Source organism: Macaca mulatta, chromosome 1 (genome assembly GCF_049350105.2).
Source record: "Macaca mulatta isolate MMU2019108-1 chromosome 1, T2T-MMU8v2.0, whole genome shotgun sequence".
Lineage (NCBI taxonomy): Eukaryota > Metazoa > Chordata > Mammalia > Primates > Cercopithecidae > Macaca > Macaca mulatta.
This window is the reverse complement of record NC_133406.1, coordinates 128,227,779-128,487,041: the sequence shown is the minus strand read 5'-3', so window position 1 is coordinate 128,487,041 and position 259,263 is coordinate 128,227,779. Positions and strand designations below refer to the sequence as shown.

At 47.0% G+C, this 259,263-nt stretch overlaps 2 protein-coding genes across 5 annotated transcripts; one reads left to right on the top strand and one right to left on the bottom strand.

Annotated features, from left to right (window-relative positions):
* The first annotated feature begins 2,481 nt into the window (after window positions 1-2,481).
* DDX20 (DEAD-box helicase 20) lies at window positions 2,482-13,851 on the top strand. The gene is made up of 11 exons (XM_028830395.2): window positions 2,482-2,804; window positions 3,230-3,324; window positions 6,302-6,470; window positions 7,066-7,180; window positions 7,298-7,440; window positions 7,579-7,717; window positions 7,818-7,876; window positions 8,832-8,914; window positions 9,272-9,377; window positions 9,498-9,599; window positions 12,320-13,851. Exons 1-11 carry the CDS (start codon window positions 2,504-2,506, stop codon window positions 13,483-13,485), a joined length of 2,478 nt encoding a protein of 825 aa, XP_028686228.2. The 5' UTR covers window positions 2,482-2,503; the 3' UTR covers window positions 13,486-13,851.
* A 3,444-nt stretch (window positions 13,852-17,295) lies between these two features.
* KCND3 (potassium voltage-gated channel subfamily D member 3) lies at window positions 17,296-237,578 on the bottom strand. 4 transcript variants are annotated; one of them, XM_015146696.3, is made up of 8 exons: window positions 237,311-237,578; window positions 229,423-230,600; window positions 34,074-34,236; window positions 27,348-27,449; window positions 26,883-26,972; window positions 25,085-25,141; window positions 23,671-23,918; window positions 17,296-22,921 (listed from the first exon to the last, which is right to left on the bottom strand). In XM_015146696.3, exons 2-8 carry the CDS (start codon window positions 230,526-230,528, stop codon window positions 22,720-22,722), a joined length of 1,968 nt encoding a protein of 655 aa, XP_015002182.1. In that variant the 5' UTR covers window positions 230,529-230,600; window positions 237,311-237,578; the 3' UTR covers window positions 17,296-22,719.
* Between the last annotated feature and the right edge of the window lie 21,685 nt (window positions 237,579-259,263).

Sequence of the window (259,263 nt, the reverse complement as noted above, 5' to 3'; positions counted from 1 at the left end):
TACTGGGTCCACCAGGTGCTTGGTGCTGGGCCAGAGGGTCTAGGATGACAAAATTACTGTCCTTGAGAAGCTCATAGTTTATTTAGTGTGAGGCACATACAAGTAACCAAGCAAATAAAACATAAGAGCCAGACTGGAATTATTGATAGTGTGCTGTGGGACCCTGGGGTGGGGAATAAAAAAGGGTGTCAAAAGGAGCAGGATCTGGTGCTGGACCCAAAGAGCCTAAGATATCCACTTAAGAAAGATCACTGGCCGGGCGCGGTGGCTCAAGCCTGTAATCCCAGCACTTTGGGAGGCCGAGGCGGGCGGATCACGAGGTCAGGAGATCGAGACCATCCTGGCTAACACGGTGAAACCCTGTCTCTACTAAAAAATACAAAAAACTAGCCGGGCGAGATGGCGGGCACCTGTAGTCCCAACTAATCGGGAGGCTGAGGCAGGAGAATGGCATGAATCTGGGAGGCGGAGCTTGCAATGAGCTGAGATCTGGCCACTGCACTCTAGCCTGGGCGACAGAGCGAGACTCCGTCTCAAAAAAAAAAAAAAAAAAAAAAAAAAAAAGAAAGAAAGATCACTGCAGCACCTGTGGGGTACACGGCTGGGATAGAGAAGAAACTCTGGCCAGGCAGACCATTCAGGAGGTTTTTGCAAATTAGGATGATACAGGGACCTAAAATAGGGCAGATGCTATGGAGACTTAAGAAGAATGGATGAAATATTTGGAGGCAAAATTACTTGTGCTCGGTAAATTGTTAGAAAGTGGGGAAGGAGTCAAGAATAATTCCCAAGTTTGGGGTCTGGGGATTAGGCAGATAAAAGAGGTGAGGGCACTAAGAGGAAGGCTGGGACCTTTAGTGCCATCTCCTCCATCAGTCTCCATTCCTTCAAACGGATAGTTGACATTTTCTCAATGTTTTGTAAATTTCCAGGCAATATAAACCGTCAGGACCACCTTCCAATGGGATTACCATGTCAAAGCCCCTCCTCTATCATAGGGAATCTGGACCATCACTGTGTGTGTGTGTGTGAAGGGGTTAGGGACAATGACCAGTATTATAATCTATGGACAAAGTTGGGCTTGGTTGCAGAATATATTTAAGTTTGGTATTCTTCGTATTTTAAAAAATTTGTTTACTTTTTAAGAATTTGAGACAGGGTCTCTGCATGTTGCCCAGGCTGGCAACTCCTGGCCTCAAGCGATCCTCCCGTCTCAGCCTCCCAAGAAGCTGGGATTACAGGTGCGAGCCACCCCATACAGCTAAGTTTGGAATAATGAATATGGCTGAGGTCCAGAAATATTTAAATTTGGCATGATGACTAAGAGTTTGTTATAGGAGCTCAATCATTTGATAAATATTGAACAATTCCTATGTGTCAGATTGCTTTTCCCACTAGGGATGCAGAGGAGAACAAGACAAAATGGGTCCTTGTCCTCATAGAGTGTGGGAGACAGGCAGTAGACATATAATTTCAGGTAGTTGTAAGTATCATAAAGAAAAAATAAAGCAAAACAAAACAAGAGAGTGCTGGGAAAGACCAGGGAGCAGACAGGATGACAGAGCTGTCTTAGGGTGTTCAAGACTTCTTTTAAAAGGCAGAGCTCTTTGAAAAGGTGATATTTGGGCAGAAGTCCACAGCAAGGAAAAGTGGCAGAGACTCCTAGCCGCCTACGCATGAAATGATGGGGAAAGGAGCAATACAGAAGGCATGTAACATTTCAGAGTCTATTAGGCATCCGAGGGGAGGTGCTGCGGAGGTGGATGCATGGAGGCAGATGGATGTACACGTCTAGAGTCTAAAGGGAGATCTGAGGCGGAGATATGAACTTGGGAAATGTCAGTCCGGTTCCAGGTTCCAATTCAACGTACTTTTATCAGAGTTCACTGTGCGCCAGGGACTTGCTAGGGGCTGAAGGTCCGGAGATAAATTGGGTTGCACAGCAGACGGACACACCAGTCAACGTAGTAAACCCTTGGGCCCGGCTACGCTCTGGGCGCACTCTGCCAGCACAGAGGAGCAGCGACTCAGGGTGCAGAGCGGGTAGCGCTGGGGAAGAGGCGGCCGCGGAACGGGACAGGCTGGCGGAACGGAAAACGGAAGCACGGGGCGGGGGCGTGACGCAACGGGCACATCACAAAGAGCGCCGAGAGGGCGGTGGCGCCGGGGGCACGGCTTGGCGGCTCCGCCCAGAAGAGGGCCGAGAGGCGGGGCGGCGCCCCCACCGCGGGCCCGCGGCGCCCTCTGCAGGCCCCAGGCAGCGACTTAACAGTTGCCTCATCTTTCCTCTCCTCCCTCATGCTGCTTTCCTCAGGCCACATTTTTTGTGTGTGTGGGTAGTGTTCCCTAGTCTCTCAGCCTCCGACTCCCGTCCCTTTCCTCCACTTCCAAGCCAGGCGTGTTAGTGTCTTCGTGGGAAAACTGCCAATAAAGTTTTTCCTTTTCTCGCTCCCAGGATCCCCGCTTCTCTTCAAGCACCGCGAGATCTGACTGTGCGGCTAGCATGGCGGCGGCGTTTGAAGCCCTGGGAGCCGTAGCGGCAGTGGCTACTGCTATGCCAGCTGAGCATGTGGCCGTGCACGTCCCGGCCCCAGAGCCAACACCTGGGCCTATGAGGAGCCTGCGGACCGCTCAGGATCTCGGCAGCCCGCGGACCCGCACGGGGGACGTGCTGTTGGCGGAGCCGGCCGACTTCGAGTCACTGCTGCTTTCGCGGTCGGTGCTGGAGGGGCTGCGGGCAGCCGGCTTCGAGAGGCCCTCGCCGGTGCAGCTCAAGGCCATCCCGCTGGGGCGCTGCGGGCTCGGTGAGAGCGGGGGCCCGGGAGAGTTCGGGGGTCGGGGCGGGAGAAGGGCGACTGAGGGGCGGCAGCGGCAGCCAGGCCCGCACTGCAGCTCGGGGAGAGCCCTCGGTCGGCTCCCGGAGCAGGGCCCGGCCTGGGGCTAGGCGGTACGCTCAGTTAACTTATTTGTAAAACTAAGGTGCACTATTGAACTTGAAGATGGTTAAGACCTTTTTTAGCACTGACAGGTGGTTCTAAGTTTGAGAAGATAAACGGTAAAAGGTCAGGGACTAGGCGTTTTCTCTTACGTTTTTGAGAATCAACTAAAAATGAAGGTGCCAACTGGGAGAATCTCAGAGACCCTTCTAGTTCTCTGATTCCATGCGAGCCCCTAAGCTGCTTCCGTGAGTACTGGCTAGTGATAATTTTTTTTTTTTTTTCCTTCGCAGATTTAATTGTTCAAGCTAAATCTGGCACTGGGAAAACCTGTGTGTTTTCCACCATAGCTTTGGACTCTCTTGTTCTTGAAAACTTAAGTACCCAGGTGAGTTAGCTCAGAGGACCAGAGGAGGATGTGTTACGTGGACTTTACCACAGGTCAGATGAAATACCAGTAGCCCCTCAGAGCTGGAATTGAATTTGATGAATGATTGAGTTAAGTGGTGGTGGTGGTGAACTTTGGAATTTTCTATGCGTACCTTATTTAAATAGAATAAAGCTACCATACGTGTCAGTTTTCTCACTACTTGGTAATACAGACAGGGATTCTTTTACTTACTGACTAATGTGATACTTAACATTTGACTTGATTCATGGTAATGTAGTGCTCTGGCTATTGCTGATAACTGCAGGGTTTGTTTTTGTTTTTTGAGAGGGTATGGCTCTGTCACCTAGGCTGGAGTGCAGTGGCGGATCATTGCTCACTGCAACCTTGAACTCCTGGGCTCCAGTGATCCTCCCACCTCATCTTCCTAAGTAGTTGAGACGACAGGTGTGTGCCACCACACCTGGCTACTTTTTGTAGAGATGGGGTCTCCTCAGTGTTGCACAGACCGGCCTCGAACTCCTGGGTTCAAGCAGTCCTCCCACATTTGCCTCCCAAAGTACTGGGATTATAGGCATGAGCCACCACACCCGGTATGCAGGTGGTTCTTAAAGCTCTGTAAATGTATCATATTCATCTCCCATCTTCTAGGTTGTCTTAGAGTGTTTCTAAGATTACCCTACCCAAATTAGCAGGAAATTTGGGTTTGGGGATCATTTCTTCAACAAAGATTTGTTGAGCCCATATTACGTATGAACAGTATGTCAGGCATTGGAGATTCAAAGATGAATTAGATGTGATTCTCATAACCTTACTTTGTAGTTTAGTTGTTATGGCAGACTGTATTTCAAGTTCTCAGGCATTGGTATATCTGATGATGAGTCTTCAACAGTGGTTTTTAATCCAGATATCCATGTTCATCACCTGGGAAGCTTTTTGAGTCCATCTTATATCTGCCAAATCCTAGGTGATGTTGCATATTGGAAATCCTCCTACTTCCCAAGAACCTGAGCTAGTCTAATTGTAGACGAAGATGTATTTGAGGTTTTGGCTTCTGATAATTTGGCAACAGATAAAATGCTAAAATCCTGGAAAAGTTTCATAAATTCGTTTTTTTGAGTCTCACTCTGTTGCCCAGGCTGGATTGTGCAGTGGCACAATCTTGGCTCACTGCAACTTCTGCCTCCTGGGTTCAAGTGATTCTCCTGCCTCAGCCTCCCGAGTAGCTGGGATTACAACTGTGCATACCACATGCCCGGCTAGTTTTTTTGTAATTTTGGTAGAGACGGGGTTTCGCCATGTTAGCCAGGCTGGTCTCAAACTCCTGACCTCAGGTAATCCGCCTGCCTCAGCCTCCCAACCTGCTGGGATCACAGGGGTGAGCCACCATGCCTGGCAAATTCATATTTTTAATTTCAGATCTTTGGATTATCACAGTTACATTATTTTTTGTGTGTGTAACAAAGTAATACCTATTAATTTTTAGAAATAGGGAAAGTTCAGGAAAATTAGGAAGTACCAGAAAACAAGATCTGTAATTTCACTACCTAGAGAGAAACTGCTATTAACAGTTTTGGCATATTTTCTCCTAGTCCTTTTTTTTTTTTAATCAATTTTTTCTTCTCGTAGTTAAGAGCACAAAAGTTTTGTTTTCTCCTTCTCCAGTAGCTACATTGCAAAGTTTTTACCGTGGCTCTCAAGGCCTTTTGTGATCTAGTCCCTGGAGCTAGATCTCTGACCTCCTTTACTTTCCCCCAGATTCTGTCATGTAGGCCTTCTTTTTCTTCCTCAAACACACCAAGAACACTGCCATCTTATGGCCTTTGCATTTGTTGTTTCCTGTTGGTGAAAACGCTTCCCCAGGTGTCATATAGCCAGCTCTACTCTATGCCGTACATGTAGGTCTCTGCTCAAGTGTTACCTCCTTAGAGGAGGGTTCATGATCACCTCATTTAAAATGACTCCTTCGAAACCATCATTCTTAGCAAACTATCACAAGAACAGAAAACCAAACACCGCATGTTCTCACTCATAGGTGGGAACTGAACAATGAGATCACTTGGACCCGGGAAGGGGAACATCACACACCGGGGCCTATCATGGGGAGGGGGGAGGGGGGAGGGATTGCATTGGGAGTTATACCTGATGTAAATGACGAGTTGATGGGTGCTGACGAGTTGATGGGTGCAGCACAGCAACATGGCACAAGTATACATATGTAACAAACCTGCACGTTATGCACATGTATCCTAGAACTTAAAGTATAATAATTAAAAAAAGTAAATAAAAATAAAATAAAATAAAATGACTCCTTCTTTCCCTGTTTGATTTTTTATGATACTTTTCATTACCTGTCATTACTTATTTTTGTTTATTGTATATATTCTTATCCAAGAATGAAAGTACTGTGAGGGCAAAGACTTTACACTGTTAACTGTTGATTCCCCAGAAACTAGTATGTTGCCTAGCACAGAGTAGGTTCTTACTTAATATTTGTTGAATGAATGAATAAATGGAATACAGTCAGCCCTCCCTGTCTTCAGGTTGTGTATCAGCTGATGCAGCCAACTGTGGATCAAAAATACTTAGGGGTGGGGTGGGGGAACTATAAAAAATAATACAACAATAAAAAGATATAAACAAAAATACAGAGTAACCATTTACATAGCATTTATACTGTATTAGGTAATATAAGTAATCTAGAGATGGTTTAAAATATGTGGCAGGATGTACATAGGTAACATACAGATATATGCAGTTTTATATAACAGACTTGAGCATCTGCCAGTTTTGGTGTCTGAGGGCTTCCTGGAACCAATCCCCTGTGGATACCAAGGGATAACTGTATCTTACCTTATCAATAAAAACTCGTTTGAAATGATCATTTAAATGAAATATAGTGTGTCATGTAATGAATATACCAGTCCCCTATGTATTTATTTCTCTGACTCAAAAGTATACTTTGTTTTTTTTTTAGATTTTGATCTTGGCCCCTACAAGAGAAATTGCTGTACAGATACATTCTGTTATTACAGCCATTGGAATCAAAATGGAAGGCTTAGAGTGTCATGTCTTTATTGGAGGGACCCCATTATCACAAGACAAAACCAGACTTAAAAAGTGTCATATTGCTGTTGGATCTCCTGGTAAGATAACAATGCCTGTTGGTAACCAGGGCTTTTAAGGAACTATACACTTTTAATATAACAATAAAGATATATGGGAGTCTTTGATAACTGTGATAATTATTTTGATTAGAAATTAAGAGCATTAGACCAGTGAGATTTAGGCACGTGACTGGTTTACCAGTGGAATTTATGAAATTTGCATTCCTAAGTATGTTTGAGAAGACATGGGATAGACTTTTGAGAAGAGGAGAAATGCAATGACTTTCAGGAGGCCCTTCTAAGCCATGGATTGGGATTATTCTTTGGCTTCTCTATTATATTTGGTTGTGAATCACTCAGAATCAGAATCTTGCATTCAGTGCTTTAGGTCTTTTGATAGAAGTGGTGCTTATTTACTGGTGATGAAATGTGAGGGGAAAACAATGAGTTTAGGCAAGATCAGAGCTTCAGATTTCTAATTTGTGGTTTAGTGTGTACATGCATAATGAGAGTTGAATCAGGAAATTCAGCAGAACAACCTGTGAATAAGTAGAGTAACAACATTGACTGAGATTTACACAAATTTGGTACATCATAAATATTTCAATTTTTTTTTTTTTTTTTTTTAAATTAGGCAGAATTAAGCAACTCATAGAACTTGACTACTTGAACCCAGGCAGTATACGCCTCTTTATTCTTGATGAAGCAGATAAGCTTTTAGAAGAAGGCAGCTTCCAGGAGCAAATAAAGTAAGAAAAATAACTCACTTGACTATTAAAACAGTGTCCCAAAGTATCTATCTGTAGCTTTTCCGAGTGGTGATTATTGTCTGAATACTTTACATGGTGTCTGTTTTTATTTTGTAGTTGGATTTATTCTTCCTTGCCTGCCAGTAAACAGATGCTGGCAGTATCAGCTACTTACCCTGAATTTTTGGCTAATGCTTTGACAAAGTACATGAGAGATCCCACTTTTGTAAGACTGAATTCCAGTGATCCAAGTCTCATAGGTATGTATAGCTTTTAGGTACTTACATTATTGGTTTGTTTGTGATACTCTGGAGCTTTCCCTTGCCTAGTTGTCTCTTGCTGTTTATTGGTTACCATTAGCATGTATGTTTGTTTTAACTGATAGCTCTTCTTTGTAGGTTTGAAGCAGTATTACAAAATTGTCAATTCATACCCTTTGGCACATAAGGTTTTTGAGGAAAAGACTCAGCATTTACAGGAACTGTTCAGCAGAATTCCATTTAATCAAGCTTTAGTCTTTTCTAATTTGCACAGCAGGTAATGTAACTTAAAAGGTCATCTGGGGAACTTGTGAAATAAAAGGATAGTCATGGGGCAATATTTGTAAATTTGTAACCATTTATGTTACATTTCATAGAGCACAACATTTGGCTGATATCCTTTCTTCTAAAGGCTTTCCTGCTGAGTGCATTTCAGGTAAGTTCATCTCTTACTTTAATCTTTATTTAGTATACTAACTTGAAGCCTCCAAAGTCAGGAAGAAGAAATACCACTTCATGAGTTGTCTTGAGAGTGTGAAATTATCTTGTATCTTTTAGAGTAAAGGAATTTTCAGGCTTATTTTTCATTGGAATTTGATGTGTCGATATCATTGTTTTTAAGGAGTAACTTGGTATATAGTAATAAGTTAGAAAACTAGTGTTCAGAGAGACGTAATTTTATTAGAATCTCTCTTACAGCCACAAATAATTCTGTAAAACCAAGTTCGTCTGTGTTAATATAAAAATATTTTTTCTTTAGATTTTTTTTTTTTTTAGTAGTCATTGTTAAAATGCTGGAGATTGCTAACTGAATTGACTGTTTTATGGTTTTGTGGAAGGCAAAAGTGATTGAGTTCTTGCCGCAAAGTTAAATGATTATTGCTGGCATAATAAGAATGAAAGAGTCAGGATTTTTTGATCAGTGAGGTCCTTTTTAGGATTTTGTTTGGTGTCACTTTTGTTGGCATGAGCTTGTTTTGTTATGGTATATCATGAGATACTGGGGAGACTATTTTCTAATGAACCAATATTTTAACTATAGATCACACTTTAATACCAAATTATAAACAGCTGATTAAAGCATTTGTATTTTCCTAAGAATTGCTACTTATACTTCATATGTAACTTTGCAAATAGAATGTTATATATTCAGGCATGGCCTGATTACTATTTAAGATGGATTTTTGAATTTCAAGTTGATTGCCTAAACCATATTTTAAAAGACTTTAACTTTGGATCTTAACCTAGATTTGCACAGAAGGACAGAATTAACTGTGGTTGGTGTATTAAAAGTGTTAAGACTGGGTCTTACGCTTTTTACTTTTTGTGGATTTGATAAATATGTATTAGCTTAGTTGTTTTTATGTGACTTTCTTTTGGGGTCCTTTTAGGCAATATGAATCAGAATCAGCGTCTTGATGCTATGGCTAAACTGAAGCAGTTTCATTGCAGAGTCCTCATTTCCACAGATTTGGTAAATTTCCTATTCAGTTCGGGTGACTAATCCATCTTGACATATGTTCTATTATCAGATGTACAGATTTCATCTATTATTTTATGTAGGTGTATCTAACAAGAATACCAGAAGATAATTATCTTTCCGGTGCTGAGGAAAATACTTTCTTAAAAATGTCTTTAATATGTTGATCTTTGTCCTTGAAATTAGTCATTAGGAATGAACTTCCTTTTCCTCTGCTCCTCAATATTCTGTTCTTAATTTGGCTCTTGGCTATACTGGAAGAATATAATATGCTGGAAGACTATAATATGCATTGGTAGCTATGCCATACAGTTAATGCAAACAAATAATTGCTATCTTCTTCAATTCAAGACTTCTCGTGGGATTGATGCTGAGAAGGTGAATCTGGTTGTAAATCTGGATGTACCATTGGATTGGGAGACATACATGCATCGGATTGGGAGAGCTGGCCGTTTTGGTAAAAAAAAAAAAAAACAAGTTTGAGTGCTTTCTTTAAGGGGCGGGATCTGTAATGTGACAGGTGGGCTTTGAATGTTATTTTTGTGAAAATGATTTATTACCACTCTCTCTGCTATAGGTACATTGGGACTGACAGTGACCTACTGTTGCCGGGGAGAGGAAGAAAATATGATGATGAGAATTGCCCAGAAATGTAATATCAACCTTCTCCCTTTACCAGGTACATTTCATCTGTTTCATTTTGCTGTCAGAATAATTATAGTGGTGATAAGCATAATAAAAATATTAATAATAGCAAACACAGAGTGCTTATGATGTGCTGGGTACTGTTCCCAGTCCTGTATGTACGTTAACTCATTTACTTCTCACCACACTCCTGTGAGGTGTGTGCGATTGTTTTGTAGATGAGGATATTTAGGCATAGAGAAAGTAAAGGTGTTACAACTAGTAAGTAGTAGGGAGAGGAGTGCAGGCTAACCACTGGCACGTGAACAATGAGAGCTGGCTGGGCGCAATGGCTCACGCCTGTAATCCCAGCACTTTGGGAGGCCGGGACGGGTGGATCACCTGAGGTCAGGAGTTCAAGACCAGCTTGGTCAACATGGCGAAACCTCTTCTCTACTAAAAATACAAAAATTAGCTGGGCGTGGTGGCAGATGCCTGTAATCCCAACTACTCGGGAGGCTGAGCAGGAGAATTGCTTGAACCCAGAAGGTGGAGGTTGCAGTAAGCCGAGATCAAGCTATTGCACTCCAGCCTGGGCAACACGAGTGAAACTCCATCTCAAAAAAAAAAAAAGAAAAAAAAGAAAGAAAGAAAAATGAGAGCTATATTAGCTCATTTAGTTAGTGGCTTTGCAATTTGATTGTATTCTTTGATACAAGGGGGGATATTTTACCTCTTTTAAATTGCTGTGAAGGTAATTCTTATCATATTCTCCTTTGTCACCATGTGGAAGGAACAGCATCTTTAATTTGAATATTATTTTGAAAAATTGGAATGAAATGTTTTCTTTTGATTTCAGTTCAGTCATTCGTTCTGCTTCTTTTTAAGTGCCGTATTGGAAACAATGCATGTTTGAAACTATTAAATGATCTCTTAAAAACAAAAAATTCTAAAAAACCCTTGAGTGGAAATATGGCATGTTTGATGTGCATGTTATACAGAAAATGTGCATTATAAATAGTGTATATTCATATATAGATATATGTCTGTATAGAAAAATACACATATAGGTCACGCCTGTAATCCCAGCACTTTGGGAGGCCGAGGCAGGTGGATCACGAGGTCAGGAGATCAAGCCCTGTCTCTACTAAAAATACAAAAATTAGCCGGACATGGTGGCAGGTGCCTGTAGTCCCAGCTACTCGGAAGGCTGAGGTGGGACAATGGCATGAACCCGGAACGCGGAGCTTGCAGGGAGCTGAGATCCGCCATTGCACTCCAGCCTGGGCGAAAGTGCAATACTCAGTCTCAAAAGAAAAAAAAAAAAAAGGAAAAATACACATACAGTATATACATGACTTTGTAGAATATGGGATATGTAATTATTGAATAAATATAATTGAGTATTTTACCGATTTTATATTTAATTATTTTACAAAGCTAGATTTAGCACAGATCTGGGAGTTCTATGTATTCTAGTAGATCGGGTTAGTAATAACTCATTTTATGATCTTTTACAAATCTCTAATTGCTCTAAGCTTAGAGTCCTGATTTGCAAAGTACTTTAGAGTAAATGGTCTTTAGGCTCTATGTCAGTTCTAAAACTGTCAATTCTTTCTGTGTATAAGTCTATTCGTAGTCTGATATGGGAAAAAAATTGAAAATTGGTAGAAGAGGGTTAAGACTTCTTGTAGGATTCAGTATCATAGCATCTAGTGATAAAAATTGCCTTTGGATACTGGAAAATGATATATTTGGATCTTTATATAATGTTAACAGGGCCCTGAAATCATGAGAAAATGATATTCATGCTGTTAGGTCTATATTGAACTGGGAACTTGTGTAACAACAGATGTTCAGATGAGTTTCCTGGGGCAGAACTAGGAGGGAAATTGGCCTGTATTACAGGACTAGGCACGCAAGGGATATCAGCTGAGTAGTAATGAGAGTTTTAATCATAGAATCTGTTCAGCAAAGGATCAAGAGACTTCATTGAAGTTTCCAGACCTGTTGGATTTATAGATAACATGGAGCATAAATAGCAACAACAGGCAAGATCTTTGTAAAGCAGGGGCTTGATATATCTTGTCTGCCTAAGACAAAAATTGATCACACTTTGAAAGTTCTGAGTGCTGGAAGCAAATTGTCACACCTGGATGGAATAGAAAATTTAGAGGGTTGAAGCCAGCAAATTCTTTAAAAATTAGAAATGTCATTTCTAATTTTCATAGTCACCAGATCTTTTCATAGTTATCTAGTTTTTTTCCCCTATAGAGGTTTTCTCTCTATTGTTAAGGGCAGTAATTTCTCCCTGTTGGAGTATTGGGTGACAGATTTAGTTGGGTGTACAGCATTGCAGTTGTAATAATTCCTAGTCGATAAGCTTTGGGGAGCACAATCCATTTTCTGATATCTTGTTTTGCTGTCAGAAGTATTCAGATAAAGGGGAGGGGCTGTGGAGAGGGAGGAGAGAAAAGATGGGAGAGTTGCAGCAGACTTGTACATTATTCCTAGAGTAAGCTCTTTTTCTAGTGAGGGTGAAGGGAGATAGTGCTTGTGAGTATGGGATGGGTCTTAGGTATTTCTTAGGCAGATTTCTTTATTACAGGATTGCTTCAGTTTTTAAAAATATTATATCTATTAAACATCTTAGTATATTTGCATATTTTGTTTCGTAAATGTATTCGATCATAGAAAACTTTATGAAATCATTCAGAAAACAATGGTCTAGAGTAGCTTGAGAATTTTAATACATTTGTTTTCCTTTTTATGTAGATCCCATTCCTTCTGGTCTGATGGAAGAATGTGTGGATTGGGATGTGGAGGTTAAAGCTGCTGTGCATACATATGGCATAGCAAGTGCACCTAACCAACCCCTAAAAAAGCAAATTCAGAAAATAGAGAGAACCCTTCAAATTCAGAAAGCTCATGGTGACCACATGGCGTCCTCTAGAAATACTTCTGTATCTGGACTATCAGTCAAGTCAAAAAATAATACCAAACAAAAGCTTCCTCTGAAAAGCCACTCTGAGTGTGGAATCATAGAAAAAGCAATGCCACCAAAAGAAGTGAGCTGTGACAGGCAATCTGAAGAGCAAAAAATGAAGAATTCTGTTCAGACCCCCGTTGAAAACTCCACCAACAGTCAGCACCAGGTCAAAGAAGCTTTACCTGTGTCACTCCCCCAAATTCCTTGTCTGTCTTCCTTTAAAATCCATCAGCCATACACATTGACTTTTGCTGAATTGGTAGAGGATTATGAACATTATATTAAAGAGGGGTTAGAGAAACCTGTGGAAATCATCAGGCACTACACAGGTCCTGGGGATCAGACTGTGAATCCTCAAAATGGTTTTGTGAGAAATAAAGTTACTGAACAGAGAGTCCCCATATTGGCAAGTAGTAGCCAATCTGGAGACTCTGAGAGTGACAGTGATTCTTACAGCTCAAGAACCTCTTCCCAGAGCAAAGGAAATAAGTCATACTTGGAAGGCTCTTCTGATAATCAGCTGAAAGACTCTGAATCTACTCCTGTGGATGATCATATTTCTTTGGAACAACCTCCAAATGGAAGTGACACCCCCAATCCAGAGGAATATCAAGAATCATCTGGAATCCAGATCAAGACAAGAGATAAAGAGGGGGCTAGCCAGAGAGCTAAGCAGAGCCGGAGAAACCTACCTAGGCGGTCTTCCTTTAGATTGCAGACTGAAACCCAGGAAGATGGTTGGTATGACTGTCATAGGGAAACACATCTGAGTTTTTCTGATACCTATCAGGATTATGAGGAGTACTGGAGAGCTTACTACAGGGCATGGCAAGAATATTATGCTGCCGCTTCTCATTCATATTATTGGAATGCTCAGAGACATCCAAGTTGGATGGCAGCTTATCACATGAATACCATTTATCTACAAGAAATGTTGCATGGTAACCAGTGATTGTAGGATATACCTGAGACCATCAGGAACTGTCAACAAATGATACCTTTGGATATCCATCCTCCTTGACTTATAGTACAGTGGTGTATAATGGCATTTCTGATCAACTTGAAAAGACTTGAGGCTTTCCACTGGGACACATCCATTTTTCAGATTGTTTTGATTTAGGCCAGGTATATTATCTTCATTTTTAAGAGTTTCTTTAAGAAACTTCATCAGATTCTTGAAAGATAATTTTTGGGACATAGAGCTGAAAGTTTCAGGGTGCCATTTTCTATAAGATCTTCCCAAAAGAAACATTTAAAAAGATGACATATATACCACTGCTTACTTAAACACAATAAAAACAGTAGATTTGAGCAGTAATGTTAGTTTGCTGTGGAGTTCTTTACAAAGGGCTTAGGCTGCATTTCCTTCTATAGTGGCGCATTCTGTAGAAATTTGTGGCATGGTAGATCAGAAAATCCTCTTAGGTTTAGGCAGGAGGGAATATTTAAACATTGTTTTAGATTTTCGTAAAGGTATTTGATTTGATCTGTTTGCTTCCAGTAAAAATACTTGTTTTTAGTAAAAAATTTAAGTGTATTTACATGCTTATTGTTTATCTTTTGAATGTCTTTTCTTCAGGCTGTGAAAGCTGTCCATATTTTTACTGTGTATTAAATAGCTGAGGGTCATCAGTGGCTGTCTTATTTATGTTGCTCAGATAGAGGAGCAGCTGTTAATCTTTTTTGGTTCTTGGATCCTTTTATGAATCAGCTGAAAGCTATAGATTGACTTCAGGAAATTTCTCATTCCATAAACAGAATTGTGAGTGTAATTTCAAGGGGTTCATAGATCCTCTGAAATTCATCTATATAGTCCAGATTAACAGCTCTGCTGGTAGGCTAGGGGGAAGTTCTAGCTCTTAGTTTTTAAGTATTTTGTGGAAGCTGGAATTGATTCTCTTCAGACACTTCTCAGTACTTCCTAATCTTGTGTCTTCTAGGAAATGTTCCCCAGTTTTTACCACTAATGTTAGGATCCAAGAAGCTATTGTTTTTCTGAGCTGACCCATCTGTAAATTTTCTTGATTTAGAAATTTTTATGATTTAGAAAAATGTAATTGGAAATTACCTATTCTTCCCTTTTTTCCTCTGGAAGTCCTTTTATGATTAAGCTTTTGGTTCCCAAGACTTTCTGTGAACTGGATTTTTGATGAGAGAACCACTTGTGTAGAGAGATGTGTATTCACTTTTTAAAAGGAAAGCTCTTCTTTCCTGTGTACGTCCTTGTCTAGGTAGTATAAACACTTTCCCCAGGGCTGTCAGCAAACACCCACAGCCACTGTCATTTATTGTCCAACACCTACATAACACAATTCTAAACTCCTATTTAACTTGGATTCCTGTCGTTTGGATTGGACAATATTAGGCTTTTCTTACGTGTGTCAGCATATGAATTAATAATGTACATAGCAAATCCATAATTAGGTCCAGTATGTCATTAAGAAGTAGAGATTTTAATTACACATTTAAATAAGATCCTGTCATCGATATATAATTGAATTTACTTTTTCCATCCTTTCCCCCACAATACAGCCAAGTTCAGTTTGTCATTGCTAGGGGATTTTAATTAGGGTATTGCTGTATCTTAATTAGAGACGAGGTTACCCATTAGTCTTCAGATTAATTGGATTCTCTATTTTGTGTTTGCTTTTTTTTCCCCCCACAGAAAAATAAGCTGGAGGTAAGCATATGTATAACATACAAAAATACTAATTGCTTCAATTTCCATAAGCTTTTACCAGGAAAATGGCAGCTGCCACCTTCTCAAATAACAGGTAGCTATAGTCGTGGATGTGGAAGGAATCTTCCACATACTACTATTTATGTGTGACCATTGTGTGGAAATTTTTTTTTTTTTTTGTCTGTCTAGGTGCATCTTTCCATTATCTGTTAGGAACCATAGAGAGGTTTAAGGTAGATTCACTTGAGAAGGCTCTGTGGCGGTGTGAAGAAGGTACTTGTCCTGGTTGATACTGCTACTACCTACTTTTTAACCTTGTACCAGTCATTTAACCTTATGATTCAGTTTTCTCATCAATAAAATGAAAGTTGGATTAGAAGATTTTTAGGATCCCTTCTAGTTCTATGATTATATGACATATGCTGAAGAAAAAATAGTTTCTAGTTCAGGAAAATGATAATCAAATTTAAAAATTCAGAAAGCCTTTATAAATTCAAGTAATTTGGACAAAGGCTGGTGTGAATTGGTTAAATATCTGAATTTGTGAATACTTTCAAATCAATACACTTACTGCAGCTATTCATGTTAAGCTGTAACTTGAATTAGGCTAGCAATATTAACATGTAGTGAGATATTTGAGAAACCTGCTATTTGAATAATTCTGACTTAGAAATAGAATATGAATTATTTTAGGTGATTAAAGGTAATATTTTCTAAAGTAGCTTAGGTATTACAGTAATATTTATTAAACTTTTAAAAATGTGGTTTAAAGGCAAACTTCAGCCCCCGAATACTAAAAATAATTGAACATATAGTACTTGTGGATCACTCTGTATGAGACAAGGGAGTCGTGTGAAGTTTTATGGGTTTTTTTCCCCCTTCCCTTAAATAAAATCTATGTTAGTCTTTTAAAAATACGTATTTTTGATAACCATAGCTGACAGTAGAACTCCATCGCAAGGTTATTGACTTGTTTTGGCAGAATGTGTTTATTATTTTGTACCTCTGCACAAGCTCATGTGTCTCACTTGACAGTTAGTGCATTTTAATGAAAAATCACAAATTGCTCAATGCACATCTGGTTTCCAGTTATTTCTACCCAAAGATTATTTGGGCTGTGGGTCTGCAGTGACACCTAGTGGGTGATAAGGATGTGAGCATCAATGATTAAAATGAATTTCACAGCTAACTTCTAGGGCTTTTGGGCATCATGTATTTGTCTTAATGTTCTCATTTCTATTACTGTTTTCATCACTTAGGATCTACTTGTGGGGAAATTAAAAGGATTCTCCTCATTGCCAGTGGTGAAACAGACTGCCTGTTGGTCTCATCACCTAAGTCAGAATTGTTAAGTTTGGAACAGATTTCCAAGATAACTAATCCAATCCCCATTTTTTGTTTTTTTTTTTTTTTTTGCATTTTTAGAGATGAGGGTCTTACTATGTTCCCTAGACTGGACTTGAACTCCTGGGCTTAAGGGATCCTCCTGCCTTAGCCTCCCAAGTAACTGGAACTACAGGCACATGCCACTACGCTCTAATTCTCCATTTTTAACAGGAGGAAACTTACTGAAGCCAAGAGGGAGTTACTGATGTGAAGTCACAATTAAGTGCTAGAACCTAAACCTGAATCTCCACCATCCGATTCCCAAGCTTTCTACAATACCCCATACAGCATTTAATTCTGAGTTTTCTTTTTAGTTTGAGAACTTGGTACTCGGCAAAACCAGTACTGATACCTAAAGGCAGATTTTCTTTCAATAATATGGAGTCAGTGTTCAAAATAGAGCTGTTGATAAATAAAACCAAATGCTTTACCTGTTAGACCGTGAACATCCACAAATAACAGCATACAAGCAGGCAAGAACCATCAGGGATATCATAGAGGAGTTGTTTATGTTTAACATTGAGGGATGGAGTGGGAAGATTACACTAGGCCTTTAATAACCCTTCTAAGATTCTGTGAGTTTTCTCTAGCAAGGTAGAAAGCCCGCCTTTGTTCAAATTTTTCTTATTTTCTAGTATATACCAGCACCTTTGGGAGGAAAGGAGAATCAGTATTCAAAGAAACAGTCATTTAGGGTTTGTGGCACATAATTTGTTTAATCCAGATTGGATACATCAGGTACAGCAGTGGCACACGACTCAATACTGTAAATGATATACATGTTTTAACATATGCACTACAGTTTCAAAAGAAGACGACAGGAAACTCAAGAGTTTTTTTTTTTTTTTTCATAGAAAGTTTTCATGTTTTATCTTCCTGCAGTTTTGTACAGTATATTTCTTCTTTGCCATTGTGATGTTGATAAGCAAAGCCCATTTATTATATGAAAATAGAAAAGAACACACTTGATGTATCTCACGATGACATTAATGGGGGGAAGGGTGTGACCTCTAAGTAAAACATTACATTGGAATGTCTGATTATCAAAAATATACCATCCCTCCCACCTCCCAGGTTTGTAAAATAGTCCATTGGTCCAAGGAGCCCCCAGGACGTGGGTCAGTGCCCTACACTGGTTAGAGTGACATCATCCAGTGTAGCTGAGTAACCTGCTAAGATAAATGTCATTCCCACACTTGAGAAAAAACACAGAACATTCTGAATAGAAAACAAGACTTAAAAGGAGCCCCTTTAAAGCTGTTTCGTTTTCTGATAGCCACTTTCTCTTAGTTTTAATAATGCTCTTCGTGGTGCTGTTTGGGCTCCAAGGGTCATGGGTCATAACAATGTTTTTCCTTCATCTAGTCATTTTAAAGCTTTGCAAATAGTGGATTTCATTAGGAAATCAGAAAGAGAAAATAAAAGTTTGTCATGGTTACCATGCCAAGTAGTGTAGAAAGGAAATGAATATTGCCTTAAGTTCACAGCATTGGGATATTTTTGCCTTATAGTTACCTGGTAATTGAAGTGCGGGAGACTGGAAAACTGGAATTCATTAGTAACCTTAAAATCTAGTGTTAGCTCAATTTTCAACCACTTCCTCTGCAAAACTTAAGGAAAAACTTTTAAGTACATAATGTCTCAATGTACACTTTCCTTGTCTACAATCTAATAAGTGATATCCTGAACTGTAGGAATCATATTTTGAAAACTGGATAAAATCATCAGCATATCCACAAGTTGACGTTTTTGTTAATCATAGATTGGCATTAACTGTCCACTTTAAGTTCTGTTCAAATTCTGTGTGATTGTAAACTAATGTGTTCAACTGTCACTGAGAATATCTATTGGCCTTTTGAAAGGGAGTCTATGCAGTTAGTCCTGAGCTTGGCACTAGTTATGAAAATAGGAGATGAAGGAGAAATAGTACAGAGTTTGTTTCCAGAGATCTTGGTTTGTGGTGGTTCTAAATTGAATACTTCCCTCCCCCAAGTCACCACCCTGGAAATCCAGGTATTAAAAATATAAGCAAGCCTCAGAGCAGTGCAATAAAATGTGGAGGAAAAATCCTAGGACAAGATGTCTTAAGTCCTGGATTGCAATAATGGTTCTGCCACTAACTTGACATGTGAACTCGGATAAGTCATTCAGTTTCTTTCTACGTTTTCCCCTCTCTGAATCAAGGATTTAGCTACTTTACCTACTACCATCACAGACTGTCATAAGGACCACAAGGAGTATAAAAGGTATGCTTCAAAATGTCATTGTCCTAGTCTTCTCTTCATTGAGAAGAGAAAATATTTGACTAAAAAATATTGACTCTTCACTTGTTCATTGATTTCTGACAAAATTGATAGTCCATAGATGGTTCTACCTAGAGGATGGTGGTTTCCAAAGTATGTTTTCTGTTGGTACAGTCAGGTGATTTCCAAGGGCTGTGTCCAAATAGTATTGACATTTATATAACACTATGTCTCCAATTACAGTATGGATTATTTGATGGATCTTCCCCAAAGCATCATTGCTGTCAGAGGCAGTGGGTGTGGTAGAAAATGCATTAGACTAATAGCCAAAAGACTTGTGTTCTGGTCTCAGCTCTGTCATTCAATAACTGCATGACCTTGAACAAGTCATTTAATTTCTCTGGGTCTCAGTTTTCTATACTGTAAAATTAGATATTCTTAAATCTTTTCTAGTTCTGATATGCTCTTAATACTATATTTTCTAGGTTCCCATTCATTTGACATTTGAATGTAACTGTTTGTTTGTTTTGCCCTCCCCCTCTTAATGCTGAGTGGGATTGAATGGAATAGGTGGTTTTGGGAATCTTATTATGTCAAGGTGGTTCATGAACTATGAAAGCTCAAGGGTCATTGCACCAGAAAGCTATTGGCCCCCAGAAAACCCTGATATCCTGGTTTTTCAGTCACTGGCCAATGACTTAGACTTACGAAACCGATTCAGCATACTTTGGACCTTGTGTTTTCTTACCATACCCTTTAGCAGTGTCATCTGGCTGTGTTCTGTAGTGTAGATGAGCCATTTTCCAAAGGTTGACATTTTTTGGACCAGAAGTGAACTGAATCTTTTATCTCTGGCTAAGGCTACAGTGGAGGATGGAGAAAAAGGGGATGGTCTAATGGTCTTTTAGGAAGTGGCATGACGTGAGATCTGAACGTGAAGTGGAAGGAACACAAAACATTCTGTTGATTAGGACCAATTAAAAAAACATGGTAAATTGCTTGGGACATGGTATTTAACATTAATTTTTGTGGGAACCAGTAAAATGTTCCCTTGGTGCCCTATCAAACAGATCCTTTATTGAATCTGTCACTATTCTAACCCTGTAATGACCTGTTCTTAAATTCATCACAGGAAGTTTGTATGTGTATGCAACCATGTTCCAGTTTACCTCCTTTTTTTTTCTTTTCTTTTTTCTTTCTTTCTTTTTTTTTTTTTTGAGACTGTGTCTTGCTCTGTCACCTGGGCTGGAGTGCAGTGGCGCGATCTCGGCTCACTGCATCCTCCGCCTCCCAGGTTTAAGCAATCCTCCCCCTCAGCCTTCCTAGTAGCTGTGATTACAGGGGCCCACCACCATGCCTGGCTAATTTTTGTATTTTTAGTAGAGATGGGGCTTCACCATGTTGGCCAGGCTGGTCTCGAACTCCTGACTTCAGGTGATTGTTCACCTCGGCCTCCCAAAGTGCTGGGATTACAGGTGTGAGCCACAATACCAGGCCCTATTTACCTCTTTATCTCTTACCCCAGTCAGATCTTATGAAGTATGACAAAGATACTTAGACATTTGTAATTTTGTTCTATTATTCATTTTTTTTAAAAGAAAAATTCTTTTCTAGTCCTTTGCCTGCCCTCTAAGTGGAGGTTAGCCTGGTCTTCTAATGAGATGTGTATATGAAGGGAATTGATTTAAGTATGTATTTTCCGATGTGTTTAGGTTGGTTGTGTGTATACACATGTACTCTGTAGTTGTAAAGCTTTTCTGTCTTCTTAGTCTGTAAGCTCAGGGGGCAAGAACCACTCGATTCCCACATTAGGGGAAATCCTTGAGGCTAGACCCAGAGAAAGAACTCAGCCCGTGGTCAATGAGGATAAGTATAAGGATATAAAGATAGAAAGAAGGCTCCCTCTCCTCTGCCTTCTGCCCACATTCTGGTTAGGTGCCACCTCAAAACCTTTTGAGCCTACAGGGTCAATCGAGCTGGGGTCATAGGGAAGCCCACTACGGGTGTTTTTAGGTTCCTGGCTAGTGAAACTCATTTAGATGGCTGTGGTGGGCAGAGAAATTCTTGGCCTGCAATTAAACAGCTAACCACTAAGCTGTAGGATGGATAGGCAGCTCCCGAGGAGCTCATGTATTTCAGAGCCCAGGCTGCAGAGACTGCAGCAAGGTGGCTGGGTGTTGGGAAGGGCAGGAAAGGACTTGTCACTAACTCTGAGGCCCACCTACTCTGCTATAAGCAGTGAATAACCGTTAGGAGGACTCCAGAAATGCTGCCCCCAGCTCCACCAGGGTGCAAGCTAGTTGAACAGATACGTTGTCCAGGTGTTCAAGAAATAATCTTCACTCCTTTGCTCGCACAGAGGTGATCAGGCTTCTCCCCCATTTCAGCTATCTTCAGGGAGATCAGGCTGAAGCCTCTTCAGACATCAAGGCATCTTTCATAGCAGGTAAGAATCATCTAGAATCTCTTACTTGCTTTTGCTTTGAAGCATTTTTCTTGAGGCACACAGGCTTACCCTTCCACAGCCTCTGTGTGGGAGTTGTCTCAGGTGTGATGTAAGTCAGAGGAATCTTGGTCCCCGTACCACTGCCCTCTCTGGAGGAAACTACTCCTGGGACCTCTTGGAAGGGCTCCGGATGGGCTTTATGGTGGGTCCTGAAGGAAGACTCCATATCAAGGTGCCATAATGACTGGCTGCGGCTGCAAGCCCTGGGTCCCTCCGTTCTCCCCTCACTGGCACATACCAGAGTTGACCGCTTCTCAGATGTTGGCGATTTGCCTTTTCAAGATTCCAGTGTGATAAATCTGTTCATTCCCTTTCTTTCCCAGAAACCAAAACTGCAAACACTAGTGGTTCCAACCCCAAGGGAAGCACCTCTGTTCTGTGAGGTAGACTTCCCTTACCCCTGCACTCTCCCAATTTTTGCTTCACTCTTTCCTCCTCTGCAGTTGCATTCACACAGATAGAACTCCCAGGCACAAGTCTGTTGTGCATGGCAGTGATGAAGAAGGCTTTACTGATGTGTTTCAGGATCATTGGGATCCAGGTAGAGACAGATGGCTGGACACAGAAACAGCCAGGGGTAAGCAGAGAGGTACAGAGACAAGGGAGACAGGGACAGACAAAGGGTAAGGATTGCCGTGTGGTCACTTGGCAGCTCTGCGCAGGTCAGCTGGGCAGTGGGGGCCCAGGCTCAGTTGACCTCACCCACCTGGGGGAATGGAGAGAGAACTCAGCAATAACTGACTTCTTAGCCTAAAAGCTTTTGCTATAAAAGGAGAAAAAAAAAATCCCTCACAAAATGCATTGTTTTGGTTCAAAGGTGTTGGGTCCATGGAGAAAAACATTTCACAAAAATCCGTTGGTGTTTTTGTTTTCCACCTTTTCCCATGAATAAATATTATCCATTAAGAGCCTTGAAAAAGGTGCTTAAATACACAGTGTTATATTTTCTTCCTGTTTTGCTTGTGACAACTTGGCCTCTTTGCTGCTCTTGATCTTGTATTTTCCTCACTGGGGTCTCCAGAAACACTTGTTATTTGGTCTGAGTCTGAGGCTCCTCCATCCAGGCCCTGTCCTGGCACATAGCCTACATCCCCCACTGGCCCATCCCCGACCCCCCCCCCACCCTCCCTCCCTTCCTCTGGCCCCAGTGAGATGCAGTATCACAGGGCTATGTCCACGCTAGCAGCGTGAACCTCAGGTGCCCCTTTGCTGCCTCTTTTTCCTTCCAGGCACAAGTCTCAGTGCTAGGGGTACAATGGGGCAGGCAGAAATAGTGGGGAGAGCGGGGAGGGAGTGGTCCCAGTGGCCACCCACCAACATGCCAGTCCCCTTCATTCCCCACTACCCCCTCTGGCCCTCTGTCCAGTGGTTTTACAAGGCGGAGACCTTGACAACATTGCTGGCTATGGAAGGAATGTTCGTGTTGGGGCCTGGGCTGGCAGGGGGTGGCCGACTTTCCCCCTCTGGGGTTAGCGCTGGGGGAGTGGGGATGCTGATGATGGCTGTGGTGATCTGGGATGTTTTGCAGTTTGGTCTCAGTCCGTCGTCTGCTTTCAAATTAAGGCTGGAGCGACTGGGATAGAAAAGAGTGAGTTGATGATGGTTCCTGCTGGCCAGCGTCCCAAAGCTTCCTTGACCCCCTACATTCCTTGTTCATGGTAACCAGGATGATATTTTGTTGTTCCTCTATCTCTGCCTTTTGTAATCAGTTTGTAATAATCCATTCTAATTATTATTTCTAAACTACTAGCAATTACCAAGTTGTGTATAGTAGGCTTTGAATTGCAGAGTGTACATAACTCCCACCAGTGATTGTTTACCTATCATTTGTGGCATTTGGCATTTGCCTTCCCTGAATTCTCTGCAACCCATTTGGAGGTAGTGGGAAGTGGCCTAAATATAAGCAGAGAGGGAGGGAAAAGTCAGTCTCTGGGATTCAAAATCAGCCTAGGATAAGCCATGAGTAACACAAATATGAAAACTGTTTCTTGAGAAAATGGTTGGTCCATTCCTTGTACCAGATCAGATCATTTTTGTGTATCTAGAGACACGTTATTTTATAGGTATATATATAATTCTTTTTAAAGTTTTTTTTTCCCCTTGTTACCTAACCCCATTTTCAGCCTAAACTACTGTAGTACCTACTCCAACAGCATATGAAGGACCTTTGGGTTTCCTTGCAAGGAAAGGAGGAAGGTAGAGGGGCTCATGCATTAGATAAGGGGAGTGGCTAGAGGATCCTCAAGGTTTTCCTAATGCTGCGATTGTCTAATTCTGGGAATGAGAGGATTCGAGCCTTTGGGGATGATGGAAGCCACCCACCTGGTTGTGAGGGAGGGCTGCTCACTGCCCTGGATATGGATCGTGCTGAGCTCTTGCATGCTGCGCAGGCGAGTAGCTGGCAGGTTAGAATTGGGCAGGTGTGTGGTCTTCTTACTACGACGGGAGCAGCAGGTGGTAGTGAGGCCTGGGTGGCTGGACAGTGAGGGACTTCTTGTGGATGGGTAGTTCTGCATTGAACTCTCCATGCAGTTCTGCTCAAACATCTGCTCATCAATAAACTCGTGGTTCTGTGAGAGGTAGAAGGAGAAGAAGTAGGAAAAAGAGGTAGGGACGAGAGAGGTAAGCCCCTATACGCTGTATGCCTGCCTGTCTCTGTTCTGGACCTTGAAGGAAGGGCTCCCAGCTGCCCAGATCACAGATAAGCATTCAGGAGGGGTGATGTCCCATGGGCATCCAATGAGGACAGAAAGAGAAGCATATTGGCAGCCCTGGCCATCAGCTCAAAGGGTAGGGACTGCAGCTGTGAAATCATGATGTGACATATACTCCATCTACAGCTTTGAGCTCTGAAGGGACATAGAGGACACAGAGGGATTCAGTGGCATCATCACAGCTAGAAGCAAAGACTTTACTTTCCAGGCTTCGTACAACCTCTGCCAGAGGTGGCAGATAAGGAGTCATTGACTGTGGGTAGTGGGTATGCTAGGTTGTCTTTCCTGGATTTAATAGGTAAGGGTGTGACAAAAGCTTTTAAACATGGGGGTCATTCACAGAATTGGGAGAGCATTGATCCTGAAGGCCAGTGGGGCAAACTGTCAGGGATAGGGTTTCTTTTAATTATTATTTTCCCCACCTGATTATGGGATATGAGTCCTTAATATACCTGGAGGCACAGGATTCCCTAGGTCAAGTGTAAGCACGGGAAGGGATTGCTAAACTATCTCCTGACTGCAGGCCATTGGGATGGGGTATAGCTGAACCCAGGATAACTAAAAAATGGCTGTTTGGCCAAGGTGACTACAAATCTATGGCATTAATGGTCTGGCTAAGGCTGCCAGAGTGAGGAGAAAGTCTGAAGAGACATGGCATGAGAACAGAGTTCAGGGAAAGACCAGCCTGGCGGCAAATACCAGGAGTCCCCACGGAGCTGGGATGTGGCACAGACAGATGTGGCACATGGGGACTCACAGGATACCAGCACTGGTGCCATGTTCCACCACCCCTTCCATGTCCCTGGGGAGGTCCAAAGAGGGAACTAGAAAGACAGTTGGGTGGTTCAGCACAAGAAACCGGAAGCCTGAGCTGGTGCTGGGTGTGACAGCAGAGGTAGGAGGAGCCCCAGAAGAATCAGCAGCACATGCACAGAACCAGGCCGGGGGGTAAAAAGGGGAGAATCCACAGACTCAGAATTATCAGGGAGAAAAACATCAATTGAATTTTTAAAAAGTTATACCTTGATGGTGGAGGTTCGTACAGATAACAGGGGATCATCCACAAGATAGGACAACCCCTACAGGACAACATGCCAACAGAAGATAAAAACACCATTGATTGTACATTCCAGCATTCCCAAGCCAGTTTTGACATTCAATCTCTTGATCCCGGCATTCCACCCTTTGAGTCAAACATTCCATCCCTCATTCCCAGCATTCTGCCCGCTTTGTACCAACATTCCACCCTTTAGCCCCAACAGGACCCTGCTCAACCCCAACATTCACTCCTTCCATCCCAACATTCTGCCTCTCCTGTCCCAACATTCCACCCCTTGAGTCCAACATTCCTCCCCTAAAATCCAGCATTCCAGGGCTTTAATCCCAATATCTCACCCCCACAATCCAACATTCTTTCCCTCAAATTCAGCATTCCATCCCTTCAATGCCAGCATTCCATCCCTCAATTCTAAAATCCGATTTCTTCAATGCCAACATTCCAGTCCTTCAAACCCAAATGTTTTCACCCATATCCTTTCAATTTACACATTCCACCCAGCACATGCAACTTGGAAAGGGCAGTTGGGTCCAGGCCTATCCCTTTGGCAAGCTCAGAGTCTTTGAGAGAAAGTCTAGATACGAATATACATTCTTGATGATAAATCCTGTAAACTAGGGTTTGCAGAGCACCCTCCCATTTTGGAAGTCCTTGTTGGGTTCAACTGTCATCCACAGTGTCCACATTTGGCTCAGATAGAGTCATCTAAGCCAGGCAAGGTGATGTGCACCTGTAGTTCCAGCTACTTGGGAGGCTGAGGTGGGAGGATCACTTGAGGCCAGGAGTTTTAAGACCAGCCTGGGCAACACAGCAAGATCCTGTCCCTGCAGCCCCACACCCCTCTCCCTGCCAAAAAAAAAAAAAAAAAGAGTCATCTAACATTTATTCTCTCTACATCTGGGAGGCCAGGATATGGAACATCTAGAATTAGGAAGTTCCTTCCTTAGTGTACTGAGCCCTGAATATAGACTCTTTGGGGAGGAGGTTCTAGAAAGGAGCAGGAAGGCTTTCACTTTGTTTCTCATTGGCTTTTCTACCCTGACCTCTCTTCCCTGTCTGCTGTTCCTAGCACTTATCTGCCAAGGGTCCAGGGTTGGCCCCACTGCCCTTCCTTTCAGTCTGATGGTTAGGCACAAGCATCATTCCACACTCCAGCTGTGGCACCCTCAACCATGGCTCTGTTTTAACAATCAGCCTGTTAGCATCTGGATCCCCTGAGAACCGCAGGGTGACTGGGCAGGCGTCGGGGCGGGGGGGGTGTGGTACTTCTGAATCCTGGTTGGAGAAATACATGCACTGCCTCCACACACTGTCTGCAGGAGGATGTAGGGAGCCAAGGGGCCCACAGGCTGCATCAACCCAGCCCCAGAGGTGGGACAGAAATCAACACTCTTCTCTACTGTCCTATACAAATTAAGCCCAAGCTTTGAAGGGTGATGCCCGTCAGAACTGAGAAACTGATAGGCAGACCCCTAAGTCCTCAGTAATCAAGAAATGGGCTTTGGAGATGAGTGTAGGAGTGTGTGGGAGGCTGGGGGAGTGGCCTCCTCAGTGCTCCTGCAGGACAGAGCTGGCCTCCCACCCTGGTGACCTTGCCCCACTCCTCAGGGTCTTCCACTTGAGGGCCAGTAGATCCCATCACTACCTGTTGGATCTGAAGGGGACAGACTTTGACATCTGGCCCAGAGTGAAGATGTGAGTACAGCCTTAGAAAAGGGTCAGGGTCAGTGCTGAAAAGGAGGCGGCAATGGGCTGGGACTCACAGTGGTTTTTTCCAGGCAGTGCAGCAGGTGATGATGCTGGCTCTCGATGAGTGAGGTGGTCTTGCCCATGTGCTCCTCTTCTGGGGTGCCCTAGTAAAAAAAGAAGAGAGATTGAGTAAAAAGCTGGTGGCTCTTCCCCTCTCCAGCTCCTTCATTTCTCTACTAAAGGTCAAAGGGCAATAGAATAATCAAAGTTTTTTATTTGACCAAATTTCAGGGTCAGCATTGAATATGCTAGCCTTTGGGCTCAGAGGCCCTTGGTCTAAACCTGGTTTAGAGGTAGTGGTGATAATCCTATAGGAGTGGTGTGTGAATAGGGGGCTGTCACCTGGGGAAAGTTTGGAAACAAGTCCTCCTTGGGGTTCATACTAGGGCTCTGGGGTGGAAGTGCTGGTGTCCTGGGAAAGAGAAAATAAGCCCATCCGCCCCTTTATGTTCCCCAGCCCAGGTCCTCCAGGTACCTACCGTCAGCTCCAGTGCCTCGTTGAGGAGCCCGTTACGCTTGCTGTGCAGGTATGCATTCGAACTGCCTGTTTTGGCCACACGGATCCTGGCAAGGCGGGCCTTCTGTGATTGGCAGAGATAATAAAAGAATGAGGGAGACCATGATACAAAAAGACAGCAAGCCTGGTGACACTGTGAGGCTGGCTTCCCAGGTGACACCTGATGAAGGGGATGAGGCTGTTTCTCTCCAACCTCATGCATCTCCAGTTATAGACCCAGGGATTGGGTCTGAGACGTTGTGTACCCACTTTGTATAGCTTGGTTGGGTCAGAATTCTCAGGAGTCTCCACTCATCTCTGCAGCCCGGGTATTATCCTGGCAGGAGAAATATCACTCATCCAAGCTCTATTCTCCCACAGGTTTCATGACCTTTATCTACTCAGTATTGCAAAATGCCGTGTGCTATTCAGTTGTGCTACTCAGGTTTCTTATCTCTAGACTGCAAACTCCTTAGAGGAGTGTATGTGATAGCTGCCCTGATTCTCCTCTAGGGTCCAGTACAGTTTTCTGTATATAGTAGGTCCCCAAATATGAGTTAATTATGAGAAAAGCAAGGAGGGTGCCTATGTGCTCTTCAATGCTTCTTAACTCCTCTGCAATTTTTTTCTTAGCACTTATTACTAAGGAAAGATATGTTTTATATATTTATCTTGATACTTTCTCTCCCACTAAAATGTAAACTCCTTGAGGGCAGCAGTTTTTGCCTTGTTTACTGATGTACCCCCAGTAAACAGTAAGTTCTCGATTTTTAAAGTTAATAAGCACATTTACAATTGTATTTCTGTCTTCGGGAGTGGACTCATGCATGTATATATATATATATATATATTTTTTTTTTTCTTTTGAGATGGAGTCCCGCTGTCACCCAGGCTGGTGTGCAGTGGCGCAATCTCGGCTCACTGCAACCTCTGCGTCTGGGTTCAAACAATTCTCCTGCCTCAGCCTCCTGAGTAGCTGGGATTACAGGTGCCCACCAACACACCCAGCTAATTTTTGTATTTTTAGTAGAGATGGGGTTTCATCAGGTTGGCCAGGCTGATCTCAAACTCCTGACCTCAGGTGAACCACCTGCCTTGGCCTCCCAAAGTGCTGGGATTACAGGTGTGAGCCACCGTGCCCGGCTGCATGTATATGTTAACATATGTTTGTTTTGCTGCACATGACAGTGGGAATGAGTACAGGTACATGTGACAGTTGACTGTCTGTGCCTAAGAAGGGAGGATGGGACACATTTCCATACACTACTTGGCTTTAACTAGGACAACTGAAACTCTCCCCAGCTCCAACCTGGGAAGCCTTCAGCAGAGAAGGCCCACTGCAGGAGGGCTGCATGGTGTCTCAGTTCAAGCTCATCTCCCCTGCTTGCACAGGGAGAAGCTGAACACATTACACATGCTGGCTGCCCTTCTCCTTCCTAATGACTGTCATCATTGTCACCATGACAGTAGCACAACCAAAGACAGAGGACTAAGGAATGAGACTGAGAGAGGCAGAAGGGACTGGGTAGAGGTTTCTTGCTGGTTAAAAAAAATGCAACTTGAGGTTTGGGCTCTGTATAACTATTTACAGCCCCAGGCTCTTGCTACTGGAAGCAGAACAGCCCACAAGGATAGCAGACCCATCCTGGAGTAGAAGGGTCCCTCCTTCTGGCTCTGAGCAAGTCCACAGGCAACTTCAGCATGGACTCTACGCAGGAAAAGAGTCCTAAGGAAATTGTGGCAATTTCCACTTCTTGTCACCCTCTCCCCAAGTGTCCTGCTGGGCTGGTTCATCTGCTAAAAGGAGGCCACTGACTCGGGTTCAGGTGGTCAACAGAAGCACAAAGGACGTATATCTCTTGCTTTGTGGGAAGTATCTCTTTGCAGAAACAATTCAACTCCCTTCCCAGGCTTCTAAATATGGGGAAGGGGCCAGGACTTGAGCCTGAAAGATCTTCCCTTAAGTCTGAGGAAGACTGCTTCTCTTGATGAAGGAGAGAATAAAAAGGGGAACCTGGGAGAGAAAGGATGATGGCAAATCAGTGCTATCATGCCTCCTCTCTACAAGCAGAGAACATTGATTGGGGGTCAGGACAGTTCTACTCTGTGGGAATCCTGCTTAAGCCCTACCCTTGGCTAGATGTTTACGTTCAAGCAAGTTCCTCATCATTTGAGGATGTGGCTGCATTTGCTTTGGGTGAGTGCTGGGTGTTGAGAGTTTCATATGGAAATCCAATTGTGTCAAGCTTATTATAGTCTTATATAATTTGATTGCACCACTTGGAGCCAGACCTTTTTTGTATCTGGGGTCCGTCTTCATTAGTTTCTAGAGATGAAAGATTCTCCTGTTCTTCTTTGTGGCACTTCTTTTAATCATATCTTACCCGGGGCTCTATTAAAGCAACAGATTGTCATACCAAATGTACTAGATCATTTAATCACTCCCCACACAGGATAAAAAGGTTTGCAATGGATTTACAGAACCATACCCAGCATATGAAATTGGGTGGGGCTCTATAGCCTGGTTTTGAGCTCTTGGGGCCTGGGGCATGTGGCTTATGCATATTTTTATCTCTTAACACCCAACACAGGGCTTCACACCGAACAGGTGCTCAAGCAACGTTTATGATGGCTGAGGAAGGAAGAAGATCCTATGTAGATGGCTGGAAGGCCATGCTTATAGAGCCACTGTAATGGGCTCAATCCTTGAGTGGACTGGTCAGCTTCATCCTCTTCCATGGCCTTAAGAACAATGTGAGAGTTAAAAGAGAGCTTAGAGATCATCCAGATAAATTCAAAGACAAAAAAAAAAAAAAAAAAAAATGGAGGTTGTGAGGGGAAGTAACTTATCCAGGGAAAGGCAGTGGACGATCAAGACTTCAGCTCAGGACCTCCAACTTTCAGACTGAATGTTGCTTCCAGAACATTCTCCTCCTCCTTCCCTGAATTTCCACCATCAGACAAGTTTCGAAATTTGAGCAAAGCCCAGGAGATTGCATTTTCAACAAATGTGGAGACTCCAGGGTTGGAGGAGAGGGGATTTGGAAGGAGAATGCTGCTACTCTGGGTACAGTTGCAGGCACCATCTATGTTTAAGCTGATACTTCTATCAATCCTTGAGAGGCCTCTCACAATTAAGCACTTTCTTCCTGTCTGGCTGATGGGTGCCTTTTAACCATGAGTATTTCTGTCTCTTGCCCTGGGAGAGGCAGTAGGAGGAGAAAGAGAAAGAAATGGAAAGCCAAAACATGGGCAGTTGCATTCTGGGACGTTTATTTCAGAGAAATTAAAACTTATGCTCACACAAAAACCTCTACATGATTGTGCACAGTAGCTTTATTTGTAATAGCCCCAAACTGGAATCAGCCCAGGTGTTTCTCAACAGGCAAATAAACAAACTGGTACATCTGTACCATGGATACTACTCAGCAATAAAAATGAATGGATTACTGGTACAGCAACTTGGATGAAAATCCAGGAATCATATAGAATGGAAAAAGCCAATACCCAAAGGTTACCTATTGCATGAATTCATGTATATAACATTTTTGAAATTAAAACATTTATAAATGATGGAAAAATAAATGGTTTTAACTAGGACAACTGAAACTCTCCCCAGCTCCAACCTGGGAAGCCTTCAGCAGAGAAGGCCCACTGCAGGAGGGCTGCATGGTGTCTCAGTTCAAGCTCATCTCCCCTGCGTGCACAGGGAGAAGCTGAACACATTACACATGCTGGCTGCCCTTCTCCTTCCTAATGACTGTCATCATTGTTAGGGGTTAGGGACAGGGCAGGGCTAGGGCAGAAGGTGGGGTTATAAAAGGGCAACCCACGGGATCCTTGTGGTGTTGGAACTGTTCAGTCTCTTGACCGTGGCAGTGGATGCATGAACTTATACACACACACATGTACACACACACACCAGTCCAAGTAAAACTGGAGATATCTGAATAAGATTGGTTGGTTGTACAATGTCCATACCCTGGTGGTGATATATAGTGCTATTGTTTTGTAAAATGTTACCACTAGGGGAAACTGGTGGACAAACTTTGTAAGAGATTGCTCTGTGTTATTTCTTACAACTACATGAGCATCTATAATTATCTCAATAAAACATTTTATTAAAAAAAAAAAGAATATGGGTATGCACCAGAACTGGAGATGGGGACCAAATGCCCCACTCCGGATGTTCCCCTCTCTCTGCCCACTGCCAGACCTCCCCTTATCTCCAGTTCACTTGGCTCAGAGGACACAATATCTAAGGCAAATAGTAACAGACTAATCTTAGTAATAATCCCAGTCAAACCAGTCATGGGAAGAGGATGACAATATAGCTACTTAGCTCCCAAGTATGTGGTCCGGGCTGAGAACTATCATTAGCTTCCTTCCCGTCCCATCTCTCCACTTTCCACCTACTTGCCTTGACCCATGGTGACAGACTCAAGGCTGGAGCAGCAAGTATTTATTTCCCTCTTATAGGAAGCCCAAGGTGACAGAGACAGAGCTGAGCAGCCTTGAGGAGAAACAGTATCCAGGCAAGGTGAAAACACTGTAAATATTTACTCTGATTTCAAGGGGAGAGAGAAGAGGGAGAGGGAAAGGGGCAGGGAGGGAGGGAGACTCATCTTTAGCAGCTAGAGGAAGGAAGAAGCCTAAGTTGCTCCTAGATTTTACTCACACAGGATGAGCTTTATAATGTCCCAGGGGAGAGCTGGGAACACACCTGTAATCCCAGCTTACTCTGGAGGCTGAGGTGGGAGGATTCCTGGATCCCAGGAGTTTGACTCCATCCTGGGCACCATAGTGAGACCCTATCTCTAAAAAATAATAATAATAAATCAATTCCCAGGGGGAGGGGAAGGTAGCTGTAGGAGTGACTGAGAATGCAGCTGGAAGGGGCTATCACTGGTGTGTGCACAGCCGTGGGCTAGTGGGTGAGCTGAGGATTCCTGTGAACCTCACCTGCTCTGCCAGAAACCTGTGTTAGCCCTAGCCCCTTTGGGGCGGGGCCACTAGAGGATCCCTGGCCCTTCAGGGTCTCTGGTTCCTGATTGTGGGAAGGAGATCCCAGTTTCTGCATAATGAATTTAGACCCTATTCAAATTTGCTGCCTGACTTAAACAGGGAAAGAGGTAAGATTTCCGTTTCTGGGATGACTGGCAGGAAATAGGAGGTAGGGAAACCCTGGGTGAAGAGGTAAGAGATAGGCGTGTATGGGACAGAAAGGATGACGGACAGAGCCAGAAGATAAATCTTAAGGTGGCAACTTAACAGACTAGGTCAGCATAAATAAAAACATAGTTCAGCAGAGGCAGAGGGGACAGGAGGCAAGGAGCCAACCATAAAGGCACACAGAAGGTGATAGGCTAGAGGTGGGAACCAACTAGATTCACTATACAATTATATGTAAATTGTTATATAATAATTATTATACATTTTGGAGCTAGCTTTCATAACCTTTATAGCTTTGTGACGGTCGGCATACACAGATCTGTTCTGAAATTCTGGATTTCTTCCTCCATAACGACATTAACTTCCCTTTGAGCCTTTACACCCAAGGCAAGCCCTGCTACCTGGAGGTTATCCCTGCAAGCAGAAGGCCAGTAGCAGGAATTCTGTAGCAAGGAAAGAATCTGGCTGCAATGCATAGGGCCGACCACATAGTACGTGCTCAATAAATGTTTGTGGAATAATGGATAAAAGAATAAAGTAAGGAGACAAAACCCCAAGCCTCCAAAAGCCAGTCTTTCAACAGCTCTCCTCCTTTCCATTGTCCTCAGAAAGGCTCTGGCCATAATCCCTGGGGGCTGAGATGCTGCTGAAGGGGCACCACAGTTCAGCCCAGATCTGAGGACAATGAAAAACACCGCTTTCCCACTTCCCCAACCCAGATAACCCTCTTCTGAGAGGAAACCTGGGGAAAAGTCACTACCCAGAAACCTCACTGGCTAGATGCCTTAAAAATGCAAGTGAACAAGAGTTGGCTGAGTCGATGAGTTGTTCTAGAAACAAGGTTGAGGGCTAGCTGGAAAACGAGGCTTCTTTCTGAGCACCAAAGCCTTCAGACATTTTTCCTCATTGCATGGGCAAATGACTGTATTTTACCCTCTCCTGCCATTTTCAGCAGTGTATATTGAACATAATCTAACACTTTCCCCAGGACTGATGGTTAGTCTCCTGATCACCACCTGCAGTTGACTTCAGTGCCTTTACCCTATGATATCTTGGAGATTCCTAAAGCCTGTTGTGCCATTTGTCCTTGAACTCGGTGACCTTAGGATGCTTTCATTTCACACTATTTATTTTTCTTTTCAACAAATTTATTTTTGTCACTGGGTTTTATATAGGCTTTTATAGGATATTAAAAAGAGATTATGTTTCCTAGTAAGCTCTTGGCTGGGAGAGGGAGGAGTGCAGGGACGGCTGAGTGGCAGTGGCTGAGGGAGTGTAGGTGGAGCCAGAGGCCAAGGAAATTGCCATAGAATGTCCAAAGGTGGATGGTTTACAGATAATTGAGGGTTCATTGCATTTTGGAACTGATGGGCTGGAATTCAGGAGACCAATGAGCAGGAAGGGACCGAAGCTACCTTACCTTGCAAAGCCAGAGGCTGGCTGTGCAGTGATCCTCAGGAGCTCTAGGCCTGGCTCCCTGACTGCTGGTCCCCCGCATCCTTTACACTGCCCCCGCATCCCTGCGTCTGAGGCTTACCTTTTGTGCCCTGCGTTTATCAGCTCTCTGATTCTGGTGGTAAATCCGGCTAAAATTGGAAACAATCACAGGGACTGGCAGGGCAATGACCAGGACGCCACTCAAGGAGCAGATGGAGCCGAAGATCTTCCCTGCAATCGTCTTAGGCACCATGTCTCCGTATCTGAGAGAGGGAGAGAAACAGGGTGTAAGGGAGAGAAGGCCATTTGGGAAACAAGTGAGGCTTCCCTGCCAATCATTCGCCTATTCATTCATTCACTCATTCAGCAATTGTTTAGAGTACCTACTATGTGCCAGGTACCGTGACATGGACCTGGGGGTGAACAAGAGAGACAAGATCCTTATGTGCAGGGAGCCAACATCCTAACAAGACCATAAACAATTAAGTGAATACATAAAAATATTGTGTCTTGGTTGGTTCTATGAAGAGACTAGAGAGCGGTGCTGCATCAGGTGGTGGGAGTGTGGTCAGGAAAGGCCTCTCTGAGGAGCTAACATTTAAGCTGAGAGCTGAATTTTGTAAAGGATCCAGTCATGTAAAACACCTGGGGACAAGTGTGTGTGGTAGAGGAAACAGCAAGTACAGAGGCCTTGAGGTAGCAGGAAGGAGTTTGGTCTGATCTAGGAATTGTCAAGGGTCAGCAGGACTAGACACCACAAGAGGAGGGTAAGGCAGGCAGGGGCCAGATCATGCAGCATCTGACGGGCCATGGGGAGGAATATGGGTTTATCCCATTCAGTGAGGCACCATGTTAAGCAGAAGAGTAACAGAATCTCATTAATGATGATAACAGCAAATAACAGACTCACCTATTCATGTGGATTTATAATTTACAAAGCACTTCTGCATATTTACCTCACACAAGCCCCATGAACCCTGTGAACTTTGTATTCTTATCCCCATTGTACAGATGCAGGAACTGAGGCTAATTACATTGACAGCTCTCCTTTGCTCAACTGGGATTAAAAGCCACTTTTCTCGCTTTTGTCTATTTTCCAGTAGCCATAGCATCTCAGAGGGGGACCATGAGCTCTGAAGCTCAGCCCCTTAAAGTTGTGAAGCCACTTTGGAACTGTGCTGGCTCCTCTCAGAGCTTGGAGAAACTCTTTTAAGTACTTCACACCCTAGCAGCTGCCCTCTGGGACCAGGTTGGCCTGGATCCTACTCAGTCCTGGGCAGGCAGGCCAGAGCCTCTGTCCTCCAATCAATAAGATACTCTCCACAGTGGTTAAGTGTTTAGTCTCCTCTTTATTGAGATAATTGAAAGGCCTTATTAAGCAAGGCCTTATTAAGCAAAGAGCTGTGATTACTCCTTCGGCTAAAGCCAGAAACACCATCTCCCCTGCCTCTGTGCCCTCTGGGTGTCTGGAGCAGAAACAGGCTTAGGATGACCAGGAATTGCTTCTGCTAAAATAGGCTCAAAGTCATCTGTCCTGAGGAAACCACGGGGCTTGGACTTCCAGAGAGGATGTGGAAGGGGATGGGGCAAGCCATTTCACAAGGATGTATGAACACCCAAGAACTTGGTGGAGGACATGGCAGAGGTAGACAGGTATTCGGTGAATGAATGAATGAATGATCTCACTTAAGCCTCTCAATTCCCTTTGAAGTAGGCTCCTGTTTTGAGACTGTCTTCCTCCTCCTTCAGTGTTCATGCCCTTTGCCCTGGCTCGAGATTTCCTCGATGTGCACTAGCATTAGGGCCTGTGATAGAGCCTTCTAGATCTTTGCAGCTAGGGTTGTCTCCTCTGCCACGGTACTCAGGAGAGACCTCCAGGGAAGTGGTTGAGAACATGGATTCTGAACTTAGATAACATGGGTTCAAGACTCACCCTGCTCCATAAAATAACTGTATGATCTTGGGGGAATGTTACTCTGGGCCTCAGTTTCCTTGTCTGTAAAATGAAGATAATAACAGTAACCTAGATCATAATCCTATTGTGACATATACAGCTCCACAAACAATAGATAATATTACTTTTAGCTAGGCATTCTGAAAACCACAGTCTCTGTTGATGGGAAACTCTAAAAACACAGTCAGTTGTCCCAAGTTCAAATAGCCCAATTAATGACGAAAAAGGGGCTGCCTTTGAGATATATCACCTTAGCTGGATTTGCAGATGACACAACTGAAAGGGGGCCTGCAGGCACAGGGCTGTGGATGACAATAAAGCATGGCAGGAGTGCAGAAAAACAGTGCCAGGAAGGCTGCATTTCAGAGTGACCACGGCTGGTGAGGAATGCTAAGGACAACAGAAAGATTGTTTCATCCATATGAAGAAAGAGGGAGAAGGGAAGCCATGCCTTCTGCTGGTGCAGATGGTCTGCTAGTGACAGATGACAGGGAGAAAGCCGAACAATCCACTCCCAGGCGTCCTCTGCCTCCTCCACCGGGAAGAAGGAGCTGCATCTTGGAGAAGCTGGAACAAATGCCGAAAAGAAGGATCCAGAGCTTAAAGTAGGAGACGGGAGAGCAGGTGAGTGTCCAGCGGAATTCAGTAGATTTACATCACAGGCCCACATGAATCCCACCTGGGAGACAGGAGGAATGTGCAGATGGGGTTGCAGAACCACTGCCCTGGATCTTTGAGAAATCATGGTGCAGCAGAAAATTACCAAGCGACTAGAGATGGAAAACGGTTGTATTGAATTTTTAAAGAAGGCAAAAGGAGGTCTGAGAAACCACAGACCAGTAGGCTTGGTATCCATAAATTGTGCCATCAAATTGCTGGCAGAATCTGAGTGCAGATTATTAAGTAGACAGCTTGTGAATACTTGGAAAATAAGCTGTATTGGTTCACTAGGCACACATCTTGCCAAATTAACCTTATTTCTTGTTTTGACAGTGAGGTTAACTGGTTGGTAGATCAGGAGATTGCTCCAGACCTACTGCATCATGATTTTAACAAGATGTGTTCTTGTCCCAGTTCCTTATACCCTTGACAAGCTGGAGGAGTGTGGTGTGGAGAGCAGTGTGGTTAGCAGGGTTTGCACGACCATCTCCAGTCTTCGGGCACTTCTCAAAGATTACCAACTGTGGTCCTATGCCAGCAAAGGAAGTTCAGGGTTTTCATATCAAAACATCTCCTTTAATGAAAAAGTGAATAAGTAAATGAAATAAAGAATGGATCTCAAGTTAGGTCTCCAGTGATATGTTCCAGAATTTTTCAACAACTTGTATAAAGCCAGAGGAGGCAGCATGGCCTAATAATTAAGAGAGGACACTGGAGTCCAACCTGGGTTTGAACCGTAGCTTACATTAGTTACCAACTAGCTAAGTGATCCTGGGGCATTTATTTAACCTGAGCCTCTATCAACTATAAAATGGCTTTTATATCCCCAGGGTTGTTGCGATAATTAATGAGGTAATTCAGAAGAAATAATTCAGTGTTTGAATAACTGTAAGTTGTCTAGAATTAGCCAGTGTGGTGGGTACCTATTGTTTTGTCTGCTGACACCCTAATAGGAACTGTGTCCCTCATTCCCATGATGATGGAAACTGTCCAGATAAGCTGCCATATTTCCCATGCCCCCATGCCCACTTGCCACAGCTGGTGAGTTCAAAATAGGACATCTCACCCAAGCTGGGTCAATGACTTCCTTTCCTGGATTTATTTTTTGAAAGCTTTACTGAGACACAATTTACATACCATAAAATCCAACCATTTCGATTGTACATTTCAATGGTTTTCAGTGTATTTAGAGAGTTGTGCTCACATCACCACAGTTTAATTTTAGAGCGCTTCATAACCCCTAAAAGAAATGTGTACCCATTAACAGTCAGTGACCATTCCACATCCCACCTCTCAGACTTAGGCAACCACGAATCTACTTTCTCTCTCTATAGATGTCCCTATGTTGGACAATTCATGTGAATGGAACCATATATGTGGCTTTTCGTGTCTGACTTCTTTCACTGACCACATCCCACCTCTCAGACTTAGGCAATCTACTTTCTCTCTCTATAGATGTCCCTATGTTGGACAATTCATGTGAATGGAACCATATATGTGGCTTTTCGTGTCTGACTTCTTTCACTGAATGTGTTTTCAAGGTTCGCCCATTTGTAGCATGTATCAGTACTCCATTCCTCTTTATGGCTGAATAACATTCCACTGTCTGGATACACCACATTTTGTTAATTCATTCATCAGTTGATGACATTTGGGTTGTTCCCACATTTGAGTTATTCTGAATAATGCTGCTATGAACATTTGTGTACAACTTTTTGTGTGGACACGTTTTCATTTCTCTAGGAGTCATATGGTAACTATGTTGAAGAGTTTGAGGAACTGCCAAAACGTTTTCCGAAGTGGCTGTGCCATTTTACATTCCCACCAGCAATGAATGAGGGGTCCAATTTCTCCTCCTCTGAGACAACACTTGTTATTGTCTGTCTTTTTATAGCTATCCTGGTGGGTGTTATCTCATTGTGGTTTTGATTTGGATTTTTCTGATGGCTGATGATGTTAAACATCCTTTCCCCTTCCTTGGACTTTTACGTTAGGGACCAGATCAGTCTCTTTCAAAGAAGCCGACGCGGCAGCAAGCAAAGCTCTGCAGCTGTTGGCAGCCATGCAGTGCCATGGGGAAAAGCGGGATTGCAGTTGGGGAGGAAGAAGGCTGGCACTCGCAGGAGATGTGTGATGGAAAGGACGGTGATGGAACTGGAATTCCTGTTCTAATTCTTACCGAGGACCAGCTGTACCCCTGACTTTCCTGTCACTTAGCTGTTCCATCCTTCCTTTGACTCTGCTCACTAACGAATTACTATTTTTGTTTAAGCTTCTTTCATTTAGATCCTGTGGTAATGATGGTGATGAGGCTGCTACTGGTGATTCTTTGAAAGTAAGCTCCTCACATTTCTAAATGACAGAGCTACTATGAATTGAGGTCTTCAGGAGTCAAAAGGATTTTAACAGGTTGTAATCATGGGTGAAACCAACCAGATTAATTTTAACAAAGATAAATGAGAACACCGGCATTTTGATTCAAATAATCAATGACGTATAGCTGATGGGAAAGACCTGGCTTAAAAAGAGTCTCTCTTAAAAATCACCAGGGAATTTAACTTCAACATCATCCACCAGTATAAAGAGGCTGTTAAAAACCTAATGCCATTCTTGGCTGGATTGATGGGAGTGCAGTGTCTGGAAAAAGGGAGTGGGTGTCGTACTCTGCTCCTAGATGCAGACCATTTCTAGGCTGCTGTATCGAGTTCCAGGCACTATATAGTCTGTAGGACATTGATTAACTGGATCATGTCTAGAGAAGGGAGGCTGGGATGGTGAACTGTCTGGAAATCCTCTCAAGGGAAACAATCAAAGGAATGGGCACGTTTGGCCCGAAGAAGAGGAGTTGGGGAATGGAAGAATGGAAAGGAACAATGTACCAGAGGAGCTTGTGCTAGGAACTTACCTGCATTAATGGGTCTCACAGTAACCCACCCTATCAGGTAGGGTTAGCCCACTTTAGGGATGAGGAGCGAAACTCCAGAGAGGACAGGAACTTGTTCAAGGTCACTCAAGTAGTAAGAGGCAGAACTACTGGGGTTAGAGCTCAGGTTGTTTCCACTGCCCCTGCTCTTTCTGTCACATCCTGCTCCTCCCAGGGTCAGGGAAGGACGGAAGCGGAAGTGAAGGTGGGGCTAGGGAGAGGAAGGCTGTGGAAGAGGGCTGAGGAGTCAGCAGGAGCTTAGCCCCTTCTCTCCACCTCTGCTCAGTGGCAGCAGCACAGCACAGTGGTTAAAAGTGTGGTCTCCGAGTGCCAGACTACCCAGGGCCAATCCCGGCTCTGCCACTTGTTAGCTGGGTGACTTTGGCCATGATACTTAAATCCTCTGTCTTCAATTTCCTGGCATTGATCAATTAATAGTGCCTACGTCACAGGGTTGTTGTGAGGGATTGCATAAGTTACTTTTTTGTGAAAGCTCAACCTGGCATATAGGAAGAGCCTTATTTGTAAGTGTTTATTAAATAAACCCTGGGCCCAGACCATCATAATTTCTAAACCGGACTTCTGCAAAAGTCTCTTAACCAGAATTAATTCTCACTTCTACTTTTGTTCCCCATATATAAATATATATGACCAATCCTTGAGTGGATTGGTCAGCTTCACCCTCTTCCATGGCCTTAAGAACAAGTGAGAGTTAAAAGAGAGATCATCCAGATCAATTCAAAGACAAAAAAAAAAAAAAAAAAAGGAGGATGTGAGGGGAAGTGACTTATCCAGGGAAAGGCAGTGGACGATCATATATATATACATAAAATATATAATATAATATAGGTAATATATATTATATAATATATGTAATATATAATATAATATAGGTTATATATTATATAATATATGAAATATAGGCTATATATAATATATGAAATATATATTATATATGGGAACATAATATATACATATTATAATATATAATTATATATGTGATTATAATATATATTATTATTATATATATATAAAATAATACAAATTTTTTAGCTCCAGTGATCCTCCCACCTCAGCCTCCTGAGTAGCTGGACTGCATAAGGACTGCAGGTGGTTGCCACCATGCCCAGCTGATTTTTTATTTTTTTGTAGAGGTGGGTTTCACTATGTTGCCCAGGATGGTCTAGAACTCCTGCCCTCAAGCAATCCTTCCATCTTGGCCTCTCACAGTGCTGGGATTGCAGGTGTGAGCAACCACACCCAGCCAGAAGCATTTTTTTTTTTTTTTGAGACGGAGTCTCGATCTGTCGCCCAGGCTGGGGTGCAGTGGCACGGATCTCGGCTCACTGCAAGCTCCGCCTCCCAGGTTCACGCCATTCTCCTGCCTCAGCCTCCTGAGTAGCTGGGACTACAGGCGCCCACCACCACGCCCAGCTAATTTTTTGTATTTTTTTTTTAAGTAGAGATGGGGTTTCACTGTGTTAGCCAGGATGGTCTCAGTCTCCTGACCTCGTGATCCTCCCGCCTTGGCCTCCCAAAGTGCTGGGATTACAGGCATGAGCCACGGCGCCCGGCCAGAAGTATATTCTTAAAATGCAAATCAAAGCATGTCATTTCCCCTGCTCAAAGCACTTCAATAACTGTTTGTTGAATGTATGAGTTAATGAGTAAATTAACTCAACATTGTTGCAAAGACTACATGCCTATTACACAGTAAACACTCATTAAATGGCAGCTAATTATGAGCATAATGACCGTGGTGTGCAGGACCCTTTATCCCATGGTCCCTCCTGGGGCCCACCTGGGCAGAAGACTGAAGTAGGGGAGCTAATGGTGATTCTCTAAGTCCTAATGGCATTTATGGCCTATTTTCTCTGTGGAATTTTGAAGAAAGAGGGCGTAAGGAAAGAAAAAAAAACAGTCATGGCTTAGAAAAAGAAATTTAAACCCAAAGCCTTATTTCCTTTTGTCTTCCTCTACTCATGCAAATAAGAACTCTCCTCTTCCCTCTATCCTGGCTTTGTGGGTAGGGATAGTAAGGGATAAGAAATCCTTCCTGGAGGTGACATCCCAGGTACAGGTGAGCTGTGGTGCCCAGCCCAGAGTTAGGACTCACACTCAAACCCTATCTGGGAACAACGTGGACGCAGCTGTCTGCCCTGAGCAGGTGGGGCTCAGGGACTCTGCTTCTGTTGCTCTCTCTCTCCCAGCACATCCTCGGTAATCCACAGTAATGTCTGGACTGAGGCAAAAGCAAGGAAGCTTACCCTCCTAATATGTAAGGCTAATTAATTTGTATTAGGGCTTAGGGATAATTAAACTTTTTATCTGAACTTAAGCTGCATAAACCACCTGCCTTGTACAATTAATTGCTCCCTTCATTTCTTCCTCCAGGAGCCAAGAGATTAGTGCAAGCCAAGCTCCCCCATCCAGTTCTGCCTGCCTCTCAGGTAGGGGCATGGCTGCCTGTGTGGTGGGGAGTCCATTCTTTACTGGAGACCAGGGCACTGCCCAGTTAGGGCCCAGCTGCTGGGAGCTCAAGCAGGGAGACACATCCCCAATGAGTTTCTGCAAGGATGATGTCTCAGCCTCACTGCCACACCCACTGCTGCACCCATCTTCTCCACTGGGATGCCCCTGAACTTGGCTTCCTGGAGCCTCAGTGTTGGGGATGGGGGTGGGGCACAGAAGCTGTCCTGTTGGGTGGGACCAGGGTGAGGAGAGTTCTTAGAGCAGACTAGGCCACCATAGTGAGTTCCACGGACTCAGACCTCTGTGGCTTCCTCCTTGTCCAGGGGCAAAAGACAACAGTAGACCATCATGGAAGAGACACCAAAAATACCAGCCAGTGCTGAGTTCATCCCATGACAAACACCTGTGCAGCCTCTTTTCCTGTCCAAATCCCCTCCCATAAGTAAATACTATTATTATCCTCATTTTACAGATGAGGAAACTGAGGCACAGAGTGGTAAGTAATATGCCCAAGGTCACTTGGCTAGCCAGCTGCAGAACTGGGACACAGACCAGGTCCCTTTGATTCCAAAGTCTATGCATAGCCACTATGCATCTGGCCCAAAGCTATGGTTCCTGGGGAGCCAACATGGCAGGCAGCAGTCCTGGTAGAGAGCAAGGGAGGAGAACACTTCAGAGGCAACCAGATCTAGGGCATCAACCTAGCCACAATTCTACAAAAACACTTTAGCCCTATGCTGTCAAATCTCAAGGTGGGAGACTTGGGAAATGAAATGAAACCCCATATAACCTCTCCTTTCTACCACATGCACCCTCTACCCCCAACACACACCTCTGCTCATGTCTCTGCAGCTGGGCACTCTCCTGGGCTCACCTGCAAAGTGAGCCCCAGCAGTGAGCCAGGAACCAAAAAGATAGGATGGCTTTTAGGAATCTTGAAGTTCCTCTGAAGACACAACCTGGAGGTGGACCCAGACGGGACACATGAGGCTCAGAGCAAGGTAATCTAATAATAACCACAGTGGCAATTCAATAATAATTTATTTTTATTTAGCATCAGTATGGGCCATTTCATTTTCATAACAACCTTACAAAGTACTATTGGCCCCATTTTTGAGATGAGGAAACTGAAGCTCAGAGAAGTTAAGTAACATGCTCAAGATCATCGGCTTATCCAAGCCAGTGCTCCACAGTAGGCTTGTCTGACTTCAGAGCACTCCTCTTTCTCGCTGCAGGAGGAGAGGAATGAGCCGAAGACCTGGCTGATCCACATGAGAAAGAACAGCCTCGTTGTGACAGAACGATTTATAATCCTTTGGGTATTTACCCAGTAATGGGATTACTGGGTCGAATGGTATTTCTGTTTTTAGGTCTTTGAGGAATTGCCACACTGTCTTCCACAATGGTTGAACTAATTTACACGCCCACCAACAGTGTATAAGTCTTCCTTTTTTCTCCACAACCTCACCAGCATCTGTTATTTTCTGACTTTTTAATAATAGCCATTCTGACTGGTGTGAGCTGGTATCTCACGGAGATTTTGATTTACATTTCTCTAATGATCAGTGATGTTGAACTTTTTTTTCCTGTAATTGTTGGCCGCATATATTTCTTTTGAAAAGTGTCTGTTCATATCCTTTGCCCACTTTTTAATGGGGTTATTTGCTTTTTTGCTTGTTGACTTGTTTAAGTTCCTTATAGATGCTAGATATTAGATCTTTGTCGGATGCATAGTTTGCAAACATTTTTTTCCCATTCTATAGGTTGTCTGTTCACTCTGTCAGTAGTTTCTTTTGCTGTGTAGAAGCTCTTTAGTTTAATTAGATCTCATTTGTCAATTTTTGCTTTTGTTGCAATTACTTTTGGCATCTTTGTCATGAAATCTTTACCTGTTCCTATATCGAGAGTGGTATTGCCTAGGTTGTCTTGCATATCATAAAGACACATGCATGCGAATGTTCACTGCAGCACTATTCACAATAGCAAAGACATGGAATCAACCTAAATGCCTATCAATGGTAGACTAGATTAAAAAAAATATGTGGCACATACACATCTTGGAATACTACACAGCCATAAAAAAGAATGAGACCATGTCCTTTGCAGGAACATGGATGGAGCTGGAGGCCATTTTCCTTAGCAAATAAGGCAGGAATAGAAAACCAAATACTGCCTGTTCTCACTTTTAAGTTGGAGCTAAATGATGAGAACACATGGACACATAGAGGGGAACAGCAAACACTGGGACCTATTGGAGGGTGGAGGAGGGAGAGGATCAGGAAGAATAACTAATGAGTACTAGGCTTAATACCTGGGTGACACAAGTTTATCTACATAACAAACCTGCACTTGTACCCCTGAACTTAAAGTTAAATAAAAAAAAAAAAAAAAAAAAAAAGAGAAAGGACAGCCTTGAGACAATGGAGAAACTCTCAAAGTGGCATGAACCCAGAAACCCTGCTGGGAGGTTCTCTGGGAGATGTTTCCTGAGCTCTGCCAGCCGAGAGTCCTGGGAAAAGGGGTGGGTGACCCTTCCAGGTCATTGCTGCAGTTAGATCTGGCTTGTAGAGTCATAGCCAGTCACAGCGGCAGGCTCCTGGCCAAGATCACTTTACCACTGTTGGCCTATGGCAATAATCTCGTCTTGCCACCTCAATGGTTGTGCTGGGTGACAAAGCTGTTCCTCTAAACCATTGGTTCTCAAACTTTAGTGTGCATCAGAATTGCCTGGAAGGCTTGATAAAACATAGATTGCTGAGTCCCAATCTCAGATTTCTGATCCTGTAGCTCTGGAGTGAGATGTGAGAGTCTGCATTCTAACTAAGTTCCTAGGCATCACTGATGTTGGGATCTGGGGACCACTGCTTTCAATCATCCTCTCTCCATAGGTCACAGATCTGTAGACTCATAGCATGTCAGCGGAAAGGGGTCATAGCAGCCAGCTTCAGACCAGTCATGCGTACATGAGGAAACGAAGTCAGACATCGGGTGGGAGATCCTGCCTGCTCATCCAGAGGGATTCCCTGCACACTGTTTGCTCCACCTAGTACACCCCTTGTACTGGCCAATACTTTTCCCCCCATCCTCCTGGATTGATGAATGTATCAAACATCTGCTGGGTGTTTGTTAGGACTGGGAATACAAAGCTAAATAGACAGGTATGTCCTCTGTCCTCAAGGAGCTGATGATGTTTATAGGGAAGACAGACAAATAAATCCTGATGATGGTCCAATGTCACAACACTACAAGAAGGATGTATGCAGGATCCTGTGTGAGCACAAAAGAGGGGCCTCTAAATCAAACTGGAGGGTGGTCAGAGGATCCCTTGGAGGCAGCAGCACAGGCTGACTTCTGAGCTGTGAAGGAAGAACTATGAGAAATTACTGGCTGGAGTAAAGAGTAGGTGGGAGATGAGGCTGGAGGGGTAGTCACATGAAGATCCTTCTGGGTTAATCCAGGAATTTGAACTTCTTCCTGAAATCAGCAGGTTTCCAGTGAAGGATTTGAAATGATATGAACAAATATTCATCTTTGAAAGATCACCTTGAAAGCAGTGTGGTGGATGGATTGGATGGGGATGAAAGTAGAGGCAGGGAAACCAGTTAGCAGGTTACTGCATCAGTCCAGGCAGGAAAGGCCTGAGCCAAGGCAATGACACAGTGGGGATGGGAAAAAGAGGACAGATAGGTACTTATTATACCTATCTGTCCTTTTCTGTTGGGCTTGGTAATTGAGTCACTGTGAGGGTGGAGGGGAGAATCTTGGGGTGAGGCTCAGGCTTGGGAAGTGGGGCAGCCCCTTCCATCTCTAGCCAAACTCCCACCTTTCCCTTCCTTCTATTGTCACATGCTCCTGCCACACTGTATGCATCTGTGCTCCCATATGCATTGGGCTCCTCCATGACTTCAAGCTTCTACCCAGGCCCTTCTCTCAGCTGAGAATGGCCTTCTCTCTCTCTCTCTCTTTGCTAGGTAACTCAGACTCATCTTTCCAGATGCTGTTCAAATGTCACCTCCCTGGGATCTTCCTGACTTTGCCAGGCAGAGCATTACCTATTCCTGTCTTTCCACCTTGGTTGGAGCACTTACTCCTTTATGCCCTGACATACCTTCCCAAAATATCTATTTCCCCTATTGAAATAAGAGCAATCTGAGGACAGGCCTTTCTATCTCTGGATCCCAGGTGCCTGACATGCTGCACGATGCCGAGTGGGGACTCAATCATTCATGAGTGAATGAGAGCGAAAGCCATCCCCCTGGTGTGTGTTCCATGGACTGGATTGGCTCCTGGGATGGACTTCTTGAATCAAACTGCAAGCTCCAGGAGAGGAGAGGCCGTATCCTTAGTACCTAGAACCATGCCTGGCACAGGATGGGCACTCAAGACATTTGTTGAATGAGTAAATGAATTATGAAGAGATTATCCTTGGAACTGCCGACTCGGCATACTGGATCATCAGAGGGCCTTTCTGCTGCAAAACACTTTTATCCTGAATAAAGTATTCTTTTTGATGCATTGTATGATTCACTTGAAGTAGGGGAATCTATCTTACCTCCAATAAAAAGGAACAAATCTAAGGCCACATTACAGTTGGGAGGAGTCAGGAGTAAGCAGAGGGAGGAACACTTGCTTTGAGGGCTGTACCAACAGTAACCAGGTGATCCCTGATTTGTCACTGGGGGATGGAACCTTGGGCTAAAAGCAAACAGAGAAATTTAAGTTGGGTCTCAAAATGGGCTGAAGTCATCCCAAGATGGTAATACTACCTGACTTATGAGCAAACCATATTTAAATCCTGTCCAGAGGTAAACATTCTTAACCTAGGGCTTCAGGATTCCCACAGATTAAGGTCAAGTAAAATAAAACATAAGAAAGCAAGAAACCAAGAGTGAGTCAACCAAACAAACAAACAATAGATTTAGACCCTCCCCAAGAACTTTAGGTACTGGATTTGATAGATACAGAACAGTTATGTATGAAATATTTTCTAAAAATTAAGCATAAAATCACAAAGATGAGTAAGCAATAGAACGCTATCAGGAATCACCAGGCAGATATGAAAAAGAAACAAATGGAGTTTCTAGAAGTGAAAGAGTTAAATGTTAAAATTATTACTGAGTATAATGCCTTAAACCAACTGGTTATTCTTATTGGGCATCTTCCAGAGTGGATGTCCTCTTCCCAACCTAATTCTTGGGAACCCTCCTGTTGTCACTTGGCCCAAGAAGTTCTTGTACCTGAGTCTATTCCTATTATGACAAGAAGGAGGGCAATAAAGACCAGAGAGTTGCCTGCACCAGCCCTGTCGCCAAAAGAGGTGATCAGTGTAGCCCATCACAGAGCACAATGAAGTCTAGTTCTTATAGAGACATAATCTCTTTAGCCTGCACAGCTCCTAGGAAAAACACACAGACATGGATGAATACAGAGTGTGAGCAGACAGCAAACCAGTGTCAAAACGAGACAGAGATGGAAGAGCAGATGGTAGCCAGCCACCTGTGGGATAAAAACCAGGAAAGAAGATGTCATCAATTTTACTACTGGTCTCCTGTCAATGGGAAGATACTAAAATGAAAATTGGGATTTGGTTATTTGTGGTGATGCTTCCTAAATGTCCAGTCAGTTGTTCCCTGTCCTATGGATGCACTGGCTCAGAGTGTGGTCTACAAGGACATTTGTACTTTGAAGGGGAAAAGTAGAAGGGCTGAGGTTCAAGAGGCTGTGAAGCCACTTGCCGCTGCCTAGTAATGAGCCAGCCCCTCAGGTCTGGAGAGAGCACATGCCCTGACCTGAGGCATCCCTGAGTGGGGCTGGGAGCCATGCTGGCAGGTCGAAAGCCCAAGCCCAATTATGAGAGGCATGCTTTTATGGAGACTGGGCCTTGCTCAGTCCATTCTTCCCAATCTCAGATCCCAGGAAACTTCCCATTTATCTCTCCAGGCTCTTGGGAGTAGGGGTTCACAAGAAAGAGACATGAGGAGGAGCGCACATGTGTCTGGTCAAGTGGCGGAGCCCTTGTCCCTCAGGCCTGTACCATCTGTTTCTCTTTCTCCGTATGTTGACACAATAGCCTTCTCCCCGGGGCTGCTTCTCAGCCTTCTGCCACCCTAGGCTAGCACACATTCCTCAGAAAGGGATGAGCCACTTCAACTGCACAGTAGAGCAACTGCCATAACTAGCCTTGGTTAGAGCCAAAGTGCGCATGTATGGCAGAAGGGAGGGCTGGATGCTGGGAGAAGGTGGGAAGGTGGGAAGGGCTCCAGGCAGTCTACGCAGCAGAGGCAGGATTGGCCAGAGTCAGACACCTTTATGCCCTGACATATCTCCCAAAAATAGCACTCCCAGAGGTGGTGAAGCATCAAAGTGGAAGTCCACAGAGGTGACAGGGAGCTAGGACACAGAAGCTGGGCTGGTCAACCAGACAAACTCTTTTGGCCAGAGTCTTCCCTGAGGTTCAGTCCTGCCTCTCCTCGCACACCCCTGATTCTGCCTTCTGTGGCTCCAGCTGGGACAGTGGTTGAGGTAGTGACAGGTGGGAGGTAGAAGCGGGCAAGAGGCAAAACGGTAGCGGTAGTGACCAGAGGAGTCTTAGCTCCAGGTTAGGCCAGACTGAGTGCTTAGCGGTTTGGCCAATTGACCCAATATATGACCATCAGGTGTCCCCACCCTTCAGAGCACTCTGCTCATAGGGTAAATCCAGGTTGCTCCAATTGCCCTTTGTAAATCTGATCTGGCACTCCCCACACTGTGCTCCCCTCCATCTTGGGCATCCTCTCTTCCCTTTTTCACGCATCCTCATCCTCTGAGAACCAGAAGTTATCCCTCTTCCATCAAGTTTCAGACTCTTATAGGTCTTGAAGGGTTGTACAGGGTGGCAGGACACACACCCACGTGGCACAGGAGTCCTCTCCACGGTGGCCTTTCAGCCTACTGGTGAACTTACCAGGCACAGGCTTTGGAGCCAGGGAAACCTGTGCAGAAGTCCTTGCTCTCCCACTACCCAGCTGAGAGACCTCAAGCAGGCACAACTTCCTGGGCCTCAGTTGACTCATCTGAACAATGGAATAACAATAAACTACCTCGCAGGGTTGTTATAAAAATCAAGACTGTAAAAGCGTTTCATGATCTGTGCAGTGGCAGACAGTGCTTAGTTCTTCCGCATGAAACAACCTGGGCCATGGCTGGGCTGCTCACGTCGTCAGCTTTCCTGTAACTTGCACCCGTGAGTGCCACTTCTGCTATTGGGAACTCTAGAGTACATCTATCCCTCTGTCAACACCACAGCCTTCCTCCAAGCTCTGAAAGCACTGCCTGCTCCTCATCTCGTTTGGCTGCACTGCCAGTGGCTGTTTCACACTTACCTGCTCCCTCTGACAGGCCCTAAGCTGGGTCCAAGACAATGTCATGCAAAGAACATAGGTCTTGGAGTCAGAAGTCCCTGGCCTTCAAGTCTGCGTCTTCCTCTCTCTAGTTGTGTGACTTCGGGGCAGTGATTTAGATCTCTAAGCTTTAGATCCTTCAGCTATAAAATTGGGAATAATGTCTCCCTACAGGGAATGGTTAATATGCACTCACAGACCCCACAGTGCAGCACTGACAGGATGCTTGTTTCATGTCTCTCTACCCAGCAGATGGTAAGCTCCATGAGAGCAGGCCCGGTGCAGTACTAGGCACATAGTAGGTATGTCACATCGAGCCTGTAGCAGGACCAAATGGGTCCCCAACTTAACTATGGCCTCTAACCTCATGTTGGGTAGTTAAAATCCATCTCAGGGCCTAGGGCCAGTTGAATGTTTCAGCTGAGCTGTGGAAAACCCAGAAGGGTCCGTTCACATCTTGCAAGCTTCCAGCTCTGGGCTCCGTGCGTCTGGGTTTGGTTTGATCCAGCTCAGTAAATTTGACTGAGCATCGAACATTCTCCTGAAGTATTTCTTCTGCTCTGGAAGGCAGAAATGGAGCTGCGTGCTGTACACTGGCTCACCTGACCCCCCGAGGCTGTGTGGGTTGAGGAGGCGTCTCTTGCAGTCCTCAGCAGGGGCCCGGAAAGGACAGGAGCCAGGGCCCCTTCCGCCTCTATCTTTAAGTCTCTGGTTCTTTGAGCCTTTGCCTTTTTTCTCTGTTTCCTGACCTCTAGTTCCAGGTGAGATGCCCTCTGGTGTGACACCCTAACACCCTAGCCTTACCCGCCCCCACCCCATGTAAACTGGTGACAGTGGAGGCCTCATTTGCCTGGGACACCTCTGCTTCTCCACAGCCTAGCACAGCACCTGCCATGCAGTAGGGTTCCATTACATGTTTGATAAGTACATGGATGCTTCTCTGATTCTCTTTCAGTCTCTGCCTCTCTCAGATCCGCATGTCTTAGCTGCTCCAGCCAGCCTTGTCTGTGCTGAGATCTGCTAGGATCAGTTTTGGGTGATTAGAGGTGGTCCTTAGGGCTGCTGGTTGTGTGTGCGTGTTTTTGTAAAATTCCTCACAGACACCAAGCCCCCAGATGGACACATCACTTTCTCCTCACCCCTTCAGAGAAACCCTCTGACATTGACCATCACACATACACTCTCACCAGGTCGGAGCTGGAAAAACCTTAAAAATCATCTGCTGCATGCATACTGAAGTATTTATGGGTGAAAGGACACGTATGTGGACTTTTCTTTAAAATACTCCAGGAAAAAATAAAAGGCAAGTGAGGAGAAACAGGGTGTGCAGTGTGCTGAAGCCAGGTGGGTGGGTGCATGGGCTTTCATTTACCACCCTCTCTGGTTTTGTATACACTTGACATTTTCCGTAATTAAAAAGTTAGAAAAAGAACTTAGTTAAAAGAAGAACTATCGACTCCAACTCCCTTCTGAGGCCACTACTCATTTTGCGCATGTGACAAACGGTCCTGCAAAATCCTCATGTTTTCTTTAACTTTTCTTTACATGGGGCTCAATCTTGCCAACTAGATTCTTGCGTTCTGAGGGCAGGGCTGTGTCTTACGCTACTTTACATCCTCTTTATAACAGAGCTTATAGTAGGGCAGGCGTCAGTGACCACTAGACCGAGCTGCCCAACCCTTCCCCTTGGACCGAGCCTTCTTTCGTATGCCTCATATCCTTGGCATTGACTCCTTTTCCACCCCCCAACCCCTGCTGCTGCCCAGCTCCTCCCTGGCTTCCGCCAAGGTGACAGGGTAATGCTATGGCCAGGGCCTTTCCTGTTTCCTTGGCAATCAGAGCCTTTCTTTAGCCCTGGCAGCATGCTCTCCTTGTTGGTCAATATTTAGTTTAATTTCGGTTCTAATGCGGGCAGGAATGAGGCAGGTGGGCTTGGGGGTTGCTACAGGGCTAGCAGGGACCCATCTGCCAGCCTCCCCCACACCCTGATGCGACTGCACTCATTTTATGTTTGCTCTGAACTCTCCTTTTACAACATTTCTGCTCTCTGCCCTTCAATTAACCTTCTGTGTTCTGGGCCTGACCTAGCTGCAGTGTGCGGGGAAGGGAACATGCTGGGGTCACTTGCGGGGCTCTGCAAGGCTTCCTCAGCAGCCCTGCCTGTAGCCTCTGCGGGAAATCTAGCTGACCCCCAGGGAAGAGGCTGGAGCGAAGGTGCCCTGCTCCACTGCTGGGGAGACTATGAGAAGTCATAATGGATGAAAGCTTACTATGTGCCAGGCACTGGTCCAAGTATTTTGTGACTGTTAGTTTATTTAATTCTCCAAACAACCCCAGATAGGGAGATAGGTTCTATAATTATCCCCATTTTGCATATTAGGAGACTAAGCCTCGGAGAGGTTAAATAATAATTGCCAGTAATTCACAGTACAGCTGAAGTTGGTGCCTGGGCGGTCTGCCTCCAGCGCCTAGGCCCTTGACTGGTGCCCTTCAGTGAGGGCGGATGCTGCACGCGGGACAGACAGCACAGGAGGTGCCACCGCCTTCCCCGCCTCCCTGTCCCACACTCCCCTGAGGGCCTGTGTGCGTGGCTGACAGCATGGGTGAGGCACAGGGAGATCCTCCCAGCTGCAGGGTGGCGGGTGGATCAAATAAAGAGCAGGGGACTTCTCGGCCACAAAGCAGAGCCAGGTGGCATGGAGGAAAGGGCGGCCTAAGCTAACAGGCAGGGTTTATTTATTTCCTTCCTCTTTGTCACAGGGCCCCCTTTAAAATGACTCCACAGACTATTAATCTCAATGGAATATCAACCGCAACAGGGAAAAAAAAAAGGAAGAAAATCCTCAAGACGAGAACAGATACATCTCAGCCCAGTCCACCGGACAGGGTACATGGGGACACTGTGGGGAGGAACTCTTCCAGGCCGGCCAGAGATCCCCCGCCACAACCTGGATGCCACAACCTGGGCAGGCACCTAGGGCCAGCCTTGTCCCCTCGCCCTTGCCTCAGTCTGGCTGCGCTTCCCAGTCTGCCCTCTCTGTCTCCCCGTTGGGAGGTTACTTCCTGAGCCCCTCACAGTCAGACTGACACAAACCCTGTGCGTTTCAATGAGCCTCCTGTGTGGACAGGATGAAAATTCATCTTAGAAATGTTATCAAGTCCAAAAGGAAATTCCTAGGGGAATGTAAGTCAACCTCTTTTAAAGAGTGTGGCCAAGCAGATACCTTAAACTCTAGGGGAAAACCAAAGTCCTTGAGAACAAGAGTCCAGTGAGGAGTGGGGGGACGTGGAGAGCTGGAGTCTGCCGGGGCCCACGTGGCTGGGAGAGCACCTAAGGAGAATTCAGTGACCCTCCTGTGTGAACGGGGTGAAGATTCTCCATAGCTGCAGAGGAGGGCAGCAACCTGCACGTCGGGGACAAGTAATTACAGAAGGACAGAATGAAAACAGAGGCTCAGAGGTCTGGGACCAAGGTATCCTGGAGCAGCCACTGGGTTACTTCCTGGTGGCAGGAGCGGGACAGGAGGGTAGGAAGAGGAGAGAAAAGAACATGAGGTGAGCCAAGGGAACACCATCGTTCCCCTGAGGCCAAATCCTAAATCCTGTCTGGCCTTCCCCAGGGGCCTTTTCACAAAGCAACATCTCACGGCTCCCTCCAGGCACCGTCTGCTCTGAGGAGCACCCCTCCTTCAACACTGGCTCCCAGCTGCTGGGTCCTCACCTGCCTCCTCTGTGTTGTAGCTCCAGGGGACATCTGTCTCCCATAGAACGGGGGCACTCAAAGGGGGCATATCTTTTTCAACAGAGACCTTCTACACTAGTGGGGAGTGTCTGCACAGCCCCACCTGCTGCTTCCCCTGAGGACACTCCTGTTGATGCGGACACTCTGCTTTCGTGGACGTGCTCATGGCCCTCGTGGCCCAGCCCTCCCATTCTCCTCTGAACTCTCACCCATGTACTTTAAATGGCTTTTACACTCTTCTCTTCCATTCCCAAGCATGGCATAATGGGAACACTACGGGCTTTGGGCTCAGAACAATCGTGGTACTCAACCTGGGGATCACTTGATTGCATTAAAATTTTTAAGCATTATTTTCTCATCTGTAAATGGGAATATTTATATTTACTCATCTCATATGGTTATTGTGAGGAAAATGAGAGAAGGGATATCCACTTCCAGTAATGTAAAACTAAGCAGTTTGAATAAACCCTTCTGCTGAGGATAATTTGAAACGCTGGATGAAATATAACAAACGTTTTCTTAAAAACTTCAAAGACATAACAAAGTAATAAGGAATCATGGGCCATAATCTCTGAGGAAGTGAGAACTCAAAGAGGTAAGCCCAGTACTCAACCCCACCCTTGCCTTTAAAAAAAATTCATCCAGGAGTAACAGTGACAACAATGAGCTGTGGTTTTTACAGCTTCCCCACCCAGCTCTAAGATAGGAAGCCTACATAAATACCCTACACCTCACTCAAAGTTGGGGTCCTGAAGTGCTTTACCTACAGGGTAAAGATGAACTGAGAGTAAATATCTCCTCTATGGACTTGCAGCCTTGAATTTAGATTAAGGAATTTGGGTTAAGGAGGTTCTGGACTGGTAACATTCCCAGGTAACTAGCACAGTAAATTAAAATCCTCTCTGGAGGAAGAATACTGATTCTAAACCAGAGATTATCCTTCAAATAATTTTCAAATACACTGACCAGCACAGAGTCAAAGATAAAGCATGTAAGGAAAGAAGACACCATGAGTAAGAACCAGAAGAAAATGATGATAAAAAGAGACCCCCAGATAAATGACATATAGTCATGCATCTCATAATGACATTTTGGTCAACGATGAACTGCATATATGATGGCAGTCCTGTAAAACTGTTGTATCGTATTTTTACTCTACCTTTTCTACGTTTAGATAGGTTGAGATACAAAAATACTTACCATTGTGTTACAGTTGTCTGCAGTATTCAGTACAATAACATGCTATACAGGTGTGTAGCTTAGGAGCAATAGGCTAAACCACATAGTCTGGAGTGTAGTCGGCTGTATCATCTAGGCTTGTGTAAGTACACTGTATGATGTTTGCACAAGGATAAAATTGCCTAACAATGCATTTCTCAGAACGTATGCCCATTGTTAAGTGATGCATAGCTGTGTTGTGGAAGTATCAGACACAGACCACCATGTTAACAATTCAAGAAAATATAATAAAGGCAAGCTTGAACATTTTCTGAAGAAATGGGAACTAAAAAATGACCTAGAAATTTTGAAAAAAAACAAATACAAATTCTAGAACTAAAAAGCACAACGACTAAAATTAAGTACGCAATGAGTGGGTTTATTAAATGCTAAATAAACACAGCTGAAGAGAAGATTAGTGCACTGCAGGTTAGAAGGAACTATCCAGAATGTAGCACACAGAAGCAAATGGGAAAGTCCATGCACCTTGTATAACGCCTGGCATAGAGAAGTAGGAACTCAATAAATGTTACTTTCATCCTTTTCCTCTTTCAAGTCTTAAAAAAACATTGCTCTTTCAGAAAACCTTTTCTGATTCACTTGGCCTGACATCTGCCACTCCATTACTCTGAATTTTCTCAGCATCTTTGTAATTGGTTTGTTCATAGTGACGGGCACTCACTTATTTCCTGAGATCAATGAATGCAAGAGTTAAAACCTTCCCCGAAACTTATGCCATTGGTCACAGGTTTCCTGGTCCACAAACTCATTCGTCCTCTGTGCCATGATGATGTACAAATGCAAGGGCTTGCTTATTAGAGGTATTGCTCCGAGGAAAAGGAGTTAGTTGAATTCCAAAATAATGTCTGCTTCCTGACCTTGTTGCTTGGTCAATGCTATGTCAAGACAACTGCTGACTAAAGGCCACAATAAATACCTCAGTGTTCATGGTAAACAGGGAGCATGCGTAAGCCCTCTCAGGTCTTACTCTCCTCTGCTGTTAGAGCTTCTCGTCTGAACTCATTCTGGAAATTCTGACGCACAAAGTTGGTGAGGGGAAGTGGCTAGAGGTTGACATCAATGGGACCAACAAAATCCGCAGCTCCAGGAGGAGACTCTGCCAACTCCACAAAAAGTATTAAATACTTCTGCTCTGCAGCACCTGGCTGTTTAAGGACTTGGAGAACCAAGATGTGCCTAGCCAAAGAGGCCTCTTGTGCGTTGACTTTAAGTGTCTGCCCTTCATTCTCAAGCACCATGGAGCGAGAGGGAGGGGACGCCCTGAATGACCCCGTCCTCCACCCCTAATCTGGGTCATCTCAGACCCCTGGCCAGCCCAGGGCCAGTGGCCTGTCTCCCTTTAAATAGGCCTGAAGTGTAAGGGAGAAGGATTGGAACTGGCTCTGGGAGAGAAAGAAGAGAGAAGCTTTGGAAGCCTGGCTGCTGGGCTGTCTGAGATGGAGGAGCTATGGATAGGGCCTGGGCCGCTGTTGAAGGTAGGGGTGGAAACCAGGGAAGTAGCTTTGTGCAGGCAGAAAGCAGAAGCTGTGGTAGTTGTGTTTTGATTAGTAGAGCCCAAGTGGATTATAGAACCCAATGTCCTGGCCTTACCGGTTCTGTTTCAACAGTGGAAAATTATTTTTCTAGACTTGGAAAAATTGTCACATTTCCTAGGTGTATGTGTGTGTGTGTGTGTGTGTGTGTGTCAGAGAGTGTGTGTGTGTGCGTGTGCACGCCTGCAAGTGCTTGCATGCATGCACCAACCTACTCATTTGATCAAAGGTTAAAACAATATTAAATGGTAGCCTTTACATGTCAGACACTGGGCTGAGTGCTGGGGATTCAAAAATGACCAAGACAGGGTCCCCAACCTGCTCTGGGGATGTTCATCAGCTCCAGGGCGATGAAATTTCTCTTGATGGCTCCTCTCTGTGCCCATCCTGCTCTAGAAGCCTCTTCATTCATTGATTGGTATCTGGACCAACCAAATGGTTTTTCCTAGCCCCCTCTTGGATTCTAAAGGCAGCACCGGAAATTTCAAGCAAGAAGCTGCTTCCTGGTCCAGCATCACCCAATTTTGACAGGATATTACTGAGATAAAAGATGCATGACCAGCTCTGGCTCTTGTCTGCCATTTCTGCCCATGATCACGGAACAGGAGATGACCGGGGGGGGCTCCTGAATCTATTTGTGGCTCTATCTTGAATAAACTGGGTGAACGATGGTGGCTCTTCTCCCTTCTGGCTTTTACATCCCTTCTTCTGATTTGGGGCTAGGTTAGTGGCCCTGGTCCAGTGACTAGTCTCTTCCAGTCCTTGGTCCTGTAGAATGGGCCTTTCCCTACCCGGAAGAGGGCAGCTGTCATGCCAGGACCGAATACCTTGAGAGAAGAGGCTCTTGGTTGCCCTGTGACCCAGGACAGGGCACAGAGGAAGAAGCCCCACTCTGGTGCTCCATCCCTCCAGTTTGCCCAAAGGTTGCACCCAAAGGCCCATGCTGGGCACAGGCTGACTTTCTCTCCAAGCTCCCATCCTGGCTAGAGAGACAGCAGGTGCCTGAGAACTATTCCTTCTCTTCTCAGTGAGAATCTATAGCCAATTAGCTGAGCCCAGGGAGGTGGAAAATGTCTCTCTCCAACCCTGGAGCTAACAGCGAATCCAGTGTTTCTGGTAGATGTCTCTGTGAAGGGCGAGAACAGAGTAACCTCCAGGACTCCAAGGAGCTGGTTTGAGGCTATCAGCCCAAGGCTTTAATAAGCCAAAGGAACACTCTACTAAGTAGCACAAAATAAGTGCAAAACTTGGCCATATTTTTTTCCAGAGTCTGTCTGGGTTTTTTAATGTGGGTGTGTGCAAAGAGCAGGAACTCTCCCTGGTGTCCAACAAATTGGGTCTTTGCTGTGAGGGACTGTGGCAGCTGTAAAAGGAGCCAAGCCAATAACTGGGCTAAAATAATTGGTCTCAGGATGTGCACTCCTCTAGCCTCTGCCTGTCACCTCTCCAGCTTCGGGGCCTCAGGAAGGCTGACACACACACCCGGCTGCTGTGGCATCTTCCTGACACCACGATCAATGTTCCATTTCATTAGATCTTATCTGTATAAAACTGATGATCAAGGGAGAGGGGTCTGAACAGTGTGATGGGGGAAGGTCCTGGTTCTATCACTATCTTGATGTGTGAGTCTTGGCAGGTCATCTTCCTCTCTGTGCTTTACTTTCCTTATCTATTCGGACAGAGGAAGAAGAGAGGATCAGTGCTTACTGAGTGGGGCAACAGTGTGGCAGGTCTTGGACTAGGTGTTTTGTATATATTGTCTCTGTGTCCAGTGTTATGGTGAAAACCAGATGGAAAAAGAGAGGTCAAGGAATTTAGACAAAACCAGAAAATACTACACCAAGATGAAAGTTGATGTATTTTTACTGCTTGCTACCCACACTCAGGAAATCCTGACAATGCTTGGCTCAAGAAATATGCAGAATAGCTGTGAGGGGTCTGTCCCTCCCTTACCTGGGTGTGGGCTCAGCTGTGGGGACTGGCTAAGGGGTGGGCGATGAAAGGACAGGGTGAGTCAATCCGTAAGGTTGGGGTATGTATTTCTGAGTCCCTGGTGAATGCCACTTACTGAATTCCCAAGGCGAATGCGCTCTTTGGATCGTCCACCCCTGGGCCATGGACTCTCTGCCTCTCCTCTCTTCCCGTAGCATCCATAGTCAGACTGGGCTACGTAAGACGAAGGCTTCATTATTTTTAAAAAATCAATTGGCTCCATTATGTATGACTAAAATTCTATTTTCAACTTCCCCTGGAGAGATGTTACTCACTGGGAATAGTGAGTACATTAGCATTTTTCTTTGAGAGTTTGGGGCCTGGAGAATTTAGGCTCAGATATTACTATTTCTTTTTCCCTCCCTGCTTGTTTCCTTGGCCCGGGTCAGAAGTGACTTCAAGAGTTAGGGGCAGTGCAGAGTGCTGATGAAGAACCGGTGAGAACATTCCTTGCAGTGCCACGCCGGGCATGTCGGCCTTCCGGAGGGTCAGTGTTCTCGTCTGGAAATGGTGGATGCTGTTAATCCTGCATCACGGGACCGTAGTGAGGACTGGAGGGGTGATGCTTGTGGGGTGCTGGGCACGGTGCCTGGCAAATGCTCAGTAAGCAGCAGCCATTTCTGTGAAAGGAAGGGCCTGGACAGCTGATCTTCACCAACAGTGACAACAAAGAGGAAAGACAAAGGTCAAGGCCAACTCCCTGGCTCCAGCGGTGGGTCTGGAGGAGCTGGTTTTCACACCCTCAGGGCCAGCTGCTCAGCTGATTCTGCCCGTAGCCTCTGTGTGCCACACCCTGCATGGGGAATTAGGGGAAATGCGGAAATGATGGTGGGGTCCCTGGGCATCCACCACTACCAAACATAGAGCAGTGGTAGGGCTTAAGGCTGAGGGCCACCGTGTGAAGGAGCCATCAGAATGCAATGTGGCTTTCCTCCAGGGGAAACAGGGGCAGAGTTCCTTGCACAAAGTAGACAATCATTAAAAATAAGGGCAGTGTGCACGTCATGAGTGCTTACTGCATGCCAAGCACCGTGCTAAGCACTTTCTTCACGTGGACCTTTTACATTTTTAATCTGTACAACGGCACAATGTAGTAGGTTCTCTTATCATCCCCATTCCACAGATGATGAAACTAGGCCTCATTTGCTTAATAACCTCTCTGGAATCCCTCAGCTCGTAAACAGTAGAACCAGGCCTCAAACCCAGTCCTGCTTTGCATGAGTATCTGAGCTAAAGCCCTTGCCCCATTCATTGTGGCTACAGGGCACAAGAAGCCAGGCACAGGCTGGCAGGAGAAGCCTGAGGCCAGTCCCTACTGCACACACTATTGCCGTCCCATCCCTCGAATTTCTCTTGCTCGGCTCTGGCAGCATCCAGAAAGATGTTCTCCCAGCATCCTGTGCCTCTCACTCCCACCAAGATGGGGTCTGCCATCTAGAACTGCTAGAGGCAGGAACAGCCAGTTCAGGCTCCAAAGTGAAGTAGTGGGTGCTCCCATGGGAGTGAGGTAACCTCAGGCTCCTGGGAATCCAGCTATCGCCCCTACCTCCCCAGCTGAGACGAGCAGGTGAGGAGCTTGCCTGGAGGCCAGTGGACACAAGTGCCCTCCATGTAGGGGTGGAGGTATGGGAAGGGGTCGTAGTGAGGTCACAGGGGCCCCCAGATCACTCTTGGAACCCTAGCAAGCTCAGGGAGCTTGGAACCCTAGCAAGGATCAGAAGCCAGCACTTCTGATGCCAGCCCGATCAGACTCCAGTCCCTCAAATTAATGCACAATCCAATTTAATTTCCCTTTAGAAAATTACATATTTTTAAAAAATACATGAAGAGTCAGAAAGGAGTCATGGCAACGACGAGGCTGAGCACCAGAGCTGAAGCCAGGCCTCTTCTCCCTCAGCAGGGGCCTGTCTGGTCTTCTAGGTCAGAGTCTCCTGACTCTCTTCACTTCACAGCACATGTGGAAGATGATAATACTCGCCCAGGACATTGGAGTCAACAGAGGCAGCCATCTGTAGTGGGAGGTGAGCAGCTCAAGGCTCTAGCTGTCTTAGGCTCGCCTAGCCACAGCTGGGCCAAGGGGCCCGTGCCCCACACATCTGTACCAGGTGCGGAGGCTCTGCTCTGGGAATCTTCTCTAGCCGGGTGCTGGCTCCCTAGGTAGGTCAAAGGGTGCTGGACAGGTTTAGCTGGCACTGACTAGAACCTGCTAGGAGCCAGGCAGGCCTCACTCATGGCTGCCCTTAATTCCTACAACAATCCTGTGGCAGCCGGGATTCCTTTCCCGTTGTATAGATGAGGAAACTGAGCTTTCAAGGCATTCAGTGATTTGCCCAAGGCAACAATCATAGTATTCAATGAGCCCCTATTCATTGTCAGGCACTGTGCTAAGTGCTTTATACGCAACATCTCCCTCTGCTGGGGGCCCTGCCCCATCAACGTGCTGGCAGTCTCCCTGAGCTTTTTACACAATTTGCTGAATGCACCAGTCACTGATCAAATGAAGAACAGTTATGATGTGCTGGGCCCCAGGAAAGGTCTTCAGGCGTAAATGTAAATAACGGGAATGGTCTTGCCAGCAGGAAGCCCACAATCCAAGACAGATCTGTGACTGTCTGACATGAATAGATGTTTATTCACATATGCTATGTGCCGGGCATTGCGCCAGACACTGGGTCCAGAAAGGTGAAACACTGAGCGTGGTGCTTATCCTAGGAAAGGGCAGGCTCGTGGAGGAACCCAACAAATAAACGAGAAATCACAAGGCAGCACGAGAAGCTCCGTAACACACACAGCAACCTAGCGTGGGGCCTAGAGGAGGCGGCTGCCAAGCTTGGGGACATCTGCGAAAGCACTGTGGATTCTACACTGTGAGAATAGGAAACAGCATATATTGAGAATCCACTATAAGTAACACACCTGTGAACAAGACCTGGGTGTATCCTGAGGCCTGAACTGTGTCGACAAACGTAGCACGAGCTCTGCGTATACCCCGGTGGGTGCTCGGTAGATATATGCAGTGCCAGGGATTAACTGAGTGATGAGTAACTGATGTGTCTCTGTCATCTTATTTTCTTATTCAGATTAATCTGGTTTTAACAAATGCTTAAAGCAGAGACCTTATACCAAAGAAACCCCTATTGCTGGTATAAAGATCTGCTTTAGGAGCCTGAAAGTTATTGCCAGAAAACTGATACTGACATAAGTTCCCTGTTTCTTCAGATGTCCGGCTTGTGCAGGGGACACAGGCCCAGCTGCCCAGATGCCATCCCTGATGGCTATCTCCACAGCCCACAGCTCTGCTGTTCTAGGCACATGCTTATTTATCTTCTCCACCAGAGTCCCTAGGATGCATCTGCTCAGCCATATTAAGGAGGCCCACCCAGTGCCCTAATATTTTTATCAAACGGCAGAATACCTGGCTATATTTGTACCTTGACTCATGTGGTACCTTTATTACAAAGAACACAAAGCAATGGGCCCTTGGTCTGTTTAGCCTGCTCCTGCCTCAGAGAGGAACAACCGGGTCTCTCACTTTGGCAGAGGAGGCCAATGAGACCCAGGAAAACAAGGTGGTCTGTCTGAATCCTCAGAGCCTTGATGGTAGAACCTGGACTAGAATCTATGGGGCATCCAGGCAAACTGAGTCCTGCCTTCTGTGTGCCATCTCAGCTCTTGGAGGGCCGAGACCAACCCCTTTGCCTCTTTGTAAGTTTCATAGCCATTAGCACTGTGATGTTCCCCTCTCTTCTCTTCCTTTCTCTCCTTCTTTCCTCTTCTCCTTCTTGATCAGGTGACAGAGTCTCTCCCTGACCAAACTCTGGTCAGGTTTCTCTGAATCCTCTTCCCAACTAGGCCTCCATGGTTGGACTTCCATGTCTGTCTTTGGATTGCCTTATTTTAGTAAGAATCCTGCTAAATGGGTATCTGATCAGCCTTGGTATCTGCTGGCTTCCTCACCCCCTGCCGTCCCCTGTTGATATCTAGTCACCCTGGCCTGACTTCAGCAAGACTCCTGTTAGGTTGGTTTAGCCAGAATCTCCCTTCCCTGTGATGTTTTCTCTTAGTAATTTTCCATCCACCAACACCCCTGACCCTGCTCCATGGCTATAAATTCACACTTCTTGTTACATTGAGAACTGAGCCCAGTTCTATACTGAGGTCTCTTTTCCCCTGTTGCAATAGTCCCGAATAAAATATATTTTTACTGCTTTAACTATTATCTAGTTGTGGCTTTCTTTGACATATCATACCTGCAGTCCATGAGCACTGCTCCTCAGACAGGCCAAGGTAGAAGGTAGGCAGGAATTTCTGGGCCTTCCTGGATGTTCCCCCACACAAAAAAATTCCTCCTTGGAAAGCTGCCCAGCCCCTGCCTCCACTGCCAGCAGTGACTCCTAGGACCCCAGGGAGGAAATGAGGGGAAGAGGGAAGCAGGCTGGGGCCACCCTGAGCACTAACGCTGTGCCAGGCAGCAAGAGCTTCATATGAATCATCTCGTTTAATCCTCGCAACAGTCAATGAGGTAGGTGCTATTGATACTTCTGTGTTACAGATGAAGAAACAAAGGCATGGGGTGTTTCAGTGAGTTGGCCCAGGCCCACAGGTCGGCCGGGTGTAGCCAGGAGGCAAACCCCTACCACATGGCCTGTCTGGGAAGGGGTGGGGTCCGAGCACTGCAGCCTCTCTCTCCCTGAGGAGGCCTGGCCACATCTCTCCAGGAGCTGGAAATGTCAGACTTCAAAGCGTCACCCCAGGCCTGGCAGGCTGTCAAGTCCACAGGGAAGAGAAGCCTGAGTGGAGCGAACTGACTCAGACTCCCTTGTTTCATCCAGGAAAGCTTCGTGCGCATTCACACGGAGCTTCCTTCATTCACTCCACGAACATCTGCAGGACCCGAAGAATGAACCCAGTTCTTTCCTAGTGACTGCAGAACAGAGAGGACTGTGTGGCTCTCAAGGAGTGGCCGTCCAGTGAGTCGTCACTGATGCCCGAACACACCTGCCTTCACACCCCGAGCTGGGAAAGACAGGAGGAATTCCCACCGGGGGTGGGCGCTTCTACTGTGTCTTCATTCCTCATGTAACGTTCTCCACAATTCTAGGTCATAGGTATTATTGTCAACCGTTTTACAGGTGGAGAAACAAAAACCTAAAGAGAAAGGGAAGTCACCTGTCTCAACTCATACAACTATTAACTTGGTAAGCCTGGACTGGAGTCTGAATGATTAAGGGGCTTACAGTTTTCTCTTTTCACCTCCCTTGCTCCCACAGGAAAGTGAAATAACTACATGCCACATCCCAACTGCATGCACTCCCACCTACGGACACACCCTCGGAAGCATCTGAGCTCTGAGACGCGCCCGTGTCTGGTGCAGTCCACAAGCACAGGGTGCATCTCTCTGTACACCTGGATGTGCACATACATGCACACATCAATGTTTTTAAAAAATTCAGTATTTGGGGGATAGAGGTGGTTTTCGGATACATGGATGAGTAATTTAGTGGTGAATTCTGAGACTTTAGTCACCCAGGCAGTGTACACGGTACCCAATATGCAGTCTCGATGTTTTTTCCCTTAACTTTTGAATGTTGTGAACACATGGAAAAATATCTGATTTCACTAGTTACTAAAAAAAAAAAAAAAAGCGAAGTGGGGTAGCAAGAAAGTACTGTCATTTTAGCTCATCAAAATACCAAAAATTAGGGAGAAAATAAATGAGAAAACAGTCCTGGTGGGGATGCATTGAGATGGGCACTTTTGCGCACTGCCGATTGGTACAACTCTTTGGGAAAGTGACTTGGCAATATTCATCAAGAGGTTTAAAAATGTCCAAGACCAAAAGTGGCCCAATAATTTCACCTGAGTGTCACTCAGAAGTAAATGTATAAAAATGTTTAATACAGCATTGTTTATTTTAGCACAGACCTGACACCGACCCAAATGACATACACTAGGGGGTTAGCGAATTACATTCTGTCAAGGAAAAATGACTGAAAAAAGACCAACAATAACATGACAATGTTAACAGTGGCTGAGTTTGAGTGATCAGACTATGGTTAATTTGTTCCTAGCACCCTACCCATCTTCTTTCTTCTGATTTTCTGCATTTTTCTTGAAAAAGATCATGCCTCACACTTCTAACAAAACTAAACTTTATGGAAAAAGTTGGGAGCAGATCACAACACTGCATGAGTGATAGGAAGCTGAGTATATGGACACAGAATTTAGTGTTGTAATCAAGTGAAACCCACAACAGAAATGATCTATTGCATCAATATGTGCAAAGCAGCCACTGTGCATATGTGATTGGACTTAAATAGTGAAGAACAGGCTCATAAGAAGCTGTAATTAGTTTGCCTTTTATACCACAAAATCAGTGTTTAGTTTCTCTCTTTGTTGTTAGTTCTTCAGCATCTGTTAACCGCATCAGGGTAGACAGGTTAGCCTAATACCAGGTGTGAGCTGTTCCCACAGGCGCACACGCGCGCGCACACACCCACACACACACACACACACACACACACACAATTATGAGGCAGCTGTCTTGCCAGCCAGGCTTCAGGGCTGGGCACATGAACCTCCCTCCTGGGCTGGTGGTTCTAGGCAGTGAAGCTGCTACAAAAGATGCAGTTGGTGTGGGGAGGGGATTTGGAGCAAGGATGGCCTCTGGGCAGGAGGAAAGGAGGGCTGGGAGGACTGCAGAGAATCTGCCTGTGCCAGGGCCCGAGGCTTCTGCCCCAGCAGGAGTTCGTGAGAACAGATTCCCACCGGCTTTGGCCAAATGTACACTGAAGTGCAAAGTGACTAACATCACACCAGAGGCCAAAGGCAGATGGGAGTCAGATGGAACGAGCTGGAGAGTCCCTCTTGGCTGAAAGGCCAAGGGGAGGCCAGGGAGAAACAACCTCACGTTGTACCAGGGAAGGGTTTTCACCTGTCTGAGAGCCTTCTCTGCTTCTTCTTTATTGATCCATCCATGATGCAACTGCCAGGCTTTTCTGCAGTCCCTTAGAGACCGGGCAATGAATCCCAGGGAAACAGATGGAATGCGGGAACTGTTGATGTTTTCCAGACTTCCTGAGTGGGGGTGACACCCGTCTATTGTCCCCTGAGTTTCCCTTCTTGCTCCATGCCCTGGGTGGCTAGACCAAGGAGCCCCCTCACTTTCTCCTCCATGTCAGAAGGGCCGCCCGGGCCTCCCCTCTCAGTCTTGCCCTGGCTCAAGCTGGCTGACAGGAGTGCAAGCCACAGGTGCTGTCCCATTCTGGGGAGATCACGGGGCTGGTCCCTGAGGCATAGGGTCCAGAGAGGCCCTAAACATTACACTTTGTCCTTCAAAGAAGAGACCCAAGAAGAGAAAGAGGCCCTGCCTTATCTTTTCTCTCATCCCTGAAGAGAGAAGTAGCTTTTGTATGCATTTGTTTTATTTTATTATTAATTTATTAATTTATTTAGAGATAGGGGCTTGCTCTGTTGTCCAAGCTGGAGTGCAGTGGCACCATCAGATTCATTTGGATTTGAACCCAGCCAGGCCTTCTTGCTTTTAGGAGAGCTCACACTTCGCCATGTGTGACCACAAGTGTGCACACACAGCCTCTCACTCACACACACTCATACGTGTACACACACACGTGTACACACACACATACTCTGCTGCAGGGGAAGAGGCCTCTCCCCAGCCGAGAGTGTGGGATGCTTCAGCTTTTGCATTAGTGTGCTTGGATTCCACCTGGATGGTAGCAGTGAAAACTTACAGTGGGGCTTTTTCCCTCTGAAGAACCAGGAGGAAAAAAGGTACAGTGTCATTGGAATTCAGATTAGAGATTATGAAGCCAAAAAAAAAAAAAAAAAAAATTCCCCAAACCCAACGGGGAAAGAAAGCTCATTAATGTCTCTGTTCCCCTCCTCATTAAGCAAGAGCTCACTCATAAATATTCACAGAATTCTAAAGTAGGATCGAGGTGAAAGTTAACTTAATGCAGAACAATTAAGACTGCTCACAGCTCGCCAGCAGCCTGACTGGGCTCTGGCCTCCACAAAGCCCAGAGATCTGGGAGGCTCCTGGTCTCCCAGAGGGGCAGAAGAGGAGCAGGGTTTGGGACAGAGGTTTGAGCAGAAGATCCCCCTCTGCACCCACAAGACGCTCTGTGAAAGCAGCTCATAGGTCTGCTGGTGTCTCCTCAGGCTGGGAAGTGTTAGTCATGCGAGGGTCTTGAAGGTCTCCCAGCACCTGTCACTGGCTCGCCCCATCTTACAATGAGGCAACTGTAGTCACAGAGGGTTTATGACTTGTTCAAGGTGACCGGCCAAGCCATGACCGAGTCCAAGGACACTTTCTACCACCCACCTTCCGTCTTTAACCAGGACCAGGAAAGCTTTCCTCGGGCTTCAGGCCCTGATCATTCCCTGCCCCGGAGGTTGCAGAACTCCCTGATCCTGCATACTGCAGCCAGATTAATATTCTGAAATGCAGGCTTAATTGCATCACTCCTTCCAAACAACATTCATTGGCTCCCCCATTGCCTATGAATGAAATGCCAGCTCCTCACGCTCTGTGGTCCAAATGCTCCTTTACAACCCTAATTACCATTACTCGTTATTCATTTCCCAATGTTTCAGCCAAATGGAACTCCAGCTCTTCTCCAAACATGCTCTAAAGCCTCCTGCCTCCAAGGCTTGTTTATGTAGCCCCACTTCCTAGAATTCCCTCCTGCTGGTTCTACCAGCAGGTAGAAATCCTGTCCATCTTTCCAAGTTCAAATGTCATTTCAAATGTCAATTCCATTAAGCTAATCTTGTTCCTTACAATCTGATGGGGTCTTGCTCTAGGGTATTTTGCTTGAACTTCTATGCTACATCATCATCTTGTGCCTTGTCATTAATAATAATAATAATAGTTATAAAAATATTAGTACTTAGTGCCGACATGCACCTGTTGCCTTGTATATGTTATACCTTGCAATGTAGATATTGTTATTCCATTTTACAGTGGAGTGCACTGAGGTTCTCATAGGTTAAAAAGCCCAACTCTATTTGGCTCTAAAGTTTTTGCTTCTCCTTCTCCAGGATTGTTTTCACTCTTACTTTTGGAAGCTCCCTGGATTGAATCATGTCTTCCAAAAAGATGTATGTAAGTCCTAACCCCCAGAAGCTAAGAAGGTGACCTCATTTGAAATAGGGTCTTTGTGGATGTAATCAAGTTAAGAGGAGGAGATACTAGATGATGGTTGGCCCTAACCCAATCACTAATGTCTTTATAAGAAAAGAAAAAGCTGAACACAGACACAGGGAAGGACGGCCATGTGAAGACAGAGGCAGAGGTTGGAGTGAGGCATCTACAAGTCAAGGAACGGTAAGGAATGCCAGCAATGACCAGGAGAGAGGCAGGGGCAGATTCTCCTGAGAGCCTTCCAAGACCAACCAACCCTGCCTACACCTTAACCTTGGACTTCCAGCCTCCAGAACTGTGAGACAATAAATTTCTGTTGTTCTAAGCCAGCTAGTTTGTGGTACATTGTTATGGCAGCCCTACGACATGAGTATGGTCTTCAAGGACAGGATCTGTTTTTACCCTTCTCATTATCCTTCTAAGAGACCCGCATGCTGTCTTCAGATGATAGGTGCTCAGTAAATGCCTGTGGAATGCACAAGAGATTTTCAGGCCCCATCTGCAGAGGTCCTAGGGACAAGGAATGTAGTAAATATTTTATGGATGGGCATTAAAGGCCCAGTGAGGTCAGTTACCTCATAGCTAGCTGGCAGCAGAGCTGGTTCCAGGACAGGAGTCCTGGGTCTCAACAGCTAGAGAGCGTGTCACCTGGAAATGCAGCTGGTGTGGTTGTGTCTCCAGGTGTGAGTCAGCCCAGCTCAGAGGCCTTGAGTGCACAGGGGGTATCTTTGGCACCATTAACTGAAGCCATTAGAAATGTGCTGGGTCTGTGGTGGTGCTGGACAGGGGACTCAGAGATGCATGAGTCCTGAGCAGGTTTCCTGCCTGCTCAGGAAGCCCTGGGTGGCCAGCTCCGGTCCTGGGTCACAGGGTTGCTTTGGGATTTGGGTTTTCTAAGAGGTGAGCTGAAGGCTGTGGGGCTCAGGACACATTCTGGAAACACCCAGTTGTGAGCTTCTCCTCACCGCCCCCAACTGGAGGCCCAGTTAGTATCTTCTCCTCCTCCAGTACCAACAGCCAGATGTGTCTCACCCTGGGCTCCTGCCATCTCTGCCAGCAGGCACGGCCTCCTGCAGGGGCTTGGGGGACAGTCCCTGGGACCCTGAGCATCCTGCAGCCCCTCTGCTCTTTGGAAGTGGGTGGTGGGGATGGCTGGCTCTGAGGGTGTGTATGTGTGCTGATGTTACAGAAGATGAGGGGTTCATCTCCTGCACTGTCTACCCCCCTTGTCCCCCAGAACTGTGAGTAATGGGGGTTCTTTTCAGGCAATTATAAGCAATACTGTGTTTGGGATTTCTCCTTAAGGATTGGTCTCTCCATGCCCTTGACAATGAGCCATGGATTATATTTCTATCCTCTTTGTGTGGGGGCTCAAGCAGTCTTTTTTGTTTTGTTTTGTTTTGGTGTTAAAAACCATATTCTTTTTATTCTAAAGATTTACATGATTTTCACATTTTAATATTTCTAAAATTATGTCATAACTGAAATTAAAATATATTTTGTGTTGTGTAAGCAATTTTTTAACTGTAGTAAAATATATATAACATAAAATGTATATTTTATCCATGTGTGTTTTTAGGCATACTGTTTGGTGACACTGTTTAAACTGTTGTGCAACCATCACCACCATCCATCTCCAGAGCTCTTTTCATCTTCCAAAACTGAAACTCCATACCCTCTTTTCTTGGTTACCTCCCCAGTAACCATAATTCCACTTTCTGTCTCTATGGATTTGACTACTCTAAATATTTCATATAAGTAGACTCATACATATTTGTCCTTTGTATCTGGCTTATTTTTCTTACCATAATGTCTTCAAGGTTCATCTATGTTGTAGCACGTGTCAGAATTTCCTTCCTTTTTAGGTTGAATAATATTCCACTGTAAGGATAGACCACAGTTTGCCTGTCCATTCATCCATGGATGAACACTGGATTGTTCCCACATTTTGGCTACTGTGAACAATGCTGCTATGAATATGGGCATACAAATATCTGTTGGAGTCCCTGCCTTCAATTCTTTCAATTCTTTTGGGTATGTATACAACCAGAAGTGGAATTGCTGGATCATATGGTAAGTCTATGTTTAATTTTTTGAAACAGTCTTCTTTTTATAATCAGAAATAGATAGGGCTACAGGAAACGGAGAAGGAAAAAAAAAAAGAAAGAAACAAAAAAACAAACAAAAAACAACCTAGCATCTTTTGAGAAGAACTTGTTTGCTAAGAACTTTATGTCATCTTTATGTTTGTCTAAACTCTGTAACGTAACAAGACTATGAACAAGATATCATTTCCATATGATGGGAAATTCAAGACACAGCCCCTGCCCAAGGTCACACGGTTTGTAAGTGTGGAGGCACGAACCGAACCCAGACAAATGGCGGGGGACCCACAGGGTGGCTATGGGCGGAATCATGGAAGCAGGGATCCTACTGTTCCATGGGCTCTCTACTTCTTCCCCGTTACTGCTGAGGGGGATGGTGAGATTCTGAGGAATGTCCTGCGGGGCTGGGCAGGGTGTGGGGTGGGGAGAGGTGCTCCACAAATCATGAAGTTCTTGGAGGAATCCCTAATTCTAAGCAGGCAGTGGCGTGCATGTGCCATCTTTTGAATCTCTTATCTAAATTTCCTAGTTTCTTTCAACAATTTCTCACAGTGACAGTGGTTGAAACCCTCACGGGCCCTCCTGTTCTCCCTCCATGGAACCTACCCTGGTCCCTGACATAACATAGCCTGACACATCCATCACAGCTCTGCAGATCAGGCCTGAGGGTTCTGAGACACTCAGGGATTGAGCTCCTTTAAAGAGTGAGCTACTCTCTATCTTTGCTCCTATTTTGAGCTTTAGTTCTTTTTTTAATGATGCTGGTTTCACACTGTCCAATCTGAAGAGCATTCTTCTTGATGGGAAAAGCAAAAGAAAAATAGGAGCTGAATAACCCATTTCATTGTGGAGTGCATTATGTGGGGTCCATTATGCCCTGCAAAGCACCTTTGTGACTACCGCTCATTTGGTCCTCATGGCAACCCTCAGAGCTAAGTAGGGCAGTGCTATTACCTGTTCAGTGCGGGTGAATGACTTGCACAAGGTCCCTCAGCTAGTTAGCAGCCCAGGTAGAATTGAGGTGTAAATCCATGCCCAGAGACACTTTGGGGGAAATTCTGACTACATAAGCACAAATAACTATAATCAGGAAGCATCTAAAGACACTAATATGGCTGCACTAGAGACTCTCTGAAAAGTTCACATTTGAAGACAAAAGCAAAAGAAAAAGTCTGCTTTATTTGTAAACAGACAACACCCAGCACTGAGGAGGAGTGTGGTCCCCAGGGAAGAATGCAGAAGATGCTGGATTTTTAGGAAAAGCTGAGGCTTGGGGAAAGTGCAGAGGCAAACTAAAAACATTTTTAGTTATGCTGATAGCATGATCCCATGCCCTCTCCAACTCCAAAAAAAAAAAAGAAAAAGAAAAAAAAGCACAAACAAGAAATAGCAAAGATAGCAAAGAACAAGATAGGACTAGGTCTGCTTTTCGAAGGAAAGTGGAGAAATACTGACAGCTCCACGTGGAAAGCAGGAGAGCATGGGGAAAGAGCCCATAGTTGAAGCAGGGAGACCAGGCTTGGTCTGGTGTTGGCCAGTTGGTTGACTTACAGCAAATCACCCTCCCTCCCTGACCCTTTATGTCCCAGATGTCCAAAGTTCTGGACTAGTTCAGTGTTTACCAAACTACGTTAATTCTTCTTCTGCCCTGGTAATTCTGCCATACCCACACACCACTTGCATTATTGAATTCTAGCCAGATGCTGTTGTCTGCTTAAGGAACTGAGCCTGAAGCCTGCTACTACTTGGTTAGAAAGGGAGACGAGCAAGGGAGGTGTTGAAGCCGGCCCAACTGTTCCATCAAACTGATGTTTACTGTGCTTTTGATAAACATAGAAATGGACCATCCTCATCTTAAAGCTTGAAACTTACATTTATCTTATTTGAGTTCCGGCCTCAGAAAACTGACTCTCAGGCCTCCCAGAGAGTATCAAGGATCTGAAACTCACCAGATCACTGCATCCAGACAATGAGATGCCAGACCCCTCATCCATGGCAATTCCTATTTTTCAACCCCTCTTCCTTACCCTTCCTTAAATCCTGTTTTTCCACATATAGTTACATTTCTTTCCTGCTGTTATATACAAATCCCTAACTTTAGTTGGTTGAGGAGATGGATTTGAGACTGATCTCCCATTCTCCTTGGCTGCAGCCCTGACTAAAGCCTTCTTCACTGGCAGCACTTGTTGTCTCAGTGATTGACTTTCTGTGTGGCAAGCAGCAGGACCCAGACCAAACCCCTGGCATTTCAGTAACAGTGTTAAAGATATCCTAGCATCAAATTAAGACTTCTCTTTGGTATCACTAGAAAGATTGAAAGAAAATTCAAGAAGAAAAACTTAAAAATAATAATGCCATGTCCATACCTCACCTAAACTACTTCAGCATTATTTGGAGTCATTCTGAGTCCACCAGTGGTCCAGGGTCCATACTTTGGGAAGCAGTGGACTAGGCTGGTGATCACCTATATCAGTGATGTCTATGACACTGTTAGTATTTTTCGATTCGTATGTCTGAGGTCCAGGATTCTTCCTACTTTGTGGCACAATGGCCCATTAGGCTCAGGTAGTTCTTAAATGCTGCACATGCTTCCCGGGCAGCATACTCATCCCTGCCATGTTCACACAGTACAAGTTCCTCATGTTGATTGTAGCCCTGCCCATAAGCCAGACCCACTTGAAGCTTTAAGGATCCCTGACATTGGACCAGGGGAACACACTCGTCTGTTGGATTTGTCTTCCGTGGTGTGAGCTCTCTTCCTATTCTTTCCACATCTCCAATATTATAATAAAGTTTATTTTTTCCATAATAAAAGTAATGCACAATCATTGCAAGAAATCTGATCACCAAGCAAAAATGCAGAAAGAATTAAACAAATCATCCATGGTTCCACCACCCAAAGATACCATCGTTGTATTCTGTTTTCTTCTAGTCTTGTTTTTGTTTTACATCATAGTTACATAGTATCTGTATAATTTTGTCTCCTGATTTTCCCACACTACCATCTGAAATAATAATAAACATTATTCTACATGGATGCATTCTGATTCTTTCTAATTTTTGCTTATACAAATATTATTAATAACAGTATTTCTAAACTAGCACTATTTCCTTGGGAGAGATCCAAGAAGTGACTCTCCTGAGTGCCATATCCCACCTGCAGTATTTGAATGGGACTATTTTGCTGCACCCTTACCAGCATTGGGTAGGGTACTCACTAAAAATCAAAATCAAAATCTTTGCTAATTTACAAGCCAAAAATAGCTATCCAGTTGTTTGAATTTTCATTATGATTACTAGTGAGATTGAAGATTTTCCATCTGGTGGAAAGCCAGCTTTATTTCTTCTTTAGCGAATTGTTTATTACATCTTTGACTCACTTTTCTACTGTGCCTTAGGGGTTTCATTACTGATTTGCACGAGCTCTTTATATATTCAAGATATTAACCATTTATCCAATATTTGCTGTAAATATAGTTTTTGGCTTTTAAAATCTAGGTTCCTTAGAGGTTTCCCAGGTAGCCACACTGATTTCTTTAGACGTCTCATTTTTCTTCCTTGTTGGAAGTATATGTGATTTTTATTGTTATAATTTTTAGAGTCTCTCACTCCTTGTGAGATGTTTTCTTTTAGAGTGTGCAGCCATGGACCATAAAACCTTGACTTTCAACTTTCAGGTCTAGGACATGGGTCTGCTCTCATGCTACGTGCTCTTCCTCTGTATGTGCACACACCCACTATCACCTGCCACAAACATACAAAGACATGCAGGTCTCAGGCCCTCAGGTTTGGCTCAGGGCTCTTCATCTTTCTATGTTTAATGCTTATTTGGGTCAAGAGGTCACTCCCAGGTGGTTTACTATGTCAATGAGTTCATAGTTTCTGAATATTTCCTAAGGCTGAAGAGTTCATTCAGGGTTTCCATAGGACAGTGGCACCTCAGAGCAAAATCCCTACTCATGGGAGATGTGGAGTTTCAATAATAATAATAATAGCCATGATAATAACAGCTAATGTTTAACAATCACTTGAAATATGCTGATCTTTTTTCTAAGTGCTTCACATTAATTACCTGGCTTAATCTCCAACAACCCTATGAGGCTGGTACTACAGGTTGAGTATCCCCTATCCAAAAGGCTTGGGACCAGAAGTGTTTTGGATTTTGGACGTCTTTAGATTTTGGAATATTCATGTTATACGTATGGTTGAACGTTCCTAATCCCAAATCCAATACTCCACTGAGCATTTTCTTTGTGCATCATGTCAGCAATCAAAAAGTTTCAGATTTTGAAGTGTTCCAGATTTGGAATTTGGGGATTAGGAATACTTAGCCTGTATCATTATTTCCAGTTTTCGGATGGGAAGACTAAGGCACAGAGTGGTTAAGTAGTTTGCCTAAGTGCACAGCAAAGCTGGAAGACATGCATATGTAGTATATGTTGCTATGAGAGCAGATGACAGTTGGAACTGCCCATGAGTGAAAGCAGAGACAGGAAATACAAGTGCCAAGAGGAGACGGAAGGCAGCTGGTGCAGCCTAGGGGTGGAGCCCAAGTGAGCACACCCATGTCCTGTGACCTCCAGCCCTTGGTCCCTTGACTTTCAGTGGGTTCACGATGCAGGAACACATCTTGCACAGGAATCAGAGATATTGCCAGGGGTCCCAGGACGCTGAGCAGACAGAATTTTGATACCTGCCTCCATTGCAAGTTAAGCACTGGAATTCCCAGTGAGGGCCAGGAGCAGATAATAATCACAGTGGCAGCAGCTAACTTATAGTGAGCAGTAAGTACATGCCAAGCGCTGGACTAAGAACTTTACATGTAAAGATCTTGTAACAATCCTGTGAGGCTGTTATTATAACCATGTTATATATGAGGAAACTGAGTCTTAGAGAGGTTACACATCACTAATTGGTGAGCCTGTGCAACTCCAAAGTCTGTATATTATCTTCACTTTGCTCTCTGCCCTCCTGGGTGAGGAATGTTGATACGATCGAGCTCTTCTCTCCCTCCTGCTCCAGGATACCCTGATGATCAGCCAGGGCTGAGCGGAGGAAGGAGAAATGGGGCTCCAAGAGATGCAGCAGGGGACCCTGCTATCTTTTTTCTAGAGCCGTGGGATAGAGAGTAAGAGAAAAGGTTTGCAGTTTCAAGTCTATTCTATTCAATTTCCTTCCCATTAATGAAAACTGGTACTTGCAAGAATTCTTGGAAGAGGGAGGGCAGACGGCTGCCTTTTGTGTATGGGCTTCTGGAAGCAGCGTTTCTGAGCCCAAGGCTTGCCCCTCTGCCCTGAGCAGCAGCACTGACGGGGCATATCTGGAGTGGGAAGCAACTCCCCGTGATGGTAGCTCCATCTATCCTCGCTGGGCTCAGGGCTGTGTTTGGTGTGGGCAGCAAGTCTTACAAAGGTTTTTTCCTTTCCTAACAGAGTTTGGCATTCGCACAATTTACCCATGTCTTTGTGAACAAGGATAGGATCTAACCTTTACTTCCATCTACCTGTGGCCATCTCAAAATAATTGTCTCATTTTATGGGCTTCTGTCTGGGTTTGTAGCTGTTACTTCTCTTGATTGAATAGATAAAAAAAGAGAGTGTGTTTATACGATTCAATTGCATCTCCCGTTAGTCACCAATGCAAACCCTTTGCCCTAGTTGAGTCAGCTTCCTCACTGTCCCCCCAAACAACAGGTGTTATCAGCTGCTACCTGTACAAACCCTTCTGGCTGGAAGACTCAGAGGCATTTCACTCAAGAAGGCTCAGTGATCCCTAGCCCCAGGCCCATCCTGAGCAGGACCTATCTTCACTGTTACCCCAGGTGAGCTCTGGGATCTGCTATGCACCACATGCCTGGCGTGCTGGGGTATGGAGAGACCCCCCCATCCTGCTGCCAGCTCTGCTCAGCTCTCTGTCCTTTTACTCGGATCCACTGCTTTGCTCTTTGCGGTTGCCACCCCAGCCACTGTTGCATGAGGCCCCTGGAACCAAGGTACTGCCTCCTATTTGCCTAGTTTTACCATGCTCACAGCCCCCTGTGGTCTTGCTTATACCCCAGACTGGATTTCCACTGTCCTTGATGCCGGCTAGACTAGCTGGGGACAGCCACTTTCCTAGTTCTGGTCCTGGCTTTCTGCCTTTCTCACTAAACCCATCTGGTTGAGGTCTTAGGATTCATTCAGGAGCCATCCCAGAAACAAAGGCTACAAAGACAGAGAGAAAGTCATTGAGCAAATGGTTGCACTGCAGTGTTATGAGTGTTAAACAGAGTCATGGTCATGAAATTGGAAACTAAAGAAGATGAACAATTATGTCTCATGCTGTGTGGTTGTGTGTGGTTGCAGGGGTATAGGGGGACCTAAAATGAACGGGGATGCTTCAGCAGGTCTTAAAGAATGAGTAGGAATTTCTTAGGTGGATGTTTCTGATGAGAGTGGTGGGGATAATGCAAATGGACCTTCCAGACAGAAGAAATGGGCTGGAAGAGTGAAGCAGCAGTTTGGGGGTGTGGCAGACAAGGGGAGAGAGCTGGCAGATCATGAGGCCATGGTAGGTGGGAGCTGAGCAGGAGACAGCATCCAGGCTGAACCTCAGGTTTCTAGCTCTAACAGATGCAAGGTTGTTGGTGTCATTAATTAAGTTGGAGAATGGTCTTCAGGGATGGGGGAAAGACTACAAATCTGATTTCAGATACACTGACTTTGAGAAAGAGTGGCAGGAATAGGTGCCCCTGGTCTCACTCTGAGCACTGTTCCTGAATGCCATTATCCACTTACCTCCTGAATGGGCGACAACTCTCACACTGCAATCCCTCATCCCGCCCTCCATTCTGAGGGTCAGACCTACATAACCCGGCACCTCACTGGACATCTCCACCTGAATGACCCCATCCTCCCAGGCTCTTCAAACTCAATGTGTTGTTGCTAACAAAATGGACTATCCCCCCAAATGCTTCTCCTTTTGGGTGCCCATATCACAGTAGACCCAACTGCCTGAGGTGGAAGCTGGCGTCACCTTAGATTTCTCCCATGTAGCGCTGGTGGCTGCATCCTTAGTGTTGCATTGACTCTCTCATGTTCTCACCTACTCCATTTCTACTGCCATTCTCCTGTTCACTATCACCTCTTCCTTGGCTATTGTTCCAACTGCCTGAACTCTTCTCCCCTCCATCTAATTCTCCTCCAGTCCATCTTTCTATGTCAGCAGGGTGGATCTATAGTTCTTTATTTGTTTATTATCTGCTTCCCCACAATGTGAGCTCTATGAGAACAGAAACCTCTGTTCACTGTTATTCCCAGTGCCCAGCACACAATAGGAGCTCAATAAATACCAGTTAATGAACAAATGAATGAATCTAAAAATGCAAATATGATCCCATCACTCCCTGCTTGACTCTTCTGTGGCTCCTCATAGCCTTCCAGATAAGGGCCTGTTTCTTAATGGAGCATAAAAGGCTTTCTCAGGTCTGGCCCCAGTGTGGTTCCTCAGACCTTGCACTCATTCGTGACTTTGCATCCTGCCCTATATTCCAGGTAGAAGACCCTCCTTGCAATCCCTGGAGCATATCTTAAGCCAGTGGCTTTTCCATCCTGACCAGGCTAGGACCCTAGTGAGACAAGGGAGGGCCCTTGAGTGCAAAATTTAAGGAGGCACTCAACCTCAGGGACAGCCCTACCCTTGCAGGACCTCAAGAGTGGATGCCTCCTTAAGTTTTGAGGCCTGAGTCTGGGCCCTGCTGTGTAAGGCTGGTTTTCTTCTGTATACTACAAACAAAACCACAGATATCAACAGACAGAATGCAGATGCAGATGTGAGAATCCAGCTGTCTTCTAATTCATTCAAGAGATTTTCAAAAATATAAAACAATGCCACCCTTCTAGGTTTTTAAAATTTTGGAAATATATTTTCCATAAAATGTATTTTAACATGTAATCAGATTGGTTATTTTAAAGAATTAATAAATAAGTATTTAAAAACATTTCAAAATCCACAGTGCTAAATTTCTAACACTGCACATATGCCACAGAAATAAAAGGTCATTGGGATTCTTGGTAATTTTTCTGAAACCAGAAAGTTTAAGAACTGCTTTGTTAAACCAGACAACGTGGAAAACATTGCTTATAATAAGCACTGGTTGCATGAATTTTGTGACTAAACAGGACTTCAGAGAATAGGGTGGATGCCTTCAGCAGCATCCTCCTGGCCTGGAAGGTTTTCCACACTTGCTTTCCTCTGACACCGGCTGTGCTGACGCCCCCTTTCATCCACAGGGAAAGAGAAAATTAATGAAGGTAAGACTCTTCCTTTCACAGGCTCAAAACTCTTGTCCTGAATGCCTTTACTTTTTGTCATTTTTGCTCTTCCTGTGTTTTTCCTGTGATAATGGCTTGGATTTGTGTCTTCACCAAAATCTCATGTCGAATTGTAATCCCCAGTGTCGGAGGAGGGACCTGGTGGGAGGTGATTGGATCCTGGGGGCAGATTTCTCGTGATAGTGAGTGAGTGCTCAGGAGATCTGGTTGTTTAAAAGTGTGTAGTACCTCCCCCAACCTCTTCCTCCTGCTCCCACCATGTAAGAAGAGCTTGCTTCCCCTGGCTGTACATTTCCTGAGGCCTCCCCAGCCATGCTCCCTGGACAGCCTGCAGAACCATGAACCAATTAAGCCTCTTTTCTTTATAAATTACCCAGTCTCAGGTATTTCTTTATAGCAGAGTGAGAAGGGTCTAATACGTCCTACCTTCCCATTCTATTTTTCCCTTCAAGGTAACAACTCACGTCTCACCTACTCCAGGAAGTCTTCACTAACTGCCCAATTTAAATGTTCGCAAATGTGGATCCACAGATCTATACTGGGCTGGCCCCATGAGAATCACCTGGAGAGTCCATAAAATGCCCAGCCTCTCCAAGTCCAACACATCTTCAGAGATATACTGATTTACAGGATTCAGAGATACATTATTTTTTAAAACTCTCTAGGAGATCCTTGAGGCCAGGAATGGGAACCACTGAGTCTGTAAGTTTTTCCTTTGACAGACTATAATCTCCCAGAGCACAGGGATTAGAAGCCTCCTTCTTTTCTATCTCCAGAACAGTGGGCACAGGCTCCAGGCATGGTTATGGAAGCCCACTGAACTGGGATCCTCAACGCAGGGAATATACTGCTTTAATCACAACCCTAGCTGGACTAGCCTTTCTACTTGCCTCCCATCCCATTACCCACACCACAAGTCTCCCCTTACTCAGAAAGTATCTAGGAAATCAAAAGCACAGACTCGGCACGCTGGACATTCACTCACATTGGGTCTATGCCTTCCTGGGCTAAGGGTCAAGAAGCCAATGACAAGGCCTCTTTAAAAGGTGGGGTGCATGTGGTCCCAAGCATGCACATGTAAAAGTATCTAGACACAATGGGGAGAACCCATAGTTTGTAACTCCGAGAGAAGCCTGGGATGTTGGGTGACAATGTGGACCAGATCTGGCAGTTCTTCTTTTGTTCTTTTTCTGGAGACTTTCTAGGTTCCAGACAGGTTTCCAGGGAGGGTTTTGTCGACCAAAGGCATCTGTAATAAACATTACTATAATTCTCCAATCATCTTTTTTATCATTTTTGTCCATATATTTCCCCATTCTCTCACTCCCTTTCCTTTTTTCTGAAAACATCTCTCCCCTGATGCCCCTTCCCTAAAGTATGTAGCAGTCAGAACAATCTCCAAGACAGTGCAGGGAAAGCTGAGCCCCCGGTCCTGCTGGTTACCTAGATTCAGAACTGCTCCATCTGAAAACTCAGTTTCGATTCAGACAGTCTCTGTGTTCCCCCCCAGAATGCAGTGGCAGAGTCACAAATGTGGTGCCAAAGATAACGAGGCTGAAGGGAGGTATAGTTCTAATGGAATAAATACCTCTTTGGTAAATCTTCCCACCAAGAGGTCTTTATAACTAAAAGCAGTCGCTCTGTTCTCTATGGTTGCTGCGAAGGCTGATGGGCTTCTGTATTTCTCCAGGAGCCATCTCTCCTCCCTCCTCCAGCTCACCACCAGCAAACAGACATCATACTGGGTCCAGGAGGTAACTGAAGTTTCAGGGGCAGGTGGGAGGCAAGAGGTGCGAGAGCCAAGAAAGCAGCAGGACCATACACTGGCAAGGTTGCCAAACTGGCCTTGGTCCCTGGTTCCTGGTGACAGCTGAGCATCTGCATTTACTTGTTTTTATGGAGACTGAGAAGAACTGGAGGCTTTTCTTTTTGCCAGTTTTGACATCTCTCTGCTTTGCACATTAACAGGCTCACCGCTTGACACTATGTCTGATCCATCCACTGTTCTGCAGAGGTGTCAAGCAAACTTGCTAGAGATACTAAGGGCCAAATTATGGTGCCCAGTTTGTACTTGGATCTTGACAGATGCTGGAAACCTTTTAGAATCTGGGATGATTAGTGCAGACCTTCCCTTACTTGCAAGCAGCCTGGAACCTTGCACCCGTTTTATTGGCATCCAATATATCCTTATTGAATGGCGTTTCCCAGTGAAGCCCATAGGGTAAGTCACAGGCTCAATGACAAGGAGCCTGAGGCACAGAAAGAAAGGTAACTTGCTTGAAATTATACTTCAAGCTGATAACAAGTCCTCAGTTTCTTAGGAACCATGCTCAAAATAAGAAATTCAGGCAGGTCAGGGCAAAAGCAGCAAGCCAGCCAGAATTTGTTGGATGAGGAAAAGAGAACAAATTAAAGAGAACGCTGTCCAAATGTTGGTGGTTCTGATTTCTGGCACGATTACTCTGCCTTCTGCTGCCCATACACGAAGGCCAGAAGTCTAAAACAGACTCTCTCAATATCACCTACTTAATCAATTTCTTAATCTACAGGGGGTATATCCTCATATAGATAGCTGAGAAATAGTGTGTAGATAGATATTCAAGGAAGATGGTGGTGGGCAGTGGTGGTTAAAAACCTTTAAAAAGAACAAACTTCTCTGATTAAAGAAACTGAAAAAGAAAGAATAAGGAAAACCCAACAGGAAGTGGGCCTGAAGGAGACTTATTTCGGGAGGGAGGACTGTCCAGGGCCTGGATTCAGGGCCCGAGGCACACAGGCCAGGAGTAGACGGAATATCAGTTATCCATTCAGGTATGAATGCATCCTTGATAAGCTGGGAAGTGAAACTCTGAGTCACTTGAGATGGCCACTTGAAAAGGCCTAATGCCATTTATCTACTCTGTCATTTTACATGGGATCAGATCAAGGATTTGACCAACGAAGGGGGTTACAGATCTGCATCTAGCTCTCTCCCTGTTCCTGTTACCACCTTGAAGTTGGAAAAGAGAGTAAAGTCCAGGAAATAAAAGTAGCTTTAGATGCCCACTAGGATTTGGAGAGAATTTTCTTGTAAGGGGTAGATGTCTTTAAACATCAACGCAGAAGCCAAATCTGATCCTGGGACTTAGACTCATATTTACTGCCCTTTCTGCAAAGAAGAGCTTGAAAAACCAACCCCAAGATTTACTAAACTTAAGGATTTTCTCCCATTCTCCATATTTATCTCAGTTCCTTCTGGCTAAGCTCTAATCCTTAGTGTCTGCTCTCTGTACTTACTGAGAACACAGAACCATATATAAATCTGAAACTTGGAAAGGAGTTTAGAGATCTTCTAATTCAATCTTTCATTCAAAGTGGAACTCCTCAACACCAGTCTTGACAAGAGGTCACCCAGGCTTTGAACCTTTGCAATAATGAAGAACTAATTACTTTTCCATGCAATCAGACTATCAGAGACACCAACTGTGAAAAAGTCTGCCTCAGAAATAAGCCCAAATCTTTAACCTGGGTCCTCATTTTGCCCTCTGAAGAAACACAGAAGTTTATTACATCTTTTAATAAGTGATGATGCTGCAGATAGTTGAAGACAACCAGCAGGCCCCTCTTCAACTTTCCCAGTAGGACACGGGCCAGGCCCTCCACCAGCCGGGATGCCCAGCTGTGGACATGCTTCAGTCTGTCAATATCCTTCTTAAAATGTGGGCCCTGTTATGAGTACAGAGAAGCCAACTCATTGCATCCAATAGTTTTGGACCAACTTGGAAGAACAGGAGGCAACCTGGATCCCTGGGACTTGGAGGGTGCCCCGTGCCTCTAAGAGTTAAGCTGAGAGCTGTTTCTCAGAGAAACTCCAGGCAGATCATCCTCCAAAGCAACCTACAGAGATTGAGGCAGTGCTGGTGGCCAGGGATCTGGGAGGGAATCAGCCACACCTAGCTGAGGATTTAAATCCTGACCTTTGGAAGCTCTGCATTCAGATCTTTGTGCTTTACCCTGCCGGGAGCCTCTGTGAGTTGACAATGGGTGGGTAGGGGGTTGGAGGGCAGGGAGAGGATCATTTTTAGTTGTTGATTTTACCAACAGATATTCAGAAAATCAGTATTTGTGTCATTTAATGTAAATCCAGATCCATCTGTCAGAGGCGTTTGAACCACAGCAACTCCATCTTTAATAGGGGTTGCGTAAAATAAGGCTGAGACCTACTGAGCTGCATTCCCAGGGGCTTAGGCATTCTAGGTCACAGAATAAGACAGGAGGTTGGCACAAGCAACAGGTCACAAAGACCCTGCTGATAAAACAGGATGCCGTAAAGAAGCTGGCCAAAACCAAGATGGCAATGAAAGCGACCTCTGGTCATCCTCGCTGCTCATTATACTCTAATTATAATCATTAGCATACTAAAAGACACTCCCACCAATGCCATGACAGTTAAGAAATGCCATGGCACATCCAGAAGTCCCCTTACATAGTCTAAGAAGGGGAGGAACCCTTAGTTCCGGGACATCCCTGCCTTTTTCCCAGAAAACTTATGAATAATCCACCCCTTGTTTAGCATATAATCAAGATGTAACAAGAAGCATATTCAGTCAAGCAGCCCATGCCGCTGCTCTGCCTATGGAGGAGCCATTCTTTTATTCCTGTACTTTCTTAATAAACTTGCTTTCACTTTATAGACTCACCTTGATTTCTTTCTTGCATGAGGTCTAAGAACCCTCTCTTGGGGTCTGGATCAGAACCCCTTTCCGGTAACACATCTGTGATCATCGAGTGTACCTGCAGGCTCTGTAACATTTTTTGAACACCTTGCTGTTGCTTTTTCCTCCAAAGGCATGTGGTAACATCTTCAGAAATCTCTAGGGAATGAAAATTTGGGCATAATGCATGGCTTTATGTCCTGAAGGATGCTGAAGTTCACATGAGTGGATCCTGGACAAGAGACTTTTGGTCATCTGAGGTTTGTGACAAGTCAACATGAATCCTGAAGGACCAAGTCATGGGTACTCTCTCTGCCATGTCCCTGTCTGGAGCTGGGCACTGCCAGTTTGGGTCACCTGTCTTCTTGGGGCTCCCCATGTTTCCTTGTAAGCCACAGTCCCCGTGGGCAGCTTGGCAATGACTCCCCGTCTCTCACACCAGCCCGATCACACTCCCTCCCAGTAATCTGATTTCCTCTGGGCTCCGACTTTACAAAGAATCTTCTCAACTGGCAAGAGCCTGATAGAAAGTGTTTGTAAAAGAGTCTGGGATGGGTTATGATTCTCAGTCTGTGCTCTGTTGGACTCTGTTCGTTCCTCTCTTAGTTGCTTCCCTGCACCTTCTAGATTTGTTTCCTGTGAGGGTGGGCTTTTTCTCTTCTGACCTCCAGAAGCCTCCAAGGGCAGTGACCATCTCACCCGACAGGCCCTGTGGGTAGGGGTATTAGGGTCACCACCATTTCCTCACAGCTTCCAGAGGGGCAGATTATAAGGAAGCAGCACCACTAAGAGCTTGCTGAGTGCTGGCCTGTTCATGTACATAGACCTCCAGCAACCCTGGGATGTTGATGTTATCCATTTCACAGCTGGGAAACTGAGGTTCACAGATGTTGGGTAAATTTCCCAAGGTCCCACCTCTGAGTCTAAGGCCTATGGATTCTCTCCAGTCTGGCCTTGACTTCTCTGAGTTCAGGATTCCAAACTCCATCCCCGATGCCCTTCACTTGTCCCTGGTGGTTTTCCAGTTTAAACAAGAGTAAGCATTTCTAGTAAGAGTGTCTTGTACTTTTCCCCACCCCCTGTGAATTGGCACAAAAGGAAATTGACATTTAAGTTAGTTTTAATACCCAACATATGTTTATTAACCACAGTGTCTTTCATTCAGTGCATTTCCATATGTATTAAGTCATTTTATCCTCTCAGTCACCCTACAAAACTGACCAAAAAGTGTCCTTATCTGTATTTTGACGATAAAGGAGCAAAGATCCAGACAGGCTTAAGGACATAGTTAGGGTCTCAGTGAATTAATGACCAAGACTGCCACTCCCCTGCTAGCCCTCACTCTGCCCGCTGATGTAACAGCTCCCAGGCCCAGTCTTTTCTCTGTAGTAACATCATGAGCCCGGCATCATTCCCATACCTGATGCTACTCTCTGAGATACTAGACATCCTTCTGATATGAGGCCTACTCTAAAAAACAAGCAGACCTCTGCTGCTCAAAGAGATCCAATTTTTGAGTAGTTATTGTGTGCCAGGGGCCCTGCTCTGTCCCATGGCTCTATGAGGTAGTTATCGTTATTAGCCCAATTTATAAATGAGGAAACTGAGCATGAGAATGGTTTAGTGACTTGACTGGGCTCGTAAAGCTAGTATGTGACAGAGCCTGGATTTGGACCAGGAAGTTTTGGCTCAGAGTTGAGACTCCCACGTGGTCTAGGCAGTACGGAGTCCCACTTAGTTGCCTGATTTAGACTCCCAAGGGCCGTCGATGCAGCACAGGATCACATGGGCGTATTCACAGCCATGTTGCCCAGCACTGTGGATTGAGACTGTGGTCAACTAAAAGTCCTAGAAGTCTTTCCCATAAGCTGCGTCTAATTTACATGCCCCCCACAACACTAACATACTAAGTCATTTTTATGCTAAATGCAGAAGTTTACACTTGTATCCACTGTGTTTTATAAAGCATCGTTTCATTTTAGAAGTTTTATATTTACAGAAAAAATTGTGAAGATAGTACAGAGAGTTCCCCTAAAGCCCATTCTCAGTTTCCCCTATTCTTAGCATCTTCCGTTATAGTCTGGCACACTTTTCACAATTAATGAACCAATACTGATATGTTATTATCTAAGTTCATACTATATTCAGATGTCCGTGGTTTCTACCTAGGATCCCTATCCAGGACACCACATTACATTTAGTTGCCATGTCTCCCTTGGCCCCTCTAGACTGTCGCCGTTTCTCAGACTTTCTTTGATTTTGATGACACTGAGAGCTTTGAAGAGTACTGGTCAGGTATTTTGTAGAATGTTCCCCAGTTGGAATTTGTCTGATATTTTTTTCATAACGAGACTGGGTGTTTTGGAGGGAGACCACAGAGGTGCCGTTCTCGTCATGTCATCATACCGAGGGCACATACAATGAACACGATGCGTCACTGTCGAGGTCAACCTTGCTCACCTGGGCTGAGGTCGTTTTGCCAGGCTTCTCCACTGTCAAGTCAACTTAAAGTTACACCCCTCCTTTCCGTGCTGTACTGTTTGGAAGGAAGTCACTACCTGCAGCCCACACTACAGACTGGGGAGTGGTACTCCAGCTCCTTGAGGGTGGGACATCTATATAAAATACTTGGAATTCTTCTAGACGTCTCCATTACACTTTATTCAGGGTAAACCCATCATTCCAGGTGGTGGAGGTCTGCTTGAATCCTGCTGCTGTATGCAACTGGTAATTTAACTTTCCCAGGTGTGTGCTATCGATGCCTCCATTAACATGGCTTCTGTCTTTTACTGTCACTTATAAAAAACACAACAGACATCCCAGCACTTTGGGAGGCCAAGGCGGGTGGATCACGAGGTCAGGAGTTCAAGACCAGCCTGGCCAACACAGTGAAACCCTGTCTCTACTAAAAATACAAAAAATTAGCTGGGTGTGGTGGTGGGCACCTGTAATCCCAGCTACTTGGGAGGCTGAGGCAGGAGAATGGCTTGAACCTGGGAGGCGGAGGTTGCAGTGAGCCAAGATCACACCACTGCGCTCCAGCCTGGGCAACACAGCGAGATTCCATCTCAAAAAACAACAACCCCCCCAACACCCTCCCCCGCAAAAAACACACACACAACAGATGAGGCCAAAGACAGAGACCTGTTCACAAATCACCTTTTAAGATATTCTCTTGACACTTGGGAAAAAGGGCTGGCACTTTTGGAGGACAGTTTTGAAGTCACATGGTTGTAATATTGTCCAGATCACATCTCTGTATTTAACTCACAATGTGATAGGGAATAGCTTCATTAAATGTTTTCCTGAAATCAAGCTATATGCCAATTCTATTCCCCCGGGGTTCTACAAAAAAAAACCCTACTAGGAAAAGGAAATCATTTAAATTTTGCATGATTTGTTTTTAGTGAGCCCCTGCTGACTCCCAGGTATCTATCTCTTTCCTAAGTGCACACAAACAATCTATTTACTGCTCTATCTTTTTAGAGTTTCATCGGTTTGACATCAGGCTGATCAACCCAGAACTTTTAGAATCTTGCTTTTTGAAAAAGCTGTTTCCAGTCTTTGAGCATGCCCTCTGTTCCACGTGCTTTCATGACAATTCCCAGCAACATTTCAGCTATTGTACCTGCCTGTTCTTTCAGTCCTGAGACACCAAGTACCTGGGTCTGGAGTCTTGACCTCATTCACGGATGATAGATGTGCACTTACTGATGCATAAAATCAAAATTTGTTCCCTTTGGTGAAAAAGATGGAAGCAAACAAGAGGCAGGTGCTTTTATTCTCCTCACTCTTCTCCAGAGGCCCAGTTCTCCACACAGGTGTGTATGTTGTATTCCTTCCTGCCCTTCAGCATTATCCTAATTCCCTTTTGTTAGATCTTTCTTTTGGACAAAGCTAACATTATGTCATTTCCCCAAGGAGCAGTCCTTTACCTTGTTCATTTTCCTGCTTCAGGCATTACTTAAAGATAACAAAACCACTAAAAGCTAACCTTTATTTAAGGGTTTGATAGTCAGAAAAGGAGAGGAAGAGCATTACACGCCGGGAATAATGATGCTAATGATGGCTAATATGTATTGAACCAAATGTGCCAGGCACTAGGCCAAGCACTTACCATGCATTATCTCATTTATTTTTTTACAATAACCCTTTGAGAATGGATATCACCTCCATTTTACAGATAAGGAGACAGAGGCTTGGTGAGGTTAAAGAACTTGCCTGAAATCACAAAGCTAAGATGCAACCAGGTGGGTCTGATTCTGAATCCTTGCTGTTAACAGTAACAACCACAGAAATACCAAAGTGCCCTTTTTTGGCTGGAATTCTTTGTTTAAAAAATGGTTTATTCTGGGTGCCTAAATCCATTTAAGCTACTATACCAAAATACCATAAACTGGGTGGATTATAAACAACAAACGTTTCTTTCTCACAGTTCTGCAGCCTGGAAAGTCCAAGTTTAAGGTGCCAGCAGATTTGGTGTCCAGCAAGGGCATGATCCTCAGAGATGGCCGTCCTCGCTGCATCCTCACATGGTGGAAGCAGTGAACAAGCTCCCGTGGGCCTTTTTTTTTTGGAATGAGGCCTCTGCCGTTACGACCTAATCACTTCTTAGAGGCCCCACCTCTTAATAACATTGGAAATTCGGTTCCAGCGTATGAATTTTTTGGGGACACAACGCTGGCCTCAGACCTCCAGACACAGTTCTTGCAGGGTACTGTGCCCTCTGGTACCCTCCTCTGGTACGGAGCCCTCTCATCTTTTGACAGGCCCTGCACCTTTTCCAGGTGGGAATTCCCTGCAAGCATTCTTTGCATCTTCATTGGTTCCTCTGTTAGATCATTTTAACAATAGGTCTCCACCCCCCTCTAAAATTATACACAAAACATTGTATGGATGTGTCTTGTTTTTTTTTTTTCTTAAATGGAGGAAGTGTTTATGGAGTTTTCATTAGATTCTCAAAGTGATTTATTTGCTGCTCCCCTCCCCCATCCCATTCAGAAATTTGTAAGTCATTGTTTTTGATGTATCTTTTCTTAGGTGGGCATGGTTTGTGACTGTAATATAGACATTTCACTTTTATAATCTCCTTGCCCTGCCTAAGCTGTATTCCCCTTTGGCTCTTCTGGCTGTGGAACTGAACTTCCTGCTCCATTGCACTCTGTAGACTCTCCCTTTATAAAGCCTCGGGCTTATGTCTGAAGATGCCCAGTGTCCCCTCCCCAGGCTATCAGTCACGCTCGGATGACGTGGCTGCTCCTCCAGCTTCCCATCCCTGCTCTTTTTGGTCACTGTACAAATAATGCAACAACTACAATGGCCAGGCACTGTTCTAGGCAGAGGGGACACCACAGTGAAGAAAACAGTCAAGTCTTCATCCTTTGGAGACCAGTAGTCTTCACATCAATGATTCATTCTTTTCTGTGGATCACAGTGAAGTCTAGACTCAGTTCCCCTATTTGTCTGTTCCACCTTTTAAGGGATAAAATTATTAGTGGGTCAAGTAAAAAATTTATCAGCTCTTCTGCTTTTAGCAGAATACTTGCAGTCATCTAATTAGTCAGAGGCCCTATCACAATTCCTTTCTGTCCTGTGCTGTTGGGACATCGTCATCTGGCAGGCAGTGTGTGGCCTACCCTTCTTCCAATCCTCTCACCTGGGCGGGGCGGCCTCCTCTGGCTCACAGATTCAGACAAGCATGCACCTTCCAGGCACGTAGTGTTTCTCTTTCTCTGCACAGTTAGAACTTCCCTTGCTGTACATTTCAGGCCTGAGTTCCATCCAACAGACAGGAGGACCCATGAGCTTACGTTAACTTGTTTTACCACTCTCTCTTTCTCAGTAGGTAAATATCAGAAAACGGAATTGTTCCTGACTCTTCATCCACTACTTCCTGAGGCTTGCTGGGCAACTCTTCTGGGAAAGTTCTTCTTTCTCTGGAATCAGCATGCTCCATTTAGTCTCTATGCAACTTACAGCAAGTTAAATTCTCTGAGGTGTTTTCATTTATAAAATAAGGATACTACTACTTATCTTTTGGGGTTGATGTGAGGAGTAAATGAGACAATTGTAAGCAGCTAAATTGCCTGTTGCAGAAAATGAGGCCACCACATAAGGGCACAGGCCATGTCAGTTTCCTGGCTCCTCCTGCTCTGCCAGGCCTGTCTTCCTTTAGTGTGTTTGGCCTTTTCTAGGCATTTTCCTCTCCTCTGCTTACATTCACTTTAATGTCTCATTTCAGTGTCTGCTTGCTTGAAGCTGTTTAGAAGAGAAGAAAGAATGTATAAAGATGGTCAGGTTGGCAGAAGGCTATGCCCAAGTGGCCCTGGGAGTACAGTCCTGGGGGCGGGGGTCAGGGGATGACTCTTCACCGAGATATGCCGTTTCCAACCATTTCTGCTTCTCAGACCTTCCTCTAGGCCAGGGCACATTGGGACTTTGTAGCATAAAAACATGTCCTGGAGAGAGGGAACGCAGCTGGGAAGCAGGGCACCTGGGAGGCAATATGGGCATCAATGTGGGTCCCAAGTGCCAACCAGAAAGGGGCCCAGGTGTTTTGGATTCAGGACGGCTCTTGACAAACAGGATGTTCACAGGGGACAGGGACTTGCAGAACTCCCAGCAGAAGGGCAGATGGTGAGGCTGGGTCAGTGCTGGGTTCCACATAGGCCCCAGCTGTCCAGGCCCCCCACCCACCCTGAGCGGGCCACGCTGCCCAGATGCCTGCCTGCCCTTTAACTCAGTCATTCCATTTTAGTGTCCCTGTGGGGAGCAGTCATGAGGGCAGGCGGGACCCCCCAAAATGTCAGGGTCCTAGAGTGAGAAAGCAGTGCCACTCTCCCTGGAGAGGTCCAGTGAGGCTCTGACTGGAGAGGAAATGCCACTGAGAGAGGTCCACGCTGGTTTTGAAAGATGCAGCGGGGGCTGGGAGGGCTGGAAAAACCATCTCAGCCGAGGCCTGGATAACTAGTGAGCAGGGGCGGAAAGTGATGCCAAGGAGGTTTTCACTCTGGACAGTGACCAACGAGAGCTCCATGGAGTAGCTAATTAATGCTGTGACTCTGCCAGTGTGAGTGGCCCCCACCTCCATCTGTAGGACTGTCTCTGTATGGCAGGTGCCTTTCCAACTCAATTGTTTATATGAGCTGAGAACATGTGGCAGATAGAATGAACCAAGAGGCACTTTCAGAGAAGAGAAAAAGTTGGGGTGGGGGGGTACCACAAACCCAGGGATTCTTTTCAGGAAGGAGAAATCCCAGCTCTCCCCACCTCTTCTGCCTCAGGTCCTTGGATCACGGCAGTCTCTGTGATCAGTTATGAGACAGAGAATACAGTATAAACAGCATCTTCAGGGCAAAGATTATGCTGTTTATTTTTGGCATGGTTAGCATCTTTACAGGCATGAGTTCCACCCTTTGCTGAATGAATGAATAAATGATGTTCGTTATTACATTGTCTGGATTTAGCTCAACTGGGAGCTTCTACATTGCTTTCATTGTCTTTTGCCCTCTGCGTTATACATTTGTTTCTAGACCTGAGCACAAGCTGAGCTCAGAAAAATGCGAGCTGGGGTCTATGGAGGGGATGAGAGAATCAGAACAGTCCCTGGAGTTTGGGGTTTCCATAGCAAGGCCCTTGGAGCTCCTGCAAGGGACACAGTCCTGTGCACAGACTGATGAGTGTGGTTCTGATAGACTCCAGTCCCACCGGAGGCCCTACCATGTGGATTTCCTGGAAGCTGTGTACATGGAGAGGGCTGCATTCCCTTGGCTTTTCCCCATGAGTGGCAAGAGAAGGCAAAGGCTGCCCAGTCCCTCCAGATGGTATGGGCCCCAAGCTCCCTATTTCCAGAAAGTGGGGCAGGCCTCAGGGGCCCACAAGGAGAGCTAAAAACAAAGCCTGTCTGTTTCTGCTCCTTTGGCGGGCAGCTGGGGGGCCTCTGGGAATGGTTGAGTGGGGGTCCTCCTTGCCTGGGTGGACATCTTGCTTTGTTTTGACTCCAGGAGCCAGTGAAGCCCCTTCTGCCCTGCATTTCAGGGTTCTCTGATGCAGGCATTGCATGCCAGGCTGCAAAGAAGATAGTGATAAGGACAAAATAAGCCCATTGAGAGAATAGAACTAGGGTTGCAAAAACATAGGCTCCTCAGATTTGAACCTTGTGTTTCCCCTTACACGGTGTTACTGCTGCTCCTTTGGCGACATTTTGCAATGTTATTTAGAGATTCTGAAAACCCAAGTGCTGGCAGATGATGTAGCAATCATTTTATGTTGGCATAAAATGGGGTCTGGGAATGGAGCTGGGTGGGTGGGCACGTTTTATGTTCTCTGGGACTTTGGCTCACGCCGAGAGTGACAGCAAACATGGCTTCTTCCCCTTTCTCCACCTTCCAATTCCCCATATGGCCCCAGAAGAGAAGTGGCCTGCACACAGCAGAGCAGAGACTCGATGAGCACCTCTTGGAGGAGGAAGGGGTGAGGTGCACAGCAGGAAACACAGGTTCAGGTGGATGTGTCTCTCAGGATGGGAGCAAGGCACTCTGTCACCCACTCAACCACTCAACATTTTAAAAAGACCTGTGACACATGGAATGCCAAGCGGGGAAGAACATGAGATGAAGGCAAATTGGACACAGACTCTGCCTTCAAGTTCATCATGTCCCTGCAGACCTCTCCAGGACAGAAGCTCACTTTTCCAGGAGGTGGAGAGGCCCCGTCTTTGATAAACAATGCCACCTCAGAATCACTCCTTTTATTATTCCTATTTCCATTTATTTTAAAAGGATCCAGCTTCTTTGACGCTAGATATACACGTCTATCCTTTTTTTGGTCTCTGCCATTTATCAGCTTTCTGGTCACTGAGAACCTTGGCATCTGCTCTCATCCTACTCTGAGCCCTGCCATCATCCCAGCTGGCCCCAGGATCCACGTGGACTACTCTAACAACAGCCATCTGCCCAGGTCCCTGACTATCCTCTGGAAACACCTTTTTCATTCTCCACACAGCTTTTACAAATGTTCATCCCTTTCCTCAAGCCTCCTCCCTCCCATCCCTTCACTCGAGACAGAAGATCTTGCCTCTGATGTTCTAGAGAAAATGGTGGCCACCCGCCTCTCCGCATTTGGCATACACACAGCACACAGTCACCTGTGTCCCCTCTCATCCTTCTCTCTCTCCCTCCATGTCACTGTAGAAGGCAGCCTTCCTCCTGGCAGAGCTAATCCTGCTGGTACACCCAGCATCTTGTTCCCTCCTGCCTCCTCAAGGACTTTGTTCCATCAATTGTGCCTTCATCAGACATCTTCAACCTCTCCATCTCTACTATTCTCTCCCAAGCTCAAGGCTTGTGCTCCTTCAAGACAAACACACCTCTCTTGACCCTGCATCCTGCTGTTACTGCCCCGCTTTCCTTCACAGCCCAGGTTCTTCAGTGCACTCCATGTGCGTTCTCTCGGTTTCCTTACTTTCCATTCACACTGTAAGCCCTGCCATCTACGGTGAAATGTGCTCACCAAGGTCACTGATGGCCTCTGATTTAGCTAAATCCAGTGGGCACGTTTCAGTGTGAAGTGCAAAGTTTTTGCCAGCCTCTCTGCAGCATCTGACACTTAAAAACTGCCCCTCTTGTTGCAATTCAATTCTCCTGGCCTCTGGGAAACAATTCTCTCCTAGTTTTTCTCCTGCCTTTCTGAGCACGCCTCAGATTTCTCATAGACTCCTCCACCCGCAACTTAAAGGCTCCCCACGGTGCTCTCCCCTCCTACTCCGTCCACTCCCAGCTACATGCAGATGATGTCAAGCCTGGAATCTTAACCTGGACCTTCCTTGGATGCCAGACTTGGCATGTCCAGCTACCTATTCAACAGATCCACTCACTTCTGACATCTCAAATGCAGCATATCCCAAATGGGGCTTTACTGTCTCTCCCCATCACCCTGGGGTTTCCTCCTGTTCTCAAGCTTCCATTCCAGTTATTTTAGCCAGAGGCCAAGGAGTCGTCCCTGACTTCTTGTTGTGAGCCATGTGCGATTCCAACTGTCTTATATTAACTCTATGGAATACTCACAACAGCCCTGTAAGGTGCTTCTATTATTATATCTTATTCATAGAGTGAGACGCAGAGAGATTAAATAACTTACTCAAGGGCACAGAACTAGTAAGTGGGCAGCCTGGGATTTGAACCTAGAGAGCCTGGTGCTAGACTTCATGCTCTTTCTTACCCACTAACCCCATTGCCTCTTGGTAACAAAAACCTGTGGATTCTTCTTCCTGAATGATGCCTTCAACATTGCTGTCCCCCTGCACCACCATATCATAAAGGTCTGGTTGGCTTCAGCCTTGTCTCTCTAGAATCCATTCCTCAGTAAGTCCCCATATCCTTCCGGATACAATCAGAGGCCTCAGCGGGTTTGCAAAGCTCTGTTTTTCTGCTTCCCTGGCCCTGCTCCTTGCCTTTCCCTGTTACCTACCAGCACACTAGCATTGTGGTGACCACATAATTTATCATCCTACCTGGGACTGTTTGAGAGTGAATGAGGGACTATTTATAATTAAGCTTGGTCAATAAGTATAAACCAGGACAGTCCCACACAAACTAGGATATATGGCCACCCTAACTATCATCCACTTATGCTGAAATATTTGCTGTTCTCCAAACACTCCGTGTTCTTTCACTTCTGGGCCGCTGAACACACAGTTCCCTCTGCCAGAAAAAGCCCATTTATCCTCTTTCAGGAGCTCTTCCCTGATGTTACTTTCCCCGGGTTATGTAAGATACCTTTCCTCTGTACATCCATGACACTCTCTGCTGCTGCTGCTGCTGCTGCTGCTGATAAAAGAATGACAGCCAATGTTACCTGGGGGTGGGGTGCAGGACAGAACAGCACAGTGGTTGAGCCTATGGACAATGGAGCCAGACAGCCTGGGGCTGAATCTCAGCTTCCTACGTACCCAGGTTAAGTCACTTGGCCTTTCCATGCTTCCCCTTCCTCATGAGGTTCTCATGAGGATTACATGGGACAGTCTACAGGACATCTGCCTGGGACATAGTCAGCATTCACTGGGCATTCACAATGACCTTTTACAGGGCACTTGCTATGTGCCAGGCATTGTCAGCACCTCACAGACATGACCTCATGTACTGTTTGTCACAACAGTTTTGTGAAGCAGGGGTTGTCATCTTCATTTGACAATGGGGGAAACTGAGTCTTAGAGAAGCTGTTGCCCTAGGTAATGAAGCAGCCCTGGGCAGTGCTGGATTCAGGTTTGAACACAGGCCTCTAACTCACAGCACAGTAGTACCTGTGTTCTCCTGCTGGGTCTCCCTCACTGGGACTGTGAGCCACCCGAGGGCAGAGATGGCACCTTTCGCTTCCATATTCTCAGCTCAAGCCCAGTGCCTGGCCCAGTCTTGGTAAATGTCTACAGGCACTTACAACCTACAAACAGGGGAAGGCATGCTCACGCCTGACCAGAATAGAACCCCACGATGAGGAGTGCTGCCAGGGAGGCAGGGCAAACCAGCCAGAGGAACAGAGAGGCGGGAAGACGCTCTCCAGCAGGCGAAGGAGGGCGGCAGGGCCATCTTCCTTCCCATAGGATTGGGGTTTTCATATCAAAGACAGGCCGAAGAGACACCTCTGTATCACCTTTCCTCCTAGGATTTAGGCTGAAAAAGTATATTGATTGAGGAGGAGGGAGGGAGGAAAAGCATGTGAGAGTGTGCGTGTGTGTGTGTATGTGTGTTTTGATGCAACATAGGCTTGCCTATGCCTCTTATCCAAGATAAAAATGGCCAAAAGAAAATAAACTTCCTTCAACCATTTCCATGTTATTTTCTGAAATAAACACGTCAGGTAGGGCAGCCCAGAATGCCACGGGCCTTAGATGAGCATTTACAGTAATTCAACAACAGTGAAGCCGTGCGTGCCCGCGTGCATGTGTGCAGGCGTGATCTACGTGGGGCTGGTGTATCAGTCCCATTCCTGAGGGCAAGCAGCAGCAAATTAACAAAAAATATTCCTACCAGGTCTCACACTGCTAAAGAGTAAATATAATTATCCTTAATCAATACAGGCCCTTCAGCACGAGGTAATGGCTGTCCTGGGCTTAATTGTTCGCAGCGGCTGGAGAGGGAGGATGGCGGGAACAGAGTGCTCCAGCTTCCCTCTGGAAGGGCAGAGAGTCCTGGAACTGCAGGCAGGATCCCAGGAGGGCGAAGGGGAAAGTCAGAGGAAAAGTTCCGCAGGGAGAAGCTCACATCATTTGCCCCAGGTCGCCGGAGTTGTTGGTGGAATCACACGGCCCCTCCCTGCGCTCCCATGACAACACCTGCCCAGGCCTCCCCTCTCCCACGGGCCCCCCTCAGGCCACTGTGCAGTCAAGGCAGGGCTAAGCTGCTCCTCTGCTGCCACCTCACTTTCTTGAGACATCGCCTGTGTTTTGTGAGCACCTGTGTGTCCCAGGCACCGAGGGAGCTGACAGAGCAGGGCATATGCCTTGTCTCAAGCAGCTCGCCCACAGCCCACTCCTCAGCCACTCCATCTCCTGGAAGTCCCTGATACTAAGGGAATGCAGTCATGGAGAAGGGACCTGGGTCTTGGGCATGACAAAGGCTGTCTGAGACTCAGCACCTGAGATCAGAACTCATGTCTGTGTAGTCTGCTCTATTAGAGTGCTGAGTTCCTGACCCAGGGCCCCCAGAGGGGTACGGTTGTGGGTGGGCATCTACAGACCATTTTCTGCATTCCAGAAAGTCCAATGGAAACGTCACACAGCCACGGCTTTGGGACGAACCGCTCCTTTCCTGATGACTAACTCCTTTCCTGTCCCCTCCCCTGGGTGCTGATCTCCACCCTGAAGTGACTCTCAGATATCTGTCTATATAGCTGCAAACAAATAGGCTCACAGATTACTCAAGCCAAGCCTGAAGGCCTCAGAAACCGTAGACTCCATTCCCCGGGCACTGCACAAGCCCAGGAGGGCTGCACTCACACCCAAGAGGGCTGCTACACAGGCTCGGTTACAGGCGGCATGGTGCATGGCCCCTGGGGCTGGCCCACCCAGCAGAAGTCCTGACTTTGCCTCCTCTTGGCTCTGAGACCTTGGGAGAATTATTTCACCTCTCCAAGCTTCCATTCTTGCCTGTAGGGCATGGATAGTAAGATCTGATGGTGTAGGGTGTGGAGATGACGTGAGGTGGGCACAGGCCAGAGTAGAAGGATGCCAGGGACGCGGGATGTGCTGTCCACAGGGAGCGCTGGCTGCCTCATCCACAGGGGCTGGGAGCAACTCTTCCCCGCTCTTCCCTTTTCCCCTGTCTTCCAGTCTCCAGGCTTATCTTCATCCTTCCCCCAGTTCTCTCCTGCCCCACCCTCTCCTTTCCTCCTCTCCTATTCCTCTCCTCCTCCCCAGCTGCTCCCTGTAGCTCCCTCCTCCTCGAGGCACAGGCGTGGGAGGTTTGGGCAGCTCACTTGTGCTCTGCTTGTTGTCTATTCCCGGCCAGGTGCAGGTGGCCCTCAGAGACTGGTGGTGTATTGATTGGGCCTCAACACTGTCTAGACACGGCAAACTGCCCAAAGTGGGCGCTGCTATCATACCACCAAAAACTCCTCAGTGACTCTCGACTCTTAATTTCCCCTTTCCCTGGTGAGCAGAAGACAGAGGCTGTGACCTGGCCAGCCACCGGCTGTGCCACAGCACCTAGAGACAGCACGCAGCCTCTGGGAAGCAGCAAGGAGGGGCTGAGCCCAGGGGATCTGGCTCAGGGTCCCCACCCACCCTATCCCATCTTCCTCTCTGCCCCCTGGGGTGGGTCTCTTGCTCCCAAGGACTCAAGGAATCCTACCTCTTTGAAAGGAACACCTGTGGCTTCAGGCCTGGCCCAGTGCCCCCTGAGTCCCTCTACCCCTGTGGGTATTGTAGGAGCAGTCCCAAACCAAGCTCTGGGTACAATCCTATTTCTAGACAGTGGGAAACTGAGGAGTCCAGGTAGCAGCTCGGCTTCAAGGCCACTGTGTACAACTGCACAGATCCTGGCTGAGAAGGGGCTGAAATCTGCATGGCTGTATCTATCGGGGTGGAGGGAAGTACCTTTTCTAATTTGCACAAAGATGCCATTTAGCCTGTCCAGGCCTGGTTCAACCTAGTGTCTTTTTGTTTATCTGTTCTCCTCAAAACTCCATGGCCCTGTCCCCTGCTGGCACTGATTTCCTCTGTGGCTTGACTCCTTCTCTGATCCCTTTATGCATTCTTTCTAGGACACGACTTCCTGTATGGTGCTCCAGTCCTCCTGTTACAAGATTCTGGATCTGAGACCCAGCCTCCTCCCCGAGGGCCCTCCATATCTTCCATCGGATCTCCCTGCCTGATTCAGCTCTGACTTTCTGAGAGCAGAGGAGAGAGCCTACCTTCTTGCCTAGGTAACCCACCAGAGAGCCCATAACTCATCAGACATCTCACTGCACTCCTTCCTGCTGCATCTTCCCACCTTTAACTCTGTCCTTTTCTCTGCAGAGTTGGAGAATATCTGATTCTCCTCTAACCAATCCCTGCCCAAGAATGTCATTTTTCCTGGTCTAGTCCTAACAGGCCCTGCATAGAATTTCAAATCTCCTGGCACCCTCAGTTGGCCTGTTCCCTGCTCCTTGATTAGAGAAGCCCAAATTGCCTGAGTGCTAAGAATAGCATCATCATCAGTGACTAAACAACCCGACAGACAGCACCCCACCCCAGTATGCTTGGGGACACAGCTCCTGAGCGTCTACCCCCTCGGGAATCCTTGGAGGCCGTAGTACCATCTGGGGACCCCTCACAGCTGACCCATAGGCCTCCTTCCCCTTGAAATGTCCCCACAGCGGACTCTCCTTTCCTTGTGAACAACGTAGGGACATTTGATGAAGGGGTCTCATCACAATCACTCTGGGAGCTTAACTTGGTCACAGCCTGGGTGCATTGAACCGGAACCTCCAGGACAGAGGCCCGGAGCTATGTGTGAAGACAGCCCGCAGGGGATTCTGACATGGCTGGCTCGGCCACCGGCCACTGGGGACCACTGCACCAGGACTTACTCGTGTTTCTCTTCAACTCACAGGAAGCCCAGGGAGTGGCCCTTGAGCATTCTCAGCCAGAGACTGGGAGAGTGACCAGTGACATTGTTGGCGGCAGAAAAAGGCTGGCCCATATGTTCAAACACCACATGACACAGACACACAGTGCACAAACCACAACTGCGAGGATGGAACTGAGCATGTCTCTTACATGAGAAACCCTGTGTGGGGTTTATTCTCTGTAACAGGCCTCTGGTGCTTAGGTTTCTCCTCAATGTTGGATGCCTTGTGTATCTCTCATCCATGTTATTGTTGAGCTCCTGTATTGTGTAGCTGTTTAGGTCCTTATAATGTCCTTAGAATCATTCCCACTGACCTAATAACCCCCACCCCTGCTACTTTTTATGTGACAACTCCTAATTATCCTTCAAAACCCATCTTGGACATAACCATTCCTAGGAAGTCTTCCTTGAGCTGCTATTTTATCCACTCCACATAAGGAATTGTTTCTTTCTCTCTGTACCTTTAAAAGGCTCTTCTTGTGATGGACATATTCCACTGACTTATAATGATTTTGTCTGTCCATCTTTCCTTTAGATCAGGGCAGTAACTGTGTCTAAGCACCTTCATGTCATCTAACACATGTGGTAGGTGCTTGATAAATGCTTGCTGAGTAAATGAGTGCAGTGTGAGTCTTCCCCTCTAGAATGCAGGTTCCTTGAGTCTAAGGACTGTTCATCTTCTAAAAGCCAGCATAATGCTTAACCCAGCTCACATATCTCTGTGGAATAAATGAAATGTCACTGCCTCCCTTCTGCCCCAAAACTCATCTGTACCCAGTGAAAATCTCAACAATCTCATCACAACTCCTCCTGGCAAATTTAGTCACGCCCTTCTCTATGTTCAAACCTTTGTAAACACGCCTGCATTACAGTCTTTATCCCATTGTATTGCAACCATTTGTTTACTTACCTGTCTTCCTCACCAGACACAAGCTCCTCAGGGACCAAGCCTGTTCCTCATTCTTTGTATTCCCCAACACAGCACCTCGCAGGGAATCTGGCACCATGCGAACGCTCAGTGCCTGTGTGTGGGGTGAATCACCACCATGAGGCGGCCGTGGCTATGAAACAAAGAGGGGCTCACAGCTCGACAGGGACCACGGAATGGCTCTGGATTCTCCAGGAGAGCCTCATCAGAGCCACTGCCCACTTGCTGAGGGCAGTAAGGTGCAAGGGGTGTTTACCATGACAGCCAGCAACTTGGTTTGGCTCCCTATAGCCTCCTCTTGTCCCTGCCTCTAAGCTCCCAGGAGTACCTGACGCATCAATCTCTACAGCTGCCACTGTCTGGATAATCAACTATTTGTGGAGGTCACAAAATATGTGGGTCACAGGCTCAGGTTTCTCCCCTGGAGGACGGATGGAGCTTTTCTTGGTCCTCTTCTATTCCTAGTCACCCGCCTTGCTCAATATTAATCAGGTGCCTACTATGTCTAAGTCCCTATTCCAGGTGCTGAAAGCACTCTTCTGGAAAGTCTGAGTGGTTAGTGGTTGTCATGACTTGGAGGAAGGCTGGCAGGGAGAAGATGGAGTAGGGGCTGGAAAAGCAAAGCAAGTCCAGGATCAAGAAATTACAGATGCCTTCAAGGCAGCCTGTAGCCCTCAGCCCTCTGTGGGGCCTGCTCAGCAACGTGCCTAGCAGGCGGGGAGTCCTTTTTGTGGGCCGGCAGGGACTGAGCCTGAGCTGTGTGTGCTGGCAACAGGCGTCATCTACATAAGCCTGGCCCAGACGGCTTCCAGCCTGGTGCTGGGCTCTGTCTCCGGCACCTTCTTTTAAGGGGTAATCATTTTAATAAATAAGGATTGTGGGCCTCTTGCCTGACAGTGAAACTGAAATCGAATCCATAATCCAGACAGAGGGGAGTACAGCTGCACTGGGTTAATTACGCACACACCAAGCATATGGCAGTGCACCTCCAGACCAACAGGCGGAGAGCATTCTCTGGGATGCAATTAGTTCCTGTGCATGCATAAAAAATGAGCCAGCACCTCCAAAAGAAAAATAAAATTGCTGAAGTCATAACCTCAATCCAGTGTAATTACAATCACTAAGTCGTGCTCCTTAGGTTTAAGCAACATTTACTCATCCGCTCTCACGCAGGTGGGCTTGCCTAGTGGTGGTTTTCTTCCAGCTCCGCTCTGCCCATGCTTCCTCCACTTCCCCGACCCCTGCTCTCCCACAGCATCCTTTCCCTCCCCAAGTCCTGAGCACCACATTGTTTAACCCTGGTCCTCCAGGGCGATGCGATAAGCAGAGCATAATTCTTAGAGTCATAGTAACAGCATGCATGCAGGGAGCCTGGCACTGTACATGAATTATCCACTGATCCTCACAGCAATGCTATGAGATAGGTAATGATATTAACCCCACTTTCAGGTGGAGAAATCAAGGCTTAGAAAATTTAGTGGGTTGTGCAAGGCTGTGCAGACAGGGTGAATCCACTGTGCTTGGTGGACTTGGAAATTGAACAACTGGGCTGGAATTTCCAGCATCAGAACTTTAAGCAAGTCATTTCATCTTTTTTGAATCATTTTTATCTCCCCTCTCTGGGAAAGTGTGATAATAAAACTAACCTTCAGGGTCGTTCTGGTGCAAGGATTAAATGAAATCTTGTATGTGAAAGCAGCAAGCAGGCAGCAGACCTTCAATTGAGGTCTGGTGAGCTGCAATGCATAGTGATTGGGAACCCGCCTCTAGAACCAGAACTATCTGGGGGGAATCTCCTCTGCTTCTCCCAACCTCCCCTCACTTCCTTCACATTTTTGCTCAAATGTCACCTTGTCAGGTGACCTCCCCTGATCACCCTAATTTGAATTACAAAGCCCACCCCAGCACTCCATAGCCTCATTCTTTGCTTTGTGTCGCTCACAATACTCATCACCTTTTCACACACGGTCCATGATGCTTTCTTTCCTCATTCCTCTCTCCCCAGCCCTGTTCCCTACTAGAGTGTAAGCTCCATGCGGGCAGTGAGGTTCATCTGCTTTGTTCACTGCTGTCTTCCTAGCACCAAGGACAATCCCCAGCACCTGGTAGGTGCTCAATAACGGTGTATTGAATGAATAAATGATTAACCTCCGTTTTATCATCTGTAAAACATCATCTTTTTGAGTTTTTGTGAGGATTGCATGAGACGGCTTCTAAAATGCATAACACAGTGCTTGGCATTTGGTACTTGCTCCAAACACGATAGTAATGAGAGATGAGACTGTTGAGTCTCGGTTCACCAGTGTAGCTCCAGTGCTCAGGGGAGTGGTTCATATAAGGTAGATGTTTACTAAATATCTGCTGAGTGGATTATTGTCTGAAGGTTTTTTGAGCCTGGAAAGGTACAGAAGGCCTGTCAGGACATGGGGCCCCTGATGTTCCTGCTCTAAAAAACGGCCTGTGGCCCACAGAGGGTCCTAGCTGAGAATGCTGTACTGCTCAGAGCGTGGCCACTCACCAAAGCAGGCACCTGGCACCTGATTTTAGTTGGGAACCTTCTTGACCAGGGTGTAAGAATGCCAGATAAAATACAGTATGTCCAGTTAAATATGAACTTCAGATAATGTAGTATTTGGGACATACTTACACTAAACACTTTCATTGTCCTGTGTTCAATTTGTGAAATCTGGCACCCAAGCTGGGGGATGTATTTTCAAGGCACCCTGAGAAGATGGAGGCATCCGGGAGACCCCCTCGGCTACGACCATCTCTTCTCCTCTGCTGTGGCTAGAAGGGCTTAGCCTAGATAGGGCCTTTGGAGCTCAGAGGCAGAAAGGAGGAAGCTAAGGCCTGTGGGAGGTGAGTCGGTCATCCAGTGGAGGGGTCAGAGGGGCAAGGAAAGGCAGGCGTCAGGTGAGACACTGACCCTTGCCACTGGGCAGAGGCTGGTTCTCTGAGGAGTGGCTGTAAAAGGGTGGCAGTACAAAGTGTTTCTTTGTGACACACACACATCCTGCTCTTAGTTGCTGCTACTAAAATACCTCCCACATTTGCAAATCGCTTCATCCATCAGTCTCAGGGTGGATGTCTCCTCTGTTTGAGAGATAAGGGGACTAAGGCCTCAAGTTACCAAAAGCACTGCCTGTGTTACCCCGCTGGTTAGCTGCTGAGCTGGGGCCTCCTGGCCTCCTGGTGCCGGGCTACTCTTTGAAAAGGGGTGAAACAAGGCCTCACTGTCTAATCAGTGACATCAGGGAACTTCAAAGTACCTGGAGAATCTCACTCACATTTCCTGGGGACCTTCTACATCCCTGGCATCCTGTCACAGAGTAAGGTACCTGCCACTCTGTGGCTTCATCAGTCCTGCAGCCTAAGGGCTCACCTGACTGTGCCCTGTCTCCATCCTGGTCTGGCCAGCTGCTCTCACCACCCCTGGGGTCCACTGTGTGGAACTGAGATTCCCTAGGCCCATGGGGGAGGTTAAGCTGAGGCCAAACCCAGACTGAAACCTCACAACCAGAGCTCCCGCTTTGTGTTCTGGAGCTCCAAGGCCTGGGCTGCTTCTCAGTCCTGCAGTGCCCCAGAATGTCCAGTAGGGCAGCCTCCAGTCCCACATATTCACCTCCCCAGTCCCATATAGTCCCCTCATAGGGACAAGCCTGCCAGCCTCCCTCCTGAGTATGAGTTTCCAGTGTCCATTATCCAACAGCTAACTCATCCCCCTCATCTTCCAAGGACAGGGAGGTGTGTTCCAGCAAGTGCAACCCGGGGTGACTCTGATCACCAGCTTGTAATTACTTTTCACACCTTGGTTACATCATGATGGTCCTTGAGCTGAGTCTTTGTCTTATGCTAATGACCACATACCAGCCGGGCCTGAGAAGGCTGTGGAGGGGATCTTCCAATAGCAAGGAGGCTGCTGGATCTTCTGCCAAACTGTTGAAATTTGGGGAGCTTTGGGGTCCATATCCTTGGGGCATAGGTCAGAGTCAGCATCCTGTTCTCTATATAGGTCTAGGAGGACCATCTCTCTCACCTTAGACCTTTTCCATAACCCCCCACCGCACACCTCCACCCCAGGCAGGTGGCACACTCAAATCAGGGTATGGGAGAAGGTTTATAAAGGGGCTGCCTACAGAGATGCGGCCAGGGTCTACAGAAATCATGAGGGATGTCTCCACTCACAGGCAAGTAAAGTGGTGCTGTCACCATCTCGGCTAATCGGATGAGGGGAGGGAGTGGGACCAAAGCCTAGGAGAAGAGAATCATAGAGAGGGCCCCTCGAGAGGAGCTATGGCCTTCGGCTATGGGGCAGAGCCAGTCCCAGATGACCTGCAGGGAGGCAGCCAAGGGAGTACCCCAACCTCACCTTCTTTTCTCCCTCCAGGCTCTTGCCAGGACCCCCACTGGCCAAACCCAGCCAGAAGCCAGGATGGAGACCCTCCCAGACGAATACCCAAGGGACCGCCTCCGCACGCCGCACCTGCCTTGCAGGGGAGAGAAGAGGGAGGATAGCAGGGTTGTTTTTGCTGTCCGCAGTAGGTTTGGTGAGGGCACGGATGTGGGGTGGGGAGATGTTTTCAGAAGTTTCAGAAAACAACACACAATTTGGTCTCGGAAGCCTTGAGACCGTGCACTGCGTGTGGCCCTGGTCAAGTTGCTTGCTGTCTTTGGTCCCTGCTCTTCTCCCTATAGCAGCATTGCTAATTCCACACAGGGCGACTGTGAGCATCACAGAGGATAACACGAGTGGAAGCTCTCAGCGTGCTGTGCACAGGGCACTTAGTAGATGTGCAATAAGTACAACCTGAATCTAGAATGGCAGGTGGTCGTCGCCTGGTAGCCTCAGCCTCCCCTCCAATCCCCGGCTTCCTGCCTGCTGTCGCTCTCAGCCTCCCTCAGGCCAGACCCCCCCTTGCACATGGTGGATCCTGAGCCGCTGCCTGGCTTGGGGTCAGCACCAGGAAGCCAGCTGCCAGCCCCACCTGCCAAGGGTGATTGCTGGCCAGCACTGACCTGTCCCAGCATCTGGCAGAGCTTGCTTATGAGCACTGGTTCCAAGCCCCAAGCGACTGCACTGCTAGGTGTCAAGGTGTGCAAAGGAGCTGGGGGCCAGACGGGATGGAGGAGGGAGGGGGACCCAGAGAGAGGGCGCTACCTTGTGAGATCCTGTCCCCTGTCCTCTGGGCAAGCAGCTAAGCAGGGCAGGAAGAGGGGGAGGGCCTCTCCTGCCTGAGAGAAACCAGCAGCTGCCGGTCTACCTTGTTAACTGGAGCACAATTAAAGCAGTCAGGAGTCGAGGACGTCTCATGTTTATTCATGTACCTTTGACACACTGTCTTTCTGTGTCGGTCACAGTCCCTGTGGGTGCTTTGTGGCCACTCCTCCTCCTCTAACCTTCTCTGCCTCCACCCAGTTCCTGGGCACTCATCATGCGCCTTCTCATTGATTCGTTTACAAATCGTAAGTGAACATCCGTAAAACGCCTTACAGTTTACAAAGCACTTTTCATATTCGTTACTTTGGGTAAGCCTCACAGCAGCCCTGTATGGTTTCTAGGATCATCATCCCAGTGTTACAGAGGCTCTGGGCTCCACAGGCCCTGAGAGAGGGTGCAGCCCTGGGCGTGGGGTCACAGCGCGTGCTGAGGAGGACAGAGATGTCTGCGCCATTCTGCTTCTGCGCACTGAGGGCACGGGGCTGGTTTTGCTGACCCAGGTAGCGGGGACAGGGACGAAGTGTTCCTGTGGGCTGACGGAGTGAGTGTTGTCCTCCTCCTCTCCTGGCTGAGCTCCGAAGGCTCCTTTTGCCAGCATACGCGGTACAGCTGGGAGAAGTAAATACCCGTCGCTTATGGGGGGTGTTGGCAACCCTCAGTCGGAAGAACAGTGTGCTGATTGTTGCCTCCTCAGCAAATCTATGCCTCTGACAACCACTTGGCCCAGGACTCCAGGGGACTCCAGCCACCTTCTCCTCTCTGTTCCTGTTAGGGGTACCCTGAGTACTCGTAGGCTCGCCCCCTTTCTCAGTGGAAGGTCCTCCCCAGCGCCAGGTGAACTCACTGGTCCACAGGTGCTGCCCCTGGGAGGCTTCCTCTGATCCCCCTGTCTAAAGAGCCCCCGCCTTGACTCTTGATCTTCTTACAGAAGTTTTCTTAGTAGTACATTTAACCTTAGTAATATATGAATTTCATTTTTTTTTTTTTTTTGCAATCTAGAGTGAATGAATGATACTGGACCTTAAGAAAGAATTCAACTCATGCTTATGAGCACCTACTGTGTACCAGGCGCATTTACTTCGGTTGTTAAAAAATCTTTTTGATTCTCACAATAATGCTGTGAGATGGTCTGCAGGGCCGGCAATGGGACAGGATGACTTGCCAGAGGTTGCCGGCCGCCGGTTCCACATCTCAACGAAAGGCACCTTCAAACATGTGGCTGCCCAAGTTAGTGAACTGAGAGTCACGTCGGCCTCCTCACCCGTGCCCACCCAAGGCACACATGGAAACAACCATCCAGTCTTGTCCACTCCACTATTAGAATTTTTCTTAACTCCATGAGATCCCTTCTCCCTTGCCATTTCCCTGGGCAAACCCACCTGCATCTCTCAGGGACTGCCTTACTTTGACGCTTCAAAGACTCCAGTTCTCTCCTCTGTAAAAGGTGAGTAAGTTCAACCAACCCTGAGCCAAAGTCCCTCCAAAGGCATATGAGAGAGGGTGACTTGACATCATGGTTTTGGGGGCTGCATTATGATTTTTGTGGGTCCTTTGCTTTCATGGTCCCATTTCTCCATAAAAACTTATTAAAAATTAGACTTTTAAAAAGTATTGGAATGAAGACAAATATAATCCAGGCTAAATTCATTATTATCGTGTTGATTTTTTTCTTCTGATTAAAAAAAAAGTAAAACATTGTCATGGACCCCTAAAAGTGTTGTGGTTCCTAAGCACAGTCTCTCCCGTGTCTGATGGATGGGTCAGTTCTGTTATCCACAGGTCAGTTTTAGTGCTGAAAGTCCCCCATCCCAGGACAACCCTCAGTCCCATGCAAAACGGAGTGGTTGGTCACTCTCCTACAAGGCCTTCCACGATCTGGCTCCCCACTGCCTCTCTAACCTCAGTGCCTACTCTTTTCCCTTGGCCAGTTCTGCTCTAGACACTCCCCTGCCCCCAGGCTGGTCCTGGATCAAATGAGGACACTCCTGCCTCAGGGCCTTTGCACTTATCCTCCCCTCTGACTGGCATAAACGCTTGGCTAACTTTATTCAAATCTTTGGTCAAATGTCACCTTGTCATTTAGGACCTTCTGGGACCAGAAGCATAACAGCTCTCTCACTGGACTCCATTTCTCCCTCCTACTCATGTCCAGTTTTTTTCTCCACACAGCAGCCAGAGTGACCTTTCAAAAAAGCAAATGTGATCATGTCTGTCTCCTATTTAAAAATGTTTCTCGGTTCCCGCTGTTTTTAGAAGACTGAAACTCCCTAGCATGACCTACAAGGCCCTGATGAGCTGATGCTACGTGTCAGGCTCCTGCTGGGAGGCCACTGGCTGCGAGTCGCAATGCTGACCCTTTTGAAGTTCTTCTTCTCCCAAGGCCCTCCAAGTGCGTAGAGAAGCTCTTTGGGTCATCTTAGTCTCTGCATTACCTCCTCTGAGAAGAGAAGAGACCTCAGTGAGCCAGGGAAGGGCTGAGACTGGCATCAAGGGAAAGGAGGAGTGGGAGGGGATGACTTCACCAGGCCCTGCAAGTTTGGTACTTTCTTCTCTCCCTGAACCCAGCTAGAACCACTGAAAAGACCCTGCAGGACACTGGGGCCCAGAAGGCAAAGGGAGTCACTCCTGGCAGGAATTTGCTTGGACATGTTTGCCTTCTTTCAATTCTAGGCACTGTTTGAGTCTGGACAGTACTTTCCAGAGGCCACAGTAAGCAGAACGTATAGGATACAGCCAGGAAGTACTTCCTTGTGCCTACCCTACATCTTGCATGCTACAACTTCACTCCTCAGTGGAAATGGAGAGATGGATGATCCTCCCGCCACAGGCCATTTGTTTCTATGAAAGCTGAGCCCTATTAAAACAACAAAAATGAATATTGATCAAGCTTGTATCATGTGACAACCACTGTCCTAAGTGCTTTACATGCATAAAGTCATTTATTCCTCACAATAGCCCAAGGAGGTGGGTTCTATTTGATGAAATGAGAATTTGGAGCCCCTGTCTCCTGCACCCTACTGATGATGCCAGGGTAGCAGGAGGTGTGAGAGAGCCTTTCCCTGACCCTTAACACTTTTTGGGAAGGAAGCTTCTGCATGCTGCAGGAAATGGCCCTGAAGACAATCAGGAACGATTCTGAGGACATAACTTCATTGGTGCTATTCTGATATAGCTACGGCTGAAGTAGACACAAGTTTCACCATCTTAGGTACTACCAACAATAGTTATGGCAGGCACTTCAAAACATTTGGTGAATAAATTAGTTTACTGAGCATGTACTTAGTGCCAGCGCTCTAAAAGGTAAGTTGCACATGTTATGTCATTAAGCCACACAAAACCCCTAAGAAGTAGCTATTGTTAATCCCATTTAGCAGATAAGGAATACAGCTCAGACAGAATAGGTAGTTTAACCAAGGCCACACAACTAATAAACGCAGAAGCTGGTATTTGTCCTCAGATCTGTATGACTTGCTTCTAACAGTTTAGGTGCTTGATGGATACTTGTTAGGTGGCAAACAAAAACTGGGCTGCTCACAGCTCTGTCTAGGATAGAAGACCAACATTGTGCATCCAGGCCCCCGGTTGAAGAGGTGTTCAGGAAGGGGAGAGGAATTTGGAGCATGGTTACAGCTTCTCAGTCCCCCAACCCCCCCGCCCCCCCAACCCACCGCCGACTTGGGATTTAGTTCTATCCATGCTGCTAATGCATGACCCACGCTCCCAAGCTCCCTCTCAGCCCTATCTACCCTTGAGCTGCAACTGTGAAATCATAGTGACAGTTCCAGTTTAGTTCCCAGGATGAGCCTGAGATTATGTCTGCCTCAGCAGGGAGGTGACCCCTGTTCTGTCCTTGCCTATGACAAGTGAGCTCTCCTCTCTCATTCAGGTGGCTACTAAAACACTGCCTCCTGCATTTAGTCCTCCCAGGTTGACCAGATGTTGGATGTCAGCTAATGTGGGTTCCATCCAGAAAGAAAAAGCTTTGAGCCCAAGTCTTAGCCAGCATCTGTCCCTGTCTTATTGGATTATTGATGGGACACCTCAGTGAAAATTTAGCTCCCAGCAAGGAAGTCCTCCTGTGGGTCCCAAGGGAAGTCCCCTTTCAAACAGGAGCTGTCTGGCAGAGCCCCTCTCACCATCTCCCATTTCCAAAGGGCCTCATGGGGTCAACCCACCAGCTCTTAGGTGGTGACTAGTTGAGGTTGCCTTTTGAAAAGCAAAAGGGCAGAAAGGAGGAAGCGGGGTGGGGGAGAGGTAGATGGTGTAGATAACAATGGGGTGGGGACTTCCTTTAAAGAAAAGGGAAGTTTCCCAGGAGAGGCTCTGTCCAGGCGAGGGTCCCTGGGTGACCCATAATAACCTGAGTTTACACCCTGGGTTCCAACGAAGATATGCTCTAACTTCAGGCTGAGAGATTTAGGCACATGGAGGTACTTTATGTGTAGATTTAGGGATCCTTCTAAACTTCAACTGTGTAAATCCCTTTCCTTTCCCTCCCCCAGCCCAGTCTCAGGAAATTACAATGGCAAGATTTTTGAAATCACTTTAAAAGGTTTTCATTTTGTAGATAAGAAAACTGGGGTCATAAGACTTGTCCCAGGTCCACTGCAGGACCTTGTTCCTCTGTTTACGGAGGGAAGCGGGTGGCAGGAGGGGGCCCACTGGCAGCAGAATAGAACATGTCACCCTCTCCTATCTCCTTATTCCTCTCCTTCCCCACTCCCTCAGGCAGCATTTCCAGGCTGGCAGAGCAGGGGTGGAGGTGCAGGGAGGGCTCTGCAGGGAAGAGGGGCCTGCAGGGCCAGGGCAGACACCAGTGACAAGAGCAATTTATTTCCCAGGCACAGATTAGACGGCAACTGAGAAATTCTTCCTCATGCCATCCATCAGTGAACCGCCTCCAGCAGCCTCTGTGGGGTCAGGAAATTTGTCTTGACTGCACTGCTCAGCCACTTTATTTGGGCTCCTGTGGCTCGAGTTATGCGAGGGACCCCCAAACAAGTAGGAGGAATCCAACCAAACCTCATCCACAGAGCTACTGCCTCACAAACTGCAGCTGCCTGCTCCCACCCTGGGCTAAACAGACTCCCCGGAGGAGATGATGCATTTCCTTATGGCCTGTAGGAACAAGGGCTTTTATAGTGCAGGGCACTGGCTGGCAAGGGAGCAGCCCCTAGAGACTCTGCCCAGACAGATATCTGGGGTCATTGAGAATTTCTTAGTCTTCTTTGACAAGAGGGCATTGGCTGAAAGTACAGTATTAGCTGAAGGGGTTGGCAAACTTTCTCCAAAAAGGATCAAATAGTAAATATTTCAGACTTGCAGGCCATAGGCCTTTGTCACAACTACTTAGGTCTGCCACTGTAGTGCAAGGGCAACCACAGACAATTCAAAAATAAATGGGCATAGCCATGTTTCAATAGAACTTTACAAAAACAAAGTGAATGGCTATGGGCCGAATGCTAATGCCCCCAACCCTTTCACTAAAAAATAAGTTTTGCAATGAAAAACTGTCAACTATGCAACGGAGACACTGGAGTATACCCTTAATTCTAATATGGTGAGTCTGTAAATTATATTGTCAAGTCTCAGAAAGCAAGGGATCTGCTCTCTTGTGGATCTGTGGCCATGAGTTCTCACAATACCCTTAATCAGCGTAGGAAAGAACTGTGTGCGAGTTCAAAATATAGGCTCTGATGCAATATTATTTGGATTTAATCCTTACTCTACTACTTACCAGTTGTAGGACCTTAACCTCCCTTACCTCAGTTCCCTCCCCTGTAGAGCAGGGACAATAACAATTTACTCTCACAGGGTTGTTGTGAAGCTGAATCAGCTATTATACGTAAAGCATTCGGAACAGTGTCTGGCATGTGATCAGTCTGCACATCTAACTGTTGCCAGACCTTAGTTAACCTTCACTAAATCCTGACTAGGGGCTGGTTGATCTTGGGTGATGTAAGAGGTTGAGGTGTGAGGACACTTTGTCCCTACCAGATGGGCAATACGTGACCGTTCCCATCTAGGCACCTTGGCACTGGACATTTGAGATTTCTCTTTTTGCCTTTGCCCATTTTGATTAGAATAGAAAGTGGGCTAATGATAGCAACAAGAAGAAGAAAGAGAAAAGACAAGGAAAATACATTTATTGAATTGTTACAATGGGCTGGGCAGGGCTAGGTGCCTTACATATTTTATTTCATTAAATCTATGCAACAAACCTGCAAGGCAGGCTTACTATCCTCATTTTTAGACAAAGAAATTAAAATCTCAGGTTGTGTGACATGTTCAAGGTCACCCACACTGCCTAATTAAAAGTTCATTCTTTCATCAAATATTTCTTTTTCACCAACTATGTGCCAGACATTGACTAACCTATTAGTCTAGGAAACAGAAAAGAAAAAAAAAAAAACCACTTAGTGTTCTCGATGGTAGAGATGAAAGTTTAAATCAATCATTAAGGTGGGGTTGCAAATGAAAATTATGAGAAGCAGGAAGCCCTCACCAAGGAAGAGACACTTAATCTGAATCTTGAAGAATGAATGGGAGTCTCCTGGGAGGACAAGGGAGAAAAGGTATTCCAAGAAGTAACATCACATGCAAACACACAGAGGCATTCAATAACATTGTGCTTCTGAAAACAGTCACTGATTTGCTCTGGCAGAGTTGCAAGGGCAATCAGAGGGCAATGAAGTTGGAAAGGCAGGAGGTCACAGGGGACTTAGGGAGGCTCTGGTGGCTCATGATGAAGAGTTTGAACTTGATCCTGCATACAGTGGGGAGGCACTTAAAGGGTTTTAAGCAGGGTAGCAACAGAATTAAATTGTGTTTCAGAAATTTAAAAATGGAGGTTGGACTAGAAGGTGAATGCGGCAGGATGCAGGAAGAAGCCGAAAGACAACTGAGTAATCCAGGGGAGAATGATGAGGGAGGTTAACTAAAAAGTAGCAGTGGGAATACAAAGAGGGAGACTGGTCTAAGAGATACTGAGGAAGTGGGAAGGCTAGACGTGATGATGATTGAAATGAGGAGTGAGGTGGGGAGGAAAGAATGGAGTCCGGGCTGACTTAGAGCCTGCCTTGGGTGATGAGATAAATGGGGGCAGCTTTGATATGGGGAGCAGAGGAGGACGAGCAGGGGTTTACATAATGATCACAATTTCCATTTTGGTCATGTTGAGGGTGGCTGGTGTGGGGCTAGATGTGGTGGAGGGGTGGGCGTGTGGAAGGCAGGATGGGGAAGAGAAGAAGGACACACATTCTTCTCTCAGTCCCACATGGCACTCACTGATAAGAGCTGGGAAATAGCACATTCGTCAGGCCCCAAGAACCAACTTTGTGGGAACAGTGCAGGGTACTCCCAAGATTGCTGTTGGGGGGGCAGCCTCAACATTCAGCTCTAGGGGAGGGTCCTGGGGGAAACCTCAGGTAAGAATTTCCCTTTTGTAAGAACTTACTTTGCTGTCAACAACTTGTAAATTCATTCATTTCTCTCTCACTCTCTCCTCTTTTGTATTTCAGTAAAATGTAATTCTTGATAATTATGCTGAGTTTAGTTATCTGGCTTCTTAAGGGCTGTAGTGCCATTAACACAGATGAGCAAACAGAGGACGTCCTTGCATGCAGCCTTTCTTTCATGTAGCTTGAAAATATTTGCCTAACTGTCCCCATCTGCTCCAGACCCCAACCATCCCTTGCTGCTGTTGCACTTTTGCTCCACTAAGGACAGTTCCTGGGACCATAGAAGGCGTCTCAGGAGGAACTCCTGACTCAGCAAGGTCAAGCAGCTTCCCAAACTATGCCCTTCAGATGGCCTCACTTCAGTGCCCAGCCTTGGCCTCATAGATGCACAGAGCAGAAGGAAGGAACAAAGGTTTCTCAAGGAGTAAGAGAACAGTGTGCATGTTTGTGTGTGTATGTTAGGGTTGGGGAGAAGGGAAGGGAGAGAAAGGCATAGGAGACAAATACGGTCAGAGAGCAACAGAGAGAGTGCTCACATACGAGCACTTCATCTCGGTCTGAAAGTGTCCTTGGCCATGGTGCTGAATGCTAAGTCCCCACTATCACGTAGAGGTGGGTGAACCATGCTGTGACTTTAAGCTGTTATATTCACCTAGTTCCTTATTATTAATAGTTATCGAATAGCCACTGTGTGCCAGATATACTGCTACTTGCTTTCACACATAGACTTATTTAATCACACAATAACTTCCTAATTCACAGAATGGCCACAGGTCTTGCCTTCGGTTATTGACGCTAAACTACAGTAGGGGGTGGGTACTGAGAAAGTATTTTACTTTTTGAGGATCTTTACAAAAAGGCAGGGATAAGGGGAGACAGCTGGTTGCTGGTTCTGTTTAAATGATTCCCAATGAGGTCAGGGCTACGCAGGGAGTAAGCCAGCACTCATCACAGTGGATCTTGTCAGGGACATGTCCCACAGATTATGGCCCATATGTGCTAACAGGGCTCAGGGTCCTGGGAAGCTTTTTGTGTTTCCATAAATTATTGTCTTCAAAAGGCATAGAAATAATGTCTCTGAAAGAGGATCCTTCATAGTAGAGATTCTAGCAACTCCAACCCATTCCAGTTATGTTGCTATTGTTCAAAACAGCTTTGGAATTCTTTTTGGGGTTTCCTTAAAGATATTTATGTTTTATTTATTTTTTTTGTGACAAAGTCTTACTCTGTTGCCCAGGCTGGTGTGCAGTGGGTGATCACGGCTCTCTGCAGCTTCTACCTCCTGGATTCAACTGATTCGCCTGCCTCAGCCTTCTGAGGAGCTGAGACTACAGGTATGTGCCATCATGCCCAGCTAATTTTTGTATTTTTTTTGTAGAGACGGGGTTTCACCATGTTGCCTAGGCTGGTCTTAAACTCCTGGGCTCAAGCGATCTGCCCACCTTGGCTTCTCAAAGTGCTACGATTACAGGTGTGAGCCACCATGCCTGGCCAAACACATTTATGTTTTCAATTGAAAAAATTTTTCATTTTGTGGGTGCAGAATAATTTCTAAATAAAATATTTTTCACTATTTTATTTTTCAGTTTTAATTTTTTAGTAGATTATTTTTTAAGAGCAGTTTTCAGTTTGTAGCAAAATTGAGTGAATACCATTTTATTTTTCTAGGTCTTTCCTTCTTTCCTTCTTTCTTTTCTTTCTTTCTTTCTCTGGTTCTCTTTTGCAGGCTAGATGGAGTACAGTGGGGGTGATCTGGGCTCACTACAACCTTGACCTCCCAGGCTCAAGCCAACCTCCCACCTCAGCCTTCTGAGTAGCTGGGACCATAGGCATGCGCCACCATGCCCAGTCGAGACAGGGTTTTGCCACATGGCTCATGCTGGTCTTGAACCCCTGAGCCCAAGCAATCTACCTGCCTTGGCCTCCCAAATTGTTGAGATTACAGGCAGGAGCCACTGTGCCTGACCTGTTTGTTTTTTTAAACACACACACACACACACACGGCTGAGAAGCTGAGCAGTGTTATTTTGGGTCACAAACGAGGTGTGACCTGTAGTCTGGTTACTTAGGAGGCTGAGGTAGTAGGATCGCTTGAGGTCAGGAGTTTGATACCAACCTGGGCAACATAGTGAGACCGCCAACTCTGAGAAAAAACAAAACAAAGTATGACTCTAATGTATTAAAGCCGACTTTCCTCTTTGATTTCTAAATCAGGTCTAATGGCAATTTCTAGAGGGATATTCTACAACTAATCAGCAGTGCCAGTACCATTGGATTAAATATGCAGCTTCCCAAGGAAGCCCTTTGAAGGGCACTGCAATCTTTTAAATGCACATCATGAAAAAATCCTATGTAGGCTAACAAAAATATTTTTTATTGCTTTTAAGTCCTAGCTCTGCCGGTTAGTCACCTGTGTGATCTTGGATAAGTTATCTAACTTCTCTGGGCCTCTGTTCCTTCATCTGTAGAAAGGAGATAACAATAATAGTTGCTAATGAGTTGATACCAGTAAAATGTGCTTAGAACAATGCCCAGCCCACAGTAAGCCCTTAATAGATGGTCGCACCATATAAGCTCTTGCCCTTCATTTTCTAGGCACATCCTAGGTAGAAAATCCAGTGAGTTGAGGCCTATTAGGTACCTCGGCATACCTGATGCCTGGCATCAGAGAGGTGCTCAATGTGAGTTTGTTGATCCAAATAGAACTAAACATAGCCCCTTTAGAAGCTGAAGAGCTTGCATCAGGATTTACTGAAAACAGGAATCTCTCTTGGATTGATTTCTATAATCAACATGTTCTAGATATTTTTGGAATATGCAGAGCACCCCAATCCTGGGTTATAACCAGGGTGAGGCTGACTTTGGAAGGGAAACCTGACTTAGGATCCTTTTAGGGCATCCCTTTCCCTATGGGAACGCTTGTGTTTCCATGCAGTGGGGTGTTGGAAGGCTAGGGTCTGTGCTCTCAACAGGAGCTCTTTTGGTCACACTGGGAGCAGTTCTTGCTAAAGTGTTGATTTATGAGTCTTCTTCCCTCTCTCCTAGGGCAGTACGCACATCTAAGAGGAAGAAGCTTTAAAAACTCTACTGATTTTCCAACGAAAGCATAGCAGGCACCTTGATAGAGGTGAAGAGGAGAATTTGTGATTATTTGGAAGGAACATCCTAGCAATGTATAGGACATAGTGTTTTCATAGGTAAGAGCACAGGCTATGGGGGCAGACAGACCTGGCTTCCAATTCTGGCTCTAACATACACAAACTAGGTGACCTGGAGGAAGTCACTCTAAGCCACAGAGCCTCATTGGTCAGATGGGAATAATCCTAACATCTACCTCATTGGGCTGTTAGAAGATTTCAGTGAAAGAGGCCCATAAAGCACTTAGCAGAGTGCCTGGCAAACTAAACATAATAAGTGGTGGCTATTAGAGTAGTCCCAGCTTATCCATGGTTTCAGTTACTCGTGGTCAACCATGGCCTGAAAATATTAAATGAAAAAATCCAGAAATAAACAATTCATAAGTTTTAAGTTGTGGGCTGCTCTGAGTGGTGTGATGAAACCTGCTCATGCTGTCCAGCTCCATCCTGCCCAGGATGAGAACCTTCCTCCAACACATCTGCTGTTCATGCTACCTGCCAGTTAGTCGTTTAGTAGCCATCTGGTTATCAGATAACTGCTGCATTTCCCAGTGCTTATGTTCAAGTAACTCTTATTTTACTTAATAATGGCCCCAAAACACTAGAGTACAGTGCCTAGTTTATAAATTAAAATTTATCATAGGTATGTATGCATAGGAAAATCATAGTATATGTAGGGCTCAGTACTATCCATGGTCTCAGGCAGCCTCTGGGGGTCTTGGAATGTATCCCCCATGGGCATGGGGGAGACTACCGTATTTTTGTAAGCAGCTGACTATAATAATAGCTACCATTTATTAAGCATTTACTATATGCTACCATTTTGCTATACTGCTTCACGCATATCTTTTATTTAAACTCCACAATAACACTTTGAATTATCATTTCTATTTTATAATTGAAGAGACCGAGGCCTGGGAATTTAACTGTTTCTTTTTTTTTGAGACAGGGCCTTGCTTTGTCACCCAGGCTGGAGTGCAGTGACACAGTCATGGCTCACTGCAACCTTGAATTCCTGGGCTCAAGTGATCCTCCCATCTTAGCCCTCTCCATCTCCTGAGTAGACGGAATTACAGGCTTGCTCCACCACACCCAGTTAAGTTTTTATTTTTGGTAGAGATGGGGTCTCTAGGCTAACTTAACTGGTTTTATCCCAGAGTCCTACAAATAGTGATGAGTCTGGACTTGAGCCTGGGATTCCTTGACTCCAAGGCCTGTCCCCTTAAGCTCTGCGCCTACTTCCTTCCACACACTGCCCATCCTGCCCACAGGCCCTCTCACTGCAGGGATGCAAGTACCAGTAGAACTTGACTAAAATCAGAACCCTTCTTTCTCCCTTTCCTTCTCTTATTGTAATGTTTCCTCTCAAAAAGTCTGCTTTATCGATTTCAGACTTTTTAAAAAATGAGCTCATGAGACAGGGCTATACAAGCTGTTAGAATTATCAGACAGAAACAGAGCTCCTAGAGGCTCCTCCTGCCACCTCTAGAACCCCCAGGAATCCTAGACATGAGCTTCCTCCTCACCTTCATCCCAATTTGTCCATCAGCCTGAGCTCTTTCTGTCACAACATCACTTCACCTTCTTCCATCCCCAGTTCCACTATGGGATCTTGAATGAGTTGGGGTTATGGCCACATTGCCTATACTGGCCCACATATTCTTCCAGGGATTGGCCTAACTGGACACTAAATAGGGACAGTCACAGGGTATTCAAAGCTCCAAGCCACCCGCTGCCCAATGTGCCATCGGGAAGGAAGAGAGAAGTGAGACCAACACAGAGGACATGCACTATGTTCTCTCATTGCCAGACTCTGTGCTAGTCAGTTCCGTGTGTGTCACCTCATTTAATAACACTGCAAGGAGTATTATTGGCCTGCTTTCACAGATGAGGAAAGGATGTGTAAAGACACTAAATTAATTTCTCACAAATAAATGTTTACAATTTCCCAGCAGACCATGGGTCTTTACTGTGAAGATTAACATGCAGCCAGTAAGTGGCAGATCCAGGTCTGGGATTCATATCTGATAAAGTCTGTACTCTGTGTGTGTGAAGCTGTTTTCCAAAAGAAGGAACACACACACACACGTACATATGCACATGTCACGTGCTGAAATAAAGTGTTTGTATCACATAAATATCAAGGACAACTGTAGTATGTATGTTTTTTGGGGGAGTGGAATGGGAAGCAAAGAGATTAATTGAGATACATACTGGCAGACTAGTAATAGGTAACATTTATCAAGCACTTGCTTGTATCAAGCCCTGTTCTAAGTATTTTCCATGCATTAGCTCATTTAAGCCTCACAATGACCCTATGAAGTAGGCATAATTGTTATTCCTGTTTTAAAGATGAAAAAACTGAAGCACAGAGAAGATAAGCAACTTGCCCAAGCTTACAGACCCAGCAAATGATGGTGCCAGTTACCTGCCTGCTGCCACAGCTCCAACTAAATTCTCTTTTCTGAGCTAGAACTCTGTGGATTCCCTCGATAACTGGCTTTCTATCAGGCTTTGCTAATAGCAGGCATTAGGGGGCAATTGCAGTGCAGAAGGAAAGGAGGTGGGGACTTCTCATTCTGATGCTGGACACCAAAGTCACTCTGTCACAGAGGCAGACTTAGCCTGAACTAAGGGGACAGATGACCACTTTGACACTGGAGGAAATTACTGGGAACAACAAAGGCTTATGGCTTTAATTAGAGGGTCAGTTGATGCCAGTGCCATTTTGAAGATAAGAGCATCAGGGATCCAAGGAGGGCACTGCTTGGAGACCTATCAGCTAGGGTGCCTTGTTAAGAGAGCTTTGATCTGGGCAGAGGGAGCATCAAGTCCAAGATCTGGAGTAGCAGCCATATAAGCCAATAAGTATGATGCTACAGGGTGTCTTGTTGAAGATGGTACATGGGATTGCACTCAGTGAAAGAAAAAAAGACACACAAGAAAGAAAGAGTTGCCTTCATCCAATCACCTATCCATCTATCCAATCTAACAAACATCTATTGAGGTACTATCCTGTGCAAAGCATATGTGGGATGGAAGACAGAGAGAGTCAGACATAGATCCTGTCCTGAAGGAATATAACATCCCCCCAGTAGGGATATAACAGGAATATAACATCCCCACAGTAGGGGGATGTCAAAAAGAGACATACTTATCTGCACGTGCAGTGGGAGATGTGAAGAGGAAAGGGTGGCCTCTAGATCAACTCTGTGACTGCATGGAGAAAGCAGCAATTGAAATGTGGATGAATGGGGGCATATGTGGGGCACATTGAGATGTCAGAGGGTTTTAGTGAAGGGTTTGTGAAGAGAAGGAATGGGAGATAAGATGAGAAAGATAGCTGAGACTATACTGTGAATGGCCTTGAGTTGCAACTTGGTTCTGTAAGTAGAGAGTAACTGAATGTTTTCAAGCAGGATATGAAATAATGATTATTTTTTGAGAGTATTCTAGAAGCACAGTGGGAAATGAACTGTGGTAGGAACATCAGGTTAAGAAGCCGTTATGATTATTAAGGCAAGGAAGGAATGATGAAGGAGTGAATCATGGATGAGGCAGAGAAAACACAGACAAGGAAATGGAGTTCCGAGCCAGATGGTAACACAATCGGTAGGACCTAGTGAGAGGCAGGGAGGAGTCAGCTTGTGAGACAGGAAGGACAATGGTATTACTAAGAGAAATAGGGAGCACGAAAGAAAGAACAAAGTTAAAGGGGTAAAGCTATAAAGTCAATGGACACATTGAGTTTAACAGATTGTAAGGAATGAAGGTGGAGACACAAAGATAGAAAAGAAGGACAGTATGGAGTTAAGGAGAGAAGTTAGGGATAGGAAGTTAATTTGGGTACCACCTGCCTTCATCAAGGTTAGCAGATGAAGCTTTGAAATTGAATATGGTTTCCAAAGGAGAGAGTTGAGAAAGAGCAAAAAAGAGTCAAGGATGATCCTTGGATAAAACCTAAATTTATAAGGTGGAGGAAAGGAGGAACAAAAGGATTAAGGACAGTAGGAGAGAGCAGGTGGAGAAAGGTCCAAGAAGAGAAGGGTAAAGTGTTAGGAAGTGGGGAGAACTGAGCATCAAATACTGCAGGAGCCAAGGAGATCAGGAGCAAGGAAAGGCCACTGCCTGTGGGGCCTGATAAATGGTCAGTACTGTCAAGAGCAAGTTCCGTAGAGCAATGAAGGCCAAAGGTAGATTAAAAAGAGCCAGAAATAATAATAACAAAGATACTAAAAATAAAACCTTATATGTGATGCTTACTAAGTGCAAGGCACATTGTAAACACTTCACATGTATGAATTCATTTGATCTTCACAATAACCCTTTGAGGTGGGCACTATTATTATCACTATTTTACAGGTAAAGAGGACAGAGGATGACGCACCAAAGAAAAGACAAGACCATAGATTTCCAAAGTGTGCTCGGCAGACCCCTAGTCCTGCAAGAAGCAGAAGCACCACAGAAAAGAGCTCTGAGGTTAAGTAAATTTGGCATTTCCCTTCTAGGAATGCACATTATTAGTATCTTTAAAGACAGAGAGGCCCTACACTGAAGAACCTTGTTTAACTTTGTTAAATCCAATGTTTTCTAAATTTATTTGATCTGTGAACTTTTTATCATTAACATTCTATGGAACAATGTTCTACAAGGCACACTTTGGGAAATGCTGGTATGGAAGACTCTCATAAAGTCATGGACAGAAGCATTAGGATCAGATACATGAGGAGGCTGAAGGGATGCTGCTGCTTCTTTTTGGGGAGAAAGGGTGCTTTTTTAATGGAAGGAGAGCAAGATTTTAGGGTGGGCTAAAGAAAGCGACAGAGGAAATGGGAAACAAGGAATCTTAGTGCCAGACAATAAACGAACAACGCATTTATAGAGGTTGGAGCTGGGATTCCTGAAACAGAGACCATGAGAGAGAAAATTATGATCAATTCCACTTCAGGCCCTTTAAGTTGGCCTGTCCACTCCCATGTACCCAGTGAGAACATTCATCAGTTCCACAAAGGCAGGTGTCTCCGTGGCTTTAGGGAGCATTCCTCATTCATTCAACAAATCCAGGCTCACACTCACTCTGGGCCAGGTGCAATGTTAGGCATTGCTCTCATTCTGATGCTGTCTCTTCTCAACTTCAGCTCTTGGTTTTGCAACCTGGATTTTATTTTTGCCTCTGATCCTTTGACTTGAAGCCATGTCTGGGCTTCCCAGAGTCTGAAGATCAGTTTTCCCAGTGGCGTCTGGCTAATGCCTCTTTTGCTCCCAGTGTCCAAAGAAGCTTCAGGTGAGAATGCTGATCCAGTCCTGGCCTGGGCCACCCACCCGACATTGTCCCCTTGTGCAGTATCCCCGCCTGTCCTGCCTCAAAAGGTCTCTGCCCTTTTCCAGGAGCTGTGTGCATTGTGTGTGGAGGGTGGTGGTACAGAGGATGAAGCACTCAGACAAGAACAGACCCTGCCCTCAAGGAGACACAAATCTAGCCAGGATAGAGGTGGCACCTGCCGTCCTTAGGACTGCTTGCCTAGCAGCATATTAACAAGGCATGTAATGGTGTGGCATGTGGTATGGAGGCACCTGTGGCATGACAGGTGGTGGGAATGACTGGGTGAAATCTTCTGAAGGAGTCTTATACTAGCAGCCCCACTTGGGGTGAGAAGGATTCTGGGCAGAAGTCTGGCTTAGGAACTCTACTTTATGAATAAGAGAGTGATGTTTTGGGCCAGAAATGCTGCTCATTCCACCTGGGAAGACAGGTTAAGTGTCTGTTAATGTGCAGCTGCAGACCTAGCCTAGGGCCCCGATCAGGCACTGGGCATTTGACTAGAGAGGGTCTCCCTCTCAAGCAGATGCTTATGATAGACATGTTCTGAGCACTTAACATGCCTTCTCCCTCCCAGCTGTTAAATGCCCATTTCCAAGTTACTGAAATTCACTGGGAAGTATGGTTAATATGCAAATATAGATTAGCCCCCTTGCCACTGATGCAGAGCTGCCTGCTCGGCAGCCTGTGGTACTCAAGATTCATAAAATATCTGGCACAAGCAGGGGAGAACGGAGAATGATTGGACGGGGTTGGGGATGGGGGTAGGTTTAATTCTTGGGCTACTAATGAATCTGATTGCAGCCAACATTCGATTATACCCAGGTGGATTACACACTGGGCGAGTCATCTGTAGGAATGTTAAATCCTGTGAGGTTTTACCCATTGCTCCACATACTCAGAAAGCTTCCAAGCAGCCTGACCCAGCCATTAATTGCTGTGCACTCACAGACGGGTGGCTCATTTCCATACTGGTTGAAGCAAAACATAATTGGTAAGGCAAACATGCTGTTAGATATGTACAATATCTATGTATCCCACTATACACTGGAAGTCAAACAACAGTGAGCTTTGTGATTTTCCACTGTTTTAAATGAATCACCCCACTGCTCCCCCTCTTGCATGGACCGCTGAGGAGTTGCAACCCATGAGCTGTTTTAACAAACATCTGAGAACACACACACTCAAATGTGTTGTTCTTTCAAAACAGACACCTTGGGACTGAGTTGCTGCCGTGCTTGAGAACTTCCAGAAGTTCTTTTCTTTGTCGTTTGGAATTGCCATTGGAGCCTTTTGTCTGTTCTTTAAAGTGCTTGTGGTCTACCAAGAGGGCAGATCTCCATCTCGGGAGGGCAGGATTGATTTTTGGTGACAGGAGAAAGAACTGTGGAGCCAAGTGTAGTGAGTCAAGTGCAATCTTATACTTCTTACTCATAAAGATTTATTTTCCTACTATTTTTTCTTCTCAAGGAAGTTGTCTAAGATGAACTCTGCATTTGTGATCATTGCCTGAGCAAGAAGGTGAACTCGTCAATGCTCCCCTGAACAAAATAAGCAAGAGAAAACCAACCCCCTTCCTCCCAACAATGACACATACACCTTTTCTTCTGCTGAGTACACAGCTCTCAGTCTGACACCCACTGACAGTCACATAGGTACAAACAACGTCTAACTAGACCCCAGGGCCTCTCCTTTGAGGAGCTGCTAAAACACTGCTTCAAACATCTCCCTCCAGTCTAGCTTCCCCTGCAACCCGACTAACTCCTTACCTACCTCCACGGCCACTGATCAGCCTGCACCAGGGAAGCCTGAAAATTCACATGAATTCAATGCCCTAGGTAGTCAGGAGGATGAAACCATGGCAACAGTCTCCAGCTAATGAATCAAATGTCCCGAGGAGACGCTTTGGTTCCAGAGGGGCCATGTTGGCTCCAGGGACCTGGGGCTGGGCACTTTTCAAAGGAGGAGGGTTGAAGCTGTTCTAGGAGATGGCAGTGACTGGAATGCATGAATCCTCCAAGAGGAACTCTCAGGGGAGATCAAGCCTCCTAGTTGGATCTAGGACTTTTTTTTTTTTTTTTTGATGTATTGGTTAAATAATAAATCAAATGTTTTTGTTTGTAGTTAGAGGGCTGTGTCAGGTGAGAGGAAGTTGGGATGACTATATACTTGGTAATTCTGGGACTTACCGACTAGGAGACAGCCTAGATCTATTTTCAGGTCTTGATGAAGGTCATGAGCTGTCCCCAAGACCCTCCTTAATTTCCATAAATGAATATTTTTCCCTTAAAATAACTAGGTTGTAGGTGCTTCCTTGGGGACTGGCCATTTCTATACAAACCAAAGAGTGAGGTTTCCAAGAACGAAAGTTCAGAAAGCTGGGTTCCCGAGGGGACCCTGAGGATCAGGGAGAGTTCTCTAGGAAAGCTACAGCCCCTCTGTGTTCCTTCCTGGGATCAGCACCTCTGAGGACATCAGTCCCTGGAGATTTTCCCTGGCACAGGGGAGAATTAATTCCTGTGTTGCCTCTCTTAGCTTCTCCTCCCACTGGGACACTTACAACCAGCTCCAATAATTTTGTCTTCATTTCCCTGGACTCGGGGCCTCCAGATTCAGAGAAACTAGAATTCCATTCTTTCCTCTAAGGAAAACCATTAGACCTGCACTTAGCAACCACCAGGATGGTATTTTTAGCTCTCTGGCAGAAGTGTAATGTACAAAATGTAATAATCTCAGCTTTGAAGTTCCTCACAGCCCCATTCAACATGAAATTGTGGCTGATGGATGGTCATGGAGGCAGCAGAGAAACGGGGCCAATGAGCTTGTCTGCTGTTTGCCTTCTCTGGTCAGAGTGTAGGTACCAGAGAGGCAGCAAAGATCAGAAACACACAGTCTTAGGAAATCCACTACTCAACTCGCAGGGAAACTAGCCCCTAAATGTCCATTTCCTCCTTAGGTCATGTTTATATAATAGCTCATGGGCTAAATCCACTCTGCTGAAACTCTGGAGTGAACCAGTTGCCCATTCCCCTTCTCCCAACTTAGGCTGCGCATTTGGGCAAGTCCCTTCACCTGTCTGCCTCAGTTTCCACACCTGCAAAATGATCCTTTTCTGTTTAGAATTCTACATTCTATAATTCCAAATACCATCTGGAATTGATACAAGACAAACCCTGTGATGGGAGGCCCAGTGCGACTCAGTGGTGTGCATTTGCCCAGTGCCTGTGAAGCACTCAGCACTGCGAGGTGGCTGTTCTGGCCCCGCCCAGTGAGTGGCTAATTCACCTCCGAGGCCCTCTTCAGATCAACTGTAATTCCCACAATGCATCCCCACCCCATCTGACACCTCTGCTTCCAGGTTGCCTACCCTGACTTCAGCCAGTGGGCGGCCAGGAATTGTGACTGGATTTTAACTTCCGCCCAAGCAAGATAAAACCAGGCAAGTTCAATCTGCTCCCAAACAGTCATAGGACCTATTCTGAGGCCAAAGAAAAGTGACTTTTGAATTAGTTATTATTTTCAGACAACATAGGGGTGGGGAAAGAAACAGATTTTGTTCTCTCTCTTCTGCCCAGGCTCTCCCCAAGGCAGAGAAGGCAAGAAGAGGGGAGGAAGAGGAACAAAGGGAAATGTATAGGCTGAAGGGAGAAGGAGGGGCTGGAGCTTCAGCTCCTGCCCAGAAGTGGCAGATCATCAAAAGCCCCTTAAAAATGATGCGACCAGTTCCCTGGTGCTTCCTCCAGCATCAAGCCTGGCTCCCAGGGACCTTCGGCATCCTTCTGTCTCCAGGTAGGATGGCTCCACATCTGGATGGACTGATTGGGATCCTGCCCTAGAGCCCCATCATTGACTCACTTAGCCATCCAACCATCCAAACACATTTAGAAAAGTGCCTAGTATGTGCCAGAATCTGTGCTAAATGCTCTGAGGGATGCAAAGAAGTATTAGAATTCTGTCCTCAAGAAACAGATGTCTCAGAGACACCATCTATTCTAGAGAAAGAGATTTCCTGGTCAATTTTAGCCAAAAAAGCTCATTTATTTCACTGAATTCATACTGAGCACTCCCGTGAAGTGCCAGGCACTGTGCTAGGGGCTTACAAGCTGTCCTTGTCTGAAGCGTCCATGATCTACAGTGGAGTTGGGATGAGGTTCCTCTATGTCTTAAATTTACCTCTATCCAAAAATGCTTGAAGCTCCATCACACTGGTTTCCTCAGCACTTTCAGTTCATGTGCACCTATCTGCACACACTAGAAGGTGGCGGGGGGTGCCCTGGGGATGGGGAGGCAAGGGCAGGGCACCTTGAGTTGCCTGTAGGAGGGGACCTCTAGGACCACTCACTTCCTACATGGCCATACCAGCGAGGAAGGCCCAGGAGAGACTATGAGGTCAGGGAAGAGAGGAGTGTGGAGGGAGAGGGGAATTATGAGGATGGAACTGACAGGGTTCTATCTCGTGCCACAGGGGTCAACAGCCATTGCTCCTATTTTCCTTGCCGGGAGAGAGGTGTCATCATGGAGGATCTCACATATTATTCCCACACCCACCCGGACCCCGGTGGTTGGCTGCCAGCCTCCTGATATGTAGCAGGGGCAGAGGGATAGAGTCCTCGACCTTCCTCTTGAAGTAAGTTCATCCCCTCTTGAAGTAAGTTTGGCTGCTAATGGGAGCCAGCCTTGGACTGTACATTTGTGGTGGATATTCAACTAGTAGAAAACCAAATCATCACATCTCAAGAAGCAAAAGGAGGAGGCTGATGGGCAAGAATAATGGCCAACATTTACTGGGGCCCTACTATGTGCAATTCATATATATTAACTCCTCTAATGAGCACAAGAACCACCCTATTGAGTTGGTGTGTTATTCTCATTTTTCCAAGTGAGGAAGTTGTGGCACTGAAAGGTGAAGCAACTTGCCCAAGGTTACACAGCTAATAGGTGGGGGATGATGTGTGCCTGGGACAAAAGCCCCCATCAGAGCCCTAGTGCTGTCTTGCTTCTGGGTTAGTGGAATGGGAAGTCTGTACTTATTTCCTCTGGCTTGATGCCACTGCCAACTCTCAGACTAACAGGCAGAGAAGCATGTATGTGAAACCTCTTCCTGTCTCTTTGCCGAATCCTATTTCCCAGAGTGTGAAATGCTCTTCCCTCCTGCCAGCCACAATATGGCCTGATTATGCCTAATAAGACATGGGCTTCTAGTCAGCACGAGCTCAGCTGCTGAATACAGGAGAGACACGGGGACTCTGCTTCCACCCCAGCCTCCTCCTGTCCACAGCGGCCCGAAGCCACAGATGATGCAGGACCCATGTGTGGCCCCTTCTCCCCATCCCTGGCTCCTCTGCTCCATTCCCCCTGATGGGGTGGGGTCTGGGGAGAAAAAGAAGGGGTAAGGAGTGAAGAGAGGCACCCTCGTTGTCAAGTATTGGTGCTTTAACCTGCACAGCTGGCTGCTAAAGCCGACAGATGTGGGAGGCCAAGGGAAAGGGCGACCTCATTAGTGGAGCTAAGAGGATGCTGTAAGCACTCTCCCTATACTCCTGCCTCCCGGAACAGCAGTTGAGGGGTAAGGCGTTGAGAACACAGAGTTAGCTGTACCAGGCAAGGGCACTGTGATGATTAATTTCATGTGTTGACTTGGCTAGGTCAAGGTTACAGGGTGCCCAGGTATTTGGTCAAGCATGACTCTGGGCGTGTCTATGAGGGAGGTTTCCTGATGAGATCAACATTTGATTCGGCAGACTGAGTAAAGCAGATGGACCTCCCTAATGTGGGCAGGCCTCATCCATTCTGTTAAAGGCCTGAATAGGACAAAAACGGTTGACCCTCCCGCAAAGAAGAGAACATTCTTCCTGCCTGACTGCTTTGAGCTGGGATATTGGTTGTTTCTGGCCTTTGAACTCTAACAGAAACATCAGCTCTCCTTAGGTCTTGAGCCTGCTGGTTTCTGTAGTAGAACTACACACCAGCAATCCTGGGTCTCCAGCTTGCCACTGCAGATCTTGGGACTCCTCAGCTTCCATCATCACGCGAGACAACTGCATAATAAATCTCTTTCTCTCTCTCTACATCCTATTGGTTCTGTTTCCCTGGAGAACCTTGACTAATACAAGTACCATAAATATTCATTGGTAGGGACCTGGCTTGGAGGTTGGCAGGTTGGCTTTTTGCATGTAACCGGTGGTTCGGAGTCAAAGTGTTTACGTTCTTGCCTCTCAGCTTCCAGGGACAACTCAAATGGCCCCTTAAATACAGCCTTGACCAGCAAACTCAGCATGAAGGCACTTCTCTGGCCAGATATTTCTAGATATGGCCTGTTTTTCAAAGCTTGAAATTAAAGTCTATGCTCAGAGCTATTCATTCTTTCCCAGCTCTGCATGTGCTATGAGGCTGAAAAGAGCAGGGAGCAGCTTACTTGAGTGTCTAGATGCAACAGAGTCTGGGGAAAATCAATGGCTGAATTCAACGGGGCTGTCTCTGCCAGTTTTCTGCCTCCAAGAAGGAGGAGCTTCCCTCCTGACATGTAGTCTCCGCCGTTCCTCAAGGTTTCCAAGGAAGGTACCACTATGAGCTTCTCACTTATCTATTCCATTGTTGGCTCATCCAGAAAATTTCAAATCCTTGAATTCCAAGGAGAGTCAATGTTTCTGTAATGCAGAGTGGAGTAGGTGCATCCAGGACAGGCTGGTGCGGTGGTGTAGTGGTGGTGGGTGCTCAGTGATGGTGTCTGGGTTCAATCCCAGCTCTAACACTTACCATCTATGGGAGCTTGGGAGAGTAACTTAAGTGCCTTGTACCTTCATTTCCTCATTTGAAAAAATGGGATGATCATAGCGGTAACTACCCTCCTAGGGTTGCTGTGAGGATTGAATGAAATTATATATGTATATATAGTGAATGGTTGACCTATAGTCCCACTATGTACATTTCAGCCATTAGTAGATGTTTTTAAGTTAGTGGAATAGTTTACCCTTCTTTGTATTTCCCACTAAGGCTAGAACTTGCCTGGTATTCAAAGAATTATATCTCTAATAATAATATAGGGGATGCTAAACGTTCTGATTTCAGACCTGACCCATTGCCAGAAACAGCAGTGGATTCCTGAGACATGGTCTTGGTCCTCAAGGACTCAGAAATTATCTTATGAAGCCCTGTCTACTCTCACTGGGTTATAAACTGACACCTGCTGCTGGAGGAGGTACAACTAGGAACAGGGTGGGGGGCCGTGGAGTTTAGTCAGCCAGGATGGAATCTATCCACAGCACCTTTGGGATGTGAAGTGAGACCCCTGTGGCCTCAGGCTAACTCAGCTGATGTCTCAGGTGGACGGAAGGTGCCCATCTCCTCCAGGACATGGATTGGGAGAGAGCCACTCCAAATGGCAATAAATAAAGTTTGAGGTTTCCTACTGGGACTTCTTTGGTAGTACCATATAAATACGGTTTAGGAGCACAATGTCTTAAGTAATAAAGGAGAAGGAGGAAAAAATAATCCAGAGAGAAATCAACTTATGGCTCATTTAAACCTTATTGAAATTTCTACCGTGGAAACATTTAAATATCATAGTTACTGCAGTGTGCCTTCGCTCCTGCTATTCCCTGGTGAATGTTTCGTTGCACATTTGGTTGGGGAGCAGAATAATAAAGCTGCTTGGAAATTGCTTTCCCACTGCAAGGTAATTACAACAGGTTTTTATTCCAAATGTAAAGAATGAACCGTTAAAGTTTTTTTTTTTTTTTTTTTTTAATAAAGGAAGCTCTCGGTCCGTCCCAGCCCCCTCCACCCACTAGCCTCGGTCTGCCCTGGCCCTTGGCTCCCACATCCTCTGTCACACTTCCCAACATGACCTCCTCTCTTTCCTGCCTTTCCTCTGAGACGCAGCTGGAAGCAGCTCTCTCATATCAAGCTGCTGGCTCTGTCTCCCAGCCTGGAAGCCTTGCGTGTCACTGTTTAGAGAAAGGGGCGGCCTCCCTCCAGGTCTCTGTTGAGGACATTAAATATTTAGCTTGATGCCATCCAGGCCATCAAACACACTCCTGTCTCCCTTTCCTACCCAGAGAGACACATTTCCCCACCTCCATCTTTTTTTAATCCCAAGCAAGCAATTCGGGATTAACTCGGCATTTGTCAGCTGTCTGAGCACAGGCGTGAGCTCCTCGGCTCTCTCCCACCAGACAGAGCAGGGAAAAAGTGCCTTTTGTGCTTTCAGATGCACACTTGAGCTTGGCAGCCAAGTGTGCACCTGCCCAAGGCCAGGCGGGCACAAGTCCCAGCAGCTGCCCGCACAGGGCTTTGCTCTCTCATCTGGTCTCTCGGGTTTAACTCTGAGCCGGTTTCCCCTGTCGCCGGACACATGTGTTTCTTTCCTAACCCCTGTTGCTTCTGGCTACTGTGTGCAGAAAAATGAATCCTCTTTGTGCTACACCACCTCCCATGTCTCTAGGAGGGAGAAGTCACTCAGCAGCCACCTCTTGTGACATGATGGGAGTCCAGGGCAGCCCCTGGGGCAGAGCAAAGGGCAGGGCCATGGAAGTCAGTTCATTCTGCAGCTGTGTGGCTCTGAGCACTCCCTTCCCCTCTCTGGGCCTCAGTTCCCCTGTCTGTAAGATAAGGCAGACTAGATGTCTTTGCATCCCTTTCAACTATAGTACCCCACAACTGGACATTTCAATGATACGCATTTTGATTCATTATCTGCTGTTTTGCCTTATCCATTCCCATATGTCCTTCCCTGAGAATAGGTCTACAGGGCTGAAGCCAGACAAAAGCACCATGCTTGACTCAAGAGTCACACGGCTCTGAGGGGCCCCTGTTAATGATCAGGTTTATTCCTGGGAACGGAACGCCATGGACCCTGGTGAACTGAAGAAATAGGAATGGAGGCCCGGCAGCCGCGGAGGGAGGCAGGTGGGTGGCCTCTCCAGGACAGACTGGCTGCTGGCTGTTGGAGCAAGTGCCTGTACCCAGTTTCTAGCTCTGACCCTTGGGGAAGCCACTGAACCTCTCAGAGCTCTGGTTTTCTCTATCTGTTTAATGAGGTGATTTCCCATGCCCCAACTTAGGAGTGTCAATGAGGAAGTGAAAATATTTTTCTTTGGGAAGGAAAAGAAGCCAGAGGTCCAATGGGGAAACCGAGGCATGGGGCACTCCTCATAGTCTAGAAGTACCAACTACAACTATGCTCGAGTCGGGCAGGGCCTCTGGCATCCGGTTTGGATGCTCAGCAGGGCCCAGTGGCACCTCTTGAGATCAGTGTTAGAGAAAGATGACCTGCTGCTGGTCTTCCCTGCCCCAGGCCCAGAACGTCTGAGGAAGAGAACACTGTGGAGACTCCAAGGCCAAGAAGTGGCCTAGAGGGAAAGTTCTGTGGTCTACTTCTGCTTTGGGGGTGTGTGTGAAGGTGACAGTGTGCGACAGAGTCAGGGTGTAAGTGAAGGCTGGGGCCCAGGCTCTGAGGTGCACTGAGGCTGGCTTCTGAGGTGTGGCCGGCTCAGTGCAGGGGGCGAGGGCGTGGGGGATGGGAGGAGAGCAGCGGCTGTGCTGGGGGCGGACAAAGGGAGAAGACAAAGATTATTTTAAACCTGTATTAATCACTGCTCCAAACAGGGACTGGGGGTGGGAGCCGCAGCTGTCATAGAGAGGCTGGGTGAGGGTGGTGGAAGAGAGTCCAGCAGGGAGGGGCCGGAACTCTTCCTTTCCACCCCAGGACCTCGGCCCAGCCCAGCTGTGAGCCTGGAGCCTCGCTGAATCTCTGTGGCTTGCTCAGAGTCCAGAGCAAATAAATGGTAAAAACTAAACTGTGGCCTCGTTTTCTGGGCCAACTTGTCTTCCTACTTCCAGGCACCTTCCTTGAGAGCCTACCTTCCACTGTTGCCAAGAGTTAGCCTAAAACAGTTTGGATCAAGTCATGTTTCTCAAAAGATAGTAATAATGACTTCCCATTGCCCAAACAACTGGCCACCTCCTTGGCCTGGCAGACAAGGCCCTTGACAACTGGTCCATCTGAACCTTCCAGCCCCAACACCCATGGGCGTAACAGTGATTGTCCTCTAAGCACTTGCCACGTGCCAGGCACTGAGCCAATGCTTTCATCGTGACTTCATTGAATACTCACATCCACCTTGTAGGTTACTTTCTACAAATGAAGAAATGGAGGCTTAGAGGCATTAGATAACTTAACCAAGATCTGTCTGATACACAAGCTTACATTCTTAACTTCCTGGAGAATTACACAAACATTCATCATTCCCTGCTTTGCTCAGCTCTTATCTCACCCGTCTTCTCTTTCCCTTTTGCCCTTATGAACATCCTCCTCATTCTTCAGGGCTCAGCTCAAATGCCACCTATTTAAAGAAGCCTCCCTGGTTGGAATTCAACCATGGACTCAATAAGCATTTAATATTCACTGCCATTGAGATAAGTCCTATTATCTCCATTTTATAGATAAGAAAACAGAGGCTTAGAGAAACAAAGCGAAGTATCTGTGTTTACACAGATACTGAGTGACGGAGGAGGGATTCAAGACCAGGTCCCCTGATGGCCCCAAATTCAGCATTCTTCAAAATACTTTCAACCATGTCAATGACTCTCCCTTTATGCAACCACAGTCCTTTGTCTGAGCCTTTATTCAGTGCTTATCAGATTCTGTATGTCTGATACTGGTTCTAGGATATGAGAGTACTCAATAATAGCTGCAATATTGACTTACTACATGTGCAAGGCATTGCAGATGCTGACTTTTTCCCCCCAACTATGAGGTGGGTATTGCTTTCTCCATTCTTAAAGATGAGAAACTGATTCTTTGAGGCACTAGGTATTATCTGGTTAATGCTGCCTCACCATCTCCGCGGGATTCCAATGCAGATCTGTCTCAAGTTCATGCTTTTCCCATTACACAGGCTGCCTCTTGTAGGCTCTTCAACAGGTGGGTCCATGCTTTATTTGTTCCGGAATGAATAAGACCCTAGTAGCATCTTGGGTAGAGTAGAGAATATGGAGATGGGCCATTTTTGGCTGGGAGGACTGGTCGGCCACTATGGTCTCCTTGGGGATCCTGGGGCTCTGGGCTCTGTGAACACGAACAACTCCTTTAAAGTTTCAACTCAATTCTCTTGGACTCAGTCTTCTAAACAGGTATTGGTGGGACTGTTTTTCCCTCCATTTGTCGAGGTTTTTCAGATGTTACACTGGGGACACTGATACCTCCCTAAGTGGGAAATGGCCACATTGAAAGAGGGAAGGAGAGCTGCCCTGCTGTGCCTGTTCCCTTGTTACTGACATTTCCCCAGGACTTCCTAACTTTCCGTGGGTTCTGTGCCATTCCTGACTGGGATGGGGGACAATGGAGGGAGAGGAGCCAGACCTGAAGTCATCACCAGGGATGTGAGCAATTCTAGGAAACAGGAGAGAAAGCACTAGAGAGGAGACCACCCTGAGAGATCTCCATGGAGCAGGGCACCCTTGGACAAACTGATTCCCATGAGAGGAGCAGTCCCCCAAATCTGGGGACTCTCCCCATGAGACTGGAGAGTTTCAATTCAATCAGAAGATGTTTTCATTCAATCAGAGAATTTTCCCTTGCCAAAAAAGAATTGCATGTTAATGTAACTTTTGAAAAGTGGTATTTTTTTTTAGAATCAGTATAGATTTATTAAGAATAGGTGACACCAAATTCATCTTTTAACTTAAAAAAATTTTTTTTGGTAAGGTTGTAAAGCAGGGTTTCTCAATCTTGGCACTATAGACATTGGGCCTGATAATTCTTTGTTGGGGGTGAGTGTGGCGATGGGGGCAGTCCTGTGCATTGTGAAATGTTCAGCAGCACCGTGGCCTCTACCCACTAGATGCCAGTAGCATCTTACCACCCAGTCAGGTGTGACAACCAAAAATGTCTCCAGATATGGTTGAATGTCCCTATGGTAAAAATTTTCCCTAGTTGAGAACTACTGCTCTAGTCTGATAAATCAGGAAGCTTCTCTACACCTAGTTCTGTAGTGAGATATTTGATAGATTTGGATTTGACATTATCCTTGTGACTAAGGAGGAGGAAGGTGGGCTGAGAATGAGCCTAGTTAGTTGTCCCAGTAACCAGCGGGACACTGTGTACCGTGTGCTGATTTATGATGGGCATCAGCCTGGGCACGTCCACGTTCACAAACCTCCAGGCTCTACTAACACAACTCTTACCAACAACTCGAATAAAGACAATGATGGCATGCTTATCATACGTACAAATGTCATAAGACTCGTAGACATGAAACTATGTCAGACGAAATACTGAGGATTCACAAGGATTCCAGACATTGTTAGTGAAAACAACAAGCTTCAGGGCAGTGTGCACTACACATTCCCATTTGTGTAAAAAGTGAGTCAAATATAAAAATGAATATTAATACTTGCTTAGAGCTGCATAAGGAAGCCCCAGAAGGGTGCATGAGAAACTAAGACCAATATGGTCATTACTTATGTGGAGGGAAGGCCAACTGAGCAGATGAGGAACAAGTGTGGTATGGGAATGTTTCCATTTACCCTGTTACTTTTTTTTTCTTTTTTTTAAGACAGTTTCACTCTTGTCACCCAGGCTGGAGTACAGTGGCGTGATCTTGGCTCACTGCAACCTCTGCCTTCTGGTTTCAAGTGATTCTCCTGCCTCAGCCTCCTGAGTAGCTGGGATTATAGGCACCTGCCACCAAGCCCAGCTAATTTTTGTATATTTTTAGTAGAGACAGGGTTTCACCATGTTGGCCAGGCTGGTCTCGAACTCCTGACCTCATGATCCGCTCACCTCAGCCTCCCAAAGTGCTGGGATTACAGGCGTGAGCCACTGCACCCAGCCGCATGTTTTAATTTCTAAACATGATAGTGCTTTATCTACTCAAGTAATGTAATTAAAAACAGAACTCAACCTATAGTGTGGCTGAAATCAAATGCAATGCAATTGAACAGATGCAAATAAATCCTGTATTAGTTTAAAAAGTTAATTTGGCAATGATGATAAGTATAATACCAGGTTTGAGACGTTCATGTAAAAATCAGGTAGGAGATTTTAGTTGGTCACAGGCCATTAAGTCAAACAACAAGCAGACCCACCGACATACACACTGAAACCTGGACTGTTCATGGTGTCTGGATCAAGGGAAATGTCCCATTGTACTCTGGGCAGGTCAGACCAAATTCAGTCTTACCTTCACTTTTGTCTGCTATATTTGTGGAAAGGCATTGACAAGTGTGTACAAAGAACAGTGACCTAGATGGCAAAGGCCTGGAAACCATGAAAAATATGGGGAAGACGTGATGAAACTTGGGACATTTAAATTAGAAAAGATTTAGAAGGATATGAAACCTGTCTTCAAACATTTGAAGGCTTGTCCTGTGCAAGGAGCTTTTTGTGTAGCTCTAGACTGCAGAACCAGACCCTCTTCAATTTATTGGGAGGCCAATTTCAGTTTAGAACCATGCCAAGGCTGCCTTGAGAGATAATAATAAAATAGCAACACTTACTGAGCACATACAAAGCATCAGGCCCTGTGATAAGCCCTTTCCCTGCATTATTTCTCTGACTTTTCACAACATCCTGGCCAAGGCACTTACTTCATTGTCATTTTAACCAAAAGGAAAAAGGAGGCTTAGGGAGGTTAAGCAAACATGCCTGCGGTGACATGACCAGTAGATGGTGGATTCGTGTGACCCCAACACACATATGCTTGACCACTAAGCCTCCTTCCTGAAGGCAGTGAGCACTGTATCCAGTGACCAGTATTAACGGAGGGCTAAACACTGCCTGGCCACCATGCTCTGAGGAAATTCTTGGAGCAGGTGGGAGAAGCCCGTTTCATGCGTACCACGCTGTAGTCCTCTAAGAAGCCGTGTCTGGTGACTCTGCCAGGGAAAGGAGTGAGGCATACGGAGAGAGAGGCAAGCAGGCTCCTGCTCACAGCTGTCTAGGGGCTAAAGTGGAGTTTTTGGTGGAGGTGGTGGTCTGTAAAAGTCAAAGAGGTGAGTGCCGAGGAGAAACGCCGCTCCAGCGCTGAAGAGCTGTCCATTCTGTCCACAGAGGCTTGTGACAGCACTTACAAGTCATTGGTTATTATGCTTTCTGACTCACAAAGCCCCTTCGAGGACATATCTCATTTAAGTAATCATACCTTGTGAGCAAATATAACTCTGACAGGGTGCGGGTGGAGAGGGATGGGGAGAAGTGTCTCCAGAAATGGAAGGGGGAAAATCACAAAAGTAAGAGAACGATTTGGTGGTGGTCATACCAGAGAAGGACAAAGAGGGAAAGGTGAGAGAGGAGAGAAAAAATATCTAAGGCTTCCCAACCTCCTCTGGGACCCAGGCGGAGCGGCTCAGCTGCCTCAAGGACTTAACAATATTTCCAAACTAAACAAGCTCCAAAAGGCAAATGATCCCCAGGTCACTGCCTGATTCCTCTATCACAGAGTAGCAGGGGTAAACATTTACCGGGTGGAGAAAGGAAGAGCCAGCAGGTAAGCCAGATTTAAAGCAGGCTGAATCAGAGCAGATAAACCAAGGGGCTGGCATGTAGCTTCATAAAGTTATCTGATGTGCTGGCTGGAAAAGAGAAAGATGGGCGGCACTTAAATATGAGAGGGAATCACTTCAGAGCATCCAGGAATGGGAAATTCATGCTCAGTAGAAAGGAACTGGGAGAAAGACTTGTAATTTGGAGAGGGCTCTCCCAGGGAACCCATGTACACAGGAGACTCAGAAAATTAACATGACGTGTTGAACAATAATTTTGGACGCCTTAGACCTAACTACAGGGACAGCCCTGGCAAAAGGAGAAAAGTCCCAGGTCCTGGCAAAGGCTGTGAGGCAGCAGACAAGCCAACACAGTGGACCTAGCACAAGGTATCCCCGGCTGAGTGGACCAGAGTGATGGGCAGAGCAAGGTCCAGAGAGGGCAGAGGAGCTGGGAGGGCAGGGATTGGAGGCAGCCTCTGCTCAGACCAGCTCGAGCCCTAACTGTGGGGTGGGAGGGAAGAGGGGTGGGACTTACACAGTGGACACCTGGCAGGGGCGGCAAAGCATTGCCCTCCAAGGGCCAGAAACCAAGAGAAGAAGCTGGAGGTGGTGGGGATTGTGGTAATTACAAGAGAGGAAGGAGAGAAGTAGGAGGGAAAGGAAGATGGCGAGAGGCTGTGAAAAAGAGCTGGAAAGGAGGATGAGGGCAAAGATTACAGAGAGACAGAGGCAGAGGCAGATGACAGACACATAGAGGGAGGTAGAAGAAAACAAAGACAGTGAGGGGGGGCATGGTGGCTCACGCCTCTAAACCCAGCACTTTGGGAGGCCAAGGCGGGTGGATTACCTGAGGTCAGGAGTTCCCAGCCTGGCCAACATGGCGAAACCGTCTCCACTAAAAACACAAAAATTAGCTGGGCGCGGTGGTGGGCACCTGTAATTCCAGCTACTGGGAGGCTGAGGTAGGAGAATCGCTTGAACCCGGGAGGCAGAGGTTGCAGTGAGCTGAGATCATGCCACTGCACTCCAGCCTGGGTGACAGAGTGACACTCCATCTCAAAAAAAAAAAGAAAAAAGAAAACAAAGACAATGAGATGGAGACCCAGGTACAGAGAAACCCAAAGAGGGATAGAAACCTCTGCAGGGGCTACCGAGAGAAGGAACGACAGAGAAGGAGCAGCACAGAGAGGCAAGCATGCATCAAGAAAGGGAAGAGAAGAACGAACCCTAGGCTCTGGTGAGGTGAGGCTGCAGAGGAGAGCAAGGAAACCCCTCCTGCTGTCTGAAGTCCCCTTGCAGCTCATCCTCTTGGCACTCACTGGCAGCAGCTTTGCTAATGAGGGACTTTTCTCTGGTTGTGTGTTCGAGGGAAGTGAGGGAAGCAGGAGGAGGGGCAGGGGTCGGTTCATCACTGGGACTTCTTTAGATCAGGGTCGTGTGTTTATCTCGACGTAATGAGTTCGTTTGGGTAAATGGAGGCGATGTGGCTGCAGGGCTGGGGTTCACTGTACTGTTTTCAGCAATCTGCTGCTCTTCCCTGGACCAGCCACAAACCATAGACATAACCACCATAAATGAACAGAGGCCTGCTCCAAAAATTCAGGGGACAGACACCGCAGCCTTGCCAATGGGTCTGCCCAGTGGACTGAGTGACGGCCCCTGACCCTGCTAAAGCAGGGAGGAGACCAAGATGGGACCTTGCTAGTCCCACTGCCTGCAATGCCTTCATCCAGATAATCACTCAATAGGCATTTATGGAGCACTGGCTCTGTCCTAGATGCTTAGTAAAGGAAGATCCACTTAAATAGGTAAACCACACCATCTGTGGGAAGGTAAGAAACCTCTTTTTCTTTTTTTTTTAAATGATTTTAGGAGATTTGCCAAAGTTAAGGATGCACCCAGGAGACAGGTCTATGCCTGTGCCTATGATTTCGAGGGCTCCAAATGTAAAGGTGAAGGGGCAGGATACTGAGAAGCACACGGTTTTCACATAAACAAAAGGAGCAGAGGAAAAATGTGGGGAATCTGCATTTTACATAAGATGACACAGACAAAATGGGGTAGGGAAGAGTCATCCGGAAGGTAAGAAATCTCAGGGAGGAAAACAACAGAGCAGAAGATGGGGAGCAGGAGGCCTGGGGAGGCCAGGGTAGCTCCCTTCAGTGGTGATATCCGAGGCGGACAGCCCTGAGGATCTCTGAGACATGCGTGCATTTCAGGCCGTTGGAACAGCCAAGGAAAATGTCCTGAGGCAGAAGCATTCCTGGAACACTGAGGGATAGCAAAGAGAATGGCTGGTGGGGAGGGATCAGGAGCAAGAGTCGCAGGCAATGACTCCAGAGTGGACGTGGAAACCGGATCATGGAAGACTTTGAAGGACACTGAAGAATTCAGCTTTGTCTCTGGATGAAATGGGGAGGAATTATAGGGTCCTGGGCAGAGGAAAATATGCTCTGCCTTAACTTTGCAAAGGGTCATGTTGGCGGTCAGGATGAGTAGATAAGGGGTCAGGAATGCAAGTGAAGACCAGCTAGGAGGACATTACAGTAAGCTGAAGATGGAGATGGTGAGAGGGATCAGGTTCTGAGTGTGCTCTCAGGGAAGAGCCAGCAAGATGTCTTGAGAGGTTGGATATGGGCGTGAGATTAACAGAGGCATCAAGGCTGATTCTAAGGCTTTTGGCTTCAGCACCTGGAAGGATGGAGTTCTCCATCAATGAAGATATATGGGTGGAGCAGGTTTGGGCCAGGCAGCTGGCAAGAGAAAATCAGAAGTTCAGTTTTGGGCCCATTGAGTTTGAGATGTTTATTAGACACCTAAGTGGAGAGGCAAAGAACTTAGACGGGCATGTAACTCGGCAGTTGGGGAAAGAGGTCAGCAATGGAAATATAAACACCAGAGTCTTAGCATGCAGAGTTTTTAATAGTGGGAGACTAAAAGAGATGGCCAGGGAGTGAGTGTAAATGGAGAAAAGGACCAAGAACCCAATCCTGGGCTCTCTTGCCCAGGAAGAAGAAGAGAAGCCAGCAACAGACTGATAGACAGTGAATGGCAAAGTGGGTAGACCCAGCGAGTGCGGTGTCCTAGAAGCCTGGAGAGAAAATTAGAGTGTGGTGTTATGGAGAAGAGAATAACCAACTGGCTAAACCATCTCTTACCTAAGCCTCATCAGGTAAGATGAGAGGTGAGAAGTGACCATGGCATCTAGCAACATGTAGGTCACGGTGATCTGGACAAGAAGTGTTTCGGGAGAGTGGTGCAGGGGAAACCCTGAGTGGGGTGGGTTTGAGAGGGCGTGGCACTGACAGGCTGTGTGGCAGAGTGACTGAGACCACAGGTCTGGGCACCAGCCTGCCAGGGGTCAGATACCAGCTCTCCACTTACTAGGCATGTGACTGTAGGCAGGTTGTTTAACCTTTCTTTGGCCCATTTCCTCATCTGAGGCCACCTACTTCATCGGGTTGTTAGAAGGATAAAATCACTTGGTGTTTGTAAAGGGTCAGGCGCATGGGCAACGTAATAAATGCTTATCAAGTTAAAAAGAAAAAAGAAAGAGAATGGGTAAGAGATGAATCAGACCATTCTTTTGAGGTGGTTTTGCTGCAAAGAGAAGGAAGAAAAATGGTGAGAGTCTGTTTGCAGGGAAGTAGGGTAAAAAGGAAGGTATTTTAAGAAGGAATAAATAACAGAATGTCTGAGTACCAGCCTGAATGGTCCACCAGAGAGGAGACTTCAAGGATGCAGAAGGCTTGCTGGAGCGGTGTCGTGCAAGAGGCACAGTACCTACTGCACAAATACACAGACTCTATGTGGCCTCCCTCAGCTCCCTCAGGGCATCCCCACCAACACCCTCTCAGGGAGACCGGCCCTGATTAACTTGTTAAACACGGCTCTCGGCTGTCCCCATCTCCTTCTCTGCTCTACCGTTCTCCATCACATGGGTTACCACTGAACTTAATCACATCTTGTGTTGTCTGTCCCACAACTAGTATGTAGATTCACTAAATGCAGGAATTGTTGTCTGCCTTGTTGACAGTTGTATCTCCAGAGCTCAATAAATATTTGCTGAGTAAACAAATAAATTGGTATCTGTACGTAGGGAGTTTCTTGCCATTCAGGGAAGAAAAGTCCCCTTCTTCATTTATTCTACACAGTTTCTGATCATCTACTATGTTCCAGGAACTGTATTAGATCCTGGAGACTTGAAGATGAATCAGATACCATCCTTGCCCTTATTTAGCCTGTGTGTGTGTGTGTGTGTGTGTGTGTGTGTGTGTGTGTAAGACTGATCAGTCTTAGAAGAGAGGGCTGTTCAGGGTCTTGCAGACTTGGGCATAAGGGACAGGGAAAAGCTTCCCAGAGAAGGGGCAGCTGGAACTCAAAGAGCAAAACCAGAGCTGACAACGAGGGATGAGGCAGGTGTTTCAGCAGGCAGAGCAACACAGGCGGAGACCTGGCAGGCAAAGGGAGCATCCAAAGCTTGCCTCAGTGCTTGTGCATGAAGCCTGCCTGGCCACTCGGCCCCGCAGACTCTCTCTCTCTCTCTCTCTCTGCTCCAACCCTAACATCTCATGTTGTATTATTTATTAGGCATCGCCCTGGACATTGCAGTGAGCCAGCTCTCCAATGCGTGAGTCTTGAGACCTCAGGCAAGTGGTTTTCCTTCTCAGGGAAGGGGCTCTAGTGTCCATAGCAACAATTCATGTGTAATAAGAGCTCGAGAGTCATTTGCTTACAAAATAATTCTTGAGTGCCTACAACTTGAGTGCCAGGCTCTTTTCTGGGCACACGGGAGGCAGCTGTGAACAAGACTGACCAGGCTATCCTTCTGGGAACTATAGTACCTTCTATGAGGGAAGGTTATACAATAAATAAATAAATAAGCACATATGTGAAAGATAATATCGTACCATGCAGAGAACAACAATGGGTAACGTCATCTGATCGAGTGGGGCTCCCCTGGACTGGTAATCAGAAAAGGTCTCTGACATTTAATTGATTGATTAATTAATTCATGTCTCTGACATTTAAGCTGAGACTGATAACTACCTACTGAACCAATTAATGAACAAAAGAGAAGTAGGAAGGAAGACTTTCTGAAAACCATATTCCCGGGAGGTATGGAATTCAAACAGGGAGCCCAAGGGCTGAGAGGACACAGCAAAGTATCCTCTAAGATCTAAGAAGACTTCCTCGAGAAGGTGAGTTTTGCTCAGCTTGGACTTGCGAAAGTGATTACATAGCTTGGCTTTTTGCTTAAGCGATGACCAGAAAAGAAGGCTCTGTGTCAATAGATGCTTATTGAGCAGATGCTCTGGGCTGAGCTGGCTGAGGGCAGGAAGATGGTGAAAGAAGACCATCCCTACCCTCTGAAGGCTCACAGTCCAGAAGCGGGAGATAGGCAGGTAAACACATCATTACAACAAACAATGATGTAGTTGATGAAGGCTATGGCAGCCCAGCAAGTACAGAGTACTAAGTGGGAAGTTGTGAACTCTGCCTGGGCAGACAGCTGAGAGAGGGAATGTGGGGTCTGGGACACTTGACAGAGAAGGTGACATTTGAGTTGGGGCCTGAAGGATGACTAGGAGTTTGCTGGGAGCCAGGGTGGGGGCAGGGAGAAGGCCCTCAGGAGGTATTCAGGGAGCGCGGAATATGGAGGAAGTCTTGGAAGAATGATGGTCTCGGTAGGAGACTCAGGATTATTGCGTGCTGGGCGCAGGCTGTGGAGGTGCAGCTGGAGAAGGTAGGGGATATTTTTGAAAACTCCTTAACTCTTTAAGGAATTCACATGTAAATGAGGTCATTTCTACAGTACAGGCAAGGCTAGAAAACTCAACACGACTTTCCTGCCCCTACGCTGTGCTTCACCCTCTGTTAGGTGCTCCCTGGGGCCAGCCCTTCTCTTAGGAAGCCAAGCAACTCCTTGACCTATCACAGGTGAACAACCCAGGGTCCAAGTGACAGGAGTCACGGTGAGAAGGGGTCAGGCTTGAGATGGGCTTGAGGTAAAGCCATTGGTCTCTGACCCAGGCAACTGGGTTAATGGTATTGTCACTGACATGGGGATAAGGTCAGATTTGGAGAGATAAGAACCAAGAGCTTCATCTGGACACAGTGGGTTTGAGTTCCCCGCAGCTTGAGGGAGAGGGGAGGGCAGAAGAGAAGAAGGTCTATGCCCCCATCACTCAGATACTGCACTTGGCCTTCTCCTGGGGGCTCTCCAGTCCCCTCTGCTCCCCATAATCCATCCTCCACACATCAGCCAGAGTGAGCTTTTAAAGCATGAACAAGATCAAATCAGCCAACTGCTTCACAGTCTCCAGTGACTTTCCACTGCACCTAAAATACAGCCTAAATCTTCCCCAGCCTATGAATGAGGGCTCTGTGGTGTGGTCGAGGGTTCTTCTCAACTCCACGTGCCTCTGCCTTACCCTACTTGTTCACTCTGCTCCAGCCTCATGGCCTCCCTCCTTCTCTCATACACACCAAGCTCATTCCCATTATGAGGCTTTGGCTGTGTTCTGTGCTCTTTTTCCACCTAGAATGCTCTTCTCCTGGGTCTTTGTGGAGCTAACCTCTTAGCATCAGGCCCTCAGTCACTTTCATGGAGAGGCCTTTCCTGGTGACCCTGGTTTAAAGTTGTCTTTCTCTCCCACCCTACCCTGTTCCATCTCCTTTATGGCACTTTGCTTGACGTTATCTTAGTCATCTGTACATTTATGTGTTTTTTATCCCCCCCCACTATCACCAGCATGTAAGAGCAGGAACTTGGTCTTATTTTTGGCTGTACCCCAGATCCTAGCACAGTACTTGGCACTTAGTAAACAGTTTGACTCTCTTCCCGGGAATGAAGGATGGCAGGCGTGATGACTAGCAGGCTGCGCTGCACCACGGCAATGTGGGAAGCTCCTAGCTGAGGCTGGCAGAGGCTGCAAATGGCAGGGTCGTCAGGCCAGGAGTCATCCGGTCCCACTTGTGTAGAGAAGGGGAGATGCTTCGGGGACTATGCCTACAGGGAAGGCCTCTGCCCTGTGCCAGGCTGACCTTTCTACAGATTTCTTTCTCCTAAACACATACCCAAAGAGATTCCTCCTCAGCCGAAGTCAGAGCCGCAGCAGAAGGAGGAGGAAGAGGAGGAGGAGGAAGAGGAAAGAGGAAGAGAAGGGAGAAGAGGAGGAAGAAAGTGGAGGGAGGAGGAGAAGAAAGAGGGGAAAAGAGGGAAGGGAGAGGACTCAGGGGGAGGGAAGGGGAGGAGGAAATGAGGGAGGAGAGGGAGACGTGGAGAGGGGGAGGAAGCATGAGGGAGGAAAAAGAAGGGAGGACAGGGTGAGAGGGAAAGGAAGGGAAGGAAGAGGAAGGGGAGGAGGGAGAAGTGGGGAGGGAGAAGGAGAAGGAGGGAGGGGGAAGGAGGGAGACGAAGAGGAAGGAGGGAGGGATGATTCTATCTCAGCCAGTTGTGGGACCAGGCTGTAGATCAGACTGCCTGGGGGCTTCTCTGCCTTTACCAAATCTGAGGGTCAGGGAGAGGCCCTTGGGCAAGAACGCCATGCATTTTACATTGCCTTGGCCTCACAGAGCAAAGTGCACACCAAATGGGGAGGTGGAGGAAGGGGTAATAAAAATCAAATTAAAGAAATTTTTTAAAGTTGGAAGAACAAATTATTTGGAGACGAAGCAAAAATATCTGTGACATAGCGAGCACTGTTTTAATGACAGCCCGTGTGGGAGGACAGTTTAGTCATAGTTTTCATTTTCTTGTCCCCGGGGAGCTGCATCCCAGTCATCAGGCCCTGATAGCAAACTGGCATGTTCCCTAGACCAGTCACCTTCCAGGCGCATTCAGCGGCAGGATGAGTCAGGGGGCTGCGGAGTAACCCCTTCTCCATATGCTCAGGATGCGCTAGTGCGTCCGCCGTGGGGGTTGGAGGGGGCCAGGGGGCTGGATGGGGAACAGGCCTCGGGCCCAGTGGGTGGCAGGAAGCTTCAGCGGAAACGCTGCCAGCTCTTCCCGGGGCCAGCCGGCTGGTGCATCCTAGCCTCCTGCGATCTCCTGGGGGTAAGAGTATGACGAGTCCTGTAACTGGGGCCACAACAAGTGTGGAAAAGGATTTCTTCGAAGAAAGCTTGGTTCACTGCCAGGAGGAAGAAGTTCAGGAAGCAGTTCTACCATCCCCTCAGGCGTGAGCACTTCCAGGACTAAGATAAAAATAATGAGGATAATTTTAAATGACTGCCAGGATGCGAGAGCTGACTGCGGGCAACACGCTCCACACGCGTTCATTCACTTCTCTTCATAACAGGCCCAGGAGGCAGGTGTGACCAGCCCCACGGTGCTGAGGGAAGCAGAGGCTCGGAAGCGGAGGGACGTCTGTGAGAACACGGTGAATATGCATCAGGGCAGAACCGGAACCCGGGCCTACTGGCTTCGAGTCCGTCCACGGACCGCGTGGTGTGGTGGTTGGGCACCTGCTTCTCTTCTGAGTTGGAAGTGGTGAGAACACAGGAGGGGACTGACCCCCTATTCCTGGCTCTTCACCCAGAAGATCTCAGCTCACTGACGCTACTATTTTATTTTTAATACCATTTGCTTAATACCACACGACATGCTCTCTGGAAATCAGGAGGGAGCAGGCGTGGTTCTTCCTGTTTTACAAATGGGGACCCTGAGGCCCAGAGAGAGGAGGCAAGTGGACATGGTGCTGACAGAAGCTGCTCTGTGCCATGTGGACCCAACAGAACTGGGCTAGAGGCCACCTGTTAGCTGTCTGGTAGAGAGCTCATTATTTAAAATGTCTACCTGTATCTTCCTCAGCTGTAAAATGGGAATGTTGAGATCCACCTCAGCGGACAATGATAGGTTCAAATGAGCAAAAGGAGGTGTGTTTAAAATGCTGTACAAACTCTACAGTGTCAGGCCAAGCTGGAAGGTGACATCCCCTTCACAGGCATCATGATCAAGTCCTGGTTAACAGCATGGGCTCTCAGACTGCCTGGGTCCAAATACTGGCTCCTTCACTTATGAGCTGTGAAACTTTGGAAAAGTTACTTAACCTCTTTGTGCCTCAGTTCCACCATCATAAGTACCTTCCCTATGGGTTGTTACAGGGGTTACACACATACCACACGTGTAAGTGATAGAGTTCTGGCACATAGGAGGGGCTTAGTCACTATTATTATGACCACCATCACTGCCCCACTCCTGCAAACTGCAAACTCCTTAAGGCAGGCCGGGGTCTGTCTTGTCCACTGTTGTATTCCCAGGGCTTAGCACATGGGCAGGCGAGGAGCAGGTGCTCAGCCCACCTGGTGCAAGTCGGGGAATGGACACCAGACCCCGCCCTCCTACAGCGCTGGCCCTGCCCATGAACTCCAGGACTTTCCTAAGTCCTCACCCACGTTTAGTGTTTGTAGGATTTCCTGGGATTGCTGTGACAGTCCAACAGTCCCAGGGCTGCCTGCCTCTCTGCACCCTGGTGGTCCTCACAGTCTAGAGAAGAGAAGGGGGTCTTCCCCACCCTCTGTGGATTGCCCTCTTTCCAATCAGCTCACCCCAGAAAAACATGGACTCAGCCCTTGGCAGGGCGCCTGGACCTCAGTCCCAGACAACCTTTCAGACATTGCATCTGGTTTTGTGGCTTCCTCCTCGCTGCCTCCGGAGGTGCTTGTGCCTGTGTGGGGCAGTCAGGCACACAGGCCTCGTCTGTGCATGCTGGATAGCTCGGTGTGTGGTGCCCTGTCAACGTGCGTCGGGTATCTGGGGGCACAGGGGCAGAGTGTGTCTAGCTGGGTACGTGTGTTTCTGCCTATGTGGGGCCAGGTAGGGCAGGACATGCAGGTCTGAGGGCAGTGGACTGAGACAGTTGAAGGCAGATGGGCTCACGTGTAAGTCTGGGGTGCAGAAAAAAGCTACATCATCCACGTGTGGGTGAGGGGAGCTTGGGTGCAGGTGCAGGAGCAGGCTTGCAGGTTTATGTGTACATATGTCACATGGGGAGAGGGCAGGAGTGAGTCCCCATAATCAGCTCTTGAGACAGAAATTCACCTCATATTTTATTTAGAACCTGAAGGATGGACAAACACAGGCCAGGCATAAGGGAGAAAATACTTTTTATTTCCAAATATGCCTTAGGCCACCAAATACTTTGGGACACCAGCGGTTTCTTACCTCCAAGTACCACCTTCTTTCCATAAACACAGTCTCTCTCCCTCTCCAGCCTCATCGGTCCTTGGGCAATCCTACAAGAGCAGCCCACGAAACTGGACTGCTTAGGTTTGCATCTCAGCTTAACGCTTTACCTATGACCCTACGCATGGTCCTTGTCCTCTGGCTTGGATTCCTCATCTGTAAAACAGGGACCACAACAGTATTCTTCAGGGGGTTGAGGATTAAATAAATCAATCCACCTGGAATGCTTAGAGAGTGATGGACTCTATTCATTTTAGCTCTCACCTTAGCCTATCTTTACCATGATTCTACCTCTGGGTGGGAAACAAAAGTAAATTTTAAAATGCCCATCGCCTGCTTTGAGAAGGTCTCCTTGAATCTGCCCACCAGGGTTACCTCCTCCATCTGCTCCCCCGTGGCTCAGCACCTGTACCTCCACATGCCTGGCACATGCGCAGTACTCAAAAAGACCTTATTCTGATCATCACTTGACATTGACAGCACAAGGTTACAATTGGTGGTGCACACGGTCATCTCCCTTGGGAGACTACAAGCTTCCTGAGGGCCAGAACTGTTGAGTTGCCCTTTGGTCCCTGGGGTCTGGCATAAGGAAACTTTCCGTAAGCACTGAGTTAAATGAAAACTCAAATATAGCAGCCCCGTGGGCAGTAAAGTCATGTGTTTACTGTTATTTACTGAGTGTGCGCCTTAACTGTACACAAAGCACAGGCCTTGCCCTCCTGAAGCTGAGTCCAAGGGAAAGGGTGAAAGGGAGACAGAAACAGGGGAAACAGCAGATACCACACAGTGTGGGGTCCAGACAGCTTCCACTGAGGCTACAGAGGGTAGCGGCAAAGTTGGGGGTAGAGGACACAGTCCTATGACCACAGCTGCCTCCGGCCCTCAGCTGCAGGACCACAGACCAGCCTAACATGGCAACCCCATTTCCTCTCCTATTTAGGGACCAAGCATTGCTGGGGCTCAGCACCATCTTACTGTTCTTTTCCCCATCATCAATGATAGTGGCTGTCCTACCAGTGCCAGGAACAGGGTGGCATAATCCTATCCCATCCTCCTACTAGCTGTGGCAGGAGTACTCTCTAAATCTCCCAGATTTAGAGATCTGGGTTCCAGCCTTACTCCACAGTGCTTCTCGCTGAAGATCTGCTCACAGTGCAGCCTCACAGTGACTACAAGGGTCACTATCAAACCTCTGTTCTGTCTGCTCCCTGCTTTCTGGCTCAATGCCTAGCTTATCACTGTTCCAGCAGGTGACTCCACAGAGCCCTGATAGTAACACTGATCCCCCAGGGGCTTCTCATGAGGATTCAATGAAACAGTTAAGGTAAAGCACCCAGGTCTAGTCCCTGGGAAGCCCTCTGCAAACACCAGTTCCTCTCCCTTCCATCTTTGCTTCTCTTCCTTCTGTTCAATGAGCATCAATTGGAAAACGGCTTTATGTTCTGCTTCTTGGCCTGAGGCAGGGACTGGGGTGGGGGAAATGAGGTGGCCCTGGCCTTCTGCCTCTTTCTCTACGTGATGGAAGTGATATGTCTACAGAAAGGCCTCCTAAGATCAAACCCTAATGGCAATTTCTGTGACTTCGCAATCCCTCCACCAACTACAGGGGGTCTGCCACAGTGAGGAGACTGGATTCCATTAGCTGTACACTAGACCACCCGTTAAAAGTCAGACCTGGGAAGTTGTTTTTAATTTCCTTATAGATTGTGTGTGAGCACTCAGGTACACATGTGAGTGTGGGTGTGGGTGTGAGCGTAGGGCAGCTGCAAAGGAAGATAGGGAACAAAGCTGGACACTCCTAGGTGAGCTGTCTGGCCACCTGGGTATATGTGTGTGTGTGGCACTTAGGTGTGGGTGAGCCCCAGCAACTAAGAAGGAAGGGTGTGATACTCACAAGGAGATTCCTGCACATGCTCCTTATGAGTCCCTGGGGGAACCACACATCCACGCAGTGCCTCCCAGGACTCTCTGCAACACGGCCCAGAGCAGGGAATGATCATGGGCACTGATTAGGGGCATTACAAAGCAGTGAGGAGGCAGGGGTAGTAGATTCAACTTGGTGCAACACAGGAGTGCAGTATTAGATACTGTGTCTTGCCTGGGACCTGTGAGCGTGGTGCTGGGGGCCTATCTTAGCCATTACATATATAAAGACATATGGATATGCAGGGCTGCTGGGCACCTCACCCTTGCCTTCTCCACACCTCTCCGAAGAGACCCCCACCCAGAGGCAGAGACCCTTCTCTCCCTCTGACACCTTCCCACTTCAAGACTCTTTACTTCCCCCTGGAAAGCCCCAGTGATGCTGTATCTGAGACTACAGTGCAGAAGAATTTCCCCGGACCTGTCTTCCAAACCTCCAGGACAGAGCATTTCAAGTACTAGTGACAAGTGTGCTTACCTGGCAAATATCCATTTGCATAAGTCACTGTTAGATTCTAAAGGAACCGAACAGCAGCCTCCACCCTGCAAGCTAGCCACAAACTTGAGTTTGTAGAGGGGCACCACTTCCCCGACACTATGAAAACAAGTAGACGAATGCAGTTTTGCCAGTTAGGAGCTTTGTGACTATAGGAAAATTACTGAGATTCCTTGAGACTATTTCCTCATCTGTAAAAGGAGGAAAATAAAACTGTTTATCTTGTATACTTCCATACGCCCAGTGCCTGGTAAACAATGGATGCTAAAAAAAATACTGGTTGAGGCCAGGTGCAGTGGCTCATGCCTGTAATCCCAGCATTCTGGGAGGCCGAGGTGGTGGATCACCTGAGGTCAGGAATTTGAGACCAGCCTGGCCAACATGGTGGAACCCTGTCTCTACTAAAAATACAAAAATTAGCCAGGTGTGGTGGCAGGTGCCTGTAAACCCAGCTACTCAGGAGGCTGAGGCAGAAGAATCGCTTGAACCCAGGAGGCGGAGGTTGCAGTGAGCCCAGATCGCGCCATTGCACTCCAGTCTGGGCAACAAGAGCGAAACTCCGTCTAAAAAAATGAAACAAAACAAAACTGGTTGAATGAATAAATGAATGCAGAAGGATTGTTATTGGGATTAAGTGAGTTGAGGGAAGTAAAGAATTTATCACAGCGATGTCACATATTATGAATTCAGTATAAGGTAGTTATTATTGTTAGCTATTATCCAGGAGCAAAATCTTATCATTCAGTCAGATTGGTTCCCAGAGCTAATATAAAAGTAGGTAATTAAGGCTAAATAGTGACATGCCCCAAAGAATCTAGCAGCTGCCCCTGGAGTCCAAAGGGTGATGAGTTATATTGCATTCCATTTATTTTAACAAGTTTATATTGAGCCCATCTTATGTGCCCAGAATTGGTGAGATCCCATGCAAGATACAAAGGAATTAAGTCAGGCTACCTTCCTAAAGGAGTTACTTTCCACTTGGAGAGGCAAGATCAACACTCATTAGCATAAATGCCTCCCAGCTGGAGCCAGAGACTCAGCCTGCATTCTAAGGGCTGGAGTAAAACTTTCATGTGTTTCTTCAACAAATATTCCTAGGGCACTGGCTGTGCAGCGGCAGGCCCCCAGCTAGGCACTGGGGACCCTGAGACTTACGATGAATTCAGCGAGCTGCTCCCAGACTAAAGAATGAGACCTCATGAAAATGGGTCAGAACAATAAATGCCGAAGCAGAGCACCGGGCCCAGAGCGCCACCTCTGTAGGTGGTGGGGAGGCTCATTCCCAGGACTTTTGATGCAGGGGTTTAGGAAGAATGCTTTCTTTTTTTCTGAGAGATGTGGGTCCCAAAGCCCAACCTGACCTCTCCTACCTAGAGGCTGGAGAAGCAGGTTGTCCACAGGCACCTCATGTTGACCCCACCCGGCCAGTCCCTGAAAGCGGCATCTCCCACCATGGTCCCCACCCCAAGGTTCCCAGGAATCTTGGAGCATCAGCCCTGATCAGAGGGCAACTTAGAAATCATCTGAATGAAAGTGGAGCCTCATTTTGCAGCTGAGACTGAGGCCAGGAGAAGTGGAGGACCCCAAACTACTCCATCAGGCAGCAACAACGCTGAGTAAGATCCCACGTGCTCAGTGGTCTACTTACTAAAGCACGACAATGCTTGAGGATGCGGAATCTCCCAGAGCCCCTCCGGCCTCACTGAGGTACAGCAGGTGAATGAAGAGAGCTGTATCCCTGCTCCCAGCATCTGGCCAGTGGGTCCGAGACAGGAACAGGGCTCACATGACCAGTGAGGGGGCAGCCAATCCCAAAGTGGGTCCAGGCCTCTGGGGAGCTAATACGTGGGACACTTTGTACTGCAAGTCAGAGAATCCAGTGTGCAGGGATTAAAGGAGTGACGGAGCAGGTGAGGAGCACGTGACTTAACAACACACCCAAATCCAGTGGCAACTGAATGAGCCCAGAGCAACAGACAGCAATTTGGTGGAAGGAAAGGCACCCTGGGACGAAGGTGGTGCGGATGAGGAACACAGGGTGTGTGGCTAAGATAGGCCCCCAACACCATGCTCACAGGTCCCGGGTAGGACACAGGGCCTAACACCACACTCCTGTGTGGAGCCAACTTGATTCTACTAGCCCTGCTTCCTCACTTCTTTGTAATGGGAGGGGTTTGTGAATGTACCTGTCTCATGTGCCCACTGCTGGTTAGTGTTAAAAACTAGTGGTCCACAGGTCTGTGGCCAGGAGATCCTTTGGATTCTAATCTGAACCTTGCCAGCTACTTTCCAGTGCTGCGCCCCTGGGCAAATTTAACCTTTCTGATCCTTTGTTTTCTCATCTGCAAAATAGGGACAGCAATATCTACCTTGAGGTTGTTGTGAGGCATGTCAAGTACCTAATACTGTGCCTGGAACATACTAGGTCATCAGTGAATAATATGATTGGTACCTTCATATATTCCCCTGCTCATTCTGAACACTTGTGAAAGTAACAGAGTGATTTGCTCATAGTAAGTGCACAATATATATTTTTAAAGATCCATATTTACATATATACAGACATGTGGATATATAGTCAACACACATGTGTAAGTGTTTACATACATATATACAGGCTGTAGGAGCTCAAAAACAGATTCTGAAGGCCAGAAGGGATTCTTTCATCCAATATGCTTTAGGGTAGAACTGGGCTGTCCAGAGAGAGAGGTGGAACTCTTTCTCTCTGACTCCAGTGTCTGGGACATATATTCAGCCTGGCTCACTGTTCCCTGAGCGTCTGGTGACCATCAGACCAAAAGAAGCAGAAGGGAAGCACCAGTTCCAGCACGTCGCTGCTTTCTCCAGCCTTCCTTGGTGCCTACTTACTATCTCCAGGCTAAAGTTAGAGCAGGAAAGGCTGAGCAGGTGGGAGGCGGAGGAAGGTCATGTGACATTCAACACTGATGTAGTGGGGGAGGGAAGATTTTCTAAATGTCCCTGCTAGCATCCAGCCTAGCCTCCTGGAGACAGCACCCACTCAGTATGTCCTGGGCTGTGGTCAGGATGCGTCTCTGCTCAGGCTCAGAGTGATGCTGCAGAGTGAAGGTTTCAGGGGAGAAGCCATTGATTTCTGATCTTTGAATCTGCTCATTAAGCAGCAGGGTGATTTGCATCTACTGCCACATTTGAGCGGAATTTGAACAATGAGAATTATCTTGCACTGAAGCCCTCACCTGGCATTGCTGACATCTCTGAAAGAATGCCATGCTGGCTGCGTACTCCCCACACTGACTGGCTGGGAGGGGGCCTGAGGCCAGAGCCAGGTGGTCATCTGCCTTCAGTCACAGCCCCCCAGACCCATGGGCTGCTCCTCCCTGCCCCTCAGCCAGTTCATAGGATGCTGATTTGCATGAGTCTCTCCACGTCTGTCCTTCGCTCTCTCTTTCATGCCTGTGTTCTGGGAGCTTAGGAGCCTTGGGAGGCCAGAACCTTGATCCTTTTTCCTGGTCTCTCTTATCTTACAATGTCCAGGCTGAGGGAGCTCAGTCCAGGCCACTGGATGGGCCACAGCTTGGGTAGCAGAAGTGAGCAGAAGGACAAGCAATTACCTGGTGAATTCAGGCAAATAAATAATTTGTTGGCCTTCTGGCTCCCCTGGTGTGCTGAATCCCTTTCATGTCTCTTTGGAGGGTTTTTTTTGTTTTGTTTTGTTTTTTTGTCCATTAACCTCAATTTCCAGCAACCTGAGAGTTCCCACTGCACCCCTCCCAGATGGTGGAGTCCCGCCAAAGGCCCATTCATTACTCTAGGACCTGGGGCAAAGGGTCAGTTGCCCTAGGCTCTGCCTCTGGTCTAAGGGACTAAGCCGACTGCTAAACAACCGAGAGGACCCCCTATTTTGATGCTCCTGTCACCTTTCCCAGCACCCACTGGGCCAACCTCCCTCCACTGTCCCCAAGGCCTAGGGGTGGGGTTGGGGGTGGGTGGGTGGGTGGAGGAACCGTTTAGGGGCAGCTTTCCTAGTTGCTATAAATCAGCTTAGCTTTGCTGTTCTCTTCCCTCTTGCTTTACCTTTTGCCTGTTTTCTTTTAACCCTCTCTATGGGCAAAACACAGCCCCACGTGAGTGTGCCTAATTGAGGAATGTTAAGCCTTCCCAGGCTGAGCTGGAAGTCAGCCTCTTTCAAAGCTGTCCACTGGGACGTACCCAGTGCAGGAGCTAAATATAGAAAGGGCTCCCTCCTCCCCCAGCCTCCCTCATCCTCTGTGGGCACGGGCACAGGCGAGAATCGATGCTACGCTTGGTGGCGACGGCAGGCTGCGTGACAGCCGCCTCTGCTTAGAGACCCTTATCTGCACCTGCCGCCGATTGGCTCTGATAGAGCCCTGACATACTGGGGACAGGAAGTCACCATGGCGACCTCACACAGTGGAGCAGGGAGGGGACAGGGGCTTGACTCTGTGGAGGCAGATTCAGGATGCACTTGGGCCACCACCCTCGTGGGCTCCCAACTGGCCAAGCAGGGATCATGTCCCTCTGCCCTGGCCACTCCAGGCCACCTGCAGAGGGGGCAGCCCTGTCAGTGACGGAGAGGGAGACAGGCTGTGTTATTCACGCCGGAAGTCCATGGCATTCTCAGAGAGCTCTTCCCCATGCCTCCCCAGAACACTGAGAATGGATGAATCAGTCCCGGCTCATCAGAGCCTTTCATGCTAAACCAGCCCAAATGACTGATTTAGAAACTGCGTGGTCTTGTTCTTTGAGTGGATTTCTGAGGCACACTCCAGAGCAGGCCCAGGTCTTCATTATCTCCATGCACACCCTTTGATTAAGCATCTGTGACCACACAGCACTGTGTGCTGTACCCAAAGAGGTAGCAGAGCAGGAGACACTGATGGGAGACACGCACCCAGAACACCCAGGCAGCAGGGAAATAATAACAACAATATCGCTGTACCAGCACTCAGCTGATCACCGCAGCCCTGTGAGGAACTGCTAGAATTCTAACTCAATATGAGAGGAGAGAGGCTCGGTGCTTTCACAAAGATCCCTGGTAAGGGGCAGAGTGGATGCACTCAAGTTTTCCAGCTCTGGTACCCGGTAAGGACACTTGGTGTTTACGAAACACTGGACCATGCGTCTGCAGCAATAGAACTCCTTGGGGGACAATCTTAAATGCAGATTTGTGGGTCTCACTCTGACCTGGAGATTCTGCTTCGAGAGGTGGAGGCTGGTGTTGATCAGTCTTCAGGTGACTATGGCGTGCAGCCCTTGTGGGAGTCGTGTATGAAACCATCAATGCCTCTTTCAGGAGCCTTGGTGAGCACATGGTCCAGTGGGTCTCAGCCCCAGCAGGGCATCAGAATCACCTGGGCAGTTTAAAGGAACAGTAATGCCTGGGCCCTACCCAGGCCCTTTAAAGTAGAATCCTTCATGCTGGGGCCTGGGCATGCCTGACCTTAGAAAGCTCCATGGGATTCTAATGTGCAGCTGGAACACTGGACCATGCGCCTGCAGCATCGGCCCCTGTATTTTGCAGATGAGGACCCTGAAGCTCTGTGAGAGGGAGTGAGTTGGATGAGCTGTCAGCAATCTCGTAACTACCTGGGTGGAGAACTAGGAGAACCCAAAGTTTTGACTTTCATTTCAAAGCTCTCTCTACACTTAAGCTCTGTGTCCTGGGGGCTGTGAGCCCCAGAGTAGCCACTGGAGTCCCATTCTCAAGGGTGGCGTACGATGGGAAGAGTATACTAATTTTCCTTTCCTAGACTCATTAGTTTGGAGACAGAGCTATCAGGCTGTGAAGGAAGGCAGAGACAGACACATGGAGCCTGATGCTTTAAAGTGCTTGTGGGGTGCAGAGACCCCCAGTCCCTGGGGTCAGCATTTGTGACTATGAACACACCCGAACATCTGCACCACCTCCCCTGCCTGGAAAACAGCACACAGTGTTACCTGGCAACCATCTGGCCCATGTTGTAAGGACCATGTAAAGTTTCCCACTGTCCAGACCACTCCAGAAGAGGAGCTTCCATCCTTTCTGACCTCCTGCCATTTCGTGTCAGCATCAATTATTTGGCAATTGTCATTTACTTGGAATACGTGACACCTAGAATCACTATATATATATATTTAAAATAAAACAAAATAGACCTATTTTTCTGTCTTATCAAGCCAAATAAGCAACTTGATTTTTAAATTTTGCCCTAGGCTGGACCTGGTTCTCTCTCAGGACACTGCTTCTTCTACCTTGCTTTTCCTCTCTACCCTGGGCTCAGAGATATCCCCTTGATCCCAACTTTTGGGGATGGGGGATCAGGTTGTGCTGATCATTCATTCTTTCCTTATTCCAGATCTGCGCAAAAAGCATCCACTCCTTAATCCAGTCTGACCACAGCTATCAAGATGGATCCAAAGAAAACTAGGGAACCAGCTGCCAACCGCTTCCCAAGCTTCCCATGCTCTCCGGACTTCCATCCTCCAACATCTCTGAAGCCTTTCTTGTCCCCACACACCACACCTTTCTTCCCTCTAAGGTCTTGCTTTCACTATCCCTGCAGATTAAAACACCCACTCCCCTCTTCTGGCTAACATTTCCCGTCCTTCAGGATTGGTCCAGAATTTGCTCAGTGGGATGACATCTCTGCCCTCATTCCCTCCCTGCTGTCCCCCAATCCTGGGCTCCTGTTACCATGTGTTCAGCCAGCTGTCGCAGCACCTGCCACACTTCATGCGGCACAAGTGTGCAGTAGAGATTGATGAACTGATCTCCATGAGAGAACAGACTTGTTGCTGGGGTGTGCTCAGGGAGTCCCAGATGTTGTCTTCAGATGCAGAAGAATTAGAAGGCAAAGTTTTCTTTATATGTGTATAAAATAACAAAGGGGAAGACTCTCAGACCATATCCTATTGGTGTTCACATCTTGTGTGTTGCCCTTGTGTGTGGGCTGGACTTGTTGACTTGCTTCTACCTAATATGGCAGAAATGACTGTGATGTTCATCTTGGTGGCCTCTGTCTCTCAGATCAACTGCCCTTGGATCAGCTGTCAGCTGTCAGGACGGACAAGAAGTAGGCCACATGGTGTGGAATGGAGACCAACCCACAACCATGTGAGTCAAGCTTTTAGGTGACTGCAGCTGTGGCTGACATCCTGACTACAATCATGTGAGGGTTCTTGAGCCAGAGGCACCCAACTAAGCCATGTCTGCATTCTTAACCCACAGAAACTGTAAGATGATGAATGTTTGTTGTTTTAAGTGGCTAAGTTTTGGGGGAATTTTGTTATGCAGCAATAGATAGCTGATTAATATTTGTCCTTTGTAGTCCTCCTATGTGCATATACACTGTGAGCATAGCACCTAAGAGGGCTTAGGACACGCCAGTGGACTGGAAAGGAAAGCTGTGGATCCCTCTCTTCTGGAGACTCTGTGCTAGGAAGCAGAGCCCTGACGAAGACAAGCAGCTTGCAGGTATTCCGTCTACCCCATAAAAGCCTGCTCAAATCCTAGCTCCTCTACCCACCTTTCTAACCCTTCTAATACTCACTGGATTCTGCCTCTCTGCAGTGTCTCCAGAACACACTGCCTGTCTTAGTAGTTCACTGTCTTTCTGCTTGAAATTCATCCATTCACTTACTCAATTAATATTTGTAGAGTACCTCCTATGGACCAAGGACTATTTCCCGCTGCAGAGGAGCCTGCAGCTCCCAATGCCGACCTAATAGCTTCACTTGCATTGTTGCTTTTCCCTTGGTTTCCCTGAAAACACTCTGAGGTAGGGCACTCCCTGCAGACTGCTGGACTCCCCACAACATCCAGGTCAGTTCAGCAATCACAAATACTTGATGACCAGAGAAAATGAAGACTTGCCCATCAAGTTTATGTTTGTGTGGGATGAGACAAAAGAATGAGTAGCTGAGGGTTTTAAGAGTCACTCTTTTCCTTTCTCCCTTGGAGAGATCAAGATTTGACTGACATTTATTTAGCACCTATCATATGTCTGGAAAGCAGCTGGGCACTTTTCCATACATTAGCTTATTTAATCCTCACAAATCCTTGCTTGTGAGGCAAATATAATTCCCATTTACTAGTGAGTAAATCAAAGCTCAGAGAGGCAAAATAACTTGCTCCAGTTGCACAGTAAAAATAACAGCAAACCCTTTTGGAATGTTCTGAACAAACTCATTTAGTCCTCCTCCAGCCCAGACTGAGGCAAATAAATGTTAGGTAACTTGCCCAAGTTTACACTTGTAAGCTAGTAGGTGGCAGGGCCAGGAACAAAACCTGGGACTCTGACTTTAGAAGTCTTATTTGTAACAACACTAAGGGTTGTAGCAAGACTAAAATTCACAGTTAGGTCTTTGGACTGGAGTCCCCAATCTGTCACCCCTGCTCAGAAATGCTCTTTCCCAGTTCCTGCCCAGGCCCCCCCCCCAACTTACTTCTCTCCTGTGTTCCAGTGACATTCCAATTTGATGATGAATTTGCTTCTCTTGAGTATTTCCTTGACTTAATTCAACACTTTTTTGGTCTCAAAAATGAAGAAATCAGAACTCTTCTCCTATTATAGAAATGTCACCCATTCCCTTCCCCAACTTTGTGGAGGTCTTGCTACTGGGGAGATGTGTATGAAAGGGAGAAGGAGTGGGGCAGACAAGAAAGGAATAAATAAAACTAAAGCAGCAAGGAATTTCTCATCTTGGAGGCTAAGTTCTGTTTCAAAATGAGTCCAAAACTCTGGTCTTGTGCCTTTTTTTTTTTTTTTTTTGTAAGACTGTGACAGTAGGAGAATAATGTGAGCTGGCAAGTAATAAATAGTTTTTACAGGCATCAGGTGGGAACTTAAAATTCAGAAGGCAGGCTCCTCAATTCTGAATTAACTTCCTTTCTTCCTGGGCACAAGAAGGTCTATGTTTCTCTCATCTTCTCCCTGGCCCCACACACGCTCTTTCATGCAGTCAACATTCCTGCCCCACAATAGGTGTGATTGCATCCCATTATGTTGTCATGGCAACATCCACTGCCATCTGGGGGGTGGGGAGGTGGCAGTGGAAACAAATGAGTGGCCAATCAGGCTTTCCAGGAACGTCTCATCATGACACACTGCTCCCTGCCAACTGCCGGAGCTGGGCGGAATAAAGATGAGTGCGCAAGGACCCTATTGAGGGGGGCACAGTGAAGGTGCCCCGCCTAATCTCGGCCAAGGGATCGAGAGTCAGAGGGACATTTTGTCCATGTGAATGTCTCTTTGCTGACTCATGGGTTATTGATCAGCATAAGAAGGGAGAACCAAACAGCAAACGATAACACAGAAAGCAAAAGGCCCTTCAAGGTGGTAACTGTCACGTGATACGTATGAAGGATACATGAGAGTTAGTTCTTTTCCGTGCCGAGATGGGCCAAAGATTACAGAACCCAGTGTCACCATGGTCATTGCTTCTTCCTTCCCCCTAGCCCAGAAACAGAAAAGGAAAAGTCCCATTGTCAAGACCTCCAAGGACAAGAACCAGTGAAGCCTGCTAACAAACACACTATGCTTTGAAGATCTGCCAGTTAGCAGCTATGTGGTCTCTCTGCGATTAACATCTCTCAGCCCTGTTTCCACCGTTATGAGATGGGGATTATAATACCACATCCTTTGTAGGGCCATTGTGAGGAGTGAATGAGCTAATGCATGCTCACCTTGTGGTAAGAACTCCATAGATATTAGCCATTACTATTCCAACGGATCACACACACTCAGCGCCACCAAGGATGATGCCACTGCAGTGTCTCCCTATCTCCCTACCTTAGGTTCTACGTTCTGGGGAGCAAATGCAGCAGGAATAAATTTTCAGTGGCCTGGAAGCCACAGCTGTAGCCTTTTGCCGTAAGAACCTCCCAAACTCTCTCTCTAGGTGGGAGCAAGCCATTGCCTCCCTCTCAGAGGACCTGGTGGAGAGAAGGTTGACACCTTGGCATTCCTCTTTAGAATGGCTTTAGAATGACTTTGCACTGCCATCCACAGAAGAGCTCCCTAACCTCACCCGAGGGCACGGAATGGCCTTTCCTTAAAGGTCAAGCACAGCATCATTCTCAAGTGCCTTTGCAAATGTACGTGAACAATCTCTCAAGGCTCAGATCAAGAAGTCTCCAGCTCACACTCCTGTCCAATATCCAATGCCCGACATTGAGCCCCTGGGGCTTTCTGATCAAGAGCAGGGAGGACAACCAGCCAGAGCAGGCAGCTGAGGTCGACTGGAGTAATTAATCCTAAAGGTTACTGGTGCCTGTTCTGCTGGGGAGCAGGAATCCAATTACCCACAGTGACAGCAGCTTAGTCCCTGGGGAGATACTCATCTGTGGAGCGGACGACAACCTGTCCACCTGAAATCTTCCTGACAAGCAACCCCCACCTCCACCCCCTTCACTTCCTCCACACACCCTAGCCAGGCACAGACCTCAGCTAACCGGAACATTGCCCAGGCCACACTTCCTGGGTTGTGGTGCAAAGGAGTGAATTCTGGAAGACTGGACCAGGACAGCTTCTAGAGGTCTCCTAACAAGAACCCATTTCCCCTGTAGAACGAAGACCGAACTGGTCATTTACCCAGGCTCAGCCAGACCTATATGATACATCAAAAGCAGAACAGAAAGAAAGGGAATGAGAGAATCCAAATGAGTTTATTTGTCCATTAAATAAATATGCAAAATTATGCAGATGTGGAAATGGGCATATAATTTTTAATCAATTGCTCTGGCATCATCATGAACAGACCTATGGTTCTGGATGAGAGGACCGCTGAGAGATAATTCTGGCTCCCTTTCCATCAGCATCCCAAAGAATGTAGGTTAGGAAGCAGGGAGTGGTCTATGCCAGATGACCTTCTTGCTCTTTTTATGTGGCCCTGACTCTGACTAAAATGGGCTCCTTCTTCTAGAATTTATTGCCTGGACAAGAGTGAAAAAGTGGCCAAGTCTTTTGCATGGCTACCACCAGGGAAAGGAATTTGACTTTTGTAATGCAAATTTACTTCCTGGCTTGAAAGTACATGATTAAAATGATATGTTTCAATGTGGGAGCCAGACAGCAGATTTGGTATTAGAAGGCAGCAGCTGCTGCTTACACACAGGGGTGTCTGCAAGGTACACGGAGGAGTAGGTAAAAAAGCATCTGTTGGGGCCTAGAGACCCTAGGACTTGCTAATCAGAATGAACCATTCAGGTGCACTTATATAAACCTAAACACAACCAGGGTGTAGTATAAGAAAAGCTGAGCACCTTCAGATTGGTCATTCATTCATTCAACAACATTTATTGAGTACCAAATCCATGTACCAGCTGCTGTATATGGTTATATAGCAGTGAACAAGACAGACTTAGTGAAGACTGCTGACCAGGGCTCAAATTTGGACTCCACCACTCAAGAATAATGTCATATGGGGCACGTTGCTTAATCTCTCTGTGCCCCCAGTTTCCTCTAAAATAAGGATAATGCAAGCGCGTATTGCCACCTCTGCTTTCAGCCATGATAAAAAGAACTGGATTTACCTTTCTGTCTTAAACAACTAGAAAGTCATACAAAATACATGAAACAAATATTTTCAAACATTGGACAAAAGGCAACACAGAACTATGATCCTTGAGAGAGGTGAATCAAATGAGAGACCCCTACAATTTCTCTACCCTACTGCCTGCATTGAATTTCCAGGCTGCAGCACAGGGAAGGAGAGCCCAAACAGAGCCCAGAATTCTTCGAGTTCAAGATGACTGAGGCAGCTAGAATGTGCAGGCACAATGCCAGAAAGAGTTTTGGCTATCTGAAAGGGGATCCACTTAAAGAGCTCTGGCAAAATACGGATTTTCACATACAAGGAACGAAACTCCATAAGGATGGAGGAAGAACCATCGCAAAGCACTAAGCCAAATGATTTCCAGAGCTGGGAAGACTTCATATTCCCAGGTGAGAAGGAACAGACTTCATGATACAGTTGTGTGCTGCATAACAACGTTTTGGCCAATGCCAGATGGCGTATAAGATGGTCTCATAAGATTATAAAGGAGATGAAAAATTCCTATCACCTAGTGACATAGTGACATCACAGTCATCTTACCATTGTAGTGCAATGCATTACTCACATGTTTGTGGGGAAGCTGGTATAAACAAACCCACTGTGCTGCCAGTCCTATGAGACCATAGCACATATCATTATGTACAGCACACAATACTTGATAATGATAATAAGCGATCATGTGATTGGTTTATGTATTTACCAGTTACTGTTATTTTAGAGTGTCCTCCTTCTATGTAGAAAGAAAAAGAAAGTTAACTGTAAAACAGCCTCAAGGAGGTCCTTCAGAAGGTATTCATGAAGAAGGCATTGTTATCATGGAGGATGATGGCTCCATGCATGTTATTGCCCCAGATGACCTTCCAGTGGGACAAATGTAGAGGTGGAAAACAGTAATATTGGTAATCCTAACCTGATGTAGGCCTAGGCTAACGTGTGTGTTTGTGTCTTATTTTTTTTAAAAAGTTTAAAAATAAAAAACCCCAAAACCCCCTTTTTTAAAATAGAAAAACTTACAGAGTCAGGATGTAAATAAATATTTTTATAACTGTACAATGACAGTGTATTTGTGTTTTAAGCTGTTACTGGAAGAGTCAAAAAGTTGCAAAAATTAAAAAGTTTCTAAAGCAAAAAAGTTACAGTCAGCTAAGATTAATTTATTATTGAAGAAAAAACAATTTTGTAGTATAGCCTAAGTGTACAATGTTTATAAAGTCTATACTAGTGTACAGTAATGTCTCAGGCCTTCATATTCACTTACCACTCACACACACTCACCCAGAGCAACTTCCAGTTCTGCAAGCATCATACCTGGTAAGTGCCCTAATACAGGTATACCATTTTAAATTTTTTATACTGTATTTGTACTGTACCTTTTCTATGTTTAGATACACAAACAATTACCATTGTGTTATAATTGCCTACAGTATTCTATACAGTAATATGCTGTACAGGTTTGTAGCCTAGGGGCAATAGGCTATACCATATAGCCTAGGCATGTAGTAGGTTATACCATCTAGGTTAGTGTAAGTACACTCTATGATGTCTGCCCAACTAAATTGCCTAACAGTCCATTTCTCAGACTGTATCCCCATTGTTTAGTGATGCATGATTGTATACAAAGCAACACGTAGGGTCCTCAGAAAGGCATCACATTCACAGTGAGGCTAAATTAGCCCTAGACAAAAGGCAGTGCCAGACTTACCCTAAGAGATCTTAAAGCAAGCCCTGAAATAATCATACTGATTCCAATTAGCTTAACTGTATACCAGAACTAAGTACAACACTCTTTAAAGGAATACAAAAAGAAAAGAAATCAGTGGCTATAGTAGTAAAATTAACTATGTCTAGCATCTAATAAAATAGGGCTAGGTGCAGTGACTCATGCTTGTAATCCCAGCACTTTGGCTGAGATGGGAGCATCACTTGAGCCCAGGAGTTGGAAACCAGCCTGGGCAACATAGGGGGACCCTATCTCTAAAATAAGCTGGGTGTAGTGGTGTGCAGCTCTGTTCCCAGCTCCTCAGGAGGCTGAAGTGAGAGGACTGTTTAAGCCTGGGAGGTCAAGGCTGCAGCAAACCATGATAGTGCCACTGCACTTTACTCTGGGCAACAGAGCAACACCCTGTCTCAAAACAAAAAACAAGAAACAAAAACAAACCCCACAAGGTATGCAAAAAAGAAAAAAATAATGACTAATAAGCAGGAGAAAAATCAATCATTAGAAAATGACTCAGAAATGACAGCGATAATGGAATTAGCATACAAGAATGGTAAAACTACTATAGCCAATATACTATATGCTCAAGAATTTACAGAAAAACATGAACATGATAAAGATTAAAAAAGGAAGACAGAGACCCCAATAAAACTTAAATAAATGACAACATACAATAACTGAAATAAAAATATAATAAATGAGATGAACAAATACATCAAAAGGATCAGTGAATTTGAAGAAATAGAAGTAGAAAATATCCAAAATAAAGCAAAGAGGGAAAAAAGATTGAAAAAAGAAAACCCATAGCATCAGTGACCTGTAGGAAAGTAACAAGTCATCTAACATATATGTAACTGGGGTCCCCAAAAAGAAGAGAAACACAGAAGAAATATTTTAAAGAAATGATCAAAAGCCTTCAGAATTTGGTGCGACCTATAAACTAACTGATCCAAGAAAAAAGCACTGAATTCCCAGTAAACACCAACCCTACCAAGGCACATAATAACTAAATTGCTGAAAACAAGTGATAAAATCTTAAAAGCAGCCAGTGGGAAAAGGACATTGCATAAAAAGGAAAGACAAAGTGGCAGACTCTTGTCATAAATTATGCAAACCAGAAGACAACAATGGCCTGAAGTACTGAAAAGGAAAAAAACCTGCCAACCTAGAATTCTACATCAAGCAAAAATATCAATCAGAGATGAAAGCAGAATAAATACTTTTTCGGATCAAAGCTGAGATAAGTCATCACTAGCAGATTTGCCTGTAAGAAATTTTAAAGGAAGTTCTCCAGGAAAAAGGAAAATGATACCAGATATAAATCTGGGTCTACACAAAGGAATAAAAAGCACTGGGAATAGTAGATATGTGGGTAAATTGCAACAAATTTTGTACTTATTTTTGAAGTCTCTTTAAAAGTGTTAACTGTTTAGAGCAAAAAATTTTCACTGTATTGCTGGATTTATAAAATGTAGAGGTAAAATATGTGACAATTATATCACAAAGGACAAGAGGTACAAAATTGAATATATAAGTTTTTTTATAGTATACATGAAGTGGTATATTATTAGAAGGCAGACTTTGATATGTTAAAATGTATATTTTAAATCATAGAGCAACCACTAAAAAATAAAAGACATATGGATAATAAGCCAGCAATGGAGATAAAGTGAGATCATAAAAAATATTAAGTTAATACAAAGTAAGGCAGAGAGGAAAACGTGAACAAATTACATATGAGACAATCTGAAAATAAACAGCAAGATAGTAGACTTAAACTCAATCATATCAATAATTACATTAAGTATACCTAGCCTAAAAACTTCAATTAAAAAGCAGAGATAATCACATTGGAATTTTTTTTTTTTTTTTTAAAGCAAGACCTAACTATGTGCTATCGGCAAGAAACACACTTTAAATATGAAGACACAAGTGTGTTAAAAGGAAAAGAACAAAAAAAGATTTATCAGGAAAAAACTGATCAAAACAAAACTGGAGTGACTATATCAGACAAAGTAGCCTTTAGAACAAGGAATATTACCAGGGATAAGAGGGATTTTACAATGAAAAAGGGATCAATTTTTCAAAAAAAAAAAAAGGTAAATGTACATGTATTTATTGATAGACTTCAAAATACATGAAGCAAAAGTTGATATAAAGAAAGGAGAAATAGACAAAACCACACCTATAGTTGGAAATTTAAGCATTCTTGTCTCTCTGATAGAAAAAGTAGACTAAAAATCAGGAGGGGTGTAAAAGACTTGAATAATCCCATCAACCTCCTCAATCTAACTGACATTACTAGAACACTTTAACCAACAACAGCACAATCCACATTGTCTTCAGGTGCATATAAATCACTGGCCAAGATAAGACCATATTCTAGACTATAAAGTCTTAATATATTGTGATAAAATGAAATCATATAGTCTTTAATTTGACCATACTAGAATTAAACTAGAGATAAAAAATAAAAAGATATCTGGAAAACCTCAAATATTAGAAGATTAAATAATGCACTTCTTAAAAACCCATGAGTCAAATTTAAAAATCACAAGGGAAATTAGAAAATATTTTGAACTGAAAAAAAATGACACTATACCAAAGTCAATGGTATGTAGTAGCTAAAAGTGCTTAGAGATAAATTAATGGCATTAAATGTTTATACTGGAAAATAACCAAGTCTCAAATCAATGATCTAAGCTTCTACTTCTACCTTAAGAAACTAGGAACAGAAGAAAACTAAAACTAACGTATGCAGAAGGGAAAGAATAATGAGCAGAAGTCAATGAAACAGAAAAGCAAAGAGAAATTCGATCAAACCAAGAGCTCTTTCCTTAAAAAGATGAATAAAATTTTAAAACTACCAGACTAATCAAGAAAAAAGACAAGATCACCAACATAAGACATGAAAGACTGAACATCACGACAGCTTTCACACAGATCAAAAAGATAATAAGAGAATATTATAAACAACTTAATGCCAGTAAGTGAAAATTTAGACAAAACGGGGAAATTATTTGAAAGACACCAGCTACCAAACTACCAATACTCACTCAAGAAGAAACAGATAACTGCAATAGCCCTATTATCTGTTAAATAGATTGTATTTCTAGTTAAACCTTTCCACAGGTAAAATTTCAGGTACATGTGGCTTCACTGATAAATTCTACTAAACATTTAGGGAAGAAATAATATTAATTCTATATAAATTCAGTGTGATTTATCATACAATAGACTAAAAAAGAAAGCCCATGGGATCATCTCAATAGATGTATAAAAAGCTTTTAACAAAATACGATACCTATTTATGACTGGAAAAAACCCTACAGCTAACATCATACTTAACGGTGAAGACTCAATGTTTTCTCCCTTGGACTGATAACAAGGCAAGAATGTCTGCTTTCATCATTTCCATTTACCATCTCATTCAACATCATATTGAAAATCCTAGCTGGTACAATAAGGCAAGAAAAAAATTTAAAAAGGATACAAACTGGAAATAAGTTAACACTGTAGGCTCCATGCTCGTCCTTGTAAAAGTATCCCACTTCCTAGGGAAGGCATAATGACTGAATTACAAGGACTGAGCTACAAGTATGTGGAGTGCTTAGCATAGTCCCTGGCACCTCAAAAGTGCTCAGTAAATGCTCACTATTGCTGTTAATTCAAATGATTACAGAACAGAACTGAGACCATATAATGGGGATCTATCCATTGATGGAGGAGGTTGTGAGAAATGTCTACTTGCCTCTGAAGCACCAGACGCTCACGCCCATGTGGGAATAGGGGAGGGACACTGGAAGACAGGAGGGAAAATGAGCCCTTACATTTGTACTTCTCCATCAAAGGCCATTAGGACTCCAAATCTCATAATCCTTTAATGACTGTGGGAAGGGACAGGGCAGGTAGAATTATCTTCATCCTAAGGACGGGGGAACTGAGGTAAAGAGCCATAGACCTGTGCAATACCAGGACTAGTCCTGAGGTCTCCATCCCAGACCACTGCACCTTCCACTACACCATTCTTCCTTTCCACAGGACAGGTCTCAAAACAGGGTGCTTCCCTGCTTCTGAAGATGGAATTGAATGGGCGCATTTATGAGAAGGATGGTCCAGAACACAAGTGCCCCTTGATAAACAATGGTAGTCTATGAGGCACTGGGAATCCAGGATCCTGGGGATTTGCCTCTTTGCTTTTGTGAGGTTGTCTGCATATTTGGCAGAGTTCACACAGTGAGGCTCCTAGAAGACTAAAACTTAAAATACCCAAATCCAACTGTGGCACATAATAAGTGCTCAGTAAATGTTTACTTAGAAACTCTAATCTGACTGGAGCCCAGGGAAGATGCAAGCGGCTTACATTTAATGAAATAAGCGTGCACAAGAAAACCACTTTGTAAACTGTAAAACAATGTACAAACACTGATGTCAATGCTAGCAGTTGTGTGAGAAGACAATGAGCTCTAAAAAGGAAGACCTGAGCAAACTATCGTTTGGGTGAGTTGTAGAAGCAGAGCTGGGAAGAGACCTGGAAACTTGAAAAATAGAGTTTACAAAGCATGTAGTAAATGAATTGATGGGCACAGGGCTTGGGGAGAGAAGCAGGCTTCTCCAGCATCTCTTAAGGACTTTTCAGCACTGTGCTACGTGCTAGAGAGACAGAGATGAGAAGACACAGTCCCATGACTAGCCAGCTCACGGCCTTGTGGGGAGCGACAGGCACATAGAGACCCTCCACATGCTATAGTGAGTGCTGGGATGGTGCTAAGTCCATGGTGCTTTGGGGACACAGAGTATTTGGGGAAGGGGAGAGGGGAGTTGCTAGTGAGAACAGAAAAGAGCAGTGATAGAAAGTAGTTGTAATATGAAACTGAGGGGCTGAATGGAGCCCAAATATAAAAGCAAAAACAACTTAATTTCCTTTGTTGCCCAAAGGAAGTATAGGAAGTATTTTCCAGGCTGGAGGCAGGGAATGATGAACCAGGAAGTACAACTAGGGATGATGAAGCAGGCTTTTGAGTCATGAGATTATTTTTCTGTGCATGGGTTATACCCTCAAGCTTTTGTCACTTAACGAATGTTAACATGATTTTTTTACATCTTAAATGGCTGTGTGTAGAAGCCCCTGTAGGGGAGGGGCGGCTGAGGAAGGGTGAAGAGGGGAGCTGTCCAAGCAATGGCTGAAGAAAGATGACAAAATCACACGAGAGGACCTGGTGCTGAGCTCCGCTAGCCCCAGAGCCTGAGCTCAGGGCATCATTTCATCCCTGGGGCGCCTTTATTCGTTAATTCATTCAGCAAAAAAAAATTCATTCATAGTAGGTCTTGAGTACCTACTATGTGCCAAGCACTGTTCCAGATGCAGGGAATGGAGCAGTAAACAAAGGACAATCCTTGCCCTCAATATACTGGCATTCTAGACTGGGGAGACAGACAGTAAACAAGCATACAAGTAAATGAACAAGATAAATATAGGTAATGATAGGTGCTATGAATTAAGTAAGAAAGGGTAATGGGACCAAATGGAGGCTGATGGTGGGCACACAGCTGAGGTGGGTGGCAGCTTTAGGTATGGGGTTCAGGGAAGGCCTCTCCAAGGGTGTGACCTTTGCCTGGGACCTGAATGATAAGAGCAAGCCCTGTGATGATGTGGGGGAAGCAGAAGAAACAGGTGGTGCCACAGTCCTGAGACAAATTCAAGGACTGTAAAGAAGGTCAGAGGAGCTAAAGCCCTGAGGGCAAGGGGGCATGGTATGAGACAGGTTAGGAGAGAAGGCAGGGTCTCATCGGATAAGGCCTGGAAGGCCTTGGGATTTCATTCTAAGTACCTCAATTTGTCCCTTACCAAAGTGGTCCCTAATCCAGATTGAATGATGTCCCCGAAGCAGGCCGGGCAAATTTACACGTGAACAAATACAAAAATCTCACAACTTAAAGTTCTTTCCGTCAAACCTGTGCTGGAGTCCCCTCAGCAATAGTCTTACCACAGGATAACCTCACCTAAAACTGGAACCCAGTCCCTCCAGAGATGGCATCTTGGGGCTGTTAGGACTTGAACTGATTTGAAACAGGTGCCACCCATTTCTCCAGTCTCTAAGCAGCATCTGAACGAATGGCACTGCCCTTGACGGGGCCAGTCTGGATGGAGGGAGATGAGGAATGTTTCAAAGGTATCATTAGGAACTCAGGTTGCTGCTATAACATCTCCCTCTCGTCTCTACGTCTTACTCCTCCTTAGGCACAGGCAATGAAGGACAGCTTTGCCCCCAGGCCACTGGACCAATGACCACCTGATGCCCTGGGGAACATAAGGGAGTGGGAGAGAACCCCACCTAGCCCCTCCAGCTGGTAGACAAAATGGAGGCCTCCACTCCCTGCCAATGTTCCATCTGGGGAAGGTCATGCAGACCCTGCACTCACAATCAACTGGGCAGAAGCAAGCCCTTGGGGAGGGCAGGGCATGCAGCTGCGTGGGCGCCATCTGCACGTGAGTCCTGACCTGGGGGAGGAGAGGTCGTCTTCCTACAGCCCGACCTCACACATTCCTTCAGCATCTCTGGGAAATAATCACACTCCCCGCACTGAAGAAACACAGTCAACAGATTCTGGTTTCCTAGATACGCCAGTGGCTTCTAAAAATAGCCAGGCAATGACAAAGCAAATTGGCATATGGACTGCAAATAATTCCAGTACCAGCTTGCTTGGCAGCACTCAAGCCTCCCAGTGCTGGGTGCTTCCTCCTCTTCCCTCCCGTTTCTGAAACAGTCTCTTGTTGCTGAACACCCCAGGCCAAATGTGAGCAAAGGGGCAGCTGCAGCCCCTGTGGTGGGTCCAGCCCAGGGCTGGTGCACTCATCTGGGCTGAAGCCATTCCGGGCTCCTCCTACTTCCCTCCTCATCCACTCCACATGCTCCGCAGCTCCACACTCACACTGAAGGTCCACCACTAGTCAAGCCACCGGCAGCTCTGTGTGTGCCCCGGCACTCCCAAGCAACCAACATCTTCCTTTTTGTAACCAAGATGGGGCTGCCTTAACCTTCTCACTCCAGGACTCCTCTTCTGGGGAGAGGGCACTGTCCACGGTACCTCTTACTTTGACTCAGTCCCTCTCCTGGCCCCAGCACGGAGTCTTTGCAAAGTATCCTCTTTATCTGAGCTTCTTCATTCTCTAAACCCTGCGTATGGTTGTGTGCAATGTGCCGGGCTTTGTGGCGGGCAGCATACCCAGCAGTGGGAATTCCAGGAGGAAAAAGACAGGTCTGTGGCTGGAAAGAATAAGGAAAACTAACATGATTGAACTCCTACACTTAGCCAGCCACTCTGCTAAGCGAGCCTCACAAGTTGTCTCATTTATTTCTCATTCAATCTCTATAGTGACCCCATGGTGTAGAGATTCTTATTGTCTTCTTAACTCTGTAAACCAATTGAGGAAAGCAGCTCCGAGGAGTTGAGTAACTTGTGCAAGGGTACAGCTGAAAAATGTGTAGCTGGAAATTTGCGTTTACAGCTGTACAGCTAAGGGCCCTCAAATCTCTTCCATGAAACCACAGCAGTTCCCTCAAGCAGCTTATTCTTCAATGGAGCTTGGGTCAGGGCCAGGCGGTTAACAGACCCCATCTCAGAGAATACAAGAGGCTTTGGAAAGGACCATTTACAGAGGTAGAGGCATGATTATGGGGACCAGCAAGAGATGCTGAAGCACCCAGGGACTAGCAATGACAGAAAGCTGTGTCTAGCCCAGGCCTGAAAGGGCAGGGGAGGGAGTAGGGATGAGGGACTGCCCAGCAGCAGTGCCGATCATGAGGAAGTGAGGAGAAAATACCTCATGCCTCTCTCTTCCCACCTTTAGGTCTCCTTCTGGCACCTCCCACAGGCTGAACTCAACTGGATGCCAGGCATAAGAGAGGACTGGGGATGCAGTACAAGTCTCCCAACTGTTCCAAGTAATGTTTTCTCTTTTCAGTGTCATCAACCACCTGATTTCTCCCAGGCCTTTGTTAGGAGGAATCACTACTGATTTTCATGCTTAAGTTTTTTCATTGCATGAAAAAAAAAAAAAAAAGCTGAAAGGGGTACCCTGGCCTTGCCTTTTCTAAAACTGTTAGGAAGATCAGCAGGATAAACCAGGGGTCTGAGCTCCTGGCGAGATAATGTGGATGCCTAAATACAAGGTATCCCAGTGGTGGGGATAACAGGAAAATGCTTATGGGTAAGCAATGATGTAGAAAATTTTAAAGCTACTGCGACAGCCACGGTGTTCTCTTCTCAAGGCAGCTAAAAAACTCACTCTGCAGACATTTCTGTCTCCAACGATTTGTTGCCTTGAAGCCTAAGAATGCTTCCAGGCAGCCCTAATTTGTCCAAGATGAACACAAGAGAGGCGATGCCATTATGAACCCATGGCCACAGGCAGCATCTTTAATTCATGAGCAGGGTGGCATTGGCAGGAGAAAAGGAAGGGAGACATTAAGAAGAACTGCCTTGAGTCTCTGCCTTGGACTCAAGGTAAAACTGAGATTCTAGCCCATTCCAGCGCAGCTAAGTGGTTTTCAATTTGTGTTTGAGGGAGGGTGACACGGCTATGGTCAGGACAGGAGGGGTTCTTCCCACACTCTTCCACCTGGTGGAAGTTCCACCAGCAGTGACTCCTGTACTTTCATTCATTCATTCAACAAATGTTTATGGAGTAAATGTTTAAGAGTAAGCTCTTCTGAGTCAGAAAGTCTAGGTTCAAATCTTGCTCCTTACTAGCTGTGTGACTTCGGGAAAGATGCTTATCCTCTCTGTGCTTAAGTTTCCTCTTTTTAAAGTGAGGATAATATTAACAGCATTTATATCACAGGTTGTTAGGAAGATTAATTCAGTGAACACATGTAAGGGCTCTGAACAGTACCCGGCATATAGGAAGCATGGTGGAACCTTGCTAGACACACTTTGGCTATGCAGTGAGATTTGGATTTGAGTGCTGCATCTAGCGGTTAGCAGCTGTGTGATTTCAGGCACGTTACCTGGCCTTTCTGAGGCAGAGTTGCCTCATCTATAGGAGAATAATAGTCTCTGTTTTATATGGTAGTTGTAAGAATTCAATGAGATGGCAATGTATAGTATTCAATAAATATTGACTGTCTCTTCTGTTTTGATAATGGCCCTGCCCTTAAGGTTAATGTCTGGGGATAAACCAGGCACCCACATTCAGATCTGATCATCCCTGCAGGCTTTGAATGACTACTGGAACACCAGTGAGGAGGTCTGGTTCTAACCTGTTCTCATTAGCTGTGTGACCATGTGCAAACTGCCTGACCTCTCAATCTCAGTTTCCCAACCAGCAAAATGAAGGCGTTGGAATATACGGCCTCTAAGGCCCCTTACAGCTTGAGGCACATTCTCCCAGACCCTCTGGACTTCTGCCCAGACCTAGTCTTGAGAACCAGTGTGGGAGAGTGGAGAGGACACAGCTTATCAGAATAGATACGGGTGGCATCCTAGGTACCTGGTGGCCTAGCACAGCATCAGACACACCCAGAGGTGGTTTCCTGCCTGCTTCCCTTGCCAGCACAGTCATCACTATCTGATTCCTCAACACAGGGTTGAGGCTGAAAAGCTGAGATGTGCCCCCAGATTGCGCTATACCCTTTTCCTGTGCCCCATCTTCCCCAAAGTGACTTCCTCTGGTTCTCCAACAAGCTCAGGGCATCTATCCTGCTGAAGCTTCCAGGCTCAGGACCCTGATGGGTGGTTGTGCCTAACCTGAAATTTTATAGAAGCATCCAACCTGGGCAGCTGAGCTGGTGAGAGGGAGTGCGTGTGACCTTTTCACTCTTGTCTCTAGGATTCTAATCTCCGGTGTTATAACACCTGGGTCAACATCTTGGAAATTTATTTCTGTACTGCCAGCTAAGGAAGCTGCACATGTTTCCGTCTCAATGAAAAAACCAGTAGGGCCCTGCTACCTCATCTGAAGCTCTAAGCTCCTCAGCAGAGGTGCAGCACAGGGGCTTCGTGCACAGGGTGCTATTGGTCAGTTGACTTGGGGCCACCATACTGGTAGGTAAATGACTCCTTACCTTACTCCTCCTCCTGAAGGCAGTGGGGTGGGTGGAAATGCCACTTCAAGCACCACCGTGCAGAGGGGGCGGGGCAGAGGGCATGGGAGTGTCTGATCACCGGGCAAATGACATGGCTTAGAACTTCAGTCACGCAGGAATTCAGGAGTTGTTCCTCCAATGTGCCCATGGGCCAGGACCACCAGCATAACCCTAACTAGGACCCGCAGTCACAAGCAGATGACTCATGGCAGCACAGGCCACAGAGAGTTGTGCATTGCACTCTACTGCCCTCCAACTCTCCACTCATAACCGCTCCACATTCACCAAGGACCTTCGTGCCAGGCACTGAGTGTGAGACCTCAGAAGCAAAGGTGAACAACATGAGCAGCCTCCCTCTGAAGACTTCCTAGCCTGGAAGGGGAAATTATGGAAACATGAACAAATAATTATGATAATGTGCACTAAGTGCTATAATACAGCTATAAAGTGGTCCCTGAGCAATAAACATGATGCTCAGGGACCACAGGAGATTCTGGAGAACATGAGGCCCTATAGAACATTCTGTTGAGAGAAACAGAGATGGAGCTTCATCAGGCCTGCACAGGTCATCCAAAAGCATTTCTAGCTCCCACCTTAGGCAGTGAAGTTTTTATTTGTTAACATATGTAGGAGACCAAGTCACAGGCTACAAGCATGGGCTCAGGGGTTGTCCAATGGCACAGCAGGGCAGAGCCATCCCAGCACAATAGCTAAAGGTCCCCAAAACTTAGAAAATGCCTCCCTACCAGGACTTTGTAGCCTGAAGGGCCAGGGCAAGGATGCCCTTGGATGGTCTTAGTTTAGGAGGAGCAGAGGTCAGGGCTGCCATAGCTCAGGGCTATTTCAGGACACTTAAGATATAACAGCCTGGCTTGTCTTCCCTCCAGACACTGGCTCCCTTGCATCTGACTCTTTAATTTCCCTGGAGAGGAAAACATATTGCTTCTGGCTATGACCCTGAGAGGGACAAGAGCATCCTCCTTTCTGACTGCTGTCTCCTACCTGGGAGGGAAGCCAGACCCTGCATGTGTATCCACTCTGTAAGTGAACACTTCTGAGACAGGGATCTGTGCAGCCAGCCCAGGAGTCTTCAAATGAAGGCGATTGCTGCTCTCATCTCCACACCGTGGGCCACCCTACCTATCCAGAGACTAGCATTAAAAGTTTGGGTGATGCTTCAGACCTCACCTCAAATGCCCCTTTGACCTCTGTGGTCAGCTGACTGCCAGGGTCCCAGGCAGGACAAAGAAGAAGCTGGCTGGCCTCACTCCCCACACCTAGGCTGCCCACGGCCCTTGCTGCTGGCACAGGCTGCCCTGGCATTCAGCAACCCCAGAATGTGTGTCCATGTTGTGCCAGGTACTATAAGATAGATGCATTGAACAAGAGCATTTGCTGTACATGGGTTAACTTGTTTCATTTTCACAAGACTGTTTCTGTTGTACAGATGAGCACTGAGGGGTTATGGGACTTGCTCAAGGTCACTCAAGCTAGCAAGTGGCTGGGCTAGGATTTAAACCCTAGGAATATGATTTTAGAGCCCAAGTTCTTACCTACTGCATCATTCTCACTTGAATTCCTCATTTAACTTTGGAAGCATCACAGTGTCCTTTGAAAAGGGCAGTGTTAGTGGTTAACAGAGCAGGTTCTGGAGTCAGACACAAGGAGACCTGGGTTCTAACTCTGTGATTTTGGGAAGGTCACTTAATCTCTCTGGGGCTCGGTTTCTTCATCTGTAAAATGGAACAAGAACACCTGCCTTCAAGGAGGTAAAAATGGAATAATGGACTCAGCACACTGAAGCTCTCATGGGCAGTTAGTCATGCGCTTTCTTCTCTTGTCACAAGTTCAGTGTTTGTGACAAGAGTTCCTGCCCATGTGGTTTATCAGGCCCTCCTCCCATTGAAAGCTGGGGTGTGGTGGCTAATGGATCTGGCTCTGATGTAAATTGGAAAAAGGACCAACCCCCCCAACATGGGATAAAGGATGGGCTTCCAGGGACAGTACACAGGGCCCAGGCATCCTTCCCCACACCCCATCCTCTTTCCCAGCCTTAGTATCCTCCCCCTCCCCACTGATCACAAAAATGCCTCCTTTGCCCAATTATTATACATACTAATCATTTCCATTTATATGCCTAGCTTACCATTTATTCCTAATTACTGTGCAGTTCAGAAACAATGATGCCTACCATTAAGGATGTATCAGGATAACTTTGCAGTGAATTTTACTTAACTTCAATACCAAATGGTACGTGTGTGATTCACTCCATAGTTTGTGGTTCCTGTGGCATAAGAGCTCCCTAAACTAAGTTGGGAGACATTAGGGTAGGCTACACTGCACTGGATGGTACATAAGAACAACTGTGGAAGTACCAGCAGCAGTAGTAATAGCTACAATTCATTGAGCGATTAGGTACTGGACACTTCAGCATTTCTATACATTATATCATTTGAACTATATAGCCATCCACTTATTAAAGATTAGGCGAGGCACAGTGGTTAAGTAATGCATCCAAGGTCACCCAGCTGGAAACTGGCAGGCCTGGGGTTCAAATCCAGGCATGTCTGAGTCCTGAGCCTGACCTCCATCACCTCACAGGTGCCTGTCCTGTAGACGGGTGCAAAGTGAGCCCTGGTGGTGGCCGGGAGGGGCTTGGAGGCCATCCAGTCCATTCCCCTCGTTCTCAGGGGAGAACACTGAGGCTAGAGTGGGGAAGTGGCTTGCCCAGGCCTGCAGGGCCAGGTGAGGACAGACCGGGATAAAGCCCTGCTTCTGTCAATGCCTGGCTTTCCCTTCAGCACTGTAGGAGGCAGCTGCACTGGGGACAGAGGCAGCGTCTCTGAATTCTTGTTCATCGCTCAGGGCTGATGCAGGCAGCTGCGCGCCTCACTGCTAGATCGTCAGCCTGGTCAAGAACAGCAGTTTGCTCTCATTCTTGAAAGCTGACCTGCTTTAGGAAGTGCTCCCTTTGGAAGATGCCTGGTCTCTTCCCCTTCTGTCCTTTTTTCTTTTTCTTTTTCTAAACATGCATCTCCCTTCACTCCTTCATTTATCTTCAAAGGCAACTGCTAGCATTAACTAAGTACTTACTAGGGGCTGATTATGGTGCTAAGTGCTTTTTTCCACTTAATCCTCACAATACCTCTGTGAAGTAGGAACCCCCATTATCTCCCCATTTGCTAGCTAAGGACTCTGAGGCCCAGAGACATGAAATATGGGCCCTAAGTCACACAGCTGGGAATGTCAGAGCACAGATTTAGAGCCAAGAGATTTAGGACCAACAAGATGGGGCTGCCCTCCAGTGGGGGCTATGGGGTGCCCACAGGCTGAGGAGGCTGTGAGGAGCAGGGCTCCCCCTTACCACAGAAGCCTGCAGACACTGTTCTCACTCCAGGGCCTGGTCTCTAGGCCTCAGTGTTCACACCCATAGATGGAGGAGGGCACATCATTTTCTCATCCACTTTTGGAGACCCCTTCCTGAATGGGCGTGCCTCCTTCTTTTTGGCTATAAGCCACTGAGTTACAGAACAGGATGGAGAATGTGATTGACAGCCCTGTCCTCCTGTGTAGCTGACTGCATTACAGGTGAAAGGGCAAGTCACTACTGCCCACGTGTGCAGAGGGAGAGAACCCTGGTGTGGACTTTCCAGGATGAAATGTGAGTGATGACGATGCTTATATCCATTTCTCTCTTTCTTCTCCTTGTCTTCTCTTCCTCCCTCTTCCCTCTTCCATTCATCCAACAAGCATCACTGAGTCCTCACTCCATGCTGGGGACTGTGCTAGGCACCAGAGATACCAAGGACAGCCCTGCCCTAGGGGACAAGCACTCATCAGAAAAGTGGGCCAGAAATCACAGTGGTGTTGTAAACATGACAGCAGGAGAGTGAGGCCAAACCAGGGCCCACTCCTCTTCCCTCTCCACAGTGCTCCTCAGGCATCCCAGTCCTGCTCCTGCTGGCCTGTCTGCTCCCCGTGTCTGGAATGTTCCTCCTCCCAGACACAGGAGTGGCTCACTCCCTCACCTCTTTGAGGTCACTGCTCACCTCTCCCAGGGCCTCCCCTACCCACTGCCTGGACCTGCCAGGCCCCTGACACTCTCCATGCTCTAGCCCTGCTTTAGTTTTCTCCATAGTGCACTTACCACCACTGACTTTTTAATTTTTTTTTTTTTTTTTTTTTTTTTTAGCGAATGTATCTCTAGGTTATTAACTCCCACTAGAATATAAGTTCCATGAGGGTAGGAATTTTATTCTACTTTGCTCACTGCTGTATCACCAAATGATTAGAATAGTGTCTGTTGCATAGGAGCTCCACAAATACTTGTTAAATGAATGAGTGGCACAGAGGTCATGGTGCACTAGAAAGTGAACGGGCCCTGGAGTGAGGCTCACCTACTCCCTGGGAAGCTCAGCCTCTCGGAGTCTCAGCTGATGGGATACCTGCTTTTAAAGATCTCCAAGTCCCTTCTTACCTTCCCACAAAAAACACAGATCATGGCCCATGCCTGCTGTTCCACCTCAGTGGAGAGCAGCAGGAATGAAGCTCAAGCAAAGACGGCAGGCACCTGGCTGTGGAGCCCACTCCTAAGTGGCTTCAGACGGCACCATGCAATTGGTGTGGAGACAAATTCACCCCCGATTGCATTTGCATATGTTGAGGTTAAGATGAACTTTCACTCTCTGGGCACAACACATGAGCAGGGAGCCCCAAAACTGAGTGAACAGTGGCAGGGGCAGCCAGGAATGAAGAAGCTGCTGTGAAGGCAACTCCTGAGTTTTCAGAAGGGGAGGCAGTCTAGCTCACAGGTGACCTCAGGGTCCTGGTCCCAGGACCTTGCCACACAGACCTCACAACACTCCCTACCTAGCCCTTCCTGGGAGCAGTGTCACTGTGGGAGGTGACAGAATCCCACGCCCTGCCCCTGCCTTCCAGTGTTCGGGATGAAAAGGCCACACAGCCTGGAATCAGGGAAGAAATCTCTGCTCTGCAGACATAACTGTTTCACAGATGAGATAACAAGCCTGTGATGGCATCAAGGTTAATAGAGCCTCCTGCAAACTTGGAATCCAAACGGCTCTGGCAGCTGCATGAAAACCTGAACAGTCTTTCCTGGGGATTTTTCTGATTAATGCAAATTTGTTTTGCTTTGCAAATTGGAAATCAGTTGCAAGCACCTGGTGTAATAATTCCAACAGGGAACTGAGAACCCTAAGGAGAAACCAGGTATTCTCACACCAGCCAGCCCACCCCCAGACCTTTGCCTGCCTTGTCCCGCCTCTGGTACCTGGGCAACCAGGTCACCTCCTCGGTTCTCTGCTGCGTTCCGCCCCCGACAACTGCCACTGCTCAGTCAACTATTCTCTATTGAGCACCCCTGGCTGACTTTACCCAAGTGGTTTCCAGATGCTGGGACTCCCAGCCTCCTGCTTCCCCGGCTATGGAGGGTGGTAGGTACAATCAGGGAAGTCATTCAAGCCTTCTGTAAGGAGCCTGCCTTGGCATCTCCTGGGGGGACATCATTATCATCAGTGGCACTATCGAGTGGCACTGATTCATCTTTCAGCAAAGGAACTGACAGAAAACCTTGGAGATGCACCTCCTAATTGAAACTGTTCCTTTTTTAAGTTCTTGTCCTAACTACACAGTTGCTTCTCACCTCTGAGTGAGCACCTCCTCCCATAGTACCAGAAAGCCAAGGGAACTACTGGGGGCTCCCAGAAAAAAGTGAGTGAAGAGGACGCTGCAGGGATCCCACAACTGCCTCTCCCATCCTGCTTGTGCCTTTCTACCTGTCAAAGCAGTGCTCCTGGAGCCACTGAGTTGAGTGGCCAGGAACACCCTTTGGCTGCCTGTCCCCTCCCCCAGCAGACGCACATTGTTCATTCAGCTTCAAGATAAGTTGGGAGGGATGGCAGTTATGAACGGGCCCCATCACGCTCCCCCTTCCTCTGCTACGCAATTTAAAGGCAGGAGACAGAGAACCGCTCTGGAAATCCAAATTAAAATGTATTCCTGCAGCAATCCTGCACCCAATTAAAGTAACCCAGGGCCCATTGTCCTTTGCTAAATTTAGAAAATGCTCAGGTGTGTCTGATCCTACTCTGCACAGATATTTTTAATACAGATTTAATCATATTTTGGGTTAGGAGAAGAAGCTAATTAGGTAGGCAGATTTAGAAGGGCTGCTGGAATGCGGGACAAAGCGAGGCGATTTGATGCAATTCACTGTTTTCGGTTTTTTGGTGTGTGTTTTTTGTTTGTTTTTTCTAAGCAGTAAGTTGTGTTGAAAGTCGCAGAAAATTGGCTTTGAAAACCGAGGTGACAAGGAACAGGAGGGCATCCCTGTGTTAGCAGTTGATAAATCCTAGGGCTGGAGGGAACCCCAAAAGAGGGTCTCATATACTGCACAGAGTGCTGAACTCTAGCACACCCAAAGGCAGAGGGCCTTCGTCATTTAACGTGACACCAGAACTGGCGTGTTCATCTGTGGATGGGAAAGCGTTCATTCAGATTCTCTCTGCAGGAAGGCACAAGGTGCTCCTCAATGAATGCTGGTTGGATGGATAACTGAATCAGTGAGCAGTGGACCAAGAAGCCAGCAGACCTTGGACCTGGGCAAGGGGCTTCTGGCTCCTGTCCACCTGGCCCCAGGGCACTTGCCTGCCTCTGATCCTCATGGCTAGGTTGCACCCCCTAACCCCCTTCTCAGTAACCATCTCCATAAAGCACCACTGGCTGCACTCAAGTGTAGCCAAATAAATAAATAAATAAATAAATAAATAAATAAATAAATAAAATAGAGTCTTGGCTTAACTCTGTGCTGAATCATCATGTAATTGAGTAAGTGACTTAAAATCCCCTCTGAGTCTCAGTTTCTTCTCCAGCAACATGGGAATTCTGGTTTCTATCTTCATTATCAGGATGGCAAAGATACAGTGAGACTTAACTGTGACCTGCTAGAAATGCCAGGAAGAGAGGCCACTGCAGGGCACACACCCAGGCAGCTCAGTTCTGCAGGTGAAAAAGGTTGCGATGCTACAAGGTCATTCTGTTTTAAACCAAAGTGTGTGCTGGGGACAGGTGGGTTCTTTATCCAGCCCCATCCCACAACACCCCCATCTTTGTGATGAAGGAAGCTGATCCACAGCACATCCAGCACATTGTCTCTTGAACAAGTTAGGTTACAAAGGAAAGCGCAGAAGAGTATCTATAGTATACTCTGCCTCGCATGAGAAGGAGAGGGATGTGAGAAACCACACAGTCATCTTGCTCATCTGTGCAAAAGAATGGAGGAAAGATAAACCAGAAACTTAAGAGATTGGCTACCTACAAGAGATAGGTGGGAAAGGGGTGAAAAAGAAGGAGGAATGGGAACTGGGAGAAGAGATGAGGAGGGTGGGACGCTTCTGATAATACCTTCTTGTACTGTTCCGATTCCTAAAAGCTCAGTAACGTTTCCCATGGCCTTCATACACCCAGAATAAACAAATGAAACCAGCCGGGCGCGGTGGCTCAAGTCTGTAATCCCAGCACTTTGGAAGGCCGAGACGGGTGGATCACGAGGTCAGGAGATCGAGACCATCCTGGCTAACACGGTGAAACCCCGTCTCTACTAAAAAATACAAAAAACTAGCCGGGCAAGGTGGCGGGCACCTGTAGTCCCAGCTACTTGTGAGGCTGAGGCAGGAGAATGGTGTAAACCCCGGAGGTGGAGCTTGCAGTGAGCTGAGATCCGGCCACTGCGCTCCAGCCTGGGCGACAGAGCGAGACTCCGTCTCAAAAAAAAAAAAAAATAATAAAACACAACAACAAATGAAACCAACAGCATGTGGAAGGAGTCTCCCACCCACCCCCTAAAAAAACCGGTAGAGTTCCCCCTGAGGGCAGACTGTCTTCCTCAAGGAAAAGTTCCCACAGAAAGGAGAGCCCATCACTTTCCTAGTGTAGTCACTGAAAGCAAAGATTCTAGAGCCTGGGTTCAAATTCTAGCTGTATCATTTACAGGCTGCATGTGATTTTGAATAAGTTGCTTAACCTCTCTGGTTTTCCGTTTCCTCATCTGTAAAATGGACTAAGACAGTAACTACCTCACATAGCTATTATGGGGAGCTTGTAAGTCAGCACAAAACGAGGGCTTAGGGCAGCATCGGCACACAGTGCTGTGTACTTGCTAGCATGATTATCATTATTTTAGGGTTTGATGTTTTGGGCAGTTGCAGAGACTCATCTTCTGTCCCATGAGATAACAGCTCCCTTTTCCCACTAGGACATTCCTTAAGATGAGGAATGGGCCAGACTGACATGGAACTTTGCAGGGGTGGGCTCACCATGGTGGCAAATGCCCCTGCTCCAAGACTGTATTAGTTTCCCATTGTAGCTCTTACAAATGCAAACGTAGTGTCTTCAGCACCACCAATGTATACATTTCTGGAGATAAAAGGTCTGCAGTGGGCCTCCCTGGGTTAGCCCTTGGCTTGTGGCCACTGTCGTCCACCTTCAAAGCCAGCCACAGCAGGCCGAGTCCTTCTCAGATTGCATCACTCTGACCTTCCCTCTTGTCTCCCTCTTCCACCTTAAAGACCCTTGTGATTACACTGGGCCCACCTGGGTAACTCAGGAAACTCTCCCTTTCTTAAGGTCAGCTAACTAGCAACCTTAATACCACCTGCTGCCTTAATTCCCCTATGTCAGAAAAGGTAACATAGCCACAGGTGCAGGGGATGAGAGTTTCAGCACCATCTGGGGCTTTATTCCGCCTCCCACAAGGGCCAGCTCTTGACCAGCTCCACCCTCTTCACTTGTGCTCAGGACTGGGTCTCTCGGGTTTTGTTGGTTTGTTTTACCATTTTTAAAGCTTACAATGCAGTGGCATTAAGTGCATTCACATTGCAGTGCAGCCATCACCACTATCCATCTTCAGAACTTTTTCATCTTCCTCCACTGAAACTCTGTACCCATTAAACATTAACTCCCTATTCCTCTGCACTGAGCTCCTGGCAGCCACCATTCTACTTTCTGACTCTAAGAATCTGACTACTCTAGATACCTCATATAAATGGAGTCATACAGAGTTTGTCCTTTTGTGACTCGTTTATTTCACCCAGCACTGTTCTCAAAGTTCACACATACTATATGTTGTGTTTGGTTTCTTGTTTTGCAACAACTCTGTGCTCCTGATTCCTCTCATCTATCCAAAACCTGGCCCTGCAGGAAGTCCCCACTAGAAATTGCATTTTAGGCTAAAAGTTTGCCAACAGTTGGCCCGGGGATTTAAAAAGAACAGAGTGTGATGTGATATGGTGGTACGCATTGCTCTGAGGTCTTGGAGCACTGGGTTCCAGCGTAGGCCCAGCCATTTATTAGCTGCTTGACTTTCATTCATCAGCAAACACTTGTAGAGTACTGATACGGTTTGGCTGTGCCTCCACCCAAAATCTCATCTTAAATTGTAATCCCCAGAATCCGCATGTGTCAAGGGTGGGACCAGGTGGAAGTAATCGCATCATGGGGGCGGTTTCCCCCGTGCTGCCCTCGTGATAGCGAGTTCTCACGAGATCTGATGGTTTTATAAGCATCTGGCATTTCCCCTATTAGCACTCACTGTCTCACCTGCCACCCTGTGAAGAGGTGCCTTCTGCCATGATTGTTAAGTTCCCTGAGGCATCCCTGGTCACGTGGAACTGTTGAGTCAATGAAGCCTCTTTTCTTTATAAATTACCCAGTCTTGGGTATTTCTTCATAGCAGCCTGAGGATGGATTTTTTTGTTGTTGTTGTTTTTGTTTTTTTTTGAGACGGAGTCTCGCTCTGTCGCCCAGGCTGGAGTGCAGTGGTCGGATCTCAGCTCACTGCAAGCTCCGCCTCCCGGGTTTACGCCATTCTCCTGCCTCAGCCTCCCGAGTAGCTGGGACTGGATTAATACAAGTACCAACAACTCACCAGTCACTGTGAGACGCATATGAAGCACAGAAACTGCTTAGCCCCGCCCCAGTCACTTAGTAAGTACTTTGTGAGTGTTAGCTTATAAAGGAAGTCACGGTAGGGGGCAGAGTCCAGAGAAAAACTTACCCCTACCGTTCCACATGAGCGTCCTGTTAGGAGCCTCAGGAAGCCTTAGTCTGAATCCTGGCAGAAGAGCATTCACGAAATTATAGCAGCGTCTCATAAGACGTCAGGGGATGCTGCTCTGGGGATGGGCCTCTAAAGGGGCTCTGAATGGAGCTGGGGAGGCATCCAGGTAGCAGGACCAAATCAAGAGTGGCATGCATGTGGGAAAGGAGGCAGGGAGGCCAAGCTTCACCTTTCAAAGCTGATAGGTTTTCCTGATCCTCATCTGAAATCTCTTCCTTCAGGAAGCTTTCCATGATTAAACCCACATAATTCTAGTGACTTTCACTAGACATCTCCTCCACATTTCCAGACGCTGTCTGTACTTAATCAATTTGTGCTTGTTTATCAGTCATGGCACAAAAGCACTTCAGTAATCTGGATTAAAGTACTTGATCTGTCTACACTGCCCAAGACTTTAAAAACAATCCCAACCCTCCCCCAGCCTAGACACTGTGCTATAGGCAGGAGGCACAGATCAAGCATCTGTTCACAGAAACAGATTAAAGGAGAAAAAATGACAACAACTGGACCCATCCCACTAGCTGAATGCTTACACTTCCCCTCCCAAAGGCCCTGGGGAAGGTGGTGCGGGGGCTCAGCAGGTCAGTCTGTGGCAGCTGAGCTTCTCCCCATGTGGCTCTGGATAAGTCACTCCAAGTCTCCAGGTTGCTGTCTCCTCACCTGTAAAAGTAGGAGGTGGGAAGCAGGGCTTGGAGGTGTGGTCTATAAGCCAACTTTAATGCTTTTCATTTTTAGTTCCTGTTTTTCAAGTGGACAATGAGATGTTCAGAGGGCAGGAGCATTGCTCAGTTCCACAGCTGGGTTGGGGTTTGGACTCCAGGATTAGAAGGACTTCTCCCTAGAAAATACTGCCGACCCTAACCCATGGCCTCAGGGAGGCCACAAGGCGTAGTTAGAATTACCTGGGCCAGACTCCCAACTTTGCTACGTGCCAGCTTGTGATCTCAGCAAAGCACTTAATCTTTTCAAGGCTCAGATTCCTCCTCTGTTGAATGGGGATGAAGATAATATCTACCTTATGGGATGTGCATGAAGGCTAAAGAAAATGAACCATGTAATACGCTTAGCAGAGGCCCTCTCTCACAGTAGGTGCTGGATCACACTGTGTGTGATGCTCCTGTTACTGTCAGATGTGCACAGTGGGCCTTCACGGGTCATAGAATCCCAGCGTTGAAAAAGATCTGAAAATTCACCTGGAGCAGCTGTCGGCTCCACATGGGAATCTACTTTTGAGCTGAATCCACCTGCACTGCTGCTGGAATATTTGCAGCAGAGATACAGGTTGTATCCATAGGAAATATCACGTCCAAGGGACAAGGAAAGGTCTACTGCCTGTGTGAGAAGACAACGTGGATGACAAGCTGTGTGGCACAGTTCCTTGGGCCCCTGCCTCCAACCTGGGAACCCTAAAGGAAGAACCAGCAGCTGAGCTGCAATTCTCCTTTGGCCTGGGGCATCTAGGAAACTTATTTTTTCCTCTAGGTGAATGTTCTGGGTACATCCAGCCTAACAATTCTCCTTAGCTTGGCGCTGTGCCAGGAGTATAGGGAGTGGACTGCGTTTTTCCAACCTAGGCCCCCGTCTACCCCATCTGTAGAATGGGAATTTAGGCCAATGCACTCCCCAATAAGGATCATGAAACAAGTCAATATGATCACAGACAACTCTTGGTTTTGAATCACTGCAGTATATTGCTGAGGCCTCCTTCTCCCTCATTTTCCTCCCTACTCTCAGTAGCTTTCTTATGTTCAAGGAAGTGAGACCTCTACCTCACATTTGCATTTGTTGCTGCTCTTAAAGAGAACAAGGATTCGGTGAGTTTTGACTGTGTTAGACACTTTACCACCCATCACTTAATTTTATTTGCCATCCTATGGGGTTATTCCTACATTACAGATGAGGAAGTCACAGAAGTACAAATCACTTGTCCAGTGGTTCAGTAGCCAGAGAGGGAGAGTAGAACAATTGGCAGCAATGGGTCATGGGGACTTCCATGTTGCTCTTTCCTCTATATTACAAGGGGCAGCTGCCCTGACCAAGGCTACAGAGCTCCGGTCCTAAACAACATAGTCAACTCCCATTTATCCACGTGACTGGAGGGACATATGTCAACCAAATTCCTTTCTGTTTGACTCTGATGTTTATTATCCATTTTACGATTTTTCAGAGGCAGATTTACCCTCTTGATTATATATTTCTGAAGGCAGCTACTAAGATGAATTTTTATTCTCTGGGACTACATACCCCGGTGTGTGGAGAGTGGGCTGGGACTAACCAGGCTTAGTCCCAGCCAGCTCTCCACATACCCAGGAACATGTAGGAACTTAATCTTTTCAAGGCCCAGTTTTCCTCTGAAATACCATCCCCTAGAAACAGAGTTGGCAATATCAGTCAAAGGGCCAAGTGAGAGAGACCAGGTTCTGAGGACAGGTCAAGGCTGTCCTGACGGTGTAGGTTGGGTAGGTAGGGCCTGGGGAGGAAGGAGAGTGGGTTGAAAGTTCCTCGTCCATCCCTTTACCTCCATGTCCCCCTCTCTGGTATCCAGAGAGGCAGGGAAGGCCAGGTACCTGTGATAAGAGCATGTCAGTACTTTGGACCCTGATGGCTTCCACTTCCCCCAGGTGGACATCATCTTTTGTCCTCGTGAGAGTATGCCATAATCACAGCCATCTTCCCAAGTAACAGGTGTTTCCCAGCCCTGTAACTGACCCACTGCTGGGGTGGGAGGACAGGCTGGAAATGATGCAAGGGGCACAGGAGGGAGGGCTATTTTGCTGGCGTAGCTTTCCTAGGGTGGAGTGGAGGCTTCAGCTGAAAGGCCTGCCCAAGACAGCAGACTCCCTCCCATCCTCCAGACACTCTAGACACCCCAGCCCCCAGCCCATTCCATCTCTGGCCTCATGACAAGACATCTGAGTCAAAGGCACAGACTCATCAGACGTGGGGCTCAGCCCAAGCAGTTTCTGCATCTCTCAAAAACTCTTGCTTGCTAAGGAATCAGGGCAGCTGATGACCAATAGGTTCAGACAAACCTGAGCTGGGAGAGGCTGGCCACAGCAAGCACCTCAGCCCCAGACATGGAAGGCCCAGGTGAAAGCAGTTGTCTAATCCATGGGGAATTTGTAAATTAATCTCAGACCAGCACCCCTGCCAGACTGGTGTGTGTTCTGGAAAAGCCATTATCATTCTTAGAAAAAGGAATGTAAATCTGCCACCCAGTAGGCATGTAAGTGTGTGCATGCATGTTTGGTATATTTGTGCATGTGTGTGCATCCTCTGAATCTGTGTGTGGACAGTGTAGGCAGCGAAGCAAATAATGGGGCAGTTGTATGCACAGCCTCTGGAGTCTGGGTCTGTATCCTGGTTTGGTCATGTAGCAGTTGGGTGAATTTGGGCAAGTGCTGTAAACTGCTATACCTCAGTTTCCTCATGGAGATACTAATAGTATCTAAGTCATGTGAGACTGCTGTGATTACTAAACAAGTTAATACATATAGAGCACTTACAGTAATGCCTGGCATGTGGTTTGCACTCAACAACTATTAGCTATTCTTCTGATTTGTTTATCTAGATCAGTTGACTGATGGATGTCACCTTTGCTTCTTGACTACAAACTGAGTAATCACTGGAGGTCACCAGACTTAAAGCCAAATCCATCTATCTATATGGCAAACTTGAACATGGGGTATGTCCATAAACACAAGTCTTATGGTTTTCAGTAGATTCTCAAATTCCCAAGGAGGAACTTTATTGAAATATCATTCATAGAGTCCCTGCCATTGGGACCCTTTTGTATATTCAACAACCTTATAAAAAAAGTCTTTTGGATACCTCATCAGCCAAACCCTTTCAAACTGGTCCAGCCGACCTACGTCATGCTCCCTGGCTTGACTCTAAAATCTGAATTGATTTCAGAGTCCACTCTCTTGGCTTGTGGATTATTTGTGCAACCACCTGCTTCCCTTACTCCCAGACAATTGACTTGCCTGTTTTTACTCATTTACGTGGAGAGAGATCTACATAAATAAAATCCTTTTAATATCCTCATTTGGTTATTATTGCCCAGAGAGGAAAAATGTGTCCTTTTTCCCCTGGGAGATGCAAATCTTTAGTATTTTGGTGATACACTTGGTGATGATTAACAAAATGAAATATTAATTAAAATGACAACAATAATGATAATGATGGAGATGGAGACAGCCTCTATCTTTTGCTGAACACTCAAGTGTGCCAGGAGCTGTACTAAGTACCTACCCGCATTAGCTCCTCTAATTTTGGCACCAGAGCAGACCTGTCTCTCCTGTAAATTGAGGGGCAAACTTTCCCTGTTCATGTTTGTGGAAAAGGAGCCGAGGAGCCGAGGGGCCAAGGGTCCTATAGCCCTGATGGCAGATCCAGAGAGTTCTAGAGCATCCTCTTGGAAGCCCGACCGCATTCCAACTCACAGGGAGCACAGAACACCCCCAATCCACTTTTCAATTATACACACATACACACATGCCCCCTATGTAATTATCCCAACAAATGTGCTAAAGGAAAATAAACTGTGCAAGACTGGTTTATAAAAATAGCAAAACTCATAGCACAAACCTGTTCTGTATAATTCATGCAGAAAACATGGAAACATCCTGATAAATTGTGCTTTTTGTAGTTCCCATGAATTTGCTGATTACACAGAGTCACATTGCATGCACAGACTGCCCCTGTATGCATTTCAATAATACTGCGTGTATTAAAAAGAGTAAAGAGATGGAGGGAGCCCAAGTTTGAAGACTGGCTGTGTCCGTTCGGAGCTTGCAATCTACCACTGGTGAGGCTGGTCCCAGCTCAGACATTTTTAGCTTAATAATATTTACCAAGTCCCTGCAACGTGCCAGCATTGGTGAGCAGAGGGCTCCCCAGGGAGGAATAAGGGCCTAGTGGAGCAAGCAGACCCCAGAACAGATAAAAATATGACGAAGTGGGTTTGATCGCACTGCAGAAACAGAGGACCAGGTGGGCTTCCCAGAAGAGGGTCTGAGTCTTAAAGGATAAATGCATAGTGACCAGAGAGAAAGGTGAAAATGGCATTCTAGGCAGAGGGAACAGCAAGAGCAAAGGGTGCTGGGCACGAGGAAATGGAGGGTGGACAGGGTTGCTTGGTGTCATCTGGCGGGACAGGTAAGAGTTGAGGCTGGGGTGGGAAGCAGCAGTCAGAAAAGGAGAAGGCCCTGGCCACCCTGCCAAGGATCTTGGCTTCACTGCGTGAGTGATAGGGCACTGAAAGTCCTATCCTAACGACTCAGGGAAACGTCCTCGCTCCCTCTGCCAAGCACTCTCAGGCCTCCTTGCTTTCCACCACAGTACTTCTAAATCCAATTGGAATTGTATTATTCAAGTGACTTGGGGGCACTGTCTCTCCATCTAGACACTGTGGGCTTTCCTGTTCATCACTGCATCTCCAGTGCCTCACACAGCTTCCGGTACCCATAAGCCACTCAATGTTTGTTGAATGAATGGCTAATGAATGATCCTTGCAACTCATCATGAGACGGTTGGATGGGGGTGAGACTAGAGACTGGGAGGCCAGCTGCAAGGCTAGTGGGATAATTTTGCCTGATCAATGATAAGGGTCTCAAGAGTGAATGCATAAACATTTAGAAGGTACAAACAGGCACACATTGATGGATGTGGGTGTGGGGAGAAGGAGTTGTTTGCGTAAGTCCCAGGCTGGGCTGACACCCTAGAGAGGCAATGGGCCATTTCCTGAGATGAGGAACAAGGGAGAGGAGCAGGTTTTGGGGGAGGGGAGGAGAGGAAAAGCATGAGTCCCTCGTGGACTTGGTGAGCTGGAGTCTGAGTTCCCAGAGGTTCCAAGCATTCTCTTTCTGGAGACAGACATAGTGACCTCTCTGGCCACCCCAGGCAACCCCTCCACAGGCAGCATTAGGATTCATGCTGACCCTGCTGAAGACCGACCAGCGCCAGGCACTTTTCCATTCCACCAGCCATGCCCCAGGTCATCAGACTCCCTGGGGGAAGGTGGGTGGAGGTCTGGCCCACAGAGCCTGCGGGTTGTAGCAGAGGATGAAAAGAATGTCTGCTGTAGAAATGTGATTCAAGCAGATGCCCCTGACAGTCCAGCGGACTGCTCCACGCTGGGGCTCATGCCTTTCAGAACCTTTCTGGCTCATTGTAACAAGTCTGTTACAGTGAAGCGTAAGACCTGCAGGCATAAAACAGTGTAACCATCAGAGGGACGAGGTCAGGGCAACAAAGTCCGGGAGCTTCCTGGCCACTCAGTCTCCATTCCCAGGGATGGCCAATGAGAAGGGGACAGGCCCTTAGCTAGAATTCATGGCCTAGAAATGGGTCTACCAGCCTCTCCCTCCATTCCCTGGGCAGACCTGAACACATATTCTGGGCCAAGGAGCCAAGATGGAGAGCCGGCCAGAGGCGTAATCACCCTGCCCCCCCACCCAGTCTGTTCTGCCCAGTTGGCCTTTCTAAAGTACCACATTGATCATGTCACTCTCTCACTCAACAACCTTCAGTGGCCCCTTGTTGCCTTTGGAAGGAAGGTGAAGTCTGAAGCCCAGTCTTCAAAGTCACCTCTAGTTTGACCTCAACCTGACTTCTCAACATTTCAGCTCACTTCTCCCAACAAGGCTATTTCACTGCAGCCAAACAGGTATCCTCACTGACTTAAGCCCTCATAAAAACAGAACCACTGACTGTTAGTGATGGGAGAAACCCTGGAAATCATCACACCCAGCCTTCCATCTTACAGTGACATCCAGGACTAGGGAGGGGAAGTGACCTGCCTCCGGCTGTGGTCTGAGCTGAGTCTAGAGTATGTTGGTTTGTTCATTTGCCCATTCATTCTCATATTCAACCTGCCTTGAATGCCTATTTCCTGCCAGCCACTATTCTAGTTCATGTATGAACATGAAACCAACCTTAGTCATTTACTTAACAAATGTTTACTAAGCACCTTCTATGTGCCAGGCTGGAGTCAGAATGTAATAGGAAATAAAGCAGATAAGTCCCTGCTTTCTTGGAGAGCTGGGGAGCTAGATCATCAATAAGAAAAACTATGTCAGATGGTGATAAGTGCTATGAAGAATAACACAGGGGAAGGGGATAGAGACAGCGGCAGTGGGGATGCAAATTTTATCTAGGGTGCAAAACGAATGCCTCTTCCATCAGTGGACTTGGAATGGAAACTTGAAAGAAGTAAAGGTTATCTGAGGAAGAGGGTCCAGGGAGAGGAAGCAGAAACTGTAAACGCCCTGAGGCAGGAACGTGCTTGGCTAAATAGAAAAACAGCAGGGAGGCCGCCAGGACTGCACAGAGCAAGGGAGAGAGTAATGTCAATAATCCCAGAGAGGGAGCAGGGATGTGCCAGCCACAGCAAGGACTCTGGCTTTTATTCAAAGTGAGAGAAGGCATCACTGGGCCCTGAGCAGAGGAGGGAGGCAAGCTAGGACCTCACGCAAAGGAATGAAGAGCTAAAGAGGGGACCCCTGAAGGTCCACTGCTGTACTTACACCCCAATTGCCTAGGTCATTCCTAATCATTCTTTATGGCTGCTCAATGTTTGGTCCCCAGACAGGCAGAACTGGTATCACCAGGGAACTTACGAGAAGGATCACAGGCCTCACTCAGATCGTCTGAATCTGAATCTGCACTTAGCAAGATCCTCAGAAGGTCTGTGGTAGACCCATTAACATTTGAGAAGCTCTGTCCTGGATCTCAGGCCAAACACGACTTCCTGAAGGAATTCTTCAAACCGCCAGGCCCCACAAGGTGATTTATTTATTTTTGATTTTTTAAAATTATACTTTAAGTTTTGGGACACATGTGCAGAACGTGCAGGTTTGTTACATAGGTATACACGTGCCATGGTGGTTTGCTGCACCCATCAACCCGTCATCTACATTAGGTATTTCTCCTAATGCCATCCCTTCCATAGTCCCCCACCCCCCAACAGGCCCCGGTATGTGAGGTTCCCCTTCCTGTGCCCATACGTTCTCATTGTTCAACTCCCACTTATGAGTGAGAACACTCAGTGTTTGGTTTTCTGTTCCTGTGTTTGCTGAGAATGATGGTTTCCAGCTTCATCCATGTCCCTGAAAAGGACACGAACTCATCCTTTTTCATAGCTGCATAGTATTCCATGGTGTATATGTGCCACATTTTCTTTATCCAGTCTATCATTGATGGGCATTTGGGTTGTTCCAAGTGTTTGCTATTGTGAATAGTGCCACAAAAAACATATGTGTACATGTGTCTTTATGGTAGAATGATTTATAATCCTTTGGGTATATACCCAGTAATGGGATTGCTGGGTCAAATGGTATTTCTGGTTCTAGATCCTTGAGGAATCGCTACACTGTCTTCCAAAATGGTTGAACTAATTTACACTCCCACCAACAGTGTAAATGCATTCCTATTTCTCCACATCCTCTCCAGCATCTGTTGTTTCCTGACTTTTAATGATCACCATTCTAACTGGCATGAGATGGTATCTCATTGTGTTTTTGGTTGGCATTTCTCTAATGACCAGTGATGATGAGCTTTTTTTTCATATGTTTGTTGGCCGAATATATATACCTTCTTTTGAGAAGTGTCTGTTCATATCCTTTGCCTACTTATTGATGGGATTGTTTTTTTCTTGTAAATTTAAGTTCCTTGTAGATTCTGGATATTAGCCCTTCGTCAGATGGATAGATTGCAAAATTTTCTCCCATTCTGTAGGTTTCCTGTTCTCTCTGATGATAGTTTCTTTTGCTGTGCAGAAGCTCTTTCGTTTAATTAGATCTCATTTGTCAATTCTGGCTTTTGTTGCCATTGCTTTTGGTGTTTTTGGTCATGAAGTCTTTACCCATGCCTATGTCCTGAATGGTACTGCCTAGGTTTTTTTCTAGGGTTCTTATGGTTTTATGTCTTACGTTCAAGTTTTCAACCCATCTTGAGTTAATTTTTGTATAAGGTGTAAGGAAGGGGTCCAGTTTCAGTTTTCTGCATATGGCTAGCCTGTTTTCCCAACACCATTTATTAAAGAGGGAATCTTTTCCCCATTGCTTGTTTCTGTCAGGTTTGTCAAAGATCAGATAGTTGTAGATGTGTGGTGTTATCTCTGAGGTCTTTGCTCTGTTCCATTGGTCTATGTATCTGTTTTGGTACCAGTACCATGCTGTTTTGGTTACTGTGGCCTCCCGCAAGGTGATTTATTGTCTCAATGCAGTTTTGAATCCTCCTTCATACCATTTACCACATTGTCATGCAATTGTTCTCCAACTTGTTGCACATGATAATCATCTGGGGAGAGGTAGAAAGTGCCAAGGGTCCACTGTACCCTTCATCGATGATATCAGAGCCTCTGGTGTGGAGACTCAGGCATTCACATTTTTAAATCTCTCCTCCTCCACTTTCCACCCTACATACACACCCTGGTGTTTCCAATGTACAGCCAAGGTTTTGACCACTTGTGGTAACTGAATCCTTCATGGTTCTCTTCTTTGTGTAAATATCATGAGAGGAGGGGCTGTGTTTGCCTTGTTTACTGCTGTTCTTTGCTTCCAAAACAGAGCCTGGCACAAAGTAGATGTTCAATAAATACTTCTCAAAGGAAAGCAGCGAGGCAGGAGGGGAAGAAGGAAGAATGTCCTGCTCTGACAAACTTATCTCAGATGAGTGGCAGCTGCTGCTATGTCAGGGTGAAAAATCAGAGCAGGGCCTCTGCAGAGCTGGTGACCAACTTCACAGAAACAACAACAACAAAAAACCAGACACATTTTCTATTTCTCACTGCTGGGCACCCAGAAAAGCCAACATTATGGAACGGTGTCAGCTCTGTATCTCTTCGTGGGGAGGTAATCTGGTGCCTCCTGCTGGTGGGACCCTTTGGAGGCCCTCTCCCACCTCCCCAGCTGCCCCAGTCTTGCCCCAGTCTCTCTGCAAGCAGCAGGGCTGAATAGGTCTTTGGGGATATATAATCTAGGAAAGCCCAAACCCTCCATCCAGTTCCCCAGGGCTGGGGGGCCTAGCTCCATATCTACTGGGGTTTTTATCACAGAAATAAATCAGGGCCTTGTTTTACCCTCGAGTACACATTACTTTTCCTCTCTCACTAAAGCAAACTTCTCTCCCATCCCTTCTGGAGAGGTTCATTTAATAGTGTGTGAAATGAAATGTCAACAAGAATTAGAACAAATGGCATCGTAAGCCCCAGCAGATGACAGGCAGCCAGAGGCAGGGCTGCTCCTACAGCCCCAAGCCTCAGGGAGCCAACGAGGGGGACCCTGCAGCCCTGGCCCCGGGAAGGGGAACCTCTAGGCACACTGTCTCCCCGTTTGCAACTGAAATATGGTCTTCGAATTTCTGACAGAAGAACAGAAACTGCCTTTGACATAGGAAACAGCTTTTCTTTGACATACAATGAGCAAGGACAAGTGTTCCCTAGGGCGGGACGCAAGAGGCCCCATCAGTCAGCCCATCAGAGGCCACGTGGACGGGGGGTCAGGGAACCAGAGCCTTGACCTGCTGCCAATAATCATCAGATCACCTTGCTTTGCATGGGGCTGCTGCTTTTCACAGGCTCCTGCAATCTATCAGCTTATCCTGCTCCAGGGACTTGCAGTATAAGAGAAAAATGCCTCTGCCCTTTTGCCCACCTGAACCCTGGTAGGCACAAGCCACATCCACATAATTCAATAATGGAAATAGTAAGTGTTCATTGGGCATGTACTATGAGCCAGGTCCTGTACTAAAAATTGTATGTGCATTATTCCTTTTAATCTGCTCATCTATTCATCCAAACACATACTTATGGAGTATCTGCAATATACCAGGCACAGTTCTAGGCACAGTAGTGAACAGCCACAAATCCCCGTCCCTGTGGAGCTTACATTTTTGTGTGGTGGGGGAGGAAGACAGATGGTAAAACAAATAGGAAAAACATCTAGTAGAGAATCAAATGGGGTGGCTAACTGGGGCGCTATGCCATACCTCCTGCCCGTGTCACTGACAGCAGGGGTGGTGGATGCCCGAGTCCATGCCAGGCAGGCACCTCAGGGTTGTTCTGTTTTCCTGAGCCAAGGGAACAGCCAGTGGGAGACAAAAGTCAAATGTTCCAGGCACTGTCCCCACAGTTCCTACAGGTCCCTGAGGCCCATGGGCCAAGTCCCTCATGCCCTCTGGATAACCAACTCACTACACCCATTGCCGCCTATTCCACCTTCCTGTCTCATGCCTGCCACCTGGGATTGCCACCCCAAGTCTTGGTCCTGGCTCTGTTTTCAGGGGAACCCAAACCAAGACACAGGATGCAATGTGTTAGGGAGAAAATAAAGCAGGAAAGGGGGTGGAGATTCCATTTTAAGTCAGGAAAGAACTACAGCATTTCCATTTTCTAGAGGAGGAAACGAGGCTCTGGCTCCATTTAAATGGCTTTCTCAAGGTCAGTTAGGAAGTGCAGAACTTGGTCTTCCCAGCCTTCTTTCTGAAACAAAAGTAGATATGTCCTTAAGCACCATACACCTGGCCTCTCTCCTGGCTGAGGAACCAAAGCTAAAACCCATGAATGGTGTGCTGGAGGGCATGCGGAGAAGAAAGGAGGAGGCACTCATGGGGACGACTTCTAGAAGAGGTGAGCTGTGAGCAGGAAAGGGCAAGCTGTCCAGGAGAAGGTGACACCCAGGAGTGAAGTGAGTGTTCAGTGTGGGGAGGCTGCATCTCAGGCTGGATGGATGGGGTCGGGGGGGTGGGGGGCGCGGGGTGGCATTCTAATCGAGAAGGAAGTAATAAAAGATACACCCCAGTATGAGTTCAGATACAGCCAGACCCTGGCTGAATCCTGGCCAAGAAGCGCAGCTGCAAATAGGGCAGAGGGGCCCTGGCCCCCACCTGTTTCCACTCAGTCCTTCTCCATGGAGCGCACCATGCCCAGCCTCACCCAGCCTGCAGCCCCAGCATCTCCTCAGAGAACTGTTTCACTCTCCCCTGCCCATCAGACTAGAGGCAGTTCAAGCTGGAGGAAACTTAGATACTGGCTTATGGAATACTCTCATCTTACAGGGGAGGAGGGTGTGGTCCAGAGAGGGTGAGTGACTTGTCCAAAGTCACACAGTAAGGCAGAAGCAGACCTGAGGCTAGAACCTAGGTCTCCTGATGTTTACTCAGGGGCTGGGCTAGCCCTTGCCCTTTCTCCCAGAAGAAGGGTTCTATTTGCACAGCGTGTTGCTGGGTCATGCCTCGTGTGCATCATCTGGTCAGTTCCGAGCCTGGAGGGGAAGAGGCTGGTGAGAACAGGAGGCCATCCAGGTGTGTTCACTGCACTCAGATGATGCACCTGCCTTTACAAAGTGCTTTCTCACAGTCCTTCCGCCCCATGGAGCAGGCAGGATAGGCATTATTCACCCCATTTTACAGAGGAAGAAACTGATGCTGAGGAAGTTCACTCAGCCCAGGAGTGGCATGGCCAGAACCCAAATCCAGAAACTGCTTCAAGTTTCGTTTTCTTTCCAATTACTCCAAGCTAAACCCAACCGGGGCCTCACAGTGATTACCTTTTATTAGCTGCAGAAAAGCCTCTGCTTTGGCGAGTTTCATAAAGGACTAAATCTGTCAGGAAAACATAAAGACAGGGCCCTCATCCATCTTCTTGACAACTATTTATTAGACTTATTATTATGTAAATATAAAAGAAGAGGGGAAAACTACATTAAAAATCCAATCAAGTGGCTGCCTCTGAAGGGGGGTGAGAAGGCGTGGATTGCAGGGGAGGTAGAGGGAAGCCCGGGCCCCTCTGTCCCTCTGTCACTTGTGGAGACCCACAGGGAGGCCCGGCTGAGGGGAGAGGAAGGAGTGGGGCACAGGCCACAAGAAGCCCGCTCAGAGCCGGCGAAGTGCTGCTGGCTTACACACCTGCCATTGTCATTCCACTCTGATTAACGAAAGGTTAAGATACAATTACAGAGCCAAATGGTGCCCTTGATTGCAACAGTGGGACAGCAGCTTAGTAGGACCCCCAAGGAGGCCCTTCCCAAGGAGACTCCCTCTGGAGGCTCCGTCTGGCCCAAGACTCCCTCTGTCATTTCCCCCATTAGACCCTTTCAAGGTGAAGCCCGGCCAGCCATGCCCTGGGCACAGGGTGAGCCCCAGCTGCCCCTCCTGGGCATACTGCCTGGACCCTGGGGCCTCCCAGCAGCCTGTGTGGGGGCATGTGCATGCTGCCCTGTAGTGGATCTGCTCACATGTCATCTCCCCGCCACCCTCTGTTGCCCTGATAATCACTCACTGGTCTTTGTGTGTCCCCCGCGGTGCCTGGCACATACAAGGAACTCAGTAAATGTTCTTTTTGGAACATGTGAATATATTCCCTGGGGGTGATTACACTCCAAGGGGAGGTAAATGAAAACAAATATGGGCATTTCAGCCATTACCATTACTGGAGACCCAGGGTGAACCAGGCAATGCAGTGAGCATGAACTCCCGTCTTCGCCGCCGCTCGGCCTTGGCACACATGGTGCTGTGCTGCCAACTGTCTGCCTGTCTCTGTCACTCAACCATGAGCCCCATGACAATGGGGCAGGGGCTCCAGTGCCACAGCTGTGCCCAACACATAGTAGGTCCTCAACAGATATTTGAGGAAGGAAGGAAGTCAAGTGGTAGAGGGGAGGTGGTGGGGCTAAGGCCTGAACCGCACAGCCCCACCCACTGACACACTGGACACCCTGTGGAGAGCAGAAGTCAGCGAGGAGGAGTGAAGGCAGCCCCAGGGCACCCCTCCTCCTGCAGGGCAGATGATTTGTTGGGTGGAATGCCACCACTTGCCTCTGGTGCCCTTGTTCGAGGTACACCGGCACAAACCCAGGTGGCAGCTTCGTGTGGCTCAGCAGGCACAAGAGGGGATTCATGGAAGACAAATTCACACTGGATTAGTATAGAAGTTTAGAATGCATGATGCAGCCTTCAACGTCAAGGGCAAATCCCATGGGCCCTTCTATGGGATGGGCCCACTAACAGAGCACTGCCAGTTTCAGGCACTGTACTGAGAGATTTACATCTATGGCCTACCCCCATTAACCCTCACAACAATCCCACGAAGCAGGCACTGTCATTGCCCATTCCACAGATGAATGCACTGAGGCTCAGGGAGGAGCTTGGCAGCTGCTCTGACAGGTCCAGGGCAGCCATTTGTGTGGAAATGATCGATTCAGGCTTTGGTCAGGTCTCAGCCTTGTCCCTTCATCACTTTCTCAGAGCCCTGAAGTTCCAGGGCTCTCGCCTCAGCTTCTGTGCTCAAAAGTCCCCAGCAGCTGGGTTTTCTGCCAAGCAAGAATCTTGAGTAGGGTCCTGGGCTGCCACCAGTGCTGCAGGTTGATGTTTACTAAGAACTTGCCTTCCTTTGGTGTCTGAGGCCCACGCCAGTTAGGGCCCTCTGAGGTCTTGGTGCACTGGCCCCGCAGGCTCTCTTCATGCTGTATGAGTGGTGCAAGGAGTATGGGCTTTGGCGTCAGATGGACTGGGCTCTGGTCCTGGCTCCACCATCTCACTTACTAGCCCTGTGACCTCAGACAAGCTTTAGTTCCTCATCTGAGAAAAGGGGAGAACAACACCACGTCACTAGGTGTTGTGAGGATTAAGTGTGTACGTAATAATGTACAGCACTTGACCCAGTGCTTGGCACATAGTAGGTACTTGATAAATAGTAGCTGTTATTGGTAATAAATTGTCAGCTCAGCTGTTCTATGTAAGTGCCACAAAGTGTTATCAAAGCCATGGTGGGCCCATGCTCAGAGTGCAGTGGACACTCAAAGCAGGAAGTGACTCATAATGTCCTGTGTGCATAGGGAGGGTCGGGGGAAAGAGTTTGGGGAAGGCCAGGAAAGGCTCCACAATTCCTGGTCTGAGTTGGTGTTCAAGTAGTGGGCAAGGGAAAAGGCATTCCATTCAGAAATAGAACAAAACACTGAGCCGCTGTTTCTCGTAGACCATGTGCTGAGCAAAGGGCTGAGAGCATAGTCAGTGCTCCACGTGGCAGTTGTTGAGTAGACAAGATGGGAGCAATGTTGTCTGAGTCCTTCATGCCTTCCTTGGCACTGGAAAGGGCAGCCGGCCTTTACTTGATGACCATTCAAAGCCTCCAGCCCTAGTGCCTGCCAGGATCACTCCCAAGTCTCCAGCCCCCTCTGGCTTAGCGCATGCCTGTTTCCTTATTTTCTAACCTCATTGGACTGAGAACACCACATTCTCCTTTTAATACTCCCCCTAGAGACTTGCAGATTATTATTAAATACTGAAAAGTGAGAAGTCTGAAGGTTGTGTCGCTCTTCAGGTTTGCAGGGGGTTTATCCATATCTTGCCAGAGCTGGTCTTTGTTCCCACACCTCATATGGGGGCCCCACTGGGTAGGCAAGGCCAAGGAGATAGCTCTTCAACCAGTTAATCAGCCAATCAATAACAAATACATAAGAAAGGACCGCATGGATCAGGAACTCTACTAGGTTCTGCAGATACAATGGCAGATTCAGGACTAGTCCCTTTCTCTGCTCTCTTTTGGTTCCTATTTGCATAGAATATCTTTTTCCATCCTTTCACTTCCAGTCTGAGTATCCTTTAAGATGAAGTCTCTTGTAGGCTGCATAGAAGTGGGTCTTGTTTTTTTTAAGCCATTCAGCTACTCTATGCCATTTGATTAGAGAATTTAATCTATTTACATTCAAAGTAATTATTGATAGACTGGTACCATTTTATTAATTGTTTCTGATGGCAGGACTAGTCCCTTTCTCCACAGAAGGTAATTAGGCTGTATTTTAGGTTAGGTAATTTTGCCCAGTTTCTGTGTTCTGGATAACCACTCATTCATTTATTAATTTACTCATTCATTTATTAATCATGTGAATGATTACCATGTGCCAGGCACCATTCCAGGTGCTAGGGATATAACAGTGAGAAAAACAAGGTTCCTGCCCTCATTGAGCTTGCCTAAATGGAGCAATACATAAATAGAACATTTCTACAGTACTTTAAAGTTTATAATGTACTCTCTCAAACATAAGCTCATTAATTTTCACTTTAGTGATGTGAAAATTGTATTTGTGTTATTTCCATCTCATAGATGAAGAAATTCAGACTTGGAGAGGTTAAATTCCTTGCCCTAAATCACACAGCTAGTAACTGGTGAGACTAGGACTCAAACCCCAGTTTTCAACACATGAGAGATCATGTGTTCTTGAGGCAATCCTCTCTCAGGCTAATGGTCAATCAAAACAGCTAAAACAAGAAGGCGTATTCATTGTGGGGGTTTTTCTTCATCTGTCTGGGGCTTCCAAGAGGGATGCTGAGGTTTGGAAGAGCTCCAGGTATTCTCATAATGGCTAACCAATGACCTATATTGGTAGACCAGCTGTTTAAGAATTGTCAGAGGGACCTGTGAAATCCTGGGCTGGGATAATAATTGTTGTTCAATTAGTTTTTCGTTTATTTGCTTGTATTATTTTGTTTGGCTTTGTAACCCTAGTCTTGGGTACGATGACACTTCTCCAGTGGGCACTATGTGTGTCTGTATGTGAGAAGGGTCAGGTAAACAGTCAAGGGGAAGTGAGGAGGGACAGGTGGTAAAGCCCTGACCTCCAAGGAGCCCTGTTCAGCCACCACTCATTCCTTCCGTGAACACCTAGTGAGTTCCTAGTGTACCCTGGGGGACGAGGATGGCCAAGGGAAGTCCTATCTGTGTGCTTTGGGGAGGCTGCCCCATCATGCCCACAATAGGCCCCACCATGCCCCTATCCTGTGTGTGGCCTCCCTCTCTGCTCTGCCTCTACAGAAAGTTCTATTTCAAGCCATGGGGCTGGTGCTGGCCATGGGCTCCCCTGCCAGAGATGAGTGCTGTTCCCATCTGTAAATGACTCCAGCTCCTGGAAAAGCTGCCACAGACAAGTGCTTAGCAGCAAATAGATCACTCCCCACAGAGCCTGTGATTCACAGGGCAGAGAGCCAGCCTCCTGAGGTGGTGTAGGGAGGCAGCAGCCCTGGGAGGTGCCAGGGAGGTGCTCAGGACTCTGGCCCACACTTAAGGATAGAATTTATTTCTTCCCTTCCTTCCCCACAGTATAGGGATGTTCTGCCTTCTACTTTCTCTTTCTTCTTTCTTCTGTTCTCCCACTTTTTTCCCACTGGGTTGGAGAGAGTTCCTATACCATCTGCGCAGGTCACTTCCCCAGAGAGGCTTAAAAACCCTCGGACCAATTAGCTGGAAGCCTGTGGCCAGGGTCTTTTCCCTCTGCTGCAAGCAGACCTGCTGCTCCTCTCTGGGGAGCTGGCCCAGTCTAGCCCTCCTCACTGCCAGCAGGGCTGGGCAAGGTCCTCTTATCACAGCTGTGAGCAGACAACCATGCACAGCAGGAGAGGGAGGGACAGGGAAGTGGGGAAGATGAGGGAGGGACAGGTGAGAAGGGAAGGGCTTCCAGAAGGTGAGAGAAGGAGGAGGAGCAAGCAGCAGAAAGAGAAGAGAGGGCAAGTCCAAACGGAGAAGAATACAAACAATAGAAAAGGGCTGGCTATCATGAAGATCCTTTCTTTGGGGGCCAATGCCACATTCCAGTATGGGCAGAAAACCACAACAAGACTTTCTGAGCCTCACTCTGAGTGTCTAGGCTTGTGGGAGGTGTAGAAGTATGACACGTGGCCTTCGTCCCACAGGGGCTTGCAATCGGGCTGAAGGGCTGGTGTGAGTATCCCATGTGCAAGTCCAGCTAAATGGAAATAAAATGCTTTTGTCTGGGAATAGAAAGTAGGGTGATGGTTCTGACTGTGTCACTCACAGCAAGGTGAGCCTGGGCCCTTGGTGGACCTCCCTGTGCCTTGGTTTCCCTTTTGTAAAGTGGAGATAATATGGCATGTCCTGCTCACCTAACATGGCTATCAGGACACTCAAAGGAGACTGCAGGTGAAAATGCACTTCAAATTCTAAAACTCCGTGTAAGTGCAGGAAAAAGAGCAACCCAGGGCTGGGTGCTGGCACTGGGGCCACTCAGAAGACATCCAGAGAGAACAGGAGAGCCAGGGAAGAACCCTGCAGGTAAGAGCCTCTCAGTTGGGCTGGGAAAGGTAAACGGTCAGATTTAGAAGGGTAAGGAAAAGGTGAGAGGGTAGAGAGGGAGAGGACATACACCCCAGAAGGGCAGGAAGCAGGAGTATACTTGTTTTATTTGTGAGACAATTAAAAAATGAATTTTCCGTTTTTGTTTCATTGCTTGTTCTCTCTCTCCCCTCTTCCCCCTCCCACCCTCATATTTTTAGCTGATTCCTTCTGCCTAGAACAGGCTCCTATCTCTGCACCCTTCTGGTCGATGAACTTTTACTAATATTTCAGGTTTCATATGTGATTCCTTCCAAGAAGCTTTTCTTGATTCCCAAGGATGGGTGTTTTCTAAATATTTTTACTGTGACTCAAAATAAGAAATACATTTTACAGCACACACACACACACACACTCAATATATAGGATGAAAACAAAAGTTTTTGTTTTATTTTGTTTTGTTTTTGAGACAGAGCCTCACTCTGTTGCTCAGGCTGGAGTGCAGTGGCCCGATCTCGGCTCACTGCAACCTCCGCCTCCCGGGTTCAAGCAGTTCTTCTGCCTCAGTCTCCCAAGTAGCTGGGATTACAGGCGCCTGCCACCATGTCTGGCTAATTTTTGTATTTTTAGTAGAGACAGGGCTTCAGCATGTTGGCCAGGCTGGTCTCAAACTCCTCACCTCGGGTGATCCACCCGCCTCAGCCTCCCAAAGTGCTGGGATTACAGACATGAGCCACTGCGCCTGGCCAAAAGTTTTTTAAGAAACATTTCCCCTTATGAGTGTGATGCATTCTGTGATATTTCTACTCTGCTCTATTTAATGTTTTTGAAAATACTGGTTGTGACCCACTAAGTTAATTTCGTGACCCACTAACGGGCTGGTAACCCACTGTTTGACAACACCACCTTCCGCCTGTCCTTATGGTCGCACTTTTGCCCTGCCCCAATCGGATCAAGTGCAAGACTTTATCTCCCTCACACTCCCTGAGGACAGGCATCTGACCGTGCTCGCTCCTGGATCCAGCGGTGCCCAGCAAGTGCTTCAAAAATGTTGAATAGATTAATTATTGAATGGAGGCATGTCCTGCTGGAGCAGAGGAATGCAAAATAAGAGTGCGACTGAATGGAGAGGGAGGACCTTGAAAGGCAGGCAGATGAAGGAAATCTTGAGAGAGTGTGTGAGGGCAGGAGGGCAGAAATCCCAGGCAGCAAAGGAGGAGGGCCTGGCCAGGGCACTGGCTGAGGAAGAGTCCTTCCCTAAAGCCTTTGAAGGGAGAGGTGACAAGGTTTTATGGAAGAGAGGTGTGGGTTTGCCAGAGAGTAAGTGACAAAGAGGACCCCAAGTTTCCGGCCTAGAGGCAGGATGCCCTGTGATAGATGTTTTGTCCAATCATTGCAGGTTAGTAAAGAAATAGTGGGCTGGGCATGGTGGCTTATGCCTGTAATCCCAGCTACTGGGGAGGCTGAGGGAAGAGAACCGCTTGAATCTGGGAGGTGGAGGTTGTGGTGAGCCAAGATCACACCATTACACTCCAGCCTGGTAAACAAAAGCAAAAAAAAAAAAAAAAAAAAAAAAGACCTATAGTAATAACAGCTTGCATTTATTGAGCACCTACCATGTACAGGTACTATGCCAGAACATTCGCATACATCCAATCACAGCTGGTGGCCCAGACAGGATTCAAATCAGATCAGTGTGAGTCCATGGTCCACACACTTTTCCCTGCACCACCCTGCCCATACCTCTGTTCTGGCTGCCCCTTCCTGTTTTTATGGATGACACAGTCCATAAGCCCCCAGTTTCTTTAGAGTTGGGAACTGCTTATAATCAGGAGAGCAGATATATGTATGAGAGGGGTTGGATGGGTGGAATGAAGATGGCATCTGCGTTGACTACCTTAAGTGTGGGAACAACTTAAGGGACAAAGAGCAGGGCACTCATTCATTCATTCATTCAGCAAACACTTACTGAGCACCTTCTGTGTGCCAAGTACTGGCCAGCATGTTAAGATACAATAGAGAACAAAACAGTTGCCTGCCCTTGTGGAGTTCACATTCTAGAGTAGGGAGGGACAGACAACCAAAAAGATACAAAATCACGCCAGAAAGGAATAAGCGCTAAGAAGATGGTGGGTTGGAGTTTGGCTATTTTAGATAGAGTAGTCTGGGAAGAGATTGCTTGAGGAGGTGAAATTTGAACTGAGACCTAGGGAAAAGCTCCAAAGGAACATCCAAGGTGATAGTGTGGGAAGACGGAGAAGCAACAGCAGAGGGTCCAAGAAAAATCATTTAAGAGCAGTCCCTACAGAAAGACAGCGGGGATTTGGTAGGAGAAGAGAATGTTTCAGGGTCCAGGAACAGCATGAAAGCCAGGAGGCATAAACGTCCTCACTGAAGTCACTGATAAAATGCCGCCAAGCTAGGGCTGCAATCAGCCAGGGCACACCTGCCTCCAAGCCTGGGATGGTGGAATCTTCTGGGAATGTGGTTTGGTCCATTAACAGGACACAGCTACTATCAAAAGTCTCTGGGAGTCAGCCTCAGGGAGTCCGGAGTCACATTAGGCAAGAGTTGCTTTCAGCCTGGACTAGGGAAAGCCACTCCTGCAGCCTCTTAGGCTACCCCACCCTTGCAGGGCAGGGCTGACCTGGAAACCTCTTCCACACAGACACACCCTCCTTCTGCCTCGCACTCTCCTGTGTGGGTCTAGAAGATGAAAAGGAAACCCTGAAGCTGGTGCAGGGGAATTTTGGGGCCTGGGGCAGCTTTGACAGAGTGATTCATTTTGTCCCAGCTCATGTGTCACCATCTTGCAACAGCGCTGGCAGCTTCTGGCAGCCCAATACAGGTAAGAAGTTTCTGGGGCTCGGCTGCCATTTCCCTGCCTTCCTTCTCCCCTCACAACCGAGGTAGCTGGAAAAAGGGGGGACATCCCTCTTGGCTTCTCCCATTCACACATCTAGGGCAAGGAGGAAGCTCACTCCTTCCCAGAGGGAGATGCTGAAGGATGGATTTCCCCAGGTCATGTTTGCTGCTAAATATGAGAGAACCCAAAACTCCTGTGCTTGCCTCCTTCTTGACATACACAGGCCCAGCACTTCCCAACCACTCCCATTAGGCTTGAAAAGCCAGCAAGGGCAGGGAAAGAGACAAAGGGAGGGAGGGGGGTGTCTCTGGTTCCTTCCTCTCAGCTCTTCCTCTTGCAGAAGACCTACCCCCAAGCCAATTTTCAATCAGATAAAAAGGAAAATAATATTAATATAAACATTTTATTGAGCACTTACTATATTCTGCTCATTCTAAATGCTTTATATGAACAATTTCACTAAATCCTCACAAAATCAGATGAGGTACCATTATCCCCAGTGTACAGATGAGGGAACCAGGGCAGAGAGAAGAAAACCAACCTACTAAGTGTTACAAAGCTGGCATAACTAGATGCTGGACTTCATTAATCTCAGTTTCAGATGAGGCTGTACGTGAATAGCTACCACATTCTCCAGTGAGGTGCAAGGCCGCCACACAGGATCCCAGCTGTCCACCCACACAGTCCATCAATAAGGTTGGAGAGAACAATAAGAAGCTTGCTGGAGATTGGAAGAGGACCACTGAAGAGAGTTACTGGTGTGCCGTAAGTGCTTCTTTCAGGTCAAGCCAAGAGTGAGGGGCATTAAGGAAACCTCTCAGAGTGTTTTATATGGGCCGTCTGCATTTGGGAGACACAGAAAACCAGTGTTTGATTCACGCTCGCATAATCTAAAGGGAAGGCGATGTGTTCACAGGCAGCTTGGATGGCTTCACAGGTTACCTGCAGATTTCCAGACAAAGTGTTTCTTGCGAACCTGGTTTGGACTACACCTGGGAGACAGCCTGCCTAGAAGACCAAAGTGGAGAGCCTACCCAACTGAGAAGGGAGTTGAGTGCTCACTCAGGGAGAGGGCATCACACCCATCCAAGGAGCTGTGTAGGCTTCCTCATGATTATGTGGGGGGAAGTTCTCCAAAGAACTCTGAAAGTGTCCCTCAAGGGAGAAGGAGCCAGCTTTACATATATTCCAGGCCCAGAGAGCTTGGGAGCAGTTCATGACACTGTCACTCGAGTGAGAACTTCCATGCCCTGCTCTTTCCCTGCCCGCCTCAGTTCCAACCCAGCGACGCTTTGGTTAGCAGTCTGGGAGAGGGCGGAGGCTCGCTTTTCCCTCCCACTCCAGATCCACTCTCTCCCTTTCCTAACCCCAAACCCTAGGAGGATCACCTCTATGAACCTCATCAGCAGGCTCCCTGACCTCCAAAGGCACCATGGGCTAACAAGCCAGGGTGGGGGATTCGGGGGGAGTGTACTCTCCGCCCCTCCCTGCCAGGTCACTGGGTTGCTGTATCCCTCTCCCAAAGATGGAAGGACCCTCAGATGGCCCACCCATACAGCTTCCTTCTCCAGGTTCTAGTAACTTCTCCTTCCCCTTGCACCTGCAGACTGTGGAATTCTCTGCTCTCCCAAACCATGCCCACACCTCCGTAAACAGTCCTTTTATGAACCTCCCCTCAACTGTCCAGTTTTGTGAGCCATCTGCTTCCTGTTGGGACCTTTGATGACACAGAGAAAAGAGAAGAGAAGCTAATTGTTCCCCCCTACCTCACCCCACCCCATTTCCATCTGTGGCAGGCAGAGCTAGGGGATAGGAGACATCCAACTCTTAAGTGAAGTTTAAAGTTATTATTATTAAACTAAACATAGAGAACTGAGACTGTGTCATCTAAAAGTGACCTGAAAAGTCATGGGACTTGACCCAGATTTCATCTGGGGTACAGAATTGCCTCAACCCAATAAACTTGCAGCAACAGTGGGAGCTGAAAGTAAAGTTGCTTTCTGATTACACCGAAGAGTTGTGCTTGTTCCATTCTCCCAACTGCCAGAGGTGGGATTCTGGGTGGCGTCTGCCTCTACGGCCCATGCTCTGCTATACAATTTCTTACAGGACTAGTCAACCTAGGGGTGAGAACCTCTTTAACTTCCAATGTCCATTACAAGATGGAGACCTAGACTTCTCCTCCAGCAGCCTTCGTTCAGAATTCTGTCTTTCTCCTCTGGGATTCTAACCTAAATCCATGATTCGGGGCATTTCCTTTGGTTTCTCTAGGGAGGAAACTGGTCTATGTTTTTGAACCAATGCATTTATATAGGATATGATTTGTGACATAGGTCTTCCTCCTCCTCACTCACTGCTAATGACATCAGTTTTGCCTTTTATGTCAACCTAGATGGAGCTGTCTGGTGGTGGCCTTGTTGTTATCCTTAGGATCTGGCCAAGATTTTCACAAATGATTTGAATACCTTTGAGTTTCCCAACTGCAGGCCTTTCTTTGCACACACTCTTCCCTCTGCCTCTATTTCTCTACTTCCTTCATCTCCTGTAGTTATCTTTCAAGTCCAACCCTATATACCTGCCCGGCACTGTGGCCTGTACTCTTACCACTTTGGGAGGCTAAGGCATGAGAATCACTTAAGCCCAGGAGTTGGAGAGCAGCCTGGGAAACATAGCAAGACCCTGTCTCCAGAGAATAAAAAATTAAACAATTAGCCAGGTATGGTGGCACATGCCTATATTCCCTGCTACTTAGGAGGCTGAGGTGAGAGGACTGCTAGCGCTCAGGAGGCTGGGGCTGCAGTGAGCCAGGACTGCACTCTAGCCTGGATGACAGAGCAAGACCCATCTCAAACAACAACAATGACAGCAACAACAAAAATCCATCTGCTTCAAGAAGCCTCTCATGGTGTCCCTGGGAGGGTAAATCATCCCCTCCTCTGTGCTTCTGCTGGATGGGGGCCACATTTCTGTTTTTGTGTCATACTGCATTGTAATGATCTGTTTACATGCATGTCTCCATTACTGGGCCCTCACTAGGCAGTGAACAGCTTGACACAAGGTTCATTGGTGCTTAATGATTTTCATATCTTCCATGTCTGGTATGAGGCCTGACACATGAGGGCCCAATAAAGATTTTTTAGAATAAATTATGAATGACTCAAAGAAAGAATGAATTCCTTTAGTTTTTGAATCATATGGATGAAACAGCCAACATGCATTCAACACCCTACATGACCAGCACTGTGCTAGGCACGAAGCGGGGCCACCTCAAGCACGAGGACACCATTTCTGCCTTCGAGAAACAAACAATCTGGCTGAGGAGGCAGAGCGAACTAATAAGTAGTAGTTGTAGCGGCAGTAACAGCAACTAGCACTTATGGAGTGCTTGCCACATGCCAGGCACAGTTCCAAGTGAGTTACCATGTGGTAACTGACTCATTTTAATCCTCGTAATCACCCTATGAGGAATGTGTTTTTATTGTCTTTAATTTACAGATGAGGAAACTAAAGCTTAAAGTGAGGAAGGGGCATGCCCTGTCCCAACCAGCATAGGACAGATCACAGACACTAGAGGAGTTAGGAGAGGAGGGAGTTGCTTGTGAGCTGGAGTCCTCGGGGACCGCTTTGAGGGGAGGCTGCACTTGAGTTGAACTGTGAATCCCCCTCCCCCTCACTTTGCCTCCCTGACCCCTGTGCATCTGGAGCCCTGGGGAGACCACTGCATATTGGATGACTTTGCGAGGGCACCAACGTCATCAGTGCTCCCGCCAGGCGCCTCCCCAGTTCCGGAGCCCGAGGGGACAAGAGCCCATGGCAGCAGCTGATTAATTTCCACTGACAAGAGGTTGCGTCTTCGGCAAGCATGGTATTAAATAGCTCCTTTTGATCATAATTAAGTTTCTCTCAGGCTGATGCTATAAATAGCCATGCCCTATTGATTGGAGGGTCTGGGCTGTGAGCTCAGCACCCTCCGGGAGCCTTTCCAAGCCGGGCCTGGGCTCTCGAGTCCCACTTTTCTTTTTCTGATGTGTGGCATTCCTAATTTCAAGGGCAGGTGCAGCTGAACGCCAGGCTTGAGTTCAGCTCATTTTCCCAGCCCTCCCCCACTTCCACAGCTCCTTCCAGGCTTGGCTCAAGAAGGTACTTGGCTTCCCCAAGGAAAACCAGGCGCAGACCTCAAGAAGCTGGAACACCATCTCTCCTGGGCCGCTTCAGGACCTGAGTCTTTCCCTTTCTCTGCAAATGAGGACAATAACCCTACCCCTCCCTACAGCACCTGGACACCCCCTTATGATACCAGTAGGGAAACTGAGGCCCGGACAAGTGAAGATCTTGTCTAAAGGTCTCTGGAGAAGAAACTAACTCACAACTAGGGTTGTCCCTGCCTCTTTCTCTTCCTTAACAAAAGTGGAACCAATCTTGTTTTGCTGTACTCAGTGCTATGTTTAAGACAGAATGAGAAGAAGGGCCTGGGGCCTACAAGGCCCAGGGTCACAATAAGGGGAGGAAAACATCTCAAACAAAACACATTAATTATGATCCCTGTGCCCAACAGATTTTTATACTGGCGGAAAAGCACCAGGTAGAACACTGTGTCTCCCCTCTAGATGCCTTTCAGAGTCACTTCCCAGAAAGCTACAAGATTCTTTCTCCAGGAGTGCTCCCCAACTCCCACTAAGGAGGCCCCAACAGCCACTAAGCACACACACAGTGCTGCTACTGGGTCCAGTCTGTGATTTCTTGGTACCTGGTTCTGTTTCATCTGGCACCACCCAAGGAACGTGATGGGCTGGGAACAAGGCAGTGTGGCAGAGAGGAAGGGTCTGCCCTTAAGTTGCCAGGCTTCATATGATCCCACTTCTGCTACCAATGAGGGATGGTCCTGAGAACGCAGCTTAACCTCTATGCCTTAGTTTTCCTCATCTGTCAAATGAGTAGGTGAAACAAAATGACCTTTAAGGTTCTTTTCTGTTCCAAGTTCCACAACGATATGATTTTAAGTTAAAAAAAAAAAAAAAAAAAGATATGTGCACACATATGCCAGGAAGAGAGCATGGAAGAGCCCAGGCTCTGTTTTCATCTTAAAGAAAGAAATCACTCGGGCTCCAAAAGGAGGGCATCTGCAGAGGGCTGGACCTGGTGTCAGGCTCCTGCCCTCCACTTTTTATGGCAAACCATGGCTGTGAGCCAGATCTGTCCCATCTCCTGTTTTTATCAATAAAATTGGAACACAGCCATGCCCCCTCATTTACCCATTGCCTATGGCTGCTTTTGTGCTACCACAGCAGTGCTGAATAGATGAGAATATATGACCCACAAAACCCAAAATATTTACTCTCTGTCCCTTTACAAAATAAGTTTGTTAAGCTCTGCCAGGGCATGTCGGTGGCGTAAAAAGAGGGGAGAAAGGACTCTCCAGTTGAGGCGAAACTTGGGGAGATCCTGGGCAGAGTTGACTTCCTATTCTCCACTGTCCTGCAACTCAGGGTGTAGTAGGGATCACTCGTACTTTTCCAGGAGACATGGATAAGGACCCTGAGTCCTAGGGACCCTGCCCAGTGACCGAGCAGCCTGGAGACAGGCTGTCCCCAAACCACCTGGCGCACACACACATCATGGGGTGGAGTAGGACAGAGAGGCATTTTCTTTTCATCCTGAGTTTGTGAGAGTAACGATCCTAATCCAACTTGTGTAAAGAGCGTCCAACCTGACCAGGCTGTTCTCGTCCCCACTGGGGTTCCGCGGCTAATCTGCTCCAGAAAAGCTCCCCAAACCCCTGCAGGGCCCTGAGCTGAAGCCAAGGTCGGAGAGAGCCTCAGGTCCATTCGCAGTGCTCAGAAGCAGAGTCATTCCCTGGGAAGAGTAGGAAAAGTTGGTCACTGACAAACAAAGCAGAATGGAGGCCCTATGAGCTTCACTTAGTTCTCTGATGTATGACCAGAGCAGAGGCGCTGCCAGGGAACTAGGGACCAGGAAGCGGCTAGAAACAGGAAAATTAAGTAGAATCGAAATTGGTGAAATAAAACACATCGCCATTTAACCTCCACTCTTTGTGCTCCCCGTAGCTTCCCAAAGCTCTCCAGGATTGTGCTGGTCAGCCTTGGATTTCTGGGGATGCTTTTGTTGCTCCCCTTTATTCTACCCCTCTGGAGCTGGCAGGCCCCCTCCATCTGGCATCTGTCCTGGCAGACGGCACTGCACTATAGCCCTTTGATCTCCACTCCACAGTGTCCAGCATCCACCTGCAGGGTTGTAGAGGGTTTTCATTGTCTTCTCTTCCTCAACATGAAGCCTGATCTGGTTTTTGAGGGTGAGGGTGGGGGAACAAAATCTCTTGATTAGTTTTTACACAGAGGCTGCCGGAGGCCATATGCCGTGTTCTCCAGCTCTGCCATTATGCATCTTGCTTGTAATTGCTTTAGAATGACACTCATCATGTTCTATTTTATCACCCAATGACAGATCCATGTAGGAGAAGGGAAACACACTCTCGTACACACACTCACAGAGTCAGCCAGACTGCATAACAGTTAGGCAGAGTAATTGTTCTGAAATTCCAAGAGCTGGACTCTGTCCACTTGCTTAAATAGAGAATGTGTTGCATGCACAGTTACTGCTTCTGTGTATCAAAAGGATGCGGTCGGTGGTGGACAGCCTGGCCCATGCTTCCAGAAGTGCTTTCCCATGTTCACGTGCTCCCTCTAACCCCCCACAAACCCTCAGCCTTCTTTGCTGTAATTACTCAAGGATGGTTTATTTTCAGGATGGAAAGACAACTATAAACAGAGAAGTAAACAGAGGCTATTCCCCAGTATTCAAACATTCCACCTCAAGCACTCTGAGGCAAACAGTCCTCCCTTCCCACCCCTCTGGGTCTTCTGTTACTTCCCTTGCCCCAGGAGGCTTGCCCCATCCACCACTTCCTACCCTCATCAGGGAGGGTCTCTCTCCTTCCTACAGGTCACCAGGGTTGGAAGCTTCCAGGGTCTCCTGTGAACTAAACTGTAGACGTTTTAACTTGGCTCTTGAAGCCTTCCTAGGGCCAGCGAGGGCAGTAAGGTCTATATTCTCTTCCTGCCCCCTGCTGGGGATGGCAGTAAACCGAAGACACCAGTAGCTATGAGCAATGACCAGAAACAACTTCTGTGTCCCTGCTAGGTGCTCTCTGACACACTGTAGGTAAATGGTAGAACTCCAGTAGCAAGCCTCTTCCTCAGAGGCTGGAGGTGCAAAAAATAGTTCACAGTTAAATGGTCTCACAGCCTGATATGGTTTGGCCATGTCCTCACCCAAATCTCATCTTGAATTGTAGTTCCCATAATCCCCATGTGTTGTGAGAGGGACCTGGTGGAAGGTAATTGAATCATAGGGGTGGTTTCCCCCAGGCTATTCTCGTGATAGTAAGTTCTCACTAGATACAATGGTTTTACAAGGGGCTTCCCCCTTTGCTCAGCACTAATTCTTCTCTCTCCTGCTGCCATGTGAAAAAAAAAGTGTTTGCTTCCCCTTCCGCCATGGTTGTAAGTTTCCTGAGGCCTCCCCAGCCATTTGGAACTGTGAATCAATTAAACCTCTTTCCCTGTCTTGGGTATGTCTTTATCAGCAGCATAAGAGTGGACCAATACACAGCCCTAGCAACTTCTCCCTTTCCCACCTTGGACTAAAACCCTCCATAACCGATGTTGGGATCTGTCTCCTCTACCCAAGCTGACTTCACAGCAGACCCCATGTAAATGCTTCAGGGCCTGACCAGCTATCTAGGGCTTGGAATCTGGGCCCCCAGGAAATATCAAAAAGCCAAAGATCCTTTCTTTTGAAGGATGCTGATCCTCAGCATGCTTGATAAAGCCCCATTTAGCACATCCCTCCAAACAGAAAAACAGGGGACATACACCAAGAGGTGGGGAACTATATGAGCTAAAGACCAGCCAGGGCTGGTACCGCTTCCTCCCTTCCCCACAGCAGTGGTCAGGCACGGACAGTTCCCAAGAGTGCAAGAGGACCTCTCCAGCTCCCTCCCCTTGCCCAGAAAGTGGCCCGGTATACAAAACAACTGGAAGACTCTGGGGAAAACTTGGGCCAGAGGTGGGGTAGGGGGAGAAATCCCATGTTAACCACACAGGCTGAGACAGGGAGGGAGGCTTGACTGAAGTGTAAACAGTGTAAACTCTCAGCTGGGGTGGGGGGAACACTTTCTCTCTGACCCCTCCTCTATTAGGATACGAACGAGCTTAAGTCCTCAGGGATGAGAGGAAAGAACAGAACAAGCTGTTTCCAGAGTGCTTCCCACCTGCCCTCATGGTTTTAATTCTTCACAAGGAGACCGAGGGGGGCCTGAGGCCGTGGCAGTTGGGGAGGCGAGTGACTGGGGAACCCCATCCAAATGCCAGCTTTCCACTCTAGGGAAGAACTCTCTGGGTGGTGCCTTGCCATGTCTCTGCCAGAGCCATGAGGAGGGGGCCTAGATAGCAGTAGACTCGACTCTATGCTCTTGTCCCGGAGAAGAGAGGTACAGCACAGGGGTGAAGCTCTCTCTGTCCAGGGACCTGGGCCACAGCCCAGCCTAGTTTGCTCCTCCCTGGCTTAGCAGCCAGGGGCTGGCGGCCAGGATTCTGGTTGGCCACAGAGGGCCCTGTCCACCTGCACTCATCACATATGCAGTGTGTGTCCTCAGCTGTTCCTCAGAAAGCAAATATCGACGCCAGCGAGGCCATTGTGCTCTGAGCAGCTCTGTCACCCCATCAGACCTGGTTGGCACAATGTTTCCCGGTCTTTGTTGAATATGTCCAATTTCCTGACCAACTCATCCCTCATAAATAATTGTTTCCTCGTTCCCTCCAGGCAGTTCCAAGCTAGGGAAGGGTGGAGGCTGGTGTGATAGGGACAGTCCTTTCTTTTGTCTCCTTGGCGTCTGAAAGCCAGGGTTGACCTCTGCTTAGTGCAGGGGAGCACAGGTTCCTCTGCCAAGCCCCATCTCCTACTTGGCAGCTGCCAACTTTTACCAAGCTCCTTCCCTCCTTGCCTCCCTTCCCACCTACTGTCTGAATACCTCCTCTTCCTCTTCTCTATGCTGAAGGTGTGCATCGTGGGATGGGAGCAAGATGGGGATCCAGTAGGACACTGACCTAGGGAACTGGGTATTTTAAGGGAGGCCAGAGGGGGGCATTTGAAGGTTTCATGGCATGAAGGGAAGAGCATCCACCAGGAAATAAAGTGATCTGGGTTCCAGTGGTGTGACCACGGTAGCTGCCTGGCTAATACTGGGGCTGTCGCCTCAGCTTTCTCATATCTAAGACAAGGGGGCTCAACTACATCCCTCTACCCCTAAGTGAGTGATGCCCACAGAATCGAGCCTTCAGGCGGCTACAGTCCCACTTCTGTTCTCCCTGCAGCTTCTGCCCTGAGTTTCTCTGGCCCGAGTTGCTGGCACACCATCTGGTATTCCTGGGTGAGCCAAGAGTTATTTACCAGTGACAGCTCTGTTCATCTGGCCATTGCCACCCAAGCGTGAGGGCAGGAGAGCTCATCCAAGTCCCAGTGATGGCTAAGACTGGGCACGCATATGTGCCAGGCCCTGGTCTAGGTACTTCATAAACGTCATTATTTTTAATCATCACAGCAATCCTCATTTGCCAGAAAAAGAAAGTGAGATTCACAGGTGGATTTCTGTTTGATCACGTTGTAAAAAAGTGGCAGAGCTGCAGATGGAACCCAGGTCTGCCTGCCTTTGGAACACATGCTCTTATTAACCCGCACTCTCCAGCACGAGTCTTCTTTGAGAGGGTCTGACCTGCCCCGGCAGCACACGGTGCCGCTGAGACTGCAATCATGATCTTAGGAACGAACATGTCTGTGGCTTCTTCCCCTTTGGCCTGGGGGAGCTGCAGAAGGCCTAGGGATAGGAGGAAGTTAGTGCACCAGAGAAGAAAATCCATTCTCTGTCCATTCACTGCCTTCCCCAGCCCCGACCACAACAGTGACATCACGCCATTACATCCCACTCTTAGGGACTTAGAACCCCTGTCTTTGCATGGGCTTCACTACCTTAGTGGAAACAACTTGGACTTTTGATCAGGCTAAAGCCCACGTGGACGCCCTGCCTATCCAGATGTTCGTTGTATTTCCCACTATGAAATGCAGTCCACATGGTTCATGGTTAGGACCCTGAGGTTGGTTGCGAAAATGGCCACCAACTCTTCTCATCCCTTTGTATTTATACCACTATGCAATGTGATGTTGCTGCTGCTCCTCCTATCGAAAGGTAGAATCTATTTATCTACTCTTTTAATGTGGGTTTGGCCATGCAACTTCCTTTGGCCATTGGGACATTAACAACCGCGACACAAGCAGAGGCTTGAACAGAGATTGTGTATGAGGGCTTGGCCTGTCGTGCAGCTCTTGGGAACCCTGTGACCACCACCATTGGAAGTATCTGGGATAGCCTGCTGGATGATGTGAGACAATAGCCATGTCACCTCTCCTTGTTGCCCCAGGTGATCTTGAGTGGGCCACCAGATATGTGAGTGAGGCCTTCCTAGACCACCTGTCCCCAGCTGGGTCTCCAATGACCAGGGAGATCAGCTGAGCCAGACCAGACCAAGAGAACTGCCCAGACAACTCAACCCTCCACCACACAGAATCATGAGATATAATAAATGTTTATGATTTAAGCCACTAGATTTTTGGGGGTGGATTGTTACATAGTAAAAGTTAACTGATTCAGAGCCCCACAAAGGAATTGAAGAAGGAGCTACAAAATAGATCCTAAGGAGAACATTGCCTCTCTCAGCTGAGAGAGGCAGCTGAAGGCAGTGGCTAATGGGGTCCTAGAGCCAGAATGCCTCAGGATGAAACCCTTCTCTGTCATTCAGTACTTATGTGACCTTTGACAAGTTACTTAATCTCCCTGTTCCTCAGTTTTCTCACCTGTAAAGCGGGGACGATAGTAATGCCTGCTTGATAGGGCTGCTATGAAATGGAGTTAAACACAGAGCACTGAGAACATGACCTGGTCCACTGTGTTTGGATTTTCCTGTCATTATTACCCTCACAGACAGTCCTGCCAAGGTCCCAATTGTCAAAGAGTTCTTACATGGAGGAAGGGGGCTGACTAGCAGGTCTCTAGTTCCAGTGAGGGCTGGCGTGAGGAAGTGAACTGAGCCTACCGCCACAAGGGACAGAGGTCAGACCTCAGGGGAGACTTCCTGACAGCGAGCATTGCTAGACACAAAGAAGGTAATAGTGGACCTTATGGTTACATGGCCTTCTGTGGACAGAGACGCCTAGGCAGGCTGCACTGCCTCTCCATCGCCACACAAACGTGCACAAAGGGACTTCTCTTCTGAAAGCTTTCCTGCCTAAGCAAAACCTCAGCTTCTCTCAGAATCATCTTATGGCCTTCCTTGAGGCACCATCTCAGGATTCAGAGGGAATTAGTCCTCCACAAGAAAGAAGAGGAGAAGTCATCCTTTATCCCAATCCTGAATCCCACCCACCAGTCAGGGTCTCTGAATTGCTTTGTGATTGTAACTCTATCTTGATTCGGCAGAAGGAGGCAAACAGGCACTTACATGCCATTATGGCTGCCCAGGCTCCCAGCCAGGGCCAAGCAGGGAGGGGAAAGGGACCAACAGTCTTCCTGGGCCACAGTACTGGGCTCTGGGACTTGACTGTCTTCCCTGGCTTGACACACTGCTCTGGTCAAAGCAGATTTTTCACTGAGGATGGCCCAGCTGGGACCCTGAGAGCAGTAAGTGGGGAGGGGTGACTCCTGGGCAGGCTGAAGCCCGGAATGCTAAAGTACAGCCTTCCAACCTGTGGGCTGTAGTACACAGGTGGGTGAGAAGGGGTTACAGGCACGCAGACAGATACAGATTCCCTCCCTCTCCTGGCCTCTGCAGCTCCTGAGGCAGCTGGTGGGGCGGGGGCAGCAGAGCCCTGGTCAATAACCTCCTGCCTCAAGCAGCCTGGCCAGCCCCAGAGGAGCAAGGTCAAAGACACAGCCAGGTGACCACAATGGGAAGCACAGCTCTAAGGGAAAACACTAGCACACTTGGTGCAGGAAAGGCAGCACTAACTCAGAGGGGCTCCTCTCGGAGCAGAATCAAAGTTTGTATTTTTGAAATTCTAGGTGTTACTAGGAGGTAGACACAAGAATAGAATGGAGAACAGAACTTACTCCCTTGCAAAGTCGGGAAAAGGAGGGGGTATTGTCCTCCCCACCAGGGAGGGACTAAGCAATGATGAGAGAGGATCCTGTGAGCTGGGGCACCGGAGGGCTGCTTCCCTCACCTTTCTCCCCATTTTCCGACGTGTGCAATCTTTAACTCTGCCAATGAGCCTGTCATCCAGTTTATCTGGTTCATTTTCTGTGCATGGTGACCACACCTGGCAAGCTGTTCATCACCCTAAAGGGCCTGAACGCACGGTCAGCACGCCAGGAATGTTTGTTGAACAGATAAAGGAAATGGGCAACAGCAGAATCGAAACAACATCTGCAGTCGAAAGCTTTGCTGCACCCCCGCCCAACCCGCCCCCAAACACTAATTCTGTAAACAGGACTGCAAGTCCAAGGACTGCTGAATCTCTCTGGCTCAGGAAAGATCCCCCAGCAATTCCCTCTGGATTCTTCAGGAACAGAGTTGCTTTCTGAGTAAAAGGGGTGTGGAGATTGGGTCAGAGGCTCATCTAAGGACCAGAAGATCCAGCTCTGGATCAGAATGCTGCTTCTGGTGTGAGAGAAGGGTCACCTTTGAAGAGGTAATCTTCCAAGAATGGAGGGAATCTGGATGGCAGGAAGAGGGCAGGAACCTAAAGTTCCCTAAGTCAACAATGGCCCAGGTTACCCTGAGAACTCCCTCCTCCCTCCCAGACCCCTTATGGCCAGCAAAAGCGCACACACACACACACACACACACACACACACACACACACACACACACGCCAGGAGCATGGTGCCAGGTTCTGAGTCTCTCCTTCAACTTCCACTTTTTGCCCAGAGTACTTGCCCTTTCCAGCTCTCCAAACCAGCTTTCTCATGTGATTTACACCCTCCTATAAATTCTAGCTCTTCTGTGATTTCTCTAAGTGGAACAGATTGATGATCCCCTTGCAGCCCCTATCTGGATAGGAAATGTCCCCAAATTACATATGCCATTCCAAATTTGGGCACACCCTCCCTCATGTCATTCCGTGAAATGCACAAACCTTACACTGAACTCCTGCTTGTTTAGAAGTTTTATCCCTCAGTATGTTTGATTCGCACATGTGCAGGTGCCTCTCCCTGTCCGAAGTGAGCCAGCAGGACCATGACAAGGCGGCAATGGACCAGTATACATCCACTGAGCCCCTCTGTGTGCCAGGCACTCTGCTGGGAGCTGGGTTCCAGGACAATTGCCCCGACTTTGGGGAACAAGGGCTGCCGATGCAAGCAGGGCTTGTTTAGGAGGCTTTCAGATGGTGGTGACTGGGACTTCCCTACAAGACTCACTCACCTGGCCCACCCCACCAAGCTGGCCTTCCTTGGCACCACCGTGCTGCTGGCTCCCCAGTCCTTATCCCCTCTGCACACTGGAAGGAAAGCCAAGAAGATGCTCGCATCCTGGAGAGAGCCTACACACTTACCCTCTCCCCAGCCCTCTGTGATCATTTAATGGTTGGTTTCATTCAAATAACTCAAGGTAATGTAAGCCATGCTGCCCACACGGATGGTAACAGCAATATATAGATTCCCCTGCATTCTTGCAGGGAACTCATGTAATAAAATAATGGGGGTGGAGAAGAAAAGGGCCATTTACAGACCAACAGGATTACAGGGGAAGAAAAACAAGTTGGTGATGGGGGTGGGAATGTAGGAAACCAGTCACTAGTGGAGGTATCAGTAGGGCTGGGGTGGTAGGAGTCAGCGGAAGGGGTAAGAGCTCTGCTTACCCCCAGAACCCGCCCATTCATGCTGCAAAGGTCCTTGGCTGTTTATCCCAGAGGGCCTGGTGAGGTCCCTGAGTGGTGGCTCACCAGGGAAGCCTCCACTCACTGACAGACTTCACTCTTCCAGGGCTGGGCCTGGGTCACCCTAAGTCTGTGCCAGGATAGATGTATCACAGGTCCTCTTGACACAGAGTCCCCGAATGACTTCCCTGATCTGAGTTTATACCTGCCTTCTAGAACTATTTCGTAACAGAACCTTCCAGTTTCTCAAAGCTCCTGTCTTTCTGAGGTATAGAGAAAGTAGATTTGAGTTCAACACAAAGAGGATGTCAGTGATCACTCACTGTCTCTACCAATGGAATGAACTGCATCAAAAAGGGTAAACTTGTGGGGTATGGAGGCTCACGCCTGTAATCCCAGCACTTTGTGAGGCCAAGGCGGGTGGATGACCTGAGATCAGGAGTTTGAGACCAGCCTGGCCAACATGAAGAAACCCTGTCTCTACTAAAAATACAAAAAAAATGTAGCTGTGGTGGCGCATGCCTGTAGTCCCAGCTACTTGGGAGGCTGAGGCAGGAGAATTGCTTGAGTCTGGGAGGCAGAGGTTGCAGTGAGCTGAGATTGTGCCATTGCACTTCAGCTTGGGCGATAAGAGCAAGACTCTGTCTCAAAAAAAAAAAGGGTAAACTCCCCATTCCTGGAAATATTCAGGCAGACCTCTTGCCCTGTGCTGGGGAGGGTGCTGAAGACAGTCCAGTTCCAAAGGGAATAGCAAACTAGACCCTAAATCTAGGATTTGTGGGGCTTAAGGGTCTGTCTAAGCTCATCCTTTAAAAAGCCTCTTGGTCTCAGGGTTAATGTCTTATGCTTTTCCCCCTCCTGGCCCAACGAGAGGCATTCAGCGAGCTGAATTCACGGTTCCATGCTCTCTCCAAGCACGGCACCTCAGCCCTGTGTGGGCGAGGCTGTTGACCTTGATCTGCATCCTGCCAGCTCACCGTCAAGTACCCTGTTCATCCACCCTGGGGGAGTCCGCAGGCAGGGCCTCCCAGGCCTCTCCGCAGACTTGCATTTCTGATGGCTGCTTTGGTCAAGGACTCTTTAACTTCTGCTTCTTTGGAGGAGAAGAAATGGGAATAGAAGGTCCCCAGTGCACTACCCTCTTAGGGGCTGGTTCGCCAGGGTAAGGATTATCCAGGCTACTGGGCTAATGACCAGTTTACTTTGGAAAAGTGAGAGATTTAAGCCTTGTGCAACTGGTAGGTGAGAATTCATTCAGTCCAACCCCCTCACCATTCAGAAGAGGACACTGAGGACTAGAGCGAGGAAGTGACCTGCCCTAGGTTACACAGCTTGCCAAAGCTGGCCCCACACCCTGACTCCCAATCCAGCAGTCTTGCCAGCGTCCTACAGAGCCCCACTCTAGCCGAAGGATTCGGGCAACCTATGTGAGCCAGCTCAGGCATAAAGCACCTAACTCAGAGCAGAGACACAGCAGCCTCTGCTCCTCGGATAAGAAGCTGACCTTACATGGAAATATTCAGAAAGACACACACAATGCGTGGGAGTGAGGAGGGAGGTGGGCATAATGCTTCATAATCTCTCTGTAAGCCCTGCCCAAACTCTGAGCATGCCAGCTGGGCTGCAGAATTTTTTTATTAATCCACACAACACACTTTTTGCTTGCTTGAGACAAGCTTCTGCTGGAGTGAGGAAAGAAAGGAGAGAAGGGGGATCTGGCTCGGAAGGCAGGGGCACGAGTCCTCAGGTACAAAAATCTCAGGAACTCTAAGCAATTTTTACAAGCAGAAGGGAAATGGGCCACGGAAGAAGGGAAAAAAGAAAAAAAAATATCTAGGGTCACATAAGCTGTATTGATCTTCATCTTTCCTGTGCAAAAATGGCATGAAAAAGAATGAGGCCAACAGCTACAATGTCAGAAGAGCCAGCAGAGGAGAAAGTGAGGATCACAACTTACGAAGAAAGATCCATACCTGGTGACTGGGGGGTTCCTCAGGAAGGCTGTGGGGCAAATGCCTGTCCTGTTACACCCAGGGGTGACATCTCCAGGGGAATCTTCCACCCCCACCCTCAGCCCCATCTACATTATCTCCTAGAACCAGAAGTGGCTGCAGGTCAATGCCAGGACCTACTGCGGAGGGGCATATGGCAGACAGGGGAACCTGTGCTCTGTCACGGGCTTCTGACAGGCTCCCCAACCTGGTCTCCAGAAACGTGGGAACTGGCTTCCAGTTCTCTGCTGGCTGGGCTGTGATCTCTCTAGTGGACTAGGAGGGGACCGGCTGAAAGGCTGAGTGATGCCCAGAGCTGCTATGCAGTGGGTATGGATGTCACCAACTCCCAGACCAGGACACTAGCAACAAGGCTCCCTGGAACCAGAATCTCTCAAGAGCAGGAGACGGCATGAGATTTTAAAAGTTATTATAAAAGATATTTACCTAGTATGCATATTTACAATTTTCCCTCTTTTTTTTTTTTTTTTCGGAGGGGCAAAACCACGAAGCTTACAATACATGAAAGTTTCCCATTTCCTTCTTGTGTGTTTTCCTTCCGTTTCACCAGTATGTGCTTCCCCTGCTGGTGAACCACTGCCTGCCTGCCACAGGTGTCCTTGTCCCTGTTGGCCACACGAGCCTCCATGCCCACCCTCGTGTGCCTACTGACCTCGTCTCCCTTGACTCTGACCTTCCCTTTGTCCATTCTTCATCCATTCTGTGTCCACCCTTCACCCTCAGAACCTTTGCCAACAGAGCCCAAGAGTCTTTGGTCCTGGTGTGGTAGGACACTGGGGGCGCATGCATTTTCCTCTCCTATGCTCAAGTCAGAGGCTGTGGAAGGAGATTTCTCCACCTCCCAGGAAGGCATTTCAGGCTCCCCAATGCCTCCAGTGGCAATTCGGTGGAAAACGATAGGCAAGAGCAGACACCGGTCAGCCCAGTGCCAGTCTGAATCCCAGATTCTCCACTGGTCAGTGGTAGGCTCCAAGCAGGCTTCCTCAGCTACAAAACACAGATAATAGCAATACTGCTCTCATATGGTCACTGGGAGAGCTAAATACGTAAAAATACTTAAGAACATTATAAAGGCTCAATAGTATTAGCTGTTATGATTGCTGTCAATGTTGTTGTTAGGGATAATGACAGTCATCTCACATGTCAGGGTGAACCTATTTCTACTCATTCAATCTTCAGTGGAGTGGCAAACAGCTGTTTCTCCACCTTCTGGCTAACAACCCTAAAGAGACTCAAACACAGCTATTAAATCGTCATTTCTGTTGTGGGGCGGCCTCTTTCCATCTCGAAACCAACTGTGGATGGCACTTTCCTGGGGGGATGCTGGATGGCTGACCCTGCGCACTCTCCTGCTGTGACCCCTTGGCTCACTCCACGTGCAAGCTTGCACGTGGCGAGATCTCGGCTCACTGCAACCTCCACCTCCCAGGTTCAAGAGATTCTCCTGCCTCAGCCTGCCAAGTAGCTGGGATTACAGGTGCCCATCACCACTCCCAGCTATTTTTTGTATTTTCAGTAGAGACAGGGTTTTACCATGTCAGCCAGGCTGGTCTCGAATTTCTGACCTCAGGTGATCCACTCACCTCAGCCTCCCAGTCCTTCTCATTTTAAACATTCATTTGTTGATCATGTGCTGCTCTTACTAAAAGGTCTGCTCCAGATAATTTGCCTGTTCTGTTCACAGATACGTCTTTGGCCTCCAGCATGATGCCTGTTGCATGGTAGACCCACAATATTTGTTGAATAAACAATCAAATGAATTAATGTATTTAATTTTTCCACCAACATGATCTTTTAAGGGCCAACTGAAATGCCACCTCCTCCAAGAAGCCTTCCCTGATCCTTGCCTCCTCCATCTTCTCCTCACACTTTCCTGTCCTTGATTCATGCCTCTGACATTGTTGAGCCCAGAAATGTACAGCTCTGTGAACACAGGTATTTCTCTTACTGGACTAAAGCTCCTAATGAAGCCAGTGGACTCTAATGAAGTCAAAGGACCTCAGTCTGAACCCAGTAATGCTACTACCATGTGGGAGCTTGGGCACAAAATTTTTTTTTTTTTTTTTTTTGAGACGGAGTCTCGCTCTGTCGCCCGGGCTGGAGTGCTTGGGCACAATATTTTAATCTTCTCACAATCTTCTCATATGTAGAATGGGAACCTAACATCCACCTCAAGGGATTTAGTCCCCACCCCTTTCTCTCTTTGCAGCTCCCCATATCAACTAGGACTGGGTCATCTTCATAGTGTCAGCTCCATGCATGTTTGCTGAATTAGTGAACCATCACTTCCCCCAGTTTCTTACCAAGGGCCCAAGACAGATGTCTCCTAGAGGGGGCAGGTCACAGGATGCTCTCAGTGATAACAGCGGGTGCATCTGACATTTTTCTCCAAGGGAAAGGAAGGAGTAAATGAGAGAAGTGGTGTCTTAAGTGTCTGGAAGTTCTGCCAAGAGCTTGGCACTGCAAGAACCAGGACAGTGTCACCCACAAAGGCTGTACCACTCTGAAGCAGCATCACTCTTGGACAAGCAAAAATGGTCCTTGGTCTGTGGCCATTTAGACCCCATGTGCCACCCACATGCCAATGTAAGGGTCTCTTTATTATTATTATTATTATTATTATTTTAGCAAAGCTCATAAATTCTGCTTTCTTGGGTGGGTACTGTTTGTTTAATAATCATTGCCGGAGGCAAAAAAAAAAAAACCCACAAAACAAACAAACAAACAAAAAAACCCTTGTTTTACTCAGAAACCCAATCTGACCTTTTGGCTTCAGCAGAAACACAGTATAAAAGGGAACTTCCACAGGTGAAGACAAGAGACTGAATCCAAGCTTCAGCAAAGCTGTTCACAGACAGCACCAAAGTTTCTACTGGGGGCAGGTGCCAGAGAAGTAGGGCATGAGGCAGGAAATGCTCCCCATGCCCTCTTCTCTTCCCTCCCTTCATCTTTCCCTGGCCAATCTCATCTATTTTTTCTGCTTCAGCTGATGATTTTGGAAACGGCCTGTTTATCCTCTTTCTCCCTGCTAAGCTCCAGACCCATCTTTCCACCTGTCTGCCAGCCACCTCAAGGACACCCAGGGTTAACTGCAAACACCACAGGTCCAAAGTCAAGCTCGCTGTCTCTGTCTTCCCTCTTGACCTCCTGACAACCTGTTCCTTCTCTAAGGAACTCCAACCTCCATACCTCTACTCATGCCAACTCCATACCTCTACTTATCCAGTCTTATAATTCCAGAGTTCTTTTCTTCCTGAGTGTCATTCCATTCCAGTCCTTTCTCTTCTATTTCATTGCAACTGTCTTAGTCAAGCCTTCTTTACCTCTTACCTGGCTTAATCTTCTGGCTGACTGTCCTGTGTCCAAGGGCACCCTTCCACATTCATCCAGAAGACAGCTGCCAAATAAATCTTCCTAATGAATACACACTGGACTACCTTTAGTGGTTCCCTAATGCCTATCAAATGAATTCCTTAGCCTAATATTTTAGGCTCTCTGCATCTCTATCAAATCTTTTGTTACTGCTTTTCTCTAGCTATTTTCCTATTTGTATATCTTAAACACTAGCAAACCAGCATATTAAGCTTCCCAAACATCAAGCCCTTTTGCAATTTATTAGGATTTCCCATTTCCACATATCAAAATCCTATTCACCACTGTTGGTCTAGCCAAAATCTCCTTTCCATGAAGCCAATCGTTCATTCATTAGCAAGTGTTTGTTAAGCATTTATTCTGTACTCCTGATCTTTTCAGCACATGCCCCATTCTCCCTTGTACACTCTCATGGACATACTCCAATTCCCCGCTATACTGACAACTTCTTAGGGACAAGCCTCATGTTTTCTTTATTTCTATATCCCCCAAAATGCCTACTAATATGCCTTGCAAATTCAACTGGATGTTGAATAATGTTTGTTGAACTGAATCAAGATTTGTGCTGCCCATGGTTTTGATATTGTTTAGTTTAATTCTCTTAGTTTTCTTTTCTGCTGAAGTATGCGTGTCCAGAAAGAAGTAAAAATAAACTAATGATACTCCTCAGCAGCTATAAGCCTGTAATTATGGTTAACTCTCGGTTATCCATGCCACTGGAAAAATAGCATTGGAAAAACTCCCACATCAAAATCATAAAAACATTCTTTCCATCAGTCTTTGACATGCATTGTTTAGTTTTTAAGCAGCTGATTTTCCTTTTTAATTGTTTGGCTGATCAGTTGATATCTGCATTTACAGTCTTTCAGTAACTGGCTGGGCAATAGGGATAGAAGGAAAGATGGAGGACTATGCTACTGGGAGAAATCCAGTTCAGAGCGAAACATTTACTTTGTACAACCTCGAAGGCAAGGCTCTGGCCAGTCAGAACATCATAGGCACTTGGAGTGTGTCAGCAGGGCCCCATGGTTTGGCCATTTCTTTTGGATGACTGCAAAGGGTAGAGATTTCCCAGTCTCCTAAACAGCCCACTCTGGTGTCCAGAATTTGCTTTCATATAAAGAAGATAACAAAGTTCCACTGGGACTGATAAGGTTCTGGGATGGAGGGAGGGCTATGTTTCCAGTCCTGCTGGGATCGGAAGAAGCTGGCTGTGCCACTGGAAACCACTGGGTGCAAATCAAAGAAAATGTGATTTGCAATTTTGCAATGATAGCTAGATAATGTAGGGGGGAAGTTCCCCTTTTCCACTTCTGAAGCAAACAAATATCACATGTGGTAGATTCGGCAGCTGCATTAGTTGGGGAAAATTGATGCACATTTCATGTGTCAGGGAGCTGAATCCCAGAGAATGGAGCCAGCCTCCCAGAAAATGGTTTCTTTATATAGTTCATCTATTTATTGTTTGATTGGGTTTTCTGTATATTAAATTCAAGCTGTTCTGCCACTCATGGGCATTATGATGTGTTGGCTCCGTGGGAAATAATGAGGGTGATGGGATTTTACAGCATTGCATTACAAAGGAGGCGTCCCCAGCCTCATCCATCTCTCCATCAACTAGCTTGTGCATGAGGTGGCACTTATATTAAAACGATTTTTCTGATTCAGTTTAATGACACTCATTCGAGTCCTGACACCCAGAATAAGATTACACGAGCTAAATGCAATCTTCCTCTATCCAGTCATGGTCAGCAAAGGCTCAGCTATCTTCCCTCTCCAGTCCTCGTCTTCCCATACACCCGTCATTTGCATTGAGCTAGTTGGAGGGAGGTAGGAGTGGGGAGAAAATGCCTGTGTTCTGGCCAGAGAAAAGCAGACTGGACAGAGGCTGGAGTCTGAACTTGTTTTGGAGGCTGCGGCAGCTGAGCCTTCTGGCAGAAAACTTTGAATACCCAAAAGCATTGTGGGAAGTCCTTCCTGCTTGTCACTAGAAGTTGGTTTGAGGTCAATACTGCACACTTCTTCTGAAGAAATTTCTGGGGGCCTGGTCCCTGTTTCCCAGATTTAAAAAAATAAAAAACTTGGACATCACTAGAGGATGAACACTTAAGATATGAGTATTTGGTAGAGTATCAGCTTCCTGGAAGTGGTTGGTTGTGTGCAGAGCCACCTGCCTGAGGATAGCGGGTGGGAGGTGAGGAGACTCAGAGCTAAAAGTCTCTGCTGCTCTCCCTGATGGGAAAGAGTTCCCAGCTACAGTGGAGCATGGACCAGAGCCCTGCAATGGCCTGGGGCAGGAGCTCCCTCCTGGGTGGGGGGAAACAAAAATACTCGAGTAATTACTGAGGGGCATTTCCCTGCTCCTGAGGAGGGAAATGCTGCCTTTTATTTACACTATCTTGAGGCAGAATAATTGCTGCTCCTCAGGAGGAATCCCGGTTGTGTTTAATGGGTGTGTTTAAAGAGAGAAACTCAAATGAAACCAAACAGAGAGATACAGAGAGAGATTGGGATTGATTTTGAGGGATTCCAGAAAAGATCTGTGAAATGGGCACCAGCCTAGAAATCCCTTTCCAAAAACTGCAGCAATTTGAATTGCTGAATCAGAAGACAAATTCAATGTGATGCTCCCGGTGTGAAGCACCCAAAAGGCTCAAATCCTACCGGTGTGAATTAATCTCTCCCATCTCTGCAGCCTGAAGCCCTGTGGCTTCCTCTGCTGCAGCTATCATAGCTGCTGAGTTTTAGAGTGGCCTCTCTGTTTTCGTGTCTGTGTCAACACTGTCCTCCTCATGGCAGGAAGCACTGTGCCCAGCCACTTGCCAAGTGCTCAGTAAATGTTGCCCGGGGTTGAAAGGAAAGTTCTCTCCAGGTACAGACGCTGCCTGCTTACTGCCAGCATCAGGCCTACTCTGAGATGCTGATGCTACAACTCAGGTGCTCTGGCTTGTTTGTTACATGCTGAGGTCTCGGCTGCCCCTGGCCTTGGAGCCATCCTGTGAGGCCTTGAGATTTCTTCTTGTGAAATGCTTCTCCCAGGGGTAGAGAAGATCTTTAGGACTGTGTCTTCTGAGCCAGTCCCCTGTTGTGGGAGCTGGTGAAGTTTTCAGCTGGCTTGGTGGGAGCAGGACCAACAAGCACTTCCTGAGAAAGCTTCCTGGTGCCTCTACATTCAAATATATGCAGAATTGCTCGCTTCTCCCATTTCCACTGCCGCCACCCTCAGTCCCAGCCACCTTGATTTCTTGCCTGGATTATTGCGTTAGCTTCTCCCTTACAAGGTATTTACTATCTGGCAGCCAGAGCAATCCTTTAAAAATGGAAGTCAGTGGCTCAAAACCCTCCATGCCAAGCAGAGTAAAGACAAAGTTCTTGTGGTCGTCATGAGGACCCTACATGAGCTGATTCCCCTGTTACCTCTCTGGACTCATCTCCTGGTACTCTCCTGTCCCCTGCTCTTGCAGCTTGACCATTTGGACCTTCTTACCTTTTCAAGAACAGCATACCAAGGCCCCTCCTGCCTGTTAGACTTTGCCTGTTGGACTTTGCATTTGCTATTCCCTCTGCCTGGAATGCTGTTCCCCAAGCTATCCTCATTCCTTCAGGTCTCTGCTCGAATATCTGAGAGGCCCTTATTGACCTCCTAACATGAAATAGCAACTATCCCTTGCTATGCCCAACCCTGCACAATCAGCACTCCACAATTGTCATATCAGGCTTTAATTTTCTCTGCAGCCTGATAAGATGTATTTGTTTATTTGCTGTTGGGTGCTGTCCACTAGAATGTAAGCTCCACAAGATCAGAGACTATTTTCTTCTCTGCTGTATTCCCAGTGTCTAGTAGGTGCTCAATAAACATTTGTTGAGTAAATAACTGAATGGAGAAAAACATCATGGGTAGAGGGGCTTACCTATGGCCCCCCTTCTCCTCCTCCCTGGCCCCAGAGTCTGCAGGAAAAAGCGTAGCCAGGTAGCCAAGAGTTGGATGCAAACTTCCCTTGTAAGAAAGCCCCAACCCTGCTAAGCCTAAAATCAGAACCACAGAATGCCCTGCCTGACCTCCCTGTCTCTACTCTGTCTACAAATACCATGTCTGACATGACTATATAGCTAACATGTAGATAGCATGTTCATTGGTTCTCATATTGGCAGAAGATGGTTATCAAATGAGAAAACTAAACAAACGAACCTGAGTGAACAAATACTTAATTGAGACACACTATATATCAAGCTCTGTGTAAGCCACGAATCATGCATGATCTCTGGAACAGAGAGCTCACATCCTGGGGGAAAGACACATAAACAGCTGAAGTTCACAAAATGTGGCAATGACAAGACAGAGTAATGCAAGGGCTACAAGAGGAGGCAAAAGAAGTATACCCAGCTCCTGGAGGTGACACGGGGCTGAGTCTGAAGGATAATGTGTATCAGCCAGACACAGAAGCAGAGTGAAGGGTAGTCTCTGGAGCACCAGAAAGAGTATTCAAGTTCAAAGGTAGAGAACTGGGTCTCATTCAATTCATGTTGCCTGAGCCTTACATTGGCTGATGTGCAATCATAGTGCCTGTATATTCTCAGAGCCTGCCATGCTGCCTGGAGTGTAGGAGGCACTCAATAAATGTTGAACGAATGAAAGATTCCTTGTTGAGATGCAGTTCTGCACCCTCGCTTAAGAATTTCAGCACCAGAGAACTGTCAACAAAGAAATGTCAACAGAGAAATGTCAACAAAGAAAAGGCTTTGAGGTCTTCTGTTCCCAATAGGTGTCCTCAGATAAAAGTCCCCTAGGCAGGGACCCACCCCCAGGTAGGTGGACACTATTAGCCAGCGTCCTGGGGCCAAGGTGCTTGGGCACTGGGAGCAGCGTTGATGGGCTCTGGAGGCAGTAGATAAAGATGCAGATAAAATTTCAGGTACTGAAGGGTTAACAAAAACAGATCTCAGACTGGCTCTACTTCTGGCACTATGGGGAGGCTTATCAAGTACCCCATTCTGTAGTGTGCCTGTATCGATCTCCCAGGCTTAGTCTCCCTGTCTCTTGGAACCTCAGGCAGGCCCCTTCCAGGATTATGTTTTAAAGTGAAATGCAAATCACCTGGAGGCGGCTTCCTGCTTGGAAGAAGTAAAAATCAATTCTGTTTTCATTAAAGTGATTTTTGGACACTGTCAAATGCTCTCTCATCTCAGAGCACGGGGTGACAGACAGGCTGCTGGTCTCAATTACATAACCGAGACAACCAGTAGCAGTGGGCCATCTCATCAGGATCAGACACTGCTCTGAACCCCTCCCGAAGATACCCAAGAGCAGCCTCATCCAAACCAGGCCTGGAGCTGGCCTCCCCTGGTCCTTGTGGATGCTTGCTCGCAAGGCTTTCCTCCCACATGCTCTCCTCTTTCCCAGACCCTCCGGAGCTTCTCCCATGGACTGTCCGGGACAATCATGATGCCAAATGAAATTAAGAAGGGAAATCTGCTTTGAGAGAGTTTACGTCATATAATGCATTCTCAAAGTAGTTAGGTTGGTCTTATTTAAAATTGGGAGTTCTATGTTATCCCTTCCCTCTGTTAACTGAGATAACTGAGGATTGATTTTATTTATAGCGTCAATTATGAGGATGGAAATTAATCCTCAAATGGGGCATTTGGGAACTCAGCTGTCAGGGGGCTCAAGGGAAACCTGGGCAGAGCATCAAGGGTCTTTCCCAATAGCACAAGAGGCTGCAAAGGAAAGCCATCCTCAAGCCCTGACAGCAGCTGGGCTGTTATTGTTCTTGTGTGCTTAAGGTATTCTGAGATATTAACTAAACGGTAATAATTGGTTCCAGGAGATCTCTCCCTGGAGGACACCTGAGTAACTCATCAAAGAGGTGCTGGGAAAGCAGGCAGAGAGGGCAACCAGAGCAGGAAGAGTGAATGTCTTTACTCCGTGTATCAGCTCTCCGTGCATCAGTCGGCTCTGCCCTGCAGAAGAGCTGGAGACAGTCCCGCTCCGGACTGGAAACAGGAACTCAGGGAAGGACCAGGGAAGGGAGTGTCTGGAGAAAGGAAGAGGTAGATGTCTACTGGGAGCTGTTGGAAGCAACTGAATGATGGCAAGATATTGGTCCTTGGTATTCCATGGCCACTTGGGACTCAAATGCCATGTAGAGTAAGAAAAAGATGGACTTTCTGGAATGGTTGAACAAGGCTACAATTAACCATGAATGTGGTCAGGACAGAAACTAGCCACGGAAGAGGGAAAAGTTTCCAGGGTCAAGTCAGCAAAACGTCCAGTAAAGACAAGAAGATCTCCACAGTACTGCAGGGCAGCGCAGGGAATAGATCAGACACCAAGTAAAGGCTGGGACCAGGGCTGGGGCAGATTACATATATCTGAGGGGGCTTCAGGCTGTGCAGGCTCAAATCTCAGATCCACCTTCTAGAGAGAACAAGTAGGTCTAGAAGGGACTGAGAATAGTATCAGGTCAAACAAATGGAAGAGTCACTCCATTCACACTGGTTCATCCATTAAAAGCATTTTGCCAAGCACTTGCTATGTATAACCAAGCAACGAGCCTGGTAATGGTGTCAACTGCCAACTCAGGTCAAAGTCAAAGTAGCCTGACCCAGCAATGAGCTGCACTAGCCAGGACAGAGGGAAAGAAAAAGGTTGCTTTCTCATTACTTATCTGAGTTCAAGGAAGACACTACTAAAGGTTTCCTTTCTTGCCCGTTTGTTTCTCCTCCCAGAAGCTAGACATTTAAATGCATTGGGAAGGTAAAACAAACTTGTTCATTGTCAGATGTGGGGTGAGGGAGCCCACCAGGTCCACATTCAGGGAAAACACGCTTCTCCCTAATGCAGGCACCCTTCCTTTCACCCTCCAGCAGAATCTACCAGTGCCCTCCCAAGAAAGTAAAAATGAGATCAAGATAGTCCACCTTGATGCTGGACTTGCCCCTTAATCTACAGGGTGAATGATAAAAGAAGTCAGCGGTTTCCCCAGAGCATTAAAACATGGATTAATCGCCATTAATTTCTAGGCAGTATTTAAACTGCTCAGAAGGAAATGCTTTATTTTTAAAATCGCCGTGTGTCTGGTACAGTGCCTGACACATAATACTCATTGGGCTGATGCTTTCTTGACTGGCAATATGACTAGAAGAGAGTATCACACCCTGAGGCCATAATAAAAAAGTAATAACCCTGAAGGTCTGATTTCTACCTAGGGGACCTGATGGCACGGGAATGAGTAGTAAGGTGAAAGGAGAAAGGGCATTGAAGCAGCCAGATTGGTATTTGAAAATTAGTTCTGCTCCTTATCAGCTACGTGACTATGGAAGTTTATATAATCTCTCTGAGCCTCAACTTCTGCATCTTCATAGGGTATAGAATTTTTTCCAACCTTGCAGGGCTGTTGTAAAAACTTAAAGAGATAATATATGCAAAGTTCTTAGTACACTGTCGACATATAGTAGACAATCATATGCTGTTATACTACTAATAAAAAGCAACGAGCAGGTGGTTATCAGCATGCCTGTTTTCCTCCACATGGCTATCCTGAAGGATCTCTCTGGTGTCATGAGTCCCATCAAGGGGCATCTGAGGGCACTGGGCAGTCAGAACCACATCAGGAGCTTGACTAGAAGTGGAAGTGAGGTGTCGGACCACGGGTGAGGTCCCCTTCAGGAAGGTGAAGGGATGGCTAGGGTCAGCCTAAAAGGGATAAAGATGACCTCCTGACAGCACAACTTCTCCAGCCCATTTTATCCCCAAAATACCCCACTGCGCCAAAAAGCCCACATCTGCCACCTGAACCAAGAGAAACAAGGTCAAATGACCAAACATTCTTACCCACTCTGGGCGAGCAGCCATTTGAAGTGTGTGTGTGTGTGTGTGTGTGTGTGTGTGTTGGAGTGGGAGGAAGGGGCAGGGTGGTTCTGTCAGACAGATGAGAAGTAAAGGGAATGCCTTAATCAAATGTGGCCTTCACAAATGGATGGTGACACCCTTGCTCTTCCCCTTGCTACTCCCTCACTCTCCTGTGTGGCAGAATGACAAATGTAATCATTTTAAAAGTTCTCATCACCTGCTCAGTCATTCCCAATAAGCATATGCAGCACTATGGAAAACCCGACACTACTGCCTCCGGGTTTTGGCCAGGAAAAAAAATAAAATAAAATCACCAGGACACCACCAACCAAACTGTCAAAGACAAAATAAAAAGCTTCATGAATTCTCCATCAGCAATAAAATGCTTCCTGGCCTAAGCAAATATAGACCCAGTATATGAATTGTGTAGGGATTTTGCATTCAGCTCCATGGTTTCTAATAGCTGAGGCAGAAACCCCTAAGAAATCTATGTTTCCATAAAGCCATCTCTACTGGCTCTAATCCTGTTAGGGTGAAGATTAAAATCTCTTTCCCGAGCTCCCTTCCTCTGATGGAAAGCTTCACATCCCAGCATCATGGATACATTTCTGTGACCTCAGCTGGAGAGGGGACCTCAGAGAGACAGAATTACCATGACCTCCCCGAGCACCTGTCCCTCCTTCTGATGTCCCTGCTTCTGTGTCTGACCACATGATCCATTCAGACCATCTCACAGTCACCCAGGTCATTCAATCACTGACTCAGACTAAGAAAGCAAGACCGATACTGCTTTAGAAAGAAAGAATAAACCAGGTGCCTCACTTTGCGGAAAATCCAGGTTCAGAGTCACTTAGAGAAAGTCTGCTCAGAGCTACTGAACCCTTGAGTGTCTGTGGCAGCACAGGAGAAAAGCACGACAAATGGGAAAATGGCCTGCAAATATACTACAAAGAAAAAATGCAGAAAGGATCCCAAAAGAGTGCTCTTGGTGTCTTCTGCTAATGGACATCTGAACCCGCCCAACTTCTCAACAGTCTCCTCCCTCCCCAACCACTGCCCTGACCTTCTCCCCAAGCAGCCCCTATATGCACGGATGCATATACGAATGCAGACATCACCTCACCCCGAGACTTCACACGCACACAAGGCACGGCTGAAAAAAGAATTGGTGACTTAATTTTCTTAGTTCTATAAAACACATGCCCCCACCTCAAAAAGAAAACTCAATTCCCATCAAGCCACCACCCCCAAACAGATTACTCATGGGCTTTCCCTTTCCCATACAGCAACTCCCCCTGCCCCCACCACCTGGGTAAGGGACTCCCTCCTCCTCTCCCCATGGTGACACCATCAAGGCTTCAGAGGCCATCCAGCTGTCCTCCAACCTCCATCCTGGTTTCATCCACCAGTGCTGACTTACCCCAGTGTGGTCATGGTGACAATGGTGTACCAAAATGAGGCAGGGATGCTTGTGAACTTGCTGGCCGAGGAGCCCTTCTCGGCATAAAACATCACAGTGGCAAAGATGATGATGGCCATGGTGAGGGAGAAGAGGAGAAAGCCCAGTTCGGAGGCACAGCTCTTCAGTGTGTAGCCCAGGATCCGCAGGCCCTGGGAGTGGCGGGAAAACTTGAAGATCCTGAAGACGCGGAAGACCCGGAGCGTGACGAAGGCGCCGGACACGTCCTCATTGTTGGTCATGACCAGGCCGATATAGTAGGGCATGATGGCCACCACGTCGATGATGCTCATGACGCTGCGGATGAAGCGGTAGCGGCTGGGTGCCGCGAAGAGCCGCAGGAGGTACTCCACGGTGAAGATCATGACGCACGCCGTGTCCAGGCAGAAGAAGGCCACCGAGTAGCGCTCCCCGCACGGCAGCTCCTTGCTGCCCGGGACCGTGCCGCACGGCACCGTCTCCACCACATTGGTGATGACCGAGACGGCGATGAAGAAGCCAGTCACGTAGTAGAAGACCAGGGCCAGCGTGCTGGTGTGGGGGTTCTCGAAGGCCCGCCACATGGTCTGGCGGAAGCTGAGCGAGGGCATGGACTCCTGGTTGTTCTCCGAGTCATTGTCGTCCATGAGCCGCTCGGCGTTCTCCCTCTTACGGTCCTTGTACTCCTCGTAGCAGCAGTCCCCGATGATCTCAGGGAGGATGCCGTAGAAGGCCAGCTCATCGTCGTAGGCAGAGATGCATTCGTAGCGCGGGTAGTGCAGCTTCCCCGTGCGGTAGAAGTTGAGCACGCAGCGGAACACCTCGGGGTCCCGGTCGAAGAAGTACTCCTTGGTGTCCTCGTTGAAGAAGAACTCCTTCTCCGTGCTGCCCAGCAGGGTGTCCGGGTAGCGCTCCAGCGTGGTCCTCCAGGTCTGGAACCTCCGCCCACTCACGTTGAGGACGATCAGTTCATCCTGCCGCTTGTTCTTGTCGGCCGGGGCCAGGGGCATGGGGCAGTTGGCCACCGGCATCCACCCGATGGCCGCAGCCCGGGCAAAAGGCAGCCAGGCCGCAACTCCGGCTGCCATGGTGACTCCAGCTCTTGGGCCGGCAGCCGCGCGGACACTGTGCACACCAGCTTGGAGTTAGTTCAGCAAACCCTGGGAGACAGGAAGGGAGAGAGAGAAGGGGTGAGTCCATATCGACGGGCAGGTAAGAAATGGGACACAGGAAAGGATCACTGGTGAGTGAAACGGCCAAAGTCTCCAGGGCAGATTAATAAAACTGAAATCCCCCCACAGAGAGGTGACTTGATTCTTTGCCATCCAGACACTGGGAGAACACCTAGCTCCCGGAGCTCAGCTGGGTAGGATCGCCAGATGTTGCTGACTGCCTAACAAATCGTCAAGTTCCAAGAGGGCTCGGAAGCATTTGGAGGGAAGGCCTCTTTAGCAGGAAGATCTGGCAAGATGTGGGTAACAATCAGCTCTGAAAGGTTATGGCGTTATTACCAATTTAAATTGGAAGAGGGTAAATGAGTTCTTATTAAATGAATTTAAAAGTGGGATAAACATGCTAATTTTTATTTCACTCTTTCACCCACTGGGATAATCAGGAATGGGGTGTAGATGAGGGAGATCAGGTAAACAATTCTTTCTACACCTCCCTGGTGAGGAGGCGGCTGGGGCTGCCCAAGCCCAGAATATTCTCTGAGATGGCAGATGACCACCAGGATTGGTGAGGTTCTCTCCCCAACTCCCATGGAGAAGGCTCTCCCTGACAAAGTGCTACTCTGTGGGACACTCAGCCCCTACTCCTTGCCCTAGCAACCTAGTATCAAATTTTTCCCCTCAGACCCTCAGAGCCATGATGGAAAGATGTGGGAAAGGTGGTGAGGCCAGGCGGGGTCTCTTTCCCTGCTCTGTGAAGGGCATCTTGGCTTCTTGGTTCACTGACTTCGATGCATCGTCTCTTTCCCTCCCCAGAGGAAGCCGATCCACGCTCACTGCCGTCCCTAGATTCCTCTCCTCCCGTCTCCATCTGCCCACCATCCATAGCTCCCTCAGGTTATATAACAACACTCCTTCCCATGGCAGCCTCTCTCACCTGGCCCCCACTCCACCCTCAGAGATTTTTCCAGAGCCGGGCCACCCTGTCCCTTTACCTCTCTAAACCACACTGCATAAGCACTTCCCCATTACCTGTGTGGACAGAGGGAGCAATAGCACGGAGAATTATATTTGGCTTTGGGAAGCAGATTTACCTTTCCAAATCTGGCTTTTAAAAGATGATAGTGAAATCGCTCTGCAGTCCCCAAATGTATACCATCTGTGGGAAGGCATGTGGTGACACAGAAACACACGTAACAGAAATTGGAAATTGTTTGGGGTTGACACACTCATCTCCACTAATCCTAAACTGATCACACAGAACAAATCCTAACTCGGAATTATTTGGGCCCTCTAGAATTCAGCTGCTGTGATTCTATGTTTAAATAAATGAGGAAGAGGTGAGTCTTGGAAAATTTTTTCTGTTACACAAAGACTTGTATAGGGAGTCGATCTTCATCTCTCCCTATAAACCTGCTTCACCTTCTCCTGACTCCCAACTCTTCGAGGTTTTTCAGATCTCTACCTCCCTCAAACTCCTGAGCTGCCACTGGCCTTTTCTGCTCAGATGCCTCTGAAGTGGACAGGTTTAAACAGAACCTGCCTCCTTGTAAAAAGCTGCTGTTCGCCTTTTCTTCATGACATCCCTAACCGCAGGGCTGTCACCTTGACCATTTTTCTCTAAAGAGTTGCCAAATAATAGGCAATAGCTCTTACTGCCCTCATGAAGGCCCAAAGTCCCTCGGGCCTCCTTCCCATGGACCTTCTTGTCGCTCACTCTCACACCCCACCCGGTTTCTCCTGTTCCCCTGAAATCCATTCTGCTCAGTGTTATCTCCCTAAAGCAAGGTTCTGATTGTATGTTACCCCATGACCTACAAAATAAAGTCCAAACTCCTGGCCTGGCATTCCAGTATTCCCACAAATAGATCCTAGCTTCATACTCCAGCCCAATGGCCCATGTACCCGTCCTAGTCTCCAGCAATAAGACCAAGACCTGTTCATGGACAGACCCTGGGGAGGTCTGCCTCTGGACCACTCTTCCTTCTCATGAGAATATCCTTCCCCTGGACCCCTCCTATTAGAATCCTACCTATTCATCACCCTCTCTGTGATGCCTTCTCCTCTCCCCACTATGAGATTCTCTTCTTCCTCTGGGGTCTTGACTTATTGTTTGCCCTCTTCCCTAGCACCTATCACCCCACAGCTAGGATTACACATACTTTATACACATATTATTAATAATGACTAACAATTGAGCACTTACACTATGCAAGGCATTACACTAACTATCTCCCATAGATTATCTCATTTAACCCTCACAGCAACCCTAGGAAGAAGAGTCTGTTGTGTCCCCCATTTCATAGATAAGGAAAGCTAAAGCTTACTGAGACATAGCAGTCTAACAACCCCAAAGCGGCAGAATAGGGATTCCACCTCAGGCAGTCTGCTGAGGGCTGACGGTGTGCCGGGCACAGTACCACACACTTACATTGAGCATCTCAAGAGATCTCACCAACAACCCTGAGGAGTAGACACCACTGTAGGCCATATTTTTTCTACAAAAGAAAGATGAAGCATAAGGAGTTGTAATAATTGTCTAAAGGATGTAATAAGTAGGCGCAGCCATTAAAGCCAGGCAGACTCAATGTGGAGTTCAAGAGTACAGCCAGACCACTCCCCAACCTTCCCTATCCCACACTAAGCTCTTCTGGGCAAAGGCCGAGATGCCTCCACTTTCATATCACAACCCAGAAGGCAGCATAGTGCACTGCATCAGTAGGTGCTTGAGCTGGGACCCCAGTTTTATAGGTGCCATTTTTTCCCCATTAACTTTACTCTATGCCTTGCTAATATATTTCAGGGGTTGCCAAGGGTGAGCGTTCTGTCTCCAAACAGACAGTAAAATCTGAAGACAGATCTGAATCAAAAGAATCCAATTCAAGTATCTGCCTCTGACTCAGTCAAGTTTTCTAAAGAAGCCAATCTCTGCCTCAGTTTCCCCATCTGCATGCTAAAGGGAATTGTCACAGGGCCCTTCTCTCTCTAATAAAGGGAGGTTGAGTCAGATGCTACAGAAGATAACAGGAATGACAATGACATTTCCCGTAAGTGTCACTGCTCAGAACAGAAAAACAGCACAGGCCTGATGAGCTCCTGATTACTGGAACCGAGGAACTGAGGAAAGAATGGAGGTCGTTCATGCATGGCAGTGGGTAATTCACATGCTACTGATAGACGAGTCGGGAACACATCCTGCATTGTATTTCTTTCTAGAAGAAATTTACCCTTCTAACTATACTTTGTTTAGGATTAGGAGACTTAGTAGTTCCTCAGCATGCACTTAGCTAGGATTTATTTCTAATGGGCAAGGGATGTTTGAGAAGCAAGTCCACAAGTTCAACTCTGTTCACAGGTGATTCCAATTCAGAGTTGGTTACATTTATTGAGCACCGACAATGCTCTGGACACTGTCTGAGACACTTTTACACACAATATTTAATTTATTCCCACTAAAATCCTATGATAGAGGCTTTTCTGCCCAAAGCTTACAGGTAAGGAGAGGGAAGTTCAGAAGTCTCCTTCAAAGTGGCTAAGTTCTATGTATATATATAGGAGCTGACAATTTTCAAATAGACCATTGATCACCTCACTGCCAACTGGCTTTCCTGATCTAGGTGTTGCCCAATACTGATATTCCCAACAGAAGACAGCAAGATGCAGAGACTCCTTTCCCTATCTTCCCCAGGCAGCAATGAGCAAGGGCTCATGAGGCCTTGCAATTCCAGTTTCAATCCCACCCTCAATTTGTGAAAGCAAGCCATGATCACCCTCTGGGCCTCAGAGTCCTCCTCTGTAAATTGAGAATTGGACAGAAACGTGACAAAAGACCATTTGGCTCAAATGATCCCTGATTCCACTGGATCCAGGACATCAAGTCTGTAACTTAGTTCTCATTCAGACCTCTTAATGACAGTCACCCATGCAAAGAAGGAAGTAGAGCATCTGGGCTTGTTGCTGTGAGGATGGAGTTAGCCTGAGCCTCAAGGTAGCAAAGGGAGTTCTGGGAATTCCTGCTGAGGTTGGTGCTCTGCACAGGGCACATAACCTGTGTCACTTGGTACCCAGGGGCAATTCAAGGCCTGGTCTACCCACAGACCCTTGGCCACCTTCCTAGAGAGTAAAGGAGACCAAGTTCCCAGACTCTCAGCCCTGGACCTTTGATCTTTAACATCCTGTTTCATCCCAGAATAAAGCTCAGAGAGGCAGAATCTTGAGGGGGTTCAAGAGGCAAAAAGTAAGAGACCACTGAATTATAGGCACCCTGTGGAACCCTGTGTGGCCAGACACAGAGTTCTGCCCCCTGAGAGGGTGATGCCCTTCCCCTTTCATTCTCCTAGTCCTGCTCTACCCGGATTCCCAAGTTTTAATACCTGCCCCTGCCAAGCTGAGTCTCATCACCTTCTCCTCTCTACCCTAAGCCAATCTCCAAAAACCGGTAGTGTTTTACAAACTGCTTTCAGATGAATAATTGAGAGCTCAGGAGAAGGAAAAATTAACCCCTCCCTATCTTGAGACCATAAAAGCTTCCAGTCCCAAGGCCAAATGTTTACCCGATGCATGAATCCAGGGCAATCTTCCTAAAGAAGGCCAAGCAAGCACCTGCCTGCCTCCAGAGGCTCAGCCGCTGTCCCCCTGGTAAAACATACCAAAAAAGGAGCAATTACCCCATTGTTACTTTCTCTGTGTGTGGGGGTTGGAGGGTGAAAGGGGAGGACAAGTGTCCCACCAGACAACATACCCAAGGCTACACTGGCCATATCCACCCCACAACCCTGCAGGAATGACCCACTCAAGTAGGCCTTCTCCATGGCTTATACAGCAGGGTTCGCACCCTGACAGGAACCAACACCTTCCGGAGCTGGCCTGGGTATGAATTCCTGCAACAGGCACAACAGTGCGGCCCCATTTCCAGCCAATGGCACTGCACATGCCTCAAATGCCAAGGTTTTACTAGGACGTGGACGCCTTACAAATGAAAAATCTGAAGCTATTTTTGTTTTTGGCAGAAGAGTTTGACAGTGGGAAAGATAGGGGGTGGGGGCAGGCTGGAAAAGAGACATTCAAAACAGGTAAGCTCTGAAATGAAAAAGGTGACAAATCCTGGCAAAGGAAAACATTTTCCCCTGCTGTAAAAAGTCAGTTACTCCATTAAACAGCTTCTGTTTTGGAGGTAAAAGGCCAAAAGTGGGCGGAGTGACCAGACAGCCTGTCCTGGGGTTTAACACCTAGCTGAGTACAGGCATAAGGCAGCAAAAAAAGTCATGTCACCAAGGTCTGTCCTTCAATGACCTCAGTGGAGAGCATCTGGAAAGTTACTTTCCACAATCTCACATCACATCCCTTAGCTCAGAATAGGGCTGGTCTGGGGGCAGCGGAAGGTGCCCATGACCCAGAGGGCTTCTCCTGTGTTCACAGGATTTTGGTAGGCAAAGCATGAAACTGACAAGGTGAAACAAGCTGGGGATCCTTGGGGGACAGGCTTGGGACACACGCACAGATCCTCTTCTCCAACAGTGCCACTCCTAGGCTAGCCAGGGCACTTTCCTGAACTCTTTTTCTCCAGCCTCCTTAAGAGCAAAAGGGAACAAGCTACCAACCTCTTTCTCTGGGGGTGGGGGAGAGGGGTCCCTTGTATACTTGCATTTTGTTGCACTCAAGTAGAGACAAGGAAAAAATAAACACATCAATTCCCTTCCTGTGGGCCAACAGGTCCACATGGGGAAATGTACACATGCTTTGTATTGAATTCGTGCACACCCAGGAGCCCTTTCTACAGACAGTAAACATACAGGCTCCCTCGAAGTAAGGTAAACAAGGCATACATTTAACCATCACGTACATTCATGCAAAATACAGCAACGCATGCCTGGTCTTACAAACATCGCATTGTGCCTAGGACCCCGAGAAAGTTCAGACGCTCTCTCTTAAGAAATACACGGACCCTTTTTCTTGCTGTGCGATTTCAGGTCTGGAACCTCAGCCTGTTGCTGACATATCAGGGCTGCCCGGGATAAAAGCAGAACATCCTGGATCGTATTCAAATGTCGACACTAAGCAAGCGCAGGAATTTAGTTGAGTCCAGGTAACTTTGCCCAGTCCCTTCCCGTCCCCCACCTCCAATGTAAACACCTCGCAAAGTGAGTCTTTCGATCCCCCTTCCCCGGGCCTCGACGGCCCTTGGCGTCACGTAGAGACCTTTCCCAGAGCTCGCGGGGTGGAAGCGGCGTCGGGCAGGGCCAGACGGACTGGCCCCCAGCCTCTGGTAGACACACCGCCGGCTCGCCGGGCTGGAGAACTTTGCGAAGCGCCCCAAACCGCTCCCGGTTTCCACTTTCAGCCATTTCTCTCCTTCTCCCCTCACCAAGAGCGGGGACGGAGCAAGGCTTCGCCACCTGTCTCTGGCACCCGCCGAGGGAAGACAGACCAATGGAAAGAGGGCAGAGGTTCACACCCCACCCCCGAACCCCAGCGCCTGGCTGCCCGGAGGTGGCTCCATAGCCCAAGGGAACCGACGCCCCCGGGCCGGCTGCCTGCTCCCCCACGGCACGGGCCCCACCCCCAATCCTTCCGGCGCCCCAGCGCCCACCCACCCGGGCGCGGGAGTGGGAGGGTGCCGCGTGGGCAGCCGGAGCAACAGGCGTGGGAGCAGCGCTCCTCGCACTTCCTGGCTCCAGAAGGCTCGGTCGCGTCCCTCTTACCTTCCGCGAAGCCAGCCCGGGCCCCGCGCCCGGCGCCCCGCGCGCGCGAGGAAGCTGCAGCCGGGAGCCGGGGGCCGCGGAGGCGCCGAGCGCCCAGCAGCGCGGGGAAGCGCCCAGCAGCCGCCGCTTGCGCGGCTCCTCCTCGCCAGCGAAGTCTCGCTCGCTGCCTCCCTCGCTCGGTCGGTTCGTGCGTCCGTCCGTCCGTCCGTGGGGCCCTCCCTCCCCCGCCGCCACTGCCGCCGCCACTGCCGCCGCCACTGCCGCCGCCGCCGCTGCCGCAGCCTCCGCCGCTCCAGCCCCGGCTCGGCAGTGCGTCCCCTCCCCGCCTCGCCGCTCCGCTCGCGGGCTCGCGGGCTCCCTCGCTCGCTCCCTGCCCCCGCCGCTGCCGGCGCCGCGCCGAGCGGAGCCCGGCCGGCCACGGGCTGCCTCTCTCGAGGTCCCTTTCCCGAGGGGGGAGGTGGTGGGGGCGCGGCGCAGGCGGGGCGGGGAGGAGAGGAGAGTCCGGGGGAGGCGGCAAGGCTGCGCCCTCGGCTCTCTTCCGATCCCCGCGGGCCCTGCGGCCCCAGGCCGGGCCGGAGAGCGCCGGGCCGGAGAGAGCCGAGCCGCCAGGCAGCGGAGGGAGAGAGGAGGAGGACCCGGAGTCTCGCCGCGGGAGGGTGCCCAGGGCGAGGGCGTGCGAGGGGGAGTGACTCCGCGCGCGAGGGTGTGTAAGAGTGTGAGTGCGTGTGTGTGTGTGTGTGTGGAGAGGGGCGCGCGCGTGAGCGGGGGGTGGGGAAACGAGGCAGAGCCTGGTGCGTCTCCCCGGGCGAGTGGAGGAATCCTAGGGTGTGCCTGGAGGTGGCGGAGTGTACCGACGCGGGTGTGAGCGCGTGTGCCAGCGAGGGTGGGCACGGGGGTGAGTGTGGCAAGGTGAGCTGGGTTTGGGGGTGGGGAGGAGCGGCGAGTACGGCGTGAGCGTAAGTTCGGGGGCGTGTGTGGCTGGGGACCCACGGAGAGGTGGCAGGGAGCGCCGGCGTGTGCGCGCGTGGGGTGTGTGTGCACCTAGCTGTGTGTCTATTTCTCGCTGACTGTCCACAGGGCAGCAGCATCTGCTTGAGACCAAGCCCGGCCACCTGGCAAGGTGGGGCCCCCTACCGCGCAAGCTTCGCGGCTGGCCCCGGGCTCTCAGCTCCGAGTGCAGAGGCTGAAGAGGTACCCAGGGGACACACCGCCTCTAACCCCACGTATGAGCCGCTCTCCTCTCGGAGGGCGAAGACACCATCGGAAGGTCGAGATTCGCCCTCCTATTCCGCCACGTCTACCCACTACCCAGACCGAGAGTCTGGACTTGAGAGCGTGAACTCTCACCCGAGCCGGTCCCCTTCCAACGGGAGCCCGCCCAGCTCCTCAGTCCCTCCATGAAGCCCATGGGTCCCCACTGCCCCGTGCCTCGTCGACCCAGGATGGGGAGTGGGAAGGTCAGCATGGGCCCACAGGGCCAGGTGTCCGGCCCAGATTCCCACCCTCAGGGCGGCGGCGCGCAAAGGGCGCAGTCCCAGACGCTGGGCGGACCCGCGGCTCCGGCTTTCCCGGTGTCTCCAGCCTCGGTGCCCGGAACCCCCGATCTCGGCCTGGCGCTCCGGAAGCGAGGCAGCTCGGTGCCCCAGCAGGGACGGTGAACGCTTGGCTTGAGAGATCACATTTCTGGGTGTGGAGAGGTGGGTGCCGAGGCAGAGGAACGCAAAGTGCGTTGTGACCGCGGGGGTGTTCTAGACTGAGGGTGTTCTAGACCCTAGGACAACTGTAGACCCAGGGCTGGAAAACGACCTCCCTGAATCCGGAACGGGGCTTCTGGCTTGTGAGAACCCCTAGCCCTCTTCCAGATGAAGGAGTGGGAGTCGGTAATTGTGGTCTGGGCCTTTGTGGGCCCCTGGCACCTTGGGGTCCCTCATTCACTCACTCTCACTTTTTCCGGAGCCCCCTTCAGTCTGTCAGTTTAAAAGGTACACAATTGGCCCTTCAGGAGGTGGGCGTGGGCTCCATTAGCGTTTGCCAGGAGTCCCGGAGCTGTGTGGGATTTGCATACAGTAATAATGATTAACAACACTGCCACTCCCTGGCAGACAGGGGAAGAATTCAGGGAAGGCCCTGGCGCTGCTCCCACCTCCCTCCTCCCTTCCCTCTGGGGAAGGGCTAATTTTCTGGCAACTGCACACCTCAGTTCCTCTGACCCCGGGGAGACAGTGCCTCGGGTCCTGGGTGGTCACTACTCAGGAGGCGGGGGCACTTTCCTTCAGTCCTCCGTCCCATGTTCAGGTCGGGAAAGTGAAACCCATATTTTTTTTCTGCCCAGGTTTGAACTCCTGTACATTCTCTCTGTTGTTTAGCATCTTGGGGGCAGCTCAGGGGTTGAGTCTTCCTCACTGTTTGGAGGCCTCAGGAGACAGTTGGGGACATCTTTTCTCCTCAGAAAGTCAACTAACGGGACAGTTGTGGCCTCCTGAGACTTGTAAGCTCCGTTTGAAGACCAGACACTGGTCCAGACACCTGCCTCCTCTTTCCTCATAAGCTCGTAAATCATTGCTTAAGTGTGGTAGCTGTAGACTATTCTCTCCTTTCTGTCTTAACCATCTAGGGAAAATAGGAAAGACTGGGATTTCTAGTCTAGGCCAGTGTGAGTTTTGTTTACCAGCCCTTCCTACAACCAGGTGATCTGCAAAATGAGAGCAAGCAATGGGGAGAAAGGAGGCCCCTTGGCTCAGGCAGCTGGAGTAGCCCTACTGCCCAGGAGATGCTGTCCCTCCTACCAGTCCCCAGTCATCTATTGCATCTTTCCAGCACTGCCTGTCCTCACCTTCCCCCTCTGCCTCTGGTCCCAGCCTGGCCGGGATTTTCACTTGCTTTTCCCCCATGACACGGCCGCTTTTCCTTTAACTCTCAGCTTCTATTTAAAAAGCTAATTTGGGAGCTTGTCGATGCTCCCAATTCAGACATTTTAAATAGGAACTGAAAGTCAGGAGCTGCCAGGGCACTAGATTTCCTCCCGTTGCCACCAGCACAGCTGAGGCATTTGTTCAGTCACTCCTCTGGCCCTGGCCGTGTGTGTCTGTGTGTGTGAGCACCCGCGAGCTCAGGGTGTATTTCAGGCTATCTTTTCTATTTAAAGATGGTGCTCCTATGGATGACTATTCTTTCTCTGTGTGTGTGTCCTTTCCAAGCTGTGCACACATGAGGATTCTTCTTTAGTCCCATGGCTCTGGCCGGTATTTGCAAAGCTTGTCACCATGTGGACTGTGAGGGTAATAGCCCAGCTCAAAGTCGGCTGCTTCTTTGCTGACGTGCCAGGCTGGTGTGTCTGCGTGGCTGTTTCCCAGGGCTGCTCTGTTCAGGGTCTCTTTTTGAAGCTATGCCTCATATGCCTCAGGGTGTCCTTAAGGGTCACTCCCACCCTCACTGCTTATAGCTGTCCTCTTTTAGCAATCTGCCCCATGCTGGGGCAAGAATTTTGGGGGTGGGCTGTACCTCTGAGGGTTACAGCCTTTCTACATTTAGGGTGCTATGTACCTTGGAAGTAAAAAGCACAGACTTTGAGGTGAGACTGCCTGGGTTTGAACCTGCCTCTGCTGTTAATTAGCTGTGTGATCATGTGGAAGGTACTTAATCCCTCTGTGCCATGATTTCTTCCTCTCTCAAATGGCAATAAATAATACTGTCTACTTTATAGGGTTGTGAAGATTAAATGAAGTAACACAGACCAAGTGCTTAGAATCGTGCCTGGAACATGGGAAGTACAATATAATTGTTGGTCGTTGTTGTTCAAGGTAGGAGTGGTGCAGGCAGGAGGTGCAAAGAAATCTGTCTGAGGAGGAAGATAGAACTGCCGGATTGTACACAGAGACACATATAGTCACTCACCCACCCATGCATGTAACAATAAAAATGCCAGGCCACAGTCCACAGGGAGTCAAGTTCACCTTGCTGAGATAGCTGATTCTGTAAGTCCCAGAAAAGGGAGATTTCTGTTGAAGGAATAGAGGAAGAGTCTAGGGGTAAAGATGAGGAATGGGCTTGACCATGTCAGAAACCCATGGGACATTTCTAGGGAGCCGATTTTATGCTGCCGAGTAAGTCCCAGGACCTTCACTATCCATGTGGTCCCAGCCTCCCTTATTTAACCACTGAAAGCAAGGCTTTATGAAAGTGAGCTCCAGTGAGAAACTCAGGAGGGTGGCACCTCGTTCTCCCTGAGGATCCCCTTGGGTTTGGGATACTCTCACTTTCATACTGCCATTGCCTTCCATCCCTTATTCCCATAGCTGGGCATGTGAGCTTTTATTCAGTTGCTATTAGAGTTTATTTCACCTCAGTTCGTGAGCATGTAAAGAAAGAAGATGGGCCCACAGGAAGCTGCTAGCAGGAAGAGGAGCTCTGAAGGACAGGAGGCTGTCCAAGGGATGAAAGCAACATTGCAAATGCTCGGCTTAGCATATCAGCCGTAAGTTGAGGAGCCACCATATGTTGGGCTCCTTGATAGATTTTCCATAATCCTGCACTATAGATACTACCATCATTTTATTGATAGAGAACCAGCTGGTGGAGAGGGACACTCCAGAAGCATGTGAGGCTGCATAGCTAGATTGGAGCTCTGACCTCTCCCTTTTGCCACTATCCCAGGATCCTTGGTTTCCCTGCTTCTGAAAGTAGAGTATCCTCCTCAGTCAGATAGAGGGGCTTCCCTAAGAGAACACTCTTGTCCTCTCCTGTGTTTGGCCTCCATAAGTTAGGTGTGGGGTTGACATAGTTTGAATATTTGTCCCCTCCAAATCTCATGTTAAAATGCAATCCCCAGTGTTGGAGGTGGGCCTAGTGGGAGGTGTTCAGGTCATGGGAGCATATCCCTCATGCATGTCTTGGTATCCTCCCCATGGTAATGAGTGAGTCCCTGCTCTATTAGTTCACGTGAGAGCTGGTTGTTGTAATGTGTCTGGCACCTCCCTCCTCTCTCTCTTGCTCCCTCTCTTGCTATGTGACACATCTGCTTCCCCTTCCCACCCACCATGAATAAAAGCTTCCTGGGACCTCACCAGAAGCAGATGCTAGTGCTGCGTTTGTACAGCCTGCAGAAACCATGAGCCAAATAAATCTGGACTAATACAGGGGTGGAGGCTCAGTATGTCCAGGGTGGGGATGCACCCTATTTTTCTTCAGGGTGATGTCTGCCTGAGGAATTCCAAAGCTTGGGGGTGGCTTGGCTTTCTCTAGTTTCCCAAGGTGGGGTAGGAGGTGGTGGCATAAATACTGAGGAGCTTTGCCCCAGTCTCAGAAGGCCAGGGCTTTGTCTGCCAGGTATCAGCCCAGGTTGTCCTGCTTGCAGGCCAGGAGGCGCTGTTCAACATTGGTGGCCCCAATGGCTGAATGCTCACAACTTCTAGTTCAGATGCTTCTCGTCCCTTTCTGAGGGTGGAGAACTCTTGCTTCCTGCAGCCCTAAGTCCATTTGGAGACCAGTAGTGGCCTGGATGGTCATCTCATTGATCAATACACTTAAACCAGTTACAGCAAATGAGAAGCCATCCAAGTTACTGGGCTCCAGTGGAGCTTCTGAAAGTCAGCCCTTCCAGTGGACCTTCTGCCAGCCTGACCCCTGCTCCAACCAAGGCAGCTCCTGGGGGAGGCAAAGTCCAGGTGGAGGTTTTCTGCTCATCAAGACCTCCCTTGGAGGGAGATGCGAGGGAAGGAATAGAAGGAAAGAGAAGGAGGAAAGCAAATATGAGAAGGGGAGACAGGTACTGGGAGTTGGGGGGAAAATCCTAATCATTTGTTTAGTTTCTTGCTAGAAAATCTGGAGAAGGGTGAGTGGAGGCTGGGGATATAACTCTTAGGTGCAGTGACTTGTTTTCTGCTGGTGATTTCTTTTGCTTGTGTACTGATGTTTCCCAGGTTTCTGTCCTGGGCCTTCTTTGCTTCTCTCTCTGCCGTTTGCCCTGGAGAGTTGATGCAAGCCCATGGTTTCAAGTTTACTCAGATGCTTATGATTTCTTCCTGCATTCTTCTGGCTCCAGTAATGATCCACCATGCATCTCCATCTTTGTACATAGGCATCTCTATGCTTCATCTCACCAGCAGCCTTAATCCTTCTGCAATCGATTGTTTCCTCTAAAAAACCCTGCTCCTATCATGGTATATCCCCCACTTTCTTTCCAGCCTTACCTTCTTCTACTTACTCACATCTTTCTAGCATGTAGATCTTTTCTTCATTACCTGCAAAATTTCATATCTTCATGCCTTTGTATATGCTGCACCCTCTTCCAGAAATGCCTTCCACCACTTCCTATTTCCTTTGTCTTCCTAGCAAACTTCCACTTAGCCTCAAACATTAAATACCAAGACAAAAGTCACGTAAGTATTGGTAAAGTCCTCCCCCGCATCCTGGGATGAACTAATCATTCCCCACTTGGGATTTTCAGTCCTTCCTGCGTACCTCAAATATGGTTCCTATGACCTGTATGGCCTTGTTTTCTGCATGGTGGTATCCCTCTCTGGACTTCAAGCTGTTTAAGGCAAGGACCGTCATCTTAGCCATGTCTGAATCCTAGCTCAGTTCTCAGCACATTGCAGATGTTCAGTACATTTACATTAATAATTTATTTTAACTTTATGTGGCTCCCTTGATTGTGTGTAACTGGGAATATGCAATTAATTTGTCAACTGGTTGGTCTCCATGTCCTATCTGATTGATCTTAAGCACTAGCATGAGGACAGAAAGAAAGAATGAGGGTGTTCGATTTTCAGCTGATCCTAGATGAAAAGAGCCCCAAAGCCCCCCTCCTCCAGTGGGGAGGAAAGGAAAGGCTTTTCCTGTCTACAAAGTGAGCCCTCAGTCGATGCTGCCTGCAGAGACCTTGCCAGTGTTCTTTTCTTGAACCAGATTGGTTTTCAGAGAACTCTTTTCTTTCCTTTCTGGCAGAATGTCAATCACATACTCAGAATATCACCTTCTTGGGCACAGCCAGGGCATGGTCCATTGAAAATGTTCCTGACTGCCTGAAGCTGATGGCTCACCATAAAAGCCAAAATGGGGACCTGTCAAAAATGTATTAGCCAAACTATGGCTTGGCTCAGGAAGATGCCAAGACCAAAGGCTGCTGAACTTTACGTATAAACTTGCATGAAAAGCACGTCACTGATCTGAGACAGCGGAGGCTTAGTGGTGAGAATATGGGCTCTGGATAGACCTGGTTTCAAGTCTTGGCTCTGTCATTCACCAGCTGTGTGAATTTGGGCAAACCACTTTTTTTCTCTGATGCTCAGTTCCCTCACCTAGCAAAAAGGGTGATAATGATGGCATCAACTCATATGGTTCATGAGGACTGAGTTAGATAATGCATACACATGTTTCATATACAATAATAAATAAAAATGTTGGCTGTTTTAATATTGTCACTGAGTCTACATGTGTCTGAAACTAGGTCTTTTAAATCCTGGGTACAGCTTTACAAGCAGTATTGTGTAGTTTAGACAGATCACCTGAGTTCTTTCTATGTAATTACTGTTTCTACTGAACCTTGGTAAATGTGTGAAATCAGAGAAGTCTGTCCCTAGATACTCCCCTCACCCCAGTGGCTCCTCTCTCCATTCTGTGCAACCCCATTTCTGTAGCCTTGAGCTTCAGCCCATTTCTCTCCATTTCCTCCTCATTAACAAGAACTGATAAAATTATTTGAACTGATGTGTAAGTGACCATCTCATCCAGAGATACAGTATTCACATTTTAGTAGTCAGAGCCTTAAACCAAGGCAGTAGTAGGTCAGAGCCTTAAACCAAGGCAGTGAAATAGAGTGGATGGTACTTCAAGCATTCATCAAAGTAATGGGGAAAGTTTGGGGTCCCAGGAGACTTTTGCCAATTCCACAGAGTCCTGCCCTTTCATAAAACTGGTACTATTGATGCATTGTAAGCAACAAGGTGGTCCATGTTTGAATTCTGCAGCTGGAAAATCAAGTCTCCAGCTTTTGCAAAAGTGTTGTAATAGGGAAATTTGGGCACTCATTTTATATACCAACCTCTTCTTAGTAAACAGACACAGCTCATGAGCACCAAGGCCTTTCCGGCATTGCACATCTATGATACTTATACTCAAGTGGATTTTTTTTCTTCAGAGCTCAAGGCTAGAGTTGGGTGTTTTTGCCTCACTAGGTTTGCAGGAGACTCAGCTACAAAGTCATTAATTGCTTTGGTGAATCAACAAGTAAAGAAAGACAGTCCAGCTATTGTCCCCACACTGCAAAATCATCAGAGACTTCTGGACTTCTCTGCAAAATCCTCATTAAAGATGAGTCCTCATGGCGCTTAGAGAATTCTTTATTATGTTCTTTGAGCTGAGACTGCAAGATAAAGAAAGAAAAAAGGGAAATAACTAAATTTGTTATCAAGGAAAATTTCAAACATATACAAAAGATGAACGAATTGTATAATATACACCCATGAACATGTCATTTAGCTTTGAAAGTTACCAACTCATGGCCAATCATACACTCCCCTACCATAATTTTGAAACAAATTCCAAATATAATTTCATCTGTAAATATTTCTGTGATTGCACCTTTGTTACATCCAACAAAATCCATCTCTCTAAAAGAGAAGTCATTCTTTCCGCCCTCACGATGCTAAGAACATTTGGCCAGTACCCGCATACATGCCCAGGAGTGGTCTCTCTCTGGGTTAGGCAAGCTTAAGGGTTTGCTGAATGCTGTCCAAAGTTTGTCCTTTTCCTTGGGTAGAAAAAGGAATCCATAAAATGTCTGGTAGAGGTGCCACTGTGTGAAGCTTTTTTTTTTTTTTTTTTTTCTGTCAGCAGAGATGATGCTCAATAGCTGTGATGAGATCCAAGCTGAGAGAAAAGAGTCATGGTCATGAATCCCAGCTGGATTCATCATTTTCCACATACTTTACTTCATTTAGCTTTCACCGGTTCTCATGTTGGTTCCATTTTACAGATAAGAAAACTAAGACCTAAGGTAGTAGTTACTTGTGGCAGAGACTGACTAGATGCTAATCAAATTCAGTTCCTCTTTTCTGTAGATACAGTTAGATTACTTTCCCAGGTTCTCTTGCAGTTAGGTTTGGCCGTCTGACTAAGTTCTAGCCAAAGTAATATAGGCCAGTCCCATAAAAAACATCTAGGGCAATTTAGCATGTTCTTTCTTTCTCCATCCACTAGCTGAATGGAAAAAATTTCAAGGGCTTAGAAGAGGACAGAGACACAAGAACGAAGGAACTTGGGTCCCTGGGTGACTATGTGAAGTAGAGATCCCTCCCAACCTTCTTTGAACTGTGAAATAAGCAAAATAAATAAATAAATAAATTTTTATTATGTGAAACTGCTGAAATGTGGGTGACGCATGTTAAAGTAGTAAAGCCTAGCCTGACCAATACAGTGGCACAGATGGGATTTAAATTCAATCTGACTATGCCACTGTCCAAAGTCTTCCCCTAAACCACACTGCCTCCAGGCATAACAAAAATTGCTTATAAGAACCACCTACATGCTCAGCATGTGATAGGACTGTCTTCAAGGAGATCTCGCATCTTAGATTTGTGCTAATATGATAGCCACTAGCCACATGGGGCTGTTTAAATTAAAGTTTAAATTAATTAAAATAAAGTTAAAAATTCAGTTTCTTAATTGCAGGCTCACGTTTCAAGTATGCAGTAGTCTCATGTAGCTAATGGCTACCACGTTGGAAATGTGCAGACAGAGAACATTTTTGTCATCACAGAAAGTTCTGTTGGATAATGCTGTCTTAGATAGACCTTCATTCACAATGCACCCTTCCTCAGACCCCCGCAGAAAAGCTGGAAGAAGGTAGGGATGCTGCTTACGAGAGGATGCAGGGTAGCATAGCCAGCAATCAGATTGTCATAGATATAAAGGCCTCTCCCCTGACCTGAACCTTGGATCTTTTTTCTTACCTTTCCTAGTTAACTCTCAGGCAATCATCCTATGGCCCTCCTGTACTCACTGGTAACATAATTTGGATATGACTTCCTCAAACAGAAGGAGCTCTGTCTGACCCTGTTCTCCAGACAGTCCTGAGAGCAGGGTCCGCACATCATTCCCTCCCCAGCAACTGTGTAGATGCTGAGCATTAGATGCCAAGATACTGGCATCTGACAGGGCTGCACTTCCTGGCCTGGATTAGGGATATTTCACACAGCAGCCAGAGCGATTTTTCAAAAACACATATCCAACAATGTTGCCCATTAGTTGAAATCCTTCTATAATTCTCACTGCCCTCAGAATTGAGTAAACATATCTCAACATGTCTCCTGTTGTTACTGAATCATTAATTACTTCTGCTTTTCCACTTTCTACTCCTGGGCCCCTTGAACCTGGTGTTCCTGCCACGTTGAAAGTGCTGCAGTTCTCTAAACTCACAGGTTTGCTTTTACCCCTTAGTGTTTGCTCAGGCTGTTCCTTCTGCAGGGACTCTGTCCTTCCCCATGTCTGTTTAGCTAACTCCTACATGTAGGGCTTAGCTTGGAAATACTTCTTCCCCACTCCCACCCCCTTTCCCACTATAGAACGTACCACACTTCCCAGCCATGTTTAGGGAACAGCAGATGTTTTCAGTTCAGGTATCAAAAGCAGAGACTATTTCGTGGAGGTTTTTCTCAAGAGGCTGACCCTTCCCAATCCATCTAAATCGTGAGTCTCAGTCCCTCCCTCCTTTCAACACATACACAGGCGCACGCGCGCACGCGCGCACACACACACACGCACACACATTTCCCATCGACTTAATTCCTCTGCAGAGTCACCGGAGGCAAGTGGAGCCCTGTAAATCTCTCACAAGCTGTAATGCCCAGAAACCTGTGCTCCTTGACCCCAGCCAGCCACTGTGAAACAAGTGCTACTAAATCCACGGGCCATGCCCCACTCCCCCTCCTACTTGCCATCATCCCATCATCTGAAAGGGGGGCCTGATATACAAAATAGGGTGTGGCAGTCACAATCCAAACTGGTGCCGAGAAGTGCTGTGGGTCTTCACTTCATTGGATTACTTTTATGGGATCGGAGCAGATAGAGGCAGTGACTCCAATGCCTGAGACAACATGACAATAAATCGCCATGGTGGCTCTTCCATGGCTCATAACTAGTAAATCAAATCTATTGAACAATACATTTACTGCAAATTTAAGAAGCTGTTCTTCCATTTTTTAAGTGTATGTGTTAAATCATGCCCAGAGTCATAAAGAATGGAGACAGCCAGCCTCGGTGTGAAAAAACAACAACAACAACAAAAAAAAAACAGCCACAAGCTTAAAGAAGTTAGAAAATGCTAAATTCTTTGTTGATGAGAGAGTGAATACCCTTCCTGATAGCTCCGTGGGGCTCTTTTCCCACTGAGACAGACTAGAATCTCCAAAGTGGTAAGCTAATGACTTCTTAACTAATGCCTGAGTCAATTTTGCAAATACACATTCAATGTTAGCAGGCTCCTTCTTTGTTCCAGATTCCTGACGTGGACAGAAAAGGAAACACAACAGCCTTCTTAGTGAATTACAGCACTGCTTGCATCAGTGGGATGGTGATGAGGGTCAGGAGAGAGGAGTGACTTACTGTTTTTCTCTAGAAGATTCCTTTTCTCCTCATTTCACTCTATTCAAGTGCTACTGAGTTGAATGCAACTCCCAACTCAAGATGCTGTTTTGGCCATGCTTTGCTGTCAGCGTGCTTTGTCTTATCTGTATTCCCCTGCCCTGCCTACATATTAACAGGAATCTGGCAACCTGGCATTCAATAAACATTTTATTTGAACTGATAGGTCTTTATCCGCTAATGTTAGTTCAATAAAAACTTCTTAAACAATTCATTCATTCATTTACACACAAATGTTGAATATGCAATTGCTGTGCCGGGCGTATGGTAGTGAGCAAGATAGATACTGACTTTGTGTTCTTGGAGTACAGCTCATGTTTAAAGAGAAAGACAGACAGTGAATCTGCATTCTACACTGATGGTTAGACTTACTAAAACCTCATCTGGGGTCAGTGAAGCCTGAGGGGTGACTAGAAGCTAGATTTACAAATTCCCAAAATGATCCAATGAGATAGAGCTATGATTCCATTTTCAGATGAAGAACTGGAGGCATGCGTCACACAGCTGCAGTAGTGGCAGAGCTAGTATGTGTGATAGGGGTGTGTGTGGACTCTCGGGAAGCACAGGGAGGAGACATTTGGTCCAGCCAAGCTGTCAGGGAAGATGATCTGGAGGAGACGACATCTGAGCAGAGCCTGGAAAGCAGGCAGGAATCTACCAAATGAGTGAGGGAATGATGTGACCACCAGGCAGGGCAAAGACACCAGGGCATGAAACATCACAGCATGTGCCTGGAATGTGAAGCCAGAGGGAGGGTACATCAGGACCGAGGCGGGGGAAGCAGCCTATGGAGGTCTTGTGTGGCGAGCTTAGGAGTTGGACCCTATTCTGCAGGCCATGATGTGCCACCGAAGGGCTGCAGGCAGATGCATAATGCAGTCAGATCTTGCTTGAAAAAACCACTCTGGCCCGGCCATGTGGAGGATGGATTTGAGGAGGACCAGATGGGAAGCGGGGGGACCAATTAGCAGGCTATTGCAGTATTCCAGGAGAGAGATGAGGAGGGCTTCAACTAGGGCAATGGTACTGGGAATGGACAAGAGGGAACACGAGAGAAATATGTTTGTGGTAAAAATGGTCAGAACTCTGACTGGCTGGATGTGGAGCAGCACAAGAAGGTCCCAGGTCAGGCTGTACTGCCTGGACAAATGACTGTGCTAATCTGGGACACAGGAATGCAAAGCGGAGTTGCTGGGGGTGTAGATGCAGTCCTTCCAGGAAGGAAGGTGGTCATAGTTCTCTCTCAGGGTCTTTTCCAGCCAGAGCTGTTTATGCTGGACTGGAGAGACCTGTCAGCTGGGGACATTCAAGGCCTGAGAGCAATGCAGATCTTCAGAAACAGGCTGGGTTCACCTGAAACAAACTCAACAACTCCTTTGGTTATAGGGGGATACATTTTCAAAATAAAGGTGAGCAAATCCCAGCATAGCAGGCCACAGAAGCAAAAGGATTATAGAACTGCTGATCACAGTTGAGATATAGGAGGAGAGATTAACTCTTGGGTCTCATCCCCCATCATTCTTCTTCCCACCCCCTTCCTGTCCCCCAATCAGCACACGTGTGCACACACATACGCTCAAGCATGCATACGCGCATGTGCATACGCTTTATCATCCTTAAACTTCTCACCTTCCCCCAGACACACCAGGCCTGCCCCACTTCCTCTTTGCACCTGCTGTTCTCCCTGCCTGCAGAGTCTTTCCTCCAAGTTCTCCACTGGGCAAAATTGTTTTCTTCCTTCCACACCAATCCAGATGCCTGGCCTCTCTGATGCCCAGCCCCACTACCCCACATGGGGTTAATTGTCCTGCCCTCAGTGTCCTCTCCACACTTCCCCCCACCCCACCCCTGTCAAAGAGCACTTTGTATTGTGTTTCCCTGAGTTCTTTCTTCACTGCCAAGCTGAACTCTTGAAGTCTTGTCAATCTTGGTATCCCCGGCAGTGGCACAAGTTCTGGTCCATCACTGGTGCTCAAAAACTGTTTGAGGAATGAGCACATTCCCTGAAGATGGACTAGAATATACCTTCCCAGGACATGATCTCAAGTTCTTCACTTAAATGAAGGGTGACGTATTTACTCTCTGGACACTCACATGCCACTGGGAAATAAAGCCTGAAAACACATGAGACGAAGGCTGTAAAGGTGGTGCCTACCTTCACTCTCAGTTCTACATGAATAGGTCAATTATTTTTCTGAAATTGGCCCTTATATTTATCCCCACTTTACAGATAAGGGTTCAACCCTCAGGGAAGGCAACAGCTGTTTTGGACTAAAATGATCAAAGACTTGTTTAACATCTTTCAAGGGAAATGAGTAGGTAAATGAGAACACCAGCTGTCTGGGGTTTGGTTCTTACAGAGATTCCCCACGCTGACCACAGTTGGTGGGCCCAGATGAAGCCCCCCAGAGAGCAAAACCTTCAGTTGTTTGTCAGGTGGCCTGTGCAGTCCTCTGGGATTCTTATTGGCTTCAGGAGCAGGAGGAGGACTGACCACTATGAACCAATTTATTAGCCTCCCAAGAATTATCTCTGCCTGCCTCAGGCTGGGCACCTCAACTTGACAAAGTTGGTGCTCACAAGCAGGGCAATAGACAAGGGCCAGGAGTAGCTGGAGACTGGAATCATCATCATTATGAAATCAATAACAGCAATGACAGCAACAGAAACTCTTCTCTGACATTTACTATGTGCCACACAGTGTTCTAAGCCTTTCTCTGGATTCGTATTTTATAGTCCTTACAATGCTTCTCTGAAGCAGGTACTGTTATCCCCATTTATCAGATGAAGAAACAGAGGTGCAGAGAAGTTCAGCAATTGGCTTAAGATCAGATAGCAGAGCTGGGACTTGAAACCAAACAGTGTGATTCCAGAGCTGCTATTCTTAAATATTATGCTGCAGGGAAGTGCAGAAGGCAAACCAGTACCTTGACCTTCCATGGAAGGGCACACTAGGAAATAAGAAGCCAGCATTTGCTCTTACTCTGACCCCCATACACCTCCAGGCTGTCCAACTCCAGGCAGGGATGAATGTCTGCTCTTTGCTAGGTTAGAGCTCTGCAGAGTCCAGAAAGTACAAGTGAGCTGGAGAATGCTGGGCGGATGAGCTGGGTGCCCCTTTTCCCTCGGCCTTGCAGCAATGGCCTTCAGATTGCTGCCTCTCCTGGGTGCCAGGATTGCTGCTGTCTGTAGCCTAATCTCCATTCTGGTGGTTTTGGTTGCTATGGTAATTGAATTCACTTAAAGTTGTCTCCAATCTAGTCTGTCTACTTCTTTCTGCCCATAACCTGGAAGGGCACAGGCCCAGGATGGAGGGCAAGAAGGATAAGGGATTGCTGCCCTGGGAAGCCTACATGCTTTTCCTGATCCAGAGATCTTCCTCAGTGGCAAACAGAAGAGAAAATCGCAAAGAAATGTTTTTTGCAAGTCTCTCTCCATCTTCCTCTTTGCTGCCTTAGCTCCTTTCTGCATAGACCCATTGGAGTTAGATGGGCTGGAAAGGCAGGGACTGGCACAAGGTACTCTGAGAGCCTCTTCCATTCTTCAGTGTTTTGTTATTCATTCAACAAACACTTATTGAAGGTTAACTGTATTCTAGGCTGCTTGCCTAGACAGGGGTCTCTCTGGGGCCAGCTCAGGATCCAGAGCCACAGGGAATGTCCCCTGACAGCACATGTCTGTGTGGCTACCACTCTGAGATTTCAGGAGAATGGCCAGCTAGGCCAGACCCTGACAGGAAGATTAGGGACCGTGGGACATCTCCCTTTCCTCCTTTCTCTGCTAGAGGGAGATTCATCACACAGCTTAGGGCTGCTGAGCAAGTGGAGAGGAATCAGAGATCCTAGAAACTAAGCTGCAGAGGAATAGGACCATCCCTAGATGGGACCTGAGGTGCAAATAATACTCATTTTCTCCACCATTCTAATGCAAAAAGAGTTTTGACACATAAGACAAATGACAAGGATGGAAACCCATACCAAAGAGCTGCCTGAGGGGTGTGTAGGAATGACATTCCCTTCCCCTGACCACTGCCACTTTGCTTGGATGATAAGGGAGTGGGGATAAGAAGGTTATAGTAGATTATAGGTGACTGTGTGTTCGCAAGTCTCAGTCAGAGAAATCTCTGTGCAGAGTCAAGGCAGGGAGTGAACTAAAATAAGGAACCTGGAACATCAGTGTGGGGGAGTTCTGTTTGGGACAGGTGAGTGAGATGCCTGGTGTATTCAAGGTCAGGTGCCCGATAGGCAGAAAGAAGTGTATTTCTAGCACTTGGGAGAGAGTTGCTCGTTAGAAATGCGCATGTGAGAATCATCAGCCTAGAGGTGACAGCTGAAGTTGCGAGAAAAGACGACATTGCCCAGGAAGAAGATGCAGAGGAGGGATGTGAGAGGAGGCAAGCACAGCTCCTTGGAGAGTGGTCAGAGGCAGGGCAGTTAGTTTCTTTTAGGAAGCAGGGGAGCGGCCTGGAGTCAGTGATTGGTAGGAAATAGTTAGTAGTACACGTATTGTGTGGGCTTCAGGGAAGAAGATGCTGAGGGAGTTGTGGAAAGTCGGGCTAGTGCAGTGGCTGTCAAATATGAAAATGCATCATGATGACTAGAGACCTTATTACAACACAGCGGGCTGGATCCCACCCCCAGAGTCCCTAATTCATTAGGTTGGAGTGGAACCCGGGAATTCACCTTCCTTCCTTCCTTCCCTTTTCCTTTCTTTCTTTCTTTCTTTCTTTCTTTCTTTCTTTCTTTCTTTCTTTCTTTCTTTCTTTCTTTCTTTCTTTCTTTTTCTTTCTTTCTTTCTTTTCTTTCTCTTTCTTGTCTTCTTTTTCTTCTTTCTTTTCTTTCTCTCTTTTTCTTTCTTTCTTTCTCTCTCTCTTTCTTTCTTTTCTTTTTTTCTTTTTTTTTTTTTTTTTTTAACAGAGTCTCCCTCTGTCCCCCAGACTGGAGCAATCGTGGATCCTGGCTCACTGCAACCTTGACTTCCTGGACTCAAGGAATCCTCCCACCTCTGCCTCCTAATGTGCTGGGATTACAAGCCAGGCATGAGCCACCAGCTGGGCTAGAATTTACATTTCTAACAGGTTCCCAAATGCAAGTTGATGCTGCTGGTCTAGGGACACACCTTGTGAACCAGTAAAGTGATAAACCTGCACTTGAGAAGGTTCAAATTTCATTTCACCCACCCTTTATTGTGGCCCAAATGGGACAGGATGAGAGGAGATGCTGGGCTTTGGTTAAAGAGCAGAGATGGAGAAAAAGATGGAGAGTGCAAGGCAGTTCCTTGGAAATAGAGTGGATACTGAGGGAACATGATGACACAGAAGAGGGATGGCCTGAGGGACACAGCCGCGGCCATGACTGTGGGTCTGTGATTTTGAGTTGTGTAAAGAGATCAATGGTGAGTCTGACAGATGGGAATACGGGGATTACAACCAGCCCCACGGTTCTGTTTAGAGTCCTGGATGAAAGCCTAGAGTCTCCCTTCTAGAGCGCCTCATCCCTCAGCCCTCTCCTTAGCCCCTCTCTTCTAACCTTCTAGGATTATTGCCAGACTCTGGGCCCCAGGCTTTCCCAAGCAGAACAGAGGCAGCTGCCTCATATCCTGGGTCATCTCTCACTGGGGTTGCTCTGTGGACAAGAAGACCTGGTACTTTTTTCATTTTCTTTCCAAGACTCCAGATCAGGCACTTTGAGAATGCTGTGAGGAGGCTCCTGACCTCAATGCCAAACACCCTCTTGAGACTGAGCCACCCTGCCAGGGGGGAGGTGCAGAACTTGAATCTTATTTTCTCTCAGCGGAGCGAGTCCATAAAGAAAATCCAATTCATCGATGTCCAAGAGAACATTACCAAGATAGACGAGACACCATGGGCAGTATTTAATTATGAGCAGGCACAGCAAATAGGAGGGACGCAATAAAAATGCTAATCAGGGAGGAAAAAAAACAGACTTCGTTTTCGGCTAAGCTCATCTCTTCCCCCTCCATTTCCAGCCCCCAAATGAGTGCCGCAGACCAGGTTCTGAATGTGACTCCGTGACAGGTGAGTCCATTTTAGCCCCCCCACCCCCACCGGCTTCTTCCTGCCTCCATTGTCCCAATCTCCTAGTTCCTAGAAGATCCAGCCCAAAAAGAGGGAGACTGGCTTTCCCTTGCAAGCACACAGTTTCCGCTTCAGCCAGGGAGAACTGGCAGGGAACTTAGAGAGAGAATGAAGTTATTATTCAGGGCTCAATTCCATGTCCCAGGGAGCACTTTAGGAAGGAACAATCTCCCCCTCTCAGTGGCATATCCAGAACTTGCATGAGAAGGGAGGGAGACCAGCTAAGTGCCCCCTGACAAACTTGAATTTAATGTGTTGGGTTTAGTCTCTGGCCTGTTCCTAAGTGGCTCAGTCAATCCAACTGCAAGCCACTTAAGATGAGCTTGGGGGACATTCAGCCAGGCCCAAAGCAGATTCTCAATTCCTTTCAAGTTGGCTGAGCTTGATGCTGAAATATAGTTTAGGAATTGCAGGCCATTACTGTCTCACCCCAATTTGGCAGACTCCTCATGTAGCCAGATCCTTTGGGTCACTATATCCTTCCTTACTAAAGCCCAACTTTTCACACTGCTGCCAGGCAGATTTATTTCTCTAGTTTTGCTTGGTTGCTGGGCTGCCTGGATCCCAAGCCTCATGCTGCTTTTGGGTAAAATTTGCTTGTTTTTGCAGCCCTCAGTATCCCAACTCAGTCCAGGCTCTTTCCCTAGGTTTGTTTCTTCTGTTTACTGGGCATACCATTCATCCTGGCTGGTTTCCATGCAATTTCCTTGTCACTTGATTAATCTCTCTGTGGTCTTCTCAAATCTGTATGCAGCTTGAGGTCTTCCCAACATCACCAAGACAGGACCTGGGCTTGAGGACCATCTGGCATCTCTGTATCACCTCCCTTCCCTCCATGACTCAGGGAGAAAGAACCCAGGCCTTAAACTCCTAGTTATGGCCCCTTCCTGGAAAAATATCTGTTAAATTAAAAGTTCACATACCAGCTTAGTTACTTAACTGGTATGGAACCCTAGACAAGCTACTTAACTTCTCTGTGCCTCAGTTTCCTCATCTAACCAATGGAGATAACATTATCTTCCTCATGTTTATTATAAGAATTCAGTGCAAACACATTTAAAGTGATTAGAAGAGTGCCAGTCACATAATAAACATTCAGAAGGGGTTAGGTATCATCATCGTCATCATCATCATTATTATTATTGTTATGACATTTATTATTAAAGTCAATGATTATCTTATTTGCCCGTATGTCCAGGTACTTGGTAGAGTGGCATAAATAAACATGCAATAATCATTGAATGAATGAATGAATGAATGAATGTTCATTTAAGCTAATTCTTTCAAAGACATTACCCGTCCCAGGAAAATCTAAAGAGAGGACCTATGATGACAAGGCTTTACACATAAGTGGCTAATGGTGTGATTTCAGGCATGTGTGGGAAAGGGATTTTGAGTTCTTTTCACAATCTCCTTCATATTGAGTCACATAGTTACTAGAAACATAACTAGGCCTGATTTTCTGGTCACCCATGAATCTTCTATGGGTGATCAGGACAGAATCTTGATTGGAAAAAAGTTATGCAATTCAGAGGCGATAGGTAAACCAAGGTCTGAGAGCCGTGCCGGTCCCCACACTGGTATTACACCCTGCCATGGACAGTGTGCTTTCATAGGGGTCATCCCACATGCTTCTCAACAGATGAATGAGTAGGTTGGGACCTTTATTCCTCTTTCTTTTCTTTTCTTTTTCTTTCTTTCTTTCTTGCTTTCTTTCTTTCTTTTTCTTTCTTTCTTTCTTTTTCTTTCTTTCCTTCCTTCCTTCCTTCCTTCCTTCTTTCTTTCGTTCTTTCCTCTCCTTTTCTTTTCTTTGAAAATATATTCCTATTTTAACATGGTTCAACTAAATGTCACCAATTCCCTGAGTAACATTCCAGAGATATTTTATGCATATACAAGCAAATACACACATATATTATCTCTCCCCTCTCCATGAATGAAAGCTTGCTTTACACACCGTCATGCACCTTGCATTTTTTCATTTAATATTATACTCTGGAGCTTATTCTATATCAGTATATGTAGGCTTACATCATTCTTTTTGGTGGCTGCATAGTATTATATTATAGAAATTAGTTTGTTCAACCAATTGATGTTGTTTCTAATTGTTAACCATTACAAATAAAACTGTAATGAATAACCTGTGGGTAAGTATACCTGTAGGATATATGGGAGTGTATGTGAAGATAAATTTCTAAAACAGAAATTGTTTGGGCAAAGGCTTTATTCATTTGTAAATGTGATAGTTATTGACAAATTGCCTTTCATAAATAGCCACCTTTTTTTAGTTATAACAAAACAGGAGCTTAAAGAGGGTAAGTGAGTTGACTAAAGTTGTACGGATTATACATAAAGCAACTGGGATGATAACTAAGGTTTGTTGAGCATTAGGGCTCTCTGGGCCCATGAACTCAAAGAAATGGGAACATGTAAGATATATCCTACAGATTGCTGAGCTCTAATACAATCTACACCTTCATATATTAAACATTGAGCACTGTGGATTCAACTTTGAGAAAACCACGGTCCCTACCCGCAAGCAATCTCAAGCCTAGAAGGGGAGAGAGACAAAAAAAAAAAAAAAAAAAAAAAAAAAAAAAAAAAGAAGTAATTTCAGTTTCGCATGGTGGGATAAGGCTGAGATACAAGGAGATATAATGAGAACATGGGAAGGGATCCTGATCAGCTTTGGCTTCCTGGAGAAGGAGGCATTGTAGGTGACATTGAATAATCTAAAAATGCCCTTTGTAACATTAATTATGACTTGCCTCTTGTTCAACTCTCACTATTTCCTATACCAACCTTCTATCAAAGTTATTAATAAGTGGCAAAATAAGTTGCTTTGTGAAAGCATGGTGTAGTTGCAATAATAGTAAGAGAGGCTACTGTATTCTGAGTTCCCACTGTATGCCAGACACTGCTTTCTGGCTCCGTCTTAACTAGCAGTGTGATGTTGGTCAGGTAACATCTCTCATGTGTGACTAAGGCCCCATTACTGAAATGAAAAGTTGACCAGATGATCCCTAGCTTCCCAGCCCCAGCAGTTCTCTCACATGCTATGGCTCTATCTCTTCTAAAATCACTGAAGCCTCTGCTGGGAGATAATAGACAAGGAAATGGCTAGGAGAGGGGGCATCAGGGAAAAGGAGTAAAAGGACTAGAGATAGTCCTCAAACTGGCAAATCAGACTTGAGAAATTCAATTTTGAGAGAAGATGATGCATATGCCACGTAAATATTAATACTGAAAACACCTTACCGTTATATTTTTAAGTGCTTTCATATGTTATTTCATGTGTTCTTCATAACAATAATGTGAAGGAGGGAGTTAGGGAGGTGGGGAAACTGAGGCAGGGCCAAGGGAGGCTAATCAGCCTAAGTCCCATGGTGAGGCAGTGGTGCAGCCTGGGCTAGAACCCTGGACTTTTATCCTGATACATGACTAGTTGAAGTTAGTTGAAGTTCTGTTTTTCCATAAGGCAAAATTCTGGTTGGGAGCAATCCAAAATCCCGAAGACCTCCAGAAGGCTGCACTTAAATGGCCTTTGTGGTGCTGCTCCCACCTCCTTCACTGTCCTCCCAGCAGCATAAGAAGCCTTTTCCTGGGTGCTGGAGCCAGACTTTTCTTTCCAAAGAATGAGTCAAGTGAAGGGTTTTGGTGACTCAGCACCAATTGATCTGGCTGCTGGGCCTGCTCTGGCCTTTGAATCAGCTGAGTAGGATTTCTACCTGGCTCTAGTGACCAGGCTGGACATCCCTGATAATCTGCTTCACCCCCTTGCTCCTCTGAGCCTGGGTCCTGCCTTGCTGTTCTGAGTCCTCCCTCTCTAGGAGTTCAGCCCTGCCCTTGAACCTATCCTGATGCTGATTTCAGAACCTCCACCCTGAACCACTATACACTGCTTGTTTCTAGATCCCCTTTTCTGTGCTCTGTTCAATAACTAGACACCAAGTACTGGACCTCCCTGATGCTGACCACCAGTTAGGGTGTCTGTCTAGCTCCCATGATGTGTTTTCCAAATAATTATCTTTGCTTAGTGGGCTGACTGCCTCCCATTGCTGCTAGGTTTGCCCCTATGCTACTCACCCACCACAACGGATAATGCTCCAATTCCAGTCTGGGTGATCTGGCAGTCTGGCTGTCTGGAGGCTCTAAACTCTGTTTCGGTAGCCACCCTCCACCTCCACCCCATCAAAGCTGGAAGCCAGTAGGCTGG

Bases quoted from the DNA above. Each gene is read 5' to 3' on its own strand.
- DDX20 (XM_028830395.2), top strand. From the start codon at position 2,504: ATGGCGGCGGCGTTTGAAGCCCTGGGAGCCGTAGCGGCAGTGGCTACT. The intron at 7,181-7,297 runs GTAAGAAAAATA...TTTATTTTGTAG, and splicing joins AGCTTCCAGGAGCAAATAAA to TTGGATTTATTCTTCCTTGC. The intron at 8,915-9,271 runs GTAAATTTCCTA...CTTCAATTCAAG, and splicing joins TCCTCATTTCCACAGATTTG to ACTTCTCGTGGGATTGATGC.
- KCND3 (XM_015146696.3), bottom strand. From the start codon at position 230,528: ATGGCAGCCGGAGTTGCGGCCTGGCTGCCTTTTGCCCGGGCTGCGGCC. The intron at 34,237-229,422 runs GTAAGTCAGCAC...TCCCTCTCTCAG, and splicing joins GTCACCATGACCACACTGGG to ATACGGAGACATGGTGCCTA. The intron at 22,922-23,670 runs GTGGGTGGCTTC...TTTCTATCCCAG, and splicing joins CAGCCCTCCCTCACAACCAG to TCGCTCCAGCCTTAATTTGA.